General features: G+C 42.2%; 1 protein-coding gene across 5 annotated transcripts; it reads left to right on the top strand.

Annotated features, from left to right (window-relative positions):
- Positions 1-45474: 45474 nt before the first annotated feature.
- On the top strand, positions 45475-208114 carry CEP170B (centrosomal protein 170B). Of its 5 annotated transcripts, none has more exons than XM_033951230.1 (20): positions 45475-45717; positions 48319-48602; positions 78042-78178; positions 93903-93992; positions 98326-98404; positions 106360-106418; positions 108927-109062; positions 128159-128296; positions 136042-136515; positions 143506-144260; positions 145773-145964; positions 146171-146309; positions 151496-153265; positions 158812-159052; positions 165419-165578; positions 177192-177329; positions 183820-183908; positions 186373-186466; positions 191765-191816; positions 193769-208114. In XM_033951230.1, exons 3-20 carry the CDS (start codon positions 78074-78076, stop codon positions 194002-194004), a joined length of 4947 nt encoding a protein of 1648 aa, XP_033807121.1. In that variant the 5' UTR covers positions 45475-45717; positions 48319-48602; positions 78042-78073; the 3' UTR covers positions 194005-208114. The 5 variants fall into 5 exon arrangements, with proteins under 5 accessions (XP_033807121.1, XP_033807122.1, XP_033807120.1 ...); XM_033951233.1 differs by lacking the exon at positions 48319-48602 and having other exon boundaries at positions 45476-45717; positions 143506-143831; positions 144135-144260; XM_033951231.1 differs by lacking the exon at positions 48319-48602 and having other exon boundaries at positions 45475-45657.
- The last annotated feature ends 9885 nt before the right edge of the window (positions 208115-217999 follow it).

Raw genomic sequence — 217999 nt, 5'->3', positions numbered from 1 at the left:
CTTGAGACAAGAAAAGAATATCAATAATTTAAAATCTAATCTTAAAAACATTTATTTTCAGAGATGCTTTTGAGATTTATACTTAATTTTTTAATCCAAAATCTCAGACATCAGGCCTTACATTAATGATTCCCTTTGTACCTTTTGTTCTTTACCTCCCCTTTCTTTTATTTTATGCAATGTATCCTCCCCATTTGCCCATAACATAATATAATTTTACTAGTCTTATAACCCGTTACATTAACGGGTGCTAGAATACTGTATATGTGTGTGTGTCTTGTCTTTATTTCTTTCTCTCTCTCTCAGCCGCTTTCTGTATTTCTATCTTTCTTTTTCCTCGGCTGTCCAGGCATTCTCCCTTCCTTTCACCTTCCCTGTGTCCACTACCACCCCTTCACTGCTCCCCTTATCCAGCAGCAGCCCTTCTCCCTTTTTTTAATCTCCTCCCTGTCCAGCAGCACTTCATTCCTGTCCTTCTGTCCAGCAGTAGGCCTCCCTTCCTTTTTCACCCCCCCTGTCTCTTCCTCTGTCCAACAGCACCCCTTACCTTGCATCTGCCCTCCGCCGAACGCGGCCTGTAGCCGCCGACAGCCGTCGCGGCCTGCAGACGCCAAGAGCCGCCACGGCCAACAGCCTCCGCGCTGCCTAAAGCCGACAAAACCCTAAGCCGTGCATGCGCACTCCTACCTGCGGGGACCCTACAGCGCATAGAAAACGGGAGCAAGCAGGTAAGAGTGCGCATGCATGGCTTAGGGTTTTATTATATTAGATACACACCATAACTGAGAGAAAGAAAAGAATATGTGTGGGCTCCCAGAAAGTATTATTTGTTAAAAGAAAATAAGGGCACTTGGATAGAAAAAAATTAAAAGCTATTGAGGCAATAAGGATATACAAAAAAATAAAAAGCAAACAGCTTTTCCACCTGCACAACAGCAGCTCTGAAGCTACAGTATAGGAATTACTGAACATGGCTCCTGCTTTCAGGTCAATCGTCTCTTCCTCTGTCTAGCAGCACCCCTTACCTCGCATTTGCCCTCTGCCGACCACGGCCTGCAGACACCGACAGCCGCGGCAGCCTGCAGACACCAAAAGCCACCGCGGCCGACAGCCTCCGCGCCACCTGAAGCCGACACAACCCTAAGCCGCGCATGCACACTCCTACCTGCGGGGACCTACAGTGCACGGAAAATGGGAGCATGCAGGTACGAGTGCGCATGCGCGGCTTAGGGTTTTATTATATTAGATTCTGTATCATGTTATGTCTGTATGGTAATTGTGAATTTGTTCCCTTCGTTTTATTTTATTTAAAAACTTTGTATTAATTGGAAACCGCTTTGACTATAAAAGCGGTATATCAAGACTTAAATAAACTTGAAACTTCTTTGCATCCTACAAAGTTTTCTGGCAGTTATGTCTGAAATCTTTCAGACTGTGGCCAGTGTTATTTAAAGTACTAGGAAAAGTAAAGGTAAGTGCATATTTTGATACTTAAGTAAAAAGTATGATGAAAAACATAAAAAATGTACTCAAAGGTAAAAAAAAAGTATGTGCTTAAAATAATTTTTTTTGAGTAAAAAGTAAAAGTACTGCCACTACAATGTCTGTTCATCAAGAATTGCTACCAACTTCAGCTTTATCTCTGCTTTAAAGTGACCTAGCTCACCTAACTAGTTCAAACACTGTACTTATAGGCTATATTCACTGAACAGCTAAATTTAAGATGAACTGATCCACTGTTTGCATGATGAGGTTTTCAACAGCAAAATCCTGTTTCCACTTTTGCTGTTTCATTTGGTTCACCGAGTGGTCAGAATAGCAAAGAAAGAATATGAAGAGAAACTAGCTAAGGAAGCACAAAATTTTAAACCAATCTTCCGATATGTGAAAGGAAAGCAGCCGGCGAGGGAGGAGGTAGGACCTCTGGATGAGGGCAACAAGAAGGGAGTGGTGAAGGAGGAAAAAGAAGTGGCTGACAGACTAAACATGTTCTTCTCATCGGTCTTTACAAGAGAAGACAAATCCAAAGTGCTTCAGGGGAGACCAAGAGGGAGAATTATCATGCATAGAGATAAACCTCGAAGATGTACTAAAGCAGATAGACTAAAAGCTGACAAATCTCCGGGCCCAGATGGAATCCACCCGAGAACACTGAAAGAGCTCAGAGAAGAAACAGCGGAGTTACTGCAGCAGATTTTCAACCTAACCTTGAAAACAGGGGTAATCCCGGAGGACTGGAGGATAGCGAATGTTACACCTATCTTCAAAAAGGGATCGAGAGGCGACCCAGGAAACTACAGACCAGTAAGCTTGACCTCAATTCCTCAAGAAAGGTATCAATGAGCATTTAGAAAAAAAAATAATCTGATGAGAACAAGCCAGCATGGTTTCTATAAAGGAAGATCATGCCTAACGAACCTACTGCATTTCTTTGAGGGGATAAGCGAGAAATTGGACAAGGGTGACCCCATAGACATCGTATATCTCGATTTCCAAAAAGCCTTCGACAAGGTACCTCATGAGCGCCTACTGAGGAAACTGTGGAGCCATAGGGTGGTAGGGGACGTGCACAGATGGATCAGAAATTGGCTGGCGGACAGGAAACAGAGGGTAGGAGTAAAAGGGCACTACTCGGACTGGAAAGGGGTCACAAGTGGGGTCCCACAGGGGTCAGTGTTGGGACCGCTGCTGTTCAATATACTCATAAATGACCTGGAAATAGGGACAAAGTGCGAAGTTATAAAATTCACGGAAGACACAAACTCCCCAGTAGAGTCAGAACTGTTGAGGAATGCAAAGAATTACAAGGAAACCTGAACAAACTGAGTGAGTGGGCAAAAAGATGGCAGATGAGCTTCAATGTAGAGAAATGTAAAATCTTACATGTGGGGAAGGGGAACCCAATGTACAGCTATGGGAGGGAGGGTGCTGGGGGAAGGCTGCCTAGAAAAAGACCTGGGGGTTTTGGTGGACAAAACAATGAAGCCGGTGGTGCAATGTGCAGCGGCCTCAAAGAAAGCGAACAGAATGTTGGGCATAATCAAAAAGGGTATCACTACCAGAACGAAGGAGGTTATTCTACCACTGTATCGAGCGATGGTGTGCCCACATCTGGAGTATTGTGTCCAATACTGGTCGCCCTACCTTAAGAAGGATAGGCGATACTCGAGAGGGTCCAGAGAAGGGCGACAAGGATGATTAAGGGCATGGAAAACCTTTCATATACTGAAAGGTTGGAGAAGCTGGGGCTCTTTACCCTAGAGAAGCGGAGACTTAGAGAGGACATGATAGAGACTTATAAAATCATGAAAGGCATAGAGAAGGTGGAGAAGGACAGATTCTTCAGACTAACAGGGCCAACAAAAACAAGAGGGCATTCAGAAAAATTGAAGGGAGACGGATTTAAAATGAATGCTAGGAAATTCTTCTTCACTCAGAGGGTGGTGGACACCTGGAATGCACTCCCAGTGGAGGTGATAGGGCAGAGTACAATATTGGGCTTCAAAAAGGGATTGGATGACTTCCTGAAGGAGAAGGGGATTGAAGGGTACAGATAGAGGGTACAGATAGAGAGTAACTATACAGGTACTAATGAATAGGGAATAAAGAATTTAGGTAAGGACTTACAGGTCACGAACCTGGGGGCCGATGGACCCCTGGTCTGACCCGGCAGAGGCAATGCTTATGTTCTTAGGAATTGTGATTTATATCTCCCTTCCACTTTTACTTTTTACTGCATGCGTCAAAATGTAAACAGGTAAAAGTAGTAAAAATTGGCAAAATTATTATTTGAGTTATCCTGTACTACTTTACAAGTAACAGTATCAATACCTCTATTTAAATACAGCCATTAGAGTTGCTATGAGCATTGGGAGCAGCGCACAGCATTCAAGGGCAAATTCTATAAGAAGCGCCCAAAAGTTAGGCGCCAAATTAGGCACCGTTCAGCGTGATTCAAGTAAAATTGGGTGCTGTTTAGTGAATCACACTAAGCGGCACCTATTTTCGAGGCGCCAAATAAATAGGCACAACTAAAAGTTAGGCAACCATGCGAGCGCTTAAGCACACTTAAGAGCAGCGATTCTGTAACAAGGTGCCTAACACGAAGCCACGCCCACACCTAACATGCATAGCGCCTATTTTTTTGAAGGCCACCTAAATTTTTAGAGGCGCCTTGTTACAGAATCGCTTTTTCTTGCTAGGCGCCTAAGTTTCAATTAGTGCTGATTAATAAGCTTAATTGAGCTTCTTATTCAATTTAGCGAGGCGCCTATCTAGTTGGGTGCCTCCAAAATAGGTGCCTAAGATTAGGCACTGGTACAGAATTTGGGCCTCAGTGCGCTAAAAATTGCTTCCGCGGTGTTGTACAAGGGGGAAGCTAGTTACTATATAACACTGACTGTTGCTTGGTATTGACAGATCCCATAATGTTCCACTTCTTGATCAGAGTTTGAATAGCACTGATTGGCATTTTCAAATCTTTGCATATCTTTTTATATCCTTCTCCTTATTTATAAAGTTGAGCTACTTCTGCTTGCAGATCCTTTGACTGTTCTTTTGCTTCCCTTATGCAACTCTGGATGAAATGCATAAGGGTTTCTCACAAGCTAAAACACTCTGACTATACTGTATACACATACAGACATTAATTACAATCAAACAAGACACTGGTGTGGCTACTTAACTTTCATTGCCATCTCACCCTTGTCTGTTTGAGCTGATAATATACACTCAAAGTTGACACACATAGGTTGTTAACTTTTGATCAGGGCAATCATTTGATCATTACTAAAGGACACATATAATTCTGTGATGATAGATAGATTCACCTGACCAATATTACTAAATTAAAGAATGATGTCTTGCAGGATCACTATATTTTCCACAAATGGTACACATCTTACAAATTCTGCCAAGGGTATATAACACCCACAGGCATGGCTTTGGATTCAGTTGCCACCTGTAAGACAGTTGTAGGAAATGGGAACATAAATGGAAAAAATCAAACTCCATAGTAGATAAACAAAAATGGAGGGAGAACATTAGAAAGTATAATTGAGGAAAGCAAGGAAGAATTATTATGTGTGCAAAATAGCTATGTCCGATATAATCAAAGCAATACTCTCTGTTTAGGCTCTGGCGTGCACTGACTAATGTTGGTGACAAGTCGCTGCAAGTTTCCCTTCCGACTGCTGATGTATTAGCAAACTTTTTCAATGATAAAATCTCTCTTGTAGTGAATTGTAATGACCTCTCTCTGGGTTTTGATAATAATATCTTGCGAGTCCCCTGCTGATCAACTCCTGGTGTGTTTTCCCGATGTAATAAAAGAAACACAAGTTTCACAATCTAATATAATAAAACGCTAGGCCACGCATGCGCACTTCCTATGTGAGTGCCGGTTTTCCGTGCGCTGTAGCGACACATAGGAAGTGTGCATGCGCGGCTTACGCTCTGTCCTGCTCCCTGTTGAAAGACATGCGCACTTGCGCTGCGTGTTCGCGCATCACAAAAGCTTCCCTGCTCTCCACCTCACAATACGGCCCTACCGGCCGAAGCACGACCGAAATGCGGAAGTGATGGTGGTGGTGGGCGGCCTCAAGGATCAGTTTGACGTTAGGATGGTGGGGTGGGGAGGCCTGCGGAGCCCAGCAACTTTCCGCTGCCCGGGACCTGAGTCATTTGCTGCCCCCCTTCCCTTCCCGCGGGCCCGACTGGTGATTTAAGCAGCGTGTGCACCAGTCTTCACACGCTGCTTCGGGCCCTTCTACTGCCCTGATTTGCTCCGGACGTGCCAGAGTAAATCAGGGCAGTAGAAGGACCCAAAGCAGTGTGTGAAGACTGGTGCACACGCTGCTTGAATCGCCATGTGTAGTCGGGCCCAAGGGAAGGGGGAGGGGGTGGCAAAGGACTCGGGCCCGCGTTTATAGTAGCCACTGTGGGAAGGGAAAGGGGGTAGAGGAAACGCTAATGCTGCTGCACAGGGAACTGGTGTGGGGGGTGGGAAATGGAAGGGGGAGGGAATGCTGCTTTGGACAGACAAATAGAGGGAGGAAGGGAGACAAAAGAAGAAAGACACAGGGGCAGGTGCACAGGGAACTGGTGTGGGGGGAGGGAAATGGAGGGAGAGGGAATGCTGCTTTGGACAGACAGACAAAGGGAGGAAGGGAGACACAAAGAAAAGAAGAAAGACACAGGGGCAGGGAGATATACAGAAAGACAAACAGACAAAGGAGGCCAGGGACAGAGACAGACAGAAAGAAAGACAGCGGGAGTCGCGTCAGGAGGGGTGCGGGATGGTAGTGCACAGCCAAGGAAAAAGAAAGAAAGACAGAAATACAGAAAGCGGCTAAGGAGAGAGAGAGAAAGAAATAAAGACAGACACACACACATATATTCTAGCACCCATTAATGTAACGGGCTATAAGACTAGTTATGTGATAAACTGAGGAAATGTCTTATTTGAAAATATTCCTTCCCAAGCTATCAAATGGCATTAGTAAATCATGTGTTGGAAAATTGTTTTGTTCTCCACTAAAATGGGACAAATAGTTCTTATACCGCTTTTGAAACAAGCCGATTTGGATCCCACTATCTCTTCATATTATCAACCTATCGCTAATATACCATTATTAACAAAACTGATTGAATCCATTGTTGCTAGTCAACTTTCTGCTCATTTAGAGAAACTCTCTGTTCTACCTTTCCAACATGGTTTCCGCCTCAATTTTAGCACTGATTTACCGTAATTACTCTCAAGGATTCAGCAATTACAGCTACATAATAGTCAAACTGCAGCAATATTGCATACTTATCTGCAGCTTTTGATGTAGTACATCATGATATTCTGATTTATCTACTTTCATACATAGGCCTTGATCAGGTAGTTTTGGAATGGTTTACTAAATTTTTGTCATTACGCTCCTAAAAAGTAAATATGGAAGGTGAGTTGTCAACTTCATGGAGATCAACTTGTGGGGTCCCACAAGGATCACCATTGTTTCCTATACTCTATCAGTCTTGGAGTCCTTATTTACATACGTTGATGATATATTAATTTTACTTGAAGTGGATTCTAATCTTTCCAACCTTGCTTCAAATGTAAACCATTGTATCTCTAAGCTTCAAACTTGGGCATTATCTGTACAAATGAAATCAAATGAAACTAAAACCAAACTTTTGTGGATAGGTCCAAATCTGGATTATCTTCCCCTACTTATAACATTGGCTTCAGGAGTCACTACAGATTGAATTATCTTCTAAAATCTTTAGGTATCTTTATAGATTCTTCTCTTATGTTCAAAAATAAAATAAATTCTTCGGTTAAGAAGTTTTTTTAGTCTTCGCATGTTAGAGGATTAAGGCTGTCTTTCATCAACATTTCTCATTTTTGGTTCAATCTGTCATACTTGCTCGGTTGGACTATTGTAATTTAATCTATCTAGGATTAACCAAAGATAATTTGCAAAGACTGCAATTGATACAAAATACTGCAGCCAGATTGATCTTCGGGAAAAGGAAGTTTGATCATGTATCTCCTCTGCTGAAAAAACTTCACTGGCTCTCTTTTTACTTTAGGATTCAATTTAAATGCACGTGCATTTTCTTTGAAATCTAATTCAGTATCTTTATACCTTTGGTTCCATTCACCTGGAATGCCCAAAGATCTGGCTTGGCGAGGAGTACACAAAGATTACAGCTTTCGTTTCCTTCTTTTAAGGGAATTAGATCTGCAGGAAAATTGGTGAATTCCTATATGTTTAAACTTACGGAGAGTTGGAATGCAATTCCACTTACGATAAGAGATTTAAATTCTTTTCAACTATTTCGTAGAACCCTGAAAACATAATTATTTTCTAAATATTTAACGAACCACTCCTTGTGATCTCTTTAATGCCATCTCTATGACTTTATTTTTCTTTTCCTTTTCTTTACTTTAATCAATTATTATTATTATCAAACTTATGACTGTTAACGATTTGAACTCCATATTCTTGGGGATGACCCGGTCTATAAACTTAAGTTTTAGTTTAGTTTCAGCAGCAACTACCTGTATCTTACCTGTTGCTGCAACCAATGGAATACTACCAACCTCTGCAGCTTCCTCTATAGAGGTTACTATCATGCCCACCAGTATAAAACTCCTACATGTATGCCTGTGTGTATAATGCTAGTTGGTGCACTCTCCTCTTTGACATCAGCTGATATACTGGTATGATTCACACCAGATGCTATAGTGATCTGCATGATTATACCTACAACAACCTCCTGTGTAGTGCTAGCTGTGACAGATGCCTCCAGCCCACTATCTTCAGCAGCTGCCTGCACAGATACAGCTTCTCCAGAGACAAGCATGGGAAATGCAGCCACGATTGAAGGTGAAGTTCTCCAACTGAGCCTGAGTATCGGTACTCTCCCCTAGGTATAGTAAAGTTTTTAACGCTTACTGAGCATGTGCAGGGTACCCTGCCTCCGGAGCCTCTCTCCTTGGTTCATTAGTTGTTTTTTTTCTTTTGCCATTCCTGACAGGTCGCAGCTCTCCCTTCTCTCTCTGAATCTTTCACAAAAACAAAAAAGTTTAGAAATCTATTTTCGAGACTGCACATCTAAAAAAGAGAGAAAAAAAAGGAGGGGGGAAGGAGGAAGGGGGGGGCCCAAACCAGACTTTAACAAACCCTCCATCATAAAAAAAAGAACCAAGGACAGAGAAGAGGTAGATCCACCTCAGCAATCAGAACCAGTGGAGGAATATTCCTATCAAAGTTCTTACAGAAAGTGTCCACCTTACTTAGTCTTAACCAAGCTTCTACAAAGGCAGGAAAGAAAGATTTTCAAGCTATTCTTTAGTCCTGCAAAACTCCCATCAAAGGAGTTTATTGCTCTGCCAGTACATCAAGTACTACAGGATCTTCAGCTTGAGAACTGGTATAAACCTCAATCTATCTCTACAGCATCCAGATGTTTGGAATTAAAATACAAAGTTCAAAAGGCATGATCTTTAACAACTGCCCCATGGTCTCTGAGTCAGCACTTAAAAAAAGCTAAAGCAACAAAAACAAAATACAATTCTCTCCCAGTGAAAGAATATCATATACATGATGCCATGGGGCTCAAGGTCTACCAAGGTGCAATGCTTTCCTCCAAGATAATAGCTCATCAGCTCCAAATACTCCATTTTCAACATGCCATCCTACAACAATTAGAGATGGCCTCACCAGATGAAGTTCCAACTTTACACGTTACATTTCAAGAGTCAACTTACCATCTCATTAAAACTAACTACGATGCAAATGATGTCTCAAACTGCAGCAGCAGTAGTAATTGCATCTTGGCACACAGCATGATTTAAGGTGTCTGACCTCAAAGACCACCTTGACAGACTGGCGGATGTACCCTGTCTGGGAGATAGTCTTTTCGCTGAAAAAGTCAAAGATACAGTTTCACAGCTCAAAGAGTATGCTACAATTATGCGTGAACTTTCAGCTTCTTCACACCAAACTCAGCAGTTCTGTTGACCCTTCCTCTCTTCTTATTGAAGAGTATATCACCAGCAATTTTTTCAACAGTACTATCTATGTAGACAGTTTACCCCCTACAACTGACCTAATCTACAGAGATCACAATCTTATTCTCAAAAGCAACTTTCAAAGGACAGGAAACAGTCCTCTGCATCTCAGCTGCCTCCGCTCTGACCTAATCCTAGTTTTTGATCAATTACCAGTGGAGGAGGGGAGTGGCTAACTCATTTTTTTACAGCATGGCAGTGCGTCACGACAGACAAGTGAGTCATAATCATCATCTCTCAAGGATATTCCCTAAATTTCCTTTTTCAAACTCCAACCACCTCTACCTTCCAAGATGCCTCACAAACATATATCACAACTTTCAAAGGAGATATCACTCCTTCTTCACTCCAACACAATCGAGGAGGTATCCCAGCATCAGAAACATCAAGGCTTTTATTCTAGATTCTTTCTCATCCCAAAGAAGACTGAAGGCCTCTGTCCAATTCTGGACCTTTGACCTCTAAATGCCTGCCTCAAAAGATAAAAGTTCAGAATGACTTCCCTTCCAGCCATACATCCACTTCTCAGACAAAATGATTGGTTAGCCGCTTTAGACATCAAGGATGCCTACATTCACATCCCTATTCACCCCTCCCTCTGGCAATTTCTTCATTTCAAATTTCTCAACAACCACTACTAGTACAGGGTTCTCCCTTTTGGCCCCTCATCAGCACCTCGAGTCTTCACGAAGTGCCTGTCTGTAGTAGTGGCAACATCATGCAGTATTTCCTTACATCGACGACTGGCTATCCTGTCCTTCTATCAAAGGAGTCAAGATCTATGGTCAATCTTTGACCTTAAAGTTCCCTCAATTACTACTTTTGAGAATCAAAATGGCCTTATTTTCCTCTTTCTTACTTTTCTTACAAAATGGTTTATTGTTCTTACATTAGCTCCTTGCAGTTTTGTCCACTGCTTTCCTACTTCTTCCAGATGTTCCCATCCAGACAATTCCTTGATGCAATCTGAGCAGCCAGGTTTGCTCATAGGTGGATAAAAAGTACATGGAAAATGACACATGACGCAAATTTTATTAAAATAGTTATTTTGTTTATTAATTGCCATTATGATCCTCAAAAGATTATTGCGTCATCTGGAAGATCTTTACAGACGTCAAACGCTGGCCTTTCTGACAAAGATCTCAACCTGATAATTCGTTGCTCCCCAATATGTACCTTTTGTCCTGCATGACATCATTACTTGTCAACCAATCCACTAACAGAGGCTGTCCTTAGCTTTGGACAAAGGAAATTTCTTAACAAGTTTTTCAAACTCAAAAACATAGTTTGTAAAGTCATATTTTTGTTTACCTTAATTTCTGAATATGCATAAACATATTATAACACCCAGTACTCTTTTTATCATTCTCAAAAAGGTGAAATCAAAACCCCTTGTCTGTGTCAGACGACACACTTGCTTTAAAAAACTGACAGTTTCAAGTTTCACTGACACAGAGACTCAGAAGACCCAGATCCCTTCCTATGCTGGAGGTCAACCTCGCTGACCTTTGCTGGGCCTCTAGAGGGTTTCCATGGTAATAGTGTTCCTGGCTTTAACCTAACCATTTCCAGATGTTGCCTCTTAGGCTCCCTTTAAGTTTCTTTAGGTTTAAAATATGTTTTTCAAAACCCACTCTCATGTTTAGTATATCTTCACACATCATTCATACATCATTCATTCGGAGCCCCATTCACACACAACAGGGTATATTGCATTCATACTTAATACAAGAAGGCTTTCTCTGTTATACCCCGTTTGTACTCCACCTAACCAGCTGAAGCACATCTGTTATCAATTAGACCATGAAGCTCAAGGTGGGAAAACCTGAGCAAAGAAACACAGAAAACCAAGATGGAGTAAAAACCAAAAAGAAGCTACTTACAGAAAGACAGAAAACCAGAAAACCCCAAAATGGAGTCATCAAAACAAGATGGAGTTCTTAATACCTCCATGTATTATGTATATCCAGATTTCCTCTATGATCTGGCTTAATCGCAAAATACATAAAGATAATATTATTATGCTTTTCCTTAATATTAATCTGTAGTGTGTTTTCTGGCCTTGGCTACATCCATATTCAGATTTTTATTCACCAAACTTTTCATACGCTTCTATTGGGCGTGGCCTTAACTAACACATATGCTTGTATCTAACTAGAGTTGTTACCCAGAACCATACAAAAAGCAGGCGCTTTTTGTAGAAAAACTTCACAAAATACTCCACAAACACATCTTATTCGTTATCCATTCCATAGCTATCGCCCCCTAAAGTCCACGAGCCACTGTTCAAATCCCTCATCTGAACAAAGTTAGCTTTTTTTTAAAGTTTAGACCCTTCAATTTCAAATGAGCCCTCTCTACACCTGTGTTAATATTAAACCACACCATGTGGTGATCACTGGATGCCAAATGATCACCCAGTATAATATCAGAAATACTTTCCCCATTTCTAAGCACTAAATTTAGAATGGCTCCAGCCCGCATGTGTTCGATTACCAACTGCTGGAACAGTTCTCCTTGTAGAGAACCCAGGATCTCATTACTTCTAGGAGATCCTGCAGTCGGAATACATCAATCAACATCTGGCATATTAAAATCTCCTATTAGTAGGACTTCACCCTTTATGGCTATATTTTGAATATCTTCTATTAAATCCCTGTCTACTTTTCTGTCTGTGAATGAGGCTTGTATATCACACCAATATAAATATATTTTCCATTCCCTCTTTCCAGTTTGACCCACAGTAGATCCTGAATTTGTGTGGCTTTAATATAATCTTTAACATATATTGCCACTCCCCCTCTTTTTCTTCCTACTCTGTCTTTTCTAAACAGATTATAGCCTGCTATAACACTATTCCAGTCATGGCTCTCTGTTAACCACATCTCCATGATCACCACTAAATTAAACTCGGCTTCTTTCATCACAGCCCCTAGTTCAAGAACTATTTCACATACTTTGAGCATTAGCATATACTGCTTTCATAAGAACATAAGAATAGCCTTACTGGTTCAGACCCATGGTCCATCAAGCCTAGTAGCCTGTACTCACAGTAGCCAATCCAGGTCATGTCCAGTCATTGCCCCTTTTTCTCATTTGTGTAAAGGTATTTAGTGATATACTTACCTGAAGGTTTTGATCACCCAGCCCCAACAATTCTAGTTTAAAGCCCTCTTCAGCAGGTTGGCCAGTTGACTGCTGAGGACATTCCTTCCCTTCTTTGATAGATGTACACCATACCTGCTCAACTGCCCTTGGAAAATCATCCCATGGTCTAGGAAGCCAAAACGCATCTACGTATTCATCTCCAGGATGCGAGCTTCTCTGCCTTGGCCTTTACTCTCATCAGGGAGGATCGATGAGACTACCACCTGTGCACCTGACTGCTTCACCTTCTCTGCCAGAGCCACAGAGTCACTTTTAATACATTTGGAGGTGTACCTCACAGTATCATGAGTGCCAACATGGATGAGTAGCGTCTGATAATAGTCATTAGGCTTGATGAGTCTCGGAAAGCTTTCTATAACATCTTTGAATTTTGCCACCAGTCAGATAGCACACCTCCCGGGACATCATGTCTGGTCTCTACAAGTGTGCCAGTGCACAGCTCAGCTGGTTCATCATCATCTGGAGTGGAGGAGAAAGATGAAGGGAAAGGGGTTTTGGATTTGACTTACGTCTTTTTTTTTTTTTTTTTTTCATTTTAGCTCAAGGTGAGTTACATTCAGGTACAGCAGACATTTCTTTTTTTCCTGGAGGGCTTACAAATTACATTTGTATCTGAGGCAATGGAGGCTTAAATGACTTGTTCAAGATTATAAGGAGCTGCAGTAGGATTTGAACCTAGCTTCCCTCATTTTCAGCCCACTGCCCTAACCCTTAGGCTACTTCCCCACTCCTTTCTTCTTTTTCTCGAACACAGAATCTTGAATGGCCATTTTCCATAGCAGATCTAGTACCACTGATGCCTGAAAGACAAATCTGCTAAGAAAGCTTTGGTATCCACCCACGAATCTTATTAAAGGCATGCCTAAGAAATATGATGCTTTGAAGAAAAAGAGAGAATTTGTAATGTAACGTTCTAAAGAATGAATAGCATTGAAATGTGCTTGCTTTAAGTTTGTCTTCATCCCGAGCCATGGGGCAGGGTTTGGTGTAGTCCAGTTCCGAAGTCCAGCTTGTATTTTACGGGATACTGCCTCTCGCTCTTTGTATTTCACCCCCAGCTTAGCTGGAATCTGCTTTCTTGTCTAGTTCTCTCTATCATGATTCTTGTTTGATCCTGTCCAGGTTTGTAAATGCTGAAGCAAGTGCACAAATCCGCTGTTACATAACTTTCACGTGTTCTCATGTTTCCTTAATAATAACCAGCCTTGACAGTACAAGGTGTGTGTAAACATACAGTACATCATGAAATGGACTGGAGGTGAAGCAGATACATATATTTCCGGCAGACAAAGCTATTTATATCCTGGGTTTGGGTGAATCCAGCTCCACTGCTTCTATAAAACATGGTTCTAATTAATTATGTGCACATCTGGCACACCTGTATCAGCACTAACATTACCTACTAAAATGTACATATTACATTTTCGCTCAGCAAATTGTATTTCTATACTATTGCCTCCTGAGGTCTCTGATCTCTGTATTTCCTCTGAATATCTACTTATTGTATTTCGCTGAATGTCCAGCACTCTTGATTGTAAACCGCCTAGAAGTCGCAAGATTGTGGCGGTATAGAAGAATAAAGTTATTATTATTATTATTATTATCACTAACTTGAGAAAGAGATTCTCTAAAAACTGTTGACTGAGGCTTTTAAAAACATACTATAGTTAGTGCTGCTATCCAGATAGGCCCAGTGCTGAATATACAGTGCTATACATATAGAACTGCTTTTTTTGCAGGCATAAATTAAACATCTCAGCTGTGAAGATAGTGATCGAGTATTGTTATTATCCCCCCCCCCCTAATCCTATAATCTTATGCCCACAATTTTAAGCTTAGGGTGTAAAATTACATGTGGAGGGGCATTTTCGATAAGGACATCTAAACCTGACTCAAAACGTCCAGAGTTGGACGTACAAAATTTCGGGCCATAATCAGAAAGACGTCCAGGAAGGCAGGACATTTTGGAAAATAATTAGGTAAATATTTACAAAATCGCCATATAAAACACGTTCGTCTGGACATCCAAGAGAATCGATTATACTGCCTCTACAACATCTAAGGCAGTGGTCTCAAACTCAAACCCTTTGCGGGGCCACATTTTGGATCTGTAGGTACGTGGAGGGCCTCAGTAAAAAAAATAGTTAATGTCTTATTAAAGAAATGACAATTTTGCATGAGGTAAAACTCTTTATAGTTTATAAATCTTTCCTTTTGGCTCAGTCTTAATAATAATATTGTAATTTATAGCTAAAGAAACTGTTTTGTTTTACTTTTGTGATTATGATAAACATACCGAGGGCCTCAAAAAAAGTACCTGGTGGGCCGCGAGTTTGAGACCGATGATCTAGGGTATATGTCTCATAAGTTTCAATTATACTGCTCACAAGACATCCAAAGTAGAAGTCCCTTTAAAACTTCCCCGATGATGTCAAAACATTACTGCGATAGAGTAATAGGATATTCCTGACATCCTGCATGTCTATATATAGCCCTAAACGTGGAATGACAATTCTTTGTGGATGTAATGAGGAGTTGTGCTGAGGAGAGGAGGTTAGATAGTGAAAAACTGTCTGTGTGAGAGAGAGAGAGAGAGAGAAAAAGAAAGAGTGCGTGGAAAAGAGAGAGAAAGAGTGTGAGAGTGACACCTAGAGAGAGTAGGAGAGAAATTGAGAGAATGAGAGAGCGTGTATGAGCAAGAGAGTGAGAGTGTATGTGTGAGTGAAAGAGGGTATGATGGGGGAAAGAAAGGAGCCAAACTACTCCCCTTGGGAGACGAAGACTCTTGTGGAACTGTGCTTCTGTAACAGGAGGCACCTCTTTGAGTTCCCCCGCACTGTCTCCCTGAGGGCCTGGCGCTTCATCAGGAGCACCCTCCAGAGGTGTCATCTAGTGGCTTCCACTATCTAAGCCCTAGACACAGGCAGCCTGTGCTCCTTCGGGCCTCAGGAGCTGTCAGGGGCCCACATAACATCTATGGCCTCCTAATATGAGGGACCCCAATGAAGTTGGCCCCCACTAGTCTCCCCCCCCTTCCCTATAAGCAGCCTGTTGCTATTTGTCTAAGGCCATTTGTGGAACATTGCACAGCATGTCACAAGTAATAATCATATATGTAAAGCCAAGAAGGCCCATCATCTGACCCTATTCTTCACCAACTTGTGTCTTGCAGACATTTCCACATCCACTGGGACCTGGAATCCCTAGGTGCTGCTATAGGTGGGTGTGGCATGAGAATTCAGCCCTCATCCGGCATGTGAGACAACGCCTCAGAGTTCAACATAAGTACCCCCCCCCACACACACACACACAGTAACCCTACAATCTCCCTGGTCCCTTATGTCCTAGATGCAATGTTCCCACCTGTTCTCTACACCTGCTACCTTCAGGACCTCAAACAATGAGATGACATAGGAAGGATCAGATGGGGGGGGGGGGAAGGCCCATCAGTTCTAAAGAATATATTCTGCCACACACTCATATATTGTTCATTGCTGCAGCTGGGGAAAAAATAAACAGTCACCACAAACACCAACAGTTGGTATCAAACCCCCAAACCTTGGCACTGCAACACCTCAGCCCAAACCACAACACTACACAATTAGTGACAGACGGGAAAGGGAGTTCTTTTCAACCAAATATATGTTTTTATTGTAAACCACCCTGATCTGATGAGGCTGGGCTGTATATCAAGCTTTCGAAATGAACATAAACACCCCCCCCCTAAAACCACTCTTTTCCTTCCCCTACCCCACGGAACCCCACCTATATACATATGTGTTCATCATTTCCCTATGCATCACTAAAGATTCTTTATCAGTAAGGGCTTACATTGCCAACCCAAACACCACTCGGCTGGCCAACAGTTAGCATGACTCCCACACAGATTGGTACCCATAGGTCACATCCCCTACCCTTAAACCACAACTGTGCCATCTTAGAAGGGGGGGGAGGGCTCTGGGGCAATGCTCAGGCAGTACCAAAAGCTCCCCTGGGGGGATTCAGGCTGCATTAGAATATATATGATTCCCAACATGCCTGCTCCCACAGCCCTAGCCACACTCAATGGTCTCATCCAAGCATCACTGCTGGACTGCCTCACTGTTCTGTCACACACTGCCAGGCCACTCATCAGGGTTCCATACTATGTCATCTCATTGATGCCACCTGACTCCCTGGTGCCAGAAAAAAACCCCACATAGCAGTGTCATTTCCTGCCTGCTGATCCTCAGCAGCACTACTATGCAACCCATGTATGATATAATCACCCTAACTGTATGTCTTTACCATACACAGGCCAATGTCAGAAGGCTGAGGAGGGCCAGGAGGACCATCAGGCTGAGGCCGAGGGCCAAGAGGTGGGTCAGGAGGCCAAGGCACAGGAGGAAAAAGTGGAGGTCAACCAGGGGGCCTGGGAGGTGCCATATGAGGGCACAGAGGAACAGGAGGACATCTGGGCAGACATGCCACCCATGAAAGAGGAAGCAGAGGAGCCTCAGGCCCACCTGCCCATCCCCTAGGCCCTGCTGATATGCCAGCACCCATTACAGGGCCCACCCCCCTGAGCCCCATATGCTGCTCCTGTAGCAAGCCTCAGGCATGAATAGAGACTTGCTGTAGGAGTTGTCCTGCTGCAGGCTGGTCCTGGGAAAAATATTGGGGGTCCTGCAGCAGCTGCTGGAGGCATTACAACAGCTTCATTAAGAAACTGGCCAGAGGGGCACAACAGTGGACAGACTGGACAGGCCAACAGTGCATCAAGGGCCAGATCCTATTTCCAGCTGAGGCCTATCCAGCTCACAAGTAGCTGGCAACATCCCAATGACTGAAAATGACATTATGAGGCTTATCTTTCCCATATTCTATGGACTTTACCAATTGCATTTCATCAGGACATATGAATATATGTGATGGGATATTACCAGCCTACTTGATGCTATTGGCTGCTATGCTAAATGCTGTTACCACATTCTCAGTCAGTAATTGCAAAAGTAGATGTATTATATTGAAAAGCTAATTACAAGGTGATGTTTAAGATTACTGCAGTTTGCAATTGTTTTTTTGTTTTTTTAAAATGTGTCCCGATTCTGTGACTCCAGAAAGGAGATATGAATTTGCTGGGCCTACTGTATGTTCCCTGCTTGCTGCTTTACTAGGCTTCCGTATACCAGATGCTGATGTTCTAGACAGGTATATACTGTTTTATTCAGACCTTTGAGGAGTGGGGGGGAGGGGGGGTTTGTCAGTGATCTCTGGGGGAGCGTAGGGGGGGGGGTCATACCTTCATCTGTCAGTTTGGGTACCTTTGTGCCACTTAAATGCTTCTAAAACAGGACTAGCTCTGGTCATCTAAAGTTCTGTCCCGGATGTTCTGGCAGAGGTTCGATTATCGTTGCAAGATGTCCAAGTTTAAGCAAGCCCTAAGCCTATTCATAACATGCTGCCTGGAACTCTGGATGCAGGGCAGTTGGGACACTTTAGAAGAGATCCAGAAAGACAATTTTGAAAATCAGCATTTGGACGTCTCAGCGATTAGGACATCCAAGTGACAGTTTTTGGACATCTTTATTTTTTGAAAATGCCCCTAATAGAGGACTAAATTCTATAACAGGTGCTCAAATTTGGGTACCCCAAAAAAAAAAAAAAAGAGAGTGCTAAGCAGTGGTGTAGCCAGCAGGTGATTTTTGGGAGGGCCAGCAGGTTGGATGGGTGGGCAATAGGGTTGCATAATTTTTTGAAAGAGAAAACCCACTGCCTAATGCACCCATGCCTTGTTCCTGCCCCTCTCTTATTCCCAATAACTTCAATGAGGGTAGCAGTGGAAGTTTCAGTGGCTGCAGGTCACATTGAGGGCTAGGAGAAGTACAGGAGATATAGTCCTTCCCCAAACACATATAGTATTGAAACCAAATATATCCTGCTTCCAGAGCAGAGCTAGGACATTTTTCCATAAAATTCACCATATAAAGAAGTTTTTGTTTGTAGCGTAATCTCAATGAAACAGGAATATTGTAAAGTAATACAAAAATCTATACAACAAAAGTCACTCAGAACCTATTGCAAATCTACCTTGCTAACATTAACTTCCAAAACAAGAAATGTACCTATATATTGATATTTAGGGCCCTAAAATATAATATTTGTTGAGAAACTGAACAGGCCAAATTACTTTAGAATGTTACAGAGAAAATTAATGCTAACAGAATACCTCGGTCATACACACAGAACACAAATGTCAAATACAGAATAAGTGATCACAAACTATAAACAAATTAATCACATTATAAACCAAAGAAGCCAGATTTTGCAGGTAGTACTTTACTAGAGAGAAATTTCCTCCTCTATTATACAAAATATAAAGATGACACATGCCAGGATGATGTTATGGTAGGGTTATCAGATATCCGGAAAAACCTGGTCATGTCCTCTTTTTAGAGGACTGTCTGAGTGCCCGGACAGACTTTCCAAAACTCAGTAGTTTGTCTGGATTTTGGAAAGCCCCAACCTCCGGCTGCATCTGGAGGGCCTTTGAGCATGTGTGGATGATGTCACATGCAGACACAGCCCGCGGGTTGGAGAGGAAATATGAGGCTTGTGGGGGGCAGGGCCAGGGGCTTAACAGGGCAGGGCTGAGGGGTGGAACGGAGCAGGGCCATGTATCCAGGTTTCTACGTCGGAAAATCTGGTAAGCCTAGTTATTGGGGTGCAACTAGAGCAATGGCCCTTGGCCTCTGGCCAGAGAGAGCCCCAAGCCTGCCAAAAGTTGAAAGTGATATATTTTATGTCAAAATCAAAAGCACCAACTTCATGGGAGGGGGGGGGTGTCGAGTTAAAAGTTCAGGTAATGTTGGTAGGGCCCTTCTTGAAAGGAACTTATAATCTACATTTGGACCTCAGGTAGGAGCTGGGCAACTTGACAGTTTCATGCGTCTCTGTCCTGTCTCCTTTTGCTTTAAAATCTGGAGGTGAGATTTTATTGTATCCTTAGCTCTTTTGACCGTGTGTGTTTGTATCAGGTAAACTGCATGGAGGTGGCTGGGCCACACATTTTGGCCCTGAAAAGTTGGAAAACTACCTTACAAGACACAAAACAGTTCAACTCTAATCTATGAGTTAGTTTGTCCTGTCACTTTCAGTAGCCTAACAGCAGCCTCTAGTGTTCAGCTGTGGTAATTAAATATCACTGAGATGATGATTCTCTCAAGGACAATTTCTCCAAGTGGGTTAGTTTTGCATCTACCAGTGACAGGAACGAACCTCACTCCTAAGTCAGCGAATGTTAAGTATGGTCTCAGTTTCTCAAATTTACTGCAAACACTCAGCATAGTACTTGCATTGTGTCAAAGAGAGCTTCTTTCTGCAGTTCATAAGATGTAATATATATAAAGTATATTGATCCCTAGTATGTGTTGAATTAGGATAAACTTGCATCAAAAATACTTATACTGTACTATGGCAAATTGTAACCTGTTAACTGTATATTAAGTTATATATGTACTGTATGCACAGAATAGAAAATGAACTAACTAAATAAACACATACATATGTTCAGGCAACTTATCCAGGTGCGCTTGGAGAAGTTCTTTTTGATTAAGCCTGTGATACCCAAAAATAATGGAAAATATTTCTGTATCTTTCTGCCACATTTTCTTGGTCTTGTTCTTGGACATTGTAGGAAGCCATACACGACTAGTCCGAAAAAAACACCCCTGTAAATATCTCACCATTATTTATTTAATTAATTAATTTTATATCCTGTCCTCCCCAACGAGCTCAGAATGAGTTACAGGTTAACATACATAAGAATAGTCTAGACAGGTAACAGGTTGACATACATATAATTTATACTAAAATAACATATGTATATACTACAGTTAGTTTTTATACTGCAACAACGTATACAGAGTGATTTAGGTCCGCACATATTTTATACATTTGTTTGGGAGGGACTGACTGGAGGAGCTACAAACATCATCTGTGTGATTTTCAGCCAGTGCTGGGCAGCATGCTGACCACCTGACACCAGTGCTCAGAACCAGATCTTCAGTGCCAGGCTGCTTTTGGTGATTAACATTCAATATCTGTGGGTTGTTGTTGGTTTTTTGTTGTTTTTTTTGCTGACTCTAACGTAACTGGCTAAATGAATATTCAGTGCTGCTGGTTATGTTAATAGTGGGCAAGATAGGACTGCTATTTATGTGGTCTGATTTGCCCACTAAACGTAGCCAGCCAGCCAGCACTGAATATTTGTAGCTAGTCAACTAAGTCGTGACCTAGCTGGTTCTCAGTGTCTCTCAAACTTTTTTTTTATTTAGCTCAGGCACACTAAACAGATCAAATGGGGTTTTTTTGTGGCACATTATAATTGAAATTATAAAATTGCAAAACCAATAAAAAAATTAAATTTGAGAGTTATTTATTTAAAGTTCTTTGTCATGTATGAATTTAACTCTGTAATCAATTTCTCATCCCACTCCTTAATCCTGAAAAAACCCCAACATCGGCAGCCTACATTCTACAGGAGACACCTAACTCATCTAAAAGAGCTCCCAATGGTACTAAATATACATTAAATAGGATGGTCTAATGGTGGAAGTGGGGTGGGAGCAGAAAAAAATCCCCAGGTATTCCTACCTTCTAGGATGCTGGACTCAAAATGGCACCATTCAACCCCTAGCAGTAGTCTTGTGATATTACGTCTAGGGGTGAAGCTTTTGTTTTTTACACACACATTTCTTCAAAAAAAGGCAGTATATAAATCAAATAAACAAAACAAGAAACCCAAATATGGGGAGTTATAAATTGAGAAATAAGTTAAAGGAAGTCTTGCCCGTAGAGGAGTTTGAGAAGCTGAAAGAGTTGTTCATCGGACATCTACAGTACCTTAGATAATGAGCTTGAAAATGTTGATTTTTTTTAGCCTCAGCCAGTCACAGCTCTCCCTTTCTCCCATTGGTGAGGCCTCACAAAACAAAAACAACACACATTTTTGTTGTAATTCTGTTTCTGGGAAGGACTCAGCCCAAGTTTTCAGTGATTAAGAAGGCATATATTGGATCTGAGTGCTATTGCAGGTTCCTCAGGAAGAAATCTAAATGAGGCATATGAAACCTTTGCAATGATGGTTTCAGTATTACAACACCTTTTATGGTACCGCAGTCAAGTTTCAAGTTTTATTAAAATTTGATATTCCGCTTATCAAACTTCTAAGCGGTGTACATTTTAGAAATATAAAATCGGGTTACATAAACTATGACACACAGACGTACTGTTATGAAAGGGATGAAGGGGGAGAGATACATGTCAAAATAAGACAGCCATAGAAGGGTAGTACAAAAGGTGGAGGGGGGCCGGGGCGCCATCTGTAGGATACGGTATTGAAAGAGATTAGATTAGAAGTCGCAGGTGTCTTTGAATAAAAATGTTTTTAGTTTCATTTAAAACGCTCTAGTATTGTTTCTTCTCGTAGTTCTGTAGGCATTGAGTTCCCGAGTTTGGGGGCTGCGACTGAGAAGATTGCTGCTCGGGTCATGCTAATGAGATGTATGGGATTAAGAGCATATCCAGACATTTCGGCAGATTTGTGATGCATGTCTTGAATGTTAAAAGCAGAATTTTGTATGTGATTCTATAGGATACTGGGAGCCAGTGGGCCTTTATTAAGAGTGGTGTAACATGGTTGAATTTTTTGTGTTTTCTATAAGCTTTATTGTGGTGTTTTGTATAATTTGCAGGCGCCTAGACTCTTTTTGAGTAATTCCTTTGTAAAAAGCGTTGCAATAGGAGATAAAGAGAGAATGAACCAGAATATTCAATGAGGGAGGGTCAAGAACTTTGGAGAGGGAAGGTATCATTCGGAATCATTAAAAGCACTTTTGTACCTGACCCCGGTATTCATTTTTGGGGTCAGGAATAAGTAATTATAAAACACAAAGAGACACCCTTGTATTGAGTTTTTGAAGGAACACACCCTCTTCTTCAGGTCATCAATATAGGATAGGCAAATGGCTGGAAAACAGAAAACAGAGAGTGAACATAAATGGGAAGTTCTCCGACTGGGAGAAAGTGACTTGCAGTGTACCCCAGGGCTCGGTACTTGGTCCGATCTTATTTAATATTTATATGAATGACCTAGAAAAAGGAACATCCAGTGAGATCATCAAGTTTGCAGACGACACAAAACTATGCTGGGCGATCAGATCGCAGAAGGATAGCGAGAACTCCAGAGCGACTTGGGCGGAGAAATGGCAGATGAAGTTTAATGTGGAGAAATGCAAAGTAATGCATTTAGGCAGTAAGAATAAGGAACACGAATATAGAATGTCAGGTGCAATTCTGGGTAAGAGCGAACAAGAAAAGGACCTGGGTGTACTGATAGATAGGACCCTGAAACCATCAGCACAATGTGCGGTGGCGGCGACGAAGAAAGCAAATAGAATGTTGGGCATGATAAAGAAGGGAATCACAAGTAGATCGGAGAGGGTCATAATGCCGCTTTATAGAGCAATGGTCAGACCCCACTTGGAATACTGCGTCCAACATTGATCTCCCAACCTAAAGAAGGATATAAAACTGCTGGAGAGGGTGCAGAGACGAGCAATGAAACTAGTAAAAGGGATGGAGAAACTGGAATACGAGGATCGACTTAAGAGACTGGGATTGTACTCCCTTGAGAAAAGGAGATGGCGAGGGAATATGATCGAGACCTACAAAATACTGAAAGGAATCGACAAAATAGAGCAGAAAAAATTATTTACATTGTCCAATTTGACACGGACAAGAGGACACGGAATGAAGCTAAGTGGGGACAAGTTCAGGACAAATATCAGGAAGTTCTGCTTCACGCAGAGAGTGGTTGACACCTGGAATGCTCTCCCAGAAGAGGTTATTGCGGAATCGAAAGTCCTAGGATTCAAAAGCAAACTAGATGCACATCTCCTTACGAGAGGCATAGAAGGATACGGGTGACTAAAAATTACATCAGATGTACACCTGGCAGGGCCTATGTGTGTGCAGATCGCCGGACTTGATGGACTGAAGGTCTGATTCGGAGATGGCATTTCTTATGTTCTTATGTACATTCTTATGTGATGATGCCCACTTTGGTTGCTTATTTCAATCATCTTCCTGTTTGGTTTTTGTACTCCTGTGCCGATGATGTATTGTTGCACTTGCTTTTTGAAGAGAATCACCCTGCATCTGCTGGGCATTTGGACCACTATTTTCTGAAGATGGAGCGGTGGGCTACTAAGTTCAAGTTGAAACGTAATACTGGTAAAATAAATCTGCAGCCATTTTGGATTCCTTATGTCTAGAAGTTTGAAGAGCTTTTAATTTTGGGAAGGACTTTTACATTAAGTGCTTGTTTTTATTGTGTTTTTCCAGAATGTTTTGGATTTTGGTTTTGGTCTTTTGTACACCATTAAGGACTATTTGGGATATGTGCAGTGTATAAATAAACATTTGTATTTGTATGAAGCATTTAATTTATAAATTGGAGGGGTTTCCAGCGGCAATTGTTTGGGATATTTGTGGCCCACTCCGAGCACAAGCAGGGCTAATTTTGGGCTACTTTTTGTCGTGAGGTTAGCTGGAAAGTTTTTTTGCCATCTGGCAACCCTGCTGCTGGAACAGAGCTACCAACAGAAACTTCTGTTTTTGTTCCTCCCTACACAGACACTCCCTTCATTATCAACCAACAAGCATTTTAATCCCCAATTACAATATCATAAAGAAATGAGCTCACATATGCACTAATTTGCTACGGATTTTCTCTCATTCTTTGGGGGGGGGAAGCTCACTGAGATCAGACCCATAGTAGACTAAAGTCTCATTGCCCAAAGACAGTGCCTGCAGAGAACACACATCCTAAGCTTTGATTACCTTCTTACTGTGCATTTCCCAAGCACATATAAAACTGATTTCAACAAATGCATTCAATGGAAAGTAATGTGACATCAAAGAGCAGCTAATCACAGACAACCCAATAGCCCCCATCTTATTGTGGTGACTTTAACCTTTGAATGACACATCTGTTTTCCTCCTTGAATTCTTTTCCTAACATCAATATTCCGAGTAACTGAATGTTAAATTTTTGTTTTAGTATAAGGATCCTGAACTCTGATTTGACGACTGATGCAACAGGGCTATGAATAATGACGCAGCTGAAGGTGTACAAGAGAGGGTCAAAGTACAAATTCCTAAACAGACACAGAAAAAACACCAAGGGGCCTCTGGAATCTGGGAAAAACTTTATTCTTGGACCAGACATGGTCCGTGTTTCTGCATGAAAACGCCTGCCTCAGGGGTCGTGTAGGTCCACTTATAGCATAAGACTAGATTTTAACAATTTTTGCATTTTCTCATATTATCAGAGACAATGGAGTGTGTCGCCTTTGAATGGTAAGACATCAGGATACAATTTCCATCTGCAGACAGTCGCCAGCACTGGAGCCCTTGGTGCTTTTTTTGTGTCTGTTTTGAAGGTATCAATTTAAGCATAAAAAACTTCTGAAACTTGCTCCAGTTCTGAGTTGAGGCATCATTTTCTTGAAAATTACAGCGCATTATTTCTGGTTCATTTTATTCTACTAGCTTGATTATATCACTTTTCATTATAGCATAACCAAAATGATTTACAATAAATTACAGGCAAAAGAGACATACCAGTGGGGGTGGGGGGGGGGGTGGCCCGGGTACAGACCATGAGGGGTGCTTGGGGTTGGCATCATGGTCTGGGAACTTCGCTGCTCTGCCAGCATTGGGCCTTCCTGTCAGGTCCTGTCTTCCCAGAAGCAAGAAGTAGGCGGCACTGGCAGAGGAAGGCCTGATGGTGGTAGAGCAGTGAGTTAAGGCTGCCGACAAAGAGAGGACTCATATACCTCTAGGCCTGCCATTTAAAGCAGCAGCAGCAGCAGCAGTGGCAGTGGCTGGCCATTGGAGGCAGTGCTCTGAACAAGATTCTTGTGGCCTGGGCCGCCAGGTCCTTCCCTCTGCTGTGTCACTGATGATGTTACTGATGATGCGGCAGAGAGAAACTCTGGTGGAGCAGGCCGCAAACAGCCCATTTGGCGCTGCTTCTAACGTTCGGCTACTGCCACCGCTGCTGCTGCCATTGGAGGCCTGAAGGAATGTCAAATCTCACAGTGCGGGGGGGGGGGGGGTTTGGTCAGTCGGGTCCAGAGGTACTGCACAGGGGGATGGGAGGGAGGGATGGAAAACTGCTATACAGGGGGATAGGAGGGAAGAATGGAAAGCTGCTGTACATGGGGGAAGAGCGAGGAAGAATTATTGGACATGGGTTTTGAGCTGTCTTTCTAGGTAATGTTCTATCCATTGCAAATGTCCTATGTACAAAGTCATGGTTTTTACCACAAATTTGAACTACAGTATAAGAGGGATCTCTTACTGTTTTGAGCACAAGGCAAGGAATTATATAAGGCTAGTTCTAAGGGTATGTCAAGACTGATACGGCTGGACAGGGGAATATGTTTTGCTGGTTATCTGATGGAATAAGAGGGAGCAAAATGAATGAATCATTCTGGGGGGAAAAAAATAAAACCCAATACACTGGACGGTGGTAGTTGATCTTTCTTCTACTTCCAGTAGTTATTCAAAAATTGTTAAAAAGCATAAGAATACCCATACTGGGACAGAGCAATGGTCTATCTAGCCCAGTATCCTATTTCCACAGTGGCCAATCCAGGTCACAAGTAGCCAACAGAAACCCAAATAGTATCAACATTCCAGCACTCCAAAGAGTATCAAGATTCCATGTAGAATCTCAGAGTTGCAAGATTCCGGAATCCCAAATAGTAGCAACATTCCATGCTACCAATCCAAGGGCAAGCAATGGCTTCAAGCTTTTTTGCTGAGATGAAGAAAAGCTGAAAATTTGGCTGCTGTGTCTTTTATCTGGACTTGGAAATTTCCAGGACATACTGAATTTCTGATGGAAAAAAATAAGGCATTGCCACACTGACACCCTATTGGGCAGATTAGATGGGCCATGCTGATCTTTATCTACCATCATTTACTACATTACTATGTACAAAGCAACATGTGTAATTTGGGTAGGGAAAATAAGAGAAGCACCATCCTCACTTCCTGCTGAAATAAAAAGGAGGAAGAATGTAGAGCAATGGTTCTTGGACCAGCCCTTGGGACAACAACAATTTATTATTTCTATATCAACACTAAGGTAATTCAGGTTTCAGAATATCTACAAAGAATATGCATGAGATAGGATTTACATAATGGAGGCAGTGTATGCAAATCTGTCTCATGCATATTTGTTATGGATATCATGAAACCCTGAACACTGCATTGAGAATCACTGATGTATAAGAATGGTTAATATTGTGCTCAACAAAGGATGATTCTCCTCTTTCTTACAGAAGCAATTCATTCCCTTCTTAATGAACATTTTGAGAGATTATTGAACTTTATTAATTTTATTGTAGGCTTGTCCACACGATGTCCTGTGTACCAGGATGTGAACTTCAGCAGGAATAATGGGGCCAGTTTGAATAGCTTCACATTAAGGGTTAATGCCCTAAAAATGCAGGCGTCATATTTTGCATGGGTGAGAACCTGAGCTACAATGACTTCTAAATTCTCAGTATTTTCAATTAGATACATCACAGCCAGTTAACCACTCATCTGGTTTCTCATCATCCTTCATAAATCCTCAGTGAAAACTGCATACTGTCACTATGATCCCTCTCCATCTTCCTGGTTAGTCTTACTTCCTGTTATAGCATCAACTGGAAAATTCCATACATTTGGAAACCAGAAGTAGTCCTCTCATTAATAATAATAAAACCCTACTTTAGATTCATTTGTATTAATGCATTATTGTCCTGTCTCCAATTTATACTATATGTCAAAATGTTTGGAAAAAAATAGTATTATCCTCTGTATCCTAGAAAATCAGGCCATAAGTCTCATTATAGCACTGAGACACTTATAACTGCTCTATTCAGTGAAGAATATTTATGTTTAAACATTGCATAATACTGGCCTTATCTCTCATCTGAGGCCTTTGATTTAATCATACACTTCTCTCTATTAGCTTCTCTTGGTATTACAGAGACTGTACTTTCATGGTTTGCTTCTTTATTAACAGATCATACCTTTCAGGTTATCACTTTCTTCCCTCTCCTTTTCAACCTATATCTAAGTCCTTTAGTTTTACTTATTCAATCCAAAGGGCATATCAACATATTTTTCCGCAGATGACATATAATTAATTTATCCTACTGATCCTTTTTCCCCCCATCTATAACCCATTTTCACATTTGCTTTTTCAACATACATTTGTTTTGGAATAAGGATACGAGTCGCTTGCTGGCTTACCGCTCTATCAATTTACAGTATTTGGGAATTTGAATGATCCTGTGAAAAGTTTCTGTTATCTAGGCATTGTTCTTAATTCTAATCTATCACTTCTTCTAGAAATTTCCAGTTTATGTAAAACAAGTTTCTTTATTTTCCCATCAATTGCGTTCCATTAGACATCTTTTTTTTTTTTTTTTTACCATAACACATTCTATACCTTGATTCTTTCATTATTTGTCTCTAGACCAGTGTTTTTCAACCTTTTTTGGGCAAAGGCACACTTGTTTCATGAAAAAAATCACGAGGCACACCACCATAAGAAAATGTTAAAAAATTTAACTCTCTGCCTATATTGACTATATATAAAGTAATTCTCTTGAATAGGAATCAAATAAACACAAAGAAAGTATTTTATAATTACTTTATTATGAAATAAAAATTATAAAATACTTTATTCAGTGCGAAACCTGGGCCTGTTTGGCTGAACACAAAGCTGATATTCTGGCTGGAATCGAAGAAAGACACACACGTAGCTCTTCGTCAACAGCTCTCAGTCTCTCTCTGTATTTGGTTTTTATAGCATACAAAAATAGACAAATATACCCTCCATCCTTTTTATTAAACCACAATAGCAGTTTTTAGCGCAGTGAGCTGCGCTGAATGTCCAGCGCTGCTCTTGACGCTCATAGGCTCCCTGCGCTAAAAACCACTATTGCGGTTTAGTAAAAGGTGACCATATTGTAAAATATAGACAGCAGATATAAATTCAGAACTGTGCATAGTAAGTGAAGGGAAGTTTTCATCTCTGGGAATTTACCCAGTTAACTATTAAGTTATTTGGGCAAATTCCTTTGAAAACTGTGGTAATACTGCCTCCACTTTGCTAAATTTAAAATAAAATCATTTTTCCTACCTTGTCTGGTGATTTCTGGTTGCACTTTCTTCTTCTGACTGTGCATCCAATCTTTCTTCCCTTCTATCAGCCTGTATGCTTTCTCTCCTCCACACCTCATTCCCTCCCCCAACTTTTTCTTCCTGTCTCCCTGACCTTTCTTTCTTTTTTTTTCTTCTTTCCTTCTGTTTCCCTGCCTGCCCCCTTTCTTTCTTTCTCCCTGCCGTTCCCCAAGCCACTGCCACTGCCGCTGCCATCGGGGAACAGGACCCACCAATGGATAACAGGCCCCAAAGCCGACGCCGACGCATGCTCTCCCTGACGTCAATTCTGTAATCGGAGAGGAAGTTCCGCCCAGCCAGGCAGCGATTGGCTGGCCCGAACCAGGCAGCGATTGGCTGGCCCGAACTTCCTCTCCGACTGTAGAATTGACGTCGGGGAGAAGAAGACTTATCGGCTCCATAGATTAGATCGCCAAGACAAAGTGAGTCCTGGGTGATCGACTCACTTTGCCTTGGCGAGCTACTGGCGCCCCTGCCTCGGGCCCCCTGTCAGCTCCGGGCCCGGCGGCCCTGCGGCACACCAGGCAACATCTCGCGGCACACTAGTGTGCCGCGGAACAGCGGTTGAAAAACACTGCTCTAGACAACTACTGTAACTTAAGGTTTACCTTGTTCCACCTTAAAAAAAATACACACACTCCAAACTGCAGCTATGAGGCTTCTCTGTAAGGTGAGTCGATCTGATCATATAACTCATTTATTGAAAAGCTACCACTAGCTACTTGTAAAACAAAGAATTATGTATAAGGTTGTAATATTGACTTTCAGTTAGGCTTGCCAGATTATCTTGCAACACTTATAATCCCATATTCCCCTATCTGGGTTTTACATTCTATTAATGACCAATGTCTAGTGCTCTTGGGATCTAAATAGGCACAACTAGATTTGACCAGGCATAGAACATCCTATTTCTTATTACCAGAAATAGAATGCTCTATGCCTGGTCAATACTAGTTGTGCCAATTTAGCATATATGCATTTTTTTTTTGGGGGGGGGGAATCAACAGATATAAATTTACTTGATAGTAAGATTTCTATATTCCTAGATATCTCCGAATGAACTCAAACTAGGAGGAATAGATTTCTGTATTTAAAACAGCAAATTATTTCCTTAGGGGCCAGATTTCAGTTATGTACTTGTTATTGCTTGATTCCTGTTTGAAAGGAGTCACAGTATCTGAATCCTAAATTGCCTCAGATTTTTAAAATCTTTATTATTACATCTCCCAGGCCATACATCACACGGGACTTCCTATCTCCTTTACAGACCTGACCACACAGTTCCAATTCACCGCTGCTGATTGGTTTGCATTTAGACAATTACAACATTACTTGCGGAACCTGACACCGGCGGTGCTGTGTGAGGAGAACTACACTAAATTACACGAAGTTCTTGGACTGACGGCACAGGACCTGATACCCCTGAAAATATATCATGGGTTGCTTCTGGATTGCTTGGGAGATATTGATTTTCTGACCTTGGCCGGGAAATGGACAGTGGATTTGCAGGTGCCCATCACAGCAGACATGATTCGAAAGGGACTTTGCTTGGGGAACGCCCTACGCCTATCTTCCATGGAGTGGGAACGCAATTATAAATTCCTCTTGCGAGCCTTCTATCCCCCCAAGAGGGCACATGTCATGGGGATTAGTGCAGAACACGGCTGTGGTAAATGCGGACAACCCATGGCATCTTTTGGACATATGTTTTGGACCTGCCCACTGGTGTCTGCCTTTTGGTTGCAATTGGTATCTGCTGTGGCCCAGCTATGGGGGTGCTCCTGGAGACTTCACCCGAGTTTTCTCATTACTCTACAGATTCGTTTCCACCCGCCCAAGCCGGGCTGTTCGGCCTTTCTTAAGAGGACTATACTGCTGGGGAGGAAGTGTGTTCTGTTACAGTGGCTTTCTTCTCAACCCCCGACTATTCAGCAGTGGAGAGCATTAATGCTACAGCAAATGTTGCTGGAGCGCAGAGACATAGTGGACATGTCAGCCAAGACAGGCAGACTCTTTTGCCAATGTTGGTATTCTTTTAGTTTGACCTTTACTCCCTATGTTCGTAGACAACTCTGGGCTGCTTGAGATGCTTCTTGTTTGTTTCTCACACTGGTTCTAGTTGCTGCTGCCTGGGTGGGGTGGGTGGGGGGGATGGGGGGGATTGGGAACCGTGCTGGTATGGAGAAAAAAGTTTTGATTCACTGTATGCTGCTTTTCTTGTTCAATAAACATATTTACACATAAAATCTTTATTATTAAATAAAGGTATTTCACTGCTATTTTATGTTAGATTACTTTATACTTGTATTATCTCCTGATTTTTTTTTTCTAATCATTTCCCCCTTATTGTCGTCTGATGAGTCTAAATAATTCTTCTTGTAAATGTTTTATAATAGAGTATGATTTAGTAAAGACTTTGGATTATTTTATTTATTTTTCTTCGATGTATATCTTAAAATGCAAAAAAAAAGAGGGACTCCCTGCCCTAATATTTGCCCTCTGACAGCCATGAAATCTGAAGCAGAAATAAGTGATCAAAGTTCCTAAACAGAAGCTGCTCCCCTCCCTCCCAAAAGAAAAGAACAGCACAAGTTCCTGTAACATACCAAGCTCCTAGAGTTACTTGAGACAGAAAAGAATCCTACTCGCACTCTTCCTGTAAAGTAGTATAGGTTATTTAATACAGAAAATGTGGAGGATGCTATGTAGGGGAGACAGATCAGATGTTAAAGACAAGAATCAATTCACATAACAGAGACACTTCATCACTGATGTTGTGATCAGGATATTAAACGTAACTTTTAAAACAATCCTGGAACATAAGATTTTTGTGGCGTTAACATGTTCAGACACATTGAAACTAATAAAAAGGATTTAACAAAAATCTAGGTTCTCTATGACTTTATAAACCATAGAACTCTGCTTCCGATTACCTATTTATCCCCCACCTCACACTTTTTCCCTTTTACAATTCATTGGGATGTTTATACGATTCTTATATTCTAGTATAGTCACCTTTTGCTCATCTGAGCAAAAGTATGTATGGTTAGTTCAATGAAAAAGATATCACCTTATATTCATTGGTTCATTTTTATTTATTAACCTGTAAAGTAAACTAAACACATCAACCACACTACTTTTTCCCACAGATTTAGTGGAAACCACATCCATTTTAATAGAGATTAAATTTGTTCGGATAAAGCAAGTTGAGAGCCTACAATGGCTTCCCATATAGTCTGGAAATAAAAAAAAAAAAAAATAAATCAGGGCGTTGTAGAGCAACAAACACCATCATGATGCCCCCAAGGAAGGATCTGCTCCAAAACTGTCGACCTCTGCGGTAACTCCTCCAATCTCACTAAATGTTGAAATGCTCAGCCAGATTCAACAAATTGACTCCATGGTGAAATTCATCTCAATGACTTTCTTTTCCTGCTCGCTCTCTCTCCCCCTGCTAATACAACAGATCGACAAACAGCTTTCTGTACTGGGATGCCTCTGGGAACCTGCTCCACAGGAGGCAGAATAGCAGCTTGTGAAAATCTTCTCCTGATAATCTTACTTCTCCAGTGAGACCATTCCCAAAAGCATTGATGGGTTCTGAAAGGGTTCCGAGCTGGTACTCCTTTTACATTCCACCCTCCAGTCAGTAGCTCATTCAGTCTGCCTCAAGCCACCATGCACATACTATATACTTTCAGCAAGAGTCCAACATCTTGGACTCCCCAACATGCATATTCTAGGAGTGTGCAGCTTGAAAATGTTCATACTGTGGACACCTGTAATGCGCTTCCAGAGAGCGTAATAGGGCAAAGTACGATACTGGGGTTCAAGAAAGGATTGGACAATTTCCTGCTGGAAAAGGGGATAGAGGGGTATAGATAGAGGATTACTGCACAGGTCCTGGACCTGTTGGGCCACCGCGTGAGCGGACTGCTGGGCACGATGGACCGCAGGTCTGACCAAGCAGAAGCATTGCTTATGTTCTTATTTCTCATGTTGTTTATCAGAATGCTTTGTTCTTTTTGTTGGCATTTTGTCATGAATGTGCCCTCTTGTACATACTATTAATGATACATGTAAAAACCATAAAATGTGTTTTTTCCCGTTTTAATTTAAAAGTGACATGGTAAGTATCATTAATATTTTCCATGCCATTTCAAATGAATGTACATTCCTAACATCTTCTGTTACCTTTTTACCTTTGTGGATTTAAAACTAAGATAGCATACAACCATTCAAATATCCAACTGGTACCAGAATGTAATATTTTCTATAGAACAAAAAGCTCAAAGGCAAGGTGCCAGTATATTGTTTATTGTAAGCTTCTATACCACTGCTAATGACTGGGGGAGTCAATTAAGAGTGGTTTTTAATTGTAAATCGCTTTGAATTAATGATATTGCAATACATCAAAATTTTAATAAAACTTGTTTATATGAGCTTTGTAATGGTGTTACAATACATGAGCTTCTGTAAAGGTGCTACAAAACCCAACACCCCCCTGAATCAAATCTTAAGCCCCACTGTCCCCCAACCAGGATCAAAGCTCATAACCCTGAAGAAGATGCCACCCCCCGAGTCTTGCTGTTGAGAGTGTTCAGGCAATCAGTGGAATGGGACGATTCAGTGCAGCCATTTCAGCAAGGCTGCAATGAAACATCCTGTGATTAAGTGGCCATGATGAATTGTCCCATCCACATACTAGATAACTGTGAAAAATAACCCACTTCATAAACTTGAAATAACTTGTTCAAATTTGGTTTGTCTTTCCCCTGTAGGTCAGAGTAAATAAGTGCCTTTTATAGAATACTGTTAGGTGTAAAAATGCTGGTACCTAATTTTCAGTAGATGTGAAAATCAAAGCATTCTATAATATCTTGCTTAACTTCTAGGACCACCCCCGATCCACTTATACCCTTCCCATAGCAACAGACACCTTCAAAATGACCCCAAGGAAGGATCCACCCCTTTCGAGTGGCATACTAGAGAAGTTATAGAACAGTAACTAGGACAGATGTATGCACAAATGCAAACTGTTTCCAATTAACTCCAAATACTGATTGTTAATACCTTGTTGACTAATTATATTGTGTGCATCTGCCCTGTTCATCCAACTTTTGGTGACCTATATAGAATCTGGGGAAAAGGGACCTCACTAGTGAAGGCAAAGCTAGGACTGGTTTTATTTGTGTTTGGGGGAGACAGTCAGAATTATACTCTGCCTTGCCCCACGTCACTTTTTATATCTGAATGTACTTTATTTGGACAATGTGATTTATCACGGCATTTCACACAATACAGTCTAATATAAACATTACTAATATAAAATAATTATGAGTTAATATAAGAGAAACTTATTTCTGGTCTTTCCCCAAGCGTCCCAACACAGGCATCCTTCATGGCACGAGCGCCCAATCTTCCACCACCCCCAGCTGACAGAAGACATGCCATCCCTTGCTGCTATAGGATCAGTTTTGTGGGATGAACTGCAAGATCTCACAGTTCATTGTGCGCTGGCTCTATGGCAGCAAGGGATCATCTGTGTTTCAGCATCTTTTGCTACCAGCCACAGCGAAGGTACAGGTTTTGCACAGTGCACCACAGCAGATTAGGCCCAATCTAGTGTTTTAATTCATGGTCACTTTTACTTATGGACCTCCTTTTATATAGGGCCTGGGGCAGCTGTCTCTTTTGCCCCCGGATAAAAGTAGCCTTGGCCCAGCTGAAACATCTCTCCTCACTCTTCCTGTGTCCCCTCCATTTCCAGTGTTTCATTTCTTGAGCGCATTTTACCTCTCCCCTCTTTCTGCATCTATGCTGTCACTCTCCTCTTACCTGCATCCAGCATTTTGCCCTCTCTTCCTCCCCTTTCCTTCACTCCAGTATCCCCCCCCTCCACTGATTTTTGGGCTGCTGGCATCAGTAACTTTAAGAGAAACAGAAGGCCAAAGCCAGAACTCTCCAGATGGATTGGGGTGGAGGAGGGAGGCTGTATACTAAGTCCACTGTGGTCTTTAGCGCCACCTTTTCCTCAGCTCTCAGTGGACAGGCTCCGATTCCAGCACAGCAGGTAGTAAGGCAGTAGCATCTCCAATAGCTTCTCTGTTCCTCTCTTCAGCTAGCAACAAATCCATCAGCCAAGCCCCCTCCTCCTCCTCCTCCTTCCCCCCCCAAACTGGGATACTTCCCACCCCAACACGCCCCCTGTAATAATTGGATCTTACATTTTTTTTGTTTGTTTTTAATTTTAAATATACCTTTAGTGCTCCCCCCACCCTTACATGGAAAGGAAACATTCCCCCTCCCTCCCTTCATAAACAGGCACCAACCCCCCTCCCGGACCCACAGGAAAGACCACAGGCCTACCTTGTTTCCCTGGTGGTCTAGTGGCAGTGCTGGGGCTGTGTATAGCCTCATGAGACTGCCCCTGAAAGTCTCTGCAGCTATTTTCGTTGCTGACAGAGCATGGGCAGGAGTGAGTAGGATCATTGGGGGGGATATGCTGAAGGTATTTTTTTAAATTAAAAACATTAACGTTCAATTATCCGAATTTTTGACTATCCGGACTACCCTCTGTCGAGCTAATAATCGGCGTTCCACTGTACTTATACAAGTAAAAATAATTAATAGTAGAAGAAGCAGCACTCCAATAGCTTTCTAATGGCTGTCCCTAGTTGATAGTATGCTGCAACACACACTAGCAAAGGAGAGAAATCTGATAAGTCTCAGGAATAATGCTGGAGAAAAGACTGCCTTTACCTAAGTATTGGCAGAAACTGCAACAGAGCAGATAGTAAAGACACACCAAGGAAGAAATGAGAGCATTATATCACACTCAGGAAAATTCCAAGACATCTAGAGAACAGCAAGAATAGACTCTTAGCTAATAAGAACAGTTAGAGAAATAGATATAAGCAAAGACAATCTGAAAGAAACAGACTACACTGTCCTCAGGTATAGAGAAGCAAGGAAAGAGAGTGTAACCCCATAAGAACAGAGCGAGCAAGATAAAAGAAAGTGCTTTTATTCTAATGCAAACGAAAACCATAGTTTTTAGGAAGGATTTGATGATGGTCCCGTACACACTAACAGATACAATCCATACAGGGAGGCGGGAAATGAATGTAACTGAAGGAAGAATTCCTTTATCTATATATAGGGGCTGTAGACTTAAGTTTGTGTATACAGGTATATGTGCAGAGAGGAAGCTTCAGCTAATAAGTAGGCTCCTAAAAAACATTGCTATGAACACACCCAAACTATGCAAGGAATAAGCAAGAGTAATAAGGACAGTTGGTGCAGGCTAGAAAGAGAGAAAATATTCTTATCAGTATACAAGGTCTGTGAACTGATTTTATAAAAATGTATTAAACAATCTTACAAATTATTCCATTGGGTCCCTTCAAAGTACCCCCCTTCCCTAGGTATACACTTTTCCCCAACGTTGTTTCCACTTCTGGAAAACAGTCCTTAAACACATCTTCAGGAATTGCTAAAAGTTGCTGTGACAAATTTTGCTTTATGTTTTCTTCAATGATGTCGAATCGCTTTCCTTCAGTACAGATTTATTTAGGAAACAAGAAGTCAGAAGGGGCCAAGTCAAGGTGGTAGGAAGAACTGTCATGTTTTTTACGGTTGTTCTTCTGGCCCTCAACTGTGAAACAAATTTTGCCGCAATGCAAGACATCCCCAACTTCTCAGTTAAAATGTTGTGGCATGAGCCAATGGAGATGTTGCATTCCTCTGCCAATTCTCTAATTGTTAATTGCCGATTAGCATGCACAAGAACCCTCACTTGATCAACATGATGATCATCAGTTGACGTTGATGGTCTTCCAGTTCTCGAATCATCTTCTGCTGATTCATAACCACTTTTGAAGCACGAATACCATTCAAAACACTTTCAACAACTCATGACATGTTCCCCATAAGCCACTTTCAACATAAGTTTCTGTAGCGGTCTTACACAACAGAACTTCACGCTGTAGCACTGCTCATTAAAGGTCACACATGATGAAAAAATAGACGATCATGAAAACGCTTTCACAAAATCTGCTGTAGTTCAGAGATGAAAACAGATATTAACAAATGAGGGGGGTGGGGGAGGAAGGAGGTTACTTGTGAGGTTTCAAGCTACTCAACACCACCTAGTGCGTTTCAAAAGAACTTCCTACTGGTGCGCAATTCAAACTGTCCTGGAACTTTTTTAACAGACCTCGAATATAGTGGAAATAAACAAAGATGGTCAAGAAGAGACGGTCTCCTTTAGTGTCTCAGCCCCAGAGAGCCAGACAGAGATGAACCTTACAGTATGAATGAGAGAGATAGAAAGTACAGAGCTAAGAAATAATTAGATGAAGGTAGATGCACATTTATGTTACTTGACCAGCATCTGCTATTCTATTTTGCTTGTAGAGTCTGGGGACTATAAGAAATCAGGTCCCTGGATTTATTTATTGGAACCTGTAGCCGATTGTACTTTTTTTTCCCAGAATATAGGGGGGCAGTTGGGGTGTGTGTGAGAGGTGAGGAAATGGGGCTTTCAACTGTTTATTTTTGTTTAATGACTGGACATTTATTGCTGATTGCTGTGTAGCTGCACTTTTCATGTATTGTAGATGTTATGCTTTCTGTTTTTGAGGATGTCTGTTGTCATCAATACAAATTGTCTGATCACTAAATATTGTAACCTTTCCTTATCATTTCGTGTTGTCAGTATTGTTACTGTTAATTTTATAGTTTTTGTGTGTGGGTTTTATCCCTAGCACCTGCTATTATTATATACCGCTTAGATTTTAACCAAGGTTTTATATTGGCGGTGCATCAAATAAATTAAACTTGATTGATCAAGAACCCCTAGTTTAGCAGGAGAGACTATTGATCATTCACAGCAAGTAATCCATTACTCCCTTTCTCCAGGTTCTGGGATCTAACTCCAGGTGTAAAGAAAGCAGACAAATTATTGTAGATATGATAGTACCAAAGAGAGCGCATACAGTTGGACACCAAGAAGCAAAATTGGATTCTTATACAAACTTATTTGCTTGTATTTATATCCCATCCTCACAGAAGAGCTCAGAATGGGGTACAAGCTTACAAACATAATAAAGCATAACAGGGTACATATAATAAAGAATAGGGTATAGTAATGTAGAGCATAACAGTACATTTTAGATCATGACATTTAGATACAATAACTCCCCACCACCACTAGCAGAGTTACACAACCTCCTTAGGAGGCCTCACTCTTGCAATTGCTCTGTTTAATTTGTCCTTCATATGATTAACCTGCCTAGTTCAGTTCTTCCCAATCAATTTCTCCGACTTATTTCTAAGCCCATTATGCACTCTTGTCTATAAGCCTAGATAGAATTGTTAAATTTTACAGAGCAGAACAAAACTTCCTTTGCAGAGCACATACGTTTGATTGTATTTCTCCTTTACTTGAGAATTTACCCTACACCGACTGCCTCTTCTAACAATTTCAGTTTAAGACCTTGGCCTTGGCTCACCATGCTTATGATGCCATTCCTTATCTATTTGCTCTTTCTCCCTTTGTTTCAGGCTATTCTTTCTGATCTCTTCATGGACACCACTTCAATTTCTTTTTTTCTTATCCCTATGTTATGGAATGCTCTTCTCTTTCTACGCAAGGAACTATCTCTGAAGATAAAACTTGAATCAGCATCAGACTGTCTTGAGTGAGTATCTTGGATGCACTTGCAATGAGTCTCTGTTTAATACTGTCTTACTGAGACAAGTTTCAAGTTTAATAAAAATTTGATTGATCGCCTATCAGAATTCTAGGCGATTGTACACTAATTTGTTAAAATAATGGGGCATTACATGTTTAAAATACACAACAAATACACAACAAAAAACTTAATTGAAGGACAAAACAGACGAATGGGAGAAGGGTGAACTACAATAAAGTCAAGAAAAGAGAACGAAAAAAGGACAAAACAGGAATTGCCTGGGATTGGTAGCATGAAATGTTGCTACATTTGGAATTCCGAAATCTAGTTACTCTTTCAGATTCTGCATGGAATCTTGATACTCTTTGGGGTTCCAGAATGTTGCTACTATTTTGGTTTCTGCCAGGTACTTGTGACCTAGATTGGCCATTGTTGGTCCATCTCCAGCCCAATATCCTATTTCCATTGGTCTGACCCAGTATGACTTAGTCTTATGAGTTCTGTTTCTTTAATACATTATAAAAACAATATATTTGTATTTTATCATGAACCACTTTGACCTGTTTGCCAGAAAAGGCAATACGGCAAGTTCCCAAAATAAACTTCAGAGCCCAAAACTGTGTGTTGCAGGATTAAACAGTTTTAGATTTTCTTTAATAATGCAGTCCACAGTGAGAGGTAAAAGTGAGAAAGCATTTAAGTTTTTGTTATTGCGTCTTTTCCTGAAGTTGGATCCATGTTAAAATGGAACAGTAGGCTATTCCAGTGAAGAAATTCGCTCCCCTGTAAAGAACATACAGTACTGTACCTTGGAATGGGAGTCACTGGCCTAAGGCTTTGGGAGGGGGAAGATTTAAACTACTTTACAAAGAGTGATATTTACCACTCCAACCACTATAAAGGCCAGATTGGAAAGGCTATAATGGTCCTTTATCTGCTGGCATTTTCTATGTCATTATGTACAGTAGATCTCTTAAATGGTAGAATTAAGCTGCCAGCCATTAGCTGGAATGTTTTCGCATAAATATTAGATATGCATAGCCCCAGCAGCACTGGGGTTCATGTCCACAGGGGTTAGCTTTAATCATCTTCAAGACATTCTGTTAGGGGGACCACTTACATCTATAGTTTCCCACAGAGTTCACAGGTATGTAGGAAAATTATATTCCCAAGGATTTTCAATTTTTTTTTCTGCAGTAGAGATTACCTTTTATTCCCTCTGTAAATATTAGTAGCTTCTAGCACTACAATCCTGGCTGAAAGAATATTTGAACTCCTTTATTCTCCTTGCCCCTCTACATTAGATGTTCTCCACCATACCCCTACTCACTCACTGGGCCTATGGTTCCTATGGTTTTCTGCTTAGGACACAGTTCTTGTTAGTGGTGTCCTATCTACTGGAACAAAGTTCAACAGTTTTCCAGCCATATTTAGTTTCTCAGTTCTTGCCTAACACAATGTAGCTACTGTTTTAAATCAGGGATACTTGCTCCTGTGTGGCAAATGCTCACAGATCACTTTATACAGGACTGGGACATTACCACTTACAAAGAAACATGATGGCAGATAAAGGCCATATGGCCCATCCAGTCTGCCCATCTGCAGTAACCATTATCTCTTCCTCTCTCTAAGAGATCAAACGCAACTATCCCAGGCTTTCTTGAAATCTGACACTTTTATGGTATTTAAAGGCTCCGAGCATAGAATTTTGAATTTTAAGATTTTGGTACCCATTGACACGACTTTTGACCTAGAGACCACAAAGCCTGGCCCTAACCATTGCACTGATTACATGCACAATGCTCCCTAAAACCTCCCCTCGCTGTCCTCTCTCCTATATGCAGCAGCTCTAAGCTCTGGGCCTATTCTTTTTAATATTTTGTAAGCGATATTGCTAAAGGAATGTCTGGTAAAATTGCCTCTTTGCGGATGATACCAAAATCTGCAATAAATTAGACATGGATAACATGAAGCAGTACCTAGCAAAGCTTAGGAATGGTCCAGAATTTGGCAACTAAGATTTAATGCTAAGAAATGCATGGTTTTGCATTTGGGCTGCAGAAACCCGAGAGAATGGTAGAGTTAGAGAATGACATGGGGACCGTTTACCGCAATAAATCCACTGGAATGGAGACATTTTAAACTGATTTACTGCAGGAATGGGGACAAGACCTTTCACTGTCCCACGGGAATGGAGACAATACCTTTTACCGCACCGTGGGAGCGATTAAAAGTCTTGCTCCTGTGGTAAAAAAATTACACCCATGTCAGACTCTGCATCTCCTCCCCAGCTCCTCTTGCGCCTATTTTACCTTCAGGAGCCAGCCATACCACGATGAAGACAGAAGGAACCCAAAACCAAAGCCTGAGACCAATGTGATTTGAAGAATAAAATTACCAGACAACAAAAGGTAGAAAAAAAATTTTATATTTTGTGATTAGAATATTTCAGATTTGAAATATGTATCTTGCTAGAACTGGTATTAGGCATAAATGGGGACCGCAAAGCCCAGGCTGTGCTTCTTTAGCTTCCAGCTAGCTTAGGGCTCTCTCTGACTAGGGGGCAGTTGCCCTAGTTGCTCTCACCTAACACTATTCCTGCCATGTGTAACTGAAATATTCTGCTAGCTGGATTTTTCTATGTAGCAGCATTCTGTAGTAATCTGGTTTGTTCAGTTTTCACAATAGTGGAGGGGATATCTGTGAAAGGGAGGGGAGACAGGGGTTTTGTTGATCCTTGCTCTGCATTTGTGTTTATAAAATGACAATTGTACTGAATATTGTCTCTTTTTATACTTTAATAAAATAAATCCAGTATAAAATCACAACTATTCGAGGTTTGTGCAGATGGGATCTGACAGTTTGCAGGTTGGGGACTGAGCTCGTGGGATTGGGGCGGGGACGGGGCAAAGACGGGGACTGAGCTCGCAGGGACGGGGCAAAGATGAGCTCATGGGGACAGGGCAAGAATGGCGACAAATATTTTTCCTCTATGTCATTCTCTACGGTACAGTTAAGGGGGTAGAGAACTTTTGTGCATGAAAGAGGAGCAGGACGAGTGTGGTAGTATGTGAGGTTGTGGTAAGAGTGGATAGCATAGTTGGTTTTAAGAAAGTTCTGGAAAATTTCCTGGAGGAAAACTCCACAGTTTGTTATAGAGACATATGGGGGATCTATAGCATGGAATGTTGCTACTTTTTGGGTTTTGGCCAGGTACTAGTGTCCTGGATTGGCCACCATGAGGACAGACTACTGAGCTAGATGGACCACTGGTCTTATCCAGTAAGGCTATTCTTATGTTCTTAAAATCGATTCAATTGGCAAAACTCAATTGAATCAATTTTTTTCCCTGAATCAGACAGTTCTACTGCCCACACAGAGTTCAATACAACCCTGAATTAGTCCCTAAAATACAAGTGCTGTACCTTTTAATGTGCCCTTCCCCTGCCAAGGCAAAAGTCAGAGGCTGGTCTGGCCCGGCCCCTCTCATCCATCCATGCATAAGGTGACGATAAGTCCTGTTTTGAACGGGTCAGTCCCTTTTTCAGATCCCCTGTCCCGCTGACCCCACTCACAGCTTCGGGACGCCATGTCCTGTTTTCAGAGAGGGTATCCTGAAGCTGTGAGTGGGGACAGCGGGACAGGGGATCACAGCCTGGATTTGGCAGCAGCAACATGATCACTTAGGCCCCGCTGACCCTCCTATCTCTCCCCCCCCAAGCGAACCCTTCCGACCCTCCCAGCGAGATGACAGAGCAGCAAATCTCCCTCCAGTAGCGTTGGCAGCCGCAACACACTAAACAGGCTGCTTCGTGGCTTTCTCCTGCCAGTGAGTCCCTCTGCCGCATCACTGATGACATCATCAGTGATGCTTCACCGACAGGAGAAAGCCGCGAAGCAGCCCGTTTAGCGTGCTGCGGCTGCAGACGCTACTGGAGGGAGGTTTGCTGCTTGGTCATCTCACTGGGAGGGTCAAAAAGGTTCGCTTGGGGGGGGAGAGATAGGAGGGTCAGTGGGGGTTCAACTGGGAGGGGGGAGAAGCGGTCTGCCTCAGGCGCTCCAAGGCCTGGCGCCATTACCTTCTTCGGGCAGCAGCAGCATTTACAATTCGCTGCTGTTGCCGGTTTCAGGCCTTCCTCTCTGCCGGTCCTGCCTACTTCCTGTTTTCATGAAGACAGGAACCCGACAGAGAGGAAGGCCTGAAGCCGGCAACAGCAGTGGAGGGAAGAAGAGACACCAGGGCATGAAGGGAAGGAGGAAGGTATGCCAGACCAAGGGAAAAGGAAGGGGGAAAGGAAGGAGGAGATGTCAGAGCATGGAGGGGGAGGGAGAGATGGAAGAAAAGGAAAGGAGAGTGATGCCGGGAATCATGGAAGGGATGATGCCAGACCATGGGGTGGGAAGGAAAGAAAGGAGAAAAGAGAGATGCCAGAGTATAGGGGAGGGGTGGTGACAGAGAGAGAAAAACGGAGAGGTGACAGAGCTGAAATCAATCATGTACAAAGGAGAGAAGGGGCACGAGATAGATAGTTTATGGAAGGAGCATAGAAAGAGGGAAGATGCCATATGGGAGAGAGAGAGAGAGGGCGGACACTGGATGGAAAGAGCACAGAGGGCAATGAATGGAAGGGGCGAGATAGAGGGTGAACAGTAGATGGAAGGGGTAGAGAGAGGGAAAGACACTGAATGGAAGTGTGGGGGAGAGGAGAGACAGCCACTGAATGGAAGTGTGAGGGACAGGGAGAACAGACGCTGGAAGGAAGTAGGGAGGAGAAAGAAAAAAGGGCACATGCAGGATTGAGGGAAGAGGATAGAGTTTATACTGGAAGGGGTGAGGAAAAGAGGTAGCAAGCTATAGGTAGACAGTGAAAGAGGGAAATTGAGGACTGAATAATAAAAAATAATTTAGACAGAGGCAGAAAATAAATTGAGAAGGAAGATCAGGGAAGAACAGGAGGAAGGGAGCGGAGAGAGAGATGCCAGAGCAGGGGGGAAGGAGAGGAGACAGATACCAGACCTGGGAGGAGGAAAAGAGGAAGGAGATAGATACTAGATCTGAGGGGAAAAAAGGAGGAGAGAGATATGCTAAAATCTGCTGGGAGGGAAGGAGGGAGGAAAGAAAGAAGGAGAGAAAGAGGCAGAGAAAGGGTGGGGGGGTTGTAAGCACATTAGAAACACTACAGAGAAAAAGGCTTGGACGAAAGAGGAAAGACAGGAGGAAGATGCAGGCCTATGGGAGATTCAAACAGAGGGGGAGAGAGAGGGAGACCTGGAACAAAGGTAGAAAGGAGAACTGACACTGAATCTGGGGAGGGTAACAGAGGGAAAAGAGTGAGAGACCTGGACCCAAAGGGGATGGGACTGGATTGTGAAAGAAATGTTGAATGCAAAAGAAAGAAAGTGCAGAAGTCAGAAGGAAGTGCAACCAGAGACTCATGAAATCACCAAACAAAGGTAGGAAAAATGATTTTATTATCAATTTCGTGATCAAAATGTGTCTGTTTTGAGAATTTATATCTGCTGTCTATATTTTGCATTATATTTGTCTATTTTTTATAGTTACTGAGGTGACATTGCATATTTTAAAGTAATATGCCTTGACATCTTTGAAAAAACCCTGAAACTGGTAAATAATTAACATTTTCCCTGCGTACAGTGTGCTTTGTGGATTTTTATATTTTATGTTTACCATTATGAATTAATAAGATATTGTGTGTACATGAAAATGAATGGAAGAAATTGGGGCAGGGCTAGGATGGGGCTGTGGGTGTGGCTAGAGCAGGATTGGGGGCGGGACTTAATATTAATAGATGTCACATTATCCATTCAGCCAGCCAGCAAATGTGAGGCTCCCAAGCTCCTCCCCCTTTTCTCCAACCTCATACAGTACTTAGAAGGGAACAAGAAAATGGAGGCTGAAGACAACCGTCTAGCTTCCACACAAACATTAGCTTTAATTTAAAAGTAAGTGCACCATGGTAGAACCTTTACATACAATTCAATTGCCCTGCAAACGAAAAAAAAAAATCTACATTTATCAAATCCAGTTCAGAAGGCTCAAGACAACTGTCCATACATTATAATTTAATATTTACCATTGTCATATACCAACCCCAAATCTAGTTTTCATCTCTGTGGCCTAATGGTTGCATGTTCAAGCCCCAGCTGCTCCTTGTGACCCTTGGCAAATACTCCAATCCCACAGGCATCTTAGATTGTGAGTCCGCCGGAACAGAAAGGGAAAAATGCTAGAGTACCTGACAACCTCCACTGATAGGCGGTATATGAATAAGTAATAATATTTAAATTTAATAAAAAGTGAAAAAAAAAATTGCTCTCCTCAGGCCAGTACAATCCGAGAGTGACAAGATGGATAAATATTTAATTCAAATCCAGAACGTGAATCCCATTATAAGAAAACCAAAAGGGACTTTGTACACAAACCAGAACAGGCCAAGAGGCGCTTTCACACAGAAAACAGCTGCAACCACACGACAGGCTGTGGAACAGTCCAAAGTTTCCATTCGTTTGAAAGCCAAATTGATAGTCTGAAAACATTTCGCTCCAGTAATCCACGCAGCGAAGATTCATTCCTCTTATCACGGAATGTACAAAGCGAAGCCATTTAAACGCGCCGGTGCTTCCACAAGCAGAAGGAGAAAGGATATCATGTGGTCGGAGGCGGCGGCAACTGTAACCCCGCAGCTTCCGCCACATCGTGCTCGCGTTCCCCGGCTCTCAATTACCTCTTCTCCCACCTGTAGCTCGTGCGCCGCCCCTCCGGAGTTTCGGTGGGTGGGGAGGCGGTGACGTCAGGAGTGGGCGGAGCGCGAGGGGAGAGGCGCTCACCTGCCCGACAGCGCATCCTCCCCTTTCCCCTCCCCTTCTGTGCTTCGGCTTACGCAGTGCCGGAACCCGGGAGCCCTCGCAGAGGTGAGAAGCTGCTGGAACAGCGCGCGCTGCGCCGCTCCGCTGCGGTGCAAACCGGCACAGGTAGGCTGCAGAGACCGAAGCCGGGAGGGGAGGGAGTAGGCTGCAGGCAGGAAACAGCTTGAGGTTCGGGGCTCGGCCTGCGGCTTCGGGCCGCGCACCTGAAGTGGGGGGCGATGGCTGACAGGCCTGTGCCGGGAAAGCCGCTGGTGGGATAAAGCTCGAGGCACGGATCGGGGGGGGGGTCTGACCTACGGATCTCGGTCCAATCGGTGCACGGAGAGTCCTTCCTGCATGTCTTTGGGGGAAAGGGTGTTCCTGGATCCTGCTGGCCCTCACTCGACCACTACTAGCCTTAGGTACTGCGTGCAGAATGCCCCGGCTTCTCTGGCACTGTGCTGAGCTCCGATCATTTCCTCCGCAATCCTCCGCTGATCCCTGTCTGTCTCTCGGCCTTCATGCCTCTCGGCTCATCCCCGCCCACTTCAAAGCTAAACATGTCGCTCGCACTGTTGCCTAAATATATATTCATTTGCTTTTTGTTGTGTGGATGACTTAATGCTAGTGAGCTCGTTTCGGAGGAAATGCAATCCAATCTAAAAGGAAGAACATCTATAAGTGATCTGATTTTTTTTTTCTGCCTGCTATGGATTGATTGGGCAAGTAGATCTGGGAAATGATTGTGGACTGACAGCAGGAAAAAAAAAAAAAAAAAAAAAGAACATGGTAGCTAATAATTGACGTTTTGGTTCAGGGCCTTTTGTGGGTTTAATGATCGGGAGATATTTCTGATGGTGTGTATGGTATGAATGCATGCTGGTTGGTAACCATCTATTAATATTCCAAGCGAAGCAGCTAATCAGCATATGTCTGTCGCATGTTGCCGACGCTTGAAAACTGCTGGTCTGTAGTGTCTGCTGGCAGTGGAGTCCATCTGCCTCTGCATAGTAAATTTAGCTGCGGAGGCGGCTGTTTCTGTTTTTTGTCCAAGATAAACGTTTTGGAGTGTTTACTCCCTGCTTCCTAGCAGCAGATGCTAAACTGGTCCTTTCCCTCACTCAGTGGTGTAGGGTAGTTTTGGTTGAGTTTAGCTTGGAAGAGCTTGTGATGTTGCCATTTCTCACTGGTAGAGCTGCTTGCTGCCTCTGCACCCAGAGGTTGTGAGATCAGATCCCAAGTGCTGCTCCTTGTGATCCTAGGCAAGTCACTTAATCCTCCAGTGCTCACAGCTTTGAGTGCCAAAGCAACAAAGAGGTGGTATACGAATCCCCATAGCCTTCCCCTTCCCTTCTTGCACTTTTCATTACCCAAAAAAGGCTGTGGAACAAACCAATGCTAGAATGCAGATTCCTGTTTCTGCCAGTTTTATAGGTGTCTCATTCATACGAATTTGATAGAGATGGAAATTCCAGCTTAGTGCTTCCTTGTTCCTACAAGTGCAGACAAAACAAAACTGCAGATCTGTACAAGACGTAGGCAAAATTTTATTGTGACAAAATAAATATATGTAAACCCTTTTACCAATCAAGGGACCCGACACGGTCCGTGTTTCGGACAAACCTTCGTCAAGGGTCCTATTAGGTGCAGTGCATACTGCTTAGACTTGATCAGCAGGGTGACAATTCTCTTTCTGTGGCAGATCATTCATGCTTACATAAGGTACATAAGTAATGCTCTAGTGAGGCAGACCAGAAGTCCATCAAGCCCAGTACCCTGTTTCCAACTGTGGCCAATCCAGGTCACAAGTATCTGGAGAGATCCCAAAATAAAAACCAGATTTTATGCTGCTTATCCCAGGAATAAGCAGTAGATTTTCCCATCTTAATAATGGCTTTTGCACTTTTCTTTTAGGAATTTGTCCATGCCATTTTTTTAAACCCTGCCGAGTTAACTGCTTTTACTACATTCTCATTTATTTCCCTCTTTCTCTTTCTTTGATCGGGTCACTTGAGAGGTTGAGCATAGTAGACTAGAGACTTTCTTGTTCAAATTGGGGATTACATCAAGGAGGAGTTATTTGGATTGGGAACATCTGGAAGAAGTAGGAAAGTAGTAAGGACAACAAACCATTTTGTAAGAAAAGTAAGAGGAAAAGAAGACTGCTTTGGGTCTCAAAATCAGTACCTGAGAAAGTAAGGAAAAAGAGGTTGCCTTCATAAACGATAAAAGTTTGCAGAAAGGATAAGGAATTAGGGTTTATATACCGCCCTTTTCTAGTTATACAGCCACACTCAAAGCGGTTTACATACAGGTACTTTAAGCATTTTTCCTATCTGTCCTGGTGGGGCTCCCAAGCTATCTAATTTACCTGGGGCAGTGGAGGATTAAGTGACTTGCCCAGGGAGCAGAGCAGGGTTTGAACGCACAACCCTCGGGGTGCTGAAGCTGTAGCTCCAACCACTGCACCTTACAAGATAGGCAAGAATATCTGGAAAAAGTTAAGAGGCGCTGGTCAGGTAGTCAGGAAAGCAAAGATATAAATGGAAGAAAAAAATATCCAACATAGTAAAATAGATGGCAAGACATTTTTTTTTAGATATTTTAGTGATAAGAGGCAGTACAAAAGTGACATTGTGAGACTCAAAGGTGAAGAGGAGGAATATGTAGAAGCTGATAAAGATGAGGCTGGATTGCTTAACAAATATTTCTGTTCTATGTTAACAGCTAAGCGTCGGAAGCAGAAGACAAATGCAAATAGGGATGGAAGTGTGATAGACCCTGAACAATTTTCAAAGGACTGTGTTCATGGGGAGCTAGCTGAACTAAAGATAGTCAAAGCGATGGAGGCTGGATGGAGTATATCCAAGGGTATCGAAGGAACTTAAGGAAGTTCTGACGGCTCTGCTGGTTGACCTTTTCAGTGCTTCTTTAGAGTTGGGAGTCCTTCTCTGGTGGACCGGAGAAGGCCGGGTTTGGTCCCTCCCCACAAAAGTGGAATTAAGGAAGAGGTAAGGAACTACAGGCCATTAAGTCTGACTTCTTTGGTAAGTAAATTAATGGAAACGCTTTTAAAACGGAGAAAAGTGGAGTTTCTGAAATCCAGTGCAGTGGATTATAGGACCTGAGGCAACATGGATTCACTAGAGAAAGATCTTGTCAGACAAATCTGTTCAATTTCTTTGACTGGGTGACCAGAGAATTGGATAGAAGGAGAGTGTTAGATGTGGTGTATTTAGATTTTAGCAAAGCCTTTGACATTGCTCCACACAGATGTCTAATAAATAAATTGAGTGCCCTAGATGTGGGTCCCAAAGCGATGGACTGGTTGAGTGGAAGACAACAGAGGGTAGTGGTCAATGGAGATCATTCTGAGGAAAGGGATGTTACCAGTGGTCTGCCTCAAGATTCGGTTTTTGGGCCTGTTTTTTAAAAACATTTTTGTAAGCAATATTGCTGAAGGGCTGTCTGGTAAGATTTGCCTCTTTACAGAAGATACCAAAATCTGCAATAGAGTAGACACCCTGATAGTGTGAATAACATGAGGATGAACCTAGCAAAGCTTGAGGAATGGTCTGGAATTTGGCAGCTAAGATTTACTAATCTTAACAAACCACAGGATACTCAATTGGTTGGTCGTCTGAGCACTTCACAATAAATATTTGAGTTGAAAGTTGATTGAATAAGTTATACCACTGAGTATCCTGCGGTTTGTTAAGGTTGTTATATACTGCACAGGAATATTTATTAAGTGTGCTCTCAGCTTTAATTTGAAGCTAAGATTTAATGTCAAGAAATGCAAGGTCATGCATTTGAGCTGTAAAAACCGGAGGGCATAGTAAGGTTTAGGAGGTGAAGCACTTTTGTGGACGAAAGAGGAGCAGGACTTAAGAGTGATAGTATTGGATGATCTGAAGATGGCCAAACAGGCTGAAAAGGTGATGGCAAAAGCTAAAAGGATGCTTGGGTACATAAGGAGAGTACCTGGCCAAAACCCAAGTGTGGGGTGAAGGGTTGCAAGACAGGGAAGAGGGTGAGAGAAGGGGGAATTGATGGTACAATGTGCGGATAGAGCAGATGGGAAATGGATACTGGTGGTCAGTGGTGTAAATGCTGCTTGAGCAGGCCTTTGCTGTGCAGAAGCTATGCTTGGCTGAACGGTCTCCCAAAATCTGCATTCAAATAAATTAGTTGTTCCTCCCAAACCCTGAGAACCAGAGAAGCCCAGTAAGGGCAATTCTATATATAAGCAAGGTACTAATGTTTACATGTGTTATGCACATAAATGTTTAGAATACTGGCAGATATGTGCGTGGTATATACACATACAAGTGCATATGCTAATATTCTACCTAGGCAGGCATTTACAGACTAGTTCTTATCTTGCATGTACGTATTTGTGAGGCAGCGTACGCAAGGGCATGGCGGGATTCCCTTTTATATTACATTATGTTAATCAGATTTTCTATTCCGCCTTTACCTATTTAGTTCAAGGTCAGATTACATTACAGGAGGTTGGGTCAGTTATCCAAGCATTCTCAGTAGAGTTGCTAGTTCAGAACTTAACAGAATCCTGCTACACTTGTCCCTGCCACGTTTAAACATTTACATCAGCTGTATGGATGGCTCAATTGCTGGTTTCTAGATGTTAGGTGTGCTAATTCTGGGGTATGCTTGTGTTCTATTAACACGTGGCCTTGGGGGCACCAAAATCAAAGTGCTCAGTTATAGAATTACCTTACCTCCATGTGTCCTGCTGCTGGCCAAGTCTTGTGGTTTAGCAGTTCATGGGCTGGTAGCAGGAGGTGATGCACTTATGGTAAACTCCGTCTGCTGGGGCAAAGCGGATTATAGGATTTCCTGAAGCTTTTGCTGGCACTGTTCACCACACCCATACAGTATCTAGGGCACTTCCTCTGTGCCAGGTCTGTTTTGATGCCATAGAGGAATTAAAAATGATCGGCTCTATTGCCACTCTTGAACTCCATTCACTAAATATCCTCACTCATTCTTTGGTGATATCTCATCTTGACTATTATAATTCCCTATACTAAGGGGTTACTAATAAGGAGATAAGACTCCAATTAATCCAAAATATTGCCATCAAAATCATCTACAAGAAAAAAATGTTTGATCATGTCACACTATTTCAATCCGCCCATTGGCTTCTCGTCACCCATCAAATAACATACAAAATCCTCCTTACTTTTTAAAGCAAGATCAGAATGTACACCAGCATTCATTGGCTGGCTGCTCATACCTTATTCCCCTTCAAGATCACTTTATTCGACTGAACCAAATTTTCTTTCAGTCCCTCTGATTCTTCATATATTCTATGACACAACTCTGAAAACAATTTTCTCAGTTATGGCTCCCGGACTTTGGAACGCCCTCTCCCCATTACCTTAGGAAAGAAGACAACTTGACAAACTTTAAATCCAACTTTAAGACATTTTTGTATAAAGATGCCTTCATCACTTAATTCTATCAATCAAAATTTTATGCCACTGTGTCACACCCTTTGCTTTTAATAGAAAATTATTGTAACCAGTTTCTCCTCCCTTCTTCTTGTACCACATCTCTGTACATTGTCAGTATCTGTTTGGCCCTCTGTATAATTTGATTTTAATCATATTTTTTATTTGCTTTTAAATCTATATGTATGTACACCACCTAGACCGCTAGATAGGCGGTATATCAAGATAAAAATAAACTTGAATTGTGCTGAACAGTGACAAGCAGAGACTCGGGGACTTAACTTGTGCATCAAGGAGTGGTGAGTTCCCCTTTTTCGCAGCAAGCCTATTAGCCTCTCCATGAGAAGATAGAACTAGATCCATAGATATCAAGTTCTCTGTCTGATAGGAAGTGGGAGGTGCAGAATAAGGCAGGACTCCCTGAGCTATCTGCAGATCCCTTCTCCATTTCCCCTGCTATAGGGGCTCACAATGTAATTTTGCTTGGGAGCCCTGATTTTGAGCGTATACAACTGTGGTGGTGGTGTTTCCGTCAGGATTTCTGGAGTCTTTAAGCCCTTGTTTTTGTGTGGGTAGGATGAACTGTTGAGGGCCACTGAACCCCTGTTGTCGTTTCTCTTGAGCTCCTTCTCTACCTCTTTCACCCCTTCCTCTCTCTATGCTATGGTTAACAGTTGGACCCCAATGTTCAATGTCAGTAAGACTCATTAAAGCAGTCTTAACTGGCATGAAAACTCTCTTCCCAATGTTCATAAGGGTTCTCCGTGGCTGCTACTGATCGATTTTTAGGGGATTTCTGATTTGCGACTTCCCCTGTACCAGAGCTGGCAGGGGAAGCTGCATTTCAGCTGAGCTAGCAGCCATTGCTCTCTTGCCAGTTCTGCTGATTGCTTTTCTGAGCAGGCGCCAGGCACAGTTCCTTCCCTCTTTTACGGGGCTGCTCTGAATAAATAGTATGCATATGATTTGCATGCTATTTGTTTGTGCATAACCTTGTAAAAGAAAATCGCTCTCAAGACAGTATTTTTTATACGCTGTACATCCTGCTCTTGGTCGGGATCCTGCACTGGAGAGAGAAAATCCTAATGGTGAGTGGTGTATTTTTAATACTTTAAGCGAGGCATTTTCAACCCAGTCCTCGGGACACACCCAGTCAGTTGGGTTTTTAGGATCTTTAAAATGAATATGCATGAGATAGATTTGCACACAGTGGAGGCAATACATGCAAATCTGTCATGCATATTCATCGTGGGTATTCTGAAAACCTGACTGGCTCTAAGGACTGGGTAGAGAACTCCTGGTAAAGACAGACGCAATGATCTAGAGAAGTCCGCTAAAATGATGCAAATTCTGCAGCAAAAGCCTTATATAATGATGCTCCAGGATCCAATCACATACAAAGTAGAGGAACTAGGGAGGCAGTATGATAGAGAGATTTAAATTCCTCAAAGGTGTGAATACCTGCCATGCTGAATGTACGTAACTTGCCTTGAGCTTAAACTGAACAAGGCGTGATCCAAAATCCACATAAAGAAAGAAAGACAACAAACAGAAGAGTCCACCATTTCTTACTGGAAAGGAGGTCATTTCTTACTGGAAATGAGGTCATTTTTTACTGGAAATGAGGTCATGATAACAAGACTCATAAGGTTGAGACAAGTGAGGAACTTCAGAAAATATTTCACAGAAAGGGTGGAGACGGGGTGAAGGCAAGGGCAGTAACTGGTGTGAGAAGGTGTGAGCTAAGCAAAGAAGATCCTTAATTGTGAAGAAGGGAAGTCGGAAATGAACTCTATTCCCTGGCACTAGAAAATGAAGCAAAGTGGAAAGTCGAGAATGACTGTATGGTGTTAATCCGCCATTGTGTTCTGTCCCTTCTGGGGAAATAGTCTAGGGTCCTGAAGGATCTTTGTGCCTGCCTATGAAGGGTGTGGGGAGACAATGTAATAAATATGGGCGCCCCTGGTTTTATGTATAAAAGAAGTTCCCAGTCCTCCATATGGATAGGCCAAGCCTGTTTAAGCAGGAATTCAGACTAAAAGCAGTCATTGTATTCACAATCTTGAAGTTCCAAAGATTCTTAGATTACATTACATTACAGATTTCTATTCCGCCATTACCTTTCAGTTCAAAGCGGATTACAAAAAGAGTTATGGAAGAAGGGTTACAACGTTAGATCAGAGAAGGTTTCCAAGAGAGGGAAAAGTAGGATCTGGGGTTAGGGAGGGGATGGTAAGAGGGGGGGTTAAGCTTTATCATGGTATTAAGCTTTATTAAGGGATTTCTTGAAGAGTATAGTTTTTATTTCCTTTCTGAACATCTTGCCTTGAGCTTAAACTGAACAAGGCGTGATCCAAAATTCACATAAAGAAAGAAAGACAACAAACAGAAGAGTCCACCATTTCTTACTGGAAAGGAGGTCATTTTTTACTGGATATGTAATTGTTATTAGTTGAAGAGGTTTAGAGGATAAGCTTTGTATAATGTCACACTAATTATTATTGCTAGAACTTTAAGAATATATCAACCGACTTGCACTTATAGAGGAAGTCACTGCTTGCCTTGGCATCAGTAGCATGGAATATTGCTAATATTTGAGTTTTTGCCAGGTATTTGTGACCTGGATTGGCCACTTTGGAACCAAGATACTGGGCTAGATGGACCATTGATCTGACCCAGTATGGCTTTTTTTATGTTCTTTTGTTCACTTTGTGTTCCGGAGACAAATTTTTGCTTGATGTTCTTTTCTTTTGTCATATCAGATTGAGTAAGTACCGCTCACCTGTGTTCTATGTTGAAGGTGCCAGATTATGAAATAACTTGCCATCTGAATTATGAAATATGAAGGGTAAATCAAAAAGTAAAGGCAAAATACATTGAACGACTTTAATAGAAGTAACTCTGAGCAATTGAACTTTTCCACATAGTCATAGTAACATAGTAGATGACGGCAGAAAAAGACCCGAATGGTCCATCCAGTCTGCCCAACCTGATTCAATTTAAATTTTTTTTTTTTTTTCTTCTTAGCTATTTCTGGGCGAGAATCCAAAGCTTTACCCGGTACTGTGCTTGGGTTCCAACTGCCGAAATCTCTGTTAAGACCTACTCCAGCCCATCTACACCCTCCCAGCCATTGAAGCCCTCCCCAGCCCATCCTCCACCAAACGGCCATATACAGACACAGACCGTGCAAGTCTGCCCAGTACTGGCCTTAGATCAATATTTAATATTATTTTCTGATTCTAAATCCTCTGTGTTCATCCCACGCTTCTTTGAACTCAGTCACAGTTTTACTCTCCACCACCTCTCTCGGGAGCGCATTCCAGGCATCCACCACCCTCTCCGTAAAGTAGAATTTCCTAACATTGCCCCTGAATCTACCACCCCTCAACCTCAAATTATGTCCTCTGGTTTTACCATTTTCCTTTCTCTGGAAAAGATTTTGTTCTATGTTAATACCCTTTCGTTGTATTGTTCAACAAAACTTTTGCATTCCTGCAGAGAAGAAATATTTTTGCTGATCCCGAAGCCAGGAGAGCACCGCTTCCTTTACTTCATCATGCTTTGTCTTTTGTTCTCTGGGTCACAGTGATGCGCCCGTGTCTTGTCGCCAGTGATAGTTCTCCCCAGAATACTCGGATCTTCTTGGATCTTCTTCATACTGGGTTCATAGACAACGGCGCGAAAGACAAAAGCGTGCGCCACCGCACCGCTCTAAATTACAGTTTTTAGGGGCTCCGACGGGGGGTTTTGTTGGGGAACCCCCCCAGTTTACTTAATAGACATCGCGCCGGCGTTGTGGGGGGTTTGGGGGGTTGTAACCCTCCACATTTTACTGTAAACTGAACTTTTTCCCTAAAAACAGGGAAAAGTGAAGTTTTCAGTAAAATGTGGGGGGTTACAACCCCCCACAACGTGGCGCGATGTCACGCCCCCCCCGTCGGAGCACTAAAAACAGTAATTTAGAGTGGTGTGGCGGCGCGCGCTGCGCTCAATTGTCTGAGCGCACCTTTGTCCCGGCGCGCTTTTGACCTGACACTTCATACTGTCTCAGGAACTGGGTTGCAACCTCCACACACTGTTGCTTGTGCAGATCAGTAAGCTGTTTGGGAACACATTGTGTGCAGACTTTCCTGTATCCCAAGTCATCATGCATTATGGCAAATGCAGATTCATACCTGATATCCAAATTTTCAGCCAATTGAGACACCGTTATCTGTTGGTCTTCTCTAATCAAGGCATCTGCCCTGTCAGTGTGCTCTTATGTGAGCGATGTTGATGGGTGACCAGAACGTCCTTCGTCGGTTACAACTGATCTTCCTGCTTTAAACCTTTTTACCCACTCGTAAACCTTTCATTGATTCATGGTGCTGTGTCTATACTGAGCCAATATCCGACAGTGAATTTCCACGCGTTTCACTCTCTCTGCCCAAAGTAAGTGCACTACTGTATGTTGTTCTTAAATGGTGCAATCTTGCAATGGAGCGTCCGTGTTTCTGACCTCCTGGCTGCCACACGACTAAAGGCCGAGTGCTGCACTGTGTATGGATGAACTATCCAACAGGCAATGTACGAGTACGTATGTTGCATTTTGCTAGCTCTGTTCCAGTTATCTTTTTTTTAAAATTATTATTATTTATTTATAATTTTATACATTATTCCCAAGCATAAACATCTTGTACAGTAAGATTGTTTTGAATACAAATAAAGAAAAAGAAAACAAATTACAATACAATATAGAAGATATTAAATATCATAACAGCTTCTCCTTATAAAGACAATCTCTAGTCCACAATAATTGGATCCTAGACTTCAATAGGGTAAAATAAAACAAAAAGATCATAAGATTAATCTTATACTTAAGAAAATCTAAATGGATGAAATCGCGGGGAGCTAATCATGTATTTCTGTTGTTACTTCCATTTTTTCACCTTTCTCCAGACGTTTCAATGCCACAAATTTGGTTAGGTGTGTCGGATCAAAGAAAACATATTTATCAGGACCATAATGAACAATACATTTGCAAGGAAATCTAAGGAAAAATTTCCCTCCCACTGAAATTACACCAGGTTTTAATAACAAAAACTGCTTTCTTCGTTTTTGAGTCTCTTTGGTAACATCAGAAAAAATTTGTACTTTCTGACCCAGGAACTCTTTAGTTCTATTTTTAAAGAACATTTTCATAATCCAGTTCTTATCTGGCATCAATACAACTGTTACCAGTAATGTCGCAGGTTTAACTAATTCTTTCATTGAACTTTCCAATAATGTAGTAATATCCAATTTTGATTCCTGTTGTTCCTCGTTGATCAATTGCTGATCCAATTTTCTATCAGGCAGATAAAATACTTGTGTAAATGGTGGAATTAATTCTTCTGAAACTGAGAAAATCTCCAAGAAGTATTTTTTTAACATTTCCCTAGGAGACATAGAAGATATCCTGGGGAAATTTAGGAACCACAAATTATTGGCTCGTTGGCCATTTTCAATCATTTCCAGTTTCATCCTGATATTTGTACTATCTCTAATCATAGTTTATCCCAGGACAAGCAGGCAGCATATTCCCACACATGGGTGACGTCACCGACAGAGCCCCGCAGCGGACAGCCTCGAAAGCAAACTTGCTTGAAGATCTCGATCTTTCGAGGACTGCACCGCGCATGCGCGCGTGCCTTCCCGCCCGAACTAGGGGGCGCATCTCCTGAGAGGATCCTCAGTTCGTTTAATTCCGTGGAGACAAGAAGACACGTTTTTCTTCAGCTCTGCAGCACTTTTGCCTTCTCTTCACCGCGGCTGTTTCTTTTTTTTCACAAAGATCGGTCGCTGTGCTTTAATTTATTTCTCCTTTTTCAAAACTAAAAAAAAATAAAAAATTTTTATTTTATACTTGTCCGGCCGGTGAGCCTTGGGCCTAGGCCCAATTGCTCCTTCCGTTTGACACGGACTTTATTTTTTCTATGTCCCGGCCTCTCACCGGGTTTAAACGTTGTTGTCAGTGTAATCGTGTGATTTCGGTCACCGATCCCCACTGTCGCTGCCTTCAGTGCTTGGGTCCTTCCCATTCACCAGAAGATTGCCATCGTTGCTTCACTCTTACTCCACGGGCTTTTCGACGCAGGTGCGCCCAATTTTTTCAACTCTTCGGAGACATGGAGCAACCTTCGGATTCGACTTCGACCTCGGCGGCTGCCCCAGTATCGAAGGCTTCGACTCCGACATCATCGACGACCACGGTCTCAAAGGCTTCGACCCAAGTTCCGGCTGGAGCTTCGATCTCGAAGGCCTCGACCTTGCCTGCTTCGGTTCCCTCGAAGACGGTGTCCTCGATGAAATCTGCTATGGGGGGTAAGTCTCCGGGTTCTCTTTCAGGTACCGTACCCAAGAAGCCACCAGAGACCTCTGCACGTCCATCTTCCAAGAGTACCTCTAAGACAAGGGAATACTCACCTTCGAGGTCGCCCTCTTCGGAGCGTAATGCTGCACCTACGAGATCAGAACCTTCTGTCTCGGTGCCGATGCTGGAAGACATGCTCAAATCTATACTGACCACTCAGATTTCCTCTTTAGTGGCTCAATTGGTCCCGTCCTCGACCTTGCCTCGGGTGGATCAGCCTGTCACCCAACCGGAGCATCCAGTATCTCGAGGCCGATCCCGGACACCGAAGAGAATACCTTCATCTGATTCTTCTCCGGACTCACCTCCTTCGAAGCACCGATCGAAGCCTTCGAGACATAGTGCTTCTAAGCTTCGGAGAGAGTCTTCAGCTTTGGACACCGAGACTTCTCTTCCCCTTTCTTTGAAGTCAAAGCACAGATCTCAACACCATCGAGCATCGACTCGAAGTCCTTCTCAACCGAAGACTCCTTCATCGAAACCAGCTCGTCGAGACACTTCACCTCAGACCTCGACTCATTCAGTACCACGTACACCTGGTACTTCTCCATCCAGGAGCCTTAAGAGGAAACATTCTCTTACTCCACCTCACAGTGCAGCTTCTTCAGTGACTCTACGCCTTGAATCGGAACCACTGACATCATATTCCAGAGAGGCTTCTCCTTCATACTCAGCACTCCCTAGATCTCGCAGTGTGTCTCCTGAGGAAGCATCTGATTCCAAATCCATTTCATTTGCCAAATTTATTTTTGATATGGTACAAGCTCTCAAACTAGATCTTCATTCTGATTCCAAATATACTCCTGAATATTTGGCAGATATGGAGCTTCCTCATCCACCTAAAGAGTCACTACGTTTACCCATGACTCCTGTTCTCAAACAAACCTTTGCTCGTAACATGGAGACCCCTTATTCCATCACTGCCATTCCTTCTAAATTGGAATCTCGCTATAGAACAGTTCCATGTAAGGGTTATGAAAAATCTCAACTTTCTCATCAATCCCTGGTAGTGGAATCATCTTTAAAGAAAGCACATCCTTCTAAAATCTACGCTTCAGTTCCTCCAGGCAGAGAAGGTCGTACCATGGATAAGTTTGGTCGCCGTTTATACCAGAACTCTATGATGGCAAATAGAGTTCTTAATTATAGCTACATTTTCACTTCTTACTTCAACCATTTTCTGAAGATTTTATCATCTTTTTACCCGGATATTTCCACAACTCTACTTTCAGAATTCAAACTCATCCTCAAGACTCTCTCTCAATTACGACTCTTCATGTTACAAGCCTCATATGATGCTTTTGAACTCTCCTCTCGAGTATCTGCTTTTGCAGTAGCCATGCGTCGTTTAGCATGGTTACGGATTGTTGACATGGATCCCAATCTTCAAGATCGATTGGCGAATCTACCTTGTCAGGGTAACGAATTGTTCGATGACTCTATTGAAGCAGCTACCAAGCGTCTCTCAGAACATGAACGCTCTTTTGCTTCCCTCATTCGACCAAAACCCAAACCTGCACCAACTAGAGGTTTTAAACAGACTCCACGTCGTTATCCTCAGAAAACGACTCCTGCTTTTTCCAGGCCTCCTCCTCGTCCTCCTCCTCAACAACAGCGTCAGCAAAAATCTCAGACTCTTGCTGCCACCAAACCAGCTCAGTCTTTTTGACAGTCTCAGCCTGAGCATTCCAATTTCTCTATTTCCAAATTCTCCCCTCTCCATAGGGGGTCGTCTGTCCACATTTTATCACCAGTGGGAGCTCATTACATCAGATCTCTGGGTGCTTTCCATCCTACGAGAGGGATACTCTCTTCGGTTGCAGCAGGTGCCTCCAGATCGCCATCCAAGAGAGTGTCCTTCCGATCAGTCGCACCTTCCCCTTCTTCTTCAAGAAGCTCAGGCTCTGCTTCGCCTGCGAGCTGTGGAGGAAGTTCCTCTTCCACAAAGGAACTTGGGATTCTACTCCCGTTATTTTCTGGTTCCCAAAAAGACGGGGGATTTACAACAGATCCTGGATCTCAGAGCTCTCAACAAATATCTAGTCAAAGAGAAATTTCGAATGCTCACTCTGCCAACTTTATATTCCTTAATGGATCAAGGGGATTGGATGTGTTCCCTCGATCTCAAAGAGGCGTATACTCATATCCCTATTCATCCAGCATTTCGCAAGTATCTCAGATTTCAAGTAGGAAGCCTTCATCTGCAGTACCGAGTTCTCCCCTTCGGGTTGGCTTCTTCTCCCAGAGTTTTCACAAAATGTCTCGTGGTGGTGGCTGCAGCTCTTCGCAACCAGGGTCTCCAAGTATTTCCATACCTCGACGACTGGCTCATCAAAGCTCCTTCTTTTTCAGGGGTTATTGCAGCGACCCAACAGACTATTCTTTTTCTACAAAGTTTGGGATTTCACATCAACTTTCCCAAATCTCAGTTGACTCCCTCTCAGTCTCTCCAGTTCATAGGAGCAACTCTGGACACTATCAATCTGAGAGCCTACCTTCCACAACCACGTCAGGCCTCCCTTCTTCAGATTTCTCAACAAGTCTTCCAACTTTCAACTGTTCCAGCACGAAAGATGATGGTTCTGCTCGGTCACATGGCTTCTACAGTTCATGTGATTCCTTTTGCCAGACTTCACCTTCGTATTCCTCAATGGACACTGGCATCCCAATGGCAGCAATCCGTGGATCGACAAACTCGACTGATTTCCATAACTCCTTCATTGCGGAAGTCTCTCCGTTGGTGGATGCTCTCTTTCAATCTTTCAAGAGGCTTGCTGTTCCACCCTCTTCCTCATCAGAAAGTCCTCACAACCGACTCGTCAACGTACGCATGGGGAACTCATGTGGACGGTCTTCGCACTCAGGGTCTATGGACTCAAGCAGACCGTCGGTGTCATATCAATCTGTAGGAACTCAGAGCGATATTCTATGCTCTCAAAGCTTTTCAACATTTCCTTCACGACATGGTGATTCTTGTTCGTACCGACAACCAAGTATCCATGTATTATGTCAACAAACAGGGAGGGACGGGATCTCATTCCCTATGTCAAGAAGCTCTGAGATTGTGGCATTGGGCAATTCTTCACAACCTCTACCTCAGGGCTGTTTACATTCAGGGTCAACACAATTGTTTGGCGGACAAACTGAGTCGTCTTCTACAACCTCACGAATGGACGCTCAATTCTCCTACTCTTCACCAAATCTTTGCTCGTTGGGGAACTCCGCAGATAGATCTGTTTGCATCACCTCTCAACTTCAAGCTGCCTCAATTTTGCTCCCGCATTTACACTCCTCAACGTCTCGAAGCGGATGCGTTTCTACTGGATTGGAGGAATCAGTTCCTTTATGCCTTTCCTCCGTTTCCTCTGATTCTCAAGACTCTAGTCAAACTGAAGTCAGAACATGCCACCATGATTCTGATAGCTCCTCGGTGGCCCAGGCAACCTTGGTTCTCCCTACTACTTCAACTCAGCACCAGGGAGCCTCTACTTCTGCCAATCTTTCCTTCTCTACTCACGCAGAGTCAAGGATCTTTGCTTCATCCCAATCTGCAGTCTCTACACTTAACAGCTTGGTACCTTTCTGCATAACAGACTTTCCTCAATTTTCTCAGTCTGTTCAAGATATCTTACTTGCTTCCAGAAAGCCATCGACTAGACAATGTTATGACCAGAAGTGGACAAGATTTTCTACTTGGTGTTCTACGTGTCACTTGCAACCTATATCGTCCTCTTTATCATCAGTTTTGGACTACTTGTTTCATTTGTCCCAATCTGGACTTCAAACTACATCTATTCGAGTCCATCTTAGTGCTATAGCTGCTTTTCATCAGCCTCTGGATGGAAAACTTTTTTCTGCACATCCTATGGTTTCTCGCTTTATGAAAGGACTTCTAAATCTCCATCCACCGCTTAAACCACCTCCTGTGGTTTGGGATCTCAATGTTGTTTTAGCTCAACTTATGAAACCTCCTTTTGAACCGCTTGACAAAGCTCACCTCAAGTTTCTCACTTGGAAAGCTGTGTTCCTGATCGCCCTCACATCTGCTCGACGAGTCAGTGAGTTACAAGCTTTGGTTGCAGATCCACCTTTCACAGTTTTTCACCATGATAAGGTGGTCCTACGTACTCATCCTAAATTCTTACCTAAAGTTGTTTCAGAATTTCACATCAATCAGTCTATTGTTCTTCCTGTATTTTTTCCAAAGCCTCATTCTCATCCAGGAGAGGCGGCTCTTCATACTTTGGACTGTAAACGTGCTTTGGCTTTCTACCTCCAACGCACTCAACTTCACAGAACATCTCCTCAACTTTTCATCTCATTTGATCCGAACAAGTTGGGACGTCCTATATCGAAACGCACAATCTCCAACTGCATGGCTGTTTGAATTTCTTTCTGCTACGCTCAGGCTGGTCTTCCTCTGCAAGGTCGAGTGACGGGCCACAAAGTTAGAGCTATGGCGGCATCTGTAGCTTTCCTCCGATCAACTCATATTGAGGAAATCTGCAAGGCTGCCACTTGGTCCTCGGTTCATACTTTCACCTCTCATTATTGTCTGGATACCTTATCCAGGAGGGATGGCCATTTTGGCCAATCTGTTTTGCAAAATCTTTTTTCGTAAATTGCCAACTTCCCTCCATCCCTTTTTACTTAGCTTGGAGGTCACCCATGTGTGGGAATATGCTGCCTGCTTGTCCTGGGATAAAGCACAGTTACTTACCGTAACAGTTGTTATCCAGGGACAGCAGGCAGATATTCCCACAACCCTCCCACCTCCCCTGGTTGGCTTCTTGACTAGGTATCTGAACTGAGGATCCTCTCAGGAGATGCGCCCCCTAGTTCGGGCGGGAAGGCACGCGCGCATGCACGGTGCAGTCCTCGAAAGATCGAGATCTTCAAGCAAGTTTGCTTTCGAGGCTGTCCGCTGCGGGGCTCCGTCGGTGACGTCACCCATGTGTGGGAATATCTGCCTGCTGTCCCTGGATAACAACTGTTACGGTAAGTAACTGTGCTTTCTTGTACTTGTTTGACCCCTACTATCTCATTTTTATTTTTATCTGAGGTAGCTTTAACTATAGTCAATTCTGATTGCATTTGAGTCCATTTTTGTTCCTGCTTATCAACTTTCATTTCTAGTGCTTTAAGTTGTGGATTCAATGAATTTCCCAATTTGACTACTAAGTCCCAGAGAGACTCCATTGTGATTTCAGTGGGTTTTTCAACCAAAAAGAAGGGAGTCTCACCTGCCATATTTGTAGGAATCAAGTCTTGTTGTATCTCCCTTTCCTTTGATGTTCCAGCCGCAGTATCTCTCTCCAGACTTAAAAAGTCTTTTGATAGATCCATTACATCGCTCGAAGATGAACCAGCCTCCTGGGCTACCGGCACTTCCTCTATGGACGTGCCTTGTGCCTGCGGCGAGCTAGTATGCTGCAGTTGGGGGGGAGTATCTCTTACTTCCGGGCTCAGCGTAATCTCTAGCCCCTGGATTCTAGCGGCGTCACCCCGTACCGTCAAGTCCTGCGGGCGATTCCCCGAAGTTGCCGGCTCCCTCTGAAGCCGCGTCAAGAGGCGCTCAATAGTGAGAGGAGGAGGAATTACAGAATGCCGCGAGGCTCCGGCGGCACTTCTCCCTCTCCTCTTAGGCATGAGGAAACCTTCAGAACAAGCTGAACAGCCAGAAAAGGTAAATTGTAAAATCTACCGAACGCTCAGGAGACGCTCCGAAATTCAACCACTCGTGGCCATCTTGGATCCACTCTGTTCCAGTTATCACATAATTTAACAATTATTTAATTTTTGATTTACCCTCGGATATCTTCTTTTCTCCAATTTTATAAATATTTAAAAGCTCACTTTTTAAACTAAGCTGTTCATTTGTCTGCCTTTAGAATGTTGATGACAACTGCCCGTCTATGGCAACTGTTATACATTAACCCCTCCTTTTATAAAACTGCAGCGCGGTTTTTAGCGCCAGCCGTGGCGATTACAGCTCCGATGCTCATAGAATTCCTATAAGCGTCGGAGCTGTTACTGCTGCAGCCGGTGCTAAAAACTGCGCTAAAGTTTTGTAAAAGGGGGGAGGGGGTAAGAGCTGACGGGGTCCACGTGTATGTCTATTTATTTCAGTACGTTTATTTTGTTTTATTGTGTATGTATAATTGTAATCTGTCCAGAGCTATAGGATGGTGCAGCAATCATTTTTTCCAATAGCTAAATAAACAAACTATGAAATGATATTAAACCCATTGAAGTGTGAGGCTGTCTAGTTTCCTTGGGGTAACCCAACTTCATCCCAAGAACCATGTTTGGAGAATCTGAGATCCCTTTGAGAGAATCTTATCTTCTCCCTTAGGGATTTTTCTAGATTGCTCACTTGTGCCTCTCACGTTTCAACAGTGGTTAAAATTATCGTTCTATGTGCTCGGGATGATTCCATCACTTAGACCCTTCCTTGATAATGACGTTTTAAAGGTTATATGCCATGCTCTTGCTTTAAACCGTCTTGATTACTGTAATTCCCTTTTTAGTGGGTGACCCGCTTTACATTCTGAAGCGACTCCCAACTTTTGTAAAGTACTGTGGTGAAACTCCTATATAACGCTAAATGTGCTGACCATGTATCTCCTCTACTATTTGTGCAAGACTGGCTTATTCCCCTTATTGCTCCTCCTTTGCATTTATCTCAGGCAAACTTTCTCACAGTTCCTCTCTGACTGTGCTAGTGTGGGCAACTTGTGGCCTATAAGAGTTTGAGAAGTATACATAGAAAATGTTAACCAGAGGTTTTTGGTGATTTTAAATACCATATGTCACTTAGTGGGAATGATGAGAGGGAGAGGTGGGAGGTGGGTGTGGAGTTCTGTTCCAAGTGGTGGTGTTTGGGTAGGACCCTTACCTAGAACAATCTTCCTGCTCCGCAGCTGGGCTTTTATGGCTGGCTGCTCTGGCTCTCTGGTTCATTTGTTCTGGAAGGAGGATTTGGTTGGGGGTTCTAAATGGTATGAAGAACATAGGTTTTTTTTACTGTTTGATGTACTGTATACTCTTACCTGTTTCTGTGGCCTTGAATTTTCAATAAATAAAAGATTTAACATAAATACCATATGTCACAAACATATAATTATATGGGAAGAACAGATGCTGGACCTACAAGTGGGAGTGGGAGGATGGTAGAGTAAGATGGGAAGGGAGACAAAACTATTTTTACAGTAACTCTTAAGCAACCAGAAACTTCAGTTATCCGGCATCCACCAATCCCCATAGGTGCCGGATAGCTGAGAGTCTGCTGTATTTTAGAAGGTCTTGCATCAAATCCAGGAACTGTCAACAAAAAATGTATCTGAATTCAAGGAATATTTGGGAAAGTACATTAGCTCTCTAAGGGAGAGGAAAGAATAGTAAATGGCACAGTTAGGCAGACTAGATAGGCCATAAGGTCTTTATCTACCTTCATTTTTCTCTGTTTCGCTATTTATATGCCAAGTCAAAATGTCCAAAGGGTTAAGGTGAAAGAGGCTGAGGTGCTTGAGTTGGCCAAAACCTGCAAACTCCAGAAGCTTACAAGTACATCAGGACTGAGCATCTGATAAAAGTGCTTGCCGTAAGAACTCATTAGCTGTTTGAGCAGTCCTTTGTTTTTTTATCTGTAGGCTATCGGCTGAAATTAAATGTAGTCCGTAGACATGGTCACATTGTAAAACCCGAGATTGAACACTACCTTAATGCTAAAATATTTCTGTAGAACACTATTCTTTTTAGTATGAAAGCTTTTGCGAATGTTTCTCCCATCCTCCAGTGCAGATGGTTAGTGAAGTTATTGGTCATTCGATAAGTGTCTTTGGAGAAGGTTCAATGATGTGTCAGACAGACATGTTTGGTGATGACTAATCAGAGTGTGGCTCTCTCTTCTCTAATAAAGTGAATACAGTAAGATATGTGGCCCTTATTCAGTAAAGATTTGTTTCTATTGTTACAGTGGTCTTATTGTATCCCTGGTCTTACTGTTTAAAGGGTATTTTATTGAGCTTTACCCATGAGTAAAGCTTTTTTGACACATGGAAAAGGCCTTTCATAAAATTTGAACCAAGCACACACATGTGCCTAGTTTTAAGTGATCTGCATGTAGGCATTTTGTGGGTATAGTTTGGTAAGCAGAGGTAGAGGAGTGATATACATATAATTTATAAAATTCATGTGCACACTCGTAGAGTATCCATGTACATTTAGACCATCTTCAGAGTATGTGGAGATGTGCGAGTTGGCATTTGTTACATAAGTTAGTCCCGGGTAGAGAATGACATGGGGACAAATTTTCCCCCGTTCCCGCGGGAACTTATTTTCTTTTCCTGTCCCTGCCCCATTCTTGCAAGCTCCGTCCTCATTTGCACAAGCCTCAAACACTTTAAAATCTCATAAATAGCAACGTTCTAGAGCTCAGATTGTGATGTCATAATGCCTCATTCCACCAATGCCTAAGCTCCGTCCTCAACTGCACAAGTCTCAAACACTTTAAAATCATAAGTGTTCAAGGCTTGTGCGGTTAATGCAGAGCTGACAGGGATAGTGACAAAAACTCGCGGGGACAGGGACAAATTTGTTCCCGTGTGTTCTGCCACTTATTTCTGTCAAATGGGATGATCAGTGACACTCAGAAAAGCACACAGACAATATAAAGCATAAACAATAACACTTTATTATACATATATAAGAATTAAATATAAAATAGCATCACCTTGACCCCATATAACGACCATCTTCACAATTGGGAATCCGTGCAATAGATATATGGGTGGACCAAAGGACTGTCCCTTTAGACGTGGATTCTCCCTCCAGACGTCATGGATTCTCAGGTTAGAGGCAAGTCCCGTCTTTTATATTGGGTGAAAAGCTGGAAAAGCTGCTGGGTTCTTAGTAAAGCATAAACAGCTGGTCTTGATCTTTTGTTCTCTGTTTTGACAACACCTAGGTCAAGGAGGTCAAGATAGCAGATACTTGTTTGGTTTCCCTGTCCTTTTGATGTTACCCAGGAGGTGTTTGCAGAGATCGGTGTCCCTTTGATGCTATCGGGCGACACGCAGGCAAAAGGAAGTCAGAGAAGCAGACTTTGATGTTATGCAGGAGGTGTTACAGAGACTGGTTTACCATCTGTCTTTACTGTCCTTTGAAGATCAAGGAGGTCAGGATGTCAGATAAACAGACTTTACTGTCCTTTTGGGGTTATCAAGTTAACACTCAGGACAAGGAGGTCAGATAAGCAGACTTTCAGATAAGCAGACTTGAGGATACATGTCAGTAATATGCTGAAGCATAACAGTAATATGCTGAGTTCATTTACCCCCGGGCCCTAGGTATAACACCGTGTCATTCTCTAGTCCTGGGTGCCTGTTCTATGAAGGCACATGACCACCTATCTTAATCCTTTGTCTTTTTCTTGGGTGCTGACTCCCAAGGTTTACCCCTAGTATCAAGTAACTACGACTTGGATTATTCTTCCCATTGTGCATCACCTTGCATTAGCCCTTATTAAATTTCATCCGCATTTCGATGACCAGCCTTCGGTTTCCTAAGGTCTTCTGCAATTTTTCACAGTCCTCACGTTTTAACAACTTTGAATAGTTTTGTGTCATCTGCAAATTTAGTCTCTTCACTCATTGCTCCGATTTCCAGATCATTTATAAATACAGGGTGAGCCAAAAGTAGATATACAGTATTTATTCTTTATTTCTTTTTCTTGTACAAGTACTGAATAGGTATAATACACAATGATAATCAAGTAAAAGTGAAACAATGCAACTGATGTTATTAGTGGCACTTGTACAAGAAAAAGAAATAATGAATAAATATGGAATTGCAGATGGCAAACACTGGACAGCTGCTACTGTGGACGCGGCCTGTTTGGATCATGGCCTCAGCATATGTTGTTTTTGTGCCTATGCCCCTGTTCTCTGGCTCCTGCTGCTGTTGAGTCTCCTGCTGCCTTCCAGCTCCTCGGACAGTGGCTTAGAAGGAGGGTTTGCTCTGGTTCCGGCCTTGTGGTTTGTGACGTGCGGCTTAGGAGGGTTTGCTCTGGTTCCGGCCTTGTGAAATTCCAAATGCTGGAGCAGGGAGGAGAGGGAGAGAAGAAATGGGGGGGGGGGGGGGTGAGAGGGCATCGTTTCCCTCCCCCCCAAAGAATCTGCAGAGGTAGGATTGCAAATTTTTCTTGGGTGGTTTGGTCCCATCGTTCCCAGATGATTCATCGTGGCCATTCGTTTCATGCGGTGATTCAATGCTGAAACGGCCGTGATGAATCATCTTAGACCCAAATAAATACTGTATACCTACTTTTGGCCCACTCTGTATGTCAAATAGCACCAGTCCCAGTACAGATCCCTGCGGCACTCCACTGTTCGCGCTCCTGCATTGAGAAAAATGGCCATTTAACCTTTTCCATTAACCAGCTTCTAATCCAGAACATTGCCTCCTAGTCCATGACTTTTTAATTTTCTCAGGAATCTCTCTTGGGGGACTTTGTCAAAAGCTTTCTGAAATTCTAGATACACTACATCAGCTCACCTTTATCCACACGTGTAGAAGCCAGAGACAACAGTTGGTTTTTTTTTTTCTTTTTATGCCGTGCTTTGTAAAGAGTTTTTACGCCCTTGCATATTTTTCACAGTCTGCTGGCTAAAAATACAATTCAGATTGTATTAAAGCTAGGAGTTTGTTCTATTTGTCTACAAAACATATGCTATACTCTTGGTGTGAAAGAACAGCTATAGAAATATTCAAAAGATAATTCAGATTAAGAAACCAAAAAGTTTTCATTGTCTGTCCTCACATCCTGTAACTCAGTACTTTGTGGAAGCCCCTTTTATAGCAATAGCAGTAATGAGTTATTTAGGATAAATGTCTAGCAACTTTCCACAGTAGGATGGTGTGTTTGTTGCCCATTAGAGAATGACACGGGGACATATTTGTCCCCGTGCCCGCAGGAACTCAATTTCCCTGGCCTGTCCCCATGAATTTTGTCCCTGTCCCTGTCCCATTCCTGTAAGCTCTGCCTTAACTGCACAAGCCTCGAACACTTATGATTTTTAAAGTGTTTGAGGCTTGTGCAGAAGAGGACAGAACTTGCAGGAATGGGGCAGGGGCAGGAAAAGAACTCGCTGGAATGGGAAAATGAGTTCTACGTGGACAGGGAAAACTTTGTCCCTGTGTCATTCTCTATTGGCCATTCTCCTTGGCAGAATAACTCAAGGTGTTTTCAGGTTGGCTGGCAATAGCCTGTGGACTGCAGTCTTCAAACGTTGCCACAGATTTTCTATTGGATTCAGGTCGCCTTGAACTTTCAGTTCTTCTATTCCATTGCTGATTTTGCTTTGTATTTATTTATTTAAGTATTTATATACCACGTTTAACCTAAGTGGTTTTACATTCGGGTACTCAAGCATTTTTTCCTATCTATCCAGGTGGGCTCACACTCTACCTAATGAGCCTGGGGCAGTGGGAAATTAAGTGACTTGCCCAGGGTCACAAGGAGCAGGGTGGGATTTGAACCCACAACCTTGGGGTGCGGAGGCTGTAGCTCTAACCACTGCGCCACATACTCTTGGGATCGTTGTTCTGTTGTGAGGTGAATCTTCTCCCTACGCCCAGCTTTGTGGCAGCCTGGAACAAGGTTTCCTCCAGGACCTGCCAGTATTTTGCACCATAAATGACAATCCACAAATACTGGCTCTCATTAAAAGGTAGAAAATATCCACAATGTTATTCAAAATATTCCACCTAATTGACAATTTAAATCGGCATCCTTATGTGTAATATCCTCAGTAAGCAATCGTGAGTCTTTTATAACCTCAGTAGTATAGCCTACATCTTCATAGGATTAGCTTTTCCATAGTCTCTCTTTCTTTCTACATGTACTCAAGTTTTTTGGGTTTTTTTCCCCCAAAACAGTTTATTAAACGATAAAGTCCAAACAAACAGAGCAGGTGATACATTTTCAGTATACAGTATACAGAAAAAACCCAAGAAACCAGCCGAACAGGCGGAAACCGGTAGAGTCCGGGTTGGGTTCTTATACCCAGACTCGGCCAAGCCTCACCCAACAGGAGAAGCCTCCCCAACCCTCCCCCCTACCATCCCTCCACCCCTTAACCCACTGGCAACACAGGTACCACTGGCTTCCGGTTGAGAACTTGGCTTTTAATCAGAGGGGGTAGAGTGTCCAAATAAGGCACCCAAATGGACAAGAAAAGCTTACTATGATGATGAGAAAACCGAGCTGACGGATTCCCAGACCATTAGAAGATGGAATTTATTGCGCCAATACCAAATTGTGGGTGGGGAGTCCTGGAGCCAATGATTTAGAATACATTTCGTACCCACTATATAGCCCTTGTGGAGAAGTAAAGAATCGCCAGCAGAGAGCCCACCCTTAGCCAAAAAGAGGATCCCCCCACCTGAGAAGGAAGCGCCAGGGTCTGCAAATAACAAACCTCAAGCCAAAAGGCAGCAATGACTGCACAAGACCAAAAATCATGCGCCAGAGAATTATCAACCCGGTGGCATTTCAAACACGTAGAGGTGGAGGCACACCTGAAATGAAAGGCCTACTTCTGGGAAATATAGCCCCCAATGAAGGACCCAAAATTGACATTCCTGGAGCTCAGCGCTTTGCACCATCTACTCAAGTTTATTACTTATTTATAATATAGTAATTCAAAATGACTTATCTGCGCTCTAAATCATTGTAAGGATCACCTCTCCCAACTTGACCATGTTTCACTATATCTTCCTCAGGGTCGAGGTTCCTTACTGGTTTTAAATTTTTTCTTCAGTCAGCGTTTTAGCTAGTGTTAACATCGCTTTACAGAGGCTTCATTATATTATAAATAAGTAATAAAATTGAGTAAATATAGAAAAAAGAGACTATGGAAAAGCTAAATGGGATCCCATGAAGATGTCATAGAAACATAGAAACATAGAAATAGACAGCAGATAAGGGCCACGGCCCATCTAGTCTGCCCACCCTAATGACCCTCCCCTACCTTTCTCTGTGAAAAGATCCCACGTGACGATCCATTTGGCCTTAAAATCAGGCACACTGCTGGCCTCAATCACCTGCAGTGGAAGACTATTCCAGCGATCAACCACCCTTTCAGTGAAAAATAATTTCCTGGTGTCACCGTGCAGTTTCCCGCCCCTGATTTTCCACAGATGCCCTCTTGTTGCCGTGGGACCCTTGAAAAAGAAGATATCTTCTTCCACCTCGATGTGGCCCGTGAGATACTTGAACGTCTCGATCATGTCTCCCCTCTCTCTGCGTTCCTCGAGTGAGTATAGCTGTAATTTATCTAGCCGTTCCTCGTACGGGAGATCCTTGAGTCCCGAGACCATCTGGGTGGCCATTCTCTGGACCGACTCGAGTCTCAGCACATCTTTGCGGTAATGCGGCCTCCAGAATTGTACACAGTATTCCAGATGGGGTCTCACCATGGATCTATACAATGGCATAATGACTTCAGGCTTACGGCTGACGAAACTCCTGCATATGCAACCTATGATTTGTCTAGCCTACTGAGGCTCCATTACACATAAGGATGCTGATTTAAGTTGTCAATTAGGTGGAATATTTTGAATAACATTGTGAGTATTTTGCACCATGCATCTTTCCCTCTATCCTCACAAGATTGTCTCCTTGGCTGCAACACATTCCCACAGAATAATGCTGCCACCTTTCTACTTTACTGGAGGGGTGGTGCTAGCAAGATGAGGTGCTGTTTGTTTTACATCACACATCACTGAGCATTGAGACCACAATGTTCTACTTTGGTCTCATATCTATTCTTTAAGTGCGTCTTTACAGATGATATGTAGCACATTTTGCAAGGATTGATTCATAAGTCATGGCAACTATTTTTTTTTCTCTCGAAAATGCGCCAACACTGGAAATCTAATTTATACATTTGAAAGTCTGCGACATGTTCTTCTTAATGTTGCCACCAGATGAGAGATGAGTGCAGTGGTCACTGGTAGGGGAGAAGCAAAAAAACCATGATATTTGAAATCATTGTTTTATTAACAAACAAGTAATAAATGTTAGTTGTTTCACTAAACCAAGCACACAATCACCTTGAGAGTGAGTATGTTAAACTGTTAACATCCTCCAAAGCGTTGTCTTGTAGGATTATGGCATTGTATAACAGTGTGATTTTCATTAGAAGTGACTTCTTTCTTAACTGCTGACTAGAGAATGACACGGTGACAAAATTCATCATTGTTCCCGTCCCCGCGGATAATCGTGGGAAATAATCCCCTGTCATTTTCTAGTATCTATTTCAGCCTCAGTCCTTCTACACCAGCATTATTCAAAGCAAAGCTTGCGGGTCAGTGGTTATGGCCATCCATACTCTGATTCTTATGGGAGCCAAGGAGCCAAGGATAATGAAGCCATTGTAACATCACTGATGTGATTGGCTCTTAGGCACTGGTGGAATGAGGCATTATGACATCACAATATCTGCTCTGGATACCAGAGACTGTCATTCTGTAGTGTCGGTTTCAACCTCAGTCCTTCTACACCAGCATTCTTCAGAGCAAAGCTTGCGGGTCAGTGGTTGTGGCCATTCATACTCTGATTCTTCCCTCTTTCCTTAAAGAATGACATAAAGATGGTTTCCCGCGGTTATCCGCGGGGACGGGAACGATGATGAATTTTGTCACCATGTCATTCTCTACTGCTGACCTCTACAGGCCATGTTTGTGGAATGACCTTGAACTTGTTAAGTAATCAACATTTTCTTTATTCTCATTCAAAGACATCTCTAATTCATTTAAAGTCATCTATGGGCTCGCATTGTTCTTCCTCCAGAACTTTCCTACTGACTTTGGAGGGACAACAGTACCTTGGTAGTTTCAAATTGTCCTCTCTACAGACCTGACAGTGCCTCAAGGGATATTCAGACATCCTGAGGCTTTCTTATGGACGCACCCTCCCATCAGTATCTCTGAATAACTTTTTATGATATTTAGATCTTTGCTTCAAATTCTTTTCATGCAGTAAACAGCTATGGAATTTTTGAACACAAGTGGCTTCTGTGTAACTTATTATGGATCTTTTAAAAGCACTTCTATGACACAGGGTGTTAAGACTTAAGACATTTTGGTTTCTGGTTTCTTTCAGGTTGAAAGTGTTGGGTTGATAAGAAAAACAAATTCCTTCTTGAATACATTTCAAATTATGTTGTTTAGACAGCATAGGGAATCGTTTACTAACGGTGTGTAAATGCTGATGGCATGTGCTGTCTGCACAAGTCCCATTCTGATTTCATGGCCCTTCAGTAGATAAGCAAAATGGAAACCCAATTAGTCCACTGTAATGTGCTAAAACCCAGTGGCGTACCAAAGGGGGGCGGGGGGGGGGGGGCGGTGCACCCCGGGTGCCAGCCCTAAGGGGGTGCTCCCGGCCTTGCCATTCAGTCCCCCCCCCACCCCCGAAGGACCGCTCGCCCCACTGACCTTCCTGCACCACCTATGAAGCAGCCGCAGCAGGATCGCGAAGTCAGCGTCAGCGATCCCTGCGCTGCTTAGGCGCTGCTTCCTGCGCCGTGATCCCGCCCCTCCTCTGATGTCAGAGGAGGGGCGGGACCGTGGCGCAGGAAGCAGCGCAGGGATCGCTGACGCTGACTTCGCGATCCTGCTGCGGCTGCTTCATAGGTGGTGCGGGGAGGCCAGGGGAGCGAGCGGTCCTTCGGGGTGGGTCGGGGCATCAGGCCTTCAGGGTGGGGCGGGTGGGCAGGTAGGCAGGCTTTCAAGGGGAGGGGGTGACAGGCAGGCAGGCAGGCCTTCAAGGGGGGACAGGCCTTCGGGGGGAGTGCAGACCTTCAAGGGGTGCAGGCCTTCAGGGGGGGTGCAGGCCTTCGGGGGGGGGGGTGCAGGCCTTCGGGGGGGTGTAAGCCTTTTGGGGGGTGCAGACCTTCAAGGGGGTGCAGGCCTTCAAGGGGGGGGACAGGCCTTCAAGGGGGGAAAGGCAGGCAGGCCTTCAAGGGGGGGACAGGCCTTCAAGGGGGGGACAGGCCTTCGGGGGGGTGCAGACCTTCAAGGGAGTGCAGGCCTTCAAGAGGGGGTGCAGGCCTTCAAGGGGGGGTGCAGGCCTTCAAGGGGGAGACAGGCCTTCAAGGGGGGAAAGGCAGGCAGGCAGGCCTTCAAGGGGGGACAGGCCTACAAGGGGGTGGGACAGGCCTTCAAGGGGGGACAGGCCTTCGGGGGGGTGCAGACCTTCAAGACAGTGCAGGCCTTCGGGGGGGTGCAGGCCTTCAAGGGGGTGCAGGCCTTCAAGGGGGGACAGGCCTTCAAGGGGGGGAAAGGCAGGCAGGCAGGCCTTCAAGGGGGGACAGGCCTACAAGGGGTGGGAGAAGCTACAAGGGGGTGGGACAGGCCTTCAAGTGGGGGACAGGCCTTCGGGGGGGTGCAGGCCTTCAGGGGGTGCAGACCTTCAAGGGGGGGACAGGCAGGCAGGCCTTCAAGGGGGGGACAGGCCTACAAGGGGATGGGACAGGCCTTCAAGGGGGGACAGGCAGACCTTTAAGGGGGGACAGGCCTTTGGGGGGGGACCATGATTTAGAAGTACACGGAGGGAAGGGGGTGTTCAAAGAGACGTGCATATGCCAAACTTTGGGGGGGGGAAGAAATAATGAGTCTGAAAATAGAGGAGAGGGAGAGAGATGATGGACCATGGGATTTAGGGAGGGAAGGAACAGAAAGGGAGAGAAATTGGACACAAGGGATGGTGTGGAGGAGGGATAGAGATACTGGATAGGAGGGTAATTAGGAAAAGAAAGGGAGAGATGGTGGACTCTGGGGTGGTGGGGAAGGAGGGAGAGATGCCGGATGAAAGGGTATTTAAGAAAAGGTGGATCTGTGGAGGGAGATGAAAAAAAGGAAAGATACCAGACTTCCTGGGAAGGGAAATGGAAAGGGAGGACAGAGTTGGCAGATGGATGGTTAGCATGCAGAAAGAAGGAGACCCTGGCAAGCAAGTTATCAGAAGAAAACCAGAGCCTTGGACCAACAAGATTTGAAATATAACCAGACAACAAAAGGTAGAAAAATTAATTTTATTTTCTGTTTTGTGATTATAATATGTCAGATTTGAAATGTGTATCCTGCCAGAGCTGGTGTTGGACTGCAAACGTGAGCTAGGATTTAACAGAGAGAGGAAAAGTCCTTTTTGTTTCTTTATTTTATTTACACCACAGCGCCAGTGTGGTTAGGAGAAGCCAAAGGGGGTGAAAAAGCTATAAAACCCACCAGGAGTTTTGAAAAAAATCACCCAACTGGGCAGGAAAATCGAATTGAAAAACCAATTCAATAGGCCAGGGGTGTCCAATGTCGGTCCTCGAGGGCCGCAATCCAGTCGGGTTTTCAGGATTTCCCCAATGAATATGCATGAGATCTGTGTGCATGCACTGCTTTCAATGCATATTCATTGGGGAAATCCTGAAAACCCGACTGGATTGCGGCCCTCGAGGACCGACATTGGACACCCCTGCAATAGGCTGAATCGAATCAAAAAATTTTTTCCTGAATCTGGCAGCATTAGTTTGCACTACTGTCTTAGACTTTAGGACCTGGGATTGGGGAGAGATGGCATCCTCAGTACTTTATAATGCAAGTGAAACGAGGATTTGGTCAGACTTTTGAAGGGTCTGCAGAAAAAAAATATTGTATAGGCCGGGGACATGAGACAGCAGGAAATGGGAACTTTTCTTCCTTCTATTTTTGTGAATGGAAAGGCTGAGGATGTCAGAGTTCAGTTAAAATATGTGCTTTATAAGAAAATATAATAATGTGTTTTATAAAGTTTATAGCATAGCTGGCCTACCCAATGAGGTGTTCCTAGTGGTGATGGTGGCAGCGTGTCAATGTGTTGAGAGGAAGAGGTGGTCTGGGAAATTCTGCTGAGCAAACTCCGGGCCCATTTCCACCCCCCAGTTAGTCCACTCCACTCAACTGGTTCACACACTGAGTGGGTCTTTGGGTGTTGTTTTGGGATCTCTTCCAGTGGTTTATCCTTAGCATTGACCTACAGAATATGTTTGTAACAGCGCTGCTTGTGTGGCATTAGGCTATGTAGTGATCGAAAGAAAAAAACAGACCTTTGCACATTTTTGCACTATATGGTGGGTGTATGAGGAGATTCACATTTCCTGCACAGCTAAGTCCATGTGAAGTTACCTTGTGCTGTATTTGACATCTAGCAAGGTCTCTGTTTGAAACGAAAGATCTAAACTTAAAAATGAAGTGGCCAGAGGTTATGGTAAAAGCAGATAGTGTAGCTGGTTTTAAGAAAGATTTGGACAAATTCCTGGAGGAAAAGTCCATAATCTGTTATTAAGACATGAGGGAAGTGTCTGCTTGCCCTGGATCGGTAGCATGGAATGTTGCTACTCTTTGGGTTTTGACCAGGTATTAGTATCCTGGATTGGCTACCATGAGAATGGGCTACTGGGCATGATGGACCATTGGTCTGACCCAGTTAGGCTATTCTTATGTTATGTTCTCATCTGTAGGGGCCTTTGTTTTCACTTCTTATTTTAATGTATTTTTTTTCTGGGAACTTATCAGTGTTTTTTATAATGGGAACAAAAATGGAAGAGAATTAATGTGTGTGGAATGGGGAGGTAACTAATTTCTTCAGCTAAATAATTCAATCCACTTCAAACAGACATAGGAGAACTCACGCACCATTCACACACCCTCCAACCAAAAACGTCAAAAGAAAAAAACTGTTTGACAACCTCCTAGCCATTCGAGCTGCAACACTCGACCCCCAACTCTACAACCAATTGACATCGACCACAGACTGCAAAACCTTCAAAAAGAAATAAAAACCTTTCTATTCAAAAAACACATAAAACCGAACTAACACAATCAGAACTGTCCCAAGCATCACCTGCAACTACTCCATATGTACTTCTGATGTCATGACAATTCAGACATAATTTATGTTATGTTATGTTTGGAATATAAGAAAATTTTCACTGCCTGTTTCTATTCTGACCATTTATTCTGTTTCATGGTCATTACAAAAAATATTTTTTTACATAGGGGGGTGTCAAAAAATGATGGGCCCCGGGTGCCACATACCCTAGGTACGCCACTGCTAAAACCAAAAAGGAAACCTCGGAACTGATGTTTGTGATGCAAGGATTTATTGAATCAACATACAGATGCACATATGTATGTAATCAGTAGAATCCACATTGACTTGGAAAGTACGGACCCAACACGGGCTGTGTTTTGACTAAAACCGTCTTCCTCAGGGGTCCTAAGGTATGAAGGTTAAAGTAAGGCAAATGTGGAAGCTAGCAAAATTTGCTGGAAATTCTGTTTGAAGGACATCTTATGGCAACTTTAGCATGATCTGATAGTCAATGACCCCAGACGTCTATCTTATATCTTTTGTTCTCCCCCCCTTTTTTCACATGCCTTATTCCAGCGGCCTAACAGCAGAAGGCTGCTCTGGTGGCACATGCTAAATTTTGACTGCCCTGATGCCCACTTTTTGCCCTTGTTTGGGTAAGGAAGTGGCATGTAACACATTTAAGTCTGTGAGGACTCGCTCTTCTTTCAGGATATCATACCGTTTGTTTGTACATAAATTCTGTTCCTTGTGCTTTAAGCATTTTAAATGTGTGCCTGTATTCTGGATAGCATATTTTGTAAAGACATGTTCTGGCATGCTTTATAGCTATGCTCCCCTAAGTTAATTGGAGTTTAACCCTTTCAGGACCAAGGGACATATTTGTCCCATAACTTTAAAATCCTATAAATTTTGATTGGGATAGTCTACAGTTCTAAATTTGATATGTACGGATTCCATATGATACTGCCTTTATGTAAACAAACTGGTTCCGACATTCATTCATTAGCGTCGTTGCCAGATTGACGAGAAGATTCACTTGCCACACTGTCCATAAGCCAGAAGTGTGATTTTTTAAATAAAAATAATGATATTTCACCAAAAAAAATCAATTTTTTGGCATCTGCAAGCCCTTTTTACCATAAAAATGTCGTCAAAACCACAAAAATTGGCCTACGATCCTTATGGTCCTGAAAGGGTTAAGAAGAAAGAAGGGAAGTGGCCTGAGATGGGGTTTAGGGTAGGTGAATTTGTGGGTTGGTGAAGGAGCCCTGATTGCTCATCTTTGACAGACGGCACAGCAGATGAGCCATATCTATCACTATTTGTGTCTGGTGATTATGCTGGGATGGGAATTAGAATAGCGATAAACCGAGTAAAATGATTATTTTTCTCCTCCTAAATGTATTTAGGCTTCAAAAAAAGTGTCTGCTCTGCTCCTTGGGCCACACACCTTTTTATTACTGAATGCTGAATGAAAGCCTTATTTAAGAAAGGGAAATTGAAGGATATGAACTTTAGTTGTTGTTAGATTTAGTAGTACCTGGAGTTGAGGAGGGGGTGGGACACCTCTAGAAGCACTGGAGTTAGGGATTGTTGCCGCTAACTGAAACATCCATTATTGAGTTTTGTAACTGTGCTAATTGTTGTAATTTTTTTTATTTTTTAGGATGTTTATAGACTAAGTGCCAAAGCCTAAAGATGAGTGTCACGTCGTGGTTTCTGGTGAGCAGCTCTGGCACTCGCCATCGCCTCCCTCGTGAGATGATCTTTGTGGGCCGTGAGGACTGTGAATTAATCCTGCAGGTAAATTCATTTCTTTTGCCTTTTTTCTGCGTTTTATTGAGCACGTGTGTCCTGTTGGGTATGTGAAAACTAGATGAAGGGATGACAAGAGTTGGCTTTTCTAAACAGTTAATGTGCCTTTGTGGCAGAAATCTTAGAATTATATGCAGCATAATCTTAGAATTATATGCAATACTTGGTCACCATTACATCTTACCTGGGGGGTAGAGCTAAAGCAATAAAAATGGTTCGTGACTCAAAAATTAATGATATTCTAAGTATGATCCCCTTCCCCTTTAAAAATCATACATACAAAAAAGTAGACTCCTTAATTAGTAAATTCTTATGGAGAAATAAAGCCCCTCGCATAGCCTTAAATAAACTTAAACTCTCAAAGGAATGATCTGAATCTTCCACATTTCAAAAATTAGCACTCTACTTTCAGATCTGCTCAAGCAATTCAGTGGTTTAACAGAATATCCAATCGACACCCCTCCCCCACTGAGATGACTCACTCAAATTATCTTTATTATATCCCCTACCATTGCATCTATTACCTTTCAAGAAAAAATATCCTTATAATGAATCCAGTCTAATGAAAGCTTGTGTTTATAACTCAGTTAATACCAAAAAGCACGCGACTAAAGAAACTCCAATATGGTATCCTTCTGACTCCCACTTTGAGTTATTATCTCCTCATATGTCAATCTAAGGGTATCTGTCTGGCCAATTTCTCATTTAACTATACAAGGTAGAATTGTATCATTGGAATCCCTGATTTTCAGAACGGTTTACTTGGGTTTATTCAGGTACTCAAGCATTTTTCCCTGTTTGTACCGGTGGGCTCACAATCTATCTAATGTACCTGGGGCAAAGGGGGGATTAAGTGACTTACCCAGGATCACAAGGAGCAGCGTGGGTTTGAACCCACAACCCCAGGGTGCTGAGGCTGTAGCTTTAACCACTGCGTCACACTCTCCCCTTTTCACATATGGCATCGCTCTTATTCCTCTGGATATTTAATAATAATAATAATAACAGTTTATATACCGCAATACCGTTAAGTTCTATGCGGTTTACAATAGATTAAGCGAGGTACAAATTGATTGAATTTAAGAAGGGGGGGAGAGGAGAGTTAATAGGACCGGAAATGCGTTGTTGAGGAGAAAGAGATTAATAGGACAGAGGAATCCCTATGGAGGAGAAAGAAGATGAGTGGGTCAGTTGTCTAGATACTTTAGGAACAGTTGAGTTTTTAGACGTTTTCTGAATTCCTCATAAGTAGTGGGCGAAAGCAGTTGATCTAGGTCTTTACCCCACAATGCTGCTTGATGTGAAAGAAGATGTTCATGGTGTTTTTTCAGTTAAAACCTCTAACTGGGGGGGAAAGAAGTAGGAATGAGAGCTTCTCTTATGTCTGTTGGCAGAGAAGGAGAAAAGGTCAATTATGTATTTAGGGGCAAGTCTGTTTAGCGCTTTAAAGCAGAAGCAGGCGAATTTAAACTTTATGCGTGCTTCCTTCGGTAGCCAATGTAACTGCCGGTAGTAGGGTGATACATGATCGAATTTCTTTAGTCCGAAGATTAATCTGACCGCTGCATTTTGCATTAGTTGTACACGTCACATATTTTTGGGAGAAATGGCTAAGTAGGCGATGTTGGTCTACAATTAAAAAGAAGATTTTATACAACACTCCCATTATATCTTCATCTGACTTTTTTCAAATTTCTGTAATGTCCTGATACTATGTGAGAAAAGAAAGCATCTAATATCTATAAGAAATTACATTCATCCTTCATGTCTGAATCAAGTATCTTTAACTAAGGGCTCCTTTTACAAAGGTGCGCTAGTGGTTTAGCGCACGCTAAAATGCCACGCGCTAGCCACTACCTTTTAAGCAGGCGGTAATTTTTCAGCTAGCGCGCTAATCTTGTGCGTGCGCTAAAAACGCTAGCGCACCTTTGTAAAAGGAGCCCTAAATGGTAATATGTAGAAATAAAAAGAATCAAAAACAATAAGAATCCAATTTAATCTCTGATCGGAAGAAGAAAGATTACCTTCAAAAGCTAATCTAACCATGCTCTAGTTCAGTATATCTCAAACTTTTTTAGTTCCGGCACACTAAACGGAGCAAATGTTTTTTGCGGCTCAGTATAATTGAAATAATAAAATTGCAAAACGAATAAAAAATTAAATTTGAGAGTTATGGTTTTAGGGCTCCTTTTATCAATAGACCAGATCATGACAGGAGTGTGAGCTCCACACCTCCTGCAGTCCGCTAGGAAGATCAACTGCTTTAACACCTAAGTAGCAGCAAGACCAGCTGCCTATAATAGGAGCCCTTGCCCCGATCCAACCAGGCATGTGAGCTCCTCCCCCTATATCCCGTTTAAGAGATCAATCTACCTGCTTTAAATATCAGCAGCAGTAGAAAAACAACTGCTTTTACATACAAGCAGCAGCGAAACCTACCGCAACCACCAAGAGCCCACAGACCCATTCCTGCCAGGAATGTGAACTCCTCCCCCTGCAGTCCATTGGAGAGATCAATCTGCCTGCTTTTAAATATCAGCAGCAGTGGAGATCAACTGCTTTTACACCTAAGCAGCAACGAGACCAGCCACAACCACCGAGAGCACACAGACCCGATCCTACCAAGAGTGTGAACTCTTCCCCCCATGCAATCCGCTAAGAAGATCGACTGTCGGCTCCGGGCGGCTTTCCCGCAGAGGAGAGAATCCTGCATTCACCGTGGGCCTCATCTGGGGCAGCCTCCTTGGAGCGGCTAGGGCACGGGCAGTGTGTCTGGGAGGGAATGCATGGATGGGAGAACATCACAGGGGAGGAGACATAGGCATCCTGGGACTGTCTGCCAAGTCTCTTCCCTGAAGAAGCCCTTTCTGGAAACGTCAATCGCTCCTCCTAAACTTACTTGCTCCACTTCATCACTGACGCTGAAACCGTGGATTGAAGACAAAGTTTTATTTTATTTTTCTTTCCAGCTTATGATTTATCTTTAATCTTATCTATTGTTTTGCCTTTTGTCTTTGTTTTGTTCTATTTCTATCATTTAAATTTCTCCAGAATTCTACTGTTCAACGGCTCCCCCTTCTGCTTCTATTCCTTTCTCTCCTCTCTTCTACCTTCCAAAGTATTTAGATCAATGCTGTCTTGTTAAAATGTTTATTTTATTTTTATTTTTCCTCTAACTCTACTTTTCACTTCTCTATTACCCTCCAGGTACTTTAGTTAGATTGTGAGCCTTTGGGACAGTAAGGGAATTTTTCAAGTACCTTTCTTATTTCTAATCTTAATGTATATTTTCTGTAAACCGCTTAGAACCTAACGGATGTAGCGGTATATAAGAAATAAATTACATTACATTACATTACATTACATTACATCAAGCCGCGCTAGCGGTTTAACACGTGTCATAGCATGCGTTAAACCACCGGCCGCGCTAGCCGCTACCGCCTCCTCTTGAGCAGGCGGTAGTTTTTGGCCAGCGCGGGGGTTAGCGTGTGATGAAACGTCGCGCACGTTAACCCCGCTAGCGCGGCTTGATAAAAGGAGCCCTTAAGCTTTGTATGGGTAATAGTAACAACGGTGAAACTAAAATAGAATAAGAATTGCTAATCAATTTGATGGATGTGCTTGTTTCTGAATGCAAGTTAACTCAAAATGAGGCTCGATAGTCGACAAGCAAACGTGCATCTCATCATTCACCATCTGCAGTCGCTCTCTTTTTTTTTTTTTAATTTAATTTGTCAGAGCTGAAAATCCAAGTTCGCAAAGATAAGAAGATTGCTTTTAAGTTAAGATAACTACTGCATAAAAAATAAAACTTGCTTAGTTTTCAAGTACCAATCACGTCAAAGGATGATGCTTGTCTGGGCGGTTGTAGCCTGACATACACAGATGCTCATAACATTGATAGAGTCTTATGTACGCGATGTAAGTCATTTATTCTAGTGTATATTTATGAAGGGAATTTTTAAAAATAAAGTAAATTTCTGCAATCTCATAGGGGCGCATGGCACACAATTTGAGAGACACTACTCTAGCTAGTCCAATAAGATAGGTATCATTTAGATTCTTTGTGTTTTGTTTTATTTCTGCATATTACCTTTAAGAGTGGACTAATATGGAAAAATAATTCACTTCAGTTAAAGGCAACTTTGACTGGAAGAACTTCTGGACTTTCCCAGCGAGACCAACTCTTTCTGCAGCAATTTCTCAATCAACTTTTTTTTTTTTTTTATAATGCACAATGCTTACTGGACTCCTACAAAATTAACCGATATCTCAAGGAAAACATCTTCATCATTATGCTGGACGTGTCATAAAGAACCAGGCACTTTGTCACATCTACTAGTCTACTGCTCTTATATGCATTCCTATTGGTCAGATATTTGGTTAAAAGTTTGGCCCTTTCCTTAGATAAAAAGTATTCAAATCTCTTATGAGATCATTTTTTTAAGGTCATCCTCTCTAACTTTATTAAACATTTGTACAAACCTTGGGTTTTGGCCAGGTACTGGTGACCTGGATTGGCCACCGTGAGAACGGGCTTCTGGGCTTGATGGACCATTGGTCTGACCCAGTAAAGCTATTCTTATGTTCTTATGTTAAAACAAAATGCTTGCTCTTGCCACTCATCTAATTATTTGTCACTGGAAGGAAAATTTGACCCTTTCTGGTCTTGAATGGTAGAGCTATATTTGTTTAATTAGAAAATACAAAAGTTTTTCCTGTAAAAAATCATATGTCACTCATTTTTGAAACACATATGGGCTCCGCTGACCCTTTATTGTAATAACTTATTATTTGTGCTGTAACAAACGCTAATTGGTATTTGACCTCTGCTATAGTATTATTACTGTATCATCCTTTGTTATATGGCATCTTTGGTTACAGTAAATTCTGGTTTTGTAAAAATTGTTATGAAAACCTCAATAAAATCTCTTTGAAAAGAATTATTGCTGGGGATGTGACCAGCTTGTGCGTTCCCCAGAGGTGACTGTATATAATTCAGTAATAGGATATTGTCCCATGTAAAAGGACTGAGAGAAAACAAGTTTCCTCTGTTGTTCTGGATTAAAATGGCTTTGACATGATTTAGTGAAGATGAGCTTTTGTGGTATATTACTGTAGGAGTTCATAACGAGATTCCAGAGAGGCTAAATCCAATTATAGCAACGATCAGGGTTGGAATTGTTGCTGTCATGTGGATTGTTTGATATCAGAAGCAGCCTGTTCAATTTTGCTTTCGGATCTGCCTACATTTCTGGCTCTCCTTTTTTTAATTTTTATAAAGCAGATGTTTTCTTCTGCTCCACACACATCAGGAATCGAATCTGTCCCTCTGGCAGAACCACAGCCCCTGTTTTAGGAACCCATCTTTCGATTTTCCTCCAGCTGTTTGTGTTTCTGGGATACAACTGCTGAATTGGCTTCCAAATTAAAGAGATTTATGTGCATTTATAGTGACATTCTGTTGAGTAGACTAGTTCGTGAAATTCAAATTTATTTAAGGAGGGGTGGGGGGAGGGTTAGGGCGGGGGGGTAAAATAGTTGTATATTATTTGTTGGAATGGAGTGCAATATGTTATATTACTTGGTTGTTCTTCTGTTTGCACTGTGTATTGGATTTCAAAAATGAATAAAGAATATATATATAAAAAAAAATTTATTGATGCACCTTCATGTGCACTCTGGCTATTTCTCTCAAGGCTGTCTTTTGGCAGGATTTATTGGACTGTTTTCTCTTTTGGATGTGGTTGTGTGCGGTGTCTTCTATATTTTTCTTGCAGAAATACTAAAGTGTGTTAAGTTTTGGGCGTAGCATGGATTAACACATGATTTTAGTTTTGGGTTTGCCACACATTAACACTGCATCAAGACGGGGGCGTTCGTTCGTTATCAATATGGGGTACGATTAACAACATATTGGAATAATCAATTCCACTGACGTATGAGGCGGTCATATGTAGAATGTTATTACATGTTAAACCCCCCTATGGATCGTTATAAATGCCGCATTTTTCTTGTCATGACTGGGATTGCCATGCGGATGGTAACCCGAAATTGGAAGAACTATGACCGCCTAAATTTTTCTTTTTGGTGGCTAATTCGTGCGCCAGCTATAGATATGAAAAATTGAATGCCGATAGTTTGGGGCACAGTAATTTATTTAAGCTGGTTTGGGGGCTATTGACATCATATATTACCTCACTATAGTAGGTCTTTGATTATGAGTCAGTTTTGGTTTCTTTTTGTACACATCCTGGAAAGGGTGAATGGGGGGGCTATTTCTGTCCTAATTTGACTTTTGAGTATGTCCACCTGGGGAGGGAGGAGAGTGGGAGGATTTTTAAAATCTGAATAGGGCAAGGGATAGTCTATGTTTCTATGTTTTATTAAATAATCATTGGGTGGGGGGTGGGTGGGAGAAAATGGTTGGTTATGCATATTTGTAAGTTAAATGTGCTTTTATTAACTTATTATATAATATATATTTGTGTATTGCACTTTAGAAAATTAATAAAGAATTAAAAAAAAAAAAAAAGACGGGGCGTTCGCAGTAATTTTTATTGCAAGTCATGCATCAATGTTCCCATCAGTGTGCAGTACCTGCTGAGACTTAACTGGCACCACTTATTCTCTCCTATTTAGGTGGCACTAAGGCCCTGATTCTATAAATGGTGCTTAAAACATAGGCTCCAAGGTACGCGGTGCATATCAATTTTAAGCTAGGTACCGTTTACACAATGACACCTAGCGGCTCATAAAGTGAACTCGGTCACCAGTAGACGTCCTCTGTATTTATGACCTGAATACAGGAGCCTAAGTCCAAAACAGGTGCCTACATGCCAAACAGGCAACTTAATCCACCACTAACTATGCCTACTTTCTGGTAGGCCCCTTGTACTAGGTGCCTGCCATCCAATTAATTTTAATTTAAGCCAATGATGAGGTACTGATTGCCTGTTATCTGTACGAATTTACCATAAATACTCCAATATAAACTGAAATAACATTTCCCCCTCCCCCCTTAAGGGAAAAATGTTAACTTGAATATAAACTGAGAGCTGTACACCCACCTGCCCTTCTTGACCCTAGCACTGGTCTTTCCCCAGGTCCATCTTTAAACCCTGGCAGTCCAGTGGTGTGGTGAGCCAAACTGGGATAGAGTGATCCCTCCCTCCCCCGAGGTGAAATGTTGGGTCATATCGACTGCTACTACTATTAATTATTTCTATAGTGTTACCAGATGCACGCAGCGCTGCACAGAGTCACAAAGAGTAAGAAAACAGTCCCTTCTCGAAAGAGCTTACAATCTAAACAGGCAAGACAGACAAATAGGATGTCATGGATACAATTAAGGGGAACGGTTAATCAGCGGGCTGGGTTGGAGGGAAGAAGAGTAGGATGTAGAATCATCACATGCCCCCTCCTTCCATCCATCCATCCCTTCTTGCTATAGAATCACTATAGGCCCCCCTCCCTCCCTTCCTTCCTCAGAGAAGCAGCGTAGACCTTCCCCCCCAACAAGGCCTACATTAATCACTGGTGGTCCAGCGGGGTGAGTCGGGACAGGAGCGACCCTTTTATACTCCTGCCCGTGCAGTCTCACAAAAAAATAGCTGCTACAAGTTCTTGCAGCAATTTACAAGACTTGTAGCAGTTTCATGAATTGCTGCAGAAACTCATGGCAGCTTGTTTTTTTATATCAGCGAGATTGCGCAGGCAGGAGTGTAAGAGGATCGCTCCTGTCTCTCCTCATCTCGCTGGACTATCAATGATTAAGCTAGGCCCAGGGGAAGTCTTATACTGCTTCTCTGAGGGAGGGAGGTGGACTATGGTGATTCTACAGCAGGGAGGGAGGGAAGGAAGATGTGTGTGGTGATTCTACAATCAGCTGACAGCTGGGACAGGACCCAACACCTCACAAGGATCCCTCCCATCTCGGCTTAGCTCACACACCACTGGAACACCAGAATTTAAGGTAGACCTGAATATAAACTGAGACCCCTATTTTGGCCCATTTTTTTGGCCCAGAAATCTCAGTTTATATAGAGTTATATATGTTAATTTTTAAAAAAATAATTAAGTTACTCTAGTTGCCTAACTTTAGATGACTTTTATAGAATCTGGGCCTAAGTGCTTCCATATTAAAGGGGGTCAAAGGTAATTAATTTGATATATCACCTTTCTGTTGTACAACCAAATCAGTTTACATATTTTCCTAGTGGGCTCTCTCTTTTTGAAAAAGGGACTTGATGTTGTTTCTTGTTCAAATAACAGTTTATCCTGATGGTTATTGCTGCTACTCTTCAGTTTACTTTATTTTCATATAATTTAAGAATTTCTCCTGATCATTTCTAACTTTCTTACTAGTTTCCTACTCTTCATGATGTAGCAGCTTTATTAAGTAGATGCCCTTTTCCAACCTTTTATTAATGGATCAATATCCATTTCAATGGATGAAAAACGCCTTAATGTTAATACCTCATTCACCTTAATTTTTCCCCTAATTTCCTTCCAAATCTTTTGATCTTGATCACCCTCTTTTCCCCCTTCTAATATAAGCTGGAAGAAAACAGTTGAATGATTGGACCAATGTATTGAAAGTATCTTGTGTGGGGTTGTTTTTTTTTTGTTTTGTTTTGATTTTTTTGCTTTTTTGCTATTTTTCTTTTATTGGTTTTATTGTGTTCCATGGATTAATTTATTGTGAACTGCTTAATTCTATATAAATGAAGCAGTATATCAAGCATAATAAAACATTAACTTTGTGATAGCCAGCAGGTTAGCCATCCCCCACTAACTGTATCCCCCACCCTGGCATCCTGTTCGTCTATCTTGTCTTTTAAGATTGTAAGCTCTTAAGAGCAGTAACCATTTCCATCATGATTCTGTATAGTGCTCTAGAAATAATATGATTAGCGCACACTATCCAGACACTACTAACATGCTAGCTGGATAACGACAGGAGCACCCACTCTCTATCCATGATGCACCCCTTCCACAAATTATTCCTAGAAAGTCAGTAAAATCAGTAAATGCAAAATACCATAAAATGTTTTAATATAATCTAAACGCCTGTTGAAAGCTTAATGCTTTTTAGTAAAATGGCCCCTTAGCATGGTTATAAACTAAACTGGAAAAGTCCATAGTCTGTTATTGAGAAAGACATGGGGGAAGCCACTGCTTGCCCTGTATTGGTAGCATGGAATATTGCTATTCCTTGGGTTTTTGGCCAGGTACTAGTGAGAATGGGCTACTGCGCTTGATAGACCATTGGTCTAAGAACATAAGAATTGCCACTGCTGGATCAGACCAGTGATCCATTGTGCCCAGCAGTCCGCTCATGCAGCGGCCCCCAGTCAAAGACCAGTGCTCTAAATTAGTCCAGCCTCACTGGCATACGTTCCAGTTTAGCAGGAACTTGTCCAACTTTGTCTTGAATCCCTGGAGGGTGTTTTCCCCTATAACAGACTCCGGAAGAGTGTTCCAGTTTTCTACCACTCTCTGGGTGAAGAAGAACTTCCTTACGTTTGTACGGAATCTGTCCCCTTTCAACTTTGGAGAGTGCCCTCTCGTTCTCCCTACCTTGGAGAGGGTGAACAATCTGTCTTTATCTGCTAAGTCTATTCTCTTCAGTATTTTGAATGTTTCGATCATGTCCCCTCTAAGTCTCCTCTTTTCAAGGGAGAAGAGGCCCAGTTTCTCCAATCTCTCACTGTATGGCAACTCCTCCAGCCCCTTAACCATTTTAGTCGCTCTTCTCTGGACCCGGTACAGCTATTCTTATGTTCTTAAACTAAAACTTAAATTTATAGACCATGTCATCTCTATAAAAAAATAAAGTTTGACTCGGTTTACGGTAAATAAAATAGAAAAGAAAAATGGAGGAAAGAAAAATATTACAATTTGAAAAATAACCAAGTTCTTAGATGTTTACAAAAGGTTTGTAGAGAGCCTAGATCTCTCAACCACAGAGGAATATTGTGCCATAATTCAGTTATTTTGAAAGATAGAGATTTCCCCAATTTTCCAGTAGAGGCTGTGCCTTTCAGTGAAGGAAAGGATAATTTAAATTTTTGCATAGTTCTTGTCAGAACAGGACTTTTGGAATTCCAAGACAGAGAGATTAATAAAGGACAGATTCCGAACAAGATCCTAAAGGTTATTCAGGCATATTTGAAGTGTATCCTGGAGATTATTGGAAGCCAGTGAAGTTTGGCTAGTAGCAGAGATACATGCTCAAATTTGCTTTTGCCAAAAAGCAACCTAGCCGCAGTATTTTGGATCAGCTGAAGTCTCTGTAAACTATTTTTGGTCAGACTTACATAGATGGTATACGTGCCATTGTGACTTTTGTCCTATCATCATTAAAGGTGAATGAATCTGATCGCCATTGTTACATATAATTAGAGGTGTAGAGTATCAACTTATTTTCATCTGAGATTTGAGAAAGGTGAGTGTAGATGCTGATGTGGGTCACATTTTTGTACAGAATATTGTCAAAGGGGGCTACTTAAGCCCACATCAGATAGTGGGGTCAGACATGCTCAAGTATGGTATAAACTTTGCATAAAATATTTTGCACATAGCAAGGTTTTGGGTCAGGTTTGAACTTTTGAGGTATTTTGCCTTCTTGCCATCAGGTTAATGTGTAATTGACCCTGATCCTGCAGTCCATTAGGATGGAGCTACCATATTTTACTGTGTCAGTTTAGGGTACGGGGGGGTTAATATTTTTCTTAAATTCTAAATAAGTATTTAGAATAAGTGTCTCCCTTAAGTTTGGGAAACCTTGACTGCTGGGTGCTTTGCTGGGTGAGGCTGTGGTGTATACCGTCTGGAGCTTGGGTTTGGCCAACATAATTTCAAGGTATTTATTCTTTAAAGCTATAGCAGTGCGTGGGCCAAGAGCTCTTTTAGTTTGTCTGAAGATTAGGGTTGGAACACTAGAGCAGTAATTACCAAGCCAGTGCTGGCTCAGCACATTTTTGTAATTTAAAAAAAACAACAAAACATTCTAATTATTTCCCTTTGTATAAAGGACAGATATTCACTGTTGGTAGTCTGGTCTTCGGGAGCTACAGCCTGGGCTGGTTTTGGGGATATTCAGAATGAATAAGTATGAGATTTGCATGCATTGCTTCCATTGTATGCACATTTAATCTCATGCATATTCATTAAGGATTGCAACAATAGGAGTGCCAGCAATCACAACAAAAGATTGAAAGACCAACATAGCAGTCACAGGAAACTTCATTGGAGCAAATCATCAAAGAAAACCTGACGTAGCCTCGTTTTGGCAAACTGCCTGCATCGGGGGATAAATCCTACAAAACATGTGGAGGGGCATAATCAAAACAGACGTCTAAGTCTGTAATGGGCCTAGGGCACTAGTCGCCCAAAGTTGGCAGCATCCAAAGTCCGTTCTTGAAAAATACGTCCAAAAATTTTTTCCCCCCCAAATCATCTACTTCTAAGTCCAGCTGTTTAATCGTCCAAACCGCTAGTATGTCTATCTTTATACTACATTCTTGTCCAAATAATCATCCAACTCCCAAACGCCTAGAACTAGACCTTTTAGACGTGGGAGAGGTCAGCAAAGTGATGGACTGAATACCCAGACATGGCAACAGAGTAATGGTGCACTTTACAGGGCACTGCTGTGAACTTCACAAAAAGGGTGCCACATAAATATCTCACCAAAACTCCCTTGCAGGTCATCGTGAGCCCCACAAAACACCCACAAAACCTATTACACCTACCTGTCTACAACCCCAATAGTACTTATGGCTGCAGATGCCACCTATATGGCAGTATTTTTTTTTTGGGGGGGGGGGGTTTGGTGGACTCACACTTTTCACCATGAATGCAGTGGTTAGAGTGGTTTATGGGACTGGGTCCTCCTCTCTATGGTTCACTAGCCCACCCCCAGACTACTTAAGCCACTTCTGTGCAACTGTACTAGGCTTTCCTATGCCAGGTGCTGATGTTCTTGAGGCAGGTATATATGTTTTTATTCCAATTTTTTTTTTTTGGGGGGGAGTCAGTGATCACTAGGGGAGTGTGTGGGGATCTGTACTTTATCCGTGCAGTGGTTATCACCTGTTTTTAGATTGCCTAAACAAACACCAAAAGTCCAACAGGACAAAAATCCCACAGAGTGGAATGTTCATTGTCCGTTCCCACTGTTTTAGATTGCCTAAGTCACAATCTATAAGTTCCATCCAGGCATCCTCGTAAAACTTCCTGGAATAGGCGATTAATCAAATCTTATAATAAACTTGGAAACTTGGATTACCTCTGCAGAACGACTAAATCTAGGTTGTCCCACGTCCCGCCCACATCCCGTCCTAACCACTCCTTCAACTTTGGGTGCAGAGCAGAATTCAGAGGCCTAAAAAGTCTCTGGATACATCTAAAAATCCGTTTCAATTATCGGCACTTGGACGTCCTGTGATTCATGTGTAGTGAAACTTTACAGAACAAACCAATAACAAGAGGGAGGAACCACTGACAAAATCTTTGTCAAACTTTGTCAAAAGCACGACACTAGCAGTGTCCCAAAAACAATACATCTCAGTCAAGAAGTTTGGGGGGGGGGTTCTTCTTTTTCTTTCTCTCTCTCTTTCTCTTATTCTTAAGTGAAAATGCTACAAACAAGTATACTTGTAGGAGGATAAAAAAACCTAAGACATCCATAATACTGTTTCATTTGACCTCATACAGGCTGGCTATAATCGGTCAAAAATTTCTCTCCTATCATATTCAGATAATTACACTGTTTATTTATCTTTTAAATACTGAAACATAAAAAGTAGTGGCACTTAGCTTAATGTAGTTGCATTAGCAGAATACAGGCTGCTCAAAAATTTGCATGAAGCATCACAGGAAAAATAAATGATCTGCACAGTTTTGTTAATTTTTACAACTTTAAATACTCTGCTCCCTGCACAGCGTTTTGTAAAGCTTTGAGAAAATTTTCATGGCAGAAAACAGTCCAACAAACTATACAGATTTACAAATATTACACATCTCTCTTATCTGTAAAATCAAATAATACCTTTATTAAAAAAATAAACAAACCCTTTTGAAGACAATTAGGGGGAAACTCTATAAGAGGCACCTAAAGTTAAACACCCAACTTAGTAAATTAGCTTCAGTTATGAGCTTTAATAAGCTCCTATTTGAAAACAATAAAAACAAATTGGGTGATAGGCACCTATCTTCTTAGTGCAATTCTACAAAAGATAGGTGCCTATTTCATGGCGCCTAATTCCAAAGTAGGCATGTTTTTTTTGGGGGGGAGAAGGACTTAGGCGCCACTAAGGGCTCCTTTTACTAAGCTGCGATAGAAATTTTAATGCTCGCTAAACCCGCGCTACGTGGCTAGAACTAACGCCAGCTGAATGCTGGTGTTAAGGTCTAGCGCACGTGGCAATTCAGCGCATGCTAAGCGCGTGCTAAAACCGCTATCGCAGCTTAGTAAAAGGAGCCCTAAGTGCGATTCTCTAAAGGACTTAGGTACACCTTTAATGTAGGCCTTTAAAAGCTTGGCCTACAGTACAGGCACCTAAGTTTTAAGTTAGGCATGGTTCTGTAATAGGCGCCTAAGTGCGATTGACAAGAGATAGGCCCCTTTCTTTTTAGACACCATTTACAGAATCTCCCCCTTAATGTTTTAAAATGGGATTTGAATGACTTTGAACTTCTCAGCTGTATTTCACCAGAGGCTGTTTTAAAGTTTGGTACACTGCTGAACAATAGTGTCTAAATCAATTACCTTAGCTACCTTCAGACTTCCTCACAGTTCTTTATTATCTAATGATATATCTTGTTTACGTATTTGTATTTATTTTTAGTATTTTTATACCACTAATAGCCTAAGTGGTTTACATTCAGGTACTTAAGCATTTTTCCCGATCTGTCCCGGTGGGCTCACACTCTGCCTAATGTACCTGGAGCAATAGGAGATTAATCGAATTGCCCAGGGTCACAAGGAGCAGCATGGGATTTGAACCCACAACCTGAGGGTGCTGAGGCTATAGCTGAAACCACTGCATCACATACTCCCACACAAATGCATTATACAAAAAAGAAAAATGTAAAAATATGGTATTTACCCTGGTATTGTAATAATTTATACATATACAGTCAAACCTTGGTTTGCGAGTGTTTTGCAAGACGCGCAAAACACTCCAGCAAATTTTAACTCGTAAAATGAGTGTTGTCTCAATAAACGTACGTGCATGTCAAGTATAAGCACACACAACCTCAATATGCCACTCTCATCGATGTGAATGTCTATACATAATGTGCATGTATGTGGTCGTTTAGCGGGACGGCGCTCGTAGTAAGTATAGCATCTCGCACTTCAAATGAACACAGTTTATGGGAAAAAAATATAGGTTTCTACAGGCACCCTGTACAACTTATGCACACGTCCTAAGAGCATATCCTAAAAACATATATCACCCCATGCATCTTACTCGCACGTTTTGTGCGCGCATCATACATGCAGGAGAAGCAGCACCGGGGAGCCACCGAGGCTGCGGCTCTTCTCCTCTGGTGGCTTGGCGTCTTTCTTCTTTTTATTTTATACATTACAGCAGTTTTTTCTCATCCTTTTCAAGCCAAGTGCCCCTAAACCTAACAAATACCAACTGAGTACCCCTGGGCAAACGCTGCCTCCACACCCGAACCAAACGCCGCTCCTGACTCCACCCCCATAATAATAATACTAATTGTAATACAATTTCTACCATCCATTTTTCATATACACACAATATAATCTTATTAATGCATAATGGTAATCACAAAATTAAAAAAAAAACACAAAGCACACTGTAGGCAGGGAAAATGTTAATTGCCATTTATATTTGGGGTTTTTTGTTTTTTTTCAAAGATGTCAAGGCAGATGACTTAAAATATGCAATGTCACCTTAGTAACAACTATAGAAAAATGGATGAATATAGTGCAAAATATAGGCAGCAGATATAAATTCTCAAAATGGAACACATTTTGATCACTAAATTGAAAATAAAATCATTTTTCCTACCTTTGTTGTCTGGTGATTTCATGAGTCTCTGGTTGCACTCCCTTCTGACTGTGCATCCATTAATTAATTAATGGATGCACAGTCGGAAGAGACTCTCTTTCCTTTCCCTTCCTTCACCTTCACCTCTCCAAGGTAAGAATTGACGTCGGTGGGGGGAGGCTTATGGGCCTGTGGTGTGCAATCGCTGCATGCACCTGGCCCTTTTTGAGTTGCGGCAGTGAGCGGCGGGCAGGGGGTGGGCGGCGGTTAGCCCGCGTACCCCCTACGGTCTGCGTACCACAGGTTGAGAAACCCTGCATCACAGTATTATTAAAGTTTTTGGGTTGTGGAATGAATCATCTGGGTTCCCATTATTTCCTATGGGGAAATTTGCTTTGATATGAGTGCTTTGGATTACAAGCATGCTTCTGGAACGAATTATGCTCCCAAACCAAGGTACCACTGTATTTTTTAAAATCCTTATTTCTTCTTGAAATATATTTACAAAACTGTATATCTATGAGCTATGTATATCAAATGACTGTTAATATGAGTTACATGAAATTCTTGCGTTGCCCATATGAAATACTTGGTTAGTTGCCTCTGGTTAAAAAAAACCAAACTTTGATCCATTCAACTTAATGATCCACTGCTTGTACTTACCATAACTCCATTCTCAGTCCCGCAGTGTAGACAAGCAACATGCAGTAATCAACTATGATTTGGACAAGGATGAGCACAAGGTGAAAGACCTCGGCAGCTTAAATGGGGTAAGTAATGTTTAAAAAGTTTTGATATACCGCTATATGGGGGTATGCTTAGAGCGGTTTACACAATTGCATCAGAAAAGTAAAGGAATGCCATTAATGAGACGAAAGAGAGAGAGGAAAAGAAAAAAAAGGTAAGTAATGTGATAATCTAATCTAATCTGAAGTTTCTGGGTTGCTCTATGCCTAAGTAGGTTCAAGGCGATTTACAATTTTGAGATTCACATGATGTTAGGAGTTACAACAATAGAGAATAAAGTAGACAGAGTGCTATGAGGAGAATTGGGTGAGAGAGAAAAGGCTAAGGGATCTGAGAGGTGTCATTGTGATTACAAAGCATATATGGTGTGCATTCAGAAGAAGTACATCATTGATAATTGTCAATGAAGTAAATGTCCTCAAAGAGGAGAGTCTTTAGTTTTTTCCAAAACCTATACTAGTTGGGTTCCATCTTGATAACTTAGAAGGTTGTTGCATATCCTGGTGCCAAGGTAGATGAACAGTGAGTTAAATATGCACTCCTTTGGGAGAAGGGAGGATCAGTAGAAATGTTTTTAGCTTTCTGATTGAAGTTAGAAACATAGAAAAAAGCAGCAGAAAAGGGCTATAGCCCACCAAGTCTGCCCATTCCAAGTATCCCCTCCCCTGAATTTACTCCCTTAAAGATCCCACGTGAGTATCCCATTTTCTCTTAAAATCCGTCACGCTGCTGGCCTTTATCACCTGGAGTGGGAGTCTGTTCCAATGATCCACTACTCTTTCGGTGAAGAAGTACTTCCTGGAGTCGCCATGAAACTTCCCTCCCCTGATTTTCAGCGGATGCCCTCTGGTGGTCGAGGGTCCCATGAGCCAGAAGATATCATCTTCTGACTCGATGCGTCCCGTGATGTACTTATATGTTTCAATCATATCTCCCCGTTCTCTTCTTTCCTCAAGTGAGTACAGCTGCAATTTTTTTTAATCTTTCTTCATACGTGAGATCCTTGAGCCCCAAGACCATCCTGGTGGCCGTTCGCTGAACCGACTCGATCCTCAGCACGTCCTTTCGGTAGTGTGGTCTCCAAAACTGAACACAGTACTCCAAGTGAGGCCTCACCATGGCTCTGTACAATGGCATCATAACTTTAGGTCTCCTGCTGACGAAACCTCTGCGGATACACCCCATCATTTGTCTTGCCCTGGAGGAAGCCTTCTCCACTTGATTGGCAACTTTCATGTCCTCACTAATGATCACCCCTAGGTCGCGTTCCGCCGTGGTCCTAACCAAGGTCTCACCATTTAGTACATAAGTTCTACGCGGAGAACAGGAGTTGAACAGGAGTTGATGATAAAGTTTTTAAGTGGTTCTGCAGAGCTCGTATATAGTATTTGAAACATACTACAAGGCAGTTTGAAGGTAATGCATGCATTAATGGGTAACCAGTGTAGGCTTTTGTTGTAAGGGGAGATGGGATAAAAAAAATTTCAGTTTGAATATTAGTCTTATTGCTATGTTTTATAATTAATTGTATTTTCTACATGAAGGTTGAGTTTATGCCTGCATAGAGAGAATTGCAGTAGTCTAATTGGGATAGCACAGCATTTGTGTCAAAATGTCAGTGACGATCGTGGAAGTAGGGGTCTAATTAGTGTTAACCATCTCATACTGTTGAAGGTTTTTTGCCACAGGTGTGAGACTTGGGACTCGGGACTTGTAGGAGAATGGAATTGAGAATGATACCAAGTACTTTAGAACAGTGATCTCAAACTCAAACCCTTTGCAGGGCCACATTTTGGATTTGTAGGTACTTGGAGGGCCACAGAAAAAAATAGTTAATGTCTTATTAAAGAAATGACAATTTTGGATAAGGTAAAACTCTTTATAGTTTATAAATCTTTCCTTTAACTGTTAAAGGAAAGATTTATAAACTAAAAGAGTTTTACCTCATGCAAAATTGTCATTTCTTTAATAAGACACTAACTATTTTTTCTGCGGCCCTCACAGTCAAAGTATAGCATCTTTCCTTTCTCAGAACTGACACATTTCAATCACCATATTGAAAATAAAATCATTTTCCCTACCTTTGTTGTCTGGTGACTTTATTTTTCTGTGCTTTTAACTATGTTTCCAGGGCCGTCTTATCCATTGACTGTTTTTCTCCGTCTTCACTTTCTGCCTTGCATCCATCTTTGGTATTAATTTAACATTCAATTTTTCCATTTTTCTGCTTTCTTCTCAAAATCTACGTTTCCATGTCTTACCTTCCCTTCCTATCTCTCTCTCCTTCCCTCCTTATTTCCATGGTATGACATCTCTCTCCTTCCCTCCCAGTGTAACATTTCTCCTTTCCTCCTTTCTGTCCTCCCCATCCATCTTGCCCTCTCCATGAGTTGAATACTTTCTGCCTCCTGCACGCTTTCTCTCTCTGTCCTTGCCTCTTCCTTCAGTGGCATCCCTCCTTCTCACCCCCAACCCAACATACTCTCTCCCCAAGCACCATCTTACCCTCCCCTTCAGTGTGTAACACCTTTCCTTTCCCTCCCTTTCTGCCAGATCCAGCAGTACCCCTTCTCTCTTCCATGCTCCCCTTGTCCAGCAGTACCCCTTCTCCCTTCCTTCCTCCCCTCCTTCCCTGTCCAGCAATACCTGTATTTTGCAGCCGCGGTCTTGTACGCGATCTCGCATACTGGGCAGGAAGAGAGGCTCCAGTGTCAGCTGACTTGCAACATCCTGCAGCTGTCGCGTATGTCGGGACTCTTGCCTTCACGTATCTGCCGAATATGTGAAGGCAGGAGTCCCGTCATAGACTATGGCAGAAGCAGGAAGTTGCAAGTCAGCTGATACCGACACTGGAGCCTTTCTTCCTGCCTAGTGTGCGAGATTGCGCCAGTGTCGGCTAACTTGCAACTTCCTGCTGCCGTCATGTATGCTGGGACTCCTGCCTTCGCGTATCCGGCAGATACGCGAAGGCAGGAGTCCCAGCATATGCGAAGGCAACAAGAAGTTGCAAGTCAGCTGACGCTGGAGCCTCTCTTCCTGCCCAGAGTGCGAGATCGGGTACAAGACCGCGGGCCGAAAAATAGCACCCGGGGGGCTGCGAGTTTGAGACCACAGCTTTAGAAGTTTTGGCGATATCTAATGTGGTTCCTGAGGGTAGTATGTCAGTTGACAGGATAGCATATGAGCTGTTAGGAATTTTTTGTTGTTGTTGTGTTAAGTTTGAGTTTGCTGAGTGTGGCCCAGGAGTGTATTTTGTCAATGCCATTTGATATTTTCTGGACAGTGTCTTTTGGAATTGCTTTCAATTGGGATGAGAAGGAGGATATCTTCTGTGTATGACAGTATGCATTCATTGTTGTTGAATTTAATGTGGCCCAGAGAGCTCATGAAAAGGTTGTATAATATTGGAGAGAGAGAGGGGATCTCTGAGATATACCACAGAATGCTTTCCAGCTTTGGGAGAAAACTTCATCTTTGTAGACAATGTAATTCCTGTTCTATAGGAAGTGTTTGAACCAGTGTAGGACAGCATCGACAATGCCTATTTCATTTAGTTTAGTTAAAAGTAGATGGTGGATGACAGAAGGATTATCCGTTATGGGAATAGTAAGATTTTAATAAACTTGGAAATTGTAATAATAGATTGACTTCTGAGTTAGGCATGAATTATTTTGAGTGAGCCTGTTTTGCATATCTGTTTACCAGGAAAGATGTTGAGTTCTGAGGGCAAATGCTTTCTTTTAGCATCATAAAACCTTAACTGTGTTGTGTGGTTAGTATACGCTAATCATAACCACCATATATAGAATCCAGGAGATAGCATATAGAATCCTATAATCTACATGCATTCTAAAGCAATCTAGGCACAGTTGTTTATATCAGCTCTGTGGTGTGTTCTTTAACGAGAAACGAGTAGATACGTTGTAAGTGCTGTTTATAGAACTACCCTCGTACGTTTCTCTTGATTCCACTGGTGTGTTAATCACAGAGGCTAGTGATATAGTGAAGAAACTTGGAGTTTAATTGTTTTTTATTTTTTTTTATTGTTCTTGCTTTTTATTAGATATGATTTTGTATATTAAGATTTATTTAAGCATCTCCATATTCTCTTTTTTATCTGTTCAAACTGACTTAAACCATTTTCTCCAGGTAAAAGTGGTTTAAATTACATTAAATCAAATTTTAATAAAAACACACTGCTGTGTAACTTAAAGCAAATAAATGTAGAAACTATTTAGTCAGCTTTTGGGTTTTAGTGTCTATGCAGAACTGGAGTGTTTGCATCTTTCTGGAACTTTTTGGGTTTCCTGTAATCTTTTTTTTTTTTTGTAAAGAGTCTCTGATTTCTCCTTGCAGACATTTGTGAATGATGTGCGGATCCCTGACCAGAAGTACATAACACTGAAGTTAAGCGATGTTATCCGCTTTGGTTATGATATCCTTTCATTAGTGGGGCACTCAAGGTATTGCCCTGCATTGCCTGTTTAATTCATAAAATGGCCTTATCCTTTTCAATTTTCTGCTCTGCAGTCACTGTTTCTGCAGGTTACTGCAGGAGCTGTAGCCTCCATCAGGCTTTCTGGGATATAGTTAGATTGCAGAGTTTGCTCAATGTCCTGCCACAAGGCCATGCAAAACAGCACATGAACCCAGGAGCAGGAGAGAGAGAATGCAGAAGTACCAGTGAACAGACCATCAGATATATGACAGAGCTCAACTTTGTGCTCTCTGTCTCCGCCTGCTGGTAGGTGGACACAACCTAGTCGTCTGGATTCATCTGCTGCTGATAACAAGGAATGAAAGTTTGTAATATTGTTAAGTTAGAACTGTCCAGTTTCCATCAATATACTTTTTCATTTTATATTTCTGATCAAATACAGGCCCTGATGTTACAAAGCCCCTAACATCCCCAAGAGGCAAAAACATAGGGGACGGGTGCAATGGTGGGTGAAGGTTGCCATGCTAAAACCTGAATAATGCATCCTGATAAACTGAAGTGAAATATGCTGAAATGGTGCATGCTTGGCCTTTAGGGGACAGTTTTCAAAGAAACTTTATATTGACTTGCAAAAGAAAATATTTTCCTTTGAAAACTTAATAAGGTGATGCTTATCCATCATTGTGGCTTCAACCCCCTGAAGCACAGGCTTATGATGTCTTAAAATAATCTTCCCAGGTTTAAGCCCCAGATTGGTTTTGTGATCTCAATCCCACAGTTTGGGAAACCCTGGACTAGGGGCAAATACATATACAAATCTGCCCTTGCTGTTTATTTGGTTACATTTTATTGACTTTGGAAGTCCAAAACTTTGCATTAAGCACAACTCTCCAGTCCTTGGAGTGCCATTCAAATAAACACATATGTGGGTTTTTTCCCCCAAAAAATGTGGGTAAGGGGTAAGTGTAAGGTACATGGATTTGACATACCCCCTTTCTGTGGTACAACCAAAGCAGTTTACATATTATATAGCAATACTTTTTCTGACCTAGAGTGAGTTAAGTGTTTTTTTATTTTTAAAATCTGGAGTGGAAATGGAGTGTAGACTGCAGTTGGAGCAAACAGGCGGAGCCACAATCACAAGGAAACAACTTTATTACCAGACCCAATATGGCCTGTTGTGGTGGGGTGTATGTCCCATCCTGTGAGAGAGTGATTTTTTGAGGGAGAGGTACACCAGAGCTTAACTCTCCCAAGGGTTTCCCAAGGTACATGCAATCAGGGGTCAGGGTTAAACAGAGAATAGTTGGGTCAACCTAGTTCCTCATAGGGTGGTACTAGTCATTGTAGAAGATTAGGTGGGTGGTGTTAGGAACAGGCTATCCCTTTTTCCCCGGAGGATTGCTCTCCCCAGTGGCAGAGAAGACTGGATGATATTTACAGTGGATTTGATGGACTAATTAGCATATGCTTGAACTACAGAGATGAGTGTCTATTTGAAAAGAGAAAAGACTCTTAAAGACTTGAATTGGACTCCTCTCAGGAAAAGGAGGTTCATCTTAGACCCTTTTGGCCGTTAAAGGACAGTTTGAAGGGTGAAGAGGGACCTCACCCTGAGCTAAAAGGGGGGACTGGTACATAGACTCCCAGAACAGGAGAGCATAGTTTGGAGTTCTTGGGAACAAGGATTCCTGGGTGACCCTCAAAGGGAGGAATGCTAGTGAAAGCCTAACCCCTGGTAAGCCATTACCTGTTCTTAGCGACTGGAGCATCTGGAGGGACCAGTGTACCAATGGTATTTGGTGGTAGCTGCAGGATACTCTGCCTGTACCCTCAAGTAGGTGGTGAAGGATACTTGGCCTACACCCTTGGGTAGGTGGGGTAGGAGCATAACACCTTTGTTTTGGTGATTGCCTACATCGGGGGTTAAAATGTTGCCAGCCACTGTACAAATCGGTCAGCAATATGTAGGCAAACAATAGTACTGAAATCAAACACAGGACACCTGTTTGCTCTATATGCAGCCTTCTATTCTCCCTTTGCTCTGTGGACTTATGTGTTATCTATTTCTCTTTTGTGTACTTTTTTTTTTTTTTTTATAAATCTGGGGCAATAAACAGTTAAGTGATTTGCCCAGTCACAAATAGTTGCAATGGGAATCAAACCCAGTTCCCCAGGTTCTCAGGCCTCTACATTAACCACTGGGCTGCTACCCCTCCAGTCCTGTTTCTACACAAGAAAACATATTTTATGTGTGGGAATGCCTGTGAAAACTGCTTTATTTATATACTATATAGCAGTGGTCTCAAACTCAAACCCTTTGCAGGGCCACTTTTTGGATTTGTCAGTACTCGGAGGGCCGCAGAAAAAATAGTTAATGTCTTATTAAAGAAATGACAATTTTGCATGAGGTAAAACTCTTTATAGTTTATAAATCTTTCCTTTTGGCTAAGTCTTAATAATAACATGGTAATTTATAGCTAAAGAAACATATGATCAAGAAACTTTTATTTTACTTTTGTGATTAAGATAAACATACCGAGGGCCTCAAAAAATAGTACCTCGTGGGCCGCATGTGGCCCCTGGGCTGCAAGTTTGAGACCACTGCTATATAGTATAAGTTCTGGCAGCTTCACAAACCTTTGATGTAGCTCTGAAATATAGTAAGACTACTTTAAAAAAAAAAAAAAAAAAAAGGCTCAAGGTATAATGAAATTTATATCATCCTTAGAGATGCTGTTGTTGTTCTCTCTTGATGACTAACGGAAAATGAGAACTGCTGATGTAGAAGGGTCTGAGAGTCGCCTAGTGCAGCCCTTTGGGGATTGCTGGTTATTGGACACTCAGCGGTTTCATGAGAACAGAGAATGCATTTAAGTATTTCTCTACATCCTTGTCTGAACGTGAACACAAAGGCCCGGATTCTCTAAAAGGCGCCAATTGTGTGCCAAACACATGATGACGCCTTTTAGAGAATTGTGCCTCTGTGAAAGATAGGCACTGAAAATGTAGGCAGAGTTTTCAAGGCCTACATTTCTAGTGCCTGTCTTTGCCGTGAATCATGCCTACATAGACGCTCTATGGTGCCTAATGCCACTTCCAGCATTAGTCACGCCTACAGTGGTGTTGGGCGCATCCAGAGGCATATGATACTGGTTCTTTTTATTTAGGCGCTGGCAGGTGCTTTAAATTTGACAATGCTTGCCGTTTCAAACTGCATTTCCCAATTAACTTAAGCGCCAGTAGGGCACCTACCAGCAGCTAAGTTTTTAGGTGCCGTTTATAGAATTTCCCTCATAATGTTGATTTTGAAATTACCTGTTACTGGTGTTCTTCTTCCTTTCCGATCTAGGTTGTCGTGATACATGGATGAAGAATTTGTTTGTTTTTCTTTCTTTCCTCTGGGGTTTTCTTGATGCAAGAATAGCTGTAGAAAAGGTTTTAATATTTCTGTGTGAACACAGCCTCTTTGTCCTACCAAAATTGGCCCACCTGAGAATTTTAATGATATTGAAGAAAATAATTTTAAAATAACAAAATCTGTTTCAAAATCCCTTGGTTTAATTTGATTCACCTCCTGCAGCAGTGTGGAAGCCGAGTGTCCTTACTAGGACGGTTGCATTTCAGAACACATGTGCTTTTTTGGGGGGGATTAGGGCAATGCAAGATACAGAAGCTACATATAACGTGGGATGGTTGAAATTTAGAATTAAAAGCCTGTCTTGTGCTCAGTGATTGAGAGAGCACCACACTTACGCATTTACCTCTTGGGCAATTGAATTTCTATGTATGGATGAACAAAATCAGGTTTTTCCTCCTTGTGTGTAATCCAGACACGGAGTCCTGCCTTGTCTGGTTTGGGTTTGAGATGAGGAAAGCAGTCAGTGGTGTGATCTTATCATGTGAAGGTGTGGCCTTTAAACTGGGCTACTTCTAGCTCTGTCCTTTAAACTTGGTCACCAACTTTCAACCTGGCAAATAATCACATCACAAACTCCTAAACACATAACCAGACATAAATTTTAGGTAAAGAAAAGAGCCTTCAGAAGCGGCACTCAAAACGGGAAGCACTTTCTCGTTGAGGAACAATCTCAGCCTCTAGCTTCCTCATCGGCTCAGTATAAACTTCATATATTGTATATCTATTCCATTTGGAAAAATAATTTAGAGAAAATTTATCTTGAGCTGTTGTTAAGAGCAAACTGCCATTTGATAACATCCTGCAGACATGCATGTTTCACAATCTGTATTGGGGTTTATTTTTTTTGTATATACCACTCAAAATAGCTCATAACTGCACAGGCTCCAGCTCCAACAAGCTGGGTCCCCTTCTAGTTCTGTGGCATTCCATTAAATTTGTCTGTTTCGTCATTTGTTCTTCTTACAAAGCATTTCCCACCTAGAATTTTATAGTCTAGCATTTGGTTTTTTAAAATTCCTGTTTGCACTTCACTCTTTTTGGACTTGAGCCTGCGGGCACTTTCTGCCAGATTCCGTATGGATCGCCCAAAGTTGGGTGTGCAGATTTGGGCATGGATAATTAGGTGCAAATGTAACTGATGTTAATTAGCACTGAATTGGTAGTAATTAGGAGTTATACTCGGACCTGCCCTAAGCCCTGTTATATAACGTGAGTGCTTAAATTTCTAAGGGGGAGTGACTATGGGGGGGGCAGGGCTGAGTCAGGGGTGTTGCCACAATTTAGGAATTATATTATAGATTACTGTGATTTACCTGCCTAACTTCCATTGGTTGGGACATTTAATAGCGTCTTAAACGCCGAGTAGCCATGTCGCAGATGAAGTATATATGGAATGGAAAACTTTTGTAAATGCTAAAATGTTTTAATTTGAAGTCAATTAAAAAAGTTTTTTTACACTGGACATGTTTTAACTCAGAAGCTCTTCTTTTTATTTATTTAGAACACTGCGCCCTGATGCAGGTGATGTGTGGCGAAACATACATGTCGGCGATGGTTGAATAGGTAGCTTATCTCTTAGCTGATCTTCTATCTTTACAATTAACAAGTTAACCCCATCTTTTACAAAACCGCAATAGCGGTTTTTTAGCGCAGGCTGGTGTGCTGAATGCTCTACGCTGCTCCTGACACTCATAGAGTTCCTATGAGTGTCGGGAGCAGCGCTGATAATTAATTCAGCTCGCCGGCCTGCTCTAAAAACCACTATCGCGGTTTTGTAAAAGGGGGGGATGGGGGTAATTGATGAGATGTTTAGTGAAATAAAAAAAGAAATAATTGAAAAAAAGTGAGCTGATTGAGTGTACGCTGCTAAGTTTCCTAAACAGAAAGCTTTTATGTGTTGAGTTCCACTTCTGAAGGCTTCATAACAATTTAAAATAGATGTGATAATGTCCTTAAAATAAGACACTGTGGATTTGTTCCAGTCTATGAATGAAATAGAGATGATATTAAGATATTAGTCTGGCTTGGGGATTGTTCTATGAATACAGTGAACAGCCAGTTGTGATAATTATTGACCAAGTATAAGGGATTGGCTGGGTGCCAGCCTTTGGCAGGTGTAAATGCTGATGCCCAAACTTATTTGCAAAATGTGTGCTAAGCTAGTATTCTGTAAAGATCATTCTGCGCAAAATTCAAGCTTCTGAAAATGTTTGCTGGTGATATTCTGTAATATATGCATGTGTGACCTCCACCCAGACTCCACCCATGAGTGTCCCTACCTATAAGTTACACGCTATGCAAGCATGCATATATTTATGGAATCGTGTGTTGCTAGATTTATGGTATTTACACACCCTGTGCACGTAAGCCAGCTCTCTAGTCATTTACGTGAATATTTTGTTGTGTAAATGTTAACGGCTCCTTTATAGAATTACCCTCTCTGCCTGGTAATGCACCTGTCTTCCTCGCTGGAGAGCATTTGGCACACCACCCTAGATGGACAGCTTGGTGTTGAATGGGCCTCAGCTCAGTACTCTGTACGGGCTAGTCAGAGTGCGATTCATGAATGTCTTTGTGCCTGATGCTGCTTTTCAGAAGCCTTGGCAACCTGCTAGTTAATCTCCTCGCTCTCCCACGAAGCTGTTTTGACCAAACATAAGGTGGTAAATCTGCCCCTTATGGAATTGTTTAGTACAGATAGAAACATAAAAGGCAGGCAGATAAAGACCATATGGCCTATCCAGTCTGCCCATCCGTGCCATCTACTATTTGTTCCGGTCTCTTCAAAATCCAATGTGATCTCGTGAATTCACGCTTTTCTCCCAGGAGCTGTCCTATGTTTAAGTGAAACCCATGTGCCATCACCAGAAACCTAGTTAGACTGAAATAATGAGATTGTATTTGTTACATAAAGTGAACTGAATGTCCTGGAGAATTTATTTATTTTTTTTAAGGACTCAGCTCATGCTGCTTGATCTATTCTAAATGTGGAGAACTGTTCTAAGCAGCGGTGTCGTTTCTTGGCTTGGTAGCAATGTGGTGGGCTTCTATATTTGTTCTAATTTGATTCCTGGTTTCAGTCTTCCATAACCTCAGATCTTCTGGAATTGGGGTGCTGTGCAGACAGTTTTCACTTCAGAGAATGACATGGGGATGGTACCTGTGGATAAGAATTGCCCCTACTGGGTCAAACCAGTGGTCCATTGTGCCCAGCAGTCCGCTCATGCGGCGGCCCTTAGGTCAAAGACCAGTGCTCTATATGAGTCCAGCCTCACCTGTGTACGTTCCAGTTTAGCAGGAACATAAGATAACTGCGGGGCAAGGACGGAGACAGAGTTTGTGGACACAGGGACAAACTGTGTCCCCCATGTCATTCTCTAAAAGCTTGAGATTAGCCTTAAACAGGCTGTTCCAACTAGATGGAACAGAATCTATAAAATGCTGGTATCAATATGTAAAAACTTAACATATCTTAGCCAACTGGCAACTAAATTAAATGATTTAAAAAAGCGGCAGAAGCTGCTTTTGGATTTAAATGAATTGCTGTTAAATGACATCACTTGTGTCTTGTCTGCCTTTGATGTGGCAACAAGAGTCTTGTCCACTGATCAGACTCCTACCACCTGCAACATCCTTCCATCAGGTGCCCAGCTGCTTAAGCATCTTACTGTTACCTCAACAGATTCATCCTTTGTTGCTGGCATCAAGGAGCATTTTCAGCATTTAATAGACACTTATTTTTTCTGTTCATCTTCTACACAGTGTTGATTCTCTTTAATTCCCATGTCTGAAAAACAATCTGTCTTCCCAGATGAAGTAAAAACACAGGCAATTGAATCTTTGGGAAGGTTGTACCCAAACCAGATTGAAAATGGAAGGCAATTGTACTGAATATTGTCCTTTTTTATATTTTAATAAAAAGATTTAAATATGAAATCGTAGTATTCGAGGCTTGTGAAGATGAGGACATAGCCTGTGGGGATGGAGGACAGAGCTGGTGGGGGACAGAGACAGAGCCCGGGAACAAATTATGCGGGGATGGGGACAAAGGTGTCATTCTCTAGCAGCTGTAAGTGGGGAGGGACTTGTGTTTATCATGAAAGGTGACACCTAGTGGCTTAAGTTAGAACTGTGATTGCAAGTTCGGAAGCAGACCTGTTCATAATTCACTTCAGGACTGTTTCTGTGAGGACTGGGAGCAGTATGTGTGTGAAGGGGGAGGGGTATATTAAAATAGGGGGGGGAAGATCCCCAGTTGGTTGTAAATGAAGATTGATGGCATCAGACTCCCATATTGATTCTTACTAAATTGGGGACCTCCCCGCTCTAAAATACACACCACCAAGAAAACCCAGAGTAAAAATAGAGCATGTGACATGGAGGCTTAAAAGTGAAGAACTGATATAACTTCTGACGCTGTACCAGCACTGTTTTTGGTTCTCTAGCCCAGCGCTGTCCTGATTTGTTGCTAATGAACAGGTTTGGTTTTGCTGCTGTTCCGTATTTTCCCATTCCTTAACGTGGACCTCACATGCCAACATGTATGTGTTGGAACAGATTCAGCACAAAGTCCCTGAGGAGGCCTTAAAGGTGAGTAGCAGCATGCTACATGTTCTAGGAAGAGAGCTTCTTTTCCAAAATGACTCTTCTGAATAGGAACTTGGAGAAAGTATCCCCCTCAGCTGCTGTTAACTCCGGTGTGGTTTAATTGTCTGTTAAACGGACTTGTGTTCCTTGGCAGTACCTAGTTACACAGCCATCCAGTTAGACAGTTCCATGTGGGTGGGTGAGTCCCTGTCCCTTAGAACCTGTGGTGCTAGAGACACATCAGGACAAATAATTGCTGATCCACTCTAGCATTTCTTGTCTGAAAAACTCTGGGATCTTTAGAGGCCTCCTGCCTAGCACCAACCGGTTCGCTGTCAGGTTGCATCTGTTCCAGTGTCTAGAGTTTTGACTTACTCAGGACATGCAGTCATACTATCAGTAATGCTTGAGGGGAAGGCACTATACAGTAAACAAACAATAAATTTTGTCTACCTATAATATGTCTACAGTGACTATACCGAACTACAGACAAATTTATCAAATGGGCCTCAAAATCCAACAGAATCTAAACCCCCTAGGGAGGAAGAATTCTCCAATGAGAATATCTGTAACCCCGGAGAGAGAGATTTCTTCCTTCTTAGGGGTTTAGATTCTGTTGGATTTTGAGGCCCATTTGATGAACATGTTTGTAGTTCGGTATAGTCATGGTAGACAAATTATAGACAGTCAAATATATGCCACTTGCTCCAAATCCCATATTTGTGCATTGCTGGTGATAACACACCTGTTCTTTTATTGACCCATGTGTTGTCGACTGGTTGGGGATTCATTCGCTCAGTTCAGTTCTGCTGCCTGTTCAGTGGTGGAAAAGTGTTGTGAGAGCCGGAAATAGCTCCTTAGTTCTTTCTCTTTTAAAAGGAAGTCTTTCAAGAATAGTTTGACCTCTATCCAACACTTTGCAGGAAGAAACATGTCTGCAGCAGCTACTTCTGTCCAAGAAACTTTCAAACTGGGACATTTTGTATTCAACCAAGGCGGGGGAAAAAAGTGAAATGCTATCCTGAAAGAAAACATGATCAGCATTTCAGCTGTATCTCTTTCCTCAAAAATCCCTTGGCATGGATGAGACAACAGGGGTTAAGTGTACTAATGCAAAATACCATGTTTTAATGCCACAAATTCAGGGATGTTTATGACCATTTGCAGTTTGTTTCTATTTTTATCCAAGGGGATTTAGTGGGATTTAAAAAAAAGAAAAGAAATTAACCAATCTTCCAAGGGGGAAGTTGTACGTAGTTTGCTGTCCATACTTCCTATCTCTCTGTTATGTATAAAGTTTGACTTGCAGCTTGGCCTGTATGCAGACAGAAACACAATCCCATATGGTCTTCATCATAAGGCATATGGGGAGATCGATGCTGGAGGGGCCCATCGCCGTTTGGAAAAAACAGTGTTGATGCCCTCCTTCATCGGGCTCTAGGCACGTGCCTACTTGGCCTATTGGTTAATCCTGCCCTGCTAAAAGGTATCCCCTATGCGGGAAAATTGGGTAAATCCCTCTTCTTCAGAATCACAGGGCTTTGGAATAACTTTACTACCCCACTACGGAATCAGGCCTCCTTCCAACTATTCCATAATCACCTGAGAACTAGACTTTTCACAAAAACGTAATTCTCTCCCCCCCCCCCTACACTCAACTTCCAATTCCAATGTGTTATCCCATCCTTTATTAAGCTCTTGTAAACCGTGCTCTTGTAATCATGGAGAGTATGCGGTATATAAACTTAAGGTTTAGTTTAGTTTATATATAAAAATGGCTTCTTAAAGCAGTTGTTAACAAGGGTTTGCTGACTTAACTGCTCTGGCTTCATCTCTTTATGGACATTTCTCAGCTGATGTGTAGTTGGAGAACATTGGTGGGTCTTGTGCCAGGCATAGTTATGTTCACTTCTGCACTAAGAGATCTAAATCACTAGGATAGAATTCTGGTACTGTTATTTGCCTAGGAGAAACCCAAATTATTTTGCTTTGAACCTATAGAATTGTCCAAAAGCATGTTTTGGGACCACACAGGTATCTTTTATATCAGAGTTTTCTGGCCATAACTTACCAAGAATTCTGATGTGTTTTCCCCCTTTATGGAATCTGAAATTTTAAAAGAAACTGTTAGAGAAGCATATAGTACATTGTCCTGCCAAATGGAGCACAGTGGTTATAGGTTTCAGGGGGCTCACTTTGGATTTTGATGAGGCTGCCTCCATGTGATTTATTTTCTTTCTGCCTTAAGGATCTTGTCTTGGATTAAGATCAGCTGCAAAAGGCATGTGAAAGAAATGAAGATTTGTACTGGCCAGAGACAGCCATACTGGTGGGCACTTGCAGCTCTTTGCAGGAAATCCGAGATCATGTTTCATGTAGTGTAAAAAAAATAAAATAAATAAAAAATGATGATGTTTGGCACAATCTCTGACAGTTGGTGCAGATCTGCGCAGCAAAGACTGGCATGTTGTATACTGAATTTGCATTTCAGCTACTCTTTTGTCTTTGCAGCATGAAAAGTACACCAGCCAGCTTCAAATGAGTCTGAAAGGACCAACCCCAAAAAGGGTGGAGACAGCCCTGGAACACAGCACTTACACCGAGTCCCCACAAGCCAAGTTGGATAAAGAAAGAAAAACAGCTACAGGTATTTCTGAGCAAACCAGTTATACGAGAGGTTTTCCTATGCCTCCAACGTATCTGATGTCATCAGAACAATGGGTCACCTTTTAAACTGGCTTCCTAGTGGTGGTGGCCTTACCACAAATTTAAGATTGGGTAAGGATGGAGAGTACCAGGAGGGGGTGAAAGAAACAGTATCATATAACATGCCCACCCATATAACGTGTGGAAAATTTTGTATTCATGTAAAAATACTCAAAATTATAAGGCATTCTTATGATTAGGGTGTGTTAACAGGTAACGTATACTTATAGCACATTACCGTAAGGATGTGCTCAGAGTTGAATCGGTTCAGCGGATGGCCACCAGGATGGTCTCGGGGCTAAAGGGTCTCCCGTACGAAGAAAGACTGAGCAAATTGCAGCTCTACACTCTCGAGGAGCGTAGGGAGAGGGGAGACATGATTGAGACATTTAAGTACATCACGGGACGGGTAGAGGTGGAAGATGATATCTTTCTTCTCAGGGGACCCTCAACCACAAGAGGACATCCGCTCAAGCTCAGGGGAGGGAAGTTTCGTGGAGACACCAGGAAATACTTCTTCACGGAGAGAGTGATTGAGCATTGGAACGAGCTTCCAGTGCAGGTGGTCGAGGCACACAGCATCTCAGACTTCAAGAACAAATGGGATACCTATGTGGGATCCCTACGAGGTCATGCCAAGGGATAGGGTCACTAGGACTGAATGATCGGGTCAGTAGAGTGACAGTATAATTACAATTATTCTTTAGGGGGTCAGTAGACTTAAGAGGGTGGGTAAATAGTGTGGGCAGACTTGATGGGCTATGGCCTTTAACTGCCGTCATCTTTCTATGTTTCTATACAGGACATGAGTGGTAACACAGATTGTAAAGGTGCATATATTGTGCACATTAAGCACTAAATGTAGTAAATAGTGCCCAAATTTGGGTGCCGGGAAAAATTGTTGCTTGGCAGTATTCTATAAAGGGCACTCTGGGATGAATGCTTTTTATATAATGCCAATTCTCATGACTAAAATTAGATGCCAGGACTTACGCCTGCTGAAACCAGGTATAAACCCTGGTGTGTAAGTTGGGCTCTCTTTGCCCCCCCCCTTATTCTATAACACTGTTTGTAACTTTTGGGAATTCCTGCAACCTGTCTTTGCCTTTCCTGTTGCCATGCCCCCTTTTGGGTTGTGTGTGAAAAAAATTTAGGCCAGGTTCTTTATAGAATTGCACATAGACATGCATATGTGACTCCAAATTAGTGGCAGTTAACACCAGTAATTGTTAGCAGTCAACTATTGAGCGTTTAATAGCTTATTAACTAATTTAGTTGCGTGAGCAACTTGGGATCATGCATAAATTTGGGCAACCTTTTATAGAATCCGGGTGTATGTGCGTGAAAAATATGATACTGTCTTCTTTTTGCTTGTTTGGCTCTCTTACCTTGATGCTAGGGGAATAGATGTTTCCAAATGGAAAACCAAGAAAGAACTGAAGACAAAATATACAAAGATGCAGGCTATGTTTATTATATCAAATTTAAATGTGGTTAATGTTACTACTCTTTAAATAAACCTAGGGACCCAACACGGTCCGTGTTTCGGTAAACACGCCTTCTTCAGGGGTCCAGGGTTAGTGAGGTATAAAAATGAACCGCAGTATGAATTGATAATAAACATAAACCTGTATAGTTCTGGAGGGCAAACGTGCACCGACAAAACTCAGCCAACCTTGCAAAAAAAGCAAAAGCGGACAGGGTCCTACAGTTGTGTTTATTGTAGTTCAGAGGTTTACCGTGCAGAGTCAGTTTGTGCTTATGCAGTTCTGCATCAGTTGAGTGGACTTTGGTTGTTCTTAGATAAAATGCATTGACCTGTGCAGGAACTTGAACTAAATGATCTTGGGTGTGTGCGGTGGTAGTGATTCATAGTGAGACACCTAAGGTTAGCTTGGATGTGGAAGAGAGCAGCTGTTTCTATGCAGGGAAAGGAGAAACATAATCTCTTCTCTTTATAAGAATTCATACTATTGTATTGTAACTGGTATTAAGGTGTGATACTTTATTGAATTTTGAATAACTTATCGTCTCATGTACCCATTTTTTTTACACAGAAGCACAATACACTTTTTGTTCTTGCTCTGAAATTCGTGTTCTGGAAGATAGAGCAGTGTAGTATAGTCGCAGTGAATTTGTGATGACAAACTCCATTAACCCCCTCTTCTATGAAACTGCGCTAGCAGTTCCTGGCGCAGAGAGCCGCCCTGAATGGCCCGCGCTGCTCCCGACGCTCATAGGAATTCTATGAGCATCAGGAGCAGCGCGGGCCATTCAGCGCAGCTCCCCGCACTAGAAACTGCTAGCGCAGTTTCGTAGAAGAGGGGGTAAATGTCTCAAATGTAATTTGTGAGGCAGATGTATAGTCTTTATTCCCCTTAGCTCTCTCAGTGCTTCCTACTGCTCTCCTTTCCCCAGGTAATGTGCCCAGATGAATCGAGGAACCCTGGGCAGGCTGAGGGCTTGGGGTACATCCTCCAAAGTGGGGGCTCAGGGTTGCTTAGTGGCCCATAGAGGCCTCCACGGTACCAGCATCTGATTTTTTCTCTCTCTCTCTCTCTCTCTGGGCCCAAATATGGGACCTGTGACCCAAGACACTGACACAGTGGTTGAAGTCATAGGGACAGGCCTCTTTGTTCTCATTTTTTTTACTGTCAGTTGGTAGTTCTGGAATGTGCAGTTATTCAGATTTTCCAACATAACTGACGTGTGCCAGTTATTTATAAATAGCTATTCTTGATTTACTTTTTTTTTAATTTCTGCTTCCTGAGAATTTGGTTGTTGGGTTTTTTTTGCTTTTGTTAGTTGTACACTGGGAAAAAGTTTACTGGAATTTCCAGACACTTTGGATATCTGTCTTGGAGCTCAAACTGACCCAGTTTCCTTTTGTAGTAAGAGAAGATTCTTCTGCAGTTGTGTCTTGCTGATATTTGTAGATTTAATGCCTGCTCCTATATTTTTAATAGTATGAAGAATCACTAATAATAAAACCCTAAGCGCGCATGCACACTCCTACCTCCGTGATCTGTAGCTCCGTGGCCAGCAGATAAATGTTAAAGCGTGCGCACGTTCGGAGCGTGCGTGGATGATGGTTTATTTTATCCAGCACGGTTCCTGTGTGCTGATTGCCCCCCCCAAAAAAAAAAAAAAAAACCCAAACCAAAAAAAAGGTAGGTGGGAGAAGGGGCACGATAAACAGACAGGCAGTGGGCAGGGACATTGACAGACAAGACAGAAATAGAGGAGGGCTTTGAAGAGGAGGGCAGACATGAATGAAGAGCAGCAGCGGTTCGTGCTGGTGGGCCAGAAGAGACCAGGAAACCAGGATGGAGAGAGGGTAGGAACGGCGGTTTGGGAGTGGATATTAGGGGGCAGGGAAGAGTGCTGCTGGACAGGGGGGAGGTAAAATGAAGGGAGAAGGGCTGCTGCTGGACAGGGTGAATAGTGAAGGGGTGCTGCTGGACAGGTATTGATGGACAGGGGGAGCAGGGAAGAGGTGCTGCTGGACAGGGGGGAGATAAAATGAAGGGAGAAGGGCTGCTGCTGAACAGGGGGAGCAGGGAAGGGGTGCTGCTGGACATGGGAGAGGTAAAAGGAAGGTAGAAGGGCTACTGCTGGACAGGGGGAGCAGGCAAGGGATGCTGGTGGACAGCTGAAGAAAGAGAGAGAGACAGACAGACAGCAGTCAAGAAGAGAGAGAGAGACAGATAGAAAGAAAGAGAGACAGACAGAAAGCGGCCAAGGAGAGAGAGAGAAAAAAGAAAGAAAAACAGACACACACATCTATTCTAGTACCCATTAATGTAGTGGACTTAAAGTCTAGTACAATATAATAAGCTTAGATACCAAAGATATGTTCCCACTGGCAATTGGAGCACACAGCATGTCCCCAAAAGAACAAAAGTGTTTTCCTGAGGATAAATGTCCTACTGAGGCAACTCTTGTTCTTTCCTATCTTCCAGTGCCCCAGACCACCAGCTTGCTTGTCTATATTGTCTTTCACATTACTGCTGCCCACAATTGAATTTGGCATAAAGGTGAAAAGTTGTGTAACTCTGTGCCAAGTATCTTGAACTATCATATTGTTCTCCTGTGTCTTTTTTTTTTTTTTTTTTTTTTAACTAACTAACTCAAGGCAGTCTTTAGTTTTCCCTTTTGATCTTGCTAAAAATAAACAGTTTTCAGGTCACCCATAATTTAAGGATCCATTAAATTCATTCTGCTCTATTTTTAGCTTCCCTTGTTGCATCTTAGTTGATCATAGCTGGGATTGTTCTGCAGGAAGTAGCAAAGAGTACATAAATTGCCTTTGAGGTATCGGTACCCTGGCATCCTTACATGACTCGCTCTCTCTCTGTCTCCAATCTTTTCCTTCATTCCATGCATGCTAATGTATAACGTATTAGCTCTGACTGAGAAATTGCTTTTAAGTGAATAGCATGTCTTTGCGTTGCTTCATTATAAGTTATTTGGGATTTCTGAAATACTTAGATGAAGATGTGATCTGGCATATAGAACTGTGCCCTTTAACCCTCCAGTCGAACCCAAAAGGATTGTTGGGTGGTCAATGAAGACTATGATGGATGACCAGTTTCAGCAACTCTCAGAAGATCAGAAGCAGAAACATAGGACTCCCAGGCTGCATAAAGATATTTCTGTACACATATATCCACATATATGACAATCCAAGCTTTCTAGTATAGATGAAACTGGGGTCATGCAATTTGGGAGTTGAAAGGCTTTGATTTTGTAGATGGATCATATTTGTCACAGCATCTTAAAATATAATTGGCAGATTTGGTCTTCAATGAAAAAATATTTTCTCCAATGTGTTTTACATGTAGTTTAATGTTTTCTCTGATAAAAGTATCTATCATATTCAGTTAAATCCATTTTTACCATCAGTGTTATATAACTGAAAAAAAAGGAACTTTACAAAAAAACCTCTTTCTTTCTTTCCTTCCTTCCCCACTTATTACCTAAGTGGTTTACATTCAAGGACCATTTTTCCTTATCTGTCCCAGTAGCCTCTTACCACTTTTCCCCAATTTCTCCTCAAACTGTTAGGGAAGTTAGCTAAATCTGCTAGAAGATTTAAATTCTTGTGTCTACACTCTTCCATAATGGCCATTTGCAAAATTCAGCTGATCTGAGGCTTTCTTATTATCAGTACTTCCAAATTCGTCATTATTTCAGTAACTTTGTACCTATTGGTCTACTTGTTTGCCCATTAAAACCATTTGAAGAAACTTTTTGTCTGTCTGTCTCTTTTAAAAATTTGATTTCTTGTCTTTTTCAAATATTTTTCATACTCTTCCTAAATGTTGCTTAAACTATATGGTTAAATGGGAACAACTTTTAAGTCAACGATCATTAGATAATTTTTGGCCCAAAGTATGGAATTATAATTTGAAATGCTCACTTTCTGTATCTTTGAATACTCAATTGAAGCTTCTTTTTGCCACTTTTCTCACTTCTCAACGTATTAATAAATGGGACCCCCAGACAGATGTCCCCTCTTTGTTGGAGAGGCTGTAAATCTTTAGGTTCTCTCCTACATGTGTGGTACAAATGCCCCTTTATTCAGCAATTTTGGTCTGCTATGGTTCTAGGTAATAATAGCAGAATTGTAGGTCAATAGATCCATTTAGATCTGTCCTTAATATTATTTGGTATATCCACATTTCTCACTGAGGATGTAACTCACTTAGATCTTATTAAATTGTTATTACTCATCATCAAAGTATGTGTGGCTCAGAGATGGCATCAATCCTGTCTATTTTCTAAATAAATGTGGTAGAGAAAGTATGGCATGGAGCCAGAATGGAAAAGCTCAACTGGTTTATGAAATATAAACCATGGCAATACTATCAGATATGGAACCCTTTACTACACTCCTCTTTCTGTTTATCGATATTCTCTATTATTTTAATTTAATTCCAGGATTTGATATTTATTTTATTTTCTTATATGATTGATCTCTATGAAGATATCTCTCCTAATTTCTGCTAGATTATTAACATGCATCTCCCTTCTTCTTTGCCCTTTTTCTCTTTACTTATTATAGTTATTGCTTAGTTTTGATGGTCGTCTTTATGGTCTTCTTTATTTATTTATTTTTTATATAAAATAACAGTATCAAACATTTATCAAGAAATTACTTTACTATGTACCATTCCTTTTCTGTGAGGTTCTTCTGTTTTACGATGGTACTATTGTCTTTTTCGTTTTGATTAATTTATAATTTAAAACATTTTGTGGTTATTTCAGTACAAATTTTATAACTGTTTGCTTGCTGTTTGCTATCATGCTGTTATAAGTTATCAAAAGCAAATAATAGTTATCTAATAAAAAAATATATATAACTTAATGGCATAATATATCCCCTAGTCTTTCAGAAAGTAAACCGTTTATATTTACCCATTTCACTCCACTCAGAATTTTCTCTGAGGACAAGCATAAGAACATAAGAAGTTGCCTCCGCTGAGGCAGACCATAGGTCCATCCTGCTCAGCGGTCCGCACCCGCGGCAGCCCATCAGGCCCATTGCCTGAGCAATGGTCTATACCTATCTATACCCCCCAATCCCTTTTTCTTCTAGGAATCTATCCAAACCTTCTTTGAAACCATTTAATGTTTTCTTGTCTACAACAGCCTCTGGAAGCGCGTTCCATGCATCCACCACCCTCTGAGTGAAAAAGAACTTCCTAGCGTTTGTTCTAAACCTGTCCCCTTTCAATTTCTCCGAGTGCCCCCTTGTACTTGTGGCGCCCCTTAATTTGAAAAATCTGCCCCTGTCTACTTTTTCTATGCCCTTCAGGATCAGGCATTATATTCTCACATGTGGGTTCCGTGGATGATATCACCCATGTGTTATAACTTTATAATACCTCTCCTTAGCCACAGTGTTGGGGTTTTCCCTATTGAATCCTACGGAGCTGGGGCAAATAAGTATGTAAATGAGTTGGTGGGCTGAGGAAAGTGTAGGTAGACTTTCTGGTTTTTTGCCCTTCTATTGCTCTTATATCATGACATGTGTATGCTCCAAATAGTGCACTTGCCTTTTCTAAATGACAGGGTCTGTTCAAAAAGGGATGGTGAGGCTAGCATGCAAATAAATAACATTACATTACATTAGGGACTTCTATTCCGCCTATACCTTGCAGTTCAAGGCGGATTACAAAAGAGCTAACTGGACATTTCCAGTGAAGTTACAACAGTTTTATTTTTTGTTTTTTTTGGTTACAAGGGAGGAGAGGTAGCTGGATTAATTCTGGAAGAACTTGCAAATTGGATATTAAATTGACTGTAGTTACTGTGTGATATAACAAATAGATTACAGTTAGAGTACAAATAAGATTACGTTACATTTCAGGGATCTGAAAACTTGGTTGGTGTTTTGGGGGGAAGAGATTATTTAAGTGGAGGTTTTGGGGGAGAATTTATCTAGGAGGAGGGGGAAGGGTTGGGTTAAGATATCTGGATAAATTTTTTGAAAAGTATCTTAACCCGACCCTTCCCCCTCCTCCTAAATAAATAAGGCAGCTAATATGGTTTACAGGTCAAGTGAAGAAGGTAAGTCCAAAATTCCTCCATTAAGGGCTCCTTTTATGAAGGCGCGCTAGGGCCTTAACGCGTGGAATAGCGCACGCTAGCCGCTACTGCCTCCTCTTGAGCAGGCGGTAGTTTTTCGGCTAGCGCGCGCACTGATCCGCTGTGTACGCTAAAAATGCTAGCGCACCTTCATAAAAGGAGCCCTAAATGTTCATTTTAATCTCCGTTGTCTTCATTCTGTTTCATGTGCAATTTTTTTCTGCTGCTCTGCAAAGCAAATAGATGTATTTGCAGGCCGCTCTGACTAACCATTCACCTCTGTTTCCTCTGGGGCTATGAAAGTGAATTAATTTGACAACATAGCACTTTCCACTTAGTAGCTTTTTTTTTTTAATGAATAGTTGTCAGAGTCTCCAGTGAGCTTATGAAAATCTCATGGCTTCAGCCCCAGACTTTGAAAGGTATCTTGTCCATTTGCAGATGTGTAGCGCTATAGTGCTGCATTTTTACAGGGTTTTCACTGCAGCAGGACTGTTACGATGTGCCTTATGAAGGTGAAATTTTCAAGTTGCTTTACACACCCACAGGAAATACCAGCCTACCTGATTTTGGGTGGTGACTAGGCTGTGGTGGTTAAATTTAGTAACAGCTGTTTGACCTACATCCTTCTCCAACCTCAGACACAGAAAAGAAAGAGTAAATTAGAAATTGTATAGGAAATTGGTAACTTACTGATCGCATTAGATCTTATGCTGTGGTGACGCTTACAATTAATCCAAAATACGGCAATAAAACTCATACACAAAATAGGTAAATACGACCATGTTACCCCTCTTTTGAAAGAAGCACATTGGCTTCCTGTCATATATCGTATTACTTATAAAACTATCCTGCTGACTTTTAAAATAAAACTCTCTCACCAGCCTTCATATCTTGATAGGCTTCTCATTCCTCAATGCCCAATGCGCACACTGAGATCAGCAGATCAGAGACTCCTTTCAATTCCCTCTATAAAAGACTTCTTTTATACTAGGAAAACAAATTTTGCACTAGTCGCCCCAACATGGTGGAACGCTCTACCACATCAACTTCGATTCGAACAACAACTCGATAAATTCAAGATAAGCCTGAAGACTTTTTTTTATTTCGTGATGCTTTCACCTGCCCTTAGAGCTTCTCTTTCTTACTCAACCAACCGCTTTTATGAAGCGACCCCACCCTACATGTTTTATCCTATCCCCCTCACTAGCTCCAACCCCCCCCCTTTTTTTTTTTCCTCTCCCCATTTTTTCCTTTTTTCTTCTAATTTTTTAACTTTCCCCTCCCTTCCCTCTTACTCTCACTTTCAAGTCCGTCCAGTTAATGTCCTTAATGTACACCTTTATTATTTTCTCTAAATATTTATTATCTTAACCTCTATTTTAAATATTTTATTGTAAACCGGCCAGATACTTGTTGATGGTCGGTATATTAAAAGTCAATAAACTTGAAACTTGGTGTGCGTGACCTTTCCTTAAATTACAGGACTTCGGAGTTGGAGGGCTGTCATTGCAAGCATGAGACTAGTGTTGGATATAAATCAAATCTCTGGATAGGTATGAGTGACTTCTCATAGCATTGGACCCCCTTCCCTAGTTCTGAGTGAGCTAGAGGTACAAAGGAGAGGGATAAAATTGCTTGATCCACAGAAAAAAAAAAAAAAAGGAAGCTGGAGTGCTGGATGATAGTTGCATGCATGAATCATGTGCCAAGTTGTTTACAGTTTAAATAAAAGGGAGAGGAAGGGGTTGGAGAGGTTCCAACAATTTTTTTTCTGTTTTGTTCTGTAGGAAAAAGCAGAAAAGTTGCATCTTATTAAATCCTGCCCTATTTCCGATTTTGTTTCCAGAGACGTGTTTTATTTTTATTTTAATGTCGCTGGGATTTTGTGCATCTCAGCAGACTGACCAGAAATGGGAACGAGCAAGTTATATTGTGCCATGGCTTAGCCCCAGGCCTTGCACTGTTTATTTAACAATCACAGGTTGTCTTTTTTTTTCAAAGACCTTTAAACCAAATGACTAATTGTGGTTATAGCAAAGGAGCGAGAACAAACTTAGCAGTGAAATCATCTGTTTGCAGAAAGAAATGCAGACAACATTTTGGGCTCATTCAGATCAGAGACAAAAGGGATTCTGTTTTTTAAATTCTATCTTCCATGTTGATCAAATGTCAAATAAAGACTTAATGTGTAAGGCTTGTGGAAAATACTCTTTCTATGAATTCTGGGATTTTAATGTTTTTTTTTCTCCTCAGATGTATCATGTTATGATAACTGTGGAAATCTGTTCTGTTGACAACTGGTGTTCCTTTCTTTCTTAATTAATTAATTTTGGAATTGTGCACTGCTTTGGACTATGTTTCGGTTTAAATGGTATATCAAAAAAGGAATAAACTTCAAGGCAAAGAAAAAAAACTCATTACAATTCAGATTTCTTTTACACCTGATGATATATTGAGGGTTTGAAGTTATTTTGGGAGTTGTAATCTGCCTTGTACTGGCTTTTTGCCTAAACAGACGATACTTGCTATATTCAATTAACCATACTGGATTTCAAGTAACTGGGATACCACGCGCAGCCATCGCCTTGGCACATGATCAGTATTTATTTATTTCTTCCATTTGTGCGTCGCACATACCTATACAAGCTCTTGGCAACATTATAGAGGAAGGGGTTAGAAAAGTGTAGGGAGGACAATGGAGGGCAGGAAGATACAGTAGGAGAAGAGGATACAAGTGATTAGGTGTCAAATAGTATCTGGTTAATTGCTTAACTGCATGCACGTCAGTGATTTTTAAAATGCGGTGGTGGTGGAGATCCAGATATAAACAGGAGGGAGTTGGTCAAGAGGAAAGCTACGTCATAAGACATATGGGGACAGATTCAAAGACCTCAGTGTGTATACTTTGGAGGAAAAGCGAGAGGGAGAGAGATGATAGACATTTAAATACCTACGTGACATAAATACTCATGAGATTAGTCTCTTTCAATCGAAAGGAAACTTCAGAGTGAGAGGGCATGAGATGGAGTTAAGAGGTGATAGGCTCAGGAGTAAGCTCAACTTGGTTGTGGTATACTCCCTTGCCAGTTAGGTTTTCAGGATATTCACAACGAATATGCATAAACTTGATTTGCCTACACTGCCTTCATTACATGCAAATTTCTGTCTTGCATATTCATTGTGGATATCCTGAAAATCTGACTGGCAAGGGGGTACTCCAGGACCAAGTTGAAAAACACGGATCTAAGGAAACACTTTTTTTTATTTTTTTACAGAAAGGGTGGTAGATGTGTGAAATAGTCTCCCGGTAGAAGTGGTGGAGACGAAGACTCTTGTCTGAATTCAAGAAAGCGTTGGACAGGCATGTGGGATCCCTTATGGAGAGGAGGAGAGAGTGGATGCTTTTTAATGTAAACTGCCTAGAACTTTTGGTTATGGTGGTATAAAAGAATAAAGTTGTTATTATTATTTATCTGCCGTCATGTTTCCATGAGTTGAACCGACTTCTGGTGACAACACAGTAATGCCCCCCCCCCCCCTTGTTGTTTTCTTGGCAGGTTTACAGGAAGGGTTTGCCTGGCAGGCTAAGTGGCTTGCCCAAGGTCACAAGGAGCTGTCCTAGGGTTTGAACCTAGGCCTTTCAGTTCCCAGTTCACTGCTCTAACCAGTAGGCTACTTCTCTGCCCTGTTGGGAAGGTTACACAGTTTGTTATTTAGTACCCCATCAGTAGGCCCTCACTGAGCCTCCTTAACAAACCCTGGTGGTCTAGTTTTTTTATTTTTATTTATTCAATTTTCTATACTGTTCTCCCAGGTGAGCTCAGAACAGTTTACATGAGTTTATTCAGGTACTCGAGCATTTTTCCCTGTTTGTCCTGGCGGGCTCACAATCTATCCAATGTACCTGGGGCAATGGGGGGATTAAGTGACTTGCCCAGGGTCACAAGGAGCAGCGTGGGTTTGAACACATAACCTCAGGGTGCTGAGGCTGTAGCTTTTAACCACTGCGCCACACTCTACACACTCTAGAGACCTCTTCAGGAGTGGAAAAGGACCCCTCACTCTTTTCTGTCCAATGCTGCTGCATTTTTAAAGTCTGTAAGAAAGTCTGCACTAAAGATCAGCACACGATGTTTACTCACATAGTAACATAGTAGATGACGGCAGATAAAGACCCGAATGGTCCATCCAGTCTGCCCAACCTGATTCAATTTAAATTTTTTTTCTATTACGTTGGGATCATCAATCTAATGTGGCTAAGGTTTGATATTTTTTTTTTTTTTTTAAATGGTGATTCTATTATCCTTTATCAGCATTTCCTCTTATCCGCTCTCCATTGCCTTCAGTAATGTTTCTTATCTGCATAAATAAATTGGAACTGAGGCAAAGTACACTGTCTGTACTTTGCCTCAGTTCCAATTTATTTATGCAGATAACAAAGGGAGGATTTAAGTGATATATGTATAATTATATTGTAATGATTGGTAGAAATGGGAGTTATACCTGGAATTTGGGAAAATAGTTCTGCATCACAAGGCCAACTATGACCTATTCTTATAGAGTTGTTTTGATATAGACTGTGGGTCTGATGTACAAAGCATACAGGGCTTGCAACATTTCATTTAGACTGGTTTTAGCCAGACTAAATACAATAAATGATGGCAGAAAAAGACCCTCATGGTCCATTCAGTTTGCTTAACAAGGTAACCAGAGCCCTGCCCACCACTCCGTGTAGGCCCATGTTCAAATTCTGGTTGTGAAGTCACCACCATGCCAACCATATATGCAGCCAAATGTGATGGGATGATACATGGTGTATTGCTGACAACATTCAACCCACCAGACAGAGGCCCTCCTTTCTCCTCCCCCCTAAGCTGCCCAGCCCCTGCCACCCACACAGTATGCAACAAATAAAACACTGGAGTTGTTGAACTTCTACCCCATCGCTCAACAGGTGTGAGATGCAGACCATGCAGGTCTGTGTGGCATCAGGTTCCGTTCCTCCATGTTGGATTTGGCCACTCTTCTTGGTCTCTCACTATATATGGGACAAGAAACATTCAAGTCTGTCCAGTATTGGCCTCAGCTCCACTATTCTTGTCCAAGGTAACACCTCACCAGCCATGTTGAATTTAAGCATCCCCTGTGTCTATCCCACGCAGTTCACAGTTTTGGCCTCTATCATCTCTCTTAGAAGGACGTTCCAAGCATCCATCACCCTCTCTGTGAAAAATAAAATTTTTTGGGGGGTTGCTCAAGCACATAGGCTTTCAGCCACTGCTTTACAGTGCACAGAGCAGTGACCAAAAGTTTGATGTCAATGAGTTTGCTATCATTAAAATGAGTTCATTAGCAATTGCATGCAATGCTCAGAACAATGGCACAGAAACTCCTGCTCTAATGATTAAAACCTACTGACAACTCTGGAGCTCTCGTTTGGTTTTTAGTTGTTAGCAGTGGAGTAGTAATGGGGGGGCGGTCCACGCCTGGTTCCGTTTTGGTGGGGGCGCCGGCACCTATTCTCCTCTCTGCCCCTTCCGCTCCTTCCCCGCCTCCCCCAACTGCCACACACGCGCGCCCTTTCCCTTCCTCCGTACCTCTTTAACGTTCCCGGTGCGAACAGCAACCCTGTCACACCAGCTTTGGCTCTTCCTCTGACATCACTTCCTTGACCCACGCCTAGGAAGTGATGTCGGAGGAAGAGCAGACAGCCGATGCGTAATCTTTTGATCTCTTCCTAACTTTTTCTTTATTTCACACTCTTTCTTCTCTTTTTTCTTCTTCATCCCATGGGTTTCAACTTATTTAACCAACCGCTTTAAAAAAGCGACCCTACCCAATATGTTTTTCCCCATTCCCACTTTCTCCCTCTCTTCTCTAAAATATGTAACTTTCCCCCCTCCTTTCCCTCCTATCCTCACTTTCATGTTAGTACTGTTATGTCTTTAATGTTCACCCACTGCATTTTATATTTTAAATTTTTTTTTTCCTTTGTATAAATCTTATTGTGAACCAGCCAGATACTTGCTGATGGTCGGTATATTAAAAAGTTAATAAACTTGAAACTTGTAGTTGGGGATACTGCTCGCGCTGGGAATGTTAAAGAGGTACGAGGGTGGGGGTGGGGAGGGAAGGGGTGTGCGTGGCAGGAGGGGGGTGGGGAAGGAGCAGGGGAGAGGTGCCACTTCCCCGGGCACCTCTCACCCTCATTACGCCACTGGTTGTTAGGGTAGGGTGACTTCTATAGCTGTACTTATCTCCTCATGGCATCAGCAGCAGCTTTTCTCCACCCCCCCCCCCACACACTTACCTCATTGCTTCCTATTCCAGCCACCAATGAAAAGCATTTTTGTTCCACCCCAATTCACTGGACATGTGCACAAAAATTGCACTTACCATACAGCTCTTTAGGGCATATGCCAGGAAGTTCCAAGCCTTTTACCGATTAATGCTCGACACTAGCAGCATGCATATAATTTGCATAATGTTAGTGTTGAACATCCGTCAGTAAGAAAAAAAATCGGTGGTGCACTCATTTGTTTTTCGGCATTGTAGAGAACAGTGCCAGAGTTCTGTGCATCTCCCCTTTTGGGTTTGATTTTATAAACAGTATGTATTATTTTAAGTCTGTTTTACAAGGTGATACCTATGAACCTTTATCAAATACCGTGTTTCCCCGAAAATAAGCCCTACCCCCAAAATAAGCCCTAGTCCTGGGATTCGCCGGCAGTTTCCCTTCCCTCTCTCCCATCCCTTGTGCAGCAGAACCCTTGTGCGAGCACCGCCCCCACCCCCCGAGCACCTGCACCCGCTGCGCAGCCGAATCCCCATCCTTCCCTCCCTCCCATCAGAACCCCACCGTGAGCTCTACTTACCTCCCTAAGCAGCGTCGGGCCGGCAGCACTCTAAACAGGCTACTTGGGCCTTGTCTGCCCATGAATTCACTCTGCTGCACAAGGGATGGGAGGGAGGGAAGGATAGAAGCTGGGCAAAGGTCCTGCTGCATGAGGGATGGGAGGGGATGAAAGATGCTGCACATGTGAGGGAGAGAAATGAAAGAGGAAAAATTGGGGTGAAGGAGAGGAAGGGAGAGATGATCACGTATATACCCTGAAAAAAAGACCTAGTGCGTTTTTTGGGCCTAAAATTAATATAAGACACTGTCTTATTTTCAGGGAAACACGGTAAGTGTACAGAACCAGCCCCAGTGGTTCACAAATGCAGTAGTACAGGTTTACATATTTGAAGCTGGCGTGTGTGTACTCTCTCATAAAATCTGTGGGTAGATGGTAATTTCACCTGTGCTCTGGCGTGGGAATGCCCACATTTGATATGAGTTTAAGAGCCATCTTTTTGTTGCACATACTTCTATGCACATGTACCGCAGGACAGTTTTATATGAGGTGTTTTCCATTTTCTGTACCACATTCCTTTGTAAAATTACTCCCAATTGCTGTTTGGTTCCATAACATGGAGTAGTGGAATCCCTGTTTTGTACACACAAAATACTTGTTTTCAAAAGAAGATGCTTGGTGGTATGGTTAGAATTTATTATTGTGTGGCCACTTAAGGTATAATTATCTACAGGCCGCATAAGCTAGGCACTGGGATGCTGTGCGTCACGCGTGAATTCTATAATAGTGGTCATGCGTCTGATTGCCAATGTTTAAGGCTAAGTCTGCAGTTGGTGCCTAGCTTTAGATGCACCCTCTCCAAAATGTTCCAAGCTTATTCAATCTTCTTTCCTAAAAATCATCCACTTTGAGTTTTTTTGCTTTAAGTTTTTATATATACATTTCTTATTGCTGTATCTTGGACCTCAGAAAACACCCTCCTCCGCCCCACACTGAAAAGTATTCTTGGCAGGGAGTAAAATGGTGTGAACTCCTCACCGGTCCATATTCAAATTGTTTTGCTATTTTTATGGTTTTCAAAACACAACTTAGGCTATTTATGGTATTGTACTTATCTAATTGATTCAGCATCTTGTATAGGAATTGAACTGTGGGGTGGATGTTAGCGGCATTGAGTGGATCCCTGACGAAGCGCATAGCGAAACATGTCGGGTCCAACCGCTGAATCAATTAGATAAGTACAATACCATAAATAGTCTAAGTTGTGTTTTGAAAACCATAAAAATAGCAAAACAATTTGAATATGGACCAGTGAGGAGTTCACACCATTTTACTCCCTGCCAAGAATACTTTTCAGTGTGGGGCGGAGGAGGGTGTTTTCTGAGGTCCAAGATACAGCAATAAGAAATGTATATATAAATGCTGACACCTAACTGCTAGTATTCAATAACAAGTGTGTCTATGGGTTAAGTTTACTTCTGACCCATCCATACCCCTAGCAGTTGTATTCTAAAGGAATTACACGCTGACATTATAGAATACCAACAAAAGTGTGCTTGTGTGTGTAACTGGAAATTAGGGCCAATTACCACCAATTGACTAGTGGCAATTAGAGCCTAATTTAACAATTAAGTTACGCTCATAACTGGCAGTATTACATAACCTGTGTGCACAATTTTGTAGGTCAGGTTTGAAAATGGGCTTGCAAAATTTTAGAATTAGGAGGATAGAAACATAGAAACATAGAACATAGAAAGATGACGGCAGAAAAGGGCTACAGCCCATCAAGTCTGCCCACTCTACTGACCCACCCCATTTAGTCAGAGTGCTAATGACTTATTCAGCTCATTCAGTGGTCCTCAACCTTCCTTGTGTTGTGAAACACCTGACATACAATGTGCATGTGGATGACTCACTGAATACTGCAATTCGCAGCTAAAGAAAGACAAAACATAACAGCATAACATAACAAATTTCACTTATATACCAAAGTAGCCTTTCAGTTCAGCGCGGTTAACGGCAATCAAGAAACTGTACAAGCACAGTGAATTATAATCACATTCAGAAGAATTCATCAAATAAAGAAGTCTTTAGCATTTTTCTAAAAGAAAGATAGGAGTTAGAGTTAGCTATCAGGAAAGAAAAGGATTTATCCCATGATCCAGCTTGAAAAGATAAAATTCTATGGAAAAATCTTTTACATATGTAAATAGTCTAAAATGCTGGGAAAATAATTTTCTGTCAGTAAATTGAAAATGATCAATAGTATAATCGGGATAAGGCCAAACAATGTCTTGTAACAGGTGTAACCTAACTTGAATAATTTTCTTGCCTCAACTGGGAGCCAGTGTAGCTTCCGATAGAATTTAATTACATGATCGGTTGATTTTCAATTAGAAAAAATTTGAACAGCTGTATTCTGAATGATCTGCAGCCTTTTGATATTCTTTTTACTGGAGGTGAGATAAATAATGTTACAATAATCCAGGGAACTCAAAATCAATGATTAGACCAGTAATCTAAATGAGGAAAAATCAAAATATCCTTTAATTGATTGCAATTTTTATGGCATAAAATAAGTTTTCCTAACTGGTGCATTAATTTGAGCAACCCTATATATCATTTTGTTGCTGCTAACAATGATGCAAGGGATATAGAGACCCCAAGGATCTGTATGAAGCCAGGGTGGAGGAGAGGGATGAGCCAGAGGACAGCAATATTTCCAGTTGGGGCCGGTGATAGAACTAGGTATTAGTTATGGAGACTTCAAGTTCCTGACTTCCTTGTTCTCAGATCTGTTCAAACTGCCACACACAGGATTGTTAAAGCACATATGTGCTGTTTGTCCAGTTTTGGGTAGCACACCTCATAAATGTTAGGGTGTAGATGGGCTGGAGTGGGTCTTGACGGAGATTTTGGCAGTTGGAACTCAGGCACAGTACCGGGTAAAGCTTTGGATTCTCGCCCAGAAATAGCTAAGAAGGAAAAAAAAAAAAAATTTAAATTGAATCAGGTTGGGCAGACTGGATGGACCATTCGGGTCTTTATCTGCCGTCATCTACTATGTTACTATGTAGTGATACACCAGTGTATCGCAACTCACTGGTTGAAAAACACTGAATTAGCTGAAAATCACAAAGATATTATGATGGCAGAAGGAATCATAGGGCTTGACTGGATTTTGTTTGGAGCCTCGGTTGGCCCTGGCCTTTCATGTTCCTTCATATTTCCTCTAGTGCTGATTGGGCAGTGCCAAAGGGAATTGCAAAGCAGGCATCTAAGGTAGAGAGCCAAAGTGGGTTGTTGTCGTCATTGCATGCTAGTTGAACCTTTGCCAACCCTTTGCTTGTCATGTGATAGCTGAAACATGATACTTTGAAAAGGCTAGCTGAATAAATATTTTGGAGTTCCCAAAAGAAGGGCATCAATTTGTTAAAAGGCTGAGATCTACCCCATTAAATTGTTCGTTTAGACCACAGGTGTCAAACATAAGGCCCGTGGGCCTAATCTGGCCCGCCTGGCTGTTTTATGCGGCCCGCAGTACGATGCAGATTTTTCATTGCCGCACCTGGGTGTTTTATCTTCTGGCCGGCTCTCTCCTTCTCATTTCCACAGTGTGCTCAAAGCTTCAGGCAACGGCTCCTTGCGCGTCCCGTGCCTCATCCAGAAACATTCCCTCTGATGTTGCTACATCAGAGAGAAGGCTTCCGGTTCAGGCGCAGGACGTGCTTAGGAGCTGCCGCCCACAGCTTTGAGCACACTGTGAAAATGAGGAGGAGGAGGGAGCCGGCCAGAAGATATACTGCTTGAAACCTATGGAAATACTTTCCATCACAGGACAATCTTTCAAAGCCTGAATGGGAATGAGAGCTTCTGGCTGGCCTGATCACCTTTGGACTATTCTCAGAACTTACTTCATCTCCCAAGGCTGCATTGACACAGAAGACATAAGAGCACAGGTACCTGGGAAGACCCTCATTCTTCTAATGAAGCCACTCTCCCCTTCCCCTTCCCCAGGTTTGAACTCGTGGAATATCAATGGCTACTAGGATTTCACAACTCATAACCTAATCCTGATTAAAGAGCTGAGAAAGCATGTGTGTAGTCGTGATGGAAGACAGATTCTAATGAAGTACAGAAAAGATTATGGCAAGCCTGCGCCTGTGTAGTTTAATTTTGTGGTTAACCATTTTGTGTTGTTAATGAGATTATATTGTGTGTATATATGAAAAATGAATGGAAAAAATAGTGTTACAATTAGTACTATTATGGGGATCTGGGGCGGAGATTGGGCAGGGTCTGGCCTGCGACTTAGCCTGTGGTTTAGATTTCAGCCCCTTAATGTGATTGATTTTGACACCCGTGGTTTAGACTATTGTACTGATCATTAGGTTTTAGCTATTACATCAAAAAGAAATTTATGATAGCTGAACTTAGCAAAGGTAAAAAAAGATCATATAATGTACTGATCCCTGTATAAGTGCTGTGCTCTGAGAATTCAGAACAAAAAGTTTTGTAAAGTGAGTCAACCAGCAAATTCAAGTTTTTAAATCTTAGAATCTGCAGATCTAACAATAAGGCCCAAAGTGTTATTTTCTTTCCCCCACTTAGAAAATCCGGTGTACCGCACCCCCCTTTATGGACAGCCTTCCTGGTGGGGGGATGATGATGAGAAAAACAAGCTGGAAAGTCATGAAGACAGAAGGCAAGAAGAACATTACCCAGGTGATATTTCTGGATATTTGCATCACTTATCGAGTGTGAGTGGTTATAGATAAAAGTGGCCTAGAAGTACACATGACCATAACAATTATGTTGAGCTGGGGTTTCAATAGATTTTGGAATTTTCTCTGCTTTTCTTTTCTCTCCCTGTGTTTTAAGATGCTATTTGTGGTAGGTACTGCAAGAGCACTGTTATTCAATTGACATTTATCTGCAATTTTTCATGTATGTATGTATTGGGGATGCTTGTTTGTGCATTTCCTAGCATGCAAATGTAATAAAAGTTTAAATATATAAGCCTTTGTACAAAGGCGTGAAAGCTAACATGGGGAACAGAAGGAGGAGCCTGCAGCTGAAGTGCACCTGCATGGTTCAAACTTGCACTCTTTCATATCCCTAGAGCAGGGGTAGGGAACGAGGGCTGCAATCCAGTCGGGTTTTCAGGATTTCCCCAATGAACGTGCATGAGATCTATTTGCATGCACTGCCTCCATTGTATGCAAATAGATCTTATGCATATTCATTGGAAAAATCCTGAAAACCCGATTGGATCGCAGCCATCGTTCCCCTCCCCTGCTTTAGAGTGTATCTCACCCCCAGGACTGTATCTGTTGAGGTTTGGGAGATGAAGAAAAAGAGCATGAGGTGGAGTGAATAATAGCTCCCATTGCGAAGGTGGTGCGTGGAGGGCAGGGGAGTTCTGCAGTTGCAAGGAAAGAGGATCCACTTATTGTATACTCTTGACATACTTGACCCCTCAAAAGAATTTATTTAGGAAGTAGTAACAGAAGTTTGTGACATAAACAGTTTGGACCAGATTCTATAAACGGCACTTAAACGCCTGCCGCTCCGCATGGTTGTCAATCAATTGCTAGGTGCTGTTTGTAGAATCATGCCTAGCGGCGTCTAAATGGAACTAGGTGTTGCTAGGCAGCATTGAGATAGGCGCAGGTACATTAGGCTTGGTTTTACTGGGCCTAATTATCTGACGCCCAAGTCAACTCCTATTTTCCGACCCTAACCATGCCTAATTTTGAGATAGGTGTTAGGCGTTGAAGGGCACCTTGACTTAGGCGTCGCTAGGCGCTGCTCTGAGTTCCGCTTGGAACTCTTAATTTAAATTAAAAAAAAATTATCAATTAACTTCAATGGTGCGGTCAATTACAATGCTATTTAAGTGAACATAATTGAGTTGCCTGACGATTTTTACAGTAGTTAGTGCGATCAGGGTGCCTAGCGCCACCTAGCTTATAGAATCTGGAGGTAAGGAATACCTTTTGGTGTTTTGTGATCGCCGTGGTATGCACATTTCTGCTCTTGTTTTCGCTTGCCTGCACCTTTTAGAGCACTTGGTAATTAAAAGATTTGTGGTCAGGTAATCGCTTTGTGCTCACTGGAAAGTCCCTGCCATTCTCAGGGAAAGGTATTAGGAAGTGTTTCTTTAATTACCAATGCTTGGCTTCTATAACAGACAAGACTAGGAATGTTTAGATCAATTTTCAGTAAAGAGCCTTGGGAATAACTGGAAACTTCTAATCCAGATAGTTCAAATTACTATTATATTCAGCAGCACTATATAGCATATATATATATAATTTAGACTTACATATTTGACAGTGCTAGCTACATATATAGTGCTGCTGAATATAATAGTAATTTGCATATATATAAATATGCCTTTATATATATATATATATATATATATATATATATATATATATATATATATAGGCATATAAGATAGACAATTACATCAACAGAGCATATATATATATAATTTAGACTTACATATTTGACAGTGCTAGCTACATATATAGTGCTGCTGAATATAATAGTAATTTGCATATATATAAATATGCCTTTATATATATATATAAAGGCATATAAGATAGACAATTACATCAACAGAGCCAGGGTGACCTATGGCACATTTTGGAAAGAAATTAAGACAGCACTGTTCGACAGATTTATCTCCTAATCAGATACCATTTTAAAACTAATAACACTATACTGATAACTTTGAGAAATATGTGTATTTTTACTATTTGTATTCTGTAATTTGCTGACTGTCCAGTGATATTTTCGCTATTTGTATTCTGTAATTTGCTGATTGTCCAGCTCTCTTCAGTGTAAACCGCCTAGAAGCTGTAAGATTGTTGCAGTATAGAAAAAATAAAGTTATTATTATATAAGCCTTATATCAGTGCTATACATACAAAGATCTAAGTTTGTCTCACAGGTTTTCTCATAACTGATTCAAATGTATAATGTATACATGGGAGGGGCCTTAAACAACCTGGCCAATCAGAGCCTCAGGCCCCTCCCCGGTGCATCCCAGGATGCACTGGGGATGAGAAGATTCTCCATTATGAAGAGGCAGGCCAGCTGGCCAGAGGGAGTAGGCATCCTTCCGGCCAGCCATCTGAAAGTAAGGTAAGGGGAAGAGGGCAGGGGTTGTTGGAGGTACTTGGGGGGGGGGGCAAGGAAGGATAGGTGTGTGCTTAGGCATCTCTTCTGCCACTGGGGGGGGGTGACAGTTGGCGGTGGGAGAGTTGGCAGCGGGAGAAATTAGTCATCTCACCTGCTGCTGGGGGTATGTCGGTTGGTGGCGGGAGAGATTGGTCATCTCTCCCGCTGCTGGGGGAGGGGTGTTCGGTGTTTTGTTGTTTTGCAGCACTGCCGAGAGGGGTTGGGGGTGTGTGTTGGTTGGTGGTGAGAGATTGGGTGTCTGCTGGGCAGTAGCGTACTAAGGGGGGGCGGTCCGCCCTGGGTGCCAGCCCTGAGGGGGGTGCTCCCGGCCTTGCCGTTCAGTCCCCCCACCCCCGAAGGACCGCTCGTCCCCCTGGCCTCCCTGCACCACCTATGAAGCAGCCCGCAGCGGGATTGCGATGTCGGCGATCCCTGAGCTGCTTCCTGCGCCGCGGTCCCGCCCCTCCCCTCCTCTGACGTCAGAGAAGGGACGGGACCGCGGCGGAGGAAGCAGCTCCGAAGCAGCGAAGGGATCGCTGACATCGCGATCCCGCTGTGGGCTGATTCAGGTGGTGCAGGGAGGCCAGGGGGGCGAGCGGTCCTTCGGGGGGGACTGAACTCAAGGCCGGGAGCACCCCCTCAGGGCCTGATTCAGGTGGTGCAGGGAGGCCAGGGTGAGCGAGCGGTCCTTCGGGGTGGGGCGGGCAGACAGGCCGGCAGGCAGGCCTTCAAGGGGAGGAGGGGTCAGGCAGGCAGGCAGGCTTTCAAGGGAGGGACAGGCCTTCAAGGCGGGGGTCAGGCAGGCTTTCAAGGGAGGGACAGGCCTTCAAGGGGGGGGGCCAGGCAGGCAGGCTTTCAAGGGAGGGACAGGCCTTCAAGGGGGGGGCCAGGCAGGCCTTCAAGGGGGGGACAGGCCTTCAAGGAGGGATAGGCCTTCAAGGGGATCAGGCAGGCAGGCCTTCAGGTGGGGACAGGCAGGCAGGCAGGCCTTCAAGGGGGTGCAGGCCTTTGGAGGGGGGGTGCAGGCCTTCGGGGGGGAAGTGCAGGCCTTCGGGGGGGAGTGCAGGCCTTCGGGGGGGAGTGCAGGCCTTCGGGGGGGAGTGCAGACCTTTAAGAGGGGGACAGGCCTTCAGGGAGGGGGGCCCTGGTGTAGAAATACACGGAGGGAATGAGGGGGTTCAAAGAGACGCGCATATGCCGGACTTTGGGTGGGAAGAAATAATGGGTCTGAAAATAGAGAAGAGGGAGAGATGATGGACCATAGTTTTTAGAGAGGGAAGGAACAGAAAGGGAGAGAAGTTGGACACAAGGGATGGTGTGGAGGGGGGGGATAGAGATACTGGATTGGAGGGTAGTTGGGAAAAGAAAGGGAGAGATGGTGGAGAGGAAGGAGGGAGAGATGCTGGATGAAAGGGTAGTTAAGAAAAGATAGATTTGTGGAGGGAGACGAAAAAAGGATAGATACCAGACCTCCTGGGGAGGGAAGGGAAATGGGGAGGACAGAGATGGCAGATGGATGGTTAGCATGCAGAAAGAAGGAAGAAGGAGACCCTGGCAAGCAAGTTATCAGAAGACAACCAGAGCCTTGGACCAACAAGATTTGAAAAATAACCAGACAACAAAAGGTACAAAAACTAATTTTATTTTCTGTTTTGTGATTACAATATGTCAGATTTGAAATGTGTATCCTGCCAGAGCTGGTGTTAGACCGCAAACGTGAGCTAGGATTTAACAGAGAGGAAAAGTCCTTTTTGTTTTTTTATTTTATTTACACCACAGCGCCTGTGTGGTTAGGAGAAGCCAAAGGGGGGTGAAAAAGCTATAAAATAAACCCACCAGGATGTTTTTAAAATAAACAAACAAACACCCAATTGGGCAGGAAAGTTGAATCGAAAAACAAATTCAATAGGCTGAATCGAATCGAAAAAATTTTTTTTCTTGAATCGGGCAGCACTAGTTTGCACTACTGTCTTAGACTTTAGGACCTGGGATTGGAGAGAGATGGCATCCTCAGTACTTTATAATGCAAGTGAAACGAGGATTTGGTCAGACTTTTGAAGGGTCTGCAGAAGAAAAATATTGTATAGGCCAGGGACATGAGACAGCAGGAAACGGGAACTTTTCTTCCTTCTATTTTTGTGAATGGCAAGGCTGAGGATGTCAGAGAGTTCAATTAAAATATGTGCTTTATAAGAAAATATAATAATGTGTTTTATAAAGTTTATAAGCATTGCTGGCCTACCTGTTGAGGTGTTCCTAATGGTGGTGGTGGTGGTGGTGGCGGCGGCGGCAGCGTGTCAATGTGTTGAGAGGAAGAGGTGGTCTGTGAAATTCTGCTGAGCAAACTCTGGGCCCATTTCCACCCCCCAGTTAGTCCACTCCACTCAACTGGTTCACACACTGAGTGGGTCTTTGGGTGTTGTGCCTGGGTAGTTGTTTTGGGATCTCCTCTAGTGGTTTGTCAGTATCTCCTTGTGGTCCAAGGAAGGAAACTTTGTTAACCTTAGCATTGGCCTTCAGAATATGTTTGTAACAGCGCTGATTGTGTGGCAATAGACTATGTAGTGATCGAAAGAAAAAAACAGATCTTTGCACATTTTTGCACTATATGGTGGGTGTATGAGGAGATTCACATTTTCTGCACAGCTAAGTCCTTGTGAAGTTACCTTATTCTTTCTGTATTTGACATCTAGCAAGGTCTCTGTTTGGAAGGAAAGAACTAAGCTTAAAAATGAAGTGGCCAGAAGTTATGGTAAAAGCAGATAGCATTGCTGATTTTAAGAAAGGTTTGGACAAATTCCTGGAGGAAAAGTCCATAGTCTGTTATTAAGACATGGGGGAAGTGTCTGCTTGTCCTGGATCGGTGGCATGGAATGTTGCTACTCTTTGGGTTTTGACCAGGTACTAATGACCTGGATTGGTTACCATGAGAATGGGCTACTGGGCATGATGGACCATTGGTCTGACCCAGTTAGGCTATTCTTATGTTATTTTCTCATCTGTAGGGGCCTTTGTTTTCACTTCTTATTTTAATGTATTTTTTTTCTGGGAACTTATCAGTGTTTTTTAGAATGGGAACAAAAATGGAAGAGAATTAATGTGTGTGGAATGGTGGGGGGGTTACTAATTTCTTCAGCTAAATAATGAAATCCACTTCAACCAGACATAGGAGAACTCACGCACCATTCACTGCCCCTAACCTCCGCTTCCCTCGGCTATTTTAAGCCCTGAAAGCCCCCCCCCCCTTAAGTCTTACCTGGTGGTCTAGCGGGTTTTCAGGGCAGGAGCGATCTTCCCACACTCCTGCCCCGTGCAGATCGCTCACAGGAAATAGCTGCCTTGAGCTCCCGTAGTCTTTCGAGCCATTTCCTGCGAGTGATCTGCACGGGGCAGGAGGGTGGGAAGATCGCTCCTGCCCTGAAACCCCGATAGACCACCAGGTAAGGCTTAAGGGGAGGCTTTCAGGGCTTAAAATAGCTCAAAAAAAGAAAAAGTATTTTTAGGTTTAAAACCGTGAATAAGCGAATCCGTAGATATGGAATTCGCGAATACGGAGGTGGAAGTGTATATAAATTTTTTAAATAAATAAATAATAAACTAATACCTACTCTAATATCCTGTCCACCCACTTTCCCCACAGACATACCCCTAGCCAACATGTAGAAAAGCTTTGAACACGTAAGCATTAAATCCTGTTTTAAATCTTATCGTTGGGCAATGAATTCCATAACTGGGGGTTGAGAAAAATAAAACCAGAATGGCATGAGCTGTTAAGCTGAGCTTGTGCTGGTGTCAGGGATGACTAAAAGGAATTCAGAGGAGGACAGTAGATGGTGACCATACAAACCAGCTTGAATCTGTAAGGCTAGATAAGAGGGTGCATCAGACTATAAGACCTTGTGTGTCAATATAAGTATTTTGAATTGAAACCAAAAGCACACTGGCAGCCTGTGATGTTGAATAAATAATGGGTAGGAGAACATAAGAACCGCCATACTGGGACAGACCGACAGACCGAAGAAGGTCCATGAAGCTTAGCATCCTGTTTCCAGCAGTGGCTAACCTAGGTCCCAAGTACCATGTTAGGCTCTCTAAACCTTTGACTAATCAACCTGAAGTTAGCGTGGAGCCATATGACACCTACCCGGGTAGTACAGAAATAGCTTTAGATCTCAGCCAGCACCAGCAGCTGATTACTCCCGCAAGCCTAGCAGCCATACTTACTAGCTTGTACTTCTCTGTACTGCAGTATACAGAGAGTCTAGGTACTTAGGTGACATGGAGAAACAGTCTCTTTTCAGAGCTCTCAGTGCTAAAACTCTTCTTGTTCACACAAAGTCTAGTCTCACTTCAGTCTGCTGTCCTCAGGTGACTGTCTTGGTCCAGTCAGACAAAAGCAGACTTGGAGAATAATCGGGTACGTGTTGGTTCAGACATTATTCCTTATGGGTGCCTGTGCCAACCAAAGAAGCTCACAAGTCTTATCACATTCTTGTATCAATGTAAATCTGTCTGCTTTGCACGCAAAGATGAAGTGCAGATGTTCCTTGGTATGCCAATGTCCTTGATGGCAGTCAACCATGACAATTTGGTCAATAGACTTCAGTTGCATAAAAAGGTGACACACAAGGGACACTACTACAGGCCTGTATTAAATTATTACCACACCATGGTGAACAATTGAAGGAAATAAAAGGAATCCCTGTCTATTAGGGATTCATTGAATCCTCTGAAGGCCCTGATTGCTTGCAACTGGTTGGTACTCACAGCGCAGATTGAATAAGTTTGTTTTCTAAATCCTATTTGTCACCCACAATCCTTCTTTTAGAGCCTTAGAACAGTTTAAAACATTATTTGAATCCCTTTCTAAGTTAGAGATAAGTACAGATTGTTTACTCTTGCTGCTAAAGTTGGTTTGTGTGTGTGAGTGGCATATGGATCTTTTGCTTTTGCTAGATTGCCATAGAAATACTCCTTAGAATAATGTCTAGTTTCTGCTCAGAGATTTGTCTTTCAAGTTTATTTGACTGTAATGATTATAAAATTGGTCTGAGAAAAATATGTATATCCAGATGGTAATATGTAGTATAGGAAAGACCTAATGCTATGTTGGCTTTTCCATTGTCCTGGAAAATGTTTTGATAGAATCATTTTGCCACCCTGCTTTGTTGCCTGGATTTGGATAAGACACTCATTCTGTGTTTGTCTTATGGGCCTTTGGCAGGACTTTGAAGAGTGAAAGCTTGTTCATCCTTCTCACATTATTTGTTTCATTATAGAAAGAACAAAGGAGATGCCCCACCATGAGGAGGTCAACGGCAACATTATAAGCTACAGAGACTCTCAGGAGCAGGCTGTGTACTCGTTTAGGAGAGAGCCGAGCTATTTTGAAATTCCAACCAAAGAATTTCAGCAGCTGCCAAAATCTTCAGAAACTCAGGTCCATGAGATCCCAACAAAAGACACGGACACAGCTACACCACCCGTAATGCAGTCTCATGCTTCTTTTACCATTGAATTTGATGATTGTCGTCCTGGGAAAATGAAAATAAAAGACCACGTGACAAAATTTTCACTTAGACAGAGAAAACCAGTTGAGAAAGACCCTGGTACCACAGAGATGATTTCAGCAGAGAGCAAAGTGGCTGACTGGCTGGTGCAGAATGACCCAAGTTTATTGAGAAGGCCGTCTGCTCATGAAGACGTGTATAGCACTAAAAGTGATCTACCAGTTAATATCAGGACACTAAAAGGTAAATGTTTTCGTTCTAGGTCATAAATGTTAATATCAATTGCAAATTAATGAAGGCTGACAGATCTGGTACTAATTTCAGATAAAGAACAGTCACGCTATTGAGACTGTAAGAACGCCATTCTGCTATTTTGTTGGTGAAACTAGAGCAGGGGTGTCAAAGCCCCTCCTCAAGGACCGCAATCCTGTTGGGTTTTCAGGATTTCCCCAATGAATATGCATGAGATCTATTAGCATACAATGAAAGCAGTGCATGCAAATAGATCTCATGCATATTCATTGGGGAAATCCTGAAAACTCGACTGGATTGCGGTCCTTGAGGGAGGGACTTTGACACCCCTGAACTAGAGGATTGAAAGGAAACGTCTCATTTTTATCTTCAGTAGTCATTAACTCTGAAGTCTAAAAGTTTAGAAGTCTTATTCGCAATTTCCACATGAGAATTCTGGCATTTAAATGACAGCCACTTGGAAATGGCAGTTTTAAGAAGAACTCAGTTTATGAGGAAGCTGCTCTAACCACTAGGCCAGGGGTAGGCAATTCCGGTCCTCGAGAGCGGGAGCCAGGTCAGGTTTTCAGGATAGCCACAATAAATATGCATGAGATAGATTTACATCTCAAGGAGGCAGTGCATGCAAATCCATCTCATAGATTTTCATGGTGGATATCCTGAAAACCTGACCTGGCTCCGGCTTTCGAGGACCGGAATTGCCTACCCCTGGCCTAGTGGTTAGGGCAGCTTCCTCAGCACCCTGAGTTTGTGAGTTTGATTCCCACTGCAGTTCCTCGTGACTCTGGGCATGTCACTTAACACTTCATCGTGCCCCAGGTACAAAATAAGTACCTGTCTAAAATATGTAAACTGCTTTGATTGTGTAAACTACAGAGAAAAAAGCGGTATACAAGTCCCATCCTCTTTATACTTGGGTGTCCATTATTTGTACAGATAGCAAGAGGGGCTTGTTGGGGTTTGGGAACTCCTTTGAATGAACTGTGGTTCTAATCGGCACCACCATCTGTTGGGATTCAGATAAAGTCACTCAATTAATTATTTATTCTGAACTGGGACTTTGTAGCTTTGATATTTATACTTGAAATTTTCTTATGGATGAATTTTTGAATGATACCTATTTTTCCATATAATTCACATATACATTTTTTGCTTTTTGCACATGAAGGCACTTTGCACTTTTTGATTAAGGCACTTTATGGGCAGGGTTTTGTGAGTTGCTTTTTTCGTCCTCTTATTATTTTCTCTTAGAATTTTTCACTGACTGATTCAGTACGTTCATTATTTATGGTAATTGAGATCATATGATGTACAGGGCAGAGCTTATTTAGGTTTATAACCTGGTGCTGGTCACCTATGAGTCTCTGCCCAGGGCCCAAAAATAAGCCACTCGACATATATCCAGACTAGAGAGTTGCACGGGGACAGAAATCCCACCCATCCCCACCAGGATCCTCTCCGTCCCCACCCATCCCCGCAGGGAATTACCTCCATCCCCGCCCGTCCCCATAAAAAGCAGCAATTACTTCTGACAGGATCATCAATTCCATAGTTTCTTTTGTGTTTGCGCTGCTGTTTTCCTTGTGGAATCTCTTTGTTGGAACCCTTTTTTTGTTTTCTGTTCAGGTAATTAACTTATAAACCCCCTCTTTTACTAAGACTGACGTGTCCATTATATTATATGGACGAACCCTGCTTCCATCCCCGTGGGAATCCCGTTGGCCAGGAGGGGGTTCCCGTGAGAGACCCGTGGGTTAGGGAGGGATTCCCGCAGGACCCCTGAAGGATTCCTGCGATCCCCGTTCCCGTGCAGACCTCTAATCCAGACCCGTACTGAGGTATCTCATTTATTTATTTATTAACTTATTTACTATCTGGTCCGTGAACACTCTATGAGAATTTAATATTAGGTACTGTCAATGCTTTTTTGTTTAGGGTTTGGGTGGGACATGGGCGAGCCAAATACCCATGTGTGTTTCCCATTTCATAAAGGACCTATGTGTAGGACCTAATATTTCCATAGGGATGGCACATGTAGGGCTGTTTTTACTAAGCAGCGTAATAGCATTTTACCGCAGGCTGGTGAGATAAATGCTCCGATGCTCATTGAATTCCTATGAGTGTTGGAACATTTACCTTGCTTTTTAAAACCCAGCGATAGTTTTTTAAATAAAGTACCCAGTTTTAATATTAATTCCCCCATTTATTTTAATGTACAACGCTTTGAATTCTATTCTATGTTTAGCGTTCAATCAAAATTTTAATAAACGAATGCTAGAAAGTTCTTCTTTACCCAACGTGTGGTGGACACCTGGAATGCGCTTCCAGAGGGCGTAATAGGGCAAAGTACGGTACTGGGGTTCAAGAAAGGATTGGACAATTTCCTGCTGGAAAAGGGGATAGAGGGGTATTGTCACCTGCCGGGGTCTCTAGAAGCTTACGAAAGACCACCGACAGGTGGCAGCACGATCCTGGCGTGGCTCCCAATGTGGAAGACCTCACTGGTGTCCCAATACTTTGGGCTTCGCAACAATAAAGCACAGCGAGCCAAATCAAATCAAAAACAATGTCCAAAGTTTAATTTGTCTCCAAAACCCAATGAATAGAAAACCAAAAATCATATATAGAAGCACTAGTGCATAAGCTTCCTTTTTCTCCAAAGGAAAAAAAAAACAGATTTTTATCTTTCAAACAGTTCAATGAAAGAACAGCAGTGTTTAGGTTAGGTCAGGGGTCTGCAACCTTTAAGACATAAAGAGCCACTTGGACCCGTTTTCGAAAAGAAAAAAAAACTTGGAGCCGCAAAACCATTATAAAACAAATCTAACACTGCATATATTGTTTCTTATCTTAATGCTATATACAGGATCACTAAATTGAAAATAAAATCATTTTTCCTACCTTTGCTATTTGGTGATTTCATGAGTCTCTGGTTGCACTTTCTTCTTCTGACTGTACATCCAATCTTTCTTCCTTTCTTTCAGCCTCCTGTATGTTTCCTCTCCTCCAGACCTCATTCTCTCCCCCAACTTTTTCTTTCTGTCTCCCTGTTCCCCCTTCTTTCTGTCTCCGTGCCGTCCCCCAAGCCACTCGGTTTGCTGCCACCGCAATCGGGGAACAGCCCCCAAGCCACCGCCGTCCCAAGCTTTCCCTGCAGAAGTGTTGCGCTGACCAGCATTCCGCTCCCTGACGTCAATTCTGACGTAGGAGAGGAAGTTCCGGGCCAACAAGGCATTTCTCCTCATTCCATCCAGCCTGAGCCCCATCTCTCCTTGATCCAGCATTTCCCTTCTGTGTCTGTCAGAATTACCATTCCACCTATTTTCCAGCATCACCCTTCTTTGTGTCCATCTCACCTATATCCCTATCTCACCACTTTTTCAGAATCTTCATTTGTCTCTGTCCTTATCTTTACGCCATGTTCACCATTTGCCCTTTCAATGTCTTTATCTCCCCCCCACACACTTTTTCAGCATTACTTCTATGTCTCTATTTCACCTCCTCTTCATGTCCCCTCTGTATCTCTATCCTTATTCAGTAGGCCCTTTCTCTTCTTTGTGTCACTATCTCCATTTTCAGCTTTCCCCCCTTTTCCTTTGTTACTGCACCCGGTAGCCAGAACCTTTCCACCCTCCCTCCACTCAGGCCCAGCATGAAATATTTCCTTTTGTTTCCCTCCCCTCTCTCTTTCTCTCTCTCTTCCCCTCCCTCACCCACAAGTACTGCATCTGGCCCTCTCCCTTCTACCTGCACCTGGCAACACCTCCCTGCTCCGCGGCTCTCTTCAGCAACTCGTCAGCAGCAGTGATCAAGACAAGCTGCCGACATCGAGGCCTTCCCTCTACGAGTCCCGCCTTTGTGGAAAAAGGAAGTTGAAACAAGCGGGACTCGCAGAGGGTAGGCCCCGACGTCAGAAGCTTGTGTCGATCGCTGCTGCTGAGTTGCCCAAGAGAGCCGCGGAGCAGGGGATGTGGCCGGAAGCAGGTAGAAGGGAGAGGGAGATAGGAAGGCTGTAGATCTCCGGAGCATGACACCGACCCCGGCCAGGATGATTTCTTTTTCAGGCACCTTACAACTCCAGCGTCGCGGCGGGAAATAGCCATGCTGAGCAGTGAGCTCAGCACTACACAGATGAAAGCCTTGCTTGCTGATTGGTCCGGCGGGGCGGGGCCGCCGGACCAATCAGCAAGCAAGGCTTTCATCTGTGTATGTGCTGAGCTCACTGCTCAGCATGGCTATTTCCCGCTGCGACGCCGGACTTAAGCTGCATGCCTGCGTGACACACTACCGGAGCCGCAGCAAAGGTGGAAAAGAGCCGCATGCGGCTCTGGAGCCGCAGGTTGCCGACCCCCGGGTTAGGTAAATTCACAGTCAAGGTTCTAGGGCTTCACCCTGCCCTGAACCACAGTCTCAGTAAGAGCACACAACACTAGTCCCAAAAAGAAGTCCTCAAGAATACTCTTGAGTCCTGGACTTTCAATCCAAAAATCCGGTTTCTTCACCAGGCACTCACATTTCACATTATAAAGCACACTTCAATCATAAAAAGAAACAAAAAATAAAGCCCTACTGCAGGCTCTTGTTATTCCAGCAATAATCAGTTTCAGTTCTTCCCACTGCTGGGCCACAGAATTGCTGGTTCCCCTTTTTATTACTCAGCTTTAACAAGCTCCCTCTGAATCCCAACCCTCAGATCTTCGGGGCTCCTACCCCAATTCTGTAAGTCCTTGGAACTTAGATAGCTAACAGGGAAACTGCTTCACAAGCCAGAAAACTTTCTTCAGTTTCTCTGGGCTTTTGCACAGCTGGAGTGCAGCAACGTAATCAAGCTGGTGCAGCACTGCTCTGAGCTTGGCTTTACACACCAAACAAAAATAGTTTTCTATCAATCTTCACCACTATATTCTTATACAGCTCCGTACCTGCAGTACTTAGTGAGAAGCTGCCAAGCTCACATCCATGGCTTCCTCGATGTCAGCTTCAGGCATTGTCCACTCATCCGTGTCCATATTTTCTGGAATACCCAGCTGCTCTGCTGGCTCCTGAGCAATGGAATCCTCACACTCCATGGGTTCCTGAGCGAGGTCTGGCCTTTGCCTGGCCCGGAGAACCTTCCCTGCCAGGTCCTCGTGTGCGGCCTGTCTCACTGCCTTGGAGAGCTGCTTAAGAGTCTTTGGGCCACATCCTGTACTAGGTGTCTGTGTGCCTAGCTTTCGTGCTCTTGGGCTCCCCCCCAGGATGCTGGGCAGAATACCACTGGGAGCCTGATTAAACCTCTTACTGTAACTGGGATTTTTACTGGGCCGTGGAGCTAACTCGTATTCTGGCTCCTGATCAGGTTCAGATGGCTCAGGATAGGCAGCTCTGTTTTCAGTATCCCCTGCCTGATCATTCTCGGTCAGTCTCTGGTCTCGGGCACAGGATTTAGGCTGGGGTTTCACTCTGACATGACCGTCTCGGGGAGCGGAAATGTCACAGTATAGATAGAGGATTACTGCACAGGTCCTGACCCAGCAGAGGCATTGCTTATGTTCTTATGAAACAAAACTATTCATCCATCCATGTACAGGAGGGATTAAGGAAAATATTTTCCTTAATACCAAATGATTTCTCCCTCTAAATTGAAAATAAATGAAGATTGTAACCTCTGTATTTAATTAGCAGCATTCACATGTGTGAATTTGCAAAATGGCTGACAGACATGTAAATGCTTACACTTACACATGTGAGGAACTGTTGTTTGCTTAAAATAATATGCATGTTTCTTCTGCTCACTGCCTAGATCAGGGGTGTCAAAGTCCCTCCTCGAGGGCCGTAATCCAGTCGGGTTTTCAGGATTTCCCCAATGAATATGCATTGAAAGCAGTGCATGCACATAGATCTCATGCATATTCATTGGGGAAATCCTGAAAACCCGACTGGATTCCGGCCCTCGAGGACCGACTTTGACACCTGTGGCCTAGATTTTAAGCGGTTTATAAATTTTAAAAATAAACAAATAAAAATAGAATGAAGCTGGGTGGGTGGGAAAATAGTTGGATGGGGTTGGGGCAGTGTTTCCCAAATTTGGTCCTGGAGACATCCCAACCAGTCAGGTTTTCAGGGTATCCACGATGAATATTCAGTGCCTGCATATCTCTCTCATGATTATTTATTGTGGATATCCTGAAACCTGACTGAGGTGCCTCTAGGACCAGGTTTGGAAACCATTGGGGGCTATCTGGTTCCAGGATACACTTACTTAGGCATCCTAGGGTAGACTGTCACTGGCTTGAGGTCTCCTGTGGCTTATAGGGTTCTGGGATCAGGTCTCTTGGTGCTTAGCTAAGTTATTTATGATTATTACATTACATTACATTACATTAGGGATTTCTATTCTGCCATTACCTTGCGGTTCAAGGCGGATTACAAAAGGTTAATTAAAAAAAAAAACAGAGTTACAATGATTAGCAAGAGAGGTAAGTTGTAGATCTTATAAACATTTAGCGGGTTGTTGATTATATGAACTGAACTAAATAAGATCCTGAGGCTGATCTGGAATTTGCTATACTTCCTGCCTGCTGTATGTAGGTGGAGATTTTTTCTGACCAGTGATAGTATGATAACATGTAGCTTGTAGGCCTCAGCATGTGCACCAAACTGAGGTCTTTTTTTTTCTCCACCCTTTATTGAGCTGTAGGCAGTAATATAGTTGTCAGTAAATATTTTGCCCTATCGATTTTAGAAAAAAATGTTTTGTGATTTTCATGTTTAGCATAAGACATGTTAAAAATTCCTTTGTAGAGGTCTAGGTTTCTTTCAGCTGATAAATGACCTCTACTATTTAAACTTAATAACCTTTTAGAAAAGATAGCTTGTACATATGGCCTCGGAGAAGGATGGTGGTAAACTTCTATTCTTCAAATAAAATCGAGTACTTTCTTGTCAACTGAATTTAGCTACTCACCAGGCAGTCTGAATTTATTCTTGGTTTTTGATTAGGAAATCGTCATGAAGATGGGACTCAAAGTGACTCTGAAGACCCGGTTTTATCTACAACAGCAAAAGAGGCCACATCCAGTGAATATACAGCGGAGCAAGGCAGATTACAACGCCAGATACGCCGCGACCCTCAGGACTTATTGCACAATCAACAGGCCTTTGTAATTGAATTTTTTGACGATGATGCCCCGCGTAAGAAAAGGTCGCAGTCCTTTACTCACAGTGTGCATTCGTCACAGAGCGATACGGACCCCACGCTCAAACCAAAACAGGAGAAACGAAAAGGTGCCATGCCTGCTGAGAAACTGTCTAATGCACCCACGCAGGTGAGCAAACCGTTCAGCACCTCTTCTGGCCCCCAGAGGTCTGGCTCATTTAGGAGAGAAAAGACAGATGAGCGACTCAGTTCTTCCTCATCTTCCACCTCAAGAACCTCCGGGAAAAACTATGGCAGCGTAGGGAAGAAGTCCAAAATTGCTCAGGAGTTTGCGGTGGAATATTTTAGGGAGCACAGTGAGACAGCCAACCAAAATGCTGAGTTGCCAACAGGCATGCAGGGACAGACTTCCTTACCAATGACAATAGCCACCCAGGTTGTAGTATCATCTCCTCTCTCTACCTCACCACAGGACTCGAAGGCTATCAAAGTTCTGAAGAATGACGAAGAGGATAGTCTAAGCGATGCAGGGACGTATACAATTGAGACAGAAGCACCAGAAAAGGAAGTGGAGGATGCCCGAAAGATGATAGATCAGGTGAGAGCCTCTGAGGCCTGCAAGTTGAAATACTTTAGCGTTACTCTAAAATAATTCGGAAAGGTTTCAGAAGCTCTCTATCCTATTTGCTGCTAATTTAGTTAAGGCATAGGAAACATTTTCCTATTTATACTATATATTTAATTTTCTTTATGTTTAGCTGTAAATGAATCTCTTATTTAAAGCAAGATAACATAAATATATTTAGAAGTGTAAAAATATACCATAAGTTGACAAATCCAGTTGCAATTTTATAAATAAGTGGCCCCACAGAAAGGTACTTTAGATTTTGTGACATAAGTCTTAAGAGGATAATAATATAACAGATTTGCCAATATAAAGCCTGTTTTATAAAGATGCAGAGGCATCTCTGTGCCCTTATATAATGCCAGCGAGAAAGCCACAGAAGTCATGCTTCTATGGAAGCCATAGACAGTTTTATGCCTGGTTGGGAGCTGGTGTAAATGTTTTGAAACTTGAAGTCTGTGTGTATTCTATAAACAATACAGGTAAATGCAGATCTCATGCTTTGCTCAAATGCTGTTTTGGGTTGGGTAAAAGTATGCTCCTCCTTGACTCTCTAGCATATTTTTTTACCCATGTAAAAAGGCCTTTGTGTGAAAAAACTTTGATAAAAAATTCCCCCTAAGAGGTAAATGTTTTGTTGGGTTTTTTTTGTTTTTTAAATTTATGCGATTTTCAGATAACACTATCCAAGTATACAATACAAGATAAAAACTTGTATTGAAAAATTTTGGACTATTAACTATGGCAAATCTAACCTGTAAACTGCATATTATGTATATATTGGTATTAGATCCCTAGTATGTGTCGTGTTAAGATCAAAACTTGTACTGTAAAACTATATATTATGTATGTTTAACCTGAAACCCGTTCTGAGCTCCTTGGGGAGATCGAGATAGACAACAAATTAAATAAATAAAGTATATATACTTCTAAAGTAAAACTGGAAAAGAAAAAAAACAAACCCAAATATATTCAGATTGAGCAAAAAAAAACCCACCCCAAAACCCCTCAAAAAAAGCCAATAAATCTGTAAGGAGCTGCCTACATTTAGGGCTCCTTTTATCAAGCCGTGCTAGCGGGGTTAGCACGCGTGACTTTTAATCACGTGCTAACCCCCGCACTGGCCAAAAAACTACCGTTCAAGGCAGGCGTTAGCAGCTGGTGCGGCTTGATAAAAGGAGCCCTTAGATAGCAAGAACAGGTATGAATGCCAGTATTATGTGCTTATGAGGAAAATGCACGTGTAATATATATACTACGAGCATTTACTTGGGTGGTTTGGGAGGGTCATGTTCTTTAACAGTATAGGCAAGAGCATTTACACCAGCTTCTGTGGCTGGCGTTAAGCTAATATTCTGTAAAGAAAAGTAGGCACTTGCTTTTCGTTTTAGAATAGGCTCCAAATTGGTGCATTCTTGATGTCGAAAATAGGAGCCCCTTTTTAGAATTACCTTCCACATGTTTAACCTTTGCATTTGCCTCCAGGTATTTGGTGTGCTAGAACCAGATGAATTTTCAAGAGTGTCTTCCGGAGTTTACCGACCGGTTATAAAAGGTGAAAAAGAAAAAGATAGCACTCGGGCGCATCTCTCCCATGAGAATGGTCTCAGTCAGAAGACCACTTTGTTGCAAACATACCCTACAAACTTTGGTAGCTCATCCCAGGCAGATGTTCAGGTATTTAAAACTGGTAAAGCGATTTTGGTTTTGTACTCCAAAGACTGCATATAGGTTTTAAAGCTCCAGAAAAGTTTCTGTGTTCTAAATTTTGTCAGTAAGATCCCATGTTTTATTTTCAAGAGCTTAAACAATTGTAAAACTCTGATTGATGGTAGTGTGACCCAACCCCTGAGTTCTTGTTTCTTTCAAATGCTTGTGTGTAGATCTGTCCAGGAGGCCCTGTGTCTCAAAGCAGTCAAAAGTGGGTGTCTCGATGGGCAAGTCTTGCAGACAGCTACACAGATTCTGGATCAGCGAGTGGCCTTTATAATCTGGAACAGCAGGGGCTAATGCCGGAAGGCGGTAAGTTTTAAAGTTCTTGTGGGAAAGGTCAGTTAGAAGTACATAAGAACTGCCATACTGAGTCAGACCCCTGTTCTGTTTCCAACAGTGGACTTTCCAAATCGCAATTATTTGGCAGGATCCCCCAAAATAGATATTCTTTGCTCATTGCCCCCAGGGATAAACAAGGGATACCTTTAATCTACCTTAATGGTTCATGAACTTTTGCTCCAGGAATTTGTCCAAACTTTTTATTTATTTAAAAACTTTTATTCTGCTTAAAACCCAAGTGGATTACACTTCTCCCTACGAATCCGCAGTTTCAGCATCCGCAGATTCGGTTATTCGCAATTTTTTTTTTTGGGGGGGGGGGACAATTTTAATTTTTTTGCCTATTTTTAAGCCTTACCTGGTGGTCTAGCGGGTTTTCGGGGCAGGAGTGATCTTCCTATGCTCCTACCCATGCAGATCACTCATAGGAAATGGCTGCGGGGAGTTCCTGTCATAGCCTCGAGAGACTACGGGAGCTCACGGCAGCCATTTCCTATGAGTGATTTGCACGGGGCTGGAGCGTAGGAAGATCGCGCCTGCCCCAAAAGCCCACTAGACCACCAGGTAAGGTCTGTGATGCTGGAGGGGGGGGGGGGCAGAGCCGGCCGACAAGTTATTCGCAGTTTTTCACACTTTTGTACCTAACCCCTGTGGATACAGAGGGAGAAGTGTACATAAAATTACCATATCAATAAAACATCAATACATCACAGACTTTAAAAGCCACCACAAAATGATTAACTACCAGGCTATCCTTAAAACAGAAAATAAAATTACAATTCAAATAGTCTGCCATGCAAATCTGCTGCAAAAATCATCCATTCTAATGAAATACCTTAAAAAAACAAATGAGTTTTTAACAGTGCTTTAAAAGATTTCAAATTTTTACATACTCTTTTAGAGCCTGATAAGGCATTCCAGAACTGTGGACCGGCCACTGAAATTGCTGTTGCCCACGTTTTCATATAATGTATCTTATTTACTGACTCAATAGATAACCTCATTGCTGACTGTTAAACCAGTCTGTCTGGGGTGGAAACAGATTTTTCGGTGGCACTGACCTGGAGAAAGCTGCTAAATATGTGCTCTGACAGCTGCAGCGCTCAGTGCTTACAAAAATACTGACTGCGGTGGCAACTTTGCAGTTTTCTATTTTCTTTGTCTCGTTCATGACTGTCCTATCCAACATTCCTCCGTCAATATTTTTTTTTAGTGAGTTCAACTCCTGATTTTGTTGCACCTTAAACTCTTTTCCCAAACCCATTACCTGCGGCTTACGACCCACTTATGCACTACACCTTGGCACAATTGAGAGTGATTTATGAGGGCATCTGCAAAAAGCTCAAATTTAACTGCAGGTCGTTCTTCCCGGGTTTCCTTTTCTGAAGGACATTCCGTAAAATGCTGTATAAGGACATCCTGCTTTCTCAGTTACTTATAACTTGTCCTAAGGGGCTGCTTTTGATTTGTGAAATGGTAATTATAAACTGGAACAGGAAAGGAATTTAGGATTCATTGGAGAGATTTTTCATTGCCCATTAGAATATTGGAGAGAAATGGAAAGAATATGCTTTTGAAAGCAATTCTGTATTTTTACGCCTGGTTGAGACTTAAGACATGTAAGGTAGACTATGCACAATCCCAGTAGTGTGCAGTGACATATATAGCAGGGGATTCAGTAGATGTGCTGAACCAAGGGTGTCCAATCTCAGTCTTCATAGGTTGGGTTTTCAGAACTTCTACAATGACTATGCATGAGGTCTATCTGCAGTCAATGGAAGCAGTAAGTGCAAATACATATATCTCATGCATATTCATTGAGTAAATCCTGAAAACCCAACTAGATTGTGGGCCTTGAGGACCATGTTGGACACTCCGTACTAAACATTAGTGCGAAACAAAACCCCATGAAGAACTAAATATCCAGAAATTGCTTTACAATCTCCTCAATCAATTGGAAATGTCTTCTTACACTTCCCAACTATCCAATTCACTAGATCTAGTTACTCTTAAAACTCAAATTTAGCCAAAAAAACCTCCTTTTGACTCCACTCAACCAAAACAGGCCCTGCCTCCCTGAAATCCTGTCTCTAACCGTTTAGAGTTCTCACATGCACATCACCGCTCAGAACTATCACGTGCACACACTCTCATGCACACCAATACTCATATAACATTTATGTACTTCCTTAACAGTTTATCTGCTCTGATGGGTAACCCTGTTCTAACCTAGAGTTTCTTTAAATTTAAAATATAAATTTTAGCTGCAATACCCAAAAGTTGGCTGTGCAAACAGCTGCTCTGCTTCTCTTCTCTCCTGGCAGCTGGCACGCAGCAAAAATCAAGCTGCCGTTGCCGGGAGATTATGTGCATACTCGTGTCCCGCCTGGGTCCTGCCTGCAAGCCATAGCAGGACCCTGGAAATGTTCTGGGCCACGTTGAGGCCCTACCACTCAAAATAAAAAGTAAAAAAAACAACAGGCTCAAGACAGTCTACCGTCCCCTCCCCTCCTCGAACAGGTAAGTTTTTAAACCTATTTTCACTCTCCTTTCTTAATCATGTTTTCAAACATTCAAAACATGGTGCCCTTCTGATAGAGATGCAGGCACTTGCGTATTAGATTTTCTCTACCTGTGTTGAACACATTTATTCAATGTTTATTTCACACTTATTTCACTTTTTTATTTACCATTTTCTACTTACCACCTATTCAACACACAACATTCCTCTTCCTATCTTTAAAATTCATAAACCAATTCCTTACATCTCAAGCACGCTGCTCTCGCGCTCCACACTGTCACCACTTCGGCTGTGTTAGCTTTCAATCTCGTGCATGCGCTGCTGGGACTGGGGTAGCACGTTCCGGCGCTTGGAGCCCCGCTGGGACTGGGGTAGAGAATGACATGGTGACTTACCTGCGGGTAACCTGCCAGAATGGGGGAAACAATTAACTGGTTGCCATGGGTATTGGGACAAGGCCATTCACTGCCCCATGGAGTGGTGAATGACTTTGTCCCCGCAGTAAAGGATCTGCTGAGTTGCCTCCCTTCCTTCCCCTCTGGATCAGCAGATCCCCCTTGCAATCGTGCCAGCAGCAGCTCCCCCCTGCAAGTTCAGCAGCCCCTCTCCCTCCCTATCATGGGTGGAACAGTCCCCCACTCTTGCACCCAGTGCATTCGCTGCCGGGGATTCCATTTATAAACAGAACCCCCCTCTGCCGAAGCCGACACCAGGGCTTCCCTCCGATATTAGAGCTAACGTTGGAGGGAAGAACATAAGAACATAAGAAGTTGCCCCCGCTGAGTCAGACCAGAGGTCCATCTTGCTCAGTGGTCCGCTCCCGCGGCGGCCCATCAGGCCTAGTGCCTAAACAGTGATCCCTGATTAATTTTATAACTTACCTCTAATCCCATCCCTATAATCTACCTCTACTCTTATCTGTACCCCTCAATCCCTTTGTCTTCCAAGTACCTATCCAAAGCTTCTTTGAACCCCTGTAGCGTGCTCCTGTTTATCACATCCTCCGGTAGTGTGTTCCATGTATCCACCACCCTCTGTGTGAAAAAGAACTTCCTAGCGTTTGTTCTAAACTTCTCCCCTTTCAATTTCTCTGAGTGCCCCCTTGTACTTGTTGATCCCCTTAATTTGAAAAATCTGTCCCTGTCTATTTTTTCTATGCCCTTCATGATCTTGAAGGTTTCTATCATGTCTCCTCTAAGTCTCCGCTTTTCCAGGGAGAAAAGCCCTAGCTTTTTTAGTCTGTCAGTATATGAGAGGTCCTCCATACCCTTTATTAGCTTAGTTCTGATCAGCCGGGGATCCCAGTTACCTCGACCGACCTACTTCCAGCTTGGCTGCTTCTTCTTGTCTTTAGCGCCACGTGGCTGACCAGAAGCCAATGGCAAATGGCTTCTGGGTCAGCCATGTGCAGTGTGCAAGAGCCGCTGTGCGCTGTCCCGGCAAACAAGTGTGGCTGGTGCTGAAGACAAGAAGGAGCAGCCAAGCTGGAAAGAAGTCGGTCGAGGTAACTGGGATCCCCGGCTGACCAGAAAGGCTTCCATCCGACGTCAGCTCTAATATCAGAGGGAAGCCTCGTGTTGGCTTCGGTGAAGGGGGGCATGCCCAGCTGGATGGTCCTGAAGGGAACAAGTAAGGAAGAGAGGAGATATTTGTGAGGAGAGGGGAGACGGGTTTTGTTGATCCTTGCTGCGGGGACAGGGACCAAGCTGGCAAAGACGGGGCAGAGATGGGGACTGAACTGTGGGGGATGGGGACAAATCTTTTCCACCGTGTCATTCTCTAGACTGGGGCTGCACAGTCAGGCGCTTCGATGCAGCAGAGTCCCTGTGGGCCACATAAAGAGGCCAGGTGGGCTGGATTCAGCCCCCGGGCCTTGTGTTTGACATATGCAGCGTACACATGTGTAACCAAACTGAGGGAAAATGATTCAGGATTATTGTGCATTATTTTCATTTTCTGTGTAAACTGGATTTTCACATTTATGCATGTTTTTCTTTGAAATTTCACCCACTCAAAAGAACAGGCACAAACGTCTGTGGGTGCTTTGTGACCATGGATATTTTTCAAAGGGAAGGTGTGCGTATGAAAGTGAGGTACAAGGCGGAACCGAGGGAGGAATTAGGCAATTGCTCCTGTGTCATACAAGTTCTGGTTTCTTTCTTTTCTTCATTGGCTGAGTGGAGTTTGGTTAGAGAGGGCTGAAGGAAAGGTAGCCAAAATAAGGCCCTTTTCAGTAATACATAATTTTTTTTTTTTTTAATCACATCTGATAGGATAATTTTGCATAGTCTGTAACAAATAGCTAGACCTGATATACCTGAATTGTTTTTGGCAAAATTGTCTAATGTCTTATTTTACCTGACTAGATTGCATTGCATCTTCACCCCAATTTTCACCTGTGATGGTTTTTAATACCAGCTGCTCTGCTTTCAATATGCCAATGAAAACTGAGTTATAAAAGAAAAGAAATGTTCATAGCATCTACTGCTTTGCAAAATGTGATTGAGGCACTGGGCAGCTGGCAGAGCCAGCCATGGTGTTTTGGAATGGAACAATTTTGCACATGCTGAATAATTGGTGCTAATTCTGGTACAATAGATGAAGACACTTGTAATGATTCGCTGTTGTTTTTCAGGTGAGACAGGTCACAAAATTGTTCCTGGAGAAACAGAGACCACTCTGCCAACAAGGAGTAGAAGGATTCTTCCCCAGCTGCCGCAAAATAAGTCTGAAAGTCCAGCTGCTACTATTTTAATTTGTCAGGAATCATATTCTGAGGTCATTGAAAGAAATATGATACGGGAAAGTGAAAAAGATACTTATGTTAATCCTACCTTTAGGATACTTATACAAGAAGATCTGGACCCTGACAGCCTGAGTGATGAAAGCAGATCTGATGATGGTGTGGGTACAGAGAAAGTCAGGAAATGCAAAGAGATTTCTGCTAGGCCTGAACAAGAATGGCAAACGAGGAAAAATCAAAAACCCAGTGGGCGTCTGCGTGATGTTCAGGTGCCATCAAAAGCTGCAAATGAAACAAAATCTATGTCCTACTATATTGGGAATGAAAACACTGAGATGGGAAATGCCCCAAAAGTACCTTTCAGCTTATTGCGCACCCAAGTGAACAAAGAGCACAAGAGCTCAGAGTTTCCTGTGAAAACAGCAAGCGGCAAGCAGTCGGCTCAGGAGACTGGAACTACTTTCATCAGCAGTACAGAGAAAGCAATCTGTTCACCACCTCATGAGAGAGGAAATACAGCTGCAAAAGAGCCATCGTCATTCATTAGACAGGAAAGTTTTACCAAAGAGAAATCGAGCAGCAATGTTTCTCACAATAGGCTTCCACATATTTCAAGCCATCCTTTACTTAAGGATTTAGACATTGCCAAATCAGATTACATAGATTATGGTCATGAGACGCGTCTCTTTCTCAAGGATACAGAGAAGGCGTTGGCAGCACTGGAAGCCAAAATACTATCTCAGGCTCCTTGCCTTGATCCTTCAGAAAATATTTCATGCCCACCTGAAGACTCTCTTTCGGGGGACTCTGACGTAGACACAGCAAGCTCGGTGAGTATAGTAAGTGGTAAGAATGTTCCAAGTAACGGTCAAAACCGCAGACTTAGTAACAGCCTACAAAAAGAGAAATCCTCGTCAACGCCTTCCATACAAGATCAATGTACTCAGTCCAGTGCGCATGATCGTTTGGCTGAGAAACGTAAGACGCTTCCTTCTGAAACTGTGGGCAGAGTGGATGCTTCCAAGCGTTTCCAGCTTAAACGGAGTACTGGACCTCGTGGATCTTTGGATTTTACTGATGATGAAAGAAGTTCCAGTCTCCCTTATTTACCGGTCACAGAGATGACACCTTTTGACTATGAGCAGGCTGTTTTGAGGCCCATTTCAAGAAAGAAGCCCTTTGCACAGTCCACCAAAGAGGATTATACCAGAAACTTAGTAAATGCACAGAAGGTTCAACAATCTCTGACCAGGTCCAATAGTTTGTCAACACCAAGACCCACAAGAGCCTCCAAACTGCGCCGGGCACGTTTAGGAGAGGCGTCAGATAATGAATGTGCAGATCCAGAGAAAGCTATGTTGAGCACTGAAGTTGTGACTGGCAACTCCTCATCTTCTAAACAGAATGAGGTTAAAAAGCTCACAAGAATTGACTTCTTGGCCATGCCAAGGAAAAGGACTGGTTCATTCACAGTGCCAAGTGACTCGGAAACTGCACCCTCCAGGACAGGCTTTTCTGGGCGCAGTGGGGAGACCAGCTACTCTACCCGGAAGGCAGTTGTGCCTGAGATGAAACCCCCAACTAGAAAACCAGTAGTACCAACTCCCAAGCAGCCATTCAGCAGAACACGTCCTGGCAGTGTCAAATATTCTTCTTCTTCCAGTAAGTGGTGTTTCATAAATATAACTTTTGACTTCCGCTTGAAAATGATGTGCTTAGTACCTGGCTGATGATATAGAGAAACATGTGTTTGTCTGGTCTATAAAAGTAGGTGCCTAGCCCAAAGTGCCTACACTAAAAGTGGACATGGTTAGGGGGCGGGTCCTGGGTGTGTTTACGAGTTGGGCTGTTAGGCTCTGCTATCAATGCTTAACTTTAGGTTTAGAAAACTCTCATAAATTGGGGACGCCTAAATGTTAGGATGCTGAGGGCGGACTTTATAGGATGAAGGCCTACGTGCCTCCTTTAAAACAAGGGGCATATGCTGCTTTTGCATTATAAAGGGGACATATTCAACCATGTGCCTTTGTAAGATTACAAGGCAGGACGGCAGGTGCAAATGTTTACACTTATCTTGAGGTAGAGTCAAATAACCCACCTAAAATTGTGCAGATAGGCGCATATGTTATAAAATATGCATGTGTTTCACGCTCCTCTCCAGCTCTGCTTCTGGGAACACTTAAACATATAGCCCTGGATTCTATATAGGTAGTCCAAAATTCAGTGCGGATCCAAGATCCACGAATAAAGTAATTAGTTAATGAGATGTTAATCAGTAATTGGTGTTAATTGGCAGTCATGTGGATCTATGCTCTGATTTACCCTGATTCTATAAACAGTGCCTAGTGGCTAGACGCTGCTCGACACCGTTGTCAGTCAACTGCTAGGTGATGTTTGTAGAATTGAGCCTAACGGGGCCTAACTCAATTTAGGCGCTGTTAAGCATCATAATCCCCCCCCCCCTTTTACTGAACCGTGATAGCGGTTATTAGCGTAGAGAGCCGCGCTGAATGCTCCGCGTTGCTCCCGACGCTCGTAGGAACGATGCAAGGTTCCACTTGAGTAGTCCCCGCCCAGGAGAAGGATCGAAGTGTCACCGTTGACGATATCTTGAAATCCTCTGATCAGTGCGCAGCAACAGCCGAGAGAGCAAACAGAATGTTAGCAGTTATTAGGGGGAATGGAGAACGAATCTGAGAATTTTATAATGCTTTTGTATCTGTCCATGGTGTGGCTAGACCTCAAATACTCTGTGCAGTTTTGGCCACTGCATCTCAAAAAAGATATAGGGCCCCTTTTACTAAGGCGCGCTAGCGTTTTTAGCGCACGCACAAGATTAGCGTGTGCTATAGCGTGCGCTAGCCGAAAAATTACCGCCTGCTTAAAAGGAGGCGGTAGCGGCTAGCATGCGGGGCATTTTAGCACGTGCTAAAACCGCTAGCGCACCTTTGTAAAAGGAGCCCATAGTGAAAATAGAAAAAAGTGCAGAGAAAAGGGATGACATGACGTCCCTATGAGGAAAGGCTAAAGAGGTCAGGGCTCTTCAGCTTAGAGGAGAGACAGCTGAGGGGGATATCATAGAGGTCTGTCAGTTACTGAGTGGAATGGAATGGGTAATTATAAATCTCTTGTTCACAGTTTCCAAAAATACAAAATAGTCTAAAGAAATAAAACAAAAAAACAAAGGAAATAAGGTGATACCTTTTTTTTTTTGGACTAACTCAATGCATTTTATGATGAGCTTTCGAAGGTAACCCTTAAGAAGAAGGGTTACCTTCGAAAGCACATCATAAAATGCATTGAGTTAGTCCAAAAAAAAAATGGTATCACCTTATTTCATTTGTTTTTTGTTTTATTTCTTTAGACTACCTTGGAAAGTGGACTAACACAGCCACCGCACCATTTCACTCAAAAATACGAAGAGTAGGGGGGCACACAAGGAAGGTACTAAGGGCTCCTTTTACGAAAGTGCGCTAGCGTTTTTAACGCACGCACCGGATTAGCACATGCTGTAGCACACGCTAGCGGAAAACTACCGCCTGCTCAAGAGGAGGCGGTAGCGGCTAGCGTGCAGGGCATTTTAACACGCGCTATTCCACGTGTTAAGGCCCTAACGCGCCTTTGTAAAAGGAGCCCTAAGTTAAAACAAATTGGAGGAAATACTTATTTTTTCACTCAAATGTGTAATTAAGTTCTGGAGTTCATTGCCAGAGAATGTGGTAAAAGTAGCTAGCAGGGTTAAAAAAAAAGTTGCACAAGTTCTTAAAAGAAAAGTCCATACACCACTATTAAGATATATTGCTTATCCCAAATATAAGCATTGCAATTTCCCACGTCTAAGATCTGTATTACACTTTTGGGATCTTGCCAGGTACTTGTGATCTGGAGGATACTGGGCTTGATGGACTTTTGGTCTGACCCAGTATGGCAATGCTTATGTTCTTTTGTTCTTATTTTTCAAATTGTTATATAAGCTCCTAAAGATTAGTGCTCTTGTACTGCTTTGCGTTCAGATACTAATGGAGAGATTTACCTGGATCCCTGCCTTAGGGTTAACAAGGCATTGTTTTCCCTATGGAAGAAATGCCTTCTTGTCTGTTGTTCTTTATTAATTGCCCTCTGGATTTCCAAAATAAATAATTTCCCTAATGAAGGTAATTCACAGACGTGTGAGTTCTGTAAACTGTTGTCATCTTACACCCAAACTCACTTTATAGTTCTCTTAATCCTTTTATTGCCCTCATGCGTGCATTTATAGAAAGTGAACTAATCAAGCACTGCAAGTAACAGCTTGAGCCGGTCTCCTTTAACTGCATCCTGTGACTGAAGTATGCCTTAAACATTGTACCTGTTTTTCAGAGCAGGAATAGCCTGCCTGGTTGAACTGCATTTTTTTCTATAAAATAATGAAGGTGTGGAAGTCTGTATCTCACTTATACAAAGCTCTGCAGAAAAGCTTATGTTTTACTGCATATCAGAGTTTCCAAATGGTTAAAAACCTAAGTAGAAAAAGCTTCTCCTACAATGGACCCATCCTGTATTGTAAGTTACAAATGGAGAATGTTGTAGCTCTTGTTAAGATGAATTGGTTTTCAGTCTGTAGGGCTTTCAGGTGACATACTTTACTAACCGGCTTCCTGAAAGTGGACTTTGTGGCAGATAAATTCTAACATAACTATCTTTCTTACCTTTGCTAAGCTGGGCTTTTGTTAACAATAATACTCATCTTCCTTGTTCCTCCATAGGGTGCTGTTTTGCATTATCTCTGCATAGTTTGGGAAGATTTAATACTCAATACTTTTGTATACAGTTGTTAATATGTGACCAGGTTGTGCAACTCCATGCATTGGGCCTATAAGACAAATCCATAGACAGTGGAACAGGATGAGCCACTGGGGCCATGGCCTAACTAACTTTTTGTGCCACAAAACTTCAGCAGTTGGAGCAGAGGTTGGTTGGTTTAACCCCTGAGGCAACCAAAGAAAGACATAAGGAGCCATCCTGAAAGCCTGAGTGGATTGCGGCCATTTGAGACTGGAGCTGGACAGCCTTGTCATGTTCGGTATGCTTGTACTAAAGATGCATTTCTCTTGCTGGAGTAGAGCACTAGAGGAGCCTATTTCTGCTTCTCTGCTCATGAGCTGATTTTTTGCTGGTCAAGCTGTGAAAAAAACAAAGTGTAAACTGAATAAATGTAACTACAGTAGGTATCCTTCAAACAAACAGGATGGTTGGATAGGCTGGAGTGAGCTTAGATGGCAACTTCAGCAGTCGGAACCCAGGACATTACCAGGTGGACTTCAGTCTATGGCCCATAAGAGACAAGTTAATTTAGTCATGTATTTTTAATGAGAATAACTAATGGGCAGACTGAACGGACCGTTCAGGTCTTTATCTGCCGTCATTTACTATGTTACTGAATCAGGGCCAGCTTAAGCATCGGTCTTTGGGGTGGTAGAGGGTCTGCAGCTAAAATGAAACTCAAAGAACCATAGGATATTTTTACTGGATGGGTTTGGGAGTGTTGGTATTGTGGTGATTGTAATTGTGGAGTTTAATTATTAAAGCATGAGGAGGAGGGAGGAGTCTGTAGGCCTAAAAAATAATTGAAGGCCCACCTAGGGCGCTTAATATGTTTGCACCACTGCTGCACCGAATTCTCGCAATTTAGTTAGTGTTGAGATAAAGAAAAAGTACTGTGAATCCTTGATGCGTTGTTCTTTCTTGTGTATAGAATTGTCCAGCCTTAAAATATAAAGTATTTCTTTGTTGAAGGTTTCGCAACCTTGGATACAATGGACTGGAGGGAATTAACTTTTGCTTCTTGATATTATATCTGTTCTATTTAGGGACATTTGGTTTATGGGAGGGGGAGAGAAGAAGGATTGGGAGGGATGTTCTGTAGGGGGTAAAATGTTGTAGATGTGTTGTTTGATGTTAGCACTTGTGGGCATTGAAGAAACAGTGTTTCTCAAATTGTTTTGTATATAAAATGTGGTAAAAAAAAAAAAATTGAGGTGTAGAAGGAAAGCAGGGTGTTCAAAAGAACCTTCTAGCTGACCGTCCGTGCTGAATTAGGGTGATACACTTCTCCCTCCGTATTCGCGGTGGATGCGGGCAGCCAATAGGCGTGAAAATGGAAAAAAAACGCAAATAACTTTTTTACATGTTATTTGCTGTTTTGGAAAAGCGCCATCGTTTTTACTATTGAAACCGCAAATAACTATTGAAACCAGCGATTTCAGGGCAGGCAAGCAAGCAGCGATTTCTGGCCAGCCAGCCAACCAGCGATTTCTCTCTAGGGATGCTGGGAAGCAGCGTTTTTCTCATTGCACATTGGGGAAACATGGAAGCAGCAAATTTGTGGGAGAAAGCATGGAAGCAGCGATTTTCAGTTATAGTACAGTAATGGTAAGTGCTAAACTTTTTTTATCGGTACTGTACAGTAAAAGGAAAAATCTTTAGTGATGACGTTTTTTTTGGGGGGGCGGAATCAGTGGCCGAAAAATCGCGAATAAGCGAAACCGCAGATATGGAAACTGCGAATACGGAGAGAGAAGTGTAGTATGTATGAATTCTCTGAAGTTGACTGCATTTGGGAGTTGCAGGGTTATTTTCATGGAAAGGGCAAACAAGTATTATTATTCACTCCACTATGTATGGGGGTGCCATTTGGGCATAAGTGTGTTCCTGCCTTACAAGTAACTGGTGACCCATCTCTCTCTCATGTTTCAAGGCTTTTTGGTTCTGATACATTAGCAGTGATTTTAGAATTTATTCAGTTTATAAAGTGTTGATATGGACCTGATTAGCTTGGTGAAAGATTTTCTTCATTTTTTTTATGAAAGAGGAAAGGAGCAGCTAATACAGAAATAGAGATGCATGCTTCCAGCAAAAGAGCTACATTTCCTGTAAATGGCTACTTTAAAATCTTACTCATGGACTTAATTTGCAGGGATTCTGTGTAAATGAAATAAAAGTAATTAGGAGAATAAATCTTAACTTCAGTCAACCTGAGCGTTTGGCTTACAAACTGTGGGCAAACAGCCAAATGACTTTATCCCCAAAATAAGCAGCCTGAAATTTGTGATGCTTTTCTTTGCACAGAACCCCTTTAGGTGGTCTTTTCGTGGTCTTGGGATTGTCTGGATTTCTTTTTCTTGCTTAATTCTTTTCTTCCTTTGTGTCAAACCAATTCGTGTCATAAGCTTCGAGACGAAGACAGCAGGGTTCAGATTATACTTCTACTTCAGAGGAGGAGTATGGCTCAAATCACAGCACCCCTAAACACAAACGCTCCCATACCTCAACAGCCACACAGACGTCGAGGATGCACGTGCCTAGCTCGCTCAGGCAAAAGCACAACGCAGAGGACGAGGACGACGACGATGAGCCGGAAACGTATCGCAACTTAATGGCGCAGACGGTGGAAATAGCAGAAATAGCCAGGTGAGTAGCTGTGCATAGTTTGCTGCACTTTGCATCCCTTCCCATTAAATGTTTGTTAGAAATGAATGTCAACAAGCTGCAAACGATACCTATCTGTTGTCTCAACTAAACATATTATGGGTCAATTTTCAAAGGGGATGTCTAGTGATGTCTGCTAATTTGCCTGAAGTATATGTGTAGATTGTGTGTTTTCAGTGGCACCTGTTCCATACATATACTTTTTGGGTGTCTACATCTAGCATATATGTTTAGGCCAGGGCTGCCCAAATCTGGTCCTCGAGATCTACTGGCAGGCCAGCTTTTCAGGATATCCACAATGAATATGCATGAGAGAGATTTGCATACCAAGAAGGCAGTGCAGGCAAATCTCTCTCATGCATATTCATTGTGGATATACTGAAAACCTGGCCTGCCAGTAGATCTCGAGGACCGGACTTGAGCAGCCTTGGTTTAGGCCATATGCGCCAGCTTATACCTTTTTTTTGCCATATCCAGCCCAAATGTATATGCTAGACTTGTGGAACAGCATATTAGAAAGGTCATCCAAGTTTGAATTGGAATGTCCATGTTACCAGTGACACAGAGTTCATCTAGAATGAGTTCCAAACTATGGATGATGACGTGCTAAAATGGTGACAAAAACGTCCATGTGTCAGGACATGAATATTCATCAACCAGTTTAGTAGGAGAATGTAAAGTGTTTCTACATAAGAACATAAGCAATGCCTCTGCTGGGTCAGACCTGAGGTCCATCGTGTCCAGCAGCCCGCTCACGTGGCGGCCCAACAGTTCCAGGACCTGTGCAGTGATCCTCTATTTATACCCTTCTATCCCCCTTTCCAGCAGAGCTGAGACTTACTTGATTTTCATTTTTTGTGGAGAATGGCGACCATGTAAAGGTTAGATGGGGGTCACCCTCCAAAACCTTTCCATAAAGTACTGTTCAGTCTCAGTACTCTTCCAGGAGCAGGTCTAAATACCAATGTCTGTATTTGTGGACATGAAATTTTCCATTCCCTTCTGAAATCAGTAGTAGCTAGGACATGAACATCAAAGTGTCAGCCACACCCAGTCCCGCCTAGAACAAGCTCTTTTGCAATATGGACATTCCATGGGCTTGGATTGCAATAACACGATATTGTAAAATTGATATTTGAACATCCCTTTGTTATGGACGTATAAAATACCAAGAGTACTTCTAAAATAAGCACCATAGGCACCCAATATCTGCACCTACCTCTAGAGTAGGCATAAAGGGCCTGATTTTAGTAACAATGCCATAAATTATGTGGCGATAGGTGCCCTAATGTCACCTAACTTAATTCTTATAATTGGTGTTAATTGGTGCAATAATTGACCGCGTTGTTTAAAACCAATCAAAAAATCATTATAAAAAAATGTAAATCATTATAAAGAAAAATGTAGGTGCCACAATCATGTCTACAGGCGCTTGTGCACATTAACTATATCTGTACCACTTTGCTCGCATTTTAATTGTGTGCGTTGCAGAAAATTTTATTTGCTCATTTCTATTCTGCCCGGAACCTAAGTGAAGTACAAAATTAAATACAGAATTAAATCAAACATAACATAAAATCAACAACACTCTGAACTGAATAAAAACAGAAAAGAAATAAAATATTAAAATGAAGTGAAACAGGCACTTAAATCTGTGGCTCAGTTCTGAACGTCTGTGCCATTTGTAAATTGACCTCATTTGAGCCAAGGAACATGCAAGAAGATTATGGGTTGTCAGTTGTATATTTGGGCAACATTGCTGTTTGTTTTGCCTATCTTTCCAAAACTCATCACAAAGGAATCATTTACTCAAATGATTGTGCCCAGCTGAAACCTAATCTAATGGTTTAAAAACATGTCCCCTCTAACTGGCTAAATATGCATGATTGAAGTCAAAAGCCACAATTACACATAGGGATAAACTGTCAAATATCAATCAAAGTTCAATAATTTGTTGCACTATAGGAAAAATATGCAAGGGTGCCACCCTATATAATTTATAGAATAAGTGAACTTCAAAACTCTGCACAGTGGTGCTTCATTTGCAAATCCACCCTTATAGCAGAGACCAGTTTCTTCTCATAAGTTCAATTCAATCTCAAGGAAAAATAGGACCATCCAAAAAAAACCTCCAAATACAACTTACAACAAAATTTTAAGAACCCCCCCCCCCAAGTGTTTTTGGAGAAAAAAATGGGTGTCCTACAAAAACCCCAAGACAGAACCATAAAACCTCAGAAATCACTTGATATTCTTCCCTCCAAAATCTTTTCAATCATCTATATACTTGGTGTGCACTACACAATTAATTTTTCAAAAAGTGACTTTTCAATAAAAAAAAAGAAATTGTATAGAGTGGGACTTTTGCATATTTTTCCTATAATGTAGCAAATTATTGAATTTGGATTGGTAAGTCACGAGCCACACACATTTAGCTAATTAATAAGAGAGACGGATTTGGAAGCATTCCAGGGGCAGGTTTTTGACGTTAACCAATGTTGATGACTACATTTAGCCAGGTAACTACCATCAGAGCCAAGTAGCACTAAAATGAAAGAATTCCTGAATGGCGCTACCATCTCAACTTCACAGCTCTGTATTTGATCAACACTTATATCACTCATTTTACTTTCTTTTCATATTTTTACATATAAAATGTTTACTCAGCCTTCAAAGACTGGTATGAATTCCTGTCTTAACGCCAGGACATAACCAGCCAACATAATAGTACATCATTTCGTGGACAGCACTCGTAGATGTTAATCATCTGTTCAACCTATGAACGATCTTTCTGATGCAGTCATTATTAAGATGGATTTAGGAAATCCACTGCTTATTCCTAGGATAAGAAGCATAAAATCTGTTTTACTAGTTGGGATCTAGCTAGGTACTTGGGACCTGGGTTGGCCACTGTTGGAAACAGGATACTGGGCTTGATGGACCTTCAGTCTGTCCCAGTATGGCAGCTCTTATGTTCATATGTGAGCCAAGTATAAGACAATCAAGCCATTGTGACATCACTGATGAGGTTGGATCTTAGGCTTTGGGGGAATGAGGCATTATGACATCATAATCTCAGCTCTGGAATGTTGCTACTCTTTGGGTTTCTGCCATTGTTGGAAAAAGGATGCTGGGCTTGATGGACCTTTGGTCTGACTCTTATGTTCTTATGATGTACTATATTTATTTAGTTTTATAGCCTGTCCTCCCCAGGAGCCCAGAACGGGTTACAATGGCACATACACAGAGTATATCAGACAAACAACATGGTCATAGATTAGTTGAGACAGATAATAGTATTGGATGGCTATCTCCTGGCTTTAAAATAGGAACTGTATACCAGGCTTCGAAAGTTGAGTAAACATTTTAAAATATTGAAAAGGAAGGAGAATGAATATTTTTGAAAGACTACTGATACAAATATTGATAAAATATAGGCCTGTGATGATGAGATGATATAGCCGTGTGTGTGTATATATATATATATATATATATATATATATATATATATATATAATCTTTTGTGATTGTCTTTATTATTGTCTATTATTGTGAGTGATTTGAAGTAGACTTTCACTAATTTATTTGGACATCTACCACAATTGAAAGTGACAAAAGCAATTTGCGCAACAACCAAACCTCACTAACCAAGAAGGAATCCTTATCACTCTTACAACACAAGCAAAGAATTCCGAGAGAACATGCAACAAATGGTGAGTATCCCCTGTTCAATAGTCAACCCCTGTTCAATAGTCAATCAAATACTATCACCCTCAAGTACATAGACAAAATACTTAAATAATACCAACATCCTCAGCCAACATAGCCAAACATACTATGAGCAAGCTGGAGGGAATACCAAAGTAAGGGCAAAAGGAAACTAACTCAGATTCCTACTAAGAGACACAAATTGACCTGAGCAAAACGCAGTTGATACTGCTAGTGATTTTATGGACACTCCCTCCTGCCCCCATCCCACAGAAGCAAAATGGACATCCCTCATTCTGTTTCGCTGTCGCAGGGGAGGTGGTCAGCATGAAAGGAGGGAGTAGACATCCCTCCTGCTGTTTTCGCTGCTGCGGGGGTGGTTGTTGCGGGTGCTGGTTTGTTGGGGAAGGGCTACATTGGGGAGGGCCATCATTGGCCGGGGGGTGCTTTTTATCTTTTTTGGGTTTTTTTTAATGGAGCAGATATAGTGCATGTATTCCATTAAGGAAAAAAAGGGTGCTTTTTTTTATGATCGCTAAAAGCAATCACTTTTTTTTTTTTTTTGCATCAGGAAGCCATGTTGGAGCATCAATCGCGCTACTAGTTTACATGGCATTTCAATATTAATGAGCTTATTTGCATGGTTGGATCGGAGAATGAGCGATTGTGCAGAAAACCAAGCGGTGAGCTGTTTTCTGCATCAGTTCGGCAAATGCGATCGTCACTAAAGCTGTCAAAACAGGTTTAGCGATGATCGCTGGCTTTAGTGCATACGGGCCCTGGTGTCTAGGGTAAGATCAGCATTGAGCAATGGAGGACAAGTACTACTAACACAATTTGATGTCTCTGACATTTGACACATTAAATTACACTTTGCTACTGAATAAGTTATCCGAATTGGGAATCTTTGAACTTGTAGTAAAATTGTTCCAAGGCTTCTTAACAAACAGACGATACAGAGTCTAAAAGATAAATCCTTCTCAAACTACTGGAAACCACCCTGTTGAGTATCACAAGGATCTCTGATCTCACCACTTCTGTACAATATCTTTATGACTACCTTAAATTAAATTGATCTAAGTCCCGAGGAATGGCTCTACTCCTACGCAGATGATATCTTCCTTTTAATCCCAGCGGATTTGAACATAGCAACCATGTTAACCAAGCTCACCAGAGTACTAGAAGAAGTAAAACAATGGTCAGCAAGATACCATCTTAAACTAAACAGAGAAAACCCCCAAACTACTACGGTTCAGCTGACACACGTACTCCATCCTACCATCAACCTGGTGAATGGAACCAGCTTCAACATCGAAAAAGGAGTCATCCTAGACAGGCTCACTAAATTTGAAGAGTTTGTAAACAACCTAACCTGGAAATCATTCTTTATGCTACAGAAGTTGAAAAGTGTCAGACCCTATTTTACCAACATCAATTCAGAATACTAGTACAAACAACCATTCTGTTGTCTCGACTATTGTGATGCCTTACTAGCAGGAATCCTCCCCCCAAAAAAAACTAATGAGAAGAATTCAACATTACAAATGTTCTACAAATCAAAATTTGATCATCTCACACCACTACTCAGAGAATTACATTAGCTCTCAATAGGAAAACAGGTTGAATTCAAAGTATGCTGCATAGCCTTTAGAACTCTATATGGAGATGTCTCAGATGGCTTTCCCAGATTCACAGAATTATTAGGCTGTGACTGATCGTCTAATATCATTTCTATCGTTAAAAGGCATAAAATGTAAGCACTCCCAATGCAAATAATTTAATTATCAAACAGCAAAAGTTTGGCATTCTCTTTCTACAATGATTCGAACTATTACTATACTGCTGCCTTCAGAAAACAACTGAAAACATGGCTCTTCACAAATCCTGAGGGATGCAACCTAAATTAGATGCCACCATAGGTTTACCCTATAAAACTGAAATAACTTGGAATCACTATCTATGAAAACAATATAACTTTATATGAACCAAGTGTATGCCAAAACAGCAACTTGATAGTTATTCTGTATTATATAAATAGTTCTATGTAATACTAACAATATCTGTAATCCGCCTAGAACTCTACCTTAGGAGAATTTGGCGGAATATAAGGTGGTAACATAGTATAACATATTTATATGATACTTGCATGAATGCTGATATCGCCTTTGCTGCACAATGTTGGGAACGCTTTCACTTAATGCCATATAAAAGTAAAGGGCTGATCTAAGTACTGTAGTGGCTTATCAAATTATCCCCTTAGTTATAACTCTGGAAACAAATGATCTCCTTAGTTATAACAAGGACGTAGCTGCTTTCTTGGTGCATGACCTTGGAAGCACAGGTTTGGACTGATTATAAGTTCCCAAAAGTGGGAGGGAACAAGGTGCCAATGATTTTTACATGAACTGACCAGGAATATCTTTAACTCATGGAATTGTGCTTCTTTTGGTCACATCAGAGCTCTTTCCTAACTTTGGCAGAAGGGCGATTTAGAGCCAGTGCCTGGTTCACTTCTTGTTCATCTTCATGTCGTATCCACTTTACCCTTCTCCTATCTGTTTTTTTTTTTTTCAGATTTCTAAAACCAGGTTGACGCAGACCTTTCAGTTTGTTTCTAAAAACATATTGTTTTTGCTGCAGGCTGAGCCAGACATTGCAAAAAGACGTGGCCATCCTAGCTAGAGAGATCCATGATGTTGCAGGAGATGGAGATTCTCAGAGTTCTTCGGGGACTGGGCCAAGCAGCTCTCTCAGCTCCATACCCAACACTCCAGCTTCCACCATATCTGCAAGGGAAGAGGTAAGATGGAAGAGGTGCAAGTGCTTTTTAGTAATCGTGGCCAGCTCAATCTATGAACCAGATGAGGCATTGGCCTAGGGTGCTAGTGATAAAGGGTGCCAAAATCCCAGTCTGGCATCTCTCTCTCTCTCTCTTCTTTCCACTCTGCAGGTGAGGAGGGAGAGATGCTAGATTGGGATTCAGGATTTTGGCACCTTTGATCACCAGCATTAGAAGAAAGAGGACTTAAGATAGAGGAGGAGCTACTGGATCATGGTTTGGGGTGGCACTGATGCAAAAATTGACTTGGGGAAGCATAGTCCCTTGAGCCGGTCTTGTCAGTAGTGTCAGCATCTGGAAGCCTGGATGCATAAGCTCTTGCCTGTCTACATACATAGGCAGTGGAACACTTTTTTGTTTGGGGGGGCCCAAAAGCACTCCCCCAGGCCTGCCCAAGCCCCACCCCAAGCCCCAAGCCCCACCCCAGACCCCACCTCCATAATAATAGTACTAATTGTAAATGCCATTTCTTCCATTCATTTTTCATATACATAATATAATCTTATTAACAATACACAATGGTAACTAAAAAATTAAACTACAAAAAGCACAGTATTTACCCCTCCCCACCACTGCAAGCATTTCTTCCTCTCTCCTTCATCCCTATGTGCAATATCTCCCTCTCTCTCACTGTGCACCATCTCTCTCTCTCATTCCTTCCCTTGCTGCAAAGGGAGTGGGGAAAAAAAGAGAGAGGGATCCAGCCCCTCTATTGCCACATCCAACATTTCTCCCTCTCTTATCTCACAGACTGTGTGCAGCATCTTTCACCCCTGCCCACGGGCTCCATGCCCAACATTCCTCCTTTTGTCACTCCTCTCCAGCTCCATGCCACATCTCTTCCTCCATTCCTTCCACCAATATGTCCAACATTCCTCCCTCTTGCATCCCTTTCATCTGTCCCACTGTTCCCTCTCCAGCACCACATCCAACATTTCTCCATCTCATCTCTCTCTACCTCACTCCTCTCCCATCACTATGTCCAACAATTCTTCTCTTTCTTCCTTTCCCTCTCACTCACACCCATGCTCAACAATTCTACCTTTCTGTTCTCTCCCCCACCTCAGAATCTCTTTCCTCCTCAATCCATCCTTCCATCCTATGTCCCAAATTATTGCTCCCTCCCTCCTTCCTTCGTCCCAAGTCTGTGCCCCCTCCCTCCCTCCTTCCTTCCTTTGTCCCCAGTGCATGCTCCCATCCTTTCTTCCATGATTCGATTCACCCTTCTCCCTCCCTCCTGTGACCCAATGCGCCTCTCTCCCACCCTTCCTTCCTCCATTCCTCACATATCTCCCTCCTGCCCTCATATAAGTCTAACTTCTCCCCCTTCCCTCACTCCCTCTCCCAAGTCCTATTTGCTCCCTCTCTCCCCCAAATCTGAAATGCCATGCCGGTGGAAGAGGCACCTTTCTACCGGCCAGCATGCCTGCTGGTCGACTCTCTTGGCTGTTTCCCCTCGCCAACATCTACTCCTTCCCACAGCGCATATACCTTTAATTTCTTGTAAAAGTGCAGCGCCGTCCTGATGGCCTGATCTTCCCTCCACTGCGGCCCACCCTCTCTGACAACTTCCTGTTTCCGTTAGGGCAGGCCGCAGTGGAGGGAAGACACTGGGGCCGACATCAAGACGGCGCTGCACTTTTACAAGAAATTAAAGGTATACACATGGTGGGAAGGAGTAGATGTCGGTGAGGGGACGCATCAGAGAGTGCCAACTAGTAGGCAATCTTGCCGGGTAGCAAGATGCCACTTCTTTCCCTGCAAGATCGCTTTTGGGCCCTGTTATATTACCGGCAATTTTTGGGGTGGTCATGGCCCCTGTGGCCCCCCCGTTCCGATGCCTATGTGTGCATATGTCACATGTCACATATAACCTCTGCTTTTAATAAACTGCCTATGTCTACGTTCGCTCTTAATCCAGTACTTAAATGTAGTAAAGAAATAGATCAAAAGCGCTTCACTTTTCTTATGGCAACCTATTGGCGAGGAGGTGACTCTCTTTGTGGACTAGAAATTTCTTTTAGAACTGAGAATTAACTTGGTCTATGGCAGTAAGGAACCTGATCACTTGTGGTGGTTAATACATTTAACTCCTTTAAAATATAGCAGGGCCTACTTACTAAAGTTTTTCTCACATTTTGTGTCTGTGGGAAAAGAGGGAGCTTTTACATTTAATATGAACATTTATATTCTGCTCTACCAGACCTCTTCAGATGTATTACAGAGATAAGATAGTAAAGGACTAAGGGATTGGGCCTTGTATATTGCCTTTTTGTAGCTATTCAACCACACACAAAGTGGTTTACATAAATAATAATAATAATTTTATTCTTATATACCGCCAAAGCCATGAAGCTCGAGGCAGTTTACAACAAGAAGCGCTGGACAATCAGCGAAGAGGTCACAATTCATAGTCACCAATACAATCTTACATAATGAAAGAAGTGGAAAGCTATATAGTTCTTAAGGTTACTGGTTGAAATAGCAGAGCTATAAAAATTCTTAGTTTACAAATCGATTGAACAAACTCGTTTTGACCAATTTTCTGAAATTGAAGTAGTTTGAAGAGAGCATGATAACGTTACTCAGCCAATCGTTCCATTTGCCTGCCTGGAAGGCAAGGGTTCTGTCCAGGAATCTTTTGTAGTGGCAGGTCGGATAGGTGAATAGATGTATTCTTCGTGTGGGCCTAATAGAACTTGCCAGGTTAAATTGGGAAACTAGATAAATGGGGGCCAGACCAAATATTGATTTGTAACACAGACAAGAGAACTTAAACAGAATTCGCGCCTCCAGGGGCAGCCAATGGAGTTTTTGATAATAGGGGCTTATGTGTTCCTATTTCTTCAGCCCAAAAATCAGTTGAACTGCCGAATTTTGAATGACTCCGAGTCTTAGAATGTTTTTTTTTAAGGATCCCAAGTAAATGATGTTGCAATAATAGAGCATGCTTAAGATGGAAGATTGAACCAGTAAGCAGAAGGATGTGGCATCAAAATATTTTCTGATGGTTCTGAGTTTCCATAGTAACAAGAAGCATTTTTTAACCAATAAATCTGTATGAGCATTTAGGGTAAGGTGGTGGTCCAGAGTCACTCCTAGAATTTTTATGGAGTGGTCAATAGGGAAGACCTGACCATTCAAGGAGATCAATGAGTCTTTGATTTTGTTGTTAGGACTTGCCAGGAAAAATTTAGTTTTATCTGTGTTGAGCTTCAATTTGAATTTGGCCATACATAGTTCGATTTGCTTTAGAATGGATGATAGATGAATCTTTGTCTCGGAGGTCAGAGTAGTAAGGGGAATAACTATGGTGATATCATCAGCATAGATATAAAATTTAACTTTTAAGCTATGTAGTAAATTCCCCAGTGAGGCCAGGTAGATGTTGAACAATGAAGGGATAGAGGAGAGCCCTGCGGGACTCCGCAAGAGTTTACCCAACTACAGGATTTTTTTATTGTCACTATAGACTTGATATGACCGTTTACTCAAGAAACCCCGAAACCATCCTAACATGTTACCTGAAAGACCAATTGACTCTAAACAGTCAATCAGAATGGCATGGTCAACCAGATCGAAGGTACTACTTAGGTCTAGTTGCAGAATTAGTGCACTGGTACCCTGACTGAATAAGGTATAAAGGAAATCCAGCAGTGATGCAATGACAGTTTCAGTGCTGAACCCAGAACGAAAACCTGACCGATTGTCTTGCAGTATGCTAAATTTGTCCAAATACATTACTAGTTCCTGGTTGACCAAGCCTTCCATCAACTTAATGAACAAGGAAGTGCTTGCAATTGGTCTGTAATTAGATGTTATAATTAGATGTCAATTTGGTAGATTCTCTAGGATTTTTGACGATCGGGGTGATCAGAATCTGGCCTAAATCCTCAGGAAAAGTACCGGTTAGAAAAAGAGAGGAGATCCAGTTGTATAACTTGGCTTTAAATGTGACTGGAGCAACTTTCATTATATTTGGGGGGCAGCAGTCTAATCTGCAGTAGGAATCAGCGTATTTCATGTAATATTTGGAGAATTGTTGCCAGAATGGAGTAGTAAATTATTCCAGGCCATATCTACCCTAGGTTCATCTTTGTGTTGGGCAAATGGTAGTTCAAATGGTTGGTTGTGTAGCCCGTTAGTTTGGATCTCAAATTGTTGATTTTGTTGTTGAAAAATTCAGCCAGGTCTTCTGCAGATGGTAGGGAATATGGTAGGGGTAGAATATGAGAAGGCCTGTATATCATAAAGATTGTTGACTAATTCAAAGAGATTTCTACTGTTGGTGTTAGGTGATCCGATTTTTTGGGCGTAAAAGTTAGTGCATTCTTTATTATTAGTTTTTTGCATTCGTTTAATTTTTGTCTCCAATTTGACCTCCCCACACTGTCCCCTGATTTCAACCATGGTCTTTCTAGTTTCCATAACTCCCGTTTCACATTTCCTAACTCGGTATCGTACCAGCCATCTAGATTCTTATTTCTTATTTTTCTTGGTTTAGAGGGGCCATTTCTGCGTTCTCATGTTGGTTCAAGAGTCTGCCGAAAAGGAGTCTGAGTCTGAACTAGAAGTTATGTCATAGTGTGACCATAATTCTACTGGGTTCACCCTACCTCTGCTAGCTACCATTTTCTTAGGTACAGCATTTCCCCTATCTGTCCTGATGGGCTCACAATCTATCTAATGTACCTGGGGCAGTGGAGGATTATGTGACTTTCCAAGGGTCATAGGGAGCAGTATGAGATTTGAACCCACAACGTAAGGGTGCTGAGGCTGTAGTTCAACTACACCACAGTACAGACAATTAGATACCCATATTTGGGTTTACCTGTCTGATATGTGGATAAAGCATATACAAATTAACCATCCAGGCTAACAAACAATAAGTAATCTAATTGAATAAAAATTCTTGAAACCGCCATGTGTTCAAGACACATCTGAAATTCTTAGAAGATAGAATTCTCAATTCAAAGGGAAAAGCATTCCAGGACCCTGGACCTCACCATAAGAGGGGTTTATTTATGGTTTTCTATAGTTGAAAGTGCTCGACATTGGGCAGATCTTTCTTATCCACCAGAGCCCACCCTTGAGCAATAAATCTTGGAACACAGCAAAGGAGGACCTTGCATGTGAGATTTGGCTATCCATGGCTAAATGGGCATCTATATGCCCTCAAGTCTGTACCCTAAGCCACAGGATCAGTTAGAATTGTAGGAAGTATCTACAACCCTCTGCTTACTCTTCACTAGGCTCCAGCTTCATTCTTCATCAGTTACTTAACCTGCCACTGACTGAAGTTTATAAATGTTAGTTAGTTTATAGTTGATTTGTATTTGCTGACTCGCTTTATTCTGATGGAGAGGTCAAGGCAGAGTACAAATTACCTAAAAGCAAGAAAGAAACTTTAAAACTAAATAGTTAAAACAAATTGCAAATACTCCAGACAAAAACAATCGGGCAACAAAAACGTTCAGTCAAGCCAATCATTTTGCAGACGTTCAAGTGTCTTGGTCAAGGGCAAGAGACTTAGAATAAGCTGTGCACAAGCTGGCACCTCCAGCATCTGGTCTCAGATTGTTCTCCAAAGGCCTTATGAAAGAAGATACTATTAAGGCTTGAACTAAACTTAGGTTAAGAATGCTCTGCTTGTAGGGAAAGAGGAAGACATTTTGTCAAGCCTCTGCCAGAAAGAAAAAAAAGCATATTGTTTGGTGGATTGTAGTCAAGCTTGTACAGGCCCCGGGAAGACCAGTCAGTAGTCTGAGAGGAAAAAAAAGCATGAGAGGGGGTACATGAGGAATTATGAGAATCATCAAGTACTGAGAAACCTTTGTATGCAGAGTCTTGAATGCAAGAACAAGAATTTAAAATTTAATTAGAAATTCTATAAGCCGGCAGTGGTGTAGCAACAAGGGAGAGACACAAGCATGGCAGAGGAGACAAATAGCAAACATGCAGCAGTGTAATTTTATTTTTAAAATTTATTTATTACATAAGAACATAAGAATAGCCTTACTGGGTTAGACCAATGGTCCATCAAGCCCAGTAGCCTGTTCTCACTAGTACCTGGCCAAAATCCAAGGAGTAGCAACATTCCATGTTACCGATCCAGGGCAAGCAGAGGCTTCCCCCATGTCTTAATAACAGACTATGGACTTTTCCTCCAGGAACTTGTCCAAACCTTTCTTAAAACCAACTACGCTATCAGCTTTTACCACAACCTCTGGAAACGCGTTCCAAAGTTTAACTATTCTTTGAGTGAAAAAATATTTCCTCCTATTGGTTTTAAAAGTATTTCCCTGCAATTTCATCGAGTGTCCCCTAGCCTTTGTAATTTTTGACGGAGTGAAAAATTGATCCACTTGTACCCGTTCTATTCCACTCAGGATTTTGTAGACTTCAATCAGATCTCCCTTCAGCCATCTCTTTTCCAAGCTTTTCCGTTTTAGTCTTTCCTCATATGAGAGGTGTTCCATCCCTTTTTCATCTTGGCTGCTCTTCTTTGAACCTTTTCTAGTACCGCTATATCTTTCTTGAGATAAGGAGACCAGGATTGAAATCAATACTCCAGGTGAAGGTCGTACCATGGAGCTGTCATTTTCAGTTAGTAGCCCCCCAATGTATGGTGGTAGGGGTTAAGTGAAATGCGCACTGACAGACGCCAGGTCCCAAGTTCAGTTCCCTCACAGATGACTCACCAGAAAGTAGAATAAACGAGCACAGCCAGAGGTGATTGCAAAAGAATATATTATAGAAATAGTCTTACAGAAAAGCAATATTCTGAAGCATTACAATTAAGTAGAGAGCATTACACTTAAGAAGAGAGCAAAGCAGTTTCTCTGCCCTACAGAGTTCAGAAAGAAGCTTGCAGTTCTAGGGAGAGCCAGAGTAATAAAGAAAGAACCAGAGAGCCCAGAGATAGATAGATAGATTGATAGCTCGATAGAAAAAGAGAGATAGATATGTGTTGCAGAGAGGAGGCTTTTATACCTTGGAATCCCATTCTGAATAGAGAAAATATTGTATCTCCCAGTATCTTTCTGTTTAGAATTTGCAAACTGTTTGAGACAATGGTTAATTTAATGGATAAAGGAGGGTGTGATAATTGCAAGCATGGTGATGGGATTAGCCTCTGGCTTCTTTGTCCCATTCAAGCAGGCCATTGTCCTAAGCACCCTCTTAATCAGACATTAACACCTTTTAGCTAGTCATGATTCAATCGGGGCAACTTAAAACATATCAGGGATACTTAACACAGTCTCCCTGCCTTACAGAGTCTATCTGCATTCCCATGCCAGAGTCAGATTGATATAATTTCCCATAGGCCTCCGCTGACATAAGTAATGCCATCTAAAAATGCTGAATGGTAGCGATAGCTAGGCTGACAGGAGCGATACAGAGGCATTATAATATTTTTAGTCTTGTTAACCATCCCTAGCATCTTGTTTGCATTTTTGGCCGCCGCCACACATTGACCTTTATAACTTTACAAGCACAAGCTGTGAATCCAGTATAGAACAGTCTCGCATATTAGAAATGGCAGAGAAAAAAAGTAAAGTAGAAATAAATAAATAATGATTTGTTCCTGTAAGTCCACAAAAAGGGAAGAAAGTTCCATTAGGAAAATAAAAAGACAATTATTCCAACACATCAAAAACAAATTAACAATATACCCTACAATCAGAGCACTCCTAAATAAATCATATTCTAGCTCAGGGCACTACAGCTGGTCAAAGACTCTCTTGAAGCAGTTTTCAACTGTTTGGATCAAAAAAGATGTTATCTGTTGTTCTCATACAGGATCAAACATTTACAGGGAAAACATAACCAAAAAAAATAGCACCTAATGAAACAACCCCTTGACGCTTAGACAGAAACTGCTTCTCCTTTCTTGAGTAGCAATACCACCAGGGTAATTTTATAAACACTACCACTACTTCCTCTGTCTCAAAAGCAAGCAGGAAATGCATGCTAAGCTAGTATTCTGTAAGGGGCACTCTGTGTAGAACACACTTTACAGCAGGGGTGCCCAAATGGTCGATCGCGTTGCCTTTGCGATCTTTTTCTCCCTGCTGCTTCCCCGAGCCAGGCCTGGCGTGTACAAGCGCCGGACATACAAAACTTCACCTCTGACGTCAATTCTGACGTCGGAGAGGAAGTTCTGGGCCAGCCAACCGCTGCCTGGCTGGCCTGGAACTTCCTCCCTGATGTTAGAACTAACGTCGGAGGTGAAGTCTTGTGGGCTCAGTGCTTGTACGCGCCAGGCCTGGCTCGGGGAACATAAGAACATAAGCAGTGCCTCTGCTGGGTCAGACCAGAGGTCCATCATGCCCAGCAGTCCGCTCACGCGGCGGCCCATCAGGTCCAGAACCTGTATAGTGATCCTCTATCAGCAGCAAAAGGACAAACCCCGGAGAGAAAGGCAGCGTGCCTGCCAGCATATTCTCCACACCTGCCTCTCCATGCATCTTTAACTCACCAACAGTCCCTGCCGAACTAGAAGGACGCACCTCTACCACCTACGAGAGCGCCGCCTTCTTATCCCCAAGCGTGTCTTTCACCCGGGGAGCCAGCGCGCACTCCGTAGCCCACAAAGCCGCCGCCGCTGCGTCCCCTGAGCAAGCGGCAGAACACATTCCCGACAGTGTGCAGTGCTTACTACACTGTGAACAGCGCTTAACCGCTTCCGCCGCCATGACTCCAAACAAAACAGCTGTACTCACGATCCTCCTGAATCTGAAAGGCAGAGTCCTTTTACTACCGCACAAATCCTGTGCCAGTGAAACCGGGTTTGGTGAAGCGTTGGTGGTTTGGGGTTGGGGGTAGGGAAAGAATTAGGGAAGTGGAGAAATCGGCACAATGGCTTGGGGGGGGGGGGGGGCAGGGGGAGAGAGAAAGAAAGGCAGAAAGAAAGAAATATTGGCTTTACAGAAGAAGGAAGTGGAACCAGAGACTCATGAAATCACCAGACAGAAAGGTAGGAAAAATGATTTTTTTTCAATTTAGTGATCAAAATGTGTCCGTTTTGAGAATTTATATCTGCTGTCTATATTTTGCACCATGGCCCCCTTTTACTAAACCGCAATAGCGGTTTTTAGAGCAGGGAGCCTATGAGCATTGAGAGCAGCACAGGGCATTCAGCGCAGCTCCCTGCGCTAAAAACTGCTATCGCGGTTTAGTAAAAGGGAAGGGGGTATAGTTGTCTATTTCTGTATAGTTGTTACTGAGGTGACATTGCATATTTTAAAGTCATCTGCCTTGACCTCTGATAAAAACCCTGAATACAAATGATAATTAACATATTCTCTGCGTACAGTGTGCTTTGTGTTTTTTAAAATTTTATTGTTGGTAGATCATTTTGACTTGGTCATTTTGAAAGTAGCTCGCAAGCCAATAAAGTGTGGGCACCCCTGCTTTACAGTATACTAGCTTAGCACAGATCATCCCAGTGCCTAACTTTCAGCAGCATTTATTAAATTCTGCCTTTAGTGTATGTTTCTCTTCCCGTCCTCCTCCCCATACATACTTCTCTCACCTTTTATTCTTACAGTTCGGGTCTTCCCCTCTCCTCCCATCCACTGACACCAGAAGCCGCAGGGTGCAGAAATAACCATGGTTAAAAAAATTTCAGTTCATTCTTGGTTTTAAATGAAATTTTCTTGATTTGTGTACATTTTTTCAGGTTCATTTCATCTGTTCTTTCAGGGGTGTGCATTATGGCATAATTCTACAAAGTAGGTGCTAACATTTACACTAGAGAATGACACGGGGAAAAAAATCTTTCCACGTCACTGCCCCGTCAACTGACCACCATCCCCTTCACCACCCCGTCCCCGCCATCCCCATCACCACCCCCTCCCCGTAGCATCCACCCTTCCCTCTTGCCACCTCACTGCCCTTCAGCAGCCCAAGAATCTCCCTCCCTCCCCCTTATCAGCGTTAGTAAAGAAACTTACTGAAGCCGGCGGACACTGCCTGACTGTGCCTACAGTCGCATGTGTGTGGGCGGAAGCTTCTCCTCTGATGCAACCGGAAGTTGGGTCAGAGGAGAAGCTTCCGCCCACACACATGCGACTACAGGTAGGCAGGCATCTCTGGCTTCAGTAAGTTTCTTTACTAAAATGCCGCGCAGGTAAGGGGGAAGGAGGGAGATAGATTTGGCCATAGGGAGGGAGGGAGGGAGGGAAGGAGGAAGGCCGTGCGCAATCGATGACCATGCGCCTTCCATCCCTTAACTGCAGGGACAAGGCCATTCACCGCTTCACGGGGGCGGTGGATGGCCTTGTCCCTGTGCCCGCAGTGAGAACTTTTCCCCCACACTGTTTCGGCGGGCTACCCTTGGCTAGCTGCGGGTAACTGCCACCGTGTCATTCTCTAATTTACACGCCAGTTATTATATTCAGTGTACTAACAGGTATGCTTGTATGTATGTGATTATATGCCAGATATGTGCCTACTAAGCATCACTCTGTAAATATGCACCTATCTCCAATAGCATGTACTTTCCAGGTTGCAGCCTAAGTGGAGCATAGACGGGATGCAAAGTTATGCATGTAACTTATAGAATGCTATATAAGTTGCATACTTAATGCCAGTTAAGCTAATGTAGTGTTTTATAAAGAAGTGTAAGCACCTATGTTCCTTTATAGAATATGTGCCAACCAGGTGCACAGTTGAATTATCCTTTGGTGTGTACTTTAGAATGTCAGATATATGAATTGTACGGAGGTTAATTCATAAATAAACACACATACAGCTATTTGCATACACTTTAAATTTTTAGGTACCTAAGCAAACCCAGTGCAAAACTCCTGTTAAGGGTGTATGCTTCCAGTCTGCATATAATCTTTCCTGAGTCCTATGTGCTTGAAAATCCTATTCCTTCACCCCAAGATATGTTTGGGGACAAGCAGCAGGAGTAGCGATATCGGCCCCTTTCTGTCTTCCTTGTGGTGTGGTTTGTAACCTTTTACAGTGGAAGGGATAAGAACAGATATCACCATTTCACCATTTCTACTGCTGAGCATAAGGTGGAATGAATAAATGTATGTTTTTTCATCATTCCTCCAAACCGGTCCAGATAAGTGGGTATGCACACTCCTACCAGCAGATGGAGACTTAGAATCCTATGATATCATCTTACAAGAGACCTGTGTAGCCCTGACTCAGTCAGTATTTCTCGGTCTCCAGCAGATGGTAGGTGATACCTGTGCAACTCATTTCTGATCTGGTGGTCAAGTAGGTCCTCTGAGCTTCTAGATTTGTAAGTAAACTGGATATGGTCCCATGTAACACTCTCAGACTTACATTAAATCTACTTTTATGCAGATAACATTTGGCCACTGAGTATGTTAATTGACTTGATGTTATCTGTATAAGCTCTAAAAATACACAGCAGCAGCATATGTATAACTTATTGTGTGTATCAAGCCCATGAGTTGTTCTCTGCCTCTGCTTGGACAGGTCTGAACTGAAAGTTCAGGGCATTCTTGAGGCTTAGCTTGTGGCTGCTCTTAGTTGCTGTTCTGAGAAGTTTGTTTCTGTGAATAAACTTGATTATCCTTTTCCTAGCTGGTACAGCATATTCCGGAAGCAAGTCTGAACTATCAAAAGGTTCCCCCAGGATCAGCAGGACTGAAGGAGTTTGATCAAAATATGAACAGTCGAGAAGAAGACCCTTCAAGGAGGAGAGCAAGAAATAGAGAAGAGGTCCTCTTTCATTATTTTTCTGTTCTGCCTTTTAATTTATAACATTTTATTGAAGGAAATAAATTAATATAATATAATACAAATAGATTTTCCTTTCAAATAGATTCACAATTATGATATTTTCATACATATTTCTATCATTCCTCCAAAATATATTTCCATATGACCCATATCAACCGTCCTTCTCCCCCCACTTCCCTTCCCCCTCCTATTAACATTGTATTTAAGTAATTAATCAAATTATAATAAATTATGATATTTACATACATATTTCTATAATTCCATCAATATACATTTCTATATGACCTGGTCTATACTAGAGAATGACCCGGGGACAAATTTGTCCCTGTCCCCACTGGAACTCAATTTCCCTATCCCGTCTCTGTAGGTTTTTTCGCTGTCCTGCCCCGTTCTTGTAAGCTCTGCCTTAACCACACAAGCCTCAAACACTTATGATTCTAAAGTGTTTGAGGCTTGTGCAGATGAGGACGGAGCTTAGGCATTGGTGGAATGAGGCATTATGACATCACAATCTGAGCTCTAGAATGTTGCGGCTTATGATTTTAAAGTATTTGAGGCTTGTGCAGATGAGGACAGAACTGGGACAAGGGCAGGAAAAGAACTCTCTGGAATGGGATGGAAAAATTAATTCCCGTGGGGACAGGAAAAATTTGTCCCCATGTCATTCTCTAGTCTACACACATGTTTACAAGAACAGTAAAGCTAGTTTGGATCATTTCATGAATTTTTGTATGCTAAGCCTCTGTGGTAACTAACATAACAAGAGTACTTGCTCTTCTACAACTGTCATTTTTTTTAGCTGTTCATTTTCTACAGAAAGCAGCAAAGGTAATAACATATAATAGGAAGATCTTGTTCGTCTGCTTCTGCAACTTCATTTCAGCAGACAAACTGAGGAATGGATTGAGCTTTAATTTGAGTATGGGAATTGAACCCAGCTGTTGTGTAGGGTAAATTCTGTGAGCACACTACAAAATCAATTGCCCTTCCTGTGACAAATTTTAATTTAATTACTTATAATCTGCTTAACTATATTCAGTTGTAGGCAGAGTAAAAACAAAATAGCATATTGATACATTGTTTATCATCAAAGAGACAAAAGTACTAGAGCTGCATTTCGCTTAAAATTTTTAATTGCAATTAATTTTGCAATTAAAGGCAATGGGCATAGCCAGTAGCCCATTGTGGTTGGGGAGGGGCACACATTTTCTCTCCCTCTCCCTTCCCTGCATTAGATATCGTGCCTTTCCTGTTGGGGATGCCAAAGCCCTGCCAGTTGAAGAAATTCACTGCCAAAGCTGCCCCTTTCCTCTTCATACTGCCTCAGGAGCAAGGAAGTCAGCAGTGTTCCTCCAGCTGCTGACTCTTGCTCTCCCCAAGTGTGCTTAGTCTGTGCATAAATGGAGCAGGCTCAGGGAGTGGAGGCACGCCACTGGCTACCTCGCTTCTGAGGCAATATGAGAAAGAAAGGGGTGACTCAGGCAGCTGGTTTCTTCCATTGGCAGGGCTTCAGCTACTCCACTAGCCATTGAACAAGTACTACAGCTTGGAGAGGGCCTGACCCAAAGTTGGGGATCCAGGACCCCAAGGCCCACCGCCATGGCTATGCCACTGATGAAAGACCAAATTTCTTCCTTTCTTTCTTTCCTGTCTGCCTACCATCCAACACCTCTTTTTTCCTCCCTCCTTCCACCCTCTCCACCCCAAGCCCATTATCTCACTCTTTCTTTCTTCCCTCCCAACAGCTCTCCTGTTCCTCTCTTTCCACTTCCCTCCCTCCCTTGCATTTTCTGCTCTCTCAGACCTATCTGCAATTCTCTCTCAATCCCTCCTCCCCCTACCTGGTCTGGTATCTCTCCCTCCCCTGCCAGGCTTGCTTGTAGTTCTCCTTTGTCTCCATCCCCTCATGGACCCGACCAAAGCGCTCTCTCAAGCCCCTTCTTCCTTCCCAGACATGTCCACAGCTCTTTCTCAAGCCCCTTGTCTCCCACCCAGTCCAGCATTTCTCCCTTCTCTCCTGGACTTGCTCACGGATCTCTTTCAAAGTTCCCCCCACTCCACCTGGTGCACCATTGGTAAAACAAGCACGTCTTCAACCCTGCAGCACCAGTGGCAGCTGTACTCAAAAGTCTGCCTGCAACCCTCTAACTGGTTTTGCCCCTTCTGATGCAACTTCCTGTTTCAGAAGGGCAGGATAGGGCAGAGGGAAAGGTCTGTACAGGACACAGGCAGCCTTTGAGTATGTATGCTGCTGGCCCTGCAGGTCCGGACATGCTTGTTTTTCCAAATATATACCCGATGGGGAAGGGGGGACCTGAGAGATTGTTGTGGGCAGGTTTGGGAGAGGAAGGAGAGACCCAAACTTGCTGGGAGGGAGGGAAAATCCAGGTAGCACATGATTAATAATTAATGTGTTAATCGCAATTCATGTGCAGCCTTAAAAAATTGAAAAAATATGCAATAAAGTGCATATTTATTTATTGAGATATATTAACTGTCTTTATGACACCCAATTGTCTTTGTCACCTAAGACAGTGAACAACAGTTTTAACATAACAACAGTAAAATGACCAAACATAAGCATAAATACAATCAATGAGGTAAATGTGGAAAAAGCAAATTGAAACTAATATTAAACTAAACTAAACTAAACCTTAAGTTTGTATACCGCATCATCTCCACAGAAGTAGAGCTCGACACGGTTTACAGGAATAGATAAAGAAGGAACTCCAATGAAAGAGAAGTACATAGTAAAGAGAAAGTTAAGAGGGACATAGAATATTGAATAGGGAGAGGACAATTATATTTTAGAGTAAAGCCAAGTTTTCAAATGTTTCCAGAAGAGTTGGAGGGAGTCTAGACTCCGAAACGGGGCAGTAAAGCTGTTCCACAGTTCGGTGATCCTGAAGACGATGGATGTCCCTAATTTTCCTGAATGGGATATGCCTTTTAGAGAGGGGAAGGCTAGTTTGAATTTTTTAATGGATCTGGTGGTGTTGGGATTTGAGGAGTTCCAGGATAGTGGAAAAAGGGGAGGAAGGATGCCGTGTAGAGATTTGAAGGTTAGACAGGCGCATTTGTAGTGGACCCTAAAGATTACTGGGAGCCAGTGAAGCTTAGACATAAGCGGGGAGACATGGTCAGATTTGCTTTTTGCGAAGATTAGTTTAGCTGCGGTGTTCTGAATCCGTTGAAGTCTATGAAGGCTTTTCTTTGTAAGGCTTAAGTAGATGGAAATACAGTAATCCAGTCTGGAAAGAATGATGGATTGTACGAGGACAGCGAAGTGTTGTTGATGGAAGCAGGATCTCACTTTCCTTAACATCTGAAGATTGAAGAAGCATTTTTTTACTAGGGAGTTAAGATGATCGTTGAAGGACAGTGTAGAGTCAATGATGATGCCCAGAACTTTGCTTGAGTGCTCAAGTTGCAATGTGGTGCCAGAGGATAGTGGAATGAGGGTGGGTAGCTGATCTAATTTTGGGCTGAGCCAAAGTAGTTTTGTTTTGGTCTCGTTTAGTTTCATTTGTACGGTGAGGGCCCAGGAATGGAGGTTCAAAATATATGAAGAGATGTTTTCAGAGAGATTGGTGAGATTAGAGTCGGTCTCGAGGAGGACAAGGATGTCATCGGCGTAAGTGTAAAGTGTTTCCAAGGGGGATAGTTGGAAGAGTTTCAGGGAGGACATATAAATACTGAAAAGAATCGTGGATAGCGGTGAACCCTGAGGAACTCCACAAATCGGTTTCCAAGGGAGGGACGAGGAGCCATTCATGTTAACGGAGTAGGAGCGTGAACGTAAGAATTTTGAGAACCAATCTAAGACTGTTGAGTTTATGCCAATTTCAGAGAGTTGGAGAATTAGTATGTCATGGTGAACAATGTCGAAAGCTGCAGAAAGGTCGAACTGAAGAAGAACAGCAAATTTATTGCGAGAGTGAAGTTGTTGGACCTTTGAGATTAATGAGGCCAGTAGAGATTTGGTGCTGAAGTTAGGTCTGAAGCCATGTTGACAGGGTAGGAGAATGGAGAATCTCTCAAAGTAGGATGAGAGTTGGGTAGATATGATGGAATAATATGAAACAGTATCAGAAATATAAACATTCAACAACACTGTAGGAAAATCATATAACAGGAATTTGATAAATGTCGGTATGATGCAAACAGTACCAGAATGGAAGAACATTCAAGTAACATATACAGTAAAACTTTGGTTTGCGAGCATAATTCGTTCCGAAAAGATGCTTGTAATCCAAAGCACTTGTATATCAAAGCAAATTTCCCCATAGGCAATAATGGAAACTCAGACGATTCATTCCACAACCCAAAAAGTTTAATACAAAATGCTATATGTACTTGTATTGCAAGACCTCGCTCATTTAGAACAGTCACTACACTCTTGCAGCGTCAGAGAGAGAAAAACCATCAGCTCAGTTGTGATGTGTATGTACTGTATGTACTCGTATTGCAAGACATTGATTGTATATTAAGTTAAAATTTAATAAAATGTTTTGCTTGTCTTGCAAAACACTTGCATATCAAGTAACTTGCAATCCAAGGTTTTACTGTATAATGTAGTATAATGTAGTATAATACCGTCACATAAAAATATACAAATATGTAGAAACTGTACCCCTCAACAATTCAGGTTCATAAAAGAATCAGATAAAAGAACAGATAAAAACAAGAATAGATTTAATGTCACCCTCTGTTCCCCTCTAAAGTTTAGAAAACAGCCATTCATTTTTTCCAAAATTGATCATATGAGTTAAGGCATTTAGGGGTTTCTGTTCATTAAAGTTTGGGAAGCTGTTGCATTTGCCACACATCCTATAACAGGATGTCTAGTCTATAAAGGAAAGTAAGGACCTGCTTTCCTTTATAGAATTCTAGTGTAACTGCTGAAACATACGCTTACAATTTAGGTTTGAGCATTAAAACCAGGTATAGCTGGTGTAAGTGCTCATGCCTGAATGCTGGGACCTGTATACCGCCTTTTTGTGGTTTTACAACCAACACTCAAGGCGGTTTTACATACAGGTATTTCAAGCATTTTCCTTATCTGTCCGGGCGAGCTCACTAATCTAATGTACCTGGGTCAATGGAGGATTAAGTGACTTGCCCAGGGTCACAGGGAGTAGTGCGGGGTTTGAACCCACAATTTCAGGGTGTTGAGGCTGTAGCTCTAACCACTACACCACACCGTGCGTAAATATGAGTCCCATATACTCCGCCCATGTATATGCATACCTGTAAAATACAGGTTCCCCTCCATGTTCGTGAGGATTAGGTGTGCAGCCCCCTTGCGAATACCATAAGTTCATGAATAACTAAGAGAAACTCCTGGCCGCCATCTTAGAGCTTACTTCAGTAGCTGGTGTGGGAATTTTAATGCCCTACAATAGAGGTGATTATGGGAACGACGGCGCCACTCTTCCTCACTCTCCCACCCAGTCACTTACTAGTCTGCAAATTAGAAGTGGGTCGGCTAAGACAGTTCAGAGCAGCACTGCTCAGCCACTCTGGAACTGCTGTCTGTCTAGGCTCTGTTTTGTAGCACAGCCCCGGATGTGAAAAAACATCACTAACTCACAGTACCTCTATATCAGGGGTGGGCAACTCCGGTCCTCGAGGGCCAGAATCTAGTCGGGTTTTTAGGATTTCCCCAATGAATATGCATTTAAGCAGTTCATGCAAATAGATCTCATGCATATTCATTGGGGAAATCCTGAAAACCCGAGGAGGGATTTTGACACCCCTGCTCTATCGCTTCCCTCGGAAGGACATTCCAGGCGTCCACTACCCTCTCCATGAAAAATAATTTCCTAACGTTACTCTTAAGTCTACCACCCTCCAACCTCCATTTATGTCCTCTAATTTTACCAATTTCCCTTCTCTAAAAAAGATTTGGTCCTATATTGATACCTTTCAAATATTTAAATATCTGTATCATATCACCCCTGTCCCTCCTCTCCTCTAGAGTAGACATGTTGAGGTCTTCTAGTCTCTTCTCCTACTTCTTGTGGTGCAAACTCTCTACCATTTTCATAGTTTTCCTTTGGAGTGCTTCAAGTTGTCTTGTATCCTTGGGCAGATACGGCCTCCAAAACTGAACACACTACTCCAAGTGGGGCCTCACTGACCATCTGTAGAGGGACCTCAACATCCTCTTTCTTCTTCTACTGGCTAACATTAGGTTTTACTAAACGGCACTGAAGGATTTTAGCGCAGGCCAGCAAGTTAAATGCTCCGATGCTCATAGCATCGGAGTATTTACCTCAGCAGCCTGCGACAAAAACCTCTAGCGCTACTTAGTAAAAGGAGCCCTAAGTTAGTGGATAAAGTTAGGATATGAAACACAAAGGGGGGGCACCAGATGTTAATGATCATCTTTGGGCTTTAAACAGAATATTGCCTGAAGGTAGATATATTTTACATTATTATTGTACCCTTTTCTCTTATGTTTCAGGTGATTTTTGACAACTTAATGCTAAATCCCGTGTCACAGTTGTCCCATACAATCCGTGCCAATACTGAAAACCTTGCAGAAAAAATGAAGTAGGTATTTAAACAAAAAAAAAAAATTTGAATTTATTTGTTAAACTTTAACTTCAGGTTCTGTGCTTTTTATCCAATCCTAATACAAAATTTAAGGGTGCAATCCTTTTTTAATTGCTCACTTTTAATGTTACAATATCCAAACAACAATAGCTACAGTGTGCACATGTCCATCTTACACATTCATGAAAAACGTTTCCACAGGCATTTATAGGTAAGTTCTAGCAGGATTCCCCCCAGATAAATGGGTGTGCTCCTCCCCCCAGTGATAGGTGGGAAGCAGAGACAGCTCTAGCTTGAGGGACATAACAAGGAGCTTTAGTTTAGTGCACACATTCCAGAGGAGAGGTGATATCTATAATCTTGTGGGTACATACTACAAAGCTATCCACAAGCCCCTGTCAGAGAATAGCTTCCCTTTGGTTTGCAAGTTGTAAGGGGAGCTTGAAACTGTATTATTTATTTAGTTATTTGGATTTTGCTCTCACCTTTTTTGGTGGTACTTCCAAGTGAATTACATTCAAGCCCCCAAGGTATTTCCCTCTCCCTGGAGGACTTGCAGTGTAATTTTGATTTGCCCAAGAGCACAAAGAGCTGCCGTGGAATTGAACTGGACACCCCTGGTTGCCCGCCTGAAGTGGCTGATGTGCCAGGGATGGTGGTGATGGTGGCCCGACTGAAGCGGAGTTGAGACCCTCCTGTCTCTTCTACCATTATGTCTACCATATCTTCTACCATATTGTTTTTTATCCCTTTGTTTTATTTCATCATTTAAATTTCCCCAGAATTCTAACGGTTCCTCCTTCTACTCCTATTCCCTCTCTCTACTCTTTCCACCCTTCCAAAGTCCAAATATTTTCTTTTATATTTTCTATATTTTATTTTTTAATTCAAAATTTTTAATTTTAATTTCATTTACTCACTGAATACTTGTTGGGATGTACATATCTTGTCTCTATCTCTATCTTTCCTATCTGAATATGTTTTAATGGATTTATTTTTTATTATTTGAATTATTATATCTTTGCTATTTAATAATTGTTTTCTCAGGTACTTTAGCTAGATTGTGAGCCTTCGGGGCAGTTAGGGAACTTCCAAGTACCTAATTTTAATTTTATTGTAACCCGTTCTGAGCTTCCGGGGAGGATGGGATATAAAAATGAACAAAAATAAGCTGCTACTCCTCTAAGGGAATAATTGTACAGTGGGGTACCTTTTTATGGCTACGTGCTGTTATATAAAGGAGACTCCTGCAGTGGACCCCGGTAGCCTCCTCATGCTCATGCACAAATTGACTCCAAAATGTAAATGTGTGTGTTTTTGTACACTCTCCCAGCATAATTTTTAAAATGTGAGTGTATTTCAACCCTGCCTGTTAAATAGTTGAATCACTAACGATGCCAAAGCACAAAATTAAACAGATCTTTTGAAAGGAAAAGACCTCGGATGCCTAATCAAAAGGCTCATAAATATTGTCCTTTCAGTATAGGTTTGCGTTTCTTTCATCAGTCTGAAAAACTTCCTGTTACATTTGTGCAACTTTCAAATGTTGCTTGTGCAGATAAACATAATTTTGTTTTACTTTTCAATCTATAGATGTATAAAAATTCCATCACTTTTGGTGACATAAATTAAGAAGACAATATTCATACCCATATGTATTTCAGTGGTCATCTGTGGACTCTTCCTTCTGAAAGATCAGTTTATTTTGTGCTTTGTCATCATCGGTCATTCAGCTGTTTAAGGCTGTTAATTTGTGTAGTGTATAGTGGGCGATAGTCTGGAGACATCTCTGATTGGTTTTGGAGTGTAATGTACCAGGGGCATAACAAGCAACACATTTCTAGGGGGGCGCGGGCATTTCCTCTCTGTTTCTCCTCTTTCCCCTGGAGCTAAAAATATTACTTTGCTAGCGGGAATGCCCAAAATCCACTGTCCAAGCCCCCTTTCAGAGCTGCCTGAGCAGCGCAGAAGTTGGTGGCATGCTTCAGATGCCAAGGCCAGCACTCCCTCACATGCTTAATTCATGCCTGAACTTAGCATGTGTGAGGAGTGCCAGTGTTGGTGGCTGAAGAAACACTGCTGGCTTCCTCGCTACTGAGACAGCACTAGAGGAGGGGGAGGGTCAGGCAATGGATCTCTTCAGCTGGCGGACTTGGACATCCATGCCAGCCAATCAACAGCTCTGAGCCCAAGGTGAGGGGACCCAGACCCCCAGGGCCCCCTCTTTCTATGTCACGCTGCCCAAACTACACCCATGGGAATGCAGAGTGTTGCAGCAGGCCTACTTTTTACATGTGTATACTCCTGTGCAGTTTCCAAGAGCCATTTTATGTGTGTAAAACATGCTTTATGTGCAGAAAAAATTGATAACATTTCCCTCTAAATGCTCAAAGTAATTGTTAATTAAAAGTTGCTGTTCATTTGGGTTTTGTTTTAAATGTCCAATTGGTGACTATTTCAGAATTCTGTTCCAAAATAAAGAGAAGACCTGGGAGGAAGTAGAAGCTAAAATTAACTTTGAAAATGAAGTGCCAATTTTAAAGACTTCCAACAAGGTAAGTTACCATGATATACCCCCATAGTAGTGATGTCGCCTGGAAATCTGTGCACACCTTGGAGAACCTAGTAGTGCAGGAAACCTGAGATAATAAGAAATGGGATTCTTGTGTCTTTTGGTAAGCACTTTAATATTTCTAAGGGGAAGGATCTGATTGGCAGGGTGAGTGACTTTCCCTGGAATTCTTGTTGTCTTAGAGCAGGAGTGCCCAATAGGTCGATCGCGATCGACGGGTAGCTCGCCAAGGCAAAGTGAGTCGATCACCCAGGACTCACTTTGCCTTGGCGATCTATCGGGCTGATCAGTCTTCCTCTCCCCGATGTCAATTCTGCCGTCGGAGAAGAAGTTCGGGCCAGCCAATCGCTGCCTGGCTGGGCGGAACTTCCTCTCCGACGGCAGAATTGACGTCGGGGAGAGGAATGCAGGTTGGCCCGAAGCAGGGAGAGAATGGGGTGGCGTCGGCTTTGGGACCTGTTATCCATTGGTGGCGGTTTGGGTCCTGTTCCCCGATGGCAGCGGCAGTGGCAGTGGCTTGGGGAAGGGCAGGGAGATAGAAAGAAAGGGGGCAGGCAGGGAGACAGAAGAGAAACAGAAAAAAAGAAAGGGGGCATGAAGAGAGAAAGAAAGAAAGGTCAGGGAGAGAGGAAGAAAAAGTTGTGGGAGGGAATGAGGTGTGGAGGAGAGGAAGCATACAGGCTGAAAGAAAGATTGGATGCACAGCCAGAAGAAGAAAGTGCAACCAGAGACTCATGAAATCACCAGACATGGTAGGAAAAATGATTTTATTTTAAATTTAGTGATCAAAATGTGTCTGAATTTATATCTGCTGTCTATATTTTACAATATGGTCCCCTTTTACTAAACCGCAATAGTGGTTTTTAGCGCAGGGAGCCTATGAGCGTCGAGAGCAGCGCTGGGCATTCAGTGCAGCTCCCTGCGCTAAAAACTGCTATTGTGGTTTAGTAAAAAGGGATGGGGGTATATTTGTCTATTTTTGTATGGTTGTTACTGAGGTGACAGTGCATAGAGTCATCTGCTTTGACCTCTTTGAAAAAACCCCGGAATAGGAATGATAATTAACAATTCTATGCGTACAGTTTGTGTTGTGTTTTTTTAAAATTTTATTGTTGGTAGATCATTTTGACTTGGTCATTTTAAAAGTAGCTCGCGAGTCAAAAAAGTGTGGGCACCCCTGTCTTAGAGGATGCCAGTTGAGAAATAGTGTAGGCCTGGCCTACCGTGAAAACTGTTTTGAAGCCCATTTTATGGGAAGACACAGTATAAACATTTAGATAAATTTGTTTTAATGCTCTGCCAAGGAACTTTTGTACTTTCCATAAAATAGATGACAGAAAAAGAAGATATCTAATTTTATACCCATTACCTATTTCCAGCCTGTTTTTATACACACACACATGCAGCTAGGCATAAGAACATAAGAAGTTGCCTCCGCTGAGGCAGACCAGAGGTCCATCTTGCCCAGCGGTCCGCACCCGCGGCGGCCCATCAGGCCTAATTGCCTGAACAGTGCCCCTGCCTAATTTTTCTACTGCCTCTAATCCTCTAATCCTATCCCTATAACTTACCTCTACTCCTACCTGTACCCCTCAATCCCTTTGTCCTCCAGGTACCTGTCCAGACCCTCTTTGAAGCCCTGTAGCGTGCTCCTGCTTATCACATCCTCCGGTAGCGTGTTCCATGTATCCACCACCCTCTGGATGAAAAAGAACTTCCTGGCGTTTGTTCTAAACCTTCCCCCTTTCAATTTCTCTGAGTGTCCCCTTGTACTTGTGGTTCCCCATAATTTAAAAAATCTGTCCCTGTCTATTCTTTCTATGCCCTTCATGATCTTGAAGGTTTCTATCATGTCCCCTCTAAGTCTCCGCTTTTCCAGGGAGAAAAGCCCCAGCTTCTTCAGTCTGTCAGTATATGAGAGGTCCTCCATACCTTTTATTAGCTTAGTTGCTCTTCTCTGGACTCTCTCAAGTATAGAATTCCCCTACCAAACCCACAGGAATTGTGGCTGAAAAGAAAAAGGTGGCTATTTGTGCCTGCTTGGGAGCAGATGTAATTGTGCTTGTTACTTAAATGTATTCTGGCTGATATTCAGCTGGCGGCAATCGGGAATGTTTTTTGTCTGCTGCTGGCTGTATTCCTGAATGTTCTGTTCCAGGCCATGTCCTGGTACCGGCATCGAATATCCAGTTTGAGGTTGGTGGCTAAAGTTTATGTGTTTAAGAGTATGGCCCATTAGAGCTACAGCCTCAGCAACCTGAGGTTGTGAGTTCAAAACTGGTGCTGCTCCTTGTGACCCTTGGCAAATCACTGTGATAGTGTGGGAGCAAAGCCTTCATAAACCACAGTTAGACAAATGATTCCAAGTGAAACAAAACCCATTATTAACCAAATATTGAGGCTTATCACTTCTCTGGCACAGAAATAAAGAACAGTGTCTCTTGAGTTAAGAGGCAAACTTTCCATAGTCCTCAAACCTTCAATTTATATATACTGCAGGATTCTCTAACATAGGTCTGGCTCCCTGCAGACCTTCCAGACTCTCAATAATATAGCCTCTTGCGGGTTTCATAACCACTTAAACAGACCTCTTAAACAGGATTCTTACATCCATAGTACAGCTTGTCCTACCTTAGCTAAATTCTTATGACTTTCATTCACACAAGTTTCAAGTTTAATATTTTTCTTGATTGATCGCTTAATCAAATTCTAAGCGATGAACATATTAAAATATAATCAGATAGAGACAAAACATTACAAACTTTAAATAATAACATTAGGTAAATACATTATACATTATACTCATAACATAAGGTAAGATATGGGTTTGAAATACAATTAATAAAGAAAGCAAAACAAAGGGAAAATACAATAGGGAAATAAGTAACCACAAAGCATAGTATAATATAATAAAATCACTGGTTTAAGAACTGTTTAATTAAATATTAAAACCATCTTTAAAAAGAAATGTTTTTAGATTTCCCAGGTCCTGCTCATTCCTTAAGTAGATTGGGAGAGCGTTCCAGGTTTGAGGAGCCGTTACAGAAAAAATAAACTGACGTCTAGTATTAATAACCTTAAGTGATGGAATGGTCAATAAGTTTTGCTCATTAGACCTCAAGGTTCTGCTTGGATGATATGGTATTAAATGTTTAAATATGAATGCAGGAGTCTTGTAAAGAAGAGACTTAAAAACAAGTAAACAGAGTTTATAAGTTATCCGATGGATAACTGGGAGCCAGTGTGCTTCTATCAAAAGGGGTGTAACATGGTCATATTTTCTAGACTTAGTGATGAGTTTAATGGATACATTCTGGACAATTTGAAGACGTTTGATTTCGTTTAGTGATATCCCCTTAAAAAGAGCATTACAGTAATCCAATTTTGAAATTACTAAAGAATGAATAAGAATGTTTATTGATTTAGGGCATAGAAATTTTGCAATAGACCGTATCCTACGTAATCTGTAGAATGTAGATTTAACTATAGTACTAATATGATCATGAAAGTTCAATTTTGTATCAAAAGTTACCCCTAAGATTTTTGTATTATTAACTGTTTGTAATGGTATGTTTTTTTATTGTAATGGGAGCAATAAGAGTAGAATTGTCTTTCCATGGGAAGAGCATCACGTTAGTTTTTTTAATATTAAGAGCAAGGGAAACCCAAACTCCAGGACCTCTTCCCTCCTTCCAGGGCCTCTGCCTCAGGCTTTTTCCTAGAGACATCTTGGCCTCTTTTCTCACCAGGGCATTTCTCCCAGGGGACCTCTCCCGCTGACTCCACTCTGGAACAGATATACACATCCCTCCTGAATCCTAACCTCTGTCTCACAGGACCTGTTCTAGCAGATTAGCACCACCTGCTGGAGGATAGCCTAACTGCCATCTCAATGAACCAGTGCCCTCTGCTGTCAACTGGTGTAATAGCAGTATTAGTAAGGGAGAATCCCTCTCACGTGATGGGATACACCCCCCCATCACAGTCACCAATCCTCCAGTACCCCAGGTACATTAGATAGACTGGGAGCCTGCCGAGACAGATAGGGAAAATGCTTGACTATCTAATTTTGTAACCCGTTCTGAGCTCCTTTGGGAGGACGGGTTAAAAAAATTGATTAATAAAAATATTAGGACTGCTATTTATTCAGCCAAATTTAAGTGATTATCTGATACGGTCAAGGGAATATTGGCACTTAACTGCATAAGTGCCAACTCTGCCCCCAGAATGCCAAACAGCTCTCTCCTCCCAGTGGCACTTCTCTTTGCAAAGCCGTGCCTGCTGGTTCCTGCACGTGGCTCGCGGCTGACCTGGAAACCTTCCCTCTGATGTGAGGGAAGGCTTCCGGGTCAGTCGCGAGCCTCATTCTGGAACCAGCAGCTGCAGCTTCATGAAGAGAAGTGCCACTGGGAGGAGAGAATCGGCCGGAACACAAAAGGGGAGGTACGAAGGGGCTGCTGGGTCAGCCGCGAGCTGTGGCTTTCCAAAGAAAACTGCTATGGAAGGAGGGAGCCGGCCAAAGGAGATAGACATTCTTTTAGGGGTCTGGAGGAAGTGATTGGGTGCCTAAGACCACATGCCTTGTTATAAAACTGCCCACAAAGGGGTAAATTCAGTAATAAGTTAGGTGCTCAAAAAACTGGGTGTGAAGCTAGAATTCTATAGTGGCAGAGTTACGTGCCAAATCTGTTGTAGAACACTAGTGTAAGTCTGCAGTTACACACCAAACGTTTGGCGTGACAACTTACATCATGTATATGGCTGGTGTAACCGCTGGCTTAAATGCGGCAGTTGGGGAAGTAAATGCAGCTGTTCTATATAATGCACGTAAGAATAGTTGAAATGTGCCTAAACACCCTTTTTACATTTGTGCATGAGAGACGTTGTGCCCTGTTTATAGAATTAGGTACATACGTTTTTTACATGCCCTATGGCAAATTAGCACCAGTTAATGCATGTTAATGTCACCTATTGGTAATTAGTTAATTATTACATATGTACCTGGCCCCACTCAATAACTGCATGCTCAGTTATGCACTTAACCTTTGGTGCTATATATAGAATTTGGGAGTTAATGACTTGAATGGCCAGAATTGTGCATTTCCTACAGGCCAAATTTAAGAACAAATATATGCACTGCTGTCTATATAAGTGGTTTTAAACATTGGGCTGAATGAAATTATGGTTTATAAGTCCGATTGCACTTTTAAGAACACCAGCTTTTTTGCAAGTTTGTCTGAATGATGGCTATTAAAAAAATATATATATATTTTCTTTATAGGAAATAAGTTCCATTCTGAAAGAGCTGAGGAGAGTTCAGAAACAGCTGGAAGGTTGGTTGCTTTAGTTCTTTCAAAGTGTTGTTCTCATGTAGATTTAAAATTGTAGATGGCCAAGATGTTTGGTTTAATGGGGTTTTTTGCTTCTGGCAAAATATTTCAATATTTTCAAAACTAGTTATCTTTTTTTTTCCTTTGTTAAACAAATATTCTGTTGAGTACAATCTGATTTTTCTCTCAAGGGTCCTTTTATTAAGCAGCAGTTAAAATGATCCTTAGCACACCCTTACGACAGTCTTCCCTAAGCTCTAAGGCCATTTTTACCATGGCCTTAAAATAGCCTATTTTCTTTCTTTTTTGTCTTATTATATATGCCACTAGGTGCTGGATATAATAAATTTGCTTTTGGTTCTACAACCCTGTGGCTACCCCTTGCTTTTTGTCCTCTTTGTCTTCTCACATGAGGACGATTTGTCCTTCTCCATTTTGATCTTTTGTTATTAATGGCCACGGACTAATATCGCCATTAATGCGTGGCCATTTTTTTTAAAATTGATGTGCAAGCACTTACCATCAGCCAATTTGTAGGCAGTAAGGGCTCAGGCAGTATCCACGTGGTAATGTAGGTGATTAACTGGTTAGTGCAGGAATGCCAACTCTCCACTTCTGACATGTCCCTTCAAAAAAAAATATTTAGTACATTGTTAGAGCACACACATTTGGAAGTTACTCCATTTTTGGCTGTGCTAGAATACTAACATAACCCCATATTAATGCACAAACTAGAGAAATAGCTAGGGGGCGCAAGAGAAGGAGTATCTCCCCCAAATGGATTTTGATTGAAATGGCATCTGTGTGGACTGGCCCTTCAGCCTTGCGCCAGCTCCTGTTTTGTAAAAAGTTTGCTCTCCTGATCAGGGGCGTAATGAGGGTAAGAGGCGTCCGGGGGGTGGCACACTTTACTCACCCTCTTCTCTGCCCCCCCCCCCGCCCGTTCCCCGCCCCCCTCCCCACGCCACATGGGAGAGGCATGGCCAGTAGGAAAAAGGAGGTATTGATGCCTCATTTAGAATATTGTGTACAATTCTGGAGGCTGCACCTTCAAAAGGATATAAAAAAGATGGAGTTGGTCCAGAGGAAGGCTACTAAAATGGTATGTGGTCTTCATCATAAGGCGTATGGGGACAGATTTAAAGATCTCAATCTGTATACTTTGGAAGAAAGGCGGGAGAGGGGAGATATGATAGAGACCTTATATACCTACGTAATGTAAATGCACACGAGTCGAGTTTCTTTCATTTGAAAGGAAACTGCATTGAGAGGGCATAGGATGAAGTTAAGAGGTGATAGGCTCCGGAGTAATCTAAGGAAATACTTTTTTACAGAAAGGGTGGTAGATGCGTGGAACAGTCTCCCAGATGGGACTGTGCCTGAATTCAAAAGGGCCTGGGATAGGCACGTGGGATCTCTTGGAGAGAGAAAGAGATAATGGTTACTGCGGGTGGACGGGCAGACTAGATGGACCATTTGGCTTTTATCTGCCGTCGTGTTTCTATGTTTCTGTGTGTGCACCCCTTCTCTTCCCCCGTACTTTAAGGTTTCCCGTCCTGTCCCGGAAAGTTCTTTTCCTGTCACTGCCCCATTCCTGTGAGCTCTGTCTTAACCACACAAGCCTTGAACACTTATGATTTTAACGTGTTTGAGGCTTGTGCAGATGAGGACAGAGCTTGCAAGAATGGGGCAGTGACAGGAAAAGAACTTTCCGGGACAGGACGGGCAAATGAGTTCCTGCAGGGACAAGGAAAAATTTGTCCCCGTGTCATTCTCTACTATGTGCCATTTGCTTTCAGATTGATTTTTTTTCATATTCGTATGAAGCACAGAAAGAACTAGATAATCACATATTCACGTTGCATTGTAAAAGTCTAGAACTTTATTGAAAACCAGTGCTGTTAAGGATGTTTATTTCATTTGGGGTATTTTTTTTTTTTTTCTTAATCCTATAGTTATCAATGCCGTAATTGATCCCACGGGAAATTTAGAAGCGATGGCAAACAAGAAGACTCTTCTGGCCTCTCTGCAGCCCACAACCACTAAAATCAGGACTGCAAACCATGTTGCCTCCACGGTGACCTCTCAGCCTCCTGTGCCATTGAGGAATTATTCCCGAAAGACAAACTGCAGCCCATCCAGCAGGGAAGGCAGCTTTCTTCCAGATGATGAGGAGAGCTGTATGGTGTAAATGCTGGTGTCTTTCGTATTGTATAGTGTCATTTTCTGTGGCGTCAGTGTTGTCTAGGGGTGCTTGTGGACCGTGTGTAGATTGCTTGACACATTCACAAGGAGTGATCTCTGCAGTGCGGTTTGAGTGGCGAGTGCAGGAATGAATGTTTTTCGAATAGGACAAACACTGTGGTGGTAGCACATATGCAGCATGGAAGCAGAACTTTGACCAAGGTTTTTTTAAATTTTGCTTTGTTATGTGTTTTTGAGTTTGTTGGGTTTTTTTTTTTATGACATTTATACTTTGGTTTCTCCAAACATGACATAACTGTAAAGAGGATTTCCAAGTCTTGTGTTCAGAACTGCCAGCACTCAAGTGCTCTTTGTGTCGGCCTAGTCAGAGCTCTCATTGTCTGGCAGCTACGTTGCATAGATGTGCCATCAAAGGTTGATTGATGGGGGAGGTATTTGGACAATGATTAAATGGTGCATTAAGGTGCTAGAATGGATATTTCAGGATATACATGGTGCTATGGGTTACCACGGGCTCTTCTCTTGGAATGCATTCAGTGTTAGAGGGAAGGGGAGGGGGGAAGGAATAAATGGTTTTGAATTTGGTTACTGTTAATTCCAAGTCTAAAATTTTCCCTCAAAAAGAGATTTTGGTGGAATATGTGCAGTAGTGAGCTGAACTGCTTCCTGAAGACCCATGGCCTGTGCCTAGGTTTAGAAAAAAAAACCTACAAGGCCTCAGGTATGAACGACAGGCCCTTTAGAGATTATTGTGCCAAATAATAGTCAATTTAGAGTATTTGTTTTTCTAGGCATGTGTTTAAAGGAGAAATAAAAGTCCAAGTTCTATATATAGATCCAAATACACTCACGTGGAATAAAGAGAGGTTTTTCTAGGCTTGAAAGGTCAGATTCTTCAAAAAGTTGCTGAAAGGTAGGCACCTAACTTAAATGTTTTAATTGGCTTTAAGTGGTGCAGTAGTTAGGCGTGCTATTGAAAACCAAAACTCCTTTAAAAAAAATTAGGTGCCCTCCAGGGCCGGTACCTAACACCGAAGCCTGGAAGTGGGTGTGTTTAGGGGCAGCACCAAACTTTGGAGTTACTAGATGGCCGCGATTCTACAAGGAACCTAGGTACCAGAAGCGTAGGCCTGTAAAACCCTGGCCTAAGTTTCCGAAGCCTAGGATCCTTGCTAGCCGCGATTCTGTAAGCTGCGCCTGTCCGTGATTGACACGCAGCAGGCGCCGCTTAATGAATCAGCCCCGAAACGTATTCTTTGCTAAAGAATTATGCATTGCTACTTGAAATACAGGTCACAGGCTTATAATAGACCCTGCTGGTGCTTTGATGACTTCTAATACCACTACGGATTTATTATGAAAACCAATTGGTGCCATAATGTTATTGTGTTTTTTATTTATTTGCCATTTATTGCAACTTAGACACACTGGTTGATAAGACTGTAAATAATTACATGTGCGACTCCCTTTGTGAACTTTTTCTGTAAGGTCAGAATGTGTGTTGTAGGAGTTTTTGACATCTTTTTAAAGTCCCTGCCTTCACGATGACTTCTGTTGGCCAATTGCAAGGTTCCTCCCACCTACCAGAATTCTGATGCTGTACCAGCCTGTTTTAGTGTAAAATCCACTGGTAATTTTTATTCATGGGAAATGTTGAACAGCATAGTGACGAATACAGATATCAGTATATTTGTATTCAGAGACTGAGTATTCGACTTGATATACAACCACAATATATCCATATAACCAGAGGAGGGGCCGGGGCCTAGAGCTATAGCAATAGTGGCAATATAGCTTTAGGCCCAGGTCCATCCTCTGGTTATATGGATATATTGTGGTTGTATATCTAATTAGACAGCCAAAATGCATCCATTCAGTGGCTCAAGGAATTCAAATAAAAGCCATTATGCTACCAGCAGACAACGATAGCCACATAAGCATATTTCATTATCAGGATTTGCAACAGTAGACCAAAGCAAAACTACACAGGTAGTTTCATTTGGATTATTGCCCTGGGGAATGTACTCGCAGAGATTTGTGTCTGCTTTTTGAATCAGTACTTTGGCTGAGAACAGTGTGTGTACTTTAGAAAACAAATCCAGCGCTGTGTGTGGCATTGTTGCCCCCCCTAAGCTCTCCCCACCTTGGAAACACACAAAAACAATGCAGGTATCTGTCTAAGGGGTGGACTCTTCTGAAGTAGCCTGCTCCATTTCTTTGGCCATTGCACACACCATAGCAACTGGAGCTCCTGTTCCGATAAACAGCCTCCATAGATGCAGACAAAATTCAGTTGTTGAGATTAAAAAAAAAAATATTAGAAAAGAGCATTTCCATGTACGGTTGCAAACTCCGTTTGCTCTTCCGATTTCTACTTTGCTGAGTTACAACGCTGTGCTTGGAGCAATTTTCAATAGCTCACTTAGGACCTGAGACCCACGTTTTCCAAAGAATTAACTGCATAGCTTTTCCATGGATACCAGAGTGCTCATATATTCTGCCTTTTAGACTTCTATGCACAAAGGAATGGGAGAGAGGAAACTTTCAGGCTTGAAAGGTCAACATCTCATGTGTGGTTTCAGTGGCGCAGTAAAGGGGGGTGGAGGTGGGGGTGGGGTGGTCCGCCCCGGGCGCAGTAGCATGTGCCCAGTAGCATGTGCCCTGCTCCCCCCCAATCCACTCGGCACATGCTACTGGGCTTGATGGACCATTGGTCTGACCCAATAAGGCGATTCTTATGTTCTTATGCCCCTTGCCTTCCCTGTACCTTATTTACTTCCCCGGCGTGAGGTTGCTGCCGGCATCGGCACTCTCTTTGATGTCATTTCTGGGACCCGCGCCTAGGAAGTGACATCAAAGGGCGAGCCGAAACCTGACCTGGGCATGCTGCTAGTGCCGGAGAAGTTAAAAAGGGAAAGGGGCACGTGGGGTGGGGAGGAGGGGGGCATCGCTGCATGGTTTAACCTCCCCCCACCTGAATATGTCCTTGGGAATGTCTTTTAGTAGTCTGATAGGAAGTATGTACATTGGAGGTCTGGAGGTCGCTTTAAAAGGCAGTAGCCTGGGTAAGTGTTCTGTGCACACAAGTAGCCTTTATTAAAATTGCCCAAGTAATTCGTACATAGAGGGAAATTCTATAAATGGTGCTCAAAAATCGGAGTCGGAAATAAATCGCTGTTAAACAGTATTCTAGAAAGGGCACTCTGACATGAGTGCTGGCCAAAGCTGAGTGCCAGTATTTTATGTCAGCTAAAACCTGGTGCTCAGCTCTTGTCATTTCGGTGCGTAAAAGGCACTGTTCTGTAAAACTGCATGCAAATTTTTGGAACGCCCCTAACCCGCCTTTGCCCCTCCCAGGGCCATGCCCCATTTTGAGTTGTACACTGTAGGATTTAGGCACATGGGGGTTACAGAATAGAGCTCGTGGGCAGATGCATGCACAAATCCAAATTGGTGCCAATTAGTGGAATTACTGATGGTTTAGGCCTATTTAGCTGTGCACGCATCTTGGTTCTGTACCGATATTTCAACACCATATATAGAAGCCAGAGGATTATGTGCATACAAATTTACCTAACTGCAGCAGAGGTTTATCTGGGGAGTTGGGTAAGGGATAAGATTTATGGTATAGTTTATAAATTAAACTCTCACCAAGATATATACCAAGCACAGTATATATCTCAAACTCCTCACCTCCAATATATAATCCCCAGCTCCTCAGAAGTACCACCTGGGCTCAAAAGTTTTCACTGCAAATATGTGCATGTACTTTCTGTCGAATAATTTTCCGAGAGAAAATATGCACTTAGGGACAGATTCTGTAACTTGGTACCTAAAAAGATAGGCACCTATTTCAGGGCAATCACACTTGAGCGCCCATTACAGAATCGTGCCTAACTAAAACTTAAAAGCCTACATTATAGGCACCTGAGTATCTTAGAAATTTACGCCTAATGGCGCCTAAGTCCTTCTCTGCCTCTAAACATGCCTCCTTTGGAGTTAGGCACCTATCTTATGTAGAATCGTGCCTAAGAAGATAGGTGCCTATCACCCAATTAAAGCTCATAATTGAAGCCAATATACTAATTAAGTTGGGTACCTAACTTAGATGCCTATTTGGCACCTATCTTTAGGTGCTTTTTTTTTTTAATAGAATTTCCCTCTTAAAGCCGAATTCTGAAAGAAGTTGCCAAAGGTTAATTGCGCCTACTGGTGTCTAACATGTTTTAAGTGGTACAATAATTGGTTGCACCATTAAAAACCAATTAAGCATTTATTTAAAAAAAAAAAAAATTAGGTACTTCCAGGTGGCCTCCAGTACCGGCGCCTGGGTCCATGGCATCTAGCAGCGCCTGACACCAAAGCTTGGCAGTTGGCATGTTTACGGACAGTGTCAGACTTCGATGTGACTTGGTGCCACTGGTCACGATTCTGCAAGGACCCTAGGCGCTGGAAATGTAGGCCTGCAAAATCCTTTCCCTACATTTCCGACGCCTAGTATCCGAGGTCGCTGCGAATCTGTAAGTGGCGCTTGTCCGTGATTGACACGCAGCAGGGACCGCTTACAGAATAGAGCCTTTACTTTCTCGTAGAAAATTGTTGTAACTTATGTGCAGGTTAGGCAGTCTGGTATAAAATGATTTCATCATGAGCTCTTTCAGACTGAGCCTATTTACCCTGATAAATCACTGTATATCCAGTAAAATTTCTTTGAAAATTACCCTTCATAGCTCTAAAAAGTTGTGATTCCAGTATTCCACCGTTAAATAAAAGAGAAAAAAATGCTTCAGTAAAATAGCTTCCAGTGCTTAACAGGTTCTGTCAGTGTTCCCTCTTAAGTACACAGAAGACCCCTTTTCTTTTAGCCATCCATGTGGGATGACCAGAGTGCTCTTAGCAATGAGGAACACATGGATGATCTCCTGTACACTTTACAGGGAACACTGGGTTCTTTAAACATGTTTTTCTCCATCTTCATGACACAGTTGACTTACAGTTGACTTAATCTAACTAAACAGGTGAAACTTCACTTCTTGGTACTTATAAGTGTAATAGGGCTATTTCCAACAAGCCAAGGCTGGCATATCTGTTACAAGTAAGGAGGAGGGTGATTGAGAAGGTCAAATAGCTCAGTTTGATCAACTCAGTTGATTTTGTTTCTTCTGCCATCACAGCTTCTTCATGGATGGCATGAGAATTGTTTTGAATATAACAGATTGAATTTTAGGCTTCTACCCGAAGCCAGTGGCTATTTACAAATTAAGGAACGGTTCAGATTGAATCGTTCAGTCATGGGGTAAGGGAGGGATTTTGTGAAAGGTGTCTAGTTTATGCTCATTTTATGAAGGTCTCAAAAATCTATAAAACACTCCAACCATATAAAATTCCCCAAAAATGTACTATTCAAAATAAAAACACCTCAGTCATGATAATCCTTTTGTTATGGTGGGCCCATCATATAAGGGGCAGTAAATCATGCCCAATAAATGCAGCACTTTCCCTTACTGCTTTGATTTTGTTCGAATTCTACTCGAGTATATACTCGAGGGAGGATGGGCTAAAAAATCAAATAAACAAAAAATGTTTTTTTTCTTTTAGAGAAATCACACTTGCATCACTCCAGGGCTGCATACCGTTTTATTGCACTGAATTTTCTGTGCAATTGTATGTTCTGTACCCTGTTTTCAAGGAACAGTGATTGCCACATAAGTCCTTTATTAATAGTATTATTTTTAAAAAGATTCTCTGGACAAAATAACGTTGGAGGATAAATGATGAAAGACTATTTTTAACATGCATTTATATAAAAATTGGGACTTACGATTCGAGCAAGCTAAAAGCATTAAGGGAAAGTGCTGCATGTATTGGGCATGATTTACTGCCCCTTATATGATGCCCAAAACAATAAAAAAGATGAAATAATTTGTATACAGATTATTATGACTGTGAGGTTTCTTTTGGAACTTTATATGGCTGAAATGTTAAGAGCTTTATGTGCTATTTAACCTTCACTTTTTTTCAGGAGAGGGGTATACATTTTATAAAGGTGCCCAACACCGGCCCTGCAGTGCACAAAGAAATGTATATCTGTTCTGAAGAAGAGATGCAAGTATGCACATATTTCATAAAATACAGGAGTGCATGCATACATTTAACTCCTCCCAAAGGGCCATAGAGAAGGATGCAGCATCTTGGTGGTGTGTGTTCTGCTATGTGCACATTCAGCAGCACAATTTTATAACCATTTCCTTACAAAAAAAAAACCATGCTTTACATGTGGAAATGTTTATAACATTACCCCTTCTGAGGCAGTTTGCAAATGGGCAACATTTCTGCATAGTGCGTAGGGAAATTTGATACCCAATTTCATGCTTTAGTGTGCATGATTTTCCCGGGGATAAAAAAAGTGCATGGATGTGAAAATATTCTCTGCACAGGGCATCTTTGTAACAAGAGGCATTAATAATAATCTCTACATACCCAAAATGAACTAGATTTAGTAAATGGCACCCAAATTTCAGTGCTGAAAGATATCTGGGTAGAGCACTAGTCTATAGATCTAATCCAAACTTTTATTTGTGGATTGCACTGTACCTCCATAGGTTCAAGGCAGTTTACAAGCAAGAGAACTTACAATTAAATGTCATGCCAGATATACAATAAATGCGTTATACTGTTGAATGTAATTTATAACATAGGCTTGAATCACAAAAACTTTTAAACAGTTCGATTGGATATTGGGCAAGTTGAAATGGAGCTGAGAGACTTGTTATAAGACAAACAGAATTCCTGCAGTCATTAATAGTTTGACAGGCATATATAAATGGCACCCCATGTCATGAGCTATTTATAGAATATTATGTAGCACTGGGTACCATGTGCAAAGATTTGCACCAGCTGAAACCTGGTTTAAATCCCGGTGTATAAGTTGGGCATGGATCCCCCCAAATTCTGTAATACAATGTGGATCTTTAGTGAATGCCCCTGACTTGCCCATGCCCCTCCTATGGCCTTTTCAGTTGCACATTAAAAAGATTTGTTCACTGATCTGTATAGATTAGCCTTAGTAAGATGCATACAAAGCATGCTTATGTCCCGTCCACCCAACTCGCATCTATCTGAAACCCAAACCACGCTCAAAAGTAGACCTCCTTACAATGCCTATAAGACCTAGTTTTACAATTGCTATGCAGCATGCTAGCTTACTCTGTAGTACACTGGTTAAAGCTACAGCCTTCTATACTGATGGCCCTAGTTAAATCCAACTCAGTACCTCTGACAGAAAATAAATAAATGAAAACATTAAACAGATTTTAAAAAAATGGTATGGTGCCAACATTTTACAATTTACAAAAAAACCCGATTACAATTATAATAAAAAATAGAATAAATTTGCCATTCTAATAACATAAGAATTATAGCATTAAGGACATTGGATGTCTAACTCCCGCCTAAAAAAACCCAATTCTGTAAAGGACGTCTAAAAAGTTGGACGCCGAGCGTGATTCTACAACATGCGTCTAGTGAGGACGTCCAAACTACGCCCAAATTTAGGCGCACTTTGCAGAATTTGGCCCTTAGTCTCCAACTGTTAAGTCTATGTATACCTTTTTACGCTAGTATTCAATAAAGGAAGATAGGCATCTATGTTCCTTTATAGAATAGGCTCCAACACCCTGTTACAGACTTGCCCCGATTGATTCCCCCCTTCTAAATCCATCCTAGGGTGTGTGTTGCAAAACATATGTGCTTTAGTTGTGAGCAGTGTTCAGACAGCACCTTTACAGATTTACAGGCTTCTTAAAAAGCCGCACTTACCAGGTCCACAGCGAAGGAACCTTTTCCCATTCCTGGTGTAATCCCTGCGGAGTCCCACAGGGCTCCCCTCTCTCTCCTTCTCTGCTCAATGTCTATATGGCACCATTGGGACATATGTTATCTGATTTAAAATTGAAATCGTACATATATGCAGATGACATTACAATCATCATTCCCATAACCTCACTGACACAAGAGACAGAACAATTCACCTCATCTATCCTCACTAGGATAGAACAATGGACTACACAATTCAAACTAAAACAGAAGCCAGAAAAAAGCTTTTCCTAGCAAGTCCCAACCACAAACTAACGAACACCTCCTTGAAATTAAACGGGTTAACTTACCCAATCAACTCTACCATCAAAATCCTTGGAGTCATCCTAGACCGATGCCTGTCTTTTGAAGACCATACTAATGCTCAAGTTAAAAAATGTTTTGGCATCCTCTGGAAACTTCGTACCATCAAACACTATTTGACTTCTTCTCTTTTCGTTTGCTGGTTTAATCTCTAATCTTAAGCATTTTAGATTACTGCAATATCATATACTTGGGTTCCTTTAAGAAAACCATCAAACAACTGAGAATCATTCAGAATACTGCCATCTGTCTCATCAATGGTCTCAAAAAAAATCCGATCACGTAAGCCCGTATTACAGAAAACTACACTGGTTGCCGATGGAGGCAAGGGTCATCTTCAAGTTTGCCTGCCTCTGCTTCAAAACCATAACTGCTTCATCCCCAATCTACCTCTTGCACCATTTTGAATTTCCAGGCACCACTTGCACACGCAATGCCTATCTGTTCGCCTGCCCCTCCCCGAAGGGCTGTATCTACAAGAGATTCCTTGATAGATCACTGTCATTTCAAGCAGGCAAATGGAATAAATGTCTAACCACCTTCATTTCCAATTCACCCTCCTACCAATCCTTCAGGAAATCAATTAAAACCTATCTCTTTGATAAATTTCTCTGACTCCTTCCTGCCTTGTAATATCTCTGAAACACTTCCAGATATACCTAACTACCCCCCCCCCCCCGGCCTACCAATGTAATTCAAAAGTTTTCTCTGTAACATCGCTGTCACTTCCTATTCTCGTCCTCTGTGAACCGCTCTGAACTGCTTGTGGTATACAAAAATAAAGTTGTTATTATTATTTACCAGCTTCATGGTAGAAATTGCCCTCTCAGTTCTCTGGAGGCGAGAATGAACTGCTGCCCAGTGGACATCATGAATTTCAGTGTAGATGACAACTTTGCTTCCTTTTTCTCATGCTTGGAATGTTCTTCTCCCTGACTTACCACAGGAGTCCAACACATATTTTCACACACGTTTAAAGGGCTGCTGTGTCTCTTGGTGTACACAGATTTATACCGTAATTAATGACATTTAGTGGTACAGCTTGTGCACTCTTGCACATCATCCCTCTTTCTTGCCATCTGGTTTTAGTTATGCCTTTGCCGTTTTCTTGGAGTGAGCTGAAATCCATGGTTTCTTTCCATCTGTATTTCTTTATGCTATTTACAGTTTTATTTAGAGACATCTCCGCATTCGGTGGGATTTGGTTAATTTTCAACCTATTTAGGAATGCTGCAATCCTGCAAGTTTTTCTTTTATGTAGTTTGACACATAAACATTTTTTAAACAGTAATATCTGAATCTTGTCAAAGTTCATAGAAACTTAGAACATGTTGGCAGAAAGACTGTCATTCTGGACATCCACACCAGCTGATCAGTTCTACAATTCCTTCCTCTCCCTCAGATTTCTTCTGTGCTTGTTCCATGCCTTCTTGAATTAGGATACTGGCTTTGTTCATAGAAACATAGAAATAGACGGCAGATAAGGGCCACGGCCCATCTAGTCTGCCCACCCCAATGACCCTCCCCTACCACCTCCAGTGATGTATGAGTAGGTTGCCTACTCATACATCACTGTGTCTATAAAGCAGTGTCCCGCAGACTTTGTTGAGCTGCAGCACAGTAAACGTAGTGGATGTGGCTCGAGGCATCCGGAAGTGCGTGGACATTGCCATGATAACTTCATCATGCCAATGTGCGTGCATGCGCGAAGGCCCTCCAGTTGGGCCCTGAGCCACTAATGGGGAGTGCCATCAAGGAAGAGGGCCGGAGAGAAGAAAAGGTGCTGTCGCCAGCTGGTTGTCTACAGAATGTGCCTCTCGCTGCGAGAGACACATTTTGTAGGCAGTCATCTGGTGCTGGCGCCTTTCCAGTGTGTCGCAGCACACTTGAAATCTCAGGAGGCACACAGTTTGCGATACACTGATATAAAGGAATATTTCCTTAGATTAACTCCTTATTCTAAAGTCTACCTCCTTTGGCCTTCATTCTATGAGCCTTCATTCATGAGCCTCCTTTCAATTGAAAGAGGCCTGCTTTCTGTGCATTCTCTAATATCTTTTCTTTCCAACCCTTTCTCAGTAGATGCATATTTAGATTTTTGTCCTCGTATGCTTTATATCTAAGACCGCTGACCATTTTAGTAGCTTCCCTCTGGACCATCTCAATTCATTTATATCATCCTGAAGATATAATCTCCAGACACGTACTCGGTGAGGTCTCACCAGAGACTTACACAGAGGTTCCTGCTGGTCATTCCTCTCCCAGTATTCTTAAGCATCATTCTGGGTTTTTTCATCACCTTATCTATTTAATCATGTTACAATCATCGGATAATATCACTCTTGGACAGAAGCACTCCACTGCACTACATTTTATTCCACTTCTTGCAGGGTTTTTGCAAGTCAAGAAGTTTAAATATCTCTGTGGCATTGATGTACAGGAGGTGAGTATCTTTTAAAGGAAGGAAAGCTCTGGAATGAGAGGGCATAGGATGAAGTTAAGAGATGATAGGTTCAGGAGTAATCTAAGGAAACACTTCTTTACAGAAAGAGAGGTAGATGGTGTGGAATAGTCTCCCGGTAGAGGTGGTGGAGACAAAGATTGTATCTTAATTTAAGATAGTGTTGGACAAGCTTGTGGGATCTCTTAGGGAGAATAAGAGATAGTGGATGCTGTGGATGGGCCATTTGGCCTTTATCTGTCATCATGTTTCTAAGTGCATGGTGCTGCATTTTCCTGCCTTTTCTTGCTAAACTCCTCCATTTTTTAGACTTGACTAGATTCCTTGTTATGCCATCCACACCCTCAAGGGTATCTACCCTATTTGCAGATTTTGGTATTGTTTGGCAGACAAAGCTAGACCACTCCTGAAAGCCATTCTGCAGTATTGCTTAAGAAAATGCTGAATAAAGCAGATTAAGGACAGATCCCTATGGTGCACTGGTAAGACCCCTTTCCTCAGAGTGAGTTTTGTTTATCTCTACTTCTTATTGCTTGCCATTCAACTAGTTTCTAACCCAGTCACTTATTTTAGAGCCAGTATCGAGAGCTTTGATGAAGACTAAATATACCACATCTAGTACTCTTTCCTGATTCAAAACTCTGATCACCCAATCAAAGAAACTGATCATATTTATCTGAGAAGGCCTACCTCTGCCTCAGATTCTGTAATCTAGAAACTGTGCTGTCCTCTGTTTTAAAAGCGATTCTGTTAATTTAATCGAATAATTGGCCTGAATTTCCTGGCCTCCTTTTCCTGTCCACTTCTGTGAAGAGGAACAATATATGCCCATTTCAAGCCCTCAGGAGGCAATTCAGACTCAAAAGACATGTTGAAAAGTGCAGGCAGCAGAGGTGTCAGAACTTCCTTATGTTCCTTTAATACTGCACATTTTATCTAATTTTAGTTTCAATTAGCTCCTTACAGTTTTCATGAATGTTGTTTTGAGATCAACCTCACTTCCATTTTATGGCAGTTTTCTATGTGGACCTACTCCTGGCCCTTTCTTGGTGAACACCAGACAAATATGTATTAAGCAATAATATTTTTTCCTCAGCCTCTAGATATCCCTTCCCTTCATCCTTGAGTCTGACAATGCCACTTTTGCACTTCCTGGTCTCACTAGCATATCTAAAAAATGTACTGTTCCCTTCCCCCCTCACACAATTTTACCATATTGGCTTATTTTTTCTTCCATTTCTATCTTTGTTTTCCTGACTGCTTTACCAGCTTCTCTTAGCTTTCACAGATGTTTCCCGCCTTCCTCTTTTTGTGATCTAGTTTGTGAGGGCTAGCTTCTTTTTCAGCTACTACTATAGAAGAAGTTCATAGTGATGTTTTTTTCTTCTCACCATTATTTACTTTCCTAACAAAGAAGGATTGCTGCCCTTACAATATCTCCTTTCTGTTTTGCCCACTGCTTTTCTGTTTCACCTAATGTTCCCATTCAGCTGACAACTTCTTGAAGTATTCACCCATCTTGACAAAGTTAGTTTTCTTGAAGTCTAGGACCTTCGTCTTTTGAATGAACCTTCACCACCTGTGCTCTATTACTAACTCATACCATCCAGTGATCAATGAACCCTTAGTGACCATCCATTATCCTCCTTTGTAAGCATTCAGTATTGCCCGTTTCCAGGTGGGTTCTTTTACCAATTGATAGATAGTTCTTTCTACAAAAAAACAGGATCTCCCTACTTCTGGACAACACTGCTGATGGGATGTCCCAGTCAGTATCCAGCAGATTGAAAATTACCTAGCTATAGAATCTCCCCTTTCATAGCAATTTTTATGAATGTCTTCAATTACATTTCTAGCTGTTTGTTGTCCTGTCCTTATTTCCAGACATTTTGGTTTGGCTCTTTCCATTATTTTGGCCCTTTATGCCTAATAGTTAATAGGGTTCATTTTAACCTGGGTGAAGAGCACAGTTCCAAACTGTTGTACAGCTTCTTGTCTCATAAATTCATGGCACTTGTGATATTTCACTTTTGAAGACTGCTTAACTGTTATTTTGTAATGGTTTCTGTAAACTTGTACAGATTAAGGACAGACTTGTGATGGTATTAGAAATGGCTTGGCTTTTGCCCATGTTAGCTTTGCCAAAGAGCAAATCGTAAACGTTTCAAATACTGTAATATATGTAACAAAACACTGGTTGCTGCCAAATGTGCAGTCTGTATGTAATTATTGTGAACAGCTCAGCATATCTTCACTGGAAAGCCACAAGATAATTGTAAGCATATTACCCTAAGTAAAGTCCATAGTACATCTCTTGAAAGCAAGTGTTTTACTCCTTATAATTTTTTTAATAGATTGCCCTCTTTCTTGCAGTTGATTTACAGTGGAGTGTATTAAAGCTCTGTTTGTAGATGCTCCCACGATTATACCAGAAAGTTCTCTCTCACGTCCCTTGTTGTCTTCCCTCTCCATTGTGCTCTAAGCATGGTCTAAAAAGGAGAGAGAATGCCAGGTCACCTGTGGATATTTTGATGAAAATGTTCACAGCTTGTCAAACATGTTAGGCCATATTCTATAAACGGCGCCCTTCACTGCCTAACTTAATTGTTTTAATTGGCACAGCATTTGACCGTGTCATTTAAAAAAATGATTAAAAACTCATTTTAAAAAAGTATGCGCTGGAATTACATCTACAGCAAGATGCTTAATGGCGCCTTAATCCTAAGTGGGTGTGAATAGGGGCGGAATGGGACTTAGGCGCTGTTAGGCACAGTTCACTAAAGAACTTAAGATGCCTGCAATGTAGGACAGTAAAACGCTGGCCTACATTGCAGGTGTCTTAAGTTTTTCCTTAGATGTCATTAGCCATGATTCTGTTAATGGCACCTAAGCGTGATTGACATGCAGCCGGCGTCCATTTGGGTATATGCTGCCGATTTAGGCACCGTTTACAGAATCCGGCCTGTTGTGTCCATGCAAAAATTGCTACGTAAATAGAAATTCTCTTGTTATTTTCACGGGACACAGTAAATGTTATACAGGTGTAGCAGTTGTAATGTCTTTTGTGATACATCCCTGCCTGTTTACTGTTGCTATCTCTGCTGTCTGCTGGGGTCCCTGAACTATCCATTGAGCCGTTCTGTTTGCATGCAGCTCAAATGCAATCAGGGCTTTGCGAGAATCAGCTGGACATTTCTGCAGACACCGACACGATCCATGATGTAGTTTTCCTCTGCTTAGATGGTGTCTGTATATTTTTTGATTTCAGAAGTTGATTTATTTTTCTCCTATTCCCCTGTCCTCCCTCTCTTGTTTTTTGATCATAATTTATTTAAAGTTATATCTGTATATTTTGTTCTTAGCTGGTATTTGTGGATTTTTTCTTCAAGTACTACTTTATTTTATAAAATTGTATCATAAAATGTATTCTAATAAATCTTTCTTTTATCATGTGGTACCTCGATTGTCCAGTTTATATGTTGGAGTATATGAAAATGAAACCTAGGTATTAATACATAGGATGTACTGCAAACCTCAGATAGCTGGTGCTCAGACCATCCTTATGCGCTCCCTTCTTCCCAATCTCAGCTCCAGGTCTGCTAAGATTTTTCAAAAATCCCCAGTGTATATGCATGACCTGTATGCGCATGCACAACGCCCAGTGTCTGCCGACAAGTGCCTATTAATTTTTGTTATCCTGAAAATCCAATTAGCTGTGGGTGGTCTGTTGTGTAGAAGCTCTGTCCCCCTAAATTGTAGAGTTTGAGAAAATATTTTGAATTTTATAAATGTCTTTCCTAAAGGAAAAGTCCATAGTCTGTTATTGAGAAAGAAATGGGGGAAACCACTGCTTGCCCTGGATCGGTAGCATGGAATGTTGCTACTCCTTGGGCTTTGGCCAGGTATTGGGGACCTGGATTGGCCCCCATGAGAACAGGCTACTGGGTTTGATGGACTGTTGATCTGACTTGGTAAGGCTATTGTTATATTCTTACGTCTGTATATATGTACTTGGTGGTTATTTGAAAACTGCATAAATAAAGGTATCTACTTGGGAACACAGCATAATCAGCAGTGCCTCAGATGATGAATGGGTAAGTAAACCCAGTGGCGTACCTAGGGTTTGTGGCACCCGGGGCCCATCATTTTTTGACCACCCCCCATGTAAAAAAAATATTTTTTGTAATAACCATGAAACGGAATAAATGGTCAGAATAGAAACAGGCAGTGAAAATTTTCTTTTATTGAACCTCATATGTAACCATTAATCCAAACATAACATAAATTATGTCTGAATTGTCATGACATCAGAAGTACATATGGAGTAGTTGCAGGTGATGCTTGGGACAGTTCTGATTGTGTTAGTTCGGTTTTATGTGTTTTTTGAATAGAAGGGTTTTTATTTCTTTTTTGAAGGTTTTGTAGTCTGTGGTCGAGGTCAATAGGTTGTAGAGTTGGGGGTCGAGTGTTAGGAGGTTGTCGAACAGTTTTTTTTCTTTTGACGTTTTTGGTTGGAGGGTGTGTGAATGGTGCGTGAGTTCTCCTATGTCTGTTTGAAGTGGATTGAATTATTTAGCTGAAGAAATTAGTTACCCCCTCATCCCACACATATTAATTCTCTTCCATTTTTGTTCCCATTATAAAAAACACTGATAAGTTCCCAGAAACAAATACATTAAAATAGGAAGTGAAAACAAAGGCCCCTACAGATGAGAACATAACATAAGAATAGCCTAACTGGGCCAGACCAATGGTCCATCATGTCCAGCAGCCCATTCTCATGGTAACCAATCCAGGTCTCTAGTACCTGGTCAAAACCCAAAGAGTAGCAACATTCCATGATGTCAGAGGAGGGGCGGGACCGCGGCGGAGGAAGCAACGCAGGGATCGCTGGCATCGCGATCCCGCTGACGGCTGCTTTTCCACTGCAAACGGTGCGGGGGGCTGGGGGGAGAATCAGGGGGGAGGGGGACCGGAAGCCAATGGCTTCAAGACCGGGAGCACCCCCTCAGGGCTTGCACCCGGGGCGGACCGCCCCCCGCCCCCTTGGTATGCCACTGAGTAAACCTGTGCTAAGCGTGATGTATTAAAGATTTCTTTGCTTCTCTCTGTTGCTAAAGTATACCATAATACTGGGCTGCCTTAGAAGATGTTTGTTGAAATGATAATATTATCTTGTTCCTATGAACGTTTACCTCTGTTAGAACCAAGGTTGAGACCTGGCACTATGAACCTTCATTTGAACTACATGGGGGTGTTACCCATTCTTATATTACCCTACCCCAACATACCTAATCAGGCTAGCTAGGAGTTGTGCACCAGGACTGTTGCAGCTCTTGCTTCTGGCCAGTGGCTACTAGGTACATAAGCAATGCTGTACCAGGACAGAGCAAAGGTCCATCAGGCCCAGTATCCCGTTAACAATTGTGGCCAATCCAGGTCACAAATGCTTGGCAGGACTGTAGGATCCCAAAAGAGTAAAATAGATTCCATGCTCTTTCTCCCAGGAATAAGCAGTGGATTTTTTCCAATTCCATCTTAATAATTCTTTATGGACTCCCTCCCCCCCAACCTTGTCCAAACCTTTTTTTTTTTTTACCACATTGTCTGTTAACAAATGCCAGAGCTTAATTCGTTTTAAAAATACCAAGTAACTGGTGCATGCCTCCTAGTTTTTTTGGAAAATAAGTCATTTAGATATTTCTGTTCCACACCACTCATGATTTTATAGACTACTGTCATGTCTCCCCCTCAACCATCTTTTCTCTAAGCTGAACAGCCTTAACCTCTTTAGCCTTTCCTCGGAGGAGGAGGGGGAGGGGAGGGAGCAGACTGCTGGGCATGCTGGACCACTGGTCTGACCCAGCAGCAGCAATTCTTATGTTTTTATGTTTTAATTGAATTATCTGCTACAACAAGGTGTCACCTTTAAGCAATACAACACTGTTTCTCCAGCTCAACTGGCGATAAGAAAACCCAACTCGAGAATTGAACTGAAGTTTACCTGTCTAGCAGTGATTGCATATACCTCAGCTGCAAGAATGTTTCTTTTATGAACTACTTTTCTCTGAAAGGATTAAACTTTTTCAAATTATTTTTTTATTTCTGCTAAATCACAGAAAACATCCAGATATCATTGTCAAAAACCTAGCAAAGACCTAGGCCATATTCAGACAAAAAAAAAAAAGGTGCATGGAGAATCCATTCCAAGCTTTGCTTTTCCAATGTCCATTTCACCTACAAACCTGTCCAAATTAGGTTGTACACACCTTTTAGTTACCTCCCAGATTTCTCTGATCCAACTCCTGCTTGACAAAGGAATTGCAGATTTCCACAGCCATGCAACTTCCATTCGTCTGTGCAGGATAAGCTTAATGCAAGGCAAATAGGCTGAAATATTTAACAGGAGTCTCCTCAAATATGCTAAGACAGTGCCCTCTAGGACAGATTTAAAATCAGTCGAATGTTGGCAGAAAGATTTGGAGGAGGAGGGGGGGGGGGTGTTGAAACAAGAGCTAATACTGCCTGTAGATGACTATTCTCCCTACTCATGTGTGATCCATCAGTCAGCAGGATAATCACTAATAAAAAAAACCCTAAGTGCGCATGCGCACTCCTACCTATGTGTTCCGTGATCCGTAGCTCCGTGGCCGGAAGAATGTTAAAGAGTGTGGTGCGTATGCACATTTGGAGCTGACATCGGGGAGAGAAGGAGGCAGCAGCAACCGAACTGTGGAGCTAGGGGAGGGAAGGCCACAACCACTGCCGCTCCCTAGTCGCACATCCTCCTCTGTCTCCACTCTCCCCTCTGGGTCAGAGCAGTGTTGTAGCTCGCATTAGCTGCGCTCTCTGCCTACCCGGCAGCGAACCAACACCCCTTACCTCTGAATTTCAGTTTGTTGGGCAGGTCAATGAGGATTTGTTTATTCGCTGCCATGGCGCTGGAGACTGGTGGCGCTACCGCAGAAAGGGGGATGGGGGCATCCCAAGGAAGGAGAGCGGGGCGCAGGCGGGGAACGGGGGAGGGATAGAGACAGACACACACAGATAGCGGCCAAGGAGAGAAAAAGACAGAAAGACAGTGGCCAACGAGAGAAAGACAGAAAGAAAGACAGCGGCCAAGGAGAGTGAGAGGCAAAAAGAAAGACAGATAGACACATCTATTCTAGCGCCCATTAATGTAACGGGCTTAAAGACTAGCAATAATAATAATAGTTTATTTTTATATACCTCAAACCATTAATTCTTGGCGGTTTACACAATAGTAATTAGATTCCATAAAAATAATAAAAAATCCACTTATCATGATAATTTTGAAATCGATTAAATTTTGTATTGTTTAAATAAATGTTGTAAGATCTTTCTGAAATTGATAAGTGAGGGCTGAAGAAATGAAAGGATTGAAACATGAATTCATTACTCCTGCTTGAAACGCCAGTCCTATCTAAAAATTTCTAAAAACGGCAAGCTTTCACTGAAGGAAAATAAAACCAAACGGATCTACATTTTTTTTTTAACATGTAAAAAAATCTAAAATGAGCAACAAGATAAGATGGAGCTAACCCAAATAAAACTTTATAACAAATACATCCAAATTTAAACAACACTCGTGTTTTTTAAATTAAAAATCAGACGAATTGCTGTGTTTTGAATTAAACTAAACTAAACTAAACCTTAAGTTTATATACCGCATCATCTCCACAGATGTTGTGGAGCTCGGCACAGTTTACAAGAACTTAAAATATAGGAAGAGAAGGGAAAAAAAAGGTTTACATGAACTTATATATAGAAGAGAAGAGTAAAAGGGGATAGAATTACATTTTAGTGAAAAGCCAGGTTTTCAGTTGCTTGCGGAATAATTGGAGGAGCCCAGGTTCCGCAGCGGGGTAGTAAGGTCATTCCAAAGACCTGTGATTCTGAAGAGAAAGGATTTTCCCAGTTTGCCTGCATAGCGAATACCATGTAGAGAGGGGAAGGATAATTTATACCTTTGGGTGGGTCTGCTGCTCCTTCCTCTGCAGCCAGAAGCATATACTGCTCCATTTGAGGGAATTTTAGAATGGGAATTTTAGATTATAATAGGGGGCCCAATGAACTTATTTGCCTAGGGCCCCCCCACAGGCCGTGTGTATATGAGAAATATTACATACAACCTTGTAAAAAAATCTGTATGCTTTGCCAAAACCAGGAAATCTAGCTGGAATAAACCCTCCTGTTCTACTCTCTCACAAACAGCCCTTGAAATATCTGGATTTACTAACTGCCTTTTTCATGAAGAGATTTCCCCAAAGCGGTTTACAATACATTGAATAGTAATCAAGTACTCTTAAGTATTTTCCCTATCTGTCTGGAAGGTTCCCAATCTAAAGATGATGCCTTGGGCAAAAGAGTACCAAGTCACTTGCCCAGAGTCACAAGAAGCAGGCTGGGATTGAACTCACCGCCTCAGGGTGCTGAGGCAATGGCTCTTACCACAAGACCCCCCACTCCACTCCACTCCAAAAGGCTGGGATGGGGAGCGAAATGTAGAGATATATCAAGCTAGCAACCCTCTGCTGATTTCAACTGCCCAAAAATGGGGGGTCCCGGTTTATATTTGGCCCAGCACCCACCTGCCCACCTACCAGACTTATTGCAGGCCTCTGCCAGTCCGCTGGGCTCTACACCGTGTCCCCCCTTCCTGCCCTGTCCATTGTACCTCTACCACTGGAATCCCTGGTGGTCCAGAGGTATAGAGGGCAGGAGCAAGCTTTCCATGCTCCTGCCCTGCTGCTAATCCAGTCGGTCGCTGCCGCGAGTTCTGGCTTCAGCCACTGAGCGGGACTGAGCAGAAGCATGCTTTGGCACTGAGTGGCTCCCGCAAATTCTCCTACCTGCTACACCTCTGGACCACCAGGGATTCCAGCGGCAGAGAAGGTACGATAGGGCAGGGAGGTGAAGTGTCATGGTTTGGGGATGCTTTGCTGCAGCAGGACCTGACCAGCTCACCATCATAGAATCCACCATGAATTCTACCATGTATCAGAGGGTGCTTGAGGAATATGTGAGACCATCTATAAGCAGGACCGGATTAAAGGATAGGCCCAGGAAGCACGTGCTTAGGGCACGCAAATGTCAGGGGGGCCCTAGGGCCGGCGTTAGGGGGGAGCAAATGGTGCAGCTTCCCTGGGCCCAACAGATCCAGGGGGCCCCGCAGTACGAAATTCTTGATTGAACTCCTACATTGTACTTTTCAGAGGGGCCCCGACACGGCAGCTGTTCTCACAAGCTGCCGACAGCTGCCCCCGGCAGCTTGTGAGAACAGCTGCCCTGTCAGGGCCCCTCTGAAAAGGACAATTTTGGCTGCAGGGGAGAAGCGATCTCTTGCCTCCCCTCCTCCCCCCATCAGAATGCCTCATCTTTCCCCCCAAGGCGGAGCCGGCATTAGGGGGGAGCAAGGAGAGCAGCTGCACTGGGCCCTTGCCTTCTCTTTTGAGCCGCGATGATCATCTGTTTTCCTCCTGCTTCCCCGATGCGGCAGGCCCACAAGCCTTCTTCCTCTCTCCCCCCTCCCTGACATCAATTCAGAAGATCCGGGCCTGGAACTTCCTCTCTGACGTCAGATTTGACGTCGGGCAGAAAGGCTTGTGGGCCCATAGCGTCGGGGAAGCAGGAGGAAATCAAGGGCGGTGGCTTGGCGAAATCAGCAGCAGCGGCGGCGGAGAGAGGGAGAGAGAAGGAAAGGAAGAGGGGGTAGGGAGAGAAAGAAAGGGGACAGGGAGAGAGGAAGAAAAAGTTGGACTTATGGAGGGACAGAGAGAGAGAGAGATGTTGGTTGGGATGAGGTCTGGAGGAGAGGAAGCATGCAGGAGGGAAAAAAAAGGATGCACAGTCAGAAGGAAGTGCAACCAGAGACTCATGAAATCGCCAAATAAAGGTAGGAAAAATGATTTTATTTTCAATAGTGATCAAAATGTGTCATGTTCTTCAAATTTACATATGCTATATTTATATTTTGCATAGTATGCTAATCTTTGCTTGTTTTGAATTAAAAAAAAGAAAGAAATACAAGTGGAAATAAAGAAGTAAATAAGAAAACAGATAAATGGGGGTGGGGCAGGAGGGGCCCAGAGTACTTGTGTGCCTAGGGGCCCTCGAAGAATTAATCCTGCCCTGTCTGTAAGAAAATTAAAGCTGAAGTGGAACTGGACCCTGCAACACGACAATGACCCCAAACATCCAGTAAATCCACCAAGGACTGGCTGAAAACTAAGAAATGGAGAGTCCTGGAGTGGCCGTGTCAAAGTCCTGATCTTAATCCCATTGAGATTCTGTGGGGTGATTTGAAACAGGCTGTACATGCAAGAAACCTCTTAAATATCTCACAGCTGAAAGAATTCTGCATTGAGGAGTGGGCCACACTTTCCTCAGAACAATGTCAAGAGACTGGTAGATGGGTACAAGAAGCATCTCACTGCAGTTATTTCAGCCAAAGGGGGGTAAAACTAGCTATTAGGGTGTAGGATGTCCTAATTTATTCTTCAGTTAGAATACACATTTTTGTGGCTATCTTTTGTTTCAAGAGTAAATCAAGGAAATTTTTTGTTTACCTGCAATTACATCACTTTCTTTTCCACAGATAAATAAAAAAAGATTTGACATCGATATGTGAACATTTCTTAAGAAAGAACTGAATATTTCATGAAGTCTGCCCACTCAAGAACCCTCCCTCCCTTGAGAATCCATCTCTGAAGCAACCCCATCTGTTTGTCCCATCGTCTCTTGAATTCGAGCATGCTACTGGCCTCGACCACCTGGCGTGGAAGACCATTCCATCGATTAATCACCCTTTCGGTGAAGAAGTAATTCCTGGTGTCACCATGAAATCTTCCCCCCTTCAGTTTTAGCGGATACCTTCTTGTTGCCGTGGGACACTTAAGAAAAAAGATTTCTTCCTCTACTTCAATGCGGCCCGTGATGTATTTGAATGTTTCTATCATGTCCCCCCTATCTCTGCGCTCGAGAGAATATAAGCGCAGTCTGCTCAGACATTCTTCATATGGGAGATCTTTAAGTCCTGAGACCATCCATGTGGCCATTCTCTGGATCAACTCCATTCTCTTCACATCCTTTTGATAATGTGGCCTCCAAAACTGGACACAGTACTCCAGGTGAGGTCTCACCATGGATCTGTATAACGGCAGTATGACTTCAGGCTTTCGGCTGATAAAGCTCCTTCTGATGCAACCCAGCATTTGTCTAAACTTTGCTGAAACTTTCTCCACCTGATTGGCAGCTTTCATATCTTCCCGGATGATTACTCCCAAGTCCCTTTCTGCAACAGTTCTTGTTAAGTTTTCACCGTTCAAGGTGTATGTTCTGCATGGATTTCCGCTTCCAAGATGCATTACCTTACATTTTTTGGCATTAAAGTTTAGTTAAACAATCAAATAAAACTGAGAGATATACAAGAAGCAAAGGAAATTCAAAAATAACTAATATAATGAAAATAAAGAATCCCTTATACAAACAATCCAATTAATCAAAAACATGAGTATAATGTACAGAACTTATCATATTATAACCACTTTAATACTTTATTACCTTAATTAATATGATTCTAATGGTCATCAAAACACTTAAAACACATACAACCATAAGATTAAAAAACATATATGCGAACAGACACAGTTACAAATATAAATATGGCACACAGGATACGCTCTGTTCATGAACCCAATAGACAAAAATGAGCAAATACTTAGCTGCAAAGTCCAATGAACTAAATGTAGCAAAAGAGCGGCCCAGCCATCTTTGGAAAAGGCAAAACCAAGTCAATTCACTTCCAAGTCCAGAATCCAATCGAAAGCTAAAGTGCTGGTGTGCAATGATAACTCCAATGATGTGCAATAGTAATTCCAATGATGTGAAGATATCTAAATCTTGGTGCAAAGATATGCTTAAAAGACGTTCCACAGTTGTCCAAACACAAGGCAGGGGCCTGAACGGCAACAAGTCTCTTGCCCTTCCTCAACACAGGCCATGTTTCGATAAAGTCTTTGTCAAGAGGAGGAACTAAACTACAAATCAAATGCACAAACACTCATATAAAACACAAATACATTATCTAAACAACACAAGCTAAACCTAAATCAGAGCTACCATACCGGGTGGAGAGTCTAGGCTGGAACTCTCAACAACAACGCTAGGCTGCCGGAAGTCATAATGGCTGAAGAAAGAGGGCGGAATATTAAATAACAAAAAGTCAATTAGAGTAAAATAACTTTAATGAAACAACAAAAACAAACAAAAACTCATAATTAATGAAGAACCAGCCACTCAAACCGGTATGGTAGCTGTGATTTAGGTTTAGCTTGTGTTGTTTAGATAATGTATTTATGTTTTATATGAGTGTTTGTACATTTGATTTGTAGTTTAGTTTCTCCTCTTGACAAAGACTTTATCAAAACACGGCCTGTGTTGAGGAAGGGCAAGAGACTTGTTGCCGTTCAGGCCCCTGCCTTGTGTTTGGACAATTGTGGAACGTCTTTTAAGCATATCTTTGCACCAAGATTTAGATATCTTCATATCACTGGAATTACTATTGCACATCATTGGAGTTATCATTGCACACCAGCACTTTAGCTTTCGATTGGATTCTGAACTTGGAAGTGAATTGACTTGGTTTTGCCTTTTCCAAAGATGGCTGGGCTGCTCTTTTGCTACATTTAGTTTATTGGACTTTGCAGCTAAGTATTTGCTCATTTTTGTCTATTGGGTTCATGAACAGAGTCCTGTGTGCCATCTTTATATTTATGTTTGTATTTGTACCTGTGTCTGTTCGCATATATGTTTTTTAATCTTATGGTTGTATGTTTTAAGTGTTTTGATGACCATTAGAATCATATTAAGGTAATAAAGTATTAAAGTGGTTATAATATGATAAGTTCTATACATTATACTCATGTTTTTGAGTTTTTGATTAATTGGATTGTTTGTATAAGGGATTCTTTATTTTCATTAAAGTTTAGTTGCCAAGTACTGGACCATTGTTCCAGTAAAAGTAGGTCCTGTTCCATAGTGTTGGGCCTGGTTGTGCTGTCAGGTTCTGTTGCCCTGCCCACAACGTTGCATAGTTTAGCATCATCGGCAAATAATGTAATTTTGCTTCGAAGTCCCTGAGTCAGATCCCTTACAAAGATATTAAGTAGCATCGGGCCCAAGACCGAGCCCTGTGGCACTCCACTGGTCACTTTCGACTTTTTGAGGGAATACTCCTAATCCTAACGTGTTTATCTTGTTCAATAACCTACGGTGTGGGACATATATATATACTAGTCTTTAAGCCTGTTACATTAAAGGG

Source organism: Geotrypetes seraphini, chromosome 7 (genome assembly GCF_902459505.1).
Source record: "Geotrypetes seraphini chromosome 7, aGeoSer1.1, whole genome shotgun sequence".
Lineage (NCBI taxonomy): Eukaryota > Metazoa > Chordata > Amphibia > Gymnophiona > Dermophiidae > Geotrypetes > Geotrypetes seraphini.
The sequence above is the reverse complement of the archived record's forward strand: the minus strand, read 5'-3'. Positions and strand labels throughout refer to the sequence as shown.

What these genes read in the sequence shown, in the direction of transcription:
- CEP170B (XM_033951231.1), top strand. Translation starts at nt 78,074, where the DNA reads ATGAGTGTCACGTCGTGGTTTCTGGTGAGCAGCTCTGGCACTCGCCAT. An exon ending in GAAATAGCAGAAATAGCCAG is followed by an intron (nt 159,053 to 165,418) that starts GTGAGTAGCTGT and finishes TTTTTGCTGCAG; the next exon opens with GCTGAGCCAGACATTGCAAA. An exon ending in TTTTAAAGACTTCCAACAAG is followed by an intron (nt 186,467 to 191,764) that starts GTAAGTTACCAT and finishes TTTTCTTTATAG; the next exon opens with GAAATAAGTTCCATTCTGAA.